Consider the following 288,358-nt stretch of genomic DNA (forward strand, 5'->3'; position numbering starts at 1 on the left):
AGTACATTCTCTTCCACATTACCTTCTTCTACTGGGTCAATTTCAACATTGTTCTCTTCACCAGCAAAGTAACAGAACTCAATTTCTTCACAAATATTCTTCACATCTACTTCAGAACCATGCAAAAGAGCAGTGCTTAATTGTTTAAGCATAATTGCTGGACTCTTAGCATAATACAACATTCTAACTAATTTCCTCACTTTATTATGATGCACTGCTAGCATCCTGAAATGATGAAAAACACTCTGGCATACTCTCCTGGAAAGACAAGCCAGTGAATGACCACGCAAACCTGTCACTTCTCTCACTCTGCAAGGATCTAATTCTTGCAAAAACTTTATTTTTTGTTTTAAACTTTTCTTATTAAATGTCCGTACAAAATCACAAAGCAAATTGATGGAATCCTGTCGCACACTGCAAATAGAACTACACTTCCAGGTGTACACTGGTCCCTTAGGACGTCTCCCTAAAACCTCATCACTTAACACCTCTTCTGCATCTGCAGACACAAGTTTTTCTTTTTCAACCGGACAACCATCTTTTACCTCATATGCTCGACCACTGGTGTCAACTGCATGCACCAAATCATTGTCCTGGAAGTAACTCTCCTCATTGAAAAATGCCTCACAACTTGAACTATGCATCCATTCTCCTGAGAAAACTTCACAAAAATTACTACGATTAACTACTCTCTTCCATTTACTATTTGATTTGAAATCATAAATGACCTTGTTTAGTTTCCTAATTCTATTGATTACCAAAATAAATAACTTTCGCTTAATTTCGAAAGCCTGATCAATAATTTTCTCTACATTTTTCTTTCTCTTATAAAAAGCCACTTTCTGTTGACCTTTCTTAAAATTTTTTAACAAATTGCCAATTATCCTGTTGCGGAACATTCGTCTACGAATGTCTCTAAACAGATTTTTCCTTCTACTACCATGCACAGAGTTATCTCCAGCTCTAGCAGTTACATTTTTGAGGGGCCTTTCCTTCCCGTTTAAATTGGCTCTCTTCTTCTGAACTAAAACATGTTTTCTAGTGATACTTTTTCGTCTGCAAATGTTTCTTAAAAAAGATTTTGTTGTCTTACCCGAAATTTTTTTGGTGACTTTACAACTTTTAATTCTAGAGGAGTGCTGCAAAGGTCCATTATCTCCATTTTTACCAAGGTGGGGTGTAAGTCGCTTTGCTTCTTTTTTTTTTCTTTGCCTTGAGGGCATGTTTGAATTTTTAAGAAGATCTTGAGTTGAATCTGTGGAAAATGTATTAAAAAAATGTTATTAAATACTATTACCAAACAGTAAATCAATAACAGTAAGCAAACAATTGAATGGAAGGATTTTGCAACATGCTTCATGGTAGAAAATAGCAATGGAATGGAATGCTTCTACATATGACCTGTGCTCTGTTATATGTTAATCTCAACTAATTTTGAGACTCTATTTCTATTTATAGATTGTTCCAGAACAGACATTGTTGATGTTATTGTTATTGACTTAAAATTGCCAAGCACACATGAAGGCATATTTACTAGACCCTTGCACCAGGGGGAAGTGACTTAAAATTGCCAAGCACACATGAGAGCGTATTTACCAGGCCCTTGCACCAGGGGGAAGTGACTTGAAATGGCCAAGCACACATGGGGGCGTATTTACAAGGCTCTTGCACCAGGGTGAAGTGACTTAAAATTGCCAAGCACACATGGGGGCGTATTTACAAGGCCCTTGCACCAGGGGGAAGTGACTTGAAATGGCCAAGCACACATGGGGCGTATTTACAAGGCCCTTGCACCAGAGGAAAGTGACTTGAAATGGTCAAGCACACATGACGGCGTATTTACAAGGAACTTGCACCAGGGGGAAATGACTTAAAATTGCCAAGCACACATGGAGGCGTATTTAGAAGGCCCTTGCACCACTTATGCATCGCTTTTAACATTCACACTGTGGAGCACCATGGGGCAAAAACAGCACAGATGCATCATGCATCTATTCCACAAAAGCGACGCATTGCAGGAGTCACATCGCAAGTAAATAAATTCTTATAAATTTAGAAAGCATTCCTTTTCCTTAAAAACGATTTTCTGATCATAATTTGAAAACACAGCACAGCTCCTATGTACAAGCACACCTTGTCAGTACTAATACTTCACATTATCTACAATTACAATTTGTAAAAGAAAGCAAAATCTTCTTGGAAAACATAATGCAAACACTTGACACAAAAAAACATTTTAAATGCACAGCTGGCTTTCTTATTTTCTCCAAAAAGAATACTAGTCTCTACCAAATTAGTCTCCCAGATTCATGGGAGAAGTGACTTAAAATTGTCTAGCACACATAGGGGCGTATTTACAAGGCACATGCACCAGGGGAAAATGACGGCCAAGCACACATGAGGGCGTATTTACAAGGCCCTTGCACCAGGGGGTAGTGACTTGAAATGGCCAAGCACACATGGGAGCGTATTTACAAGGCCCTTGCACCAGGGGGAAGTGACTTGAAATGGCCAAGCACACATGGGGGCGTATTTACAAAGCCCTTGCACCAGGGGGAAGTGATTTGAAATGTGCAAGCACACATGACGGCGTATTTACAAGGAACTTGCACCAGGGGTAAGTGATTTAAAAATGCCAAGCACACATGAGGGTATATTTAGAAGGCCCTTGCACCAGGGGTAAGTGACTTAAAATGGCCATGCACACACAGGGGTGTATTTACAAGGCCCTTGCATCACTTATGCATCGCTTTTAACATTTACAATGTGGAGCACCATAGGGCAAAAACAGCACAGATGCATCATGCATCTATTCAACAAAAGCGATGCATTGCAGGAGTCACATCGCAAATAAATAAATTCTTATAAATTTAAAAAGCATTCCTTTTCCTTAAAAACGATTTTCTGATCATAATTTGAAAACACAGCACAGCTCCTATGTAGAAGCACACCTTGTCAGTACTAATACTTCACATTATCTACAATTACAATTTGTAAAAGAATGCAAAAGCTTCTTGGAAAACATAATGCAAACACTTGACATAAAACATAATTTTAAATGCACAGCTGGCTTCCTTATTTTCTCCAAAAAGCATACTGGTCTCTTTCTAAAATAAAGGAACCATATCTCACCTTACCAAATGCTTTTTGAATTTCAAAACAGTCTCAGAGGCCCTTGCACCAGGGGGAAGTGACTTGAAATGGCCAAGCACACATGGGGGCGTATTTACAAGGCCCTTGCACAAGGGGGAAGTGATTTGAAATGTGCAAGCACACATGACGGCGTATTTACAAGGAACTTGCACCAGGGGTAAGTGATTTAAAATTGCCAAGCGCACATGAGGGCATATTTAGAAGGCCCTTGCACCAGGGGTAAGTGACTTAAAATGGCCATGCACACATAGGGGTGTATTTACAAGGCCCTTGCACCACTTATGCATCGCTTTTAACATTTACAATGTGGAGCACCATGGTGCAAAAACAGCACAGATGTATCATGCATCTATTCAACAAAAGCGACGCATTGCAGGAGTCACATCGCAAGTAAATCAATTCTTATAAATTTAAAAAGCATTCCTTTTCCTTAAAAACGATTTTCTGATCATAATTTGAAAACACAGCACAGCTCCTATGTAGAAGCACACCTACAGTCTAAGAGGCCCTTGCACCAGGGGGAAGTGACTTGAAATGGCCAAGCACACATGAGGGCGTATTTACAAGGCCCTTGCACCAGGGGGAAGTGATTTGAAATGTGCAAGCACACATGATGGCGTATTTACAAGGAACTTGCACCAGGGGAGGGGTAAGTGATTTAAAATTGCCAAGCACACATGAGGGCATATTTAGAAGGCACTTGCACCAGGGGTAAGTGACTTAAAATGGCCATGCACACATAGGGGTGTATTTACAAGGCCCTTGCACCACTTATGCATCGCTTTTAACATTTACAATGTGGAGCACCATGGGGCAAAAACAGCACAGATGCATCATGCATCTATTCAACAAAAGCGACGCATTGCAGGAGTCACATCGCAAGTAAATAAATTCTTATAAATTTAAAAAGCATTCCTTTTCCTTAAAAACAATTTTCTGAGCATAATTTGAAAACACAGCACAGCTCCTATGTAGAGGCACACCTTGTCAGTACTAATACTTCACATTATCTACAATTACAATTTGTAAAAGAATGCAAAAGCTTCTTGGAAAACATAATGCAAACACTTGACACAAAACATCATTTTAAATGCACAGCTGGCTTCCTTATTTTCTCCAAAAAGCATACTAGTCTCTTTCTAAAATTAAGGAACCATATCTCACCTTAGCAAATGCTTTTTGAATTTCAAAACAGTCTCAGAAACACACCAATTTTTCTTTAGCAGAGCAAAAGGTATGCACTCCAGAGGCTGCAACCAAGAAAGCACAGAAATGCTGATATTCATCACACATATCTCTCATGTCACCCAATCAAAACTCTTCCCTCACTTTTTTCAAATCAACACCCTTCCCCCCTCTGCCCTTTCTGCCCTTTTTCCATAGCAACTACCTCCTGACAGACCTCTCATGTTTACAAGTTCACACAACAATGTTTCAAATGAACTCTGAACTCTCAGTACACCTGCTAATCCACTGCAATCTTTCTTAAAATCATTTTTTTAACCATTCAAATTACATCTTTCAAAGAACACATCCATGCACCCTAACTTTCTGTTTTCAGCTATAGAAATCCACCAATCACTGCTAATGAACCATTAGCACTGAAACTCCACAGTTTTTTTTCTTTACAAACTCCTACTGTTTCAACTGCCATTTCATTCCCACACTTCATCTGACTGCAGCAGAACCTCCTCTAACCATGTTTTCTGTCTGGATTCTTGGACATAGCTACATCCACTGGTCTCACAGGTATGCTGATAACAGATATTTACACAACCTCAATTTACAAAATGTGGAAATCAAATGGATTGGGCAAAGAGGATTGAGATGTCACCAATTGATACCATTGGTGAAAACCTTTTTGCATTTGCCAAACCCTGACCTCATAATAGTGCACTGTGGAGGAAATGATTTGGGCACTTTGACTGGGGTAGGTCTGGAAATGCTCTTAAAGGACACCTTTGAGCAATTAATGGCACTTTTTCCTCAAACTGCCTTGGTATATTCCAATATATGCCAAAGACAAAAATGGAGGTGGTCCAATCAATTTTGTCCACAAATTGAGAAAGCGAGGAAGCATGTAAATAAGTCTGTTTCAGCTTATATGAGAGACCATGGAATGGGCGCCATCTACAACAATAACTTGCATTACAACATGCAAGATATCTACAGAGGAGATGGTGTGCACTTCTCAGATGAGGGAAACAAAGTTTTCATACAAAATTTAAGACTGTGCATTGGTACCTACTTATAAGTACCTAGAACTTACACAGAACACAAAAGCTCTTTTCAGAGCTACCTTAACTATAATTACTCTTTCCAAATTTCGAATGTACCTTTTTTCACTATTTTTCACTTATGTTCGCTTCCCGGTTCGCTACCCGGTTCGCGTACCGGCAGCTAACCGCCCGAAAAATTCAATTTTTTTTTTTATTCCAACATATATGAGCCTCCTCAGCCACTCTCAGAAAACCTAGGGGGTCAGGATATGTCTCCCGTGCCCCCTTATACCCATTTCCCACATTGTTTTTCCTCCATCTTGTGATTAAATTCCACCGAAACACAAAATGGCGAACTCCCGTTACGCTACCGGTGAGCGACCCGGTTTGCGTACCGGGAAGCGCTTCTACCGCGATAAATCAATTTTTTTTTTTTGCCCAACGGGACCCTTTAATAACCCCAACATCATTCCTAGGGGGTCAAGAGGGGTCTACCTTGCCCCCTTTCATTAAATTCCCCCTTCGTTTTTCTCCTCCTCTTGTCTCTCGATCCTACCGAGAGACAAGATGGCGGCCGGTCCGGACTGTTTAGAATGTTGACAGACACCGGAGAGCCAATCAGCTTCACTTCGCGAAGTTCCGTTACGCGTCAGGTGAACCGGGGCGCTAACCGGAGCGCTGTCACAGATATATCTGTTTTTTAAAACATTAATTTCTCAAAATCCACTGGAGCACATATATTGAGACATAGCAAAGGCACTTCGGGCAAACCATATCTACAATTTTGCCAAGTTTTGTGTAAATCCATTCAGCCGTTCGAGCTAAAAGTGAGTCCAACCGCCCTATGGAAAACTCAATGTTAAAAACACGTTTTGGGACCCCCCTTTTTTCTCGGCCCCCACTTCACCAAACGTTCAGGGGACGCTCAGAAACAAAATGTGCCATTTTCCTGAAAATTTCAGCCAATTCCGTCCACAAACGCCAAAGTTATTCGACATAGAATTTTCAGAAATCCCATAGGAAAAAAATCCTAACTATATATATCTACTGGCGACCGCCAGTAGGTAATATATATATATATATATATACACGTAGCTCGTCACTTAAACCAGGCAGCCGCCGAAGTTTTCTGCACAAATGACGAAAGCAGACCCAGATTCGTGTTAATTCAAGGTGGTTTTATTTTTTCAGCCAGCCAGCCGCCATTACGCGTTTTGCCTCCAACAAAGCTTGATCACATTGCAAATTGCGGTAGGCAATGACCAGTATTTAAAGTGACAGTGCATAGGTAATACAGAGTATTTTCCGGACAGACATAGAAGAAATTTATCATTAATACATTGATTCAGCAAAAACATTGATATACAGTACAGGCAGTTCTAAATGCTACATTTTTCTTAAAAAATATCACTAACATGATCCCAAAATTGCAGAGTAGGGTCTTATGTGTGCATTTCCTATGTAAAGGCTTAATTATTGTAAACAAGTGTGCAAATCTTCTGTGACATTTAAACCATTCGGTTGTTTACTGTCCAGCTCCAGAATGTATCTAGTTTCGAGAAGCCGAAGCCTTGCTTCTCTATCTCCTCCTCTTTTCAGAGGCCACACCGTATCAATAACATAGTACTGGAGCTCTGATGGATTTGACTCATGTGATGCCTCAAAATGCCTGGCTACCGGATAGGCCTGATCTTTACCAATAATAGCCCTTATGTGCTGGAGTATTCTTTTGTGGGATGGCAATTTGGTACTTCCCACGTACCTCAGCCCACACGGACACTCCAGCACATAAACCACAAAATCTGTTTTACATGATATGTATATAACAAACTGTATTAGTTGGATTCAGCATTTGTTGTGATCCTGTAAGATTTTCTTAGGTGTGATGAACGGTGGTTGTGAGACTGTGTCTTCACCTCTGTGCTCAGCCACAGAGCATCCCAAGGGAAGGAAGAACTATCACCAAACCATTGAGGACAACTCATATCTCCATTTGCCCCTGTCTGAAAATTTCAAAATCAGCACTGAAAATATTTTAATTGAAAGGGTTAACATCAGAACATTTTATTGTGTATCATTGCTGGTAACACAGGTATTGTGGCGTTCTGAAGTTATGCCCGCAGTTCAAGACCAGGTTTTTGAAGCAACAAAATATCCAAAAGAACACTACAGAGACCTTTGGCACTGCTGGGTTTCCAGCCTCTAAACCATGCCCCCAGGGATGTGACATTGTCAACAGCGTATTTGCACAGAGCTGTGATGCAATGTGTCTCTTTAGTTTCCAGTTTTGTGTTAAATGTAGGCTTGCAGTATAAATAAGAGATAACGGCAGACAGTCTGAGCATTCCCAGTCAGGCCTCGGCCTCCACCACACACCATCATGGACACCAGTGCTCTCCTCAGCATTCTCTTATCCACTCTCATCTCATTGCTGCTTCTCTATTCAGTGTGGAAAAATAAAACCAAGTGGAGGAACATGCCACCCGGACCCACCCCTTGGCCAATTGTCGGAAACATGATGGAGGTGAAACTGACTGATATAATCAAGTCGATGGTGGAGGTGAGTCTCTCTCTAAACATTTCCACATACTCCCTGAATTGAAAACATGGCTGACACTTGTACCTGCCTTCTGTTAGTTGTCTCTCTAGATTCAGCCAAGGGTTCACATTACCAGTAAACTCCGCAAAAATACATTGTAAACTCACCATAATTCTCATCCTTGTTGTCTACCATACATACAAAGGTGTATGAATCCCACTGCAGGGATTGACCCCGATTATTAGAATAGATCATTGCACTTTAGGATAGGTATCACAATATATTTGAAATGCACAGCTTGGAGGTAAACAATTCACTAGTCTTTATCAGACAGTGTTTTGCTCAAAGTTGGCCAAATGGGAGGACGATGCTTGATAGGTTTGTTTTAGATAATCACTGCCTATTTAAAAGCTTCCAATTAAATGTCATTATTTGTTGATGTATCTTAAGTGAATGTCCTGAAAATTGGGCATGGGTCGTCCTCCACACCCCACGGGCTCAGCGCTGGGACGCCTCTGGGTAGCCATGCACTTTACAAATCCTATTCCAATTCCAATTCCAATTCCATTGACCATTGGTGGACGACTCCTCTTAAGATTATACATTCCTTAATGCTCTCATCTTCATCAGTTATGTTGCTCGCCTCTTCAACCCACATTTTTAAAATATAACAATCTGACTGCTATGTCATCATACACATAGTTATCCAAGTTAAATGTGTAGTTTTCATACCAACACACTCCATTTGCATTTACAATAAACTTAAGCAAGATGGAGGGATGTACACCAAGCTGCTCGGCAACATTAGGGGCTGAATGTATGTAAATGTTCTCTTAAAACCTTGGTCCCAGTTCATCAAATAAATAGTAAGTTTGCACCTGTAATTGTATTTCCACTTGTGGGTGTAGATTTACTATGCTTAGGATTCACATACATCACCAGAAGTACACTTGGAGAGCTGCACTAGGGAATGTTATGTGACTGCTCCCCTTTAACACAGTTCGCCATTCTCTGCAGGGAACACAATGTTTCTTGTTGAAAAAGTAGCTTTGATATGCCCCAACGAAAACTGGGGTGCTCTTTACTCTTTCCAAACTCTGGAAGTGGAAGGTATTCATGGACTTTGATGGAATACATCACCAACCGTTTTCAGGGTGGAAAGGAGGTGGCTAGGCCTACATATTCACGAGGTTGGGTGTTACCAAACTTCCAATGTCGACCTTACCCTTTACAACGCACTTTCCGCTCCTTGAGTGGGATTAACAAGTTTGAATTCCCCTGCACTCGTGGTGGGGAAATTAGCAAGTATAAATGCCTATATGCAAATCACCAAGCCCTATGTGGATTCCTACAAGGCACAGGAAAAGTTTTACCTTTGTGAATTGGGACCCTTTTTTGGTGCCTTTTAGAAAGCAGTGGATATTCAAGTACTTGACACACATTCACTTTTCTTTTGAGGGCTTACCATTTTAGGCTTCAATGTTGTGAGGCATTTTAAGAAAGATACTTTTAATGTTCAGGGCAGAATTCAATATTAATTGATCTTTGAACAGCACTTACTGCTCTTTTGAGCACGTTGAAAACATTTAGGCCCTTATCCACAAAAGCCATTTTGGGGTACATGAATTCTTTTAAATACTCCAAAATTCCATCCACAAACTTCCAGCTGGAGACACTACCACCGCCTCTCCTTTCTTTTCTGTAAGGAGATATCCATCCAGCGGCTCTCTTCACTCGTAGGTAGAGGTTTTAATAGTAAATGTGAAAGGGGCAAATGGAATTAGTGAGAAAATTGAGAATTATTACTACAAAATGGGTTGAGTTTAGGGAAATTAAGGAAGTGGTTTAGGGAAGGGTGTGCAAAAAGCCCACATACCCACAAATGAGCACGACTGTTCCTGTTTCCAAACTACATTTGCTTCTGTACTAATGTCGCAACAGGTTTAAACATTCTCCAGCCCAACATTGGAGTAAGTCAAGCACAACTCATGGCCAACCTCCAATACTGCAACATACACCCTATAGAATTCAATAAAGGCAAGGAATAAAAGTAGTACTTAGGGAAACATACTCAATACATTACATTAAATACCTTTTTTAATTAAGTTTATTAATATATATTTTTTAATTAAAAAGCATTATATGTTATTTGTTTAATGTACATCATAACATTTAAATACAATCTATTGTAAAATGATATATGTTATGTTAAATTACATGTTAACAAATTAATTACAATATAAATACTACATAATCCTCTTCCAAGACTATGATGGATTCAACACAGATTACACTGTAAGGAACGCATGAGGGAAAATAAAATGTATTTTCATTTGATTAAAAAATCATGTAAATTTAAATGTAAAAATTGAATTAAGTTAAAATATAATAATATGTTTATTACAAATGTGTTGTACCTGGTAACGGTTGTAGTCATAGGTAAATAGATCTTGGGGAAATGTCTTTCAGTATTTTTTATTTAAAGAAGAATATTATTTTACATTTTCTTAAAAGTTCCCATTACTCTTTCTAGAGGGATCTCTGCCCTGGTGACAGATGTCCACAAACAGCTAAAACGCTTCTAAAGGGAACTTTAAGGTAGTAAAATCGGTTGCAGGTTTCTCCACACCCTAATTTTAGTGGTTTGAGACCTGTAGGCCTAAACTTAGGTGAGGATCGCTACATGGAAATGGTTAATGCTGTCCATGAGGAGACTCACAGCTGGATGTAGATCTTCATTTGCAGAAATCTCTGCGTGTAAACATACTTTTATGAATAGGGCCCAGATTGTTCAACCTGTAAATGAGACATTACATGGAAAATAGACATTCAACACACCAAATTCTGCATATATGGCTATTTTGGGGGACCAATGAATTTCAGCATGTTTGACCAGCTGAAATGTATCACAGGTCGATCTTTTATCAAACTCCGGATTGCACATGAATGAGAATCAGGGGCAAAATCTTCGATTAGTGAAGAGGAGTGCACAGACTCATTGCATGTACTTAGAGGTGTTTTATGCCAGCAGCGGGCAATGCAGGTAAGAGTGGCGGAGCGGGAGTGGGGGTAAGGAGGCGACAGGCAGTGGAATAGGGAAAATTACACAAATAAATAAAACCTATACCCTGGACTGTCAACCCCCCTGCCCCCGTATCCCCCCATCCCACCCCACTCACTGGGCTTACCTGCATGGGCCGCGGCTGCTATACGCTTTAAAATTAGAGTGAAGATGAGGCAAAATAGTGGAGGAGATGAAAAGAGAAATCACAAAAAAACCAAGGGTGGCCATACAGCATCATTTTCAAAGGATCCATAAAACCGTGAAACGCGTGACAAGGAGGCTGGTCTCAAGGCTGCATTCTATGTCTGCCATATGTTTGATAAGACAGATAGAGACAATAGACTCCTACTTGTGGGATGTCTCTTGAAGACTGTGGAGTAGCGAAGGCACAATAATGACTGCTATAGATCTTCTTCACCAGCATTCCAATGTTTTCCCTTTTTCTTCTCTTTGTTTAATGTACAACATTCTACCCTCTGTGGGTAAAATGTTCGAATGACATATAGCCCTTGTAACCCAGGATGTATTGGTAGTTGAAGACACCCTCTCTTGTAACAGAACCTTGCTTGTGGCTCAGGCCTATAACTCAATCATAGGCCCTATAATAACTAGTTTAGCCATCCAAGCCATGATATAGTTGTCTATTGTGAATATTTCAGAAAGTGTCTGATAACTTTCTATATATTAATGCTTAAAACTGAGTGATTTTGAAGTGGAGACCAAGAAGGAAAATAGAACTACGCAGTGTAGCTCTCCAGAGGACTTTTATGAGGAGAGAGTATATGGAATATGCAGGGGTAAGAGGAAAGGGGCAGGTATATGGAGCAGGCAAGGATGTGTGTAAATTGAATCGGATATAGAGATATGCAAAAAAAGGACTTCTTGGTTTTCTTTGTCAGTTACGGAAATCAGAGAAGTTGGAAACTGATAGCAGGAGTTATTAGCAGGAATCAGAATAAAAATGGGAGTTTTCATCTCCGTTTTTCATCTCTGTTTTCCCCTTTTTAGATCTCAGCCGGAGTCCATGCTCCAATCTTTAAATCTGAATCTATTTGCCTAATGTGTTTATAGTTTGTAGGCAATGAAGCAAGAGCAACTTGTTTTCTTTACTTCTCTCCTAGCTAGTGCATTCTTTCAAGATTTGATTGATGCAAATTATTATTTCTTTATAGGTGTTGAGCAGATTGCAGTATCCAGATCTGCAATAATGGACAAATATTTTTGCCATCTAGCTCGGGCAAAACAAATGTCATATTTCTATAAGAATACCATATTTACGGAGGAATTTAATGTCGAAACTAAGGTTTTGAAGGTAGTAAAGGCTGTTGTCTACCAGCCATTATGACACTTTTAATTTCTTTAGATGATTTATCGTGAAATGTCCCTTTTAGCATGGCAGTAGAAATATTATTGGACCTATTCTTTACTAACGCCCTGTTAACCTACTGGCTCAATGTCAATAGAAGTTTGATTGCTACCGTTCATGTCCCTCTTCACTATTGCATGCTCAGATAACTTCAGAAGTTCAGATTTCACCCAAAATCCTCAATCAATTATCAAACAGCATTTGAAAAGCGCAACACTGTCACCCCTAGGGGTATCTGGGTGCGGTGTCCCATTGAAGAGCCAGGTCTTAAGTGTCTTTCTGAAGTCTGCCAGTGAGGGGTCTGTACAGCTGGAGGGGAAGGTTGCTGCAAGTCATGGCAGTGATGTAGGAGAAGGAGCGGCCACCGCTGTGGCTGCGACAGATGCTGGGGTGTGCAAGGGCGAGGGCGAGTGAAGAGGAGCCAGGTTTATAGAGGGTTGGTAGAAGTTCAGTCGATGGTCGGTGTGGGCAGGTCCAACGTCATAGAGGGTTTGTAGGTGTGTGTGAGGACCTTGAACTGGCATATCTTCTGGATGGGTAGCCAGTGGAGGTCTGTCAGGTGGGGGGCAAAGTGGTTCAATTTGGGAGGTCCAGGATTAGTCTGTCTGTGGCATTCTGTAAGGTCCTGAGTCTTCTGAGGAGCTGATTGGAGATGCTGGCGTAGAGGGCTTTGCTGTATTCAAGGTGGCGGGTGACAAGGGCCTGAGTGATGATCTTTCTGGTGTTGGTTGGGATCCATACGAAGATTATGCGGAGCATGCAAAGAGTGTGGAAGCAGGAGGAGGCGACTGAGTTGACTTGTCATTTCATGGTCAGTTGGGCTGTCGAAGTTGATGCTAAGGTTGTGTGCATGTTTGGTTGGTGTGGGTGTAGTTCCGAGTTCTGCAGGTCACCAGCTGTGGACTCAAGTGGAGGTGTCCTTCCTGAAAATCAGAACTTCAGTTTTGTTGGAGTTGAGTTGAAGACCATCCATTTGGCCTTCATCCATTTGGCTATGTTGGTCGTGGTATTGCAGAAGTTGGTTTTGGTGTGGGAGGGGTCCTCGGTTAGTGAGAGGATCAACTGAGTGTCATCTTTGTAGGAGAACTTGTTGAGTCGGTGGGATCTGATGACGCTTGAGAGGGGGTCATGTAGATGTTGAACATTGTTGGGCTGAGGGATGATCCTTGTGGTGCGCCACATATGATGTCTTTGAGGGCGGAGGTGAACAGAGTCAGTCCGATGCTTTGTGTGCATTCTGTAAGGAAGGAGGCAATCCACTTGAGAGTGTCTTGCTATATGCCAATGTTGTACAGTCTGTTGATAAGGATATTGTGGGAGGTGGTTGTGAACACTGCGGAGAGGTCGTGGAGGATCACGACTGCAGTTTCTCTGCAGTGTGTTCTGATGTTGTCTGTGGTAGCAATCAAATTGGTCTCAGTTCTGTAGTTGGCACGGAATCCTGATTGTGAGGTCTCCAGAAGGTGGTTTTGTTCCAGGCATACTGTGAGCTGCTGGTTTATGGCTTTATCTAGTACTTTGGCCTGGTAGGGGAGCAAGGAGAGTGGACAATAATCTTTGAGATGGATGGGGTTGGTGGAGGCTTTCTTTAGGAGAGGTTGATGTATGATTGTTTTTATTTGTCCTGAAAGGTTGCTGTGGAGATGGAGGTGTTGAGGATGCTGCTGAGGTGCATGCTGATTGGGTTATTTGCATGGTTGTAGAGGTGGTGGGTGCAGGGGTTGGTGGACGCACCGCAGTGGATGGAAATACATAATGGCTGAGCTGGTCAGGGCGGTGACTGGAGACCAGATGGTAATTGTTAGGCTGATGTTCGCTGATTGTTTAAGGTGGTTGGGGTTGAGAGTGGTGGGATGGAGGTTAAAATTGTTGTGGAATTAGTCTGAGAGAGTGTTGCAGAGTACTTAGGAGAGGTGAAGGGTGTTCTCTTTGGCTGTTAGGTTAGATAATTATTTGACAATTTTTTTGTTCACATCTGTTTATTGTGGACACAGCGTTAAGCCTACAACCTTGTGTCGAGGCCGGCCGCGTATGAGTCGATTTCTTTGGTTCGGCGCCAGCTTGGATAGGGAAGAAGTTTTAACACAGCGCCATGCCTACAACCCTCCAGGAGGGGGCCAGCCGCGTGGCTTACGTGTGAGTTGTGCAGGGATTCGCTGCACGCGGGCGTGTGTCCATTTTGGTGGTAGGGTGTGTGGTGGGCAACTAGCCCAACTGTCGCAAACTGCGCAACAGGGCGCAACTGCCTCGCTGAGAGGCGAGGGCCAGAGTTGCAAGTGGGAAGAAAGAAAGTAGGAAAGACAGAGAGGCCTGAGAGAAGGCAGAGGGAAGAAGAAGAGGTGATGAATACGCGCAGCGTGCTGGTAGGGAAAGTGCAGAGGGGCGCGCGTAGGAGCAGGATCATCAGTGGTGCCCGTGGTGGTCAGGTACACAGCCTAGTTGGGTCCGCAGGGACGAGCGCATCGTCAAAGAGGTGCAAAGTGCGGAGTCTAGTGGGCATATGGTGCGCATATTCTGTGGAACAGAGGTGTCGCACTAAGGGTTCCCAAACCGCCTTGAAGCGTGTGTCTCGCGCCTGTAACCTCGCCGTGAGAAGCTCCATCGCCAGGACCTGCCAGAGGCGTACAAACCAGGAAGCTACGGGCGGCGCCTCCGTTCGCTTCCAGTATAGGGCTATGAGTTGTTTGGCTGCCCCCAGCATTTGAAGTGTGAGGATCCAGTCGCTGCGGGTGAGTGCTTTGAGTGTGGTAGGGCGGATGCCGAGTAGAATTGTGCTAACTTCCTCAGGCAAAGGGAAACCCAGCACCCCTTTGATGTGACTGAGCACCTCCTTCCAGAAAACAGCCAGGGTCGGGCACGACCACCATTTATGCACGAAGTCACCAGTCGCAGAGTCACACCTCCAGCACATCGGCGAGGTGTTGGGGAACATCTTACTAAGGCGCAGAGGGGTGTAGTACCATTGGCTGAGCAGTTTGTAGGCGTTTTCCTTCTGTGGGATACTGCGATATATCTTGGGTATGTCCCTCCACAACCTGTTCCAGTGGGAGAGGTCTATGTCGGTTCCTGTCGCTAATTGCCATTGTCGTTGGTAGGGATGTGCAGGCGTCAACCCAGGGTGCTGCAATATGTAGTATATTTGCGAAATCAGCCTCCTCAGGCCCCCTAGGGAGCGTGCCAGCTTCTCAAAGGGCGTGTATGCCCGGGTGGCCGCTCGATACATGTCCTCCCCTGCAGTCCAATGACGTAGCTGGGTGTGCTGTAAGGCAGCCGTCGGCGGTACCCTAAATTCCTCCCTACAGTCCTTCCATGTTTTGGGCGAACCCCCTATAAAGATGTCCCCAGCCACTCTGAAGTCCCCTTGTATCCACTTGTCGAACGCCCGGGTCCCATGGGCCGGGGGGAACTGTGGGTTCCCGGCAATCGGGGTGTGTGGGGATGGGAACGTGGTAAGACCCCTAGACACAGCTACTCTATCCCAGATGTCCAGGACCGTTTTTGTGGGAACCGCAAGGTACGCACTTTTGGAGCGTGCTGTTCGCGGGAGCCAGGGCAAGTCCCATATGGTGGGTCCTGTGACTGCCCGGTCCATATGGAACCAGTGCTTGTCGCTTTCGCGCGAGCCCCATTCCACCATGAAGCGGAGGTGTGCTGCCCAGTATTAATGTACCAGGTTGGGACATGTCAGTCCGCCTCTATCCCTTGGTTCCATAAGGACCTTCTGCGAAAATCCGGGGCGTTTCCCACCCCAGATGAAGGACATGATCTCGCGCTGGAGGCTCCGAATGTAGTGAAGCGGGATAGGGGTGGGTAAACATTGGAATACATATAGGATTCTAGGGAGGATTGACATCTTCACCGCGTTGAGGCGTCCCAGCTAGGAGACCATCAGGGGTCTCCACTTCCGAAGATCCTCCAACACCGCTCTCCGGCACTCCGTCCAGTTTATCGAGGACCAGGAGCCTAAGTGGGGACTGAGGTCAAGGCTCAAGTACCGAATGTGGTTCTCCGCCCATCGGTAGGGCACAGCCTTCTTCAGGGATGGGAGTTCCTCGGTAGGTACAGTGAGGTTAAGCACCCAAGATTTAGTGTGATTTATTTTCAGGCCCGAGGCCTGCTCATATAAGCAGAGCACCTCATGGATCGCCGGTAGGGATTCGCGAGGATGCGTGAGGGTGAGGATCAGGTCATCTGCAAACAGTGCCAGACTGTTATCCCTCCCCCGTGTGGTATGCCTTGTATTCTTGGGTCGCGCCTTATAAGCGCCGCAAGTGGTTCTACTGCGAGGGTGAACAGGAGCGGCGAGAGCGGGCATCCCTGCCTCGTGCCTCTGTGTATCGTCAGCGGCGGTGTTAGTTGGCCATTTACCCTGATTCTGGCTTGCGGCCCCAGGTACGGGGCCATGATCCGCGCTACCATTTTGGGGCCCAGACCTAGTTTCTGGAGGACCTCCCTCAAGAAGACCCAGTCCACCCGATCAAAGGCCTTCTCTGCGTCTAGCGAGAGCAGACAGGCCGGGATGTCCCAGTGACCCACCTTACCCACCAGGTGTGCCAGTCTGCGCACATTGTCAGCACCCTGTAGACCGCGGATGAACCCCACCTGGTCCGGGTTCACCAATCCTGGCATGTGAGGGTCGAGTCGCTTAGCCAGTATTTTGGTATAGATCTTCAGGTCAGTGTTCAGGAGGGCAATTGGGCGGTAAGAGGCACATTGCGCTGGATCCTTCCCTGGTTTCGGTATCAAGGCAACCTCCGCCAGTCCCATATCTGGGGACGGACCGGACGTGTCAGAGAAGGATTGGAACAGTCTAAACAGGTGGGGACGGAGGTCGGTCTGGAAGATTCGGTAGAAGGCCAGTGGTAAGCCATCTGGCCCTGGAGTTTTCCCCGCTGGAGGTCCTTCAGAGCTGCAGAGATCTCGTCCTCCAATATGGGCCCTTCCAGCTCCAGCGCGCACGCTGGTGGTAGCGGAGTCCCCTCATAGTCAGCGAGGACGGCCTGCCGAGCCTCCGCTGACGTAGGTTCCTCCGCGTATAGGGAGGTATAATAGGCTGCGAAGGTATCTAGCTTAGCTCTTTCCGTGACGGCGCAAGTGCCATCCTGGCGTTTTATCTTTGCGATATGGGCTCTGGCTGTTCTCGCCCTCAGCCGTCCTGCCAGAAGGCGTCCCACTTTGTCCCCCCCTCGTAATATTTCTGTTTTAGTGCCAGCAAGGAGTGTTCCGCCTTGTTAGTGCGTAGGAGGCGGAGTTGTCCCCTAAGGTTCGCCAGCTTCCTCCTGGACGCCAGGGAGGGCCGGTCTCCATCCTGTTCTTCCGCCTGCTTGATCTCTCCCGCCAAGTCGGCCTCCAGTTTGTGAGCTGCCCGTCGTCTCGCTATCGCCAGCGAGGTGATGTGACCTCGTATGGTGGCCTTGAAGGCATCCCATACTGTCGGGAATGGGGTCTCCGGGATATCGTTGATGGCGAAGTACGAGTCTATGGTTTCCCGGATGCTATTAACATCCTCCGGATCCCGAAGGATGCTCGGAGGGAGGGTCCATCGCCGTTCCCGAGGGGCGTGCGCTAGCGGATCTTGCAGTAGCATCTCCACATGCGCGTGGTCCGATAGCGAGATGTCCGATATGGTAACCTTCAGCGTGTCACGGGTCAGGTCAAGAGAGGTGAAGAGGTGGTCGATACGCGAGTAAGTTCGGTGGGAGTGTGAGTAGAAAGTGTAGTCTCGGATTCCCGGGTTATGGTAGCGCCATGCATCTACGAGCCCCAGGTCCGTGATCTGCCCTCTTAACGCGGCCGACATCGTGCCCGTGCCGCTAAACGCGCCATCCCCGCGGTCTACGTCTGGGTACCATACTAAATTGAAATCCCCTCCCAGTATTGTGCGCGGTCCGCCGGTCTGAAAATGTTCCCGTAGGAGCGACTGGAGATATTTATCTTGCGACTGGTTAGGTGCATATACATTGCCAAGGGTGAATTGCATGCCTCCCACCTGCACCGTGGCCCGAAGGAAGCGTCCGTCTCCACTCTTGTAGGGTTTTGTGGATCCCCGCCTGAAGCCAGCTCTGCACAAAATTGCCACCCCCGCGGTTTTTGTGTCAGCCGATGCCCAGAATTGTGTGGGGTACCTGGGGTGCGCCATACGTCTAGTGTCCCCCCGCAAGAGATGTGTCTCCTGAAGAAAGATGATGTCAGGGGAATGGTGAAGAAGACTGTGCCATACCTGGTTCCGCTTGTTGGGGGAGTTAAGTCCTTTGACATTAAGTGTCAGGACCTTTAGGGGTGCAGAGACATTTGCCGCCATGGTACTAAGGGGGTAAGAGCTGCCACATCGCCCTGTATCTTTCACCCCGCGGGACAAAGGGGATTGGCCTTCTCCACCCACCGCAGTCGCGCAGGCACCTGTAGCAGTTTCTGGGTCACCGCATTGCGCAAAGAGAGAAGGGGCCAAGTGGGAGGAAAGCTCAGATGAGAAGCAAGAGGAATAGAACAAGTAGGAAAAGAGAAAGTACACAGAAGGTAAATAACCACAGCAGGCCAACAGGGCCGTAGTAGAGTGTCCGAGGTTCCGGGCATCCGCTACCCTAGGGTTTGGATGGTATCAGGAATGTCACTTCCTTTGGGACAAGTTGGGGGGCGTATTGCAAGAGGTGTGGGTCTCAATTATCTCGAGGCCCGTCTGCCCCGCTGCCCGGGGCAGATTTGGGGGGTAAGTAGTGCAAGTTCAACTCAAAGATAGGTGCGTCGTAACTGCTGGCTCAGAGGAACATGGTCCCAGCGGCGTGGGGTCCACACCTAAGCCGCAGGGCCGCCGGGACCGGCCCCCATCACCTCCTGAGGGGCAGTGGCTTCAACCATCGGCCCGACTGGGCCGCCTCCTTTGTTCAGTTTCCCCCCTGCATGGAGGCGGCGGGCTCAGTTCCAGGCATGTGCTTCCCCCACTTCGCCAGGGTGCGTGAATTCATGCGGGCTGCGGAAGTGCAGGTGTCGTCTTATCGCCCTTCAGGGGGCGCACGGCCGCAGAGGCTTCCATCCCTGCATCGGGGTTTGCAGCGACGTTTCCCTCGCCAACCGTTGATTCTCCTAAGGTCGGGAGATGGTCGATTGCAGGTCATGGAGTATGGGGTTTCGAGGGGTGCTCCTCGCAATCATTCTCAAGAGAGCGAGTGTGGTCTATGATGTTTTGCTTGGCCTGAGATGTGGAGCAGTCATCCATTGGGGGGGTTCGGCGACGTCGAGACACTGTGGTCCAGTCCGGTCGAGCCGGGGGTCTCTCCTGGTGCTTGGAGCGGGATGGGCTGCGCTCAGGGGATTCCGAGAGTCCAATCAACTGCGCCGCCTCGTTGTAGGAGCGGATGGCTCTGCGCTTGTCACCCCAGAGAAAGATGAGGGCAAAAGGGTGCCCCCAATGGTAGGGGACATCGAGAGCCCGTAGTTTTTCTGTCACAGGGCGAAAGACTCTCCTTCTATCCAGCGTGTTGGGTGCCAGATCTTGGAAGATTTGAATCTTGTGCCCCCCGAATCGTAGGTCCTGCTTGTCCCTTGCTGCTTTTAGTATGGCCTCCTTCTCCGTGAAATAGTGCACTCGGGTTATTATGTCCGGGAGAAGGCCCGTCTTGCCTCCCGCGCTGAAGATTCGATGTGCGTGGTCCAGGAGCGGCAGGGAGGCCCCTTCGCTGCCTCGCACCTCATGCAGGAGTTGGGCCGCATAGGCCATGATGTCAGTCCCTTCCTCCCCGAGTGGTACGCCGCAGATACGGAGGTTGTTGCGGTGCCCCCTATTTTCAAGGTCCTCCTGCTTGACCTGGAGCTCGATGCTTTGCTCCTCCAGAGCCGCCACCCTCTGCCACAGCTGCTCAATATCTTCAGTGCGCGTGTCGACAATTTTCTCAAGTCCATCGACCCTGTCTCCCAGTTCTGTGACTTCTTTGCGCATCTCTTTGATGCATGTATGCACCTCCGACCGCAGGGAGCCTATCTCCGATTTCAAGTCCGCCATGAAAGAGGACATGAAGGCCTGGGTCACCGGGGGGGAGTCAGTAACGGGCGGCGGCGCTTCTTCAGTTTGCGCCGACGCTCCTGCTTTGCCCCACATGGCAACCACCGATGTGCCCTTGGACGTCGTCACCGGGTCCGTCCGGCCCCCCCCTCTGCCTCGGGTCATTGTCAGCCTAGAGCGCGGTGTCAGTCACCTGGTATGTGCCCGTCGCCGCGGGCACGGTTCCCCGATGGCGTTGCCGGGGCGTGGGGATAGTGCGGAACGCCACCAGTCTTCCAATCCCCGCTCAAGCACCTTCCTGCGCTCAAACTCGCTCTGCTTTAGGAAATAGGGGACCCCTATATATGAAAACCACTAGTTATACATAGGGAAAGAATATCTAGTTTGAGAAAGGTCTATAACTAGTATACATAACATATAAACAAATAGTGATATTGGAACCCACTATATGTAAATGATCATGGACCACTTTGTTGTACTTTTATTCAAAATGTATTATATTTATTTGATTTTATAAAGGGTATATACTTTTTGTTTAAAAATTGAGTTTTTTTTATATAAAAGGTAACTGATCAAAAATAATTTATCATTGAAAGTGCAAAACATACATATGACAAGACAATAAATTAAACATGAAGAAGATGAATGAACATGATGTAGGCAAAGCGGTAGATACACACTACGCGCGTTTCGACTCGTTAGCCTTCATCAGATGACCCGTCTTTGACTCTATAATTAAGACACAAAGAATATTCATATAAACATACTATACATAAAATAACATAAATGTATATAGTGGGCACATCTATTTAATTTGGTACATTTGACTATTCTTTTATCAAACTAATCTACATATCCATTTCATTTTTATACTATTTACAATTAAAATTTCATATTCTCGTGTACATGTCCTAACAGTTCACAGTCTCAAAATAAGCCACATCAGATCGGTTGAGCATTACATTTCATAATGGTCATGCGTATACATCTTATTCCCTGGATGTGGATATTGTATTAGAGACACATGATATGCCTCACATACAATAACCAGTTTATATCAAAATATGCTACCACCAAATGATATAGAGGAGCCTGAATATATATCATCATGCATTTCTGATACATATATACACAGTCGGTATTATTCGGTGACTGTGGTAATGAATTAGGTGAATGTGGCATAGCAAAAAAAGGGGGGGGGGTTTGGGGGGTTTTTTGGTTTTAGAAATAGGGACACATAATTATCCTGAATTGAAAGGTAGTGGCAGGGGGCATGTCACAGAACATCACGGAGATTGGCACACATAACCATCCTGAATGGAGGTCTTTTAGGAACACTTAATGCAGCATTTAAAAGAATAACCGGCATATACTGGTACTTACAAAAAACAGCTGAAGATGAGTGAAAAGCTGGTCAGCAATTATAGCTAGTTGTATATTCAATCTTGTAGCCTTAGCATAATGGTAGGGAAAGAGCTGATATAGAATTGATATATAAGCGTGTAATTCCCTAGATTGGTAAAGGAAAAAAGAAGAAAAAGAGAAAAAAGACCCAATAGGTATATATATAAAATTAAGAATAGTTTGGCCAATGGCTCTAGTGGTATCAGAGGTCCATGTACCTTTAATGTATTTTGATCACGACGTAAAAAATATCATTGATTCTGGACATAAATATGATGCTAGTAATGAATCTCTTCAAGTATCTAGGCGTTGTGGATATAGGCTCTAAAAGTATAAGGAGCATAGTATTAGGAATAGATAGTGAGATATACTAACAGATACACAACAGCAGAATGAAGAAATCCATGGCAAGTACCTTAAGGATTAGGCATCTAGATGAAAAACCAGATCGATTTTCATGTGGGAATGATAGGATGATTCTAAAGACGCAAAAAGAAGTAAATGAACAGGTATTAGTACTTACTATCTAAGTACAATTAATAATATAGGATTACACTGATGATATGTGGAGACTATCGATAAAGTGGACTAGCTAGCGCTGGGTCCTGCTGAAGTTTGGTAAAAATCTTTCTCCTGACCTAATTGCACGATGTTTATAGTAATTTGAAATGTCTGAGTCAGCCATATAACTCCAACATCAAAGATAGCAATAAATCTCTTAAGCGTCTGCCCAAGGAGAGAAGGAGTATAATAAATGCTTCCTGTCTGATACTAAAAATAGCGAGTAGAAAGGATCTCTGCTCGATCAGAACTAACTAGTAATGAAACTTCAAACTTAAAAAAAAAAAGAACTAACTAGTAATGGGTAGAGCTTGTTCACTCGCCAGTGAAAAGACATGGCGAGAGTTAGGACTTGATATTCAAGATGGACTTACTTTTAAGGGTTTAAAGTGAAGTCGGACGTCTGGCTTCTTCAATGCATCGTCGGTAGAGGATCCCGGCGTCTTGTGTCGGAAACGGGCAGGCGTAAGGTAGCGCCATATTTAAAGGGGCATTAATTAGCTTTAAGGACACGGACAGAGACGACAGACTGAGAGTAAACCACGGGAGGCATTGTACTCAAAAACGGACTGCCGATGATTTGTGAGGCTAGCTAGCTGTCCTGGTGAAAAGCGAGCAATGGAAATAAAAGAGGGGACATAATAACGGAGGATAGGAAACAGAAGAAAGAAAATAGGGTTAGCGTTAGCGTAACTGCAATACATCAGTCGGATAATCAGAACAATAGACAACCCAGCCTAGAGCTCTTGTATTTTGAAAAGGAGGAAGAGAGACTAAGGTGCTTATAAACTAAGTCCAATATATCTACACTGAGCATCTACTGCACTCTCTTCCATGGAGCAGGAAGGAGGTCATAGAATATCCCGGACTACAGAATTGGTACTGCATGGCATAGATGCATAATGCCAAATTACTTAGACATGTATCGAAATAAAGATGAAAATAAAAATAAAAATAAAATTAAAAAAATATATGTATATTGGAATGATGCTTAATGAATATATACATGATGGCTCACTCCATTACATAGTCATATAGCCATATCTCTCAGAGTGACAGTGTACTTATTTTCATATCTGACATTACAAAAAAGCCTGCTCCCACGGAAAGACGGCATTTAATCCTTTGTTTACACTGTCCAACATGAAGATATAGTATACTTCACGTTTTTTCCTTATTGCATCACAGCAGAGCCCTGCTGTGGGCATGATTTTTTCTAGGATAAACCATCTTATATCCTCAGGTTTATGTTGGTGTTCAAGAAAATGGCATACTAAAGGGGCTGTTACTTTTTTTGTCCTTATTGCCGATCTGTGTTCGGTAAGTCGAACATTCATGGATCGTGCCGTTTCCCCAACGTATGCTTTTTGACAGGGGCAGAGTAACATGTATACTATATTTTTAGATTTACAATTAGTCATACATTTACTTTGGATTGTTACCTTGTTGTAACAGACTGATGGGCTTTCTATCACTAAGGGGCATGAAACACATGTGCCGCATCTATAGTTGCCTAGGACCGGCGATAGATCCATTATGTTTCGTTGTGACATTTGTTTAGTTAAACGCGTCCGCGATTTAACTATAAGGTCTTTTATGTTTTTGTTTTTTCGATACGCGAACATTGGTTTTTCTAAATGTTCGTTTTTTGACTTATTAATGTTTAATAAGTGCCAATTCGAGCATATTATCTGACGAACTTGTTCGTTTAGGGTGGAATGTCTCATAACAAAAACTAGATTTGCATTCTTATTGTTTGTATTGTTTTCTAGAAGGTGTTGGCGGTCATAGAAACGAGCCCGTTTGTATGCATCGCGAACAACTTTATGTGGATACCCACGGTCCAAGAATTTCTTTTTCATGTCTTGAGCTCTTCTGTCAAAGTCTGATAGTTTGGTACAATTGCGACGAAGTCGCAAGAATTGACCAAAAGGGATCGCATTCTTTTGTTTCAGGGGGTGGAAGCTGGAATGGTGTAAAATGGCATTACGAGCTGTTGGCTTTGTATATAGATCCACATATAATGTGCCATTATCATGTTTAATCAAGATATCTAAAAATTCGATTTCCTCATTGCTGCAGTGTGAGGTAAATCGAAGATTATGATCACACAGATTGAGCCATTCAATATATTCTGATAGGGCATCTTCAAACTCGCTCTGTCCACAGGACGGGGTTCAGGCCTGGGCCCTCTGGATGCCGCTAGTGCACGGAGGATCCGCTATGCAGGCCGGCCACCTCCTCGTACCCCGGGTGTCACACCGCTCGCCCCCCAGGAAATGGCGTCGCTGCTCAAGAGTGGCGCTGGTCACCCCGGGGCCCCGCAGTCAACGCAGGGGTACTCACGTGCCTGCCGTAGCTCCTTCCCCTCGCTCCAGGTCAGCTAGCCCTGTCCCGGGGGCGCAGATGTCAGTGGGTGTTGCAGATCACCCGGCCAGTCAATGGCGAAGTCTTCCCAAGGCGGGGAGGCTGGTTCACACACCCCCCGTAGCGCCCGTCAAGCACGGAGGACCAGCCCGTTCCACCAGCGCGGAGCGAGGCGCCCCAGCCACCCCTGCAGCCTTCTGGGCAGCGCCCCCCGCTGCAAGGTCCAGCCTGGGGTTGCAGCGGACGAAGATCAGTGCGGGTCCAGGCAGGGTTAGCAGGCCCGCCCGGAGGTGCCGGCTGGAGGGACCAAGATGGCGGGCAGGACCCGATCCGGAGGAGCCAAGATGGCGGATGGTGTATGCATTAGGCCCAGCCGCAGCCCAGCGGCTCCGGGCATCGGTGGCGCACCAGTCTGTAGGCAGGGGGAGGAAGGGCTCCGATGAGGGGGATTTCGTTGGGCGCCCCAGCGGCAGCCCCCGGTCCCACAGCAAGGTCCTCAGACAGGGGGCCAGCTGGCGGCGCCCCCGCGCCAAGTGCGGCCCTGCGTTCCCGCCGAAGCCGGGTCCTCTCCCGGTGCCAGCAGCCGGGCGTGCACCGCACTCCTGTCTAGGGGCCGCCTCGGCGCCGGTAGCTCCATCCGCTCTGGTCGCCGGATCCGCAACACGCAGTCCGCAGCCGGGGGTCACCCTCGCAGTGTCGGTCGTCCTCTCAGCGCTGTGTGACTCTCCCAGGGTAGGCGAAGCCCAGTCACCGGCCGCCAGACGTGGCGAGGAAATGGCGGCGACGAACCGGCCCCAGCACTTTCAGGTCCCTGGTCGCCCCCAGCCGGGCCGCCCGCACCGGAACAGTTGCTCCGAGGGTCGCTCTCTCTTCCGGAACGCAGGCAGGGGTTGGGGCATCCCAGAGAGCCCCCTGAATTTCGCTTTTGCAAGCTTATTTAGGCAGCGGGGCGACGGAGCACACTCGAGATGCGCCCGCTCACATCGCCGTCCTAGCCACGCCCCTTATTTGACTATTTTAAAGAGTTTATTTGTGTGGTTGGCCCCGTAGTAGATGCCGGTGGTGAGGGCTGCTTTCTTGGCTTACTTGATGTGCCGGTGATATTTCCTGAGGGCTGTTTTCTGAACTGCTCTGTTGGCTGGGGGCTTAGGGATGCACCATCGCTACTCCAGTTGGTAGAAGTTGCACTTAGTAGGCCTGAGTTCGGGGGTGTATCAGCTGACATGTTTGATGGTATTGTTGGATTTTGTAGATTTCAGCGGGGTGACTGTGTGGGCGCTGTTGGTGATCCATGCAGCGAAGCTCTGGGCAGCCTGCTCAAGGTCTGTTGAAGCCTAGGGTTGGGAGGTGGTGAGGGTCTGTGATAACTGGGTTTATGTGACCTTGCTCCAACTGTGGTGGGGGAATACAGAGTTTTCTCCAAGTTTGTAATTGCCATTGCTTTTTTAACTCTGTCCAGGTCCACCATGCCTTGCATGGCACCCATGGACTAGAAATATCAGTGATAGCAGTTTCACCCTAAAAAGGGCTTGCTATTTTTGATGGGACCTAGCAAACCTGTTGTGGACAGGTCACCAGGTAGAGGTTTCTTGCAGTAAAGCCAAAAGAGCCTTCATCTTCAGGAACCCTGCTGCTCACTCAACTCTAAACAAGGTGGTAGCACTGGTAGTTTGGTAAAGTAGGAAGACTGGCAATTTATTGTGGAGCTTCTGACTGGCAAATTCTAAATAAATCCCTTTGCATATGCAAAGTCTTAATTAGGAATGCAGTAAAGTGCTTTGACTTTCAAAAGTACAATTATGGATTGCAAAGCACACCAAGCCACACTGCAGCTAGGAAGGCAAAAGTGGAAGCATAGGAGGGTCAGGCCACCCTTGTGTTTCATAAATGGCTCCACAAACACATTGTAACCATGGTGAAGGTTTGAAAGCATGTCATGGTACTGCTGAAAGTTGATGCTAAAAAATCCCAGACTGTAAGCTGTCCAAATAGGACAGCTTACACTGCGCTTATGCAGGTTCCAGACATCAAGACTGGATGCAGGCAGTAGCTTCACAAACCACTGAATGCATTCCCCAATGTCTGGATTGCAGACTGCCATTCTTTTTGGCATTGTGACCAATCTCACTGTCGCTTAAAGGGCCAGGGCTCATAATGTCAGCACACTAAAAATGTTCAATGCTGAGACATAAGTCTGCTGCTCCATGCAAGCTCCATCCCAGTATTTGTAACTTTTCATAAGGAGTCACAGACACATTTCTGTCTCGCTGATATTATTCAATCAGTAGGTGTGCAACTCTTAGGAAAATGTCCCTCTGTGAAGTAATGGACTTTGTGCATCATTCACAATGCAAAGTGAGAGTCAGGTTGAGGGGAATGAAAACATTGAGCTATAACCAGCCTCCTTTGAGAACTACAAAAGACACACAATTGATGGACAGAATGCAGAGCAAATCAAAACATTCACCCCAGTCAAGAGATCTGGGTAAATCCATCATTGTTTTGCTCACCATGCCACCCCAGTTTAGACCTGGCCATATGCAAATCAGTTTTGACCCTCTGCATCATGGGAACAGTCCAGCCCGAACTGCCAAGCCAGGTGCTCCCTGGACCGGAAACAAGCATCCGAGGCCCGGTTTTGGGGTTTCACCCCTCATCAGCTCAAATAGCTTGAATCCAGTGGCACAGTGAGCCTGGGACTCAGGTCTGGGCATACCCGACGCTCTTAGGGCGAGAAAGCAAAAGACACAAAATTGATGGACGGAATGTAGAACGAATCAAACATTCCCCCCCAGTCAAGAGATCTGGGTCAAATTCATCATTCTTTTGCATAGAATGCCACCCCAGTTTAGACCTCTCCAGGCCACTGGAGTCAAGCTATCCTGGCTGATGAGGGGTGAAACCCCAAAATCGGTCCTAGGATGCTTGTTTCCAGTCCAGGGAGGACCTGACCTGGCAGTTCAGGCTGGACTGTTCTGATTGGGCGCAGGGTCAAGACTAATTTGCATATGGTTGTATTCAAACTGGAATGGCATGGTGAGCAACAAAACAATGGATTTAGGCCCAGATCTCTGTACTGGGGTGAATGTATGACATTGTTCTGCATTCTGTCCATCAATTCTTCTATTTCCTTTGAGAACTAACTCTACAAAGTTGCTGATGAAGGAATAATTTGACAAATGGGTGACATCTTTGGGCTGACATCGATTATTTCAGTTAACTTCTACATTCAAACGTTTATGAAGAAACAGATTTCTTGAGCTCAGAAATCTAAGCAACATTGGTATTTCCACTGGGAATGTGTATCATTAGTTCTTTCAGAATTTCTTCGAGTTGCATTCAATAAGTGTGACACAGTGACTAAGATGGTGACTGGATGAGTCACATGGAGTGGAGCTCTGTGCAGCCAGCGTTCTGCTATTTGTCTTGTGGGGCCGGTGTGCCCCCCTGGCTGTGACTGACGTTCTGTGACACTTACAAATGACAGTGAAGTGACGGGAATCCATGCCGCAGGCCGCTGACAACTTCTAGAAGCACCCAGCTGGCTGCGGCCTAGGAGCGACTGTGCGACCGTGAGCCGTGCTGGGGCTGGCTCCTCTGCAGCCTGCAACATTGTTTCTTCCCACTGCCCTGGATAGACTGCATGAGGCAGAGCCCGATGGGAACACTTCACTCACCCATACCTGATTAGATGCATGCCCAGGGTACTGAGGCAGACTTTGCAACTTATACTGGATGCATTGTGGTGCTAAGGAAATGCCCTGCCTCCTCCACCATTACTCCTACTGGGTTGCTCTGACACATGTAGACCCCTGGCCAGCCCCCAACAGAGTTGCCCTGCACCGGGTATGAGTGTTGGCTGGCATGACACTGGGGAATGGGTTCATAGGCTCCTCCTCCAGCTCCCCTCCATTGTGGACTACGTTGGGTGCAATAATGAGACCTGAGGGACACCAGCACAATATGGCCTCCTTTGCCTCCATTTTCCTTATTCCTGCAATCCTACCAGCAACCCTAAGGTGGGTATCGGCCTCTTTGCCCCTCCTCTAAAAGGGCTCATGCTCAATGGCAGGCAGTGACCTAGGGTCTGGATGCCACCCTACTCCTTTTGCTACCAGCGATGTGAGAATTGCACCGCCTGAGGGTATTTAGATGACCGAGGACTTGGCTTGATCTTAAGCACTGCCTTCTCCGTCCCATACTTTTGAGACTGACTTACATTGATACCACCTGGACCTGACTGATACCGAATCTACTTGCGAACCTGGAGCTTGAAGTGACCCAGGATGCTAAGTGTCTCTGGTGGGTGGACCTGGTTGCCCTCCACACTGCATTCATGGCTCACCCAAGGCATGGTAAGCCCCCTGCACAAAGGGCTGTAGGGAATGACATTGGAGCAGAGGGAGGCACACCACGCCACATTGGGCGACACTGGAGAGCATGTTGGCAGATCATTCTTGTAAGTTTGACGAGATATTGAAAGTGGTCATAGATATTAAACCAATCCTGGAGCTCAAGATTGAGGCATTGCGAAGATACATGGGCCTTCTACATGACTATTATAAGAAGCTGAAGGAACTGGTGGAAGGCTCAAAATCTGCCCTGGCCATGCTCTGACCTGCAATGATGGAGGCAAATACATGTATTAAAGCCCTGCAGGAGGAGGTTGTCTACCTCAACAAAAACACGTTGGGGATCAGGAAGGCCGCTCCAGTCACAATATTGTACAAATAGTGGGTTTGGAGAAACACACCAAGGGCCCCAGCATGGAAATCTACAACAGGGAGTGGCTCGCACAATTGATGTTGGAAGGTAAGTTGCCAACCTTCTTTTCAGTAGAATAGGCCCATAGGGTACTGGGTGGATGACTCCCCCTGGAGTCCCCCTGAGGCCAGCGGTTGCAACTATAAGGACATAGATATATTCTGCAGGTGGCACGGACAAAGGGACCCTGGACCATTGCCAATTCACTGTAAATATCTTTCCAGATTGCACTGTGGAAGTGCAGAGACTACAAACCTTCTGTCTGGAAGTGAAAAAGCGACTCTACGAACACGACATCAAGTATGCCTTACAATACCCAGCAACTCTCAAAATAATTAAAAGGAACACACTACATTCTGCATGTTTCCTGGGGATGCCTGGGTGTGGCTGGAGAGCAAGAGCATCTCCCCCCACCACAGAGGGGAGATCGGTCGACTGGACAGTACAAAACCGCAAGCCTCATTGGTGCGTGTACTGAGGACCATATACTTATGTAGAATGCATGACATTCTTTGTCTAAAGTCCTATTAAAGGACATGTAATTTTCTCTATCCCAGAACCAATATTCCCCATCTTTAGAAGGCAAATCTAGGTGAGATTTCTTATAGAACTGTACTGAGTTCTTTATACTTTTGATTTGTATGCTTTGCTGCTACATTGACAGATGGAATATTTCATGTATTTTGCCTCCTAATTCTTTATATACAAATTTAAAACAACATCCTCTGTCTGTCTTTCTTATAAGAATGTTTCAGTATTACTTATTGAATGTGCTCATAATTGTATTAGTGACGGGTCTAATCAGGGAGCACTAAAGTTCATATCGAGACTACACTGCTCCCGGTACCAGCCATTGGTGGCACCTTCTAGTATGATCATCTAGGACAAGTTTGCACACCAACACTTTAAAGGTTTTTTAGGTTCCTATTATTTGTGCACTTAGTCACCAGCCTGCCCACAGCACGTAATTATTTTCCAGAAACCAAATCATGCTAACTTAATATACCACCACTCAAGGTCTCAACATCATAACCCCATGAATTGTAATTATTCCGTTACTAAATATGAGGTTCAAATAGTCTTGTGAATGTCACTGATATTATTCATTGCAGCATAACTCCAACTTCCTGTCGACCACAACTTGCAATGTTTGTATGAATCTCCTGTTTAGCACAGCAAGATTGTTTATGTGCAAGCAAACACAATGAAAATCCAGACTGATCAACCACATCATCAGATATTCTTGAACTCACATCTTTTATTGAAACATAAACATGCCATCACTATCAGGAACAACGGAGCAACTTTACAATAGTTTGGTGTAGGGTAGCACAGCAAGCCTTCTAACTGTGCTGCCATATGTCAAAAGAAAAGGAAAGGAATGTGCCGTATCTACAAGATCTGATGTATTCCTGTCTTTCTGCTGGTGAAGAAACTGCAGCCGAGCGCCAACGCAGGCAACCTTGCACCATGATGCAAGGGTATCTGTGTTGTTGGCATGATTGTTTTTGTGCAAGAAGGGACATCTTCCTGCACACAATGATCAAAGAGGAGATTGCCTCATTCTATGTGTGCTGCAGAATGCAGCACAAGTTGAAAGAAGAAAAAACGAGGAGAGATGTAAACATTTCTCCTCGTTACACCTGCTTTGGAAAGATGTTAGTTTTGGTGCTGCTCCAGATTTACTCTATGTTGTTAATCCCTTGGGCAGTGTCAAAAACCAGGAGTGTCGCATGGGAACACCCACAGCTAAATCCATGGAATTCCCCTTCCATGCAAAGTAAGACATTGTCTTATTCAATATTTACAAGGCCATGAAAAGCCATGCAAGGTGGCTTTGCGTGGCCTTGTAAACATCGGCTGGCACGCTGTAAAAAAGTACCTCTCCAGCGGCATAAAAGTGCCACAGGGGCATTGTAAATATGCCTCAGAGTTTTACTACCAACCCACTTGCACATCAATATTAAGATGCAATGTACCTATGTCAGATAACCACTGGAATACAATATGTACACATGTTGTTATCACTTTGTTTTTCAAGCTCTCAAAAAAGCATGGCCCAATCTACACATTTTACCTTGGCTCCCGGCCAACTGTGGTGCTGTGTGGCTACGAGATCCTGAAGGAGGCGCTGATTGACAATGCAGAGGAGTTTAGTGGCAGAGGAGACTTCCCAGCCGTGCAGATGTACAGCAAAGGGAATGGTGAGACTTGGACAAATACAATTGAAAACACAGTTTACAAGGGTGCATTGTTTATCAATTTCTTCTATATTATACCATTCCAAAAATTGAAAGAAAAGCTGTGTAACTGGTATTGACACCTTTACATTGACTAAAGACTCAGTAATCCTCTTACAGAAAATGGCCATTAATCAACACAAATATATATTTTCTGATTTAGATAAATATTTGTTCACCTACGTTGAATTTTAGTGCACAATCACTGCTATTTACCAGAGGAGGCTGATGGTCTTTGAAAGTGGTGGGGAGTAACGCTAGTCAGGAGCCAGAGCTCATGTTTACTCTTTTCCCTGTCGCTCACTCTAACTTGAATTCAATCACTTACTCATTCTCACTCATACTCCTCCCCACTCACTGCTTCTCACGCACAACCATACTCATACTCCTACCCAGTAGTTCTCATTCTCCCTTATGAACACACTTACACACTCTTGATGACTCTGGTCCCTGATGCAACTGCATCTGCTACATAATTGATACCTACAGTCCTGACTTACTTTGACCCCCTCTCACAACCTCCAATCAATCACTCATGTCTTCTAACACACTCACACTCCTTCCCTCACTCCCTTATACTCACTTTCACTTGTTCATATACACTCACTTTTGCTATCATTGACACTCTCAAGCACACTCACACACAATTTTACTTAATCCCATTCACTCTCAATCACTCACAAACACATACATACATACATAGAGAGATGCATTTGTTTCACTTACCTTTAATACTTAGCTGGCAACATCAAGAATCCATGGCAGCAGAGCAGGAATTGGGTGCGGGGCATTGAAACCAGTAAGCCATGATTCCCAATGAGGAGCCATAGAGAGCAGCAACGGCAGGTTTGAAATGGGTAAGACCACCCTCAACCCCTCTCCCAGCTTCTTGATAGGAGAGGATGCACAGCTCTATATGAAGCTGGAACAGTGTCAGGGATCCTGCCCCTTCTGCACTCTGTGATTACTCATTGGCCTCAAGGATACACTGATATGCACCCTGACAGGCCCATTTTAGAAGATATGCTATGCTACCTAAAGTATGTCCAGTATGCCTGCAAAATAAAATTAATTGTTAGTGTGGGTGGGCACCATAGTTAAGCTATACCCCTCAGATATGCCCAATCCAGACATCCACCTACAGGGGATCTGATTCACAAAGGTAAACTTACACTTTTGTGTAAATTACTTTTTTTTTGTATTAGCAAATTACAAGTTAATAGTAAGGTTATCACTGTAGAGTCTCTGCAGTCATAAACTCCCTATTAACACGTAGTTTGTGATTACTATAAAAAATAAATACTTTCACAAAAGTGTAAGTTTAACTTTGTGAATCAGGCTCAGAGTATTTTACTTTGAAACAACACTCAGCAGCTGGATCATGCCTCAGCCACCTCAACCCTCTCCTCCTCCTCCTCCTGTCATCAGGAGCCTGGAGAAAGAGGGATGACCTGCGAACTGGGGTGGCTCCTCCTTTGGAGTGGAGAAGCGTCGCCCCACTTAAAATCCCCTCAAAAACCAATAAAATAAAATGCTAATTGATTATCATTTGCTTTTTTGGCCCCCATCCCGAACAGAGCATTAGGATGGATTCGGGGCTGCTGAGTGACAGCAGCAGGGATGAGGGTGGGCTGTCTATGCACTTGCTTTTAGTGCGCATGTCCTTTTAGCTGGATTTCTTGCGACACCCAGTCACACATGCACACTTTAAACATATCTGTCCTAGTTGTCTTAAGACATCTGTGTTAGAGCAAGTGCAGGCCTCCAGAGCACTGTGGAGAACAGAGTGAGGCCTCACCCTCTAATCAGGGCACTGCTCTCATGCTGCTGGTTAACAGCATGAGAGCAGTGCCATGATTGGACAAGTGAGTTACTGCATCCAGTTTGGTGGTGAGAAGAGGACCGGAGCTGAGGAAGACACATTAAGGTTTGTTTTTATTCATTTTTATTTTATTTTGTGTATGCCTGCCACCCCCTCCCTGTAGATGCCAGATGCCACTGCTTGCAAACAGGCAGTGTTCATGAAAACATGAAACCTGTGTTTTCATAAACATTGCTAATGTGAAAAACAAGCCGGGTCTCACAGGCAACAGGAGGCTGCACCCTGAAATCCCTGATATGGAGCCACTGCTGCTACTCATTTGTGAATAAAGTCACATTTGCGAAGACACTGACAAATAGACTTTCTGGCATTTTCCACCCTGAAATATTACAACAATATTGTGCACTGGGTGGGGAAACCTGCCTAAATAGATCACCGCAAACACAAGGAGATGATGGACGGAGCGCTGAAACCTTTCAGGGTGAAAAGTGCTACGCAAACCTTTCCGACTCTCACCCCCAGTCACAGATCTGGGTTAAATCCATCATCATTCTTTAGCTCACTTCGCCACCCCAGTCCAGACATAGCTATATGCAAATCAGTCTTGACCCTGTGCCTCATTGGAACAGTCCAGCCGGAACTGCCAAGCTATGTCTTCCCTGAACCAGAAACAACCATCCTGGGAACGGTTCGGGCTATTAGCCCTCAGCAGCCAGGCTAGCTTGAATCCAGTGTCAAAGTGAGCAAGGGACCCACGTCTGGGCACACTCTGCCAAATTAGGGCGAACAAAGCAAACACAAGGAGATGATGGACGGAGCGCTGAAACTTTTCAGACACTCACCCCCAGACACAGATCTGGGTTAAATCCATCATCGTTCCGTAGCTCACTTCGCCACCCCATTTCAGACACAGCTATATGGAAATCAGTCTTGACCCTGTGCCTCATGGGAACAGTCCTGGGCGAACTTCCATGCTATGTCTTCCTTGGAACGAAAACAAGCATCTTGGGACAGGTTTTGGGCTAACAGCCCTCATCAGCCAGGCTAGTTTGATTCCAGTGGCAAAGTGAACAAGGGACCCACATCTTAGGGCAAACAAAGAAAACACAAGGAGATGATGGACGGAGCGCTGAAACTTTTTAGACACTCACTCCCAGTCACAGATCTGGGTTGAGTCCATCCTTGTTCCGTAGCTCACTTCGCCAACCCAGTTCAGGCACAGCTATATGCAAATCAGTTTTGTACCCTGTGCCTCATGGGAGCAGTACAGCCTGAACTGCCAAGCCATGTCTTCCCTGGACCGGAAACAAGCATCTTGGGACCAATTTTGGGCTAACAGCCCTCATCAGACAGGCTAACTTGAATCCAGTGGCAAAGAAATCAAGGGGCCCACTTCTGGGCATACCCTCTCAACTTAGGGTGAACAAATCAAACACAAGGAGAAGATGGACGGAGCACTGAAACTGTTCAGACACTCACCCCCAGCCACAGATCTGGGTTGAATCCATCATCGTTCCGTAGCTCACTTCACCACCCCAGTTCAAACACAACTATATGCAAATCAGTCTTGACCCTGTGCCTCATGGAAACAGTCCAGCCCGAACTGCCAAGGCATGTCTTCCCTGGACCGGAAACAAGCATCTTGGGACCAATTTTGGGCTAACAGCCCTCATCAGCCAGGCTAGCTTGAATCCAGTGGCAAAGTAATCAAGGGACCCACGTCTGGGCATACCCTGCCAACTTAGGCCGAACAAAGCAAACACAAGGAGATGATGAACAGAGCACTGAAGCTTTTCAGACACTCACCCCCAGTCACAGATCCAGGCTAGTTCTTTAGCTCACCGGTCCTAGGATGCTTGTTTCCAATCCAGGGAGGACCTGGCCTGGCAGTTTGGGCTGGACTATTACTATTCACAAACGTTTGGTGGGTACAATCCAAGCCTGGATATGACTAAAGACGGCAAGCTTTAAGGTTGGGGGTACCCAGTCCAACAAGCTTTGTTGCAGCCCCCCCATTACCTCCATCATCATTGATTCTTTCACTGCCTCCCTCCAATGGTGCCCTAATCTCTCTTTAGCCCCTCTCTCACGTGTATTTACTTTTTTCAACTACTCATACTAATGTTGACTGTCAGAGGGCTTTGCATTTCAAAATAATATAGAGAGACAATGAGCCATACAAGTGTGTAAATCAATGTACAGGAAATGTTACTTTCGACAAATGAGGAAAACAAGCTGTAGGAGTGACATGCCATCTATAGTGGATAGGAGTTATATGTTGAGACTGCTTGGTCTGGAGAAACAAAGAGCAGAATATTTACGTTTTTATGATATGCTGTAACCAAAGTGCATGTGAAGGAGAGAGCGCAGCAGCACAATTTCTACTAAGATATGGTGTGTTTGCTCTCTCCTCTTGTGCTGCCATACCTTAGGTTGCCTTGAACTAAAGTACACACACTTCCATAATAATGCAAGGGTGTTTGTGTATGTCTAGCTTAGTTTTTATATTGGAAGGGTATCCTTTCAGCACAAAATTCTATGCTTTGCCAAAGTGTAACACTCTACCACTTTTATGTGTGTTGTAAGTTGCAGCACAGATGCAAAGCTGGAAACATTTAGAGAAAATGTATATTTTTCCTTACGTTACACTTGCCTCTAGGAGGCATACTGTTTTATTCATATCCCTTTCTACCAAAGGTAGTAGATAGGGCTTAGTATCAAAATGTATGGGTGAGTGCATGGGACAGTCCTTGTATGGCCCATTGCATGCCCTTGATGTAAAGCAGCTCATAGTGCAACAGTGGTGGTTTGTGTTACTTTAGGGCTACTATACAATGCAATTCAGGATTTTCACTACAAAGTAAACCCCAAAACAACACTTTGCATCAGGTTTTCAACACGTTTGTGATGCAAATGAGGTGCAAAGTGTCACTAAATCTGCCCTATAAACACAAGGATTGGGTTGTCATACTAGTAAAGTTGTATTGCTACCCAAAGGTACACTTTGTAGCATCCTAAGCAGTCAGACTCTTTCAAACCTTCTTGATAAGGTGCTTGGTTTAACCTTGCACAATTTACCTTGTGCAAAAGTTTTCAGACTCAGCAAAAAAATCCTTCTTGTGACCTGCATGTAGGCATGTCAGGAGAAACTGGCCAAGGGTCAAGCAACCCCTTAATGTCCTTGTGTAAAAGCTGCTGTATAACGGTAAATAATTACACGTTTTTTTAAAAAAGTGTTGTATAAATATTTCTCAATCCTAATCTAAACATCTAAATACAAACACAAACAAGAGAAGAGTGGTGTTGGCCTCAGGACAACCACATTGGTATCAATTCTGATAGTGTTTAACAGTAGTGCTCCACCTCTTACAGTCCCACTGCTCGGAAACTGTCACAAATATACAAAACCTTATTGTAGAGGAAAAATACAATATCCTCTATACAAATTCAAAACAGTTCAATACATAATTTCCATCTGCTGGTCTGACTATGAGGAGAGAGCCGAAATTATACTTTTCAAAAATAACATCTTTATGAGTTCTCATCAACACAGTATACTCCCAGTCATCCCAAGCACTGTGTTTCGCCCTGTCAAGGACTTCATCAGGGTTTGCACTTATGTGTGTAGTAACCCAGAACAGTTCAGCTCTTCTGAGTAAGAAACCGACCAGTCACTTCCTAGTGGAATTTTGCACTTGGGCATGTAGTGGTCCAAATTAGGCTAGTCCCTATGAGTTTCAGAACAGCCAATCTCTACCCAGTGGGATCTGTCAATCGAAGTTAGAGCATTGTGTAATGGTGTTGGAACAGAAGATGGACATTTTTTTTAAACTAGCATGGAAGGACAACAACTATTTGATATTGAGTGTTACCTCTACAATAAGGTTTTAAAGATCTAAATAGCTTACATTCTTGTTACTGTGATCAAACGTAATTGTAGGGGAGTGCGACATTTTCATAAACTGTTTTCACGTAATTACACAAATGATTGGGAAAATGATTAAATATGACCCCTAATTATGTGACATGGAAATTTAGCATTCGGAAATACTTTTTTAAGCAAAATGTGTACTTGTGTTCATTTTGGATGCGAACATGTAATTTGCATTAAAAAAAAATTGCCCCAAAAGCAGAAGTACCACAAACAAAAGGCACTTGCAGTCTGGTCATTCACATTGTTCCTGCGCTGCTTCGGAATAATTTTGCTGCAGACACAGTTTAATTATGCAATGCTGCATACTGGTTAAATCACTGAAATTTTTTGTATGGAGCGCAACAATTTTTTTTGATATTATGCAAATTAGACCGGCATAATTTAAATTTCACCAGGGCCCTTTAAATTGTAAGTAAAAATTACCATTAGGCCTGTTAACAAATCCTAAAAGAGGCTACCAGATATCATCCTTATAATGAAGCAACAATCTTTGCTGCTGATTGTGTGGATTGTTTGGGTTTGGGTTGAAAATGTAGTTACACTCAAGCACATGAATGAATGAATGAATGAATGAATGAATGAATGAATGAATGAATGAATGAAGGCATTTATATAGCGCCCAGCTACTCAACTAGAGCATACAGGCACTAAAACATGCCTCCCACGTCAACCCAACTGACGACCACAGCAGCGGAAAAACTATGATTAAAAGTGCTTCTAGAGGATGGCCGATCAATGACAGAAAAACCAGGTTTCAAGCTGTTTCTTAAAAATGGCTAACTCAGTCACAGTTCTCAGACACAAGGGAAGGAAGTTCTAGGCCTGTGCTCCCAAGAACCTGAAAAAGCTGCCGTCCGCCCAGGCACAGTATTTTCTGGGCACAGAAGTTAGGTTCAAGGAGGAAGATCTCAGGATTCTTAGTGGCACATATTGGGTCACTCTTCTTCTGAGATAGCTTGCGCCATTCCCATGAAGGGTCTTGAAGAATAGCACCAGAGCTTTAAACCTGATCCTCTTTTTTACTGGAAGCAAGTGAAGAGCCTTATATGTGGGGATATGTGGCTCCTTGGCTTAAGCAATGAGACGGCTGCGTTTTGGGCCATCTGCAAGCACCTAAGCAGGCATTCAGTAAGATCCAGGTACAGGACATTCACATAGTCCAGTCTGGGTGTAACCAGTGCCTGGACCACGGTCTTCCTGCAATCAAGTGGCAGAGTGGAAGAAATTTCCTCAGCATACGCAGGAGGCCAAATAGTTCCCACTACTGACTGGACTTCGGCTCTCATTGAGGGAGTATCGTCTATCATGATGCCCAGATTTTTAACCGTTTGTGGGGCAGAGAGAGGAGGTGACATATCTTCAGGCCACCAGTGTCTCCATTTCTCCGGAGGTGGGAGCCAAAAAAGAAAATTCCTGACCTATGGATTACATTTCAGTTGTCTGGTCCTCAGCCATTTAAACACTTTTGTGAGGCAGACTCTAATCTTCTCACCCCCGAAGTCCACTCCCCTATCACAGGTAAAAAGGAGCTGAGTATCCTAGGCGTTTGAAATGATTTTAGCACCATATGCATCAGCCAGTGGTGCAAGAGGGGACATATATAAATTAAACAGCATGGGTCTTAGTATGGAGCCCTGAGGCACATCAACTTTCAGACTGGAGATTGCGGCCATAAAGGGGGGAGTACCTCCTGACCTCTATTTTCCAAAAAGGAAGAGAGGCATTTTAATGCAGAGATGCTAATTCCGAGTTCTCGCGTCCTATCCAGGAGCCTATTATGGGGAACGGTACCCAATGCGACTGACATGTCTAATAAGATCAGGATGGCTTTCCCACCCAGGTCAAGCTTCTCCATGCTATGTTCCGAAACTTCCAGTAAGGTGGATTCAGTGCTATAGTTGGCTCTGAAGCCAGAATTGCTGGTATGCAAAAGGTTATTCTTTTCAGCATAATCTGAGATAACTGTATTCACATATTTCTCCAAGACCTTGGAGAAGGCCAGCAGCAGTGAAATGTGCCTGTAGTTCGCTGACAGTTATCAAATCAAAGCACTGCTAGGTCCAGTGACTTTATCAGAATTTTCCTTAAAGTTACTTGAGCACAGATACTGATTAATTCAGTAGACAATTTTAGTGGTCTTGCTCTATATTTGAGCATCTGTCTCTAATGACTGTGTGAGCCTATGCTCGGGGGATGTTGGAATAAACTGACTGTATATCTAAAATGGCAAGGAACTCAGACTTGGGATCTTAAGTGAATAATTTTTTTATTGATAATTGATTAAGTAATTCCTCCTCATAATTAGTTGTATCCACAATTTCTACGCCTTTATCCACAGGTTTTATAATGATATAATGATTATATATAGGCAATAGTCTATATATAATATAGGCTATCAGGTATTTCAAAGACTCTTTTCCTTCTTTGGTTAGGTTAACCCTCAGGGATTTGGAGGGAAACTAGGCATTATTGCCAGATTTTTCATTGTAACATGTGCATGAGAAGCAGTGGAAATACAGCCCTTCTTCACATGAATGAATCATGTTTTTCCCTATATACCAAGTTAACATGGAAGACCTATGACCCATGGATAATCCCAAACCACTGGGGAAAGCATGGTGGTTTGTGTAATTTAGCTAAGGGGTGGCAACAGACAAAGAAAATATTTTAGTGCATTCTAGGTGAGAATGGCTTTTATTGTAGGAATGCCGGGAAATATCAAACAAGGCAATCAGTAGAGCCAGTTAAATGTTGCCATGTTGCACAGAGAGGGAGACAGCAGAGATGATGGTATAATGCCTACAAAGCACCTGCATGATGAACTACTATTAATATCTTGAGGATACATCTCTAGAAAGACTGAGGCTGGGCAAAGAAAATCCAATAGACAGCTATCAAATAGTGCAATGGAAGATTTTGCACCAAAATGGTCCAAAAGCATGTGATGATGCAAACCAACAAGTGGTCCTAGCTTTCAGTACACACGTTTTTACATGTTTAACTTGAGAACAATTTTAACCAATGAACTAAAAGCCAGATGCTCTCAATCACAGAAGCTTCCCTTAAACATTTGGTCAGCAAAGAAGAGAGTAAAACACCGGATACTGTCTCTTTTCACCAGTTTAACTTATACCTTCTTGTTGCCAATTTTAGGTATTGTCTATGGTACTGGAGAGCGATGGAGGCATCTGCGTCGCTTTGCCATCTCCACCCTAAAGAACTTTGGCATGGGTAAGCGTAGCCTGGAAGACAGGATCAAGGAAGAAGCCCAATATATGATTGCAGAGTTTCGAAAGTCCCAAGGTAAGGGATTACAATGTATCAAAAATTGTTCTTTCGTCATCTATCAGTGTGTTCTAATTCTGGATGGAGTATGCTAAAGTAAGGTAGAGTTTTAAGGGAGGGGATACATTTAAATAAAAATAGCAATGATGGATAAAAGCATCTTGCAAAATACGTTCAAGTCAAGGTAGACTGGAAGAGCTAGCATAATGTGCAATGAAATCAGTGTACGATTGAGACACACGCAGTACAGCTACAATGGTTTCCTGTGTTGTTTCATAAAGGTGTGACCCATGCCAGGATGCCCATTTTGGATACATTTATTTACAATTATTCTAAAATGTTCACATTTAAACTATTTGTGGTAATCTTCACCATCTGGTATAGAAAGATGCACTTTTGTATTGAATTTATGTTACAGGCATGTGAACATGTTTGAAAAACGCCTTCTGCTGCTGAGGGATGCAGGTACCGTTTGCAAGACCTGATTGATGTCACAAGCTAAGGATAGTTTAAAAGTGAAGGGTTACACAATTGCATCAGATGCCTCAAAAACAAGCATTGGCATCACTAATAGTTCCTGCGTGTCGTAGTTCCTTGTAGTTATAACCCTATATATTTCTGTAATATGTTTGGATATGAAAGGGCGGGATTTTACTTCTAGAGTCTGTTTACTATTCTCCAGAATCCCGGACACAGGTCGATTAGACCTTTTTAACTGTCATAGAGTGAATTAGGAAATCTAGTTAAACAATGGTTAATCAATTTCATACAATTCCTCCGTTACCCCCAAAGAACCACTGACTAGGAACTAAGTTTAAAGATTTATTACAAAGCCAAAAACAACTGGATGTATAAGCATCTCAGCAAAAGGTTCAAAAGATAAACAGGCACTAATACAAACATAATCCTACGGAGGAATCTTAGACGACTCAGAAATAATACAAGAATTAATTCAAGAATCATCAGGCTAACAAGAATTGCTGCCACCTGAGTTTTAGTAAGCATTTGTAAAAGGAATAAAATTCAGGTTAATCTGTCCCTACACTACCCTAAGTGACATCCCTACTCAACAATGTCCCATTCAAAAGTAAGGTGTCAGCAGTGGTGACTCTCAAAGGAGTTCACTCACTTTCCTTCGATCTCAATCTTCAGACTGCTCAGTCATAGCTAAACTCTCTGCCTGACCAACCTCTCTCGCTGACTCCTCAGCCCATCTGCTCTGCCTCTACCCTCAGGGTGCTGTCCCTAATACAAAACCCCACAATGCGAACGACACGCCTTCAGGTACGCCCCTCTCGAAGGTGTTGGTTTCCAGAATTTTCCATTATGGCACCTCTCCACCTCTGTCCGTTGAAACGTCCTTGAGTCCCAGGCTCTTCTTTGCTTCAAGTTTCTTCCTTGAATTCCTAGGTTACTCCTCCACGCCTGAGCCTCGCATCCTAACTCTCATACACAATGGGCCCTTCTACTCCACTATCTACTTGGTCCTGCACCTGCAAAGGAACGCATGTGAATCGGCTCACAAATTCTAAATGTTGCAATTGACTTTAGCTGAAGCAGCTTTCTCCAAAAACATTTCTTCGATTTAATGCTGAAAGGCATTTCAAATCAGGCCTACGCGATTTCCATGAAATGGGCCTCTGCACGTTATGTGCACTAACATGCTAACATAAGCAATACATTTACGTTCTTTAACATTAACCTTTAATGCAAAATACAATTCTCTACCTAAGCAATTCAATCACATTTAACGTTACAACCGTGAGTTTAATAAGCAAGGCTAAAGGCACAATGGTGAATTATTAATCACACTCTTATTAGTGAAATACTCCACTGCAAACGGAATCTCTATGTTAAAACAGCATAATTAACTTTTAAAGCACTTTACATTAGTTCTCAGTGTATTTCTAATAACCACTACATTAGTTCTCAATCCTACATTACATTTGAACACAATTAGTAAGTCCTCTATATATGTGGGTGCTGACTAACCGTGAATATGATGTACCCCTACGATTTCTAACTCGGTTTTGCGCTCTCTCAGATACATACACAGAGAAAAGACATACATGGAGCATTCTGCTGGCCCAAATGACACAGTTTGAATATGTGAATATTGAATATTATCAAATTCATCATCTCTGCTCCTCTGCATTATCACTACGTAGACATAATGCCCAACACCTGACAAATGGAAAAAACTAGGGATGGACAAATCTGGCATAATTCTCTCTAGCGTAATTACTCATAAATACCGAAAAATTACTCGTAATTATACATCATTGTGTGAAATGCATAATATAGCATTTAGCACTATTTTTTTGTGCAAAATCAGCCAGAGGATGCATTTTGTGCTAATAAAATAGCACTAAATGCTACAGGACAAAAACAGCAGTAGCCAACAGGCACTCGCTTCTCTTAGTATGTTTTCACCGCGCTCCTGCAGTAAGAGTTTTGCCCAAATTACTCTTACTTACCTAAGCTGCAGTAATTGTGTAATTTTAGTAGTTTCGCTTCACAAGAGTAATGCGTAGTTACTGAAATTACTCTGGCATAGTCAAAATTTGGCCCATGCCTAGAAAAATCTCGCTCATGCTCTTTCAATAGGTCAACAGTAGGGTTGCTGCACAGATGGCACAGGACGTTGCTCCTTGGAGTCGTGACCTTACGAATCCACCCACACCATAGATGCTTCACCGCTAAAGGAAAAATCCTAGCTGGACGACGGGACGAAACTCTTGGTAAGCCAAGCGTAACTTCCTTCGGACCTCACCACTCCCTGTAAATGCCTCACTGCCTGGTTCTCCATGAGACAGCCCTTTGAACTGCTGCTGACGGCACTAATCTACCAGGGGAAGGTGCCACGCGCATTTCAAATGAATGGATCATGAACTATTAGGGCAAAAATATCTAAATGCAAAGATCGCATCAAAAATATATTGAGAACAAACATAGGGGCTCATTATGATTGCGGAAAGCTCGCCACTGCTGTTTTCCCCCTGCGCCTTTTCCGACCACCTGTCAGGACAGAAACAGCCCAACATTGTGATGGTGCCTTGCACACACTGCCGTAGGGATTATGGGATCACTGACATAATATAGAATGACAAAATATAGACTTACCAAAATATAGTCACCAAAATATAGAATGCCAAAATATCGAATTCCTATCTACAAACAGGTAAGTACAAAAATATCGAATCCAAAATATAGTCTGTAAAAAATATAGTCAGTCAAAATATCGATTTTTTTTAATTAATGAAATAATAAATATAATTAACTAAAACATACCTAAAAATACTCAAATAACCTTAAAATTAAGATATAATTAATTTAAGTTATTAATAAAAAATGTACAATATTTTACCGTAGGATAGCAGGAGGGTAACATTTAATATTACCACTCCAGTGAGTGCAACAGTAGGGAAAGCGTTGGATAGCGTAGGGGTAAAAAATACTATTCCCACTCCAGTGAGTGCAACAGTAGGGAAAGCGTTGGATAGCGTAGGGGTAAAAAATACTATTCCCACTCCAGAGAGTGCAACCGTAGGGAAAGCGTTGGATAGCGTAGGGGTAAAAATTACTATTCCCACTCAAGAGAGTGCAACAGTAGGGAAAGCGTTGGATAGCGTAGGGGTAAAAAATACTATTCCCACTCCAGTGAGTGCAACAGTAGGGAAAGCGTTGGATAGCGTAAGGGTAAAAATTACTATTCCCACTCCAGAGAGTGCAACAGTAGGGAAAGCGTTGGATAGCGTAGGGGTAAAAAATACTATTCCCACTCCAGTGAGTGCAACAGTAGGGAAAGCGTTGGATATCATAAGGGTAGAAATGACTATTCCCACTCCAGAGAGTGCAACAGTAGGGAAAGCGTTGGATAGCGGAAGGGTAAAAATTACTATTCCAACTCCAGAGCGTGCAACAGTAGGGAAAGCGTTGGATAGCGTAGGGTAAAAATTACTATTTCCACTCCAGAGAGTACAACAGTAGGGAAAGCATTGGATAGCGTAGGGGTAAAAATTACTATTCCCACTCCAGAGAGTGCAACAGTAGGGAAAGCGTTGGATAGCGTAGGGGTAAAAAATACTATTCCCACTCCAGAGAGTGCAGCAGTAGGGAAAGCGTTGGATAGCGGGAGTGTGAAAATTACTATTCCCACTCCAGATAGTGCAACAGTAGGGAAAGCTTTGGATAGCGTAGGGGTAAAAATTACTATTCCCACTCCAGAGAGTGCAACAGTAGGGAAAGCGTTGGATAGCGTAGGGGTAAAAAATACTATTCCCACTCCAGAAAGTGCACCAGTAGGGAAAGTGTTGGATAGCGGGAGGGTGAAAATAACTATTCCCACTCCAGTGAGTTTAACAGTAGGGACAGTATTGATTTAATATATTATTAAAAATAAATTAAATATCAATCCCAATAAAACATTAATTGAAATTAATAACCAATTTAATATTACGTAATAATTAATTAGAAATACAACTACAGATTAGGTATTAAAAATTAATAACCTATTCATAATTATTTAACAACGAATTAATTTTCAATAACAAAAACTAATTAATAATACAAATTAATACCAATTAAAAATTAACAGTAAATTAATGATCAAGAAGTATTTTTAACATGTAATTATTACAATTACATTACTTCCCACCCTATTCCGCTATAAACCCACATCCCACTACAGAAAATACATTAATACAATTATCATAATTATCAAATATTTAATAATACAAAATAATTACCAATGAATAACAATTAATTGGCAATTAATAGAAATTAATTACCAATTAAAAATTAATAACAATAAATTTAAAATCAATACCAATGAATGAAAAAAATTATTTACTTAATTACAATTAAATTATTTCCCACCCTATTCCCCTATAAACCCACAACCCGCTACAGAAAATAAATTTAGAAAATTGACATAATTAACAATTAATCAATTAATACAAATTAATTGCCAATTAATAAAAATTAATTACCAATTAAAAAATAACAATTCAAAATGAATACCAATAAATAAATAAAAATATTTAATTAATTACAATTAAATTACTTCCCACCCTATTCCCCTATAAACCCACAACCCGCTACAGAACTAAAAAGCAAAATTTATTTAAAAATGAATAATAATTGCTAAAAATTAATATTTAATTTAATATAATTAAATTACTTCCCACCCTATTCCCCTATGAACCCACAACCCGCTACAGAATTAAACTACGCAAAAATTAAATAACATAAAATTAATTACTTAAAATACATTAAACATACATTACAAAAATTATTATACACTTTTCACACATATACTAACATACAAAACACTTAATAAAAATTGATATTATTAAAAAATCAATATATTTAATGCCTATATTGTATACTTCGATATTTTGACTTCTATATTTTGAAAATCGATATTACTTACCTTAAATTCGATATTTTTAACCACTATATTGTGTCCATTCGATATTTTGTCCATTCTATATTTTTACTTCGATATTATGTCCATTCTATATTTTGGAATCGATATTATGACTGTTTACCATTTTTGATCACTCCATCTGTGGAAAGAAAGTAAAAATACCTCATCGTGAATTTTAAGTGTGGATTTAGCTGGTTCAACCAGTAATGGAAGCTCCCCAAGGTGGTTGTTTCACCATCCCATATAACCAGGATATCATTGATATATCACAATCACTTACTGGTATTTTTAGAGTAAGGGTTGGTGGGCCAAATATGTTGTTCTTCTACTTGGTTAACAAACCTAGAATACCCAAGGGTCTGCAACCATAGTCTGGACACTATATGGTCTGAAGAAAAAACCAACAGTTAGACACTCGCCACACGAAGAGGAAATATACCATTAACTTACGGATACCCATCACTCACCACACTGGTGACATGCTTCATTATCTGGGTCTCCTCTTTAAGTCACATCAGTGACACTAAGGGCTACAACCCTATCAGAGTGATGGGGAGCCCGAGGATGTTTTCAAATAGAAATATTAGCTCTTTATCATCCCAGATTGGAGTAGTTAAGTGTGTGGGAATTGAGTGCAGTGCATAGGTGAAAAAGTGAAGTTAAAATTGAGTTTTGATTGACCCCAACTTTATTAATGTCTCTCGCAATTCAAAATAAAAACAGTGCAGTAAGACAGTTTTACAAAAAAGCTGTCTAGAATTTATAAAGTGGTCAACATGTTTCAGCACACACAGACAACGTGCTGTCTTGTGCCTTTGTCAGGACCCACCTATTACTTGCTACTGCAAAAGTATACAAATAAGATTAGAGTAAACACAAAATAAACAATCCTCATAGATTGGAAATGGTTGATATTGATACAATTACGTCACCTCTAATGTAGAGTAAACCATCCTTGCTGTGCAAGCACCATATGTCCAAAGGTGTCTGCAAAAATAAACGAAAGTGTGCATCTCAATGAGGTTATACAACAGACAATACAGAGACACCAGAAATAATCAGATAGTGACATCAATATTATCAGCTATCATGATCAAAAAGATTGATCAAAAACCTTTACTTCTTACCTTGACCTTGCAAGGAAGCTACCTCACCCCACCTGGCAACAGCTCAGGGAAAAGGAAGGCACCGCTCTAGAAAAAGGAAAGAACAAGACCGCCATTGAATTGATCTTATACCTTTCCAAACAACCCCAAAACATCTCCCGTGCTCACATCCACATACGTCCATTTGAAGTCACATACAATTAAAAATATTTCTTTACTCGCTACTTATTCTTTCCAGACATGATGGTAAAACGCTACCTTTTCTCTGTGGACACAGGTCCCATCAGCTGAATGCATCCCTGTTACTGGGATGCATTGGCTTATAAAAGAGGTTAAGTAAAACTCCTGTCTATTAAACACTCAACTACAGAAGGCTAAACTGTTGGTAATCAAATAGCCAGACAGTTAGCAACTCCTGTAACAACTACCTGAACGTATACTCCCAGGAGTTACTTAAACAATATGTCGTCAATAATGCCCTTCTGAAGTCAAGCACACCTTAAATCACATGGTATCCACTCCCTATATCAGTAATTAAGAGTAGACCGGCAATTCTCTTTTTGTTTCATATAGAAGGAGAGCCACTATGCAACAGACATGGCAAAGCGCTACAGGGAAAAGACCCCAGTTGTACCTCCAACGTGGATATTCAATACAAAGACAGAGAGGTACTTTTCTAAATGACCAGGGTACGCCCAACCCACTTGCTCAGTAAATGGACAGGCAAATCAAACAAATGGCTCAGCAGGAGGACACAAAACCGCTCCAGAGAATCCTGCATCTATTGTGCCTCAAGAGTTTAACGCATGTTTTGAGCGTAGTCCTGTAAAGTGCTAGAATCGCTAAAGCTTTATCAACAGCAGGGTGCCGGTCTCATAATTCTACGGCTCGCCTACGGAATTACACACTGACACGCTCACTTCCCTACGCTGCAATCTCAATCAGACCCGTACAGTGCTAGCGCTATTAACCATTAGCTCACCTCTCCGTCGGTACCCCTTGATAGTTAACCGAGCCATCGGGGAGGTACAGACCACGTCGCATACTGCCATATTTCAACCTCCCAGCAATCCATCAGTCACACGCTGCGCCACGATGACGTCATGACGTCCGTAGGTGTGTCAGTGAACACATTTGAAAAAAAATACATAAAATTGTAACTTACAAATATAAAATAAAAATATGCATGTTATTATAATAAAATCATAAATGTAAACATGTAATATGAAGAAAATGATAAACTATAATGAAGTAAAAATACTTATTATAATTAAACCATCTTTTAAAGTGTGTGTTATATATATATATATATATTCACTGAAAAAACTAAAGGTGACAGTTACATTATAATTCAGAAATGGAATTTTTTTAAAAAAAGTAGACATTTATTGAAAAAACCAAAGGTTACAGGGGCGTTATAGTTAGGATCAGGTTTCACTAATAAAAAATCTGTGAAATTAAGCAGTTATAGTTACCTGACCTAACTCTAACTTCTGCCCCTTGCAATGCACAGCTTATGGCCTCACATATTACATCATTCATAGTTCATTCATGACATTGTCAGTGACATCACTAATGACAACTCAAATGACATCACTAATGACATTATCAAGTGAGTGTTTAACAAAATAAGGAAGGTGCACTCAGCAAGAGTCAATCAGAGCCGGAAGTAGTTTCCATTAGTCTTCTTTTATTCCAAAAAATCATACAGAGAACGCCAAACAGCCAACGTGTTTCATCCCTTATTGCCTAGGAACTTCTTCAGGACTGTGAAAATTGCATAAAAACCAATTACATTGCGACAAGCAACATACGACCATTACATAAACACAAGCTGTACATAAGATTGTTTTATATATATATACGCGTCAAACCATCCTGAAGGAATAAAACAAATCTTTTCCTTGAACTTCGATCCCACGGTGTCAGCGCCTGTTTCTATGCTCGAATCCATTGGAAATTATATATATATATATTAAAAATAGACAGCCTACATACCCCCAATTGACAAAAAACAAACATTACATGAATATACATAAACATAACAAACCTGTTGCAATCACATGAAATAGACATATTTTTGGTTGTACACATTTTTCAAATAAATATATTCCTTTTTATAACATATTCAAACTTGACTTTAATCATGATAAGTGGGAACCAATTGTTGATCATCAATCTAGATTTTTTACAAATAGTCAACAATTCAACGAGAAAGTAACAATCCAAAAATAAGAAAAAAGGGGGAAAAGAAAAACTAAAGGAAATGAGATAAAGAACATGTTTCAGATATAAGAAGAAACTGATAACAACCAACATTTCACTGAGGTCCAAAAACCAAAACAGAAAAGTGCCAAGAAAGATGAAGAGACCCAAAGTCCCTCTAAAGTACAGTAATGTCCAAGAAGAGCACCCGAAGCTCATTGTTAAATCAAAAATAGCCATAACGTCATACTAGTGACAATACTCATTCTCACCTATGAATCAGGTGAGCCGAAAAATTTTGAAACGGCAAACATACGGTATCCACAATGTCCAAAACAAGATTACTGGAGAATATTCAAAATGGATGCCCATTAATGAGACATCAAGCTTCAGATCTTGTGATCAAGAGAAGGTGTACATAGACATAATGTAACATTGCCCAATTTTTGTAAATGTAAAACACATTGATGAAACATCAAGGTTCAGATCTAGTGATCAAGAAAAGATGTACATGGACACTGTCTATTTTTAGTAAATGTGAAACACATCTTATATCAGTATCTCACAAGAACCAACAATCCAAGAAGAAGTACTCATTATGTGACAACACACAATTAATTTTAATCATAAGGCACATCTTCTATGCAAATATACAAGAAATACAATGGCTACTAGGCAATTGTCCCTAAGGAAGAAAAAGTATGTAGTGGCCTTAGAAAGAAACAAAAACATAAGTTCTTACCCCATAAGTAATAACCCGGGTATCTCACCTTTGGTATGTCCATCATAAAAGTGTTACTTCCATATTGAGACAAACGAGCGGAACATGGAATATGGTTCCACCAGTAGATAAGTGACTATTCATAGGTACGATTACAATCCAGATCTGTAAACACAAGAATACAAAGTGTATCACATGGATGATAATTACCAAAAAGGCAAACCTATGAATCCAAGTTGCCAATTTTCAATAGTTAATTGCTTGAGCATGTTGCGTCCATGATATCCAAAAACCACGCATAAAGTAGTGGTATCGCAAAACACGCCTATATAATGGCATTCCGTGTATATTTCCTCTCCAGCATCATGAGCTACACATGAGGTCTATATCCCCAACATTCTCAACAAACAGCGATTGCAAGCGTGTCTCATCGGCAGGCTACGCATACCACAATAAAAGTTACTATCAGAAAAAAACACGTCTAAACGTTCCATGTGTTTTCCCTTGCTAGCGTTATTAGCTACACCCGAAATCTATATCCCCAACATTTTCATGACACAGCGGTTGAAAGCATGTCTCATCAGCAGGCCAACATTCATTATTGAAATATTTATCAAAATCCTTTATTACTTTTAAGCTTACAATAACCTTTTCAAAATATCTAATAATGTATTCATGTGCCTTAGTTAATATCACTCTTGATGAGTGCACCTTCCTTATTTTGTTAAATTCATTAACTTTGTAGCATTAAACAACAATGGATGCTGGAAGAGGCTGCACCTAATCTCATTGTATATACTTGGTAATTTAAGTGTTTAACTTTGGTCTGTCGTTGTTGGTTTCTTGTGTTTATCAAGCTAGTGTCTTTTTTTAAGAGTTCATGGGTGTAAAACATTTATCGTAACCTAGGACAAAATTTACATTTGTATACTAGGTGCACTACTACTGAGGGATACTACTACTAACATATATTAGGTGTTGACGAGGCCACTAACCTGTAGTATTCTGTCTTCCAAGCTCAATCCACGGGAGCGACAAGAAGTTCTAAAGTGCGACTAAGGGTGAGACAATTCAAGATACTCACACCTCTCAGACTGATTCTCGGAGATGTGGGGATTAGAAGCCAGGACAATATACTTCATCCCCGATCTGATTCCCTCGAATGACCAGAGAAGAGGAGAATCTACAGGGAAAATGAATGACGATAACATTAGAATTCTACCTCCCCTCCCTAGCAACCTTAAGTAGACTCAGTGCTGGCCTTACAGAAAAACACGCTGTCTCTTTAATTTAATTTAAATTTAATTTAATTTAATTTAAATAGAAGCTTGTAGAGCGCACGGCTACCTCCGGCGGAGGTGTCCCGGCGCTAAGATTACATGAGAGTCCCCACAGAGAGTAACCAAGAACACATCCCACTGAGGGAAAAGGAAATACTGAAGACCTGAGAATGCTGAAGACCTAATGATTAGTGAACAACCAGGTCTTGAGTTTGCGTCGAAAGGCAGGCTCGGATTCAGTGAACCTGAGGTCAAGAGGAAGGCTATTCCAGAGCTTGGCAGCAGTGACGGTGAAAGATCTGCCGCCACTACGAGAAAGCCTAAATCTTGGCACCATCAGTAGACGCAGACTGTTGGATCTCAGGTGTCTAACTGAAGAAGAGATCTTGAGACGTTTTCTCAGATAGAGCGGGCCAATTCCATGGATTGCTCGGAATGTCAGGGTCAGAATTTTGAAATCGATGCGTCGGGCTATAGGGAGCCAGTGGAGCTCATCCCGGTAGGCTCTGACCGAGGTGCGAGCAGGGATATTACCAATGAGCCGAGCTGCCGCGTTCTGGACAATTTGCAGACGGTCAATTAGGTATGGGGGGCACCTGCATATAGACTATTAGCATAATCTAGATGGGTGGTGATAAGTGCCTGGACAACTGTTTTGCGAGATGATTGAGGGAGGTAGGGAAAAATTTTCCTGATCATACGCAATTTGGAAAAACAAGCCCCTACAACTTTGTTGACTTGGACACTTCCAGACAAAGAGTTGTCAAAGGTGAAGCCAAGGTTGCGGGCCACTTGTACAGGAGAGGGAGGAGGATTCAAAATGGTAGGCCACCAAAGAATTGCAGGGGGAGGAGATTTCTTGCTGAAAAAGAGAACCTCCGTTTTGTCGGTGTTGAGGGCAAGATGATTGGCTGACATCCAGGTGCAAATATTGCCAAGGCAGTTTCTAAAGTTGGAAAAGAGGGAGTCAGAGTGGTCTCTAAAGGAAAAAACATGCTAAGTGTCGTCAGCATAAGAGACCACCCTGACACCCCAAGACTCTACTACCTTGGCAAGAGGGGCCACATAGGCATTGAACAATAAAGGGCTCAAGGCAGAACCCTGGGGCACTCCGCACAGGAGGAGTTTATCCTCAGATTCAAATGGGTGCATCGTAACCCTCTGAGATCGACTGGACAGGAAAGATTTAGTCCAGGCCAGCACTGTCCCACCTACCCCTAGCTGTTGTAAACGGGTGGCAAGTATATTATGGGATACAGTATCAAATGCAGCGGATAGGTCGAGGAGGACCAACATGGCCTCCTCGCCCCTATCCACTGATTCCCTGATGATCTCAGAGACTTCTAACAGCGCCGTCTCAGTGCTGTAGCCGGTTCTAAAGCCGGACTGGGAGTCGTGTAGAAGCTGGTTTGATTCTAGATACTGCGCCAACTGTTTCTGTACCACTTTCTCCAGAATCTTGGCAGGTTTGGGCAAGAGCGATATGGGCCGATAGTTGCTGAATTGCAAGGGGTCAGCACCAGGTTTTTTCAGTATGGGGATTAGCCTGGCCTGTTTCCACACTGAGGGGAACTGGACGCATGACAGGGAGGCATTCCAGATGGAAAGAAACGGATTTACTAGAATAGGGGCAAGAATGCCCATGACTTTGGCCGGGACTGGGTCCAGAGGGGAACCAGACTTTACGTTGTGTAGCAGAGACAACGCTAGGTCCGGGGTCAGCTCACTAAAGGAGTTGAAAGAACAGGGGATGGAACATGAAATGTCTTCAAGGAGGTTAGGAGGAGCCGTAGCAAAGGAGGAGGAGAGTTTGACTATTTTCTCCTGAAAGTAATCCGAGAGTCCATTACACAGATCTTGAGTGGGGATACATTGGGATTTCGAGGCCGGGGGGTTAACAAAGTCTTTCACGATGGAGAAAAGAGTTTTGGAGGAGTTCTGCGCCTGTTGAATGAGAGTGGAGAAGTAAGCTCTCATTGAGGAACGTTTCAATTTGTGAAAGTGGTTCCGGGCAGATTTATAGGCCAGTTTGGCTAGAGGGTCATAATCCTGTCTCCATTTGCGTTCCAACTGCTTACACTTGCTTTTTTCCTCACGAAGCAGAGGAGAAAACCAGGGGGCAGAGGGACGTGATCTGGAGGAAGTAAGTGGAACAAGAGGGGAAACAGAGTCAAGAGCGGCGGAGAGGGTCGAATTAAATCTAGTAGTCTCTATGTCGAGATCTTCCATCTGATTGAGTTGAAAATGAAGGTGGGCTTCCAAGGAATCACAGGTTACTTTGGCCCATTTACGACCTCTGACTCTGTTAAGGGGGGTGGGGGAAGGAGGAGAGGGGGCCGTGATGGTAAATGGAATAAGAAAGTGATCAGTCCAAGTCATGGGAGTCGGGGGAAGGGTGAAGATGCCAAGATGATTGGAAAAGATGAGATCTAGTGTATGGCCTGCTATGTGGGTCGGGCCTATAACTAATTGGGGCAGGGTGAGTCCATGTAAAGTTTCTAGCAGGGAAGAGGCTTGTGAGCAAGAAGGATTATCAATGTGGAGATTAAAATCTCCCAATACTGTAAAATAGGGGTGTTTGAGAGAAAAATCTGCAATAGAATGCGTCAAAGCATTTAGAGAGGAGGAGGTCGCAGCGGGGGGGTTGTAGACCAGTATGCCTGCACAGATGGTACTAGCGGTGTCCGTGACCGTAAAATAAGCGGCTTCAATGAGGCCGAGATTGGGAATTTTAGTGAGATTTAGTTTAAAATGAGATTTAGCAATTACCGCAAGACCCCCTCCGGGCTTGGAGTTGTCTCGGTTGATGCCAACGAAACAATAACCGGGGGGAGTAGCAAGGTTAATGTCTGGTTTGGAAGAATCTTTAATCCAAGTTTCTGTAAGAAACAATATGTCCCATTTATGGGTGTCAAGTGATAGCCAGATGTCAGAGGCGTGAGCCGGAAGAGATCTGCAATTGATTAATGCAGCTTTTAAAATGGTCGGGGGCTGGCCATTAACAATCAAGGGCAGTAAAGGTGCTTTAGACATCATAGGGAGAGTGAAGTTGCAGTGTGAGCAGGAATAAGATGTTGATTCCAGGCCACGAGGATTACAGCGAGTTAAGGGGATGCATGTGCCAGGACGAAGGAGCAGTAATTGATCGGAGGTCCAAGAAGTTATAGGGGTGTGAGGGGCAGGGGTTCTGGCGCTAGGCACGGGTCCGGCGCGGACGGGCGCAGACGGGCTTGCCTTAGGCGCACATGCTGCGCCCACCCGCTGCGCGGACGGGATAGTCCCTTCTTTATATCCCTGTCCATCTAGCGGTGGGAGGAGGGTGGGAGGCGTCCAGGAGCTGGAGAGCTACCCTGCCTCCCCCCAAGATGGCGGTTCCGCGTTCTCCCGGCCGGCGAGAGCGCTGTGCTCGGCTGCGCCGGGGGAGAGAGAGCAAGGTCGGGCCCCTGGGACAAAGAAATCTCGTCCGGACCAACAGAGAGGTCTGTCTTTCAATAAAAATGCTCCGATTAAAATATTAACAGTTTTTAAAAAGGCAGATCAGCGTAGCGTCTGTACACAAAGTATTAAATCACCAGGTGCACAGAAAGTAAATTCACAGCATACGCACACTCTCAAAGGTTGTCAATTCACAAAGTTCAAAGAAAGATGCCCCCGGCTTCCGCCTCAGGGGATAAACTAGTAATCTAAGGTGGATAGGGGCGGGGGGTCTTAAGTAGTGAGGGAGGGCGGGAGGCGTCCAGGAGCTGGAGCGCTACCCTGCCTCCCCCCAAGATGGCGGTTCCGCGTTCTCCCGGCCGGCGAGTGCGCTGTGCTCGGCTGCGCCGGGGGAGAGAGAGCAAGGTCGGGCCCCTGGGACGAAGAAATCTCGTCCGGACCAACAGAGAGGTCTGTCTTTCAATAAAAATGCTCCGATTAAAATATTAACAGTTTTTAAAAAGGCAGATCAGCGTAGCGTCTGTACACAAAGTATTAAATCACCAGGCGCACAGAAAGTAAATTCACAGCACACGCACACTCTCAAAGGTTGTCAAATTCACAAAGTTCAAAGAAAGATGCCCCCGGCTTCCGCCTCAGGGGATAAACAAGTAATCTAAGGTGGATAGGGGCGGGGGGTCTTAAGTAGTGAGGGAGGGCGGGAGGCGTCCAGGAGCTGGAGCGCTACCCTGCCTCCCCCCAAGATGGCGGTTCCGCGTTCTCCCGGCCGGCGAGAGCGCTGTGCTCGGCTGCGCCGGGGGAGAGAGAGCAAGGTCGGGCCCCTGGGACGAAGAAATCTCGTCCGGACCAACAGAGAGGTCTGTCTTTCAATAAAAATGCTCTGATTAAAATATTAACAGTTTTTAAAAAGGCAGATCAGCGTAGCGTCTGTACACAAAGTATTAAATCACCAGGCGCACAGAAAGTAAATTCACAGCACACGCACACTCTCAAAGGTTGTCAAATTCACAAAGTTCAAAGAAAGATGCCCCCGGCTTCCGCCTCAGGGGATAAACAAGTTGGACATCTCCTGGTGCCAAAAAAGGGGAGATCCAATGATCAGCAGTGCAGGTACAGGAGGCGGCAAATAATACTAGAGCAGGCAGAAGGCTTAAATCAGCCTAAGGGGAAACCTTGCTGCTTGCTGTTGCTGCCCGGAGGATATGGAATCTTTGCCTGCCGTCGCTGGATTGTGCCCCGTGCTGAGGGGAGGAACCTGCATCTTGCAGGACCCGCTGCGCGGGTCCCGCTGCGCCAGGAGTCACTGTGGGGAGGCGAGCAGAAAAAGAACTGAGCCCTCGTGAACCGGCAGGGCTGCGAGCAGCCCAGCAGGGACTCCATTGCCCAGGAGTCCCTGCGTGTCACACCTGTGGCCGCTCTCCCTGCCGGCCACGCCCCCTGACACCGTAAAAGCAGCCCGTGTTAGAGACACTGCGGGAAACCTTGCTGCTTGCTGTTGCTGCCCGGAGGATCTGGAATCTTTGCCTGCCATCGCTGGATTGTGCCCCGTGCTGAGGGGAGGAACCTGCATCTTGCCGGACCCGCTGCGCGGGTCCCGCTGCGCGGGTCCCGCTGCGCCAGGAGTCACTGTGGGGAGGCGAGCAGAAAAAGAACTGAGCCCTCGTGAACCGGCAGGGCTGCGAGCAGCCCAGCAGGGACTCCATTGCCCAGGAGTCCCTGCGTGTCACACCTGTGGCCGCTCTCCCTGCCGGCCACGCCCCCTGACACCGTAAAAGCAGCCCGTGTTAGAGACACTGCGGGAAACCTTGCTGCTTGCTGTTGCTGCCCGGAGGATCTGGAATCTTTGCCTGCCGTCGCTGGATTGTGCCCCGTGCTGAGGGGAGGAACCTGCATCTTGCCGGACCCGCTGCGCGGGTCCCGCTGCGCCAGGAGTCACTGTGGGGAGGCGAGCAGAAAAAGAACTGAGCCCTCGTGAACCGGCAGGGCTGCGAGCAGCCCAGCAGGGACTCCATTGCCCAGGAGTCCCTGCGTGTCACACCTATGGCCGCTCTCCCTGCCGGCCACGCCCCCAGCCCTGCCCCTGCCCCAGCCCTAGATAACTAGCTGGAGTTACCGCTGCGCGGGAGCGAGCGGGAGCGACCGGGGCGAAGACCGGGCTAAGAGCGGGCCGTTTGAGGCCGTTCGAGGTCTGCGAGGACTGGACTGGGCCACCCTCTTTCGTCCTTTTCCCGATATTTCATCTTCTGAGTCTAAATTGGCAACCCATTCTATCATCTCATCCCCACTGTTAAGCCAGGGGGTTGCCCTTGTTGTTGCTGTTAAGATATGTGCACCAGGTTAACACGGAGTAAGGTCGCCAAGGGTGGCCCACCAATTAATGGTCCCATGGATGATTTCATCACCCGTACCAATATAGCCATAAACCATGAAATTTCTAAACTTCAGACTCGTGTCTCCCTGGAACTGGCAGCCGCCAGAAGACTGTCCCAGGTAATTGAACTCTCTAAAAAATCCTCCCTGGGCCACATAGCACCGCGGTTACCCCGGAGCGTCCAGCCATTCCCCATTGTGTAGTTACGCAGGTTGATGTTCACCACACCCCGACTCTTCCCCCTCTTTTCCCTGCTTTAGAGCTACCGACTCAGAAAAGTGTAGTGAACTTACCTATCGTTTCCCCCAAGCAGGATGCTAGTCTCAATTCCCCCACCCCTGTAATGCTTTCACCTAGGTGTATCACTAGTAAAGACAAACAACTTAAAAGAAAACGCAATTCTCGGTCTGCTTACTCTCGTAAGAAGGCTAAAATTGCGGTAGCACAACAGCTGAAATTGATTAGTGTACCGGTATCCAATGCTATAGGAGCGTGTGTTTCCAGGGAACAACCACAATGTGAGTAAGCCAAAGAGGGGTCAGCCACTGCTTTATCCACCACCATGGCAGAGGATGAGGGCTTACACGTAGAGGGTCTGGAAAGGAATGATGGGGAATTCATAGGTTTAGTCTGGGAAACTCTTAAGAAACTTCTCTCCCCCCTTGATCTTAGACTCTCACGTATTGAGAATAACTTGCTTGAGATGGAAAAGAGCATTATTGCCCTGGCCACTCTCGGCCTGAGAAACCTAGAAAATCAGGGCCTTCCTGTAGTTGACCCACCACCTCAAGTCCTAATATCACAAGCCCCGCAACCACCCCCTCCAGTACCAGCTTTTGTACGGCCGGTTCCCAAACCGCGGACCGTGGGTGTGGATCATATTACCACCGCCCCCAAACCTAAGGCTCCCAAGCGCCCCATCCCTCAACCATCAGTCAATCCTAATGCAGGCGTCCCACTTAGACCCCCTCCCAGTGAAGTGGCTCACCAACCAACTCAGGGCCCTCCTGTCAAGAACAATTTTAGAGGGGGCTATATCGATCTCCCTCCAGAGGCCAATGATTATGTGGTTGTGTTGACGGGTGTCCCCCAGATTGGAAACGGTCAATACGAGAACCACTGGTCTCTGAAGAACAAGATAATGCATTGGCTTAATGTGAATAGACCAATTCCCAATGACCGGAGAAGTAGAGTCCTGATGGTACGTAGAATCCCCTGGGTGGGTCCCACAAGAAAAAACAGTTCCGGGGACTGTATAGTGGTGACCTTTGAGGACCCTCACACGGCACACCACATTTGTTCCTGGCCCATTGGTGAAGGTTCTCTTGTTATACCTAGGCCACTGTCCTTCTTTTATCCACCACGCCCTAGACATACTCTGGAAGATGACTGGTCACTAGTACATCAACACTCATGGAGGAGTCACCCTAATAACCACCAAGATTTCCCCTTAAACTGGAATGGCCTCCCAACCTCGAATAGGTTTGGTGGTCTTGAGGAGGTAGATTGACTCCCAAGGCAATCTGCTCTCCAAGCACCTTCACCACAGGTCCTAGGGCTCACAGAATCGTTTCCTGTGTTGATTGAACCTTCTGCTGTTAGCTCCCTAGGTCCAGAAGAAATGCTATTTGCTTTACCTATAGAGGGGGGATTGAACACTTCATGCACCCTAGATTCCCAAGTCGTAGTGGAACGACTGGACTCACCTCATATGATTCCCTTGCCACCCATTCAGAATGTCCCACCAGATAGGAAGCTGACCGGTGTAGCAATGGCTCCTAACCATCACCAGATTGAGCCACCGCATAGGTTAAATAGAACAGCTGTGGGGGTGGCAGGACCTGTGCCCAATCTGGCTATAACTGCCAACCCTTCAGGGCGGATTACCCCAGCCGAACCTCTGTTAAAGATCATAAGTTGGAATGTGGCAGGGCTTGCCCGCAACCTTGAAATCCCCGAATGGAACGCCTTTTTGGACCCTTATAAAATCTGTCTCTTGCAGGAAACCTGGTGCCTAGAACCCAGGCACAGAGTAGGCTTCACAACCTACTTCGTCCCAGCTTCCCAACAACATGGATGCAAAGGTCGCCCGTCTGGTGGCCTTCTTATATGGGTCAATATCGCACTAGGTTTAAGTGTAAGCCAAAAGACCACTCATTCTCCTGATCTTCAGAGGATAACTATATTATGCCCAGGGGGAAGGAAGTTAGAAGTCTTTAACCTCTATTTAAGGGGGGCCAGGGGTGGGGCATCATCTCTATCCTCTACAGGATTAAACAATGATCTAGCCGCCTGCAGCATCGATTCTTATGTTCTCCTCGCAGGCGACTTCAACTGTTGCTTTGAACCTTTGGCTAGGGAGGACATTCTGGACACTTGGGATGAGGACACAAGGAGAGGTATTCCCACCCTGACCCTAGATCCGATTCCTAAATGGACGCAGAGTGCGATAGACATCAATGCACTCTGCATGGAACACGACCTGAGACCAACTAATGGACGATCCAAATCGGATTCTATGGGTGCGCATACCTACAACAGGATGGGACATACCTCCAGAATAGACTATATTATGCTGAATTATAATCTGTGGTCATTCCATCATGACATGGAGGTTATAGCATCTTGTGATAGTGACCACAATCCTCTCTCTCTAACCCTCACTCCACCTTGGCAGGCTGGGAACCTAGCCAAGTTTGCCCACAAGTGGAAAACCTCCCATGAACTTGTACCCTCAAACTGTGACAGGCGCCTAAAGTGGGCTAAAGCAGCAGCGGATGAGGAAAGGATGGCTCAAGCAGGGACTATCATGATAGCGGTGGGCACGCATCTCGATGCCTTAGGTGTCACCAGCCAAATTGTTTTACGGTTATTCACAGAAACTATTGTGGCACTAAGCGATCTGTTTATCATATCCCAATCCAGCGCGAGGGTTGTTGTGAAAGGTGCTTCTAGGGCAAGAGATAAGTGGTATTCCTCCAAATGTCGGGTTGCTAAGGGGGAACTCATTTCCGCAGTGAAAAGCAAGGATCCAGGCAATATCAGACTTGCGAGGAAACTTCCCAAAAAAGCCGTAGCTGAGGCTAAGGAGGCTCATGAATACAGTTTTTGGTGGGATCTAGTGGAGGCAAGTACTAGGAAAGATTCCAAGGGGTTTTGGGATCTGCTGAGAGCCAGGGACAAGCCTCTTGATCTCCAGCTTACCTGTAATATCCCTGGTGATGTCTGGTTTGCCCACTTTTCCAAACTGTATTCTGTTCCACGGGGGGTACCCCAACTTAGTAAGGGTCTTCTTGCCAGTTCCCCAGCCGATATTCCATTTAATGACTGCCCCTTCAGCACTGAGGAAGTTGAAAGGGCAATCAGCTGTATTGTATCCAATAAGGCTGCAGGTCCTGATGGAATTCCGGGTGACCTGTTGAAGAAATACCCATCATCGGGGAGCAGATTAATTGCTTCACTCTTGAATGAGGCTTTGCTGGGAGGTTCTCTCCCTGACTCATGGAGGGGCGCTGAGGTCGTCCCTATTTTTAAGAAAGGCTGCCGGGACGGCCCAGCCAACTATCGCCCTATCAGTCTGCTTGACTCAACACAAAAGGTTGCGGGCAAAGTGGTACTAGGTAGGATTCTGCAGTGGGCCGAAGAAAATCAGATTCTGTCAGATTTCCAGGCAGGTTTTAGAACAGGGATAGGTACCATCGAGCAGACATTTCGCCTTTTAATGATATATTGGAAAGTGGTTGTGCTGGGTGGGGGCAGCTTATAGACTTGCGAACTGCCTTCGACCTGGTCCCACGAGCCCAATTGTGGAATGTCCTCGACAGGTTGGGTATACCCCCTTACTTGTTGGCTTTGCTTATAAAGTTTCATGAAAGCAACTTTGCTCAGATCAGATGGGGCACCCAGGGGGAAAAAACATCTCGTATCCCCGTAGATAGGGGCGTCCGCCAGGGGTGTGTGCTTGCCCCCACTCTGTTCTCTCTTTATGTTAACGGAGTGGTGGAGCATCTTCTTCAACATCCGTCAGATGCACCATCCCTGGCTGGCAGGAAAGTTCCGACGCTCCTATTTGCGGATGATACCCTCCTAATTTCAAAATCACCAGCAGATATCCAAAAGTTGCTTTCTAGTTTTAAGGCCTTCTGTGACATCAAGGGCCTGTCCATAAACATAAGCAAAACCAAATTCCTTGTTCTTAACCCCCCCAGGAAATCTGTTGTCCCTCCTGCTTTAGACTCTGTTCCACTCGAAATTTGACTACATAGGCATTCGACTCTGTGACACTATGAGTTGGAAGGCACACCACCAAAAGGTGTTTCTGACCCATAAGAGGGTCGCAGGGGCCCTGCTCAAAGAACAACGTGCCTCATCCTTAAAACCTATTGGGGCACTATTAGACATTTACAGGGCAAGGGTGGTGAGTGCAGCATTGTATGGTGCGGAACTGTGGGGCATACAGAGAGTTGACACCTTAACCCACCTCGAAAACAACTTCCATAAAGATCTTATGAAGTTACCCCACAGTACCCCTACAATCCCCCTCTTGCTAGATGCAGGCACACACCCAATTTGTGAGCAAGCTAGGCTACGCCCCCTTTTATTATGGGCCAGGATATGGAACGTCCCTGAACTGTGTAGCTATGCAGATGCCTTAAGTGAACTCTAATCCCTACCAGGCTGGCATAAGGTAACCTGGCTCAGGGAGGTTAAACGGCTTCTTTATGAGTTGGGTTTTGGAGATGCTTGGGTCAACAGAACAGCACCTTCAAAACAAATGCTAAAGAAGGCTTATTGGTTATGGGTGGATAACGAGAGATTGTGCAATCCTAAACATTGTAAATCTGTTGCCCAGTTCTTGCTAGTTAAGGAGCTCCCCTTCAGAGAACCTTATCTGGACTTAATCCATAACTCAGGCGACAGAGCATTGTACTTTAAATTTAGGGTGGGAGTACTTCCCTTAGGATTGTTAACTTCCACCTGGAAACCACCACTTCAAACTATACCTTATTGCCCCTTCTGTGACTCAAGGGTTGAGTCCATTGCTCACCTGTTGTTTGAGTGCTATGCTTACGCGGTGCCCAGGTTGAGATGGTTGAAGCCTTTATGTAGGAGGCTGGGCACTAGATCGCATTTGGAAGCCTTACGCATATTGCGTTCAGATGCCCGTCCGTTCTTTGCCTGCTGTATGGCTAAATTTCTGGGCTGGGCTTGGCGGATAAGAACTGCAAAGAAACAGTTGGCACAGTAATGCGCTTCTGCCTGTACCGGCTCTTAAAATTTGGCTACTAATTTACTTATTTTAAAAATGCCACTGTTGATTCTGTAGGCTTTTTATATTGTGTATTGTCAACTGTTTTTCCTACTGATGTAATGTATTGCTTTTATGATATGTTTTATATCGAAATAAAGCTTCAATCAATCAATCAACTATAAGCAAGGTATTGCTATAGCAAAATAAATGAAGACTGCAAGTCTCCGTTGACTTTCCTAACAGAGTTTGCTTCAAGCGCGCTATTCCCACAAACGAGTGAGGAAAAGGGGCCAAAGGCTGGGAAAGCACTTCACAAGGTACAGTATATCAACAAAAACCCATACAGGCTTAAGGGCAGCTAAAGACAAACAAACGCTTACAGTGCGTGTACAGCTACACGCTCACACTTGTAACAGAAAATGAAGATGAAACGCAAACCGCGCGTATAACTGAGCTGTCCTGAAATGCTCCGCAAGACACTGCTATAATGTATCCATAAACAACAAACAAATGCGGCCGCGTCTTAATCAGAAAACCGAGCGCGGCCACAAGGTCAGGAAAAGTAAGCAATAACGGGAGACTAAGTTCGGCAACAGCAGAAAGCCCTCACGCTGGGTATTCGGGAGGAAAACAAGACGGGCAGGAAGAAAGTCTAAATAAGGATAGCAAGCAGGAATATGCTATGCATAAAAGGAGTAAGGGACACAGCTACAGGGTGAGGAATACACGCTGGATACCTAGGAAGGGACGTGGAGTCAGGTTCAGGAAACCGAGAGCCAAGCAACAGCTTTTGGGCGAGTCAAGTTTTTAAAGGAAGGGAGTGTCTACAAACTCCTCCTCTGTCACAGTGGTAAGGGATGTACTACAAAGTGTGTATGACTACAAGGCAAGCACTCAGTCCTCTTGCAGTCTCCCCGATACTATGCAGGAAGCCCAATGTCTAACAGTTCTCCCACCCAAAGGTCTATTTACAGGACGGGGTTTTGTAGGATGGAGGGCATAAAATCTATGAACTAGGATAGGAGCATGTACATTTTCAGCAGGTTCCCAGGATCTGTCCTCTGGAGCATACCCTACCCAATCAATCAGATATTGGAGCTTACCCCTATCCCTACAGGAATCTAGGATTCTTCTTGCTTCGTATTCTGTTTCATTACCCACTATGACAGGGGGAGGAGGTTCTTCAGGATTCTGTGAGTGTTTATACTCCTTTAGTAATGAAACATGGAATACTGGATGAATCCGCATCTCTTGAGGTAACTCAAATCTTAGTGAAACAGGAGTGATTATCTTGGTGATTGCATAAGGTCCTATGTAACGGGGTTGTAGCTTGCGGGACCCTCTAATCTTAATTTTTTGGTAGATAACCAGACCTTTTCACCCACTTTATACTCTGGCGCGGGACGTCGATGTTTATCTGCTTGAAGCTTCATGGCTTCTTTGGCCTTCTGTAATTCAACTTTGGCGGCTTTCCAGGTATCTACAATTATAGCATGATGTTTGAGGGCGGCAGGGATGGTGTCTAAATGGAGAGGCACTGGGAAAGGCAGGAATGTAGGGTGGTGTGCATGGGCAAAAAAAAAGGAGAAATACCAGCAGAAGAATGGGTGGTATTATTGTATGCAAATTCTGCTAAGGGCAAGGCATGTACCCAGTCAGAAGTGATAGTTGATAACAAACATCGTAAGAATTTTTCCAGGGTCTGGTTGGTCCTTTCTGTTTGCCCATCTGTCTGCGGATGGTAAGCAGTGGACATTCTGTGGCCTATTCCCAAGGAGGCACACAAACCCTGCCAAAAACGGGAAATTAACTGGGCCCCTCTATCTGTTATTATCACAGAGGGAATGTAGTGTAACCAAATTATCTGCTCAATAAGCACTTGTGCCAGTTTTTTGGATGTAGGCAGTTTGTTCAATGGGATGAAGTGGGCCATCTTTGTAAACAGATCTACCACCACTAATATCGTATTCTAACCCTGGGCTCTAGGTAGGTCAGTAATGAAATCCATATTGAGTGTATGCCAGGGGACTGAAGGGATGTCTGGATGCTGAAGTAATCCTGTAGGGGCGGTATGTAAAGACTTTTGTCTAGCACAAACAGGGCATACCGAGACATAAGTCAAAATACCTTTATTCATGCCCCTCCACCAAAACCATCGTTAACAGAGTTGCACTGTCTTTTCTCCCCCAGGGTGACCTGTTAGGGAGGTGTTATGACACCATTTAATTATCTGTTTTTGTTTATTTACTTGAGGCACAAAAATGTTGTTTTCATGGAGGTACAACCCGTCTTTGATAGTGTTATGAGGCTCCTTCAACCAGTCAAGGGGAGATATCTCAGAATAGGCGTTCATTAATTGTGTCAACGAGTGACGATCTTGATCCCTCACATCACCTACTCCTACAATTTTATGACAAGGAATGAGAGGAGTATGTTCATTTAAATGTATTTTCTTGTCTGTTCCCAACCTGGACAAGGCATCAGCCTTCCCGTGTTGGGGTCCTGGGCGATAGGTAATGACAAAGTCAAATTCACTAAAGAACAGGACCAATCTCATCTGTCTTGGAGTTAATGCCTTGGCGGACTTAAAAAACTGCAGACTGCGATGGCCAGTGCAGATAGTAATTGTATGTGGAGATCCCAATAAATAATGCCTCCATTCTTGTAAAGCAAGTTTTATAGCTAACAGTTCTCGCTCTCCTATGGTATAATTTTGTTCGGCTGGCAGTAAGGTTTTTGAAAAGTATGCCACAGGGTGTAAACAGCCAGTTGTCGGATTACGCTGAGATAAAACTCCCCCACCCCATATTGTGAGACGTCTGCTTCAACGTAGTATGGTTGAGTGTTGTCAGCATGACGAATAACGGGAGCGGTAGTGAATCTGTTCTTGAGTTGAGAGAAGGCCTGCTCAGCTTCAGCTGTCCAGACAAAAGCAAAACCTTCTCGTAGCAGCATAGTAATGGGAGCAATCAGGTCTGAAAAGTGATCGATAAAACGTGTATAAAAATTTGCAAACCAATAAAGGATTGAACCTCTTTTACATTGGTAGGACTAGGCCATTTGATTAAGGCATCTATTTTCTTTGGGTCCATATGCATGCCTTCAGGTGAGATGACAAAGCTTAAGAATTCCACTCTATTAGGGGGAAGGTACTTTTGTCCAGTTTAGCCAATAACTGATTATCCATCAGTTTCTACAATATCTTTTTTACATGTTCCACATGTTCCTGTTCTGTATTTGAGAAAATCAAAATATCGTCTATGTAGACGATCACGAAAAGGTCAAGATATTCACATAAGATGTCATTGATAAATAATTGAAAGGCCGCGGGGGCGTTACAGAGACCGAATGGCATGGCGCAGTATTCATACAATCCGAATTTAGTTTGCAATGCCGTCTTCCATTCGTCTCCTTCCTTGACTCCTATCAGATTATAGGCCCCACGAAGATCGAATTTGGTGAATATCTTGGCCCACGCACTTGGTCTAATAGGACAGAAATGAGCGGAAGGGGATATTTGTTTTTGATGGTCACTTTGTTTAATGAGTGATAATCTAGGCAAGCTCTTAATCCACCTTCACGTTTGAGAATGAAGAAGAGGGGAGATGATACAGTGGAGGTGGAATGCCTTATGAATCCATTTTCCAGGATCTCTGAGATATATTCTTGAAGATATTCTGTCTCAGGTTCTGTTAGCGCATATTCAATGCTCACAGGCAGTTCGGCTCCAGGGATGAAGTCGATCCGACAATCATAACTCCTGTGAGGAGGCAAGGCAGAGGCTTTTTCTACATTAAAAACTTCTCTATACTCTCTATATATGTGTGGAAGGGTTTCTTCCTTCACTTCCATTGTACAACATAACAGGGTTTCCCACTCTTGGACCTTCTTGTAGAGAAAGAGAGAAACTCTGTTTATTTAGACCGTAGTCTTTAAACAATGAGATCGAAAGTAGAGCTGCGTCACATCAATAAACAAACAGAACTGTACACAATTTTAAAAATTATAAAATCGTTAAAAAAGAATTTAAAACACATGCTATACATAATAAAATTGGAGATTATTACATTTAAAATAGACGATTTCGATATGTTGCTCATTACAGTACTATCTGATGTCTTATGGGCTTGCAATCCCTCGTACTTTAATTTTTAGCTTCCTGCGCTAAGCGATGTACCTCTTTCAAGTAGTTACCAAGAGCAATTGCTATTTCCAGATTTTCCATTCCTATCAACAAGTTTGTTGCTTGTACACGTTGTCTTATGCCATGTTTTATAAATAAAGGACGTAGGAACCGTTGTCTCACTTTTAGACAGGTCAAGCAATCAAGAAGTATATGTAACATTTCACACTTGGCTCCCAAGCCACATTTACATATGCCATCTGGGTATAACATTTCTGCCTTAACTCTCCCCTCCATTTGCCAAGGGATGATGCCAATTCGAAATTTTAGCATCTCCCACCTAAAAGCGTAATTTGGCAAGGTTTCTAGGTATGGGTACCCCGTCTCGTATTCCCATGCTTCTATCATATTTACCACAGATTTTTTGTTTCTTAGATATCCTATATCCTGGCTTCTGGAGTACTCCCTTCCTTGTGCTCTAAGTGCACTCTTCGTGAACTCCACATCTAGGGAATTTTGGTTTACTCCCACTTTTAGGTTCCCAATTATTTCCTTTATTTTTCTTTTAGCATCTAATGCCCATCTTAGGTTACTGTGACGAATTTCCTCACTACACCAATGTGAGACATTTTCCCCTACCCCCTGTGATTGGCGTTTCCAGAATCTTATCATCGCCATTTTGGCCAAGGTATTCCATCCAATCATATCTGTTTCCAGTCTAGTAGCCTTTATCATTCATGACTTTGGCAGTGACAATAATGTTTTCAGGGCCCTACCTTCCTCACGATTCCAGCCTCCCTTTCCGCTTAGAAGGAGCACTTCTGCACCATACAGTACTTGGGGTGGTATAATGGCCTCATATGCTTTTAATAGCGGTTTGTGTGACATATCCCCATAGTTTGTATTGAATTTTTTCAGACCACAGATAGAGGAAGATGCTTTTGCGTTTTGGTGTCCCAGATGTACCTCCCATTTTAAGGAGGATTCAAACCAAAGGCCGAGATATTTATATTCTTTTACCGTTTCTAGTTTTGTTCTATCTAGGTACCAACTAAAGTTCTTGGTCCTTTTGCCAAAGCACATGATCTTTGTTTTTTCCATGTTCACTGTAAGCAATTTATCCTTACAGTAATCATGGAATTCATTTAGTTTTCTTTGTTGCCCGAGTTCTGTCAAGTCAGTAATCACAAGGTCGTCTGCGTATAGCAAACATGAGACCTTTCTACTATTTATTCTCTGGCTTGGCTTCTTTCCACCTCCAGCGCTGCTGGCAGATCTGCTAGAAATATTGAAAAAAGGAGCAGAGCTAGGACGCAGCCCTGTCTCAGCCCGTTCCCTATTCCAATTCTCTTTGTCAGTGCCCCTTGTGTGTCTTTAATGACTTGGGCCCAGTTCCCTTTATGTAATTCTTTCAAGATTTCTAGTAAGCACACCGGGATTTCATATTTGATCAGGCACTCCCATAGTTTTGCCCTGTCCACCAAATCAAAGGCTGCCCGGAAGTCGACGAAACAACAAAACAGGTTCCCCTTTTGTTCTATCGACTTCCGGGCAAGAGCCCACAAGGCATAGCAGTGATCCATGGTGGAGTGCCCTTCTTTAAAGCCCCCCTGTTCCACTGGGATAATTAATTTCTCTTCCACCCAGTCCTTTAGTTTGCCAAGCACTATCTTTGCAAATATTTTCTCCCCGATGTCCAATAGATTGATTAATCTATAGTTTTTCGGGTTGCTCATTTCCCCTTTCTTATGAATTGGCCTAATTATAGCCCCATTCCAGTTATCGGGGAATTTCCCAGTATCTAAAATGACTTCAAACATATTTGCAAAGAATTCCGCCCACCAATCTACATGGGTTTTAATTATTTGAGCCGGGATGTTATCTGGGCCTGACGCTCTTGTGAGGTTCAAACCCTTTATCGTTTTTTTAACCTCTTGAGCGGAAAAAGCGGGTTTTATATCTGCTACCAGACCGCTCCAGTCTGTGTACAGAATTTCTTCCCGGTCTTTCCGAGGACAATACAGGTCCTATAAATACTTCTCCCATGCAGACTCTTCTACTATGCAGTTCATTTTCCCTGGCTGGTGGTCTACTGCTGCATAGACTAACTTCCAAAAATTGCGTATATTCTTAGTTTCGATTGCCTCGAGTAATTTTTGCCAGCATCCCTCTTTAAATTCCCTTTTTGCCCTTCTGATAAGCATGCTATATTCTCTTTTTATGCCCTCTAGGGTGTATACACTATCTTGGTCTCTCTTTTTCTGAATGCTGCGGGTCATTCTCCTAACTTCCCTTTTTTTCTCCTGGCATTCCCTTGTGAACCAGCCGGTGGATTTCTCTATCTTCTGGTTTTTTACCTTATTTTTATATTTGTCTCTATTTATATTTTTTAGACCTATACTAAGGGTTTGGACCACCTCTTCTATTTTTTGTACATACCAATCGAGGTTTCGACCCCTTGCTGTCTTTAGGTCTAGGTTCTGTTGTAATTTTATTAATCTGGCAACATATTCTTCCGTAAGCCTAGTTGTCCGGCGTCTAGGGTAATCCACCTCTTGTTCCATAACCTTTTGGCTAGATTCAAAGTGCATATCTGGGATCTCCATGGTTACCATGTTATGGTCACTTCCCTCTCTATTCACAATTCTGAATTCCGAGATTAGTCTAAAGTTCCAAGGTGTGGTAAAGGCATAGTCTATGGGACAGAATTGGGAGCCTGGTTTAAATGTTTTTTTGGCGGGGCAGTCTAACTCGCATCTTCCATTCAAACAAAACAGGTTTTAAGTTCCCAGGAGATTTCCCAACTGTATAACTTTAGCACCAAATATACATTCGGGGAAGCTCGCTTGAGGTATTTCATAGGCCTCCAGTATATCTAGAAACCAATAATCTACCTTCTCGGGGTGAAGTTTGTGATTAAAGTCACCCATGAGAATAAGCATATCCCCACCGTATTTTTCACCAAGGTAGTCTATGTCCTCCTTGAAGAGTTCCATTTCCTTTTCATATTGCTCTAAGGTATCCCATTGCATGTACATATTTATCATTAAAATTGTATCCATTTTTATACATCCTGAAAGTATTATTCTACATGCCAACAACCATTTTCATTTCACATTTATTTCAGTTACTTTCTTCATGATCTTAGTCGATACCAGAGTCATGGTTCCACCAGCAGCGTGCCTGAATCTACATTTCTTTGCAGGTCGGTTTAGCTGGTAGAAGCCATCAAAAATCGGGGTCTTGCCACATAGCCAAGTCTCCTGGATACACATAATTTCTGTATTTTCCCCCAGTTCCCTTATATTATTTTGTTTCAGGTTATTTCCTAGGCCATTTATATTCCAGGAGATTATCCTTATGCTATGCGGCCTACCTTTTCCCAATTCGGTATCATCTAACCAGCCTTCCTCCCTGCAATCGTTAGTATGTTTCGATGAGGGTCCTGCCTGGTCGGACACCTTACTCCAGTTTCCCCATTCATGTGCCACCTGCGAGCTGTTTGCAACTATTTTTATGATTCCTAGCGGCATTTCCTCTTCATCCTCCTGATCGCAAATCCTAACCTGTCTCTTTCCTAGCCCTGGGTGGCATTTTAGAAAGTTGTTTCCCAGTCGTCCCTTTCCTTCTACTTCTACTAAGACTTCATTCTCATTTAGTAGGCGGATTCCTTCTTTCTGTAGCTAGTTTACTGCCTTTTCAATCGTGTCTTTTACCAGGTTTCAGTATAGTGTGATTCTAGTAATCTCTTTTCCTTCTCTATTTTGTATAAAGCCCACTCCCCTAATGTCGCTCGTTCCTATCACTTTCAGCTTCTGGCATTTGGAGAAGCCTTGCAGGAGTTGAGACCTATTCAGGGGCCGCCTTTTTCCTAACTTTTTCCCCCTAGCCTTAGCGGGATCTGTTCAAGGTAAATATTCATATTTTCTTTTTCAACTTTCCTTGCCCTGCTGGGAACAGGGGGTTCATTTGATTCTGCCTTTTCTGGCTGGATTTTGGGTCTGTTTACTCTCACCTCCCGTGTTACCCAAGCTTCTAGATTTCCTCCCAGTTTCTCCCCCCCCCTCTTAGGCTGGCCTATGTGTTTGTTATCAACTGTGTTCTTCTGGGGTTTGGGAGTGTTGTGTGGGCCTACACTTTTCCCCTGGAACTTTGTTTTGTTCCATTTTGGGATACTCATCTGCCGGTAAGGACCCTTTATTTCCTTTCCTGTAATCCTTTCTGCCTCTTCCATCATCACTACTTCCTCCAAGGAGGGGCACACCATCCTTGCTGGTTTAGTTCCTGTGCCTCTTACTCTATTTCTTGGCCCACGTCTTGTCTTCTGAGCCCTTCTTATTATCCTCATTGGCCACTTTGAGATATATATCTGGTGGCCCTCATTAGGTTGTATATCAGTTTGGGGTTGCATGTCAGTTTGGGGCGGGACCTCACTCCTCGGCACAGGATCATGGTTAGGGATTTTACCTGCCATAGAAGGTGTGTGCCCAATTCCCTTGGGATTTTTTGGGTTTCACCCTGTGCCTGTTCTAGGGGTTCCGGATCGGGGGTTTGTCTTATTATGTTTGGCATATGTGATTTAATCCTCCGCATCTCCCCTTCTATACTAGCAAGATATGTTTTCTGAGTTTTTAGAATAGAGTTATTTGACAAAGTGACCTCTTTGTAGCATTAACATTAAGTCCAGCATTGAAGTAGCTGTCAAAGATGACAGATCACGGTTAGGTTCATGGTTTAGTTCAGATGTTTTATCCAATTCGGCACAGTGTCTTGAACTGATGTTTCCAGTTTCCACTGGGCATTCAATTTGACTCCTATTCTGACTTGACTTTTTACTCTGGGGTGTTTCTGTTCCTTTCTCCGTTCCAACCCCAGGGTTTGGGCTCTTTGATGCTACCGGGCTGTCCAAAGAACCTCCCTCTACTTCATAGGAGAAGAATAGACGTGGTGATGATGACAGCCGAGGCGAGGTTAGGCCCCCCTGATCTAATAGAAGCTGTAGCGATTGATTAGCCAAATTGAAAGAGTTGGACACATGTATCTCCAAGGGAAGGGAGGCACCTGCACTCTTCTTCCCCTCTAGGCTTCCATTCAGGGATGCCACTTTACTTGTTGTAGTGTCTTTGTCTTTTGCAGGTGTAAACACCTTTTTAAAGTGCTTCCCCATAAACTCCTTTATTGAGTTTGACGCTGCACTGCCCGGGGTTTTGGCCGTCGCCTTTGGTTTTTTGGCTCCTTTCTTTTTAGCTTTCGGAGCTATTTCAACGCACTCACTGCTCTCTTCCAAATAGCCTGGACTAGTTGCATTTGTGGTATTTGCAGCATTAAGTCTTGATCTCAAATTGTGTTCCATCTGTTTTTCATTTTTTTTCGTAGCCATTTTTGGCTTTCTCCCAGCGCTGTTGTGGTTTGCCGAGGCTAGGTCTCTGATTGGGGTGAAGTCTGCAGGATATTTACAAGTGCCTGCTGGGCCAGAAGATCTTTTTTTTTTTTTTTTTTCTTTTTTTAGGCTCTCTACTTCACTACTTCACTAGCGTGCCCTGTAGAATGTCTTTACTTAAGGGTTTGCAACAGTCCAAACACCCTATATTATTCCTTTATTCAAACGGCTCTCCAGGTCAGGGTAAGCCAAAGTCAGGGTAAACAGGGTACAATGCAGTGTTAAGTTCCGCGCTTTCACTGCCTCGCCGTTTCCACACTTACCTCTGTGTGCCTGTGGGATTTAAGCTTTAAGCCATGCCGTGCCCCGCGCCCGGTGATTATGTTGGGAGCCGGGAGGCCCCCTCCAGGCTGTCAGTAGGCTTCTTTCCTCCTTTCGGTGGGCACAGGGCATGCTTCTGCTTCTCCTGCTTCCTTCTTGATTTACTCGGGAGTCTGCTCGTGGCACTTCCCGGTAATTCGCGGCACTCACGGTGGCCACGGCAGCAGCGGGGTTCCTTGTTCCCTCTCCCTCACTCTCCGCTCTGCTTCCTGCGTCTGACGTCAGGCGGGGGAGGGCGGTACTACGGGACGATTGGCTCAATGCAGGCAGGGCAGGCAGGCAGGCAGCGTAATCCGTCACCGGGCACAACAGAGGAGTTCAAGGTGACAGTGAAATAGAGTGAAACGGCTGACATCTGTTTGATTAGCACTTTGGAGATAACCTTCTTGTAGCAATGCAACATACAATACGGGGATTTCAGTTCACTTTGGGTGAATTCCAATCTATGTGGGGGTTGTGTGCTTGTAACCATGGAACACCAAGTATAGCTTCAAAATTTGGTGTATCTATTAGATCGAAAACTACTTTTTCGGAATGTCCGTTGCTACATACCATGGTCATTGCCGGAGTATGACATATTATTAGACCAGAAGACAGTTCCGTACCATCCACCTCTCTAATAGGCTCTGGCTTCGCTTTGGGCAAAAAAGGGATTCCTAGAGTTTGTGCCGGATGTAGGTCTACAAAATTACCCATCGCCCCTGAATCCAACAGGATGGATAAAGCTCTCTGTCGTGTTCTCTCCTGCAGGGACACTAGCTACTTGTTGACTTCTTTCTAATTCTGAATGTAATTGTTGATTTTCTACTCGTAACCTTCCTACCTCACGTTGAAGATCTATGAGAGCTGCTGCTAACTCTTCTACTGTGGGACTCTGGAGAGGGTTCTCCATTAAGGAGCTAGCCCCTTCTGTCTTCATCATCACTCGGGTGGACTTAATACGTGGGCTTGGCTGTCTGTTGACAAGGCCACTAACCTGTAGTATTTTGTCTTCCAAGCTCAATCCACGGGAACAATGAGAAGTTCCCTACACTCCTAAAGTAGATCTAAGGGTGAGACAATTCAAGATACTCACACCTCTCAGACTGACTCTCGGAGATGTGGGTATTAGAAGCCAGGACAATATACTTCCACCCCCCAGCTGATTCCGTCGAATGACCAGAGAAGAGGAGAATCTACAGGGAAAATAAATGAAGATAACATTAGAATTCTACCTCCCCTCCCTAGCAACCTTAAGTAGACTCAGTACTGGCCTAATAGAAAAACACGCTGTCTCTTACCAGCTGGACATCTCCTGGTGCCAAAAAAGGGGAGATCCAATGATCAGCAGTGCAGGTACAGGAGGCGGCAAATAATACTAGAGCAGGCAGAAGGCTTAACTCACCCTAAGCAAACTATAAGCAAGGTATTGCTATACCCAAAAAAATGAAGACTGCAAAGCTCTGTTGACTTTTAACAGAGTGTGCTTCAAGCTCGCTATTTCCACAAACGAGTCAGGAAAAGGGGCCAAAGGCGGGAAAGTGCTTCACAAGGTACAGTATATCAACAACAATCCTTACAGGCTTAAGGGCAGCTAAAGACAAACAAATGCTTACAGTGCGTATACAGCTACATGCTAACACTTGTAACAGAAAATGAAGATAAAACGCGCACTGCACGTATAACTGAACTGTCCTGAAATGCTCCGCTATAATGTATCCATAAACAACAAATAAATGTGGCCGCGTCTTAATCAGAAAACCGAGCGCGGCCACAAGGTCAGGAAAAGTAAACAATAACGGAAGACTAAACTCAGCAACAGCAGAAAGCCCTCACTCTGGGGATTCGGGAGGAAAACAAGACGGGCAGGAAGAAAGTCTAAATAAAGATAGCAAGAAGAAATATGCTATGCATAAAAGGAGTAAGGGACACAGCTACAGGGCGAGGAATACACGCTGGATACCTAGGAAGGGGCGTGGAGTCAGGTTCAGGAAACCGAAAGTCAAGCAACAGCTCTTCAGCGAGTTAAGTTTTTAAAGTAAGGGAATGTCTATAAACTCCTCCTCCGTCACAGTGGTAAGGGATCTACTGCAAAGTGTGTATGACTACAAGGCAAGCACTTAGTCCTCTCGCAGTCTTCCCAATACTATGCAGGAAGCCCGATGTCTAACATTAGGTGAGTGGCAATGTGACTGTATCCTTATGTATATGGGTGTGTAAATGGCTAGATGGGGGTATACGTGGATGTCTGAGTAGCTGTGTGGGTGAGTGTGAGGCTGTGTGAGTGGCTGTATTGGTGAGTGAGTGGGTGTGTCAGTGGCTGTTTGAGTGAGTGAGTGGCTGTCTGAATGTTTGTAGGAGTGAATGACTTGGTGTGTAAGTGTCTGTAGGGGTGAGTGAGTGGCTGTTTGATTGGGTGTCTGGTTAAGGAAGCTGGTGTGTTAAATGGCTGTATTGGAAACCAAATGTCTGTATGAAAGGCTGTATGGGTGAGTGGGCAGAGGCGTGAGGGCTAGTGTGGAATAATAAATGGGTATGTAAGTGGTTGTGTGGATGTGTAAGTGAGTGTGTGAGTGCTTCTATAGGTGAGTGGCTGTGTGGAAAGGCTGTTTGGGTGAGTGAGTGGTTATGTGAGTGATTACAGGTAAATAAGTGGGTATGTGAGCAGCTGTATCATGAGTGTGTGGCTATCTGACTGGCTGTACCGTTGAGTGACTGGTAGAATGAGTGGCTGTATGGGTGAATTAATGGTTGTGTGAGGGGCTGTATGAGTGAGTGAGTGGATGTGTGGGTGGCTCTATAGAGGAATGAGTGGGTACGTGAGCACTGGAATGAGTGAGTGAATGGGTATGTGAGTGGTTGTGTGGGTGTGTGAGTGGATGTACAAGAGGTTGTATGGGGTGTGAGTGGATGTATGAGTGGTTCTGTTGATGATGTCATCCATCAGTGATGTAATTTGAGATGTCATCAGTGATATCACTGACCACGTCTTGAGTGAAGTAATATGTGAGGTCATAATTAGTGTATTGCAGGGGTGTAAGTTATAGATAGCTTAGTTAACTAGAACTGATGAATTTCACTGGTTTTGTGCGAGTGAAATCTGAGCCTTAACTACAATCTACCTGTAATCTTTGTTTTTCTCACTGAATTTCTTAGGTCTTTTTAATTATAATTCATAACTATACCATCTTTGTGAAGTTTGTTTTTTTAAGTGAATTTCTATGATTTTTTAACATGTAGTCGCGTTTACGGAGTGGTGGAGAAATGGGGCAGGGCCTCCAACCAGCTCCCAGAAATCCTACGGTATGGGACCTACTGGAGGTGACAGGAGGGCTATTGCAGCATCCAAGAGGACTTTATCCCCCAACCAGCAGTGCACCACGAGGCGGGTTTGCAGAGTGGCAGAGAAAGGGGAGGTTGTCTCCAAAGACCTCTTGGCATTCCCGCTGTGTGGGACTTACTGTAGGTAACAGGGGGGGTTGATGGCTCCCAAGGACCCTCAGCAGCCAAGGGGACTTTATCCCCCAATCAGTTGTGCACCAGGAGGTGGGGTGTTGCCTCCGACAACCTCTCCGCAATACCACTTACAGGAATAGGACTTGTTGGCTCCCAAGTAGCCTCAGCAACAAAGGGGATTTCATACTCCAACCAGTAATGTGCCAGAAGGCATGTTTGCAGAGTGGTGGAGAAAGAGGGCTGGCCTTTGGTGACTTGCTAGTCCGCTTTAAAAGAAAGTATATTTTTTTTATTAGGGGAGTGGGCCCGTATGGCATTCCTTTCCTAGGATAATCTGGGCCCCAGGGTCTGGCCTTTATTGTGGGTACCCTGGTCCCACCCGTGGTACCCACTCACCATTGATGGGGACCGCAGGGAGCCTGAAGGCCCCGGCAGTCCCTACCAGATCACTGGCTCCTGCGGGAGCCGGTATTGCTTTGACACAGAGGGAGCTGCTAAACATGCAGATCCCTGTGTGTCAAAGCAATTGTCTTCTATTTCCCTGCCCACATCTCTGTGAGAAGGGAAATAAAGAACACCTCACCTCTCAGCAAGTGGGAACACAGTTCTTGCTTGCTGACAGCTGAGTGTTTGCTCTGACTTGGCGGGAGCTGGCAAAGCTCCCACCAAGTCAAAAGCAAACAGCTATGTCCTGGGGTGGACAGCTGGCCCTAGGGGGTGGCGGTCCCCAGGGCCATATATGGCTGCATGAGGGGCCCCTTCCTTTCTTAGAATTTCCCATCGGGGCCCCCACATTGTTTTAAAAATAAAGACCCAGGAAGCAGGTGACCCCCGGGGCTTGGGGATCCAAGAGGCCATATGGGTCTCCCCTGCATTCATTTGAAAAGAAGCCCGCGGGAGCCTGTGCCCCGTCCTTAATTATGAAAATGCTCCTGGGACCTAGCCCACTCAGGGGCGATTATTAAAGAAGAGTGGGAGCCCACACTTTGTTTTTTGTTTTGTTTCTGGCAGGATATCATAATCTAAAAATTGAGCTCATAGTATAGGATACAGCTGCTTTAAGCAAACTGACGAATCTAAAGCATACCTCAGTCCATCATCTCCTTGTGTTTGCTTTGTTTCCTCTAAGTTGACAGGGTATGCCCAGACGTGGGTCCCTTGCTCACGTTGCCACTGGATTCAAGCTAGCCTGGCTGAAGTGGGGTGTTACCCTGAAACAGGTCCCCGGATGCTTGTTTCCGGTCCAGGAAAAACATGGCTTAGTAGTTCGGGCTGGAGTGTTCCCATGAGGCACAGGGTCAAGGCTGATTTGCATATAGCTCTGTCTGAACTGGTGTGGTAAAGTGAGCTAAAGAATGATGATGGATTCAACCCAGATCTATGACTGGGGGTGAGTGTCTGAAAAGTTTCAGTGCTCTGTCCATCATCTCCTGGTATTTGATATGAGGCAGTCCCATCAGCCACAATGTCTTTGACAGTTTTAGAACTTCCTACCTCCTTCTGTCTTACAGCACCTCCTGTTTGCTTTTTAACGGGGGGTTCATTGGTTGAAAAAGTGTCATTACGACCTATACAGGCACTGTCCAATTTATCTAGCTGTACAAGTGAACAAGTGGTACCATTATTAGCAGAGACATGAGACCCCAAAACTCCATCATGTTGTGTACAAACAGGAAAACCATCTCCTTCAATCGATAGTCCTTTTTCAGTTAAGGCAATTTCACTAGAGATAACCCCAACTTCTCTCTAGAAAGGCTTCACTGATGGTAACCGTGGCTACTGGGGCAGAACTGCTCACAATTTTTTACTTACCCATACTAGGAGAAGGAATCAGTCATAAAAGGTCACAAATTAGGAAGATGACACAGGGTGGCCCAGCCGAGCCTCTTCTAGGCAATGAAGGGCGAAGACAAGGACACTCTTAGTACGTCATTCCCTGGGCATACACCCCGGGTGCGTCCTACACGAGTCCCGTGCTGCAGGTAGTAAACTAGTGTTTTTTAGCACGTGCAGAAGAATGCAGCCCCTCCTCCAGCACTCAGGGCTCATGGGGCAGGCAGTTCCCACTGACAGCAGCACAATGATTGTCCTGCACTGTGGGTAGCAACAAAGCGCTTTATGGCATATGAAGAAGAATGCAGCCCCTCCACAAGCACTCAGGGCTCCTGGGACATTCAGCCCCTAACGGCAGCAGAAGCAGTGATGGTCCCATGCTGTGGGTAGCAAACATGCATTTTATAGTGTGTGAAGAAGAATGTGGCCAGTCAGGGCTCCTGGGACATGCAGTCCACACTGGCAGCAGCAACAGTGATGGTTCCCGCTGTGCGGATAGCAAACAAGCGCATTATAGCGTGTGAAGAAGAAAGCGTCCCCTCCTCCAGCACTGAGGGTTCCTGGGACATTCAGTCCCCACTGGCAGCAGCAGCAGTGATGGTCCCAGCCAGAGCATTTGCTCCCCCTGGAGTCTGACTCAAGTGGGAGCATGATAGCACAAGGGAAAAGGTCTCCCTTGGCAAATCAGAATGCTTTATATTTTAATTGGCGCTCTCACGGTCCCAACCATCCAGGCAAACAAATATTTTTGTACCTTAATATCTCAAACACTGCTGATTCTGATTCACACCAAATCACAAAAAGCACAAACTGTGGACCAAGATCTAGCTTCCTGTCAAATTTTGTGTAATCCATTCTGCAGTTTTTGCAGTAGCGCTTCATAAACAATTCCAAGGAAAAAGCATTGGCATTTTGGAACCAGAACACCCCTTTTTTTCTCGGCTCCCACTTGACGGATCACCTTGAAACTTTCCATGCACAAAGTGGGTAAAAAAACTCACTTTTTAAAAGGTTTTGTGGAGATTCCTCAAATGGTGCCACAGTTATTAGCAACACAAAAAACGCATTTCTGTGGAAACTTTGAGCTTACTGTAACTGTCCAGTAGCAACCACTACTTGGTTATATATATATATGTATAAATTCACAAGCAAAATGCCCTGAAGCATTGAAGGGGCACTCAATTGTGCTCCCAACCATCCGGTCTCTTTGCCTTGCAGTAGCTCATCTCTCTCTTGCCATTCTTTTTACTTTCATGCTGATGCGTTTCGAGGCTGACACACCTCTTCTTCATGGGCTGCTAAGACAAACAGGCATTGACGACTCACTTCTGATCATTTCCGGCAGGCTTTTATTAAGAATTTCTCCCATTGAGCTTTGCTTAGTGCAATGTCTGTAGTACTTGATGGGATTTGTGGTCCCTCGAAGTGAGTGCAAATAAATCCCTATATATGTTCAATGTCGAGTTTGTATTTCTAAAACCATATTTACATCCTGAGTAGGATAGGCAAAGTCAAGGTGGGCTCTTCTTTCATTCAGGAATGCTGTGGAGTGAAACTGGGTTACTCCGTGCAGCACAGCATTCCTGAATGAAAATAGAGCCCACCTTGACTTTGCCTATCCTACTTAGGATATACATATGCTTTTAGAAATACTAGCCCGACAAATATGTGTCTCTTGGCGCAATGCTGGTGATGTGATGAGGTCTTCTTCTGCCCTGAGGACCTCAGGACACAAGTGGACCTCATCCCCTGAGCAGCAGTGCACCAGGCAGCTCATTTGTAGAGTGGTGTAAAAAGTGGGTCATGGTCTTGAACCATTCTCAGCAATCCAGCTGTGTGGGGCTTACTGGAGGTACCTGGTGGGCTAGTCAGGAGGCAAGAGGAATTCATCCCCCAACCAGGAGCGTGCCAGGAAGTGTGTTTGCACAGTGATGGACAAAGAGGGCGTGGCTTGTGTCCACCTATAAACACTCCCACTATCTGGGGCATACAGGAGGTATCAGGTGGCTAGTTGGCACCTAAGGGCCCCCAGCAGCAAAGTGGACTTTAATTCCCATCCAAGAGCGTGCCAGGGTGGAAGTTTGCAGAGAAGTGGGGAAAGGGGGTGTGGCCTGCTATAAGAACTTAGCAATGCTGTTTTGTGGGACTTATTACAGGTAATAGGAGTGGTAGTTGGCCCCCCTCCTATTACCTCCACTAAGTCTTATGCAGTGGGATTGCTAAGAGGTTTTTGCGGCCACACATCCCCTTTCTCCACCACTCTACAAACAAACCTCCAAGTACAGTACTTGTTGGTGGATGAGGTCCACTTTATTCCTGAGGGACTTTGGGGGCCAAGAATCCCTCCTGTAAGTCCTATGCAGCATAATTCCTGAGCGCTGTTTGGAGGCCCAGCCCTCTTTCTCCTCCACTCTTCAAACGTGACTACCAGTTAAAAAAGCATTTGTAATTTAATAGGTCTCCCATTTGCAAGAGTTAGAGGTATAGGCGTTGTGAATGTAAAAGATTTTTACTAATGTTTTTTGGAGTGGAGTGGATATACGTTGTGTGTAGAGGAATTATGTGGTATGTTGTGCAGTGAAATTGTGTGGCAAGAAAGTATGTGGTATTTAGTGTATAGTAAATTATGTAGAGTGGGATTGTGTGTAATGGAAAGCAATTATGTAATAAGGTAGTCTATGTTGTGGATTGGTAACCTCAGGCTTAGTCTTCCTCATTTAAAAATAAGCTAAACTATGAACTAAATGAGATAAAAAAGAAGTAATCACTGAGGTGCACTTCTAGACCTAGTCAGAGGTATGAGCAGGGCCACTGGAATTATCTGACTGTTTGGCTGCCCCAACTTTTGCACAATTATAAATTTTCCGCATTAGCCGCATAATCCATCATCTGCTTTCTAATGTGCAGATTTGAACTAAAAAAGACTTATTTCAAGCTCCATATATCTCAAAAATTACAGCGTGGTGCAAGGTCCTTTGTAAACCTAGAATGGTCACCTGTTACTCATTGCTAAATGTGGGTGTTAAATTGGTACCACTGGTGTGCAAGCCACTCTTGTTTCTTTGTATGCCTCTCTTGCCTCTTTCTGCATTTCTGTTTCCTCTTTCTGCACCATTCTTTCTGTTTCTTCTGTACACCTCTTATAATTTCTGCACCCCTTATGACTTTTTCTGCACCACTGTTGCCTCTTTCTGTACCTCACTTTCTTCTTTGTACACCCTTCTTGCCTCTTTCTGCACCTCTGTTCCTTCTTTCTGCACTTCTTTTGTTTCTTTCTGTACTTCTCTTGCTTCTTTCTGCACCCCTCTTGCCTCTTTCTCTATCCCTCTTCTCTCTTTCTGCACCTCTGTTGCTTCTTTCTGCACCTCTCTTATCTCTTTCTACACCTCTTATGACTCTTTCTGCACCTCTCTTCTTTCTGTACCTCTCTTGCTTCTTTGTGCACCCCTTGTGCTTCTTTCTGCACCCTTCTTCTGTCTTTCTACACCCCTCTTGCCTATTTCTGAACCCTTGTTCCTTCTTTCTGCTTTTTTTTGTTTCTTTCTGCACCTCCCTCTTTCTGCACCCCTATCACTTCTTTCTGCACTTCTCTTGCTTCTTTTTGCACCTCTGTCCCTTCTTTCTGCACCCCTCATGCCTATTTAATACCCCTCTTCCCTCTTTCTGCACCCCTCGTGCCTCTTTCTGCACCTCTGTTCGGTCTTTCTGCATTTCTTTTGTTTCTTTCTGCACCTTTCTTGTTTCTTTCTGTATCCCTCTTGCCTCTTTCTCCACCCCACTTACCCCTTTCTGCATCTCTGTTGCTTTTTTATGCATTCTCTAGCTTATTTATGCATCTGTCTTGCTTCTGTCTGCACCCCTTGTGCCTCTTTCTGCACCCTTCATCGCTCTTTCCGCAGTCCTCTTGCCTCTTTCTGTACTTCTGTTGCTTCTTTCTGCACTTCTTTTGTTTCTGTCTACCCCTGTTGCCTCTTTCTGCACCTCTGTTCCTTCTTTCTACACTTCTTTTGTTTCTTTGTGCACCTCTCTCTACTTTCTGTACCCCTTTTGCATCTTTCTGCACCTCTGTTTGTTCTTTCTGCACTTCCTTCATTTCTTTCACCGGCTCCTATGCTTCTTTCTGCACCCCTTGCCTCTTTCTCCACCACTTCCCTCTTTCTGCACCTGTTGCCTTTTTCTGCACCTCTGTTCCTTCTTTCTGCGTTTCTTCTTTTTCTTTCTGCACCTCTCTTGCTACTTTCTGCACCCCTTCTGCCTTTTTCTGCACCCCTCTTCCCTCTTTTTGCACTCCTCTTGCCTCTTTCTGCACTTCTGTTGCTTCTTTTTGCACTCCTCTTGCTTCTTTCTATATATATCTTGCTCACTTCTGCACCACTCATGCCTCTTTCACACCCCTCTTTTATTTTTCTGCATCCCTCTTGCCTCTTTTTGCACCTTTTTTTGTTCTGTCTGCACTTTTGTTTCTTTCTGCACCTCTCTTTTTTCTTTCTTTATCCCTCTTGCTTCTTTCTCCACACCTCTTACCCCTTTCTGCATCTCTGTTGCTTTTTTATGCATTTCTCTAGCTTCTTTCTTGCTTTTTTCTGAACCCTTTGTGCCTCTTTCTGTACCCCTCATCCTTCGTTCTGTTCTCCTCTTGCCTCTATCTGTACCTTTGTTGCTTCTTTCTGCACTTCTTTTGTTTCTTTCTGCACCCCTCTTGCCTCTTTACTGCACCTCTGTTCCTTCTTTCTGCATCCCTTTTGCCTCTTTCTGCACCCCTTTTGTCTCTCTCTGCACCTCTTTTGCCACTTTATGCACCCATCTTGCCTCTTTCTGCACCTCTATGGTCTCTTACTGCACTTCTTTTGTTTCCTTCTGTAGCTCTCGTCCGTCTTTCTGCACCCCCTCACCTCTTTCTCCACCCCTCTTCCCTCTTTCTTTCCCCCTGTTGCTTCTTTCTGAACCTCTGTTCCTTCCTTCTGCAGTTCTTTTGTTTCTTTCTGTACATCTCTTGCTTCATTATGTACCCCTTGTGCCTCTTTCTGCACACCTCTTCCCTCTTTTTGTACCCCCCTTGCCTCTTTCTGCACATCTGTTGCTTCTTTTTGCGCACAACTCTTGCTTCTTCTGCACCCCACATGCTACTTTCTGCACCCATCTTCCCTCTTTCTGTACCTCTCTTGCCTCTTTCTACACCTCTGTCCCTCCTTTCTGCTCTTCTTTTATTTCTTTCTGCACATCTCTTCCTTCTTTCTGCACCCCTCTTACAACTCTTCTCCACCCCTCATCCCTCTTTCTGCTCCTCTGTTGCTTCTTTCTGCAGTGCTTTTGCTTATTTCTGCACATCTGTCCCTTCTTTATTGCAACCCTTGTGACTCTTTCTTCACCCCTCTTCCCTCTTGATGCACCTCTCTTACCTCTTTCTACTCCTCTGTTCCTTCTTTCTTCACTTTCCTTACTTCTTTCTTCAGCCTTCATGCCTCTCTCTGCACCCCTTGTGCCTTTTTCTGTACCCCTCGTCTCTCCTTCTGCACTCCTCTTGCCTCTATCTGAACAACTGTTCCTTGTGTCTGTACTTCTTTTATTTCATTTTGCACCTCTCTTGCTTCTCTCTGCTTCCCTCTTGCCTCTTTCTGCCCTTTCCCTCTTTCTGCAGCTGTTACTTCTTGCTGCACTTTTCTTGCCCCTGTCTATACCTCCAGAATAATGGTATTTTTCTAAGTTTATGTTTTATAAGTGCGGTAAAAATAACATTGTTGGCCTAATATTTTCAAAACGTTCTTCTCTTTTCAAAGCATTCTTCAAACCATTCTTAAAGGCAGAGCAAACTTTTGTGAATATTTTGTTTAATTATCCAGCTGCCTGAGTTTGGACTTTCAGGGTGCACTCCTGACATTGTTGCTATCAAAGTGTCTTAAACAGCTAGATAATTTATGGTGTTTTCCGCTGGCAGAAGCACAGATAGAAGGAGGACAGTTATTAACCTACATAGATTTTTAGGTCTGGCTTGACAGTTCAACTGTCACCTGACCTTTAAACCTACAGAAGTACAAACTTATTGGTATTTATCTCTGAAATCCAAGGTTAGTGGCTAGTCCAGTCTTATTGGTTACAGTTAGTTATTGGGATTAGCCTTGTTCACTCAGGCAACAGATTCAATTGCAGCAAGGGGGAATTTTCCATTCCAGAGGTTCGCTCTATCATCCACAAACAAACGGTCTGGTAGAGCGCATGAATAGGGTCCTTAATAAATGTGTCCAGATTGCTGTCAGGTCCATGTGTTGGTTCTATTGCACTACACCCCACTCATCTACCAAAGTGTCTCCCTATGAAAATTTACGAGGCAGGAAACCGTGTTCCAAGGTGTGTCCTGGATGGAAGTCAAAGTGGGTAATAACGGACTCTGTGATTGACTTGGATGGCATTGTAACGGACAAGGTTTCTCAAGCCCAAACTCATCAAAAGTCTTATTTTGATGCCAGGAAAAGATCCGTTCCTCACTCATTTGTTGTTGGTGATGTAGTAAGTGTGGAGATCCCTGTACACAGCAAGAAGGTGAATCCATTGATTGTGGATAAGGTTTGTGGTAATGCTGCCAGGGTGAATAACAAACATTGGTGGAATGTGTCTATAATTGTAAAAAATTGTGGCAATTGTAATAGTTTAAACCTGCATGGCAGACAGACCGATGGAGATAAAGTTTTGCCTTCCAATGTCACTCTGCCTGTTTTCTTACACAAGAGTAGCAGACAATGTTTTGTTCCTGCTAAATTCCATTAGCCTTTTCTTTCTGTTTTTTCTCTATCTCTTACTGTTTCTTTATGTTCTCCCTTCCTCTTCCCTTCTCTTTTCCTTGTCTCTTCTTTCTTCCTTTCTGTTTGTTTATGAGGAGGAGGATAATGTAGTGGTTTGCTCCTCATACTTTACTTGTTGTAATGCTCGCGCCATAATGTTCTGGCCGTGAGTATTCCACTAGAGAATTCAGAACCTTAGTTTTGAATATGTTGGTACAGTTGGAGCCCTATGCTTTGCTTTTCCTGGCAGCTCCACAGCACCTGTATGTACAATAAAGATTAACTTCAACAATCAAGCTTCGCCCAACGTCTTACTTACTACAGAAAGCAAGATAACATTTAAAGGAAATTAAAAAGAAAAAAGGAGAGGCGACAATCAGATATTTTAAATATAGGCACATGTATCATTTGAAATTGCATACACAAAGGGGCAGATTTGCAGAATCTGGCCTTTTGCGACAGCAATTTTTGCATTTGGGATGCATCATCCCGAATGCAAAAATCGCAATTTGCAATTGCATTTGAGGAATCGCAAATTGCGATGCCTTAAATGCAATGCAAGATTGCATTTAAAATAGCGATTTCGCTATTATGGACCGCTAAATACCGATCATTTCAACCTGATGGTATTTAGCGGAAAGTTTGAAAAATGCACTAAAGTGCATTTTTCAAAGTTTCAAGGTGCACACACAGATGCCCTTGGGGCATGCGTGTCTGCAACATGGGTGCACATCACAATTTCAGGGGTGCAACAGGGTGTCCAATTGACATCCTGCACCCTTGAAATTGCACGTGCAATTTCCCATTTATTCCTAAGGGCCTTTCGGTCTTTGGAATGAATGGAAAGCCATTCCTTGATTGCGAATCGCAATTTGTGAGTCGCAATGAGGGAATGTTTAGGAATCGCTATTTTTATAGCGATTTCTACATGCAATGGCTTTTGCGAGTCCTTAATTGCGATTCCTTAATAATCGCAATTAAGTACTCGCAAAAGCTTACCTTGATGCATGTGCCCCTTGGTGAATTTTTTTGAGATGAATGTAGTTTGAGAATGCAAGAATGTGGAAAGAAACAACATTATTTACTTGTGGAGATTTGATAAATTAGGTGTTATTTATAGGCACTAGAATCATGTAAACCATATGTCAGCTGCTAGGCTACTGCTAGACCACTGATCAAGCCAGTCAGTTGATCGGCTCAAGAGTCGAAATTGAAAAGCAATGGATGGACACTTGTGTCAAGAACTATCTAGAGCTTTAGGCTGCACTCCAAGAAAGCATTAACTTCAAGATCATAGCAATAGGATAAAATGCATGTGAAATAATGTACACATTGAAAGAAGATTATGCAAATGCTGGAGCGGATGTCCTCCGGTGTTGATCCTCAGGTTTGACTAACATTATTAATTACAAAGCAGAGAAAAATGCATTTGAATGCCTCTGGTTTTCATTGGCACAAGATTGAGGGGGTGCACAGCTATCTTTACAAACTCTGCTTCTGCAGCATTCCTATTGTAATGCATATGGATGGGGCATATAGGGTGGCTTTTTCTTAATTTTGTTTATGTTTCTTTCAGCTTTTCTTGGCTTTTCACCGTTAAGTGTAGAATATATATTTTTTTATTTGTCTACCGCTTGACATCACTACAGGTTTTCCTGTTCACCTTTTTGCCTTGCTCCACCATGTCTAAATGGCAGCACACCTGGGGAGCTTGGTACTGTATCTGGTGTCGTCCCACTTTGATTTTCAGGATCATGCCTCTTTAACATCTTTGCTCGCACACATCAAACATGCAATATACCTTTTTGGTTCTGGTAAGTCTATATTGGATTTTACCTTTCTACTGACACGTTATTTAGTGCCTCATTTACGATCCCCCTTGCTGCACTTTCGCGCTGTCTGAGCATCACTTTTAGGACGTTCCAGTGGCACAATGAGCCACACCATATTTACGAGGTCGCCCAAAGCCACTTTATGTAGCTTTACATGGCATTGTAAAAATGTGCATCTTTTATGCAGAACACTGTATGAAAGGGGCGTTCCATGGGTGTGGCTGTGGTTGATCCCATTCAACACCCATGGAATCTGAAGCATTCTCAGATTTACGAGAAATTGAAAACCTGGAAGTGTGTCAGATTCTAATGCAACCGCTGGGGTGGAGTTAGAGAGGCGCAACGAGGAGTAATGTTTTCATTTCTCCTTGTTTTTTTCCTCTTTCTATGTGTGCATTCTGCAGGACATATAGAAATAGGAAATCACCACTAATTAATGATTTTGTGCAGAAAGGTGTCCCTTCCTGCACACAATTATTAGCCCCACAATGCAGGCACCCTTACACTCATAGATACAGCCCATTCCTGCCCTTTTCTTAAGGGCCTAATAAGGCACTCCGTCTTTTAGATATTTAACTCATTTTTCATGAATCCATTTTTCGTTTGTCTTGTTTTAGCTTACCAAGGCTACAAAAATACAACTTGCCTAATTGTGGGCTCGTTCAATTAGATTCTTTGTATATTGATGGACAGCACTTGATTTGCTTTACTCTGCATAGTCTCTTGTAGAAAGGCTACAGGTAAGGGTGAATTTTCATTACTGCTTTCAATTTCTCCCTTTTGGAGATAGGTTCATATTTATTATTTACATTTTTGTTGACTTGTTTTTTTGTACATTTTACTAGAAACTTGGAAGCATTGTGGTTGTTAAGACTTCTATCATATTTCAATTTGGTATATTGTGAGTACGCTGCTATTATATAAATGTATTTTCTTTAGCAAGGAAGAGGGTGCCTAACAGATTCCATGCTCTAGTAACAGAGTGCTCCTGCAGTGCAATATTTTATATGGACTCCCATTCTATGCACTGCTTTCATTTTACATTATTTTTAAATAATACATGAATGTGCAGGAACTGACCTCTACCTCATGGGCCCGAAAAAGGTATCCTTCATTTTTATTAATTCCTTAATACATTACTTAACAAACTTAAATTAAATATAAAATCAAATGAATAGGCATTAGGACTGGATACCTATTTCCGCCATTTGGACCACTATTCTTCATTCTTTTTATCATTAAGAGATTAATGGTGTTTGTATACAGCTACCACAGAAGAAGAGAATGTGCCTGTAGAAAACCAATGGCATTCAGAGTAAAAGAGGGCCCTCATCACCACTTAAACATAATATGGTAATCGTTATCTCTTAAACATTGTGACAAATCCTCATTGTTTGTAGGTCCATTCACTAGTTACCCACAATTTCCCAGGTCTGCTATCAATTTCTCATCTCTTCTCACAGTATCATCTCTCTCTGCCAATACTATTCACATCTAACTTTGCATCACTTCTAGAGTGCAGATCCCCATCTATGAAGCTAATGTATTACAATACACTTTTTGGCTTAAATTAGATATTTTGTAAGTATGGGCGAAAATTCGTTCTGCTCGCGGGATTCGCGGATTTTTGGCAATTTGCCCAAAAATTCGCAATTCGCGAGTTGACCAATTTTTTTTTCTTGTTCACGCTTCAAAAATACAATCCCGCGCACGCGGCATTGACTTACCATGATCCTGCGTTCGCTGATGAGTTTTCTCCCTGTTCGTGTGTGCTGCGAGATTTTAGTAGCTGGCCGAACAATGCCGCAATCGTGAACATGTCATTGCGACACGAAACAGGAAATTGCAAACGCGACACGTCATTGCGATCTGAAACAGGGAATTGCAAACGCAAACACGTCATTGCGACCCGAAACAGGGAAAAGGCATCGCGAGCAGGCTGGTTAAGTGGAAACAACATGTTCGCCAGCGTTGCGACTGCATGCGCAAGTTCTCGTTCTCGAACTCGCAAAAAAAAAATTCGCAAGCTCGCGGAATTTGGCAGATTTTTGCGAATCGCTATTATAAATTCGCGCAAATTCACGTATCACGAATTCGCAAATTCCGCCCATGCTTAATATTTTGCATCTATATCTGATTTTCACGTTCCTCAGTTTCAGATACAAACCTAAAATACTCTGCCTCAATGTAAGTTTCATTATCTAAATATATATTTACAACTTACATTAGATTGATAATCATATCTCTTTTTGAGAATGTAGGTTGTATGATTGGTGCAATATGTGCACTGGCCTCACCTGTAAGGCTTTGTAACCAAAGCAGTAGCTCTATTTTGTGACTGTTTGGGTCTGTAAATTATGTAGGTCAGCAAAATTTACAGCTCTGCTTTGCAAGTCTCTAATATTTCTAACACTGCTTTCTACAGCTTGAGATTGTGAGATGTGTGTAGTAGATTATGAAAGTGCAGATGGGAAAATGTAAGAAAGTGAAAAACAGAAGTGAATAAAATGCTACCATAATTAATTTGCCCTTTCAATTTGTAGTTTCTAAAATGCATCCAGCCCTTACAGTGTTCTGGTCATTTGTTATGTAAACTGGAAAGGAAAATGCATGATTTTGTTCTCCATTTTGGGGCATAGTTGTTTGTCACCGCATGAAAGTAGTGGAATATTTCATGAATGGTCTTTCAAAATCGATGAATTTAAAATCCATATACTTGTAAAGCATTTATGAAATGCACGTTTTGGTCCTATTGGGATGGGGTAGAATTGGATACCCTACGTCACTCAGATCTATCTGAGGCAAGAGTATTTACACAACAATAGTTTGTAACATCAGCAGCTGCCACTTCTCTAGCATTTTGAATCTGAACATTTACTGTTTTTTGTATTTTCTTCGCCTACCTGCCTTTGTTAAGTCTTTATTCTATCTCATCTAGAAACTTGCTATATGTATTGCTCTGAAGAAGTTTGTTTAGTAGTTCGGGATGCACTGATCACTGTGGTCAGATTGGGGCAGATCTGTGAGGAGAACTAAAATGTGCTACTTGCTCTGCTTATGTGGACATGTTGGACCAGGTCTCAGGCCTTTAGTTTGTATATTTCTACCAATGTTGGAGCTCTAATGTGGAATTTGGAGCTGTAAAGTATTGCTAAGTGTATCTTTCTTCGTAAAAATACCAGAGGTTGGTGAAGGGTACTGGCACGGATATGACAATCTATGTAGGAATGCTTGGTGACTGACTAGGTCATGATTCAATGGCACCCTCAGTGCTGGCTGGCACTACTGAGCATCAATTCCAATCATTTGTTTCTATCAATCTTAGTTCTATTTATATTAAACTATACCCAAGGTGAGAAGATCAGTTTGGACAACATTACTTTAAACCAACCATTGTACATATATTCTACCCTCTGATTCCTTAAAGTAGTAACTTCACACCTGACCTATGATCATTTTGTTAGTACTCCCCTGTTTTCTCTAATATTAATGTACTGACACTTGTATTTCAAAATCTGTCACTGGCAACAATTTTCTCAAACTATCTTTGAGGAGAGAATCATCAAATCCTCTATAATACTATATTTAAAGTGGGTCTCATTGTGACTAATGTAATTGACTCCAGTGTGTGGTGTTCCATATGGAACCACTCATGATAACAGTCCGTTGTGGGATACATTCTAAACCTCCTTACATTTAAACCTTATCAGGTTTTGACCAAGTTTACTAGTGCAATGAGCTAATATGTGCAGCACTTGACACCAACTTTCCCACTTGTTCCAAGAGGGTATTTTCTACCTTTCCTGTATGGATAATTTGAACTATTTTCAGTTGTGACCAACATGCTTTAAAATGTGCCATTTTTCACCAATTTTCACTTCTAAGAAGGAAGAACAGCATAAATAAATCTTTGTGCAATGAAAATTGCATAAATACAACACTATTTCAAATGTTACCGCTTCCAGCCTGCCTCTCCTCTCCACATGAACTTTTTTGTCTTTGTTGGGGGCTGTGCCCCACAAAATATATATTGCTGGCTCCGGCCCTCACCGTCTGAAAATGGTGCTCAGTGTCCCAAGTGAACTAAGAACCTATATCACCAGAGTAGCAATTATATATTCAGGTTTCAAAATCAACACAAACGACAATTATTCAATACAAAGTCATTATTCCGAGCCTTCTACCACATTTGTGAAGGCCATAAAATGGTTTGTTTAAATATTTCGACCCATGTCCAGTAATGAGTCTCAACAGGACCTAACAATGAGGGACATCTGAAAATAGATGGGTAATGAATTGTCACAGAGTTGAGCACACCAGTCATGCTAGTGAACTGCTGCCCTGTTGCCATTTTGTCCTGCTGCCCTCCTGCCTGAGTCAGAGGGATTGGACCCTCACCTGAACATATTACTCCCAGAGTGACTCCAAGGGCTGGTCTGCGGACCTCCTGTTCAGAGCCACAGGGACATACCAGCCTTCCAACCACCTGAACCAGCACCCAGATCCAGCTGGAGCAAGCCCCTGACCCCCAAGTGGTACCTCTCAGGTCCTGGTAAGGCCTTAGAGAGGCTGATTGGAAGTTTTTGGGCTCTTCACAACCGTGAATTGGCCCATTGGTGCCCATACCTTGCCACTCGCAGAACCCACCTATGTGAAGTTCCATCAACCCAACTCTGCGCTACAGCATTGACTGCTTGCGGAAAGCGCCACTCAAAGCTTCGGTCTGCCCACTCATAATGAAAGGATCTTTGCGTTACAGTGACAACTAATCGTGATGCCAGGCCTGTTCTTCGTGCTACATCGAAGAGTGTCGGCAACGCTTCTCTGTTTCTCGTGGCCCCCTGCGAATGGGACACTTTGCACTGGACTGAGAAGGCAACATTTCAGCGGACCTAACCTGGTCACTGTATCCGACTCATAGTTCGTCGTGGTCGACCTGAATTTGTGACGTTCTCCCGGTCCCAGATAGCTGCGAACGCTGCTTTGGGCATTTTGGCATTATTTTCATTTAAACCTTTAAAATTGAATATATCTCCGATTCTACTGCTCGGACTTTTATCAATTTGGTCTTGATTTATTTATTTATTAGATGCTGTTCTTTTTTTCTAAATTATTGCAGGGTTTTTTCTTTTGTTGTGTTTTCACTGTATTACTGCAAGCGCTGTGTAAATACTTTAAATATTGCCTCAAAGTTAAGTCTGACTGCTCTGCGCAAAGCTAACAGAGGTTTGAACACACGTTTAGTTTGGGGTTTGCTTGTGCTTCACCCTGACAAGGATTGTAGTTGCTGGTTGAGTAGGGTTTCACCCCCTCAACCAGAAACCCAGTTTCTATCAGCATTCGAATGGCTTGACCTTGTGCACATAAAAGCATGTTTATTTTATGGAAATGTCTTAAAACATTTCATTGTGTAGTGTGCAATTCTTTATATTTGTAAGCTGTTTTGAATATCAATACAAGTCTACTTAGTTGTGATGTTTTATTTTGCTTTGTGCTTTTTAAGAACTTTTATCCAAAATAAATGATAATGCTTGACTGCCTAAAATTGTGTTCTATTGGTGAAGGATACTGTTTACCCTTGCAACCCAAGGAAGCATCTACTGAGTAGGGCTATCATTGCGACTGTGCTGGCTCATTGCGTTGTGTGTGGTATCTCCAGTTACTGCACAGTTCACAATTATGGGTTTAGTGGCTAACACTGCACTAACTCAGTGTTCCCCATTATACATTTTGACATGTCAAACAGATTAAATTTATCACGAGAAAAATGCCCAATAAATATCAGTGCATGTGGATTTTGGTGCGTTAAGCACCAAAATCTGCATGTTATTCCCCCTTTTTTAAGATGAGCCCTTATTTGGGAGTTATTTACCAGACCCAACAAAATCCGACCCAGTAAGGTGGGATTTCGGTGCATCCTGTAAATATCGTCACTCACATTGGGTCTAAGAGTTCCTCTGATTTATGGCAAATCTGAATAGTGCAGCTTACTAATGTTGTGGTCTACTCTTCTTTTGTGTTTCAGGTCAGCCAATTGACCCAACTTTTGGATTCAGCGCAGCTGGTTCCAATATCATCTGTTGTCTTGTCTTTGGAGATCGCTTTGACTATGAAGATAAGGAATTTCTCAACCTGCTTTACCTCATTAACAACAACTGGCACTTGATGAGCTCCACATGGGGACAGGTAAATGTTTTTGTGTAAGACCGACTGACAGGGCTATTCCCGGGAATCAATTATGTTAGGAAACTGATGAGTCAAAGGAAAAGTTGCTTACTTAGGGCCTGATTTAGATCTTGGCGGATGGGACACTCTGTCACAATCATGACTGATATTACTTCCGCCGTATTACAAATAATATATCCTATGGTACTTGTAATAGGGTTGACGAGATCCAAATAAGGCCCTAAGTCACCGCTTACATTCTTTACCCAACAATCCCTGGGGGCGTGAACAAGATTAAAAAATTGAGTTTTAAATCAATATTGAAAACTGTTGATATCTGAGAAAACACAATAAAACAGCCAGGCAAGTGTGGCTTTGGCATGATATTATTGATTAACAGTGCCTCAGTGACGTCTCCACAGTGCATACATGCTCAAATCAATCACTGCCACCTGTCACCAAGCAACACACTGTGTCTAGCGTCAGCATAAAACCACTATAGATAAAGAAGAAATATTGTACCTGCTGCGAGGGACCGGTGCCTTAGTCTGCTAACTCATTTTTCAAAGAAAAACTAAGAGTGCAGGAGACAATGGGCTGAAGTTTTTTGCTGTTGGAGGTATCAGCAAGTTAAACTATCCATATTGATGGTACATCTGTCAGATTCAATTTCTACAGAATCCAAGAGACACTGTTAGCCATTTTGCTTTTCTGATGGCACCACTGGAAGGGGAGAAGTTGAAGGAAAGTACCAAAACTGCAAAGCAATATCATTTTTTTTGAGAAAAATATTTTGTTGGTTTTCAACCCAAACAACATCCCCCCCAATAAGACCTTCATCAGTAAGGGCAACATACGGGACACAATGTGTACAGTCATTGTCCACAGGTAGACTTATGCTTACATCGATATCAACATCAGAATAATCGTTCCAGCCTCCCCACAACCCAACTTGCCTCCTATACAACTCACTAATGCAATGGAGTTCCAACACGGTACCACGGCTGGCTCAAGCCTCATCCGCCCCCCCACCCGCCTTACCCCTTACACCGGTGTGCTCTATGTACTCTAGACCACGATGTCCAATCATCTTCAACACGTTAGGATGTGTCAACGGCCTACCACATTCGGGCTGTCCTCCAATCCCCAAAATGCCCGAGCTCACTTCCGCCCTCCCTATGGCCGCCCATAGCCCAGCTATATGCAGTGTGTCTCAGCAGGTCCCTGTTGAGTCCCAAAGGAGTCAGAGCCCGAGTCCGGCTCCGGCCGTGCTAGAAGTGCCACTGATGCTTCCCATGCTTGTGCAGTTTCAATCTCCTTTTCATTATTCGCTCTTCTGGCTTGTTGGAGCCTGATCATGCTCTCACTAGCCGCCCAGCTCCTGAATTCCGTTTTCCATCGCTTTACACTAGGGCCCTGCGTCGATTTCCACCTTCTCGTTAGTTCCCGTTTGGACAACAACAACCCCAAATCAATGAATCTGCACATTACTTTGGTTCACGCCTTATGAGGGTACCAGTGTAGTATGCATGCTCCCATGGTGGTCTCTATCTGCCTATCTGTTACCCCACATAAGACCTCGACCCCCTCCACCCAGTATGTACCGAGCTGAGGGCAACTCCACATCATGTGCAGTAAGTCTGCAGCATTCAGACGACATCTAGGGCAACAGGCAGACTCCACATTAAAGTATTTATTTATCTGTTCTGGGGTTAGATACGCCCTATGTATAACGTAGAAATGAATAAGTTGGAATCTAGCATTCCGCATATCCTTCCACGCCCTCTCCACCAGTATAGACCAAGTTGATTCAGGTATATCTTTGCCCAAATCCACCTCCCATTTCTCTCGCAGTCGAGTTAGTGGTTGAAGCCCCTCCCCCAGCATTCGCGGATACAGGCAGGTTACAGCCTTTGTCGTCCCTGCTGCCATTACTTCATATTGGCATGTTGGAGATGTCTGTGGTTCCAACAGCCCTTCCCCCCAGTATTCCTGAATTGCTGCCACCAAAGCGGCATGCAACAAGAAATCACCCCTTGGCAATCCGTATTTGTCCTGCAGTGATTGGTAGGGCAAAAGAGCACCATCCTCGTACAAGTCCTCAACCATATGCAATCCCAATTCTTCCCACTCAGCTAATGTCTACCAGTCCCCTCCGTGCCGAAGGGCCGTACACATTCCATGAGGAATCTCCAGTGCGTATGGTCGAGTCTCGTCTATCCTACGCCTACTTCTATTCCAGCTTGTCCTTAGCGCTCTCTCTTCATAAGTCAACGATGCAACCCGTAGCCGCTGGCCCAAAACCACAAAGGATAATAAATGCTGTGGAACCCAACGACCCTCTGGTCCATCCGGTCCCCTGAACTCTCGAGCAACTGCCTGCGTGAGCCACTGCAGTTGGGCCGCTAGATAAAGACAGTTCAAAGTCTGGGACTGCCCATCCCCCCTCCACTCTAGGTCTCATCATCGAGGCCAAAGCCACCCGCCTTCTGCAGCTCCCCCATAAAAAGCCCCCTACCATAGTACTTAGCGTCCTAAACACCTGGCCCGGAATCCAGATCGGCAGCGTACTGAAATAATATAGTAGCCTACAGAGTGCCACCATTTTCAGAAGTGCCACTCTTCCCGCCACTGAGAGCAGCAGAGTACTCCAGAACGTCATGCTGCCCTTGACTCCTTCCACTGATCTATTCACATACCCCTCCAGAAGATCTGCTTGCTCATGGTACATGTTAGTTCCCAGATATGGTAGGCAGCAAGGCTCCCACCGTATTCCAAGCAATCTGTTGGGAATTTTCATTGTCCGATGCACCGGAAACAGACTAATCTTCTCCCAGTTCACGTACAACCCTGATGCCACACCAAACGCCCGCAGTAGCTCCGCCGCTCCCTCTAAGTCCCTGCCAGGACCCGCCAGAAACATCAACAGGTTATCTGCATAGAGTGATACATAATGTACGTCTCCACGCATCTCCAGCCCAGTATAGTGCTTCCCCGATCTAGCTTTTACCGCCAGGGACTCAATCGCCAGTGCGAATAACAGTGGAGAAAGCGGGCAACCCTGTTGCGTACCTTGTCCCACTATGCAGGAAGCTGATACTGTCCCCCCGTCTGCACCCGAACCATCACTGACGTATATAGTATTTGAGTCCACCGCACGAAGTCCTCCCCAACCCCATCTTACGCATAACCTGAAAAAGAAAGGGCCACTCCAGGCTATCAAATGCCTTTTCTATGTCCACCGATAGAATCAAAGCACACAGTAACTGATCTCTACAGTTCTCTAGGATGCGCAGTAGCTTTGCACATTAAAAGCCGTATTACGCTTAGGGATGAAACCAGATTGATCTCGTGTATTAGCTATGACATATAGGGGAGGGACACCAATGTTCTACTTAAGACTTTATCGTCAGTCGTCAACATTGACAGTGGGCGGTATGCCTTCATATCCGTAGCTTCTCTCCCAGGCTTCAGGAGAGGGATAATAATAGCCTCCCAGGTGGTCTTGGGTAACCTCCCTGCCTCGTATACCTCCCGATAGATCAATGGCAACTGCGGATCCAAGCAATCTGCATATTTAGAGTAAAACTCTATGGGGAGGCCGTCCACTCCAGAAGTTTTGTTACAAGCCATATGTTTAATCGCATTCCTTATCTCTCCTACCACGATCTCACTGCCCAGCAGATCCCCCTGCTCCTTGGTCAAGCTCGGTAAAACCACCTCTTCCAAATATTCCTGTACAACATCTGGGCCATAAGCCAACTGGCTACTGTATAGTCCAGCGTAATATTCCAGGAACAGGGCATTTATCCCCGACTGTGTGTGCACCACCTCCCCTGATGGGGCTACCAGGCCAATTATCGGCATTCCCCTGGGAGTCGGATTAGCCAACCACGCCAGCAGCACGCTCGATTTGTCCCCCTCAGCATGCATCCTTGCTCTATAACTCTTATAATCAAAGAAGCGCAATCTCTCCACCTGAACCACTACTGCCTCTCTAGCTTCCGAAACCTCAGCTTACCCCCCTGGATTCCCAGGTCGGACCTTCTCCGTGTCTCGCAAAAGGCCTTCAGCCCTGTCTAAGTCAGTCAAAATCGACTTCCGTACCCGCACCACCTTACTAATACAAATTCCCCTAGTCACAACCTTAAATGCATCCGACTCAATTACTAGGGACGTCGCGGTCCCTTCTTTCTCACCGAAGTATCGTTCATTACCTGTCCTCAGCTCCTCCCCAAAGACCGGATCTTCCAATGCTTCCGGTCTGAGCTGCCAGGTCGGTATGACCGCCTTCTCCTGACTCCACCGTAAGAGCACTAGCAACAGGTTATGGTCTGACAGCGTTCTCGCCAGGTACTCACTACCTGTCACCTTGGAATGAACAGCAGGGGCACATAATATCACATTTAGCCTCACATGCAAGTCGCGGAGGCCGGAATAATTTGAGTAATCCCTCTCTTCTAAATGCTTGGCACGCCATGTGTCTATAAGATCCCAATTAGTTTGCCAGGTGCCCCTTGCCTTGGAGACCCTATGTACCGAGGCCCCGAGTACCGGGGGGAGATCTATTGTGCTCCACATCGGTTATTGAATTAAAGGCTACCCCCACTATTACTGCAGTAGTTAGATATGACGCTAGGCACCCCGACAATTTCTCAAAAAAGGAGGGTTGGTCAACATAAGGGGCATAAACACTACATAATGCAACATCCATTCCATTGAGCCGTCCCATTACTGCCACAAACCACCCTTCTGGATGAACCAAGTGATGCAGAGGATGAAAAGGGACCCTGCCCTAACCCACACCAATGTACCCCTTGCAAATGCAGAGTAAGTAGTGTAGAATGCCTGCCCCTCCACCTCTTTTTTAGCACAGCCCCCTCAGTTAGGTTAAGATGTGTTTCCTCAAGGAAAGCTATATGTACCACCCGCCGTACCAGGTAGGCATGCACCTTGTGCCGCCATTGCATCGTGTGAAGCCCCCGCACATTCCAAGTAATACATTTCAAGTCACGTAATGTACCCATTACTTATACCATTCCTCCTACGCACCCCCCTCACGTCTAAGAGCATGCCGGTGTCACCAACTTCCCAAACCCTCCTCCCCATCCCTCTCCCATGCCCACTCCCCAGAACCGGCTCTACAACATTAGAACCCATCCAAACTATTAGTCAAACACACAACAAAGGTCCTAAGGAGTCAACCCACACAAGCTTACGGGAGGTAAGCCCTAGGCTTCAGAGATTCAGAGATTCAGATACCTAATTGTCCATCGTCCTGCATTCAACCCCTGTATCACTGAGCCCGACCAAGCATGTACGAGGCCTCTTCTACATATGTTCCACAATCTCCCCATACTCCCCGAATCCCTAAACAATTAGTTACCATACAACCAGCCTCCCCTGCCCCCGCACTCCATTCAGGATCAGCCAATGTCTACATCACCCATCAACGAACTCGTCCACAGTCCCAGCTGTCACATGTGGAATCTTCTGGCTCCCAACCTCCGATTATTCCTCATCCTCTTCCAGGGACCCTAAGTCTGAGTTCGATCCCTCAGGGTGCAGCCCTGCCCCCTCGTGTGAGATAGCCGTGACAGCCTGCAAAGCGGTTGTGCGCTCCATCTCTGTTTGCATCGTCGTCGGTTTCTGGGCCACTGGTTGGCAACGGCGGTTGCACCTCATCCTTCAGGGTTGTGGTCTCCTCCCATCCTCCAGTACACCACTCCCCGCTTCCCTGAGTCCGGCTTTATATATCTACAGCCAGTCCCACGCCTCCTCTGGGCTTTTATGGAATGTCGACTTGTTGTCCATCGTTATTTTTAGTTGCGCCGGGAACATCAGCGAGTATTGAATGCCCTTGTCTCTCAGTGCCCTCTTAACTGCCACGAACTTTACCCTGCGGCGCTGGAACTCAAATGTGTAATCCGGAAACAATGTGACCTTGCTGTTGTCCACCATATAGGGGCCTGCTCTCCTGGCCTGGTTCAACAGAAGATCCCTGTCCTTGTAGTGAAGGAGCCTGGCCATCACTGGTCTCAGCGGCCTCCCAGGAGCCAATGGCCTGGCAGGATCCCTGTGGTCTCTCTCTAGGGTGAAAAAGGATGTCAGTCCTGCCGGTGCGACGGTGACCTTCAGCCAGTTTTCCAGGTATACCACCATGTCCGGCCCTTCCACCCCTTCCAACAGCCCCACCACTCGGATGTTGTTTCTTCGATTCCTCCCTTATGCATCCTACGCACGCTTTTCTAGGGTCCACAGCCTATATTGAAAGTCGGACATCTGCGCTGCCATCGATTTCTGAGCCGGTTCCAGGAGCTCTATGGATACTTCTGTTTGTTTCATCCTATTGGCCAGCTTGGCATGGTCCGCTCGAAGCAATCCCAGCCCTTGCGCCACATGACCGATGTCCTTTTGCAAGGCTTCCCTAGTGTCTGCAGAGGCTTGTAGTATTTGATCAACTTGCTGCTGAAGCAGCCCCTCTGGACGTTATTGCGATCCCTCTTGTGCCTCCGTGACCGCTGTATCGTCTTCCTGTTCCGGAGGTGCTCCAACCTGCATTCCTCTTGGCCTCCCCATGCCCCCGCTGGATCGTAGGATCTCTTGGTCGCTGAACCGTCACTATGGTGCACTGCTTCACCGCTGCTGCTCTCTATGCATACGTGGTCAGGCAATGCAACAATCTCTATTGCGCCGGTCGCCGCCTTCTTGTAGACTCACCGGCTCAGTCAGGATAAACCGCCAATCTCAGCCAGGCTGTTCCACTCTGCACTCCCGGTTCCCCAGCAGGACCACTCTCCAAAAGAGCCCTTCAAGGATGTCGTCTTGGCCCGGTCAAATCCTGCCTCCAGACAGTCACACCCCAGCCAGTGGTTTATGTTCCGGGTGGATATGAAGGGGTCTCTATACCAGCATCAGGGTCTGCTCTCAGCCAGCCGCTCACCACTGCAGTGCCCCTCCAGTCAGCCCAGATCAGACCTTCACCACAGCTTCCACCTTCGCTCATTGTGCTGCGCAGCTTCACAGTCATGGCCAGCGCAGGGGCAGATCCTCCGCTCCGTCCGCCAACTCCTCCACTTCACAATGGCGGCATCCCGGCCGCTTCTTGCCCTGAACACCTGCCAGCCTTCTCAGTCGTCTCTGCCTCTGCTCCTTAATCCTCCCTCGCTGTTGCAAGACCTTCCCACAGTCCCAGACTAGTTACTCCCGTAATCCACCACAGTTAGGTATTCTGCCTTCACCGACTTCAAAAGGAAGTGAGTCACCATCTGTGTTCATCCCACCACTCTCCATCTCTATTGCCCAGTCACCAGGTTGCTGTGGCCTACAGGGCCCATCAAGAATCCCTGTAGTTCACTTCACCCAAGGCCGCCGACCTCAGAACCTTCAATAGTGGGGAGTCACCCACTATATACGCCCACCGGCTCTCCAATGCCAACGTTCAGTCAATAAGGTGCTGTGCCCTCCAGGGTGAGTCAGGCGCAGTTGAGCAGTCTATGGGCACTCCCTCAGCTTGGCACTGGGGCTCCTAGTATAGGTTCTCTTTTCCATTCCTGCTCCTCCCAGCTGCTATTGCCTGCTAGACTCCATGTCTCACAGAGCTCCAGGGCTCCAAGCCGCACCTGGCCCCGCTGTCTCCCCGCTATCACCGCCAAAGCAGTCCTACACATGCCCGAACATCTCAGGCTGCACTCGCATGTGATGTTCTAACACTGCCAGTCCCAGCGGACCCGCCCTCCTTGAGCTCCGATACACGGCTCAGGCAGGCACAGCAATCCTGGTCCGCAGGCCTCCCTGGGCCGATACCGTTCTTTTAGATGGACTGCTCCATGGTGGTCGCACTTGTCTTGCTGTCCTTCCACCAGCGGGTGTCACAACATGCACCGCCTCAGCGCCGGCAGGCCGTCGATTCCGCTTCCGAGTCGCAATAGTTCACCGCCAACTTCGCCAAGGACCTCAGCCTCCCAGGGGCAATGACGTGCTTCCTGGGCCGCTCTTCACACTGGGTCTCCGTCGCTACTGCTCCTCATCAGGCTGAGACAGCGCCATCTTGTGCCACTGTAGTCAGCCAGCTCCGCTGAGCATCGGGCATCCAACCGCTGAAGCCTTCCAGTGCAGGTCCCTGTTTCCCCGACAGACCCCGATGTGGAAGCTGCCCTCGTTGGCTGCTCCGGCCAATGACCTCAGCCTTTGCTCCTTCTCACAAACTGACGGAGCCACTATTCCGCCATCTTAGGGTTGTGACTCGGCTCTCTTCCAGGCGGCAGTTTGCCCTGTTCCGCCGGTGCCACAGTGCCACAGTCAGCCTCCAGGTCGCCCAGGCATCCAGGCACATTCCCCTACAACTTCTGGGAATTGGAGGGTTCGTTTTGTGCCCCTTAATCAGGATAAACGGCGGGGGCGGCGCTGAACCCTGTGCTCACGCGTCCACTCTCATCCGCCTCGTGGCCACGCCCCTCTGCAAAGCAATATCATATGTCGCTATTATAAAACATATTCCTAGTGATGCAAAAGCCGGAACTCTTCACCAATTTTTCTTTCAATGGCAAGAGATTGTTTTTTTTTTTTTTTGAAAAACATTTTTATTGCAGATGCACAGATACATGTGAAAGATACATTTCCATAATCTAGCAAACAGTAATCAATGCCTACACCGGTAAGAAAGAGGCCCATCAAACCCCCTGCTCTCAACATTGCGAAAAAACAGCAATCAAATCGCCATCGCACAAGGGTCACTTAGGCGGAGCCCCGCCCTAGCACAGAAGGTGGCCATAGTGTCCATCCGGGCATCTGCTTTTTTTTTCTTTTTTGTTCATTAACTGTCCTCCGAACCCAAGTAGCAAAACCAACCCCCCCCCCCCCCTCCCCTGAACACAACTAAACAATGCGGGGGAAAGTAAGAGCTCATCCCGTAAGTTAACGTGAGTCCGGATAACCATGAGAATAGTGCATTCTGTGTCCATCAGCCGCAGCCCTCCCCGTCCCGCCTCACACACAAGCCACCCCTGGACTGTCAAATTATTGGCACACTCCCAGCACACTGGGTCCCCTCCACATCAGGCCCACCGCCCATCCCAACATCCCCCCAAACCCCGGACTCCTGCATAGGCCTCCCTACCCCGTCCCACTCTCCAGCCCATGATACTGCCTCCATTTTGACCAAACCCTCTTGAACTTCTTGGGGCAGCCCCTAGCTTTATATGTCACCCGCTCCGCCGCCATGTAGAGGTCCAACCCCCTCCTCCATTCCTCCATGGTAGGCACCGACTCCGCCCCCCAATACTTAGCAATGTCTCGTTTTGCGACCACCAGGGCCAAGGTTAGGAAAGTAGAGGGCGGGGGAGGTCCACATCATTGGTCATTCCCAGCAGGGCCAGTTTCGGCTCCTGGACGAGTGGCACTGCCAGGACCTCCTTCAGTTCGGTAAAGACAAGTGTCCAGTATGACTGAATTTTGCCACATTCCCATAGAATATGGAAAAAGCCCCCCCCTCCCGCTGGCAACGGAGGCACCTGTCATCTGAAACCTTCCCCATCTTAAACAACCTAACCCTGTCAAAGTACGTCCTGTGGAGTACGTTGTACTGGATCAGGCGGAGTCGGGATTTAATGGCCACTTCCCTCGGGTGCATCAGGACTAAGTCCCAGTCGATCTCCTCCATACCACCCACGTCTTGCTCCCATGCAGCCCTGAGTTTCGTCAGATCCCCCAGCATGTTGTTTGTAAGTGTTTTGTAAATAAGGGATACAGCCTTGTTGGGAATTTGCTCCTGCAGCAGTCTACCTTCCAGGGGTGCATACTCCGGGAGACCCTCTAATGATATCGCCTGGGCCCTTCACGCATGCCGTAACCGTACATATTTAAAGAACTGCGATTGGTGGAGCCCAAATTCCGCCCGCAAAGCCTCAAACGATTTGAGCTCTCCTCTAGCAATGACATCACCCACCGTGGAGATCCCGATGTCATCCCACTGTTTAAAGCCGCGTAGTTTGCTCAGCTCCCGTAGCCATGCACAATGCCAAAGCGGAGTCTGCCGTGTGGGCTTGTGGTCCCAGCCCATACGTTTCGTGGCCACTCTCCAGGCCCGGAGGGTGATATCAGTGGCTGGGAGAAGGGGCGTCCTCCGCCGGCCCCCATATAGGTACGTAAGCAGGTGAGAGGGGGATAGCTTTGCTCGTTCTAGCACATATGTGGGGTGGCTCGCCGGGGCATGGAGCCAGTCGTTAATAGGGGAGAGGTGCTCTGCCCAATAATAGGCCTCCAGGTTCGGCAGGGAGATGCCCCCGCTATATTGGTGGCGTTGCAGGGTGGTGAGCGCCACGCGCGGCTGCTTACCCAGCCAAATGAAGGACCTAAGGTCAGCGTGTATTTTGCCTAGGAGGCCTCCCGGGATGGGGTAGTACTCGTTCTGCAGGGCGTACAGGTATTTGGGCAGTATCACCATTTTGTACAGCGCTGCTCTGCCCAGAAGGGTCAATGGCAGCTTGCGCCACCGTGTCAGGTCACTGGCAGAATTCTGCAGTATCCTGTCTACATTCCTAGAGCGGGACACTTCAGCGTCTAGCGTCATGAAGACCCCCAAATACTGAAAGCCCTCCGTAGACAACACCAGTCTATCCGGGAGGGCGTCACCACCCGTGGTCCCTTCAGGGTCAAAAAGGACTGACTTGTGCCAATTTATGGCGTACCCGGAGTGGTCCCCATAACCATCTATCTCCCGGAAGAGCTCGGGCACGGTAGTGGACGGGTCAGTGACATAGAGCAATACATCATCGGCGTATAAGGACAGCTTTTCTTGCGTGTCATCAGCTGGTGTAACCTTGAAGCCGGTGACACTCGGGTTCTGTCTGATCCTAGCCGCCAGCACCTCGATTGTCAGGGTGAAGAGGAGAGGGGACAGGGGGCATCCCTGTCTGGTGCCACGCTGGATCTGGATTTCGCGGGAGAGTGTCCCGTTCACCCTCACCCGGGCCCTCGGGGTAGTGTAGAGCAGCTGTACCCAGGAGCGGAACTTGGGGCCAAAACCGAACTTATACAGGGTGGCCTCCAGGAACGGCCAATGCACGGAGTCAAAGGCTTTTTCCGCATCTAGGGAAAGGAACCAGTGCGGCGGGTCCCTATCTCTCACCTCCTGCAGCCAGTTGTGGGTGCGACGGAGATTAAATTTCGGGGCCCTGTCCGGCAGGAAGCCCGTCTGGTCTAGATGTATCAGAGCAGGCAGAACCGCCCTAAGGCGGCGCGCCAGGATCGTAGCGAGGAGTTTCACCTCCGTGTTCAGCAGGGAGATCGGGCGGTACGAGGCACAGTCCTCCCGCGGCTTGCCCTCCTTGTAGATGGGGATGACGGTGGCCAGGGTGAGGTCGGGGGGCAGTCCCCCCTCGGCGTAGGCCTCAAGGAAAAGGTTCTGCAGGTGCGGGGCCACTATGTCAGCCGTACTTTTAAAGAATTCCGGGGGGAATCCATTCGGCCCTGGGGCCTTGCCCGGTTTCAACCCCGCAATGGCAGACTTCACTTCATCAAGAGCGATGTCAGCTTCCAGTCGTGGTATGTCCTCCTCATCTACGCAGGGCAGGTCCACGTCCACCAGATAGAGGAGTGAGTCATCACAGGTTCCTAGTTGCCGTGCCCTGTAGAAGGCCTCGTAGTACGTCGCAAATGCTTCCGCAATAAGTGAGTCAACCTCACTCACCCACCTCGCCAACCTCTCCCTCCGACTAAGCCACGCTAATAATTTACCAGATTTATCCCCCACATCGTAGAGACGATGGAGGGTGGCCAGGTTCTGTGTCCTTGCTTCATCCAACACCAATTCTCGGTATCGCCTCTGGGCATCTAACAGCCTACGAAGGGTCTTCCTGCACTTGGTATGTAGGTGCTCCTTTTCCAGGGCAACAACTGTGCGCTCAACAGCCACTACCTCTTCCGCTAGTTTCCTCCTCTCCTCCCCCAGTCTACCGTTTATCCTATCTCGTAGCACCGGTTTCAGCGCTTCCCATAGGGTCACTGCCGATTCCACCGACCCGTCGTTTTCTGCCAGATACACACGTACATCCGCCCTGACGCCTGTAAGAATCGATTTGTTCGCCAGATCCCATGCGGTAAGACGCCATGCGGCCTCCCTCCCGCCTCCAGGCCGGCCCATTGAGAGCAACAGGGGCGAGTGGTCCGACAGACCCCTCGCCAAATATGTCGCCGTGTCCCCTGCAGTGAACGTCTGTCGCGGCATAAATATATAGTCCAGCCTGGAGAACACTTTGTGTGCCGCCGAGTAAAAGGAGTAGGCCTCAGTCGTCGGGTGGATCGACCTCCATACATCACACATGCCCATTTCAGTCATCAGTTGGGCCAGGGGGGTCTGAGTATCTCGGACATGAGCCCCTCCGGATCTATCCACCGCCCTGTCCATCACGTCATTAAAGTCACCCCCCACTATCTGTACGGTGTCTGGGGTGTCCATAAGTATGGATGCAAGGAGCTTTAGCGCATTCGCCTGCAATTTGGGTGGAGCGTATACCGACATCAATGTGTAGGTGCGCCTTCGCCATGTTCCCTGTACCCCCACGCATGTTCCCAAAGGGTCACCCCATGTGCGTGTGATGTGAAAGGGGAAAGTATTTTTGACCACTATCGCTACGCCCCGTGAGTCAGACGTGTACCCTGCGTGGCCGAGCACCTTGTATCTCCCTCTCGCTATGAACGGACAGGTAGTGCCCCGCAAGTGTGTCTCCTGCAGGAAGATGATGTCTGGGCCCAGCCTCTTCAGAAAATTGTTCACCAATCCCCGCTTGATCTTATTCCCCAGCCCGTTCACATTCCAGGTCAGGACCTTCAGCTTGTCAGCGGCCATGTACACAGCAACAGGATAAGTGCACCCCAGGGCGTGGGGCTAAGTTGGCGGGCATACATTGGCAATGATGGAACCACACAATTCTCCAGATTTCTAAGCAAGACTCCCCCCGCAGCCCCCCCATGAACACCCAAACAACGTAAACAAACCCCATTCCCCCCCACCCCCACCCCACCTGCGCTACCCGGCCATCCCGCCCGTACAACCATCGACGGTTCAGAATACCAGGGAGCAAGGTCTGTCGCCCACCCTCCAAACAAACCCACCTAGTAGATACCTAGCTGTCCAAAGTCACGTATCAGTTCGGGGTGTTTCCACCCCTCAGAACAACTCGAACAGTACCTGTGCGTCCCCGGCAGGGAACTGCCAAAACAGAATCTCAGGTCCTTAGCCCCTCAGGAATTCGAGTCCTGTGTCTCAGGATCAGTGCCTTTCACGATGTGCGGCCCACCCTGTTCCAGGTCGCGGATGGCCACGGCCAGCGGGTGGAGGGACGGCTCCGTGCGGTCTTCCACGTCCGACGCAGACACTTCTTCCTCTTGGTCTGTGCCGTTGCCAGACCCGTTCAGCATCTTGATCCCCTATCTGGGTCCCGTGTCGCTGCGTCATCCACATCTCCCGTTCTCCCAACAGCGGCACCCTGGCGCGATGGATACGGGGTCCGTTGAGATTTCCTGTCCACTCGCTGGTGGCGGGAGCGCTGCGATCCACTGCGATCGCGCCCGAAGTTAGCCGCCGCGAGCTCCTCCCGGATCCTACGACCCTCCTCTTCTGCCTCTCTCAGTAAGGGCCGTTCCTCTAGCCAGTGCCAGGCCTCCTCCGGTCGACCAAAGAAAAGAGATTTTCCCTTGTAGAGGACCTTGAGTTTGGCGGGAAATAGAAGCATATACGATATGTTCAGGTGCCGCAACTTAGCCTTTACAGTATCATAGGAGCGTCTCTGCTTCTGCACGTCCTGGCTATAATCAGGGAATATCATTACAACCGTGTTCTCAAACTTAAGCTCCCCCATTTTCCGGGCCTTCCTCAGGACAAGGTCTCTGTCCGCATAGTTCAGAAATCGGGCAATTATCGGGCGGGGTCTCGCCCCCTCCGGAGGCCTGGCCAGGAGCGCCCTGTGCGCTCTCTCGATCATAAAACACGGAGAGAAGGGTGCCTGTGGAAACATGGTCTTGAGCCAAGAATGGAGGAAGGCCGCCGTATCATTCTTCTCGATTCCCTCCCTCAGGCCCACGAAGCGCAGGTTGTTTCGGCGGGCTGTGTTCTCCGCATCGTCCACCCGCCATAGCAGCTGCCTGTGGTAGGCCTGTAGTTCCGCCATATCTTTCTTGAGTGAGGAAACAGATTCCTCCGTCTCCGTGATCCTGGTCTCCGTTGCGCCCACGTGGTCTGACAAGTTCCGAAAGTCCTGGCGCAGCAGCAGGACTTCTGATCCCACCTCTCTGATCTTCGTTTCAAGGGCAGCTCTGGAGTCCTGAATATCAGTCCAGGAGGCCTGGATCGCCTCCAGGAGCATGGCGGTGTCCGTATGTGTGTCCCGAGCCCCTGCGGCCACATCCTTGGGAGTCCGGGTGGTGGTGAAGGTCTCAATGGACCCCTGCCTGGAGGAGCGCGGTGGCAGGTCCCTTTTGCCAATATTGAACCCCGGGGGGTCCCCCAATGCCCGCAGTCCGGCCGCCGGGAGACTTCCAGCCGTCGCGGACCAGCGCTCCAGGCACCTCCTCCCGAGCCAGGCCTTCACCGGTCCCCGCGTGTCCCAGGGGGGATGGGATGGTAGAGGGATGGATTGTGTCCGTGTGCCACTAGGGGCCGGGATCCCCGTCTAGGGCTCCGTGTGCTCTCGGTGCCAAGTGTAGAGGGGGGGGGGGCAATCACCCCGCAGCCCCGTGCAGGCCCCGGCGGGACAACGTTGCGTCCAGGCGCGAGCGCCTCTCGCCAGACTCCCGTTCCAGGGGGAGCGGTCGGCGGCCGGCAACTCCAGTCCCTGGCCCCACAGGCCCCGATCCGCCTCCGCCCCCGAGGCCCGCCAGGGGGGGGGGGGCTCCCAGGCGCCGGTCACCGGGTCGGGAGCAGCCGCACTCACGCGGGAGGGGGAGCGGTCCGCTCGTCTCCGCAGCAGCCCCGCAGTCGCGTCAGCTCCGGATCCCGGCTCCGGCTGTCTCCGCCATCTTGGGCGCCTCGGGTCCCGAGGGAAGGCTCTCGAGCAGGTCGGTCTCACAACGGCGGGAGGGCAAACCGGAGGGCTGTGCCTGCGCCTCTCACCTCCGCTCACTCCTCCGCCGAGTTTTGTGCCGTTTTGCGGGCTGAAAGGGATAGAATCGCCGGATTATTGGCAGCTGTGCCGGGAGCGTTGCCGAGGCACGTCTCACTCCGCCATGCAGCTAGCCACGCCCCAATGGCAAGAGATTGTTGAATGTTTTTTACTTTGTAATCTTTTGTGTCTTTTTAAGTTCTGTACTTCTTTCCTATCCTTTTTGCCTTGTCCTCCTTTTCCAACTATCCCAGAAAATATTTTCAAATTGTGACTTTACAAATAATTGCTTGAGTGCTGCATCTCAATTCTGACAATGTTCAAAGTGAGCCTCTGTGTTCATAAGTTTTTTCCCAAAACTCCCCTTTTTATTTTTAGTTACTCATTTAATAATTCATTTTTTTGCAAAAGGAAGCAGAAAGAGAGTGGTAAAGGAAACTGGACTAATATTCACTCTCTTTTATGTACTGTGCATGTACAAGGCTCTATTTTCTCATTCTCCTGTTGAGCAAGAGACAAGGGCTTAATGAGCTGTTCAGATTGTAGATTTGCCCTACAACCCAGCATATGAATTTTGGCATAGCCACATTTTAGCCAGTTGGGAAGAGGGCATACCCAAGACATCCAGGAGATGATTGCTCTCTTCTCAATATCAACTCCTTCCTTTACCAGAGAGGTACAGTAACTGCTAAGCATGGGCTGAAAATTCGTTCTGCTTGTGCAATTTGCAGATTTTCCACGATTTCGCGATCCGCGAATCTCGCGAAATCGCGGTAAAATCCTCAAATTAGCGGGGATAAATTTTCAGCCAAGCACTTACAGGGTTACAGCAGCAGGTGCAAAAGTTGAAGCTAATTTTTTGTAACCGTTTACAAAAGGGTTACAAAGAAATTAAGTTCTACTTGGGCACCTGCTGCTGTAAGCCTGTAAGTGCTTCCTGGCGCCTCGTTGCCTACTTGCAACTATTCTCTGACCCTGCTCTGACCCTTGAAGCAGGGGCAGAGAATAGTTACAAGTAGGCAATGAGGCGCCTGTCACGAAAATTAATCCTCAACAGGAAGCACTGACACATATAAAAACAAGCATTTGCAATGCAATATGTCTCGCATTAGGAAAGTTTGAGCTATTGGTCTTGTAAATGACAATTTTTTTTATTTATATGTTGGTTTTGAAAATAGCTAAATTAATAGCTTTGTCATTTACAATGCCAATAGTTATAACTTTCGCAAATGTGACACCTATAGCATTTGTAATGCAACATGTTTTGTATTTACGTGACTTAGATGTATTAATATTACAAATTACAATGGCTTTTAATTTTTTTAAATAATTAATACTTAAATAGAAGTGATTTTCATTGATAATGGCAATAGCTTAAACTTTTGTAAATAAATTTTGTGAAGATTATATTCAGTGTATTTTATTGTGACGAAAATCCAAGAACAGAAGTGAAATATTAACATCTTTTTTTGACATTTGTAATAAAGCTTGAAACATTGAGAGAACATATTTGAACCAGTTGTTGTCGGATGGTTGCGCAGATTGAAGCTGGGGTGGCGCTGAGTGGTGCTGTGGTGGTCATGAGTGGTGCTGTGGTGATGCTGAGTGGTGCTGTGGTGGTGCTAAGTGATACTGGGATGGTGCTCAGTGATGCTGGGGTGGTGCTGAGTAGTGCTGTGGTGGTGCTGAGTGATGCTGTGGTGGTGCTGAGTGATGCTGTGGTGGTGCTGAGTGATGCTGCTGAGTAATAATGTGGTGGTGCTCAGTGATGCTGTGGTGGTGCTGAGTGATGCTGTGGTGGTTCTGTGGTGGTGCTGATTGGTGCTGTGGTGATGCTGAGTGATGCTGTGGTGATTCTTAGTGATGCTGTGGTGGTGCTGAGTGGTGCTGTGGTGGTGCTGAATGATAACAAGTCTATCAGAGGGCAGAAGGGCACACAGACAAGGGAATAACAGTTCTGTGGTGGTGCTGATTGGTGCTGTGGTGGTGCTGAGTGATGCTGTGGTGATTCTTAGTGATGCTGTGGTGGTGCTGAGTGGTGCTGTGGTGGTGCTGAATGATAATGTGGTGGCGCTGAGTGATGCTGTGGTGGTGCTGAGTGATGCTGTGGTGGTGCTGAGTGATAATATTGTGGTGCTGAGTGATGCTGTGGTGGTGCTGAGTGATAATATTGTGGTGCTGAGTGATGCTGTGGTGGTGCTGAGTGATGCTGTAGTGGTGCTGAGTGATGCTGTGGTAGCACTGAGTGGTGCTGTTGTGGCGCTGAGTTGTGCTGTGGTGGTGCTGAGTGATGCTGTGGTGGTGCTGAGTGATGCTGTGGTGGTGCTGAGTGGTGCTGTGGTGGTGCTGAGTGATAATGTGGTGGTGCTGAGTGATGCATGCTGGGGTAGCGCTGAGTGATGATGTTGTGATGCAGAGGGCAGAAAGGCACAAAAAGCAGTCTAACAAAGGGCAGAAGGGCAGAAAAACAAGGGAAAAACAAGTCTAACAGAGGGCTGACCGGCACATAAAACCAGTCTAACAGAGGACAGAATGGCAGAAAAACAAGGGAAAAACGAGTCTAACAGAGGGCAGAAGGGCACAAAAAACGAGTCTAACAGGGGGCAGAAAGGCACAAAAACGAGTCTAACTGAGGGCAGAAGGGCACAAAAAACGAGTCTATCAGAGGGCAGAAGGGCACACAGACAAGGGAATAACAGAGGGCAGAAGGGCACAAAAAGGAGTCTAACAGAGGGCAGAAGGGCAGAAAAACAAGGTAAAAATGAGTCTAACAGAGGGCAGAAGGGCACAAAAAACGAGTCTAGCAGGGGGCAGAAGAGCAGAAAAACAAGGGAAAAATGAGTCTAACAGAGGGCAGAAGGGCAGAAAAACGAGTCTAACAGAGGGCAGAAGGGCACAAAAAAACAGTCTTAACAGGGGACAGAAGGGCAGAAAAACAAGGGAAAAAAGAGTCTAACAGAGGGCAGAAGGGCACAAAAAACGAGTCTAACAGGGGGCAGAAGGGCACAGAAAACAAGTCTAACATAGGGCAGAAGGGCACAAAAACAAGGGAATAACAGAGGGCAGAAGGGCACAAAAAACGAGTCTAACAGAGGGCAGAAGGACAGAAAAGCAAGGGAAAAATGAGTCTAGCAGAGGGCAGAAGGGCACTAAAAACGAGTCTAACAGGGGGTAGAAGAGCAGAAAAACAAGAGAAAAAACGAGTCTAACAGAGGGCAGAAGGGCACAAAAACAAGGGAAAAACGAGTCTAACAGAGGGCAGAAGGACATAAAAAAAGAGTCTAACAGGTGGCAGAATGAATCCTGCCCTGCGTGTTTGTCCACGAAGATGCCACCTTTTTGTGCAATACCTCTACTCAACTGGAGTACTTTCTACTGTCTAATCAGTAAGTGCTCCCTCGTTGGCTAAATGTAATGTGGCAGATTTACAATAACTGGCGCATCCCCAGGGATGCGCCAGTTATTGTGCGCCACAGCTCCGCCACCCATGGTGCGCTGCATTTACAATGCAGCACACCATGTGGCAAAAACGGCACAGATGCGTCACTCATCTGTGCCGTAAAAGCAGCGCATTGCTGGAGCTGCATCGCAAGCGCGACACAGCTCCAGCAATGCTCTGGGGGGCCCTATCTCCCCAATGCTGCGTCAAGCCTTGCGCCTGCTTCAAGCAGGCGCAGGGTTTTGACGCAGCATTGGCCTAAAAGTGACTGAGTGAAATCTTGAAGATTTCAGTTAAGAGGACGAGCAGTGGTTTGGTATAGGTCTAAATGGCGTCACTTAGAAAGTCTCACAGTTTGTTATTTCAAGAAATGTATCTGACGGTGTTAAAAGGTAGAAGGAAGCACTTTTATCCTTCAAAGTACGGCAAATGCCTTCAAAACTACAACACTCCTTACCACACGTAAATCACAATACTGCTATATATGCAAGTGTTTCCACCAATTGTTCCAATATAGTCACAAAGAGTTGTTATCTTGGTAAATCAGGTTCAAGTTTATTCCCGTTCACTGGAAACTCTCATACAGCCGACATGTGTTTCGTCGTATATGGGAATGTAACCCACGACTTTCTCAAGGCTATTTCCAGATCCGTTATTTCTTCAGACGTGCACTAAGACTTGCAATCGAGCGGACACGCTGATCGTGAACGGGGGACTAATCTAAAACGACCGAACTGTCGAAAGCCATCCAGATGAAATTGAAGCCATGAATGGTCTGACAGCTTACACTGACTAATTGTAACGGAAGACCCCCGTAGAACCCCCATGCGGGTTGGAATTATCACCGCATATTACTGAATAAATAACGGATCTGGAAATAGCCTTGAGAAAGTCGTGGGTTACATTCCCATATACGACGAAACACGTGTTAGCTGTATGAGAGTTTCCAGTGAACGGGAATAAACTTGAACCTGATTTACCAAGAACAACAACTCTTCGTGACTATATTGGAACAATTGGTGGAAACACTTGCATATAAGGCAGTATTGTGATTTACGTGTGCTAAGGAGTGTTGTAGTCTTGTAGAGTTCACTCAGCCACTTTTAGGAGGCGTTCCTGCGCAGGAATGCCCTCCCCTGCGCCGGAACGCCTCCTGATGGCGCAGGGCTTTACAACGTGACGCATCTCTCAGATGCGTCACGTTGTTAATACCGGGCTAGAGACGGCTGGAATGCCAGAAACCGGTCCTCGGAAGCTTGTTTCCGGTCCAGGGAAGGCATGGCTTGGCAGTTCGGGCTGGACTGTTCCCATGAGGCACAGGGTCAGACTGATTTGCATATGGCCATGTCTGAACTGGGGTGGTGTGGAGTGCAAAAAAACGATGGATATAGACCCAGATCTCTGTACTGGGGTGAATGTATGACATTGTTCTGCATTCTGTCCATCAACTGTGGTTTTTGCATTTGTCACCCCGAGTGGGATGGGTATGCTCAGACATGAGTCCAATGCTCTCCACACCACTGGATTCAAGCAAGCCGGGCTGAAGACGGCTGGAATGCCAAAAACCGGTCCTCTGAAGCTTGTTTCCGGTCCAGGGAAGGCATGGCTTGGCAGTTCGGGCTGGACTGTTCCCATGAGGCACAGGGTCAGACTGATTTGCATATGGCCATGTCTGAACTGGGGTGGTGTGGAGTGCAAAAAAATGATGGATATAGGCCCAGATCTCTGTACTGGGGTGAATTTATGACATTGTTCTGCATTCTGTCCATCAACTGTGGTTTTTGAATTTGTCACCCCGAGTGGGATGGGTATGCTCAGACGTGAGTCCCATGCTCTCCACACCACTGGATTCAAGCAAGCCGGGCTGACGACGGCTTGAATGCCAGAAACCGGTCCTCGGAAGCTTGTTTCCGGTCCAGGGAAGGCATGGCTTGGCAGTTCGGGCTGGACTGTACCCATGAGGCACAGGGTCAGACTGATTTGCATATGGCCATGTCTGAACTGGGGTGGTGTTGAGTGCAAAAAAATGATGGATATACGCCCAGATCTCTGTACTGGGGTGAATTTATGACATTGTTCTGCATTCTGTCCATCAACTGTGGTTTTTGCATGTTGTTAATACCCAGCACCATGGCGCATCTTTTGTGCTGCCGCTGCGTCACAAAGGTGATGCAACTGCGGCGCAAAAGTGGCGCAAGCGGCTTGTAAATCTGCCCCATAGTGCTTTTACTACACTGTAGCTGCGTAAAGGGCCAGAAGATGTGTCTCCAGTGACAATGTGTTACAGGCACACATGGTCACTGGAGACACATCTTCTGGCCCTTTACGCAGCTGCAGTGTAGTAAAAGCACTATACATTTACCGAATGAGGGAGCACTTACTGGATTAGCCAGTAGAAAGTTCTCCAGGGCTAATTGCAAAGAAATTCGCGATTTTGTAGGAGAATTCGCAAATTTGCGGATTTTTTTGCGATTTCGCGGGGAAATTCGCAAATTCGCAGAACGCGAATTCGCAAATTTCGCCCATGCTTAGTAACTGCATTTTCTACACCAGAAGTTGTTTTGTAGGGCTTTGGCTAAATAACTTGTGAGTTCCCATGAGGGACTTAGAGGCCACTTAAGGTTTGGCTGGCGCTGAACATCGCCAAAAAACACTGGATGCCCGTCCTCTAAATTTGCGATTTCCCCACCCCATCCAGAGCCTTGGGATTTGCAGGGTTTCTGGTGGAGGAGCCTCAGCTGGTTTTACTGTCCGAAACCTCTGACCTGACAACCACTGGGGTGTTCTATCATAGTGACAGTTACCCTGCCCTATTCAGGCCATGGCATTCCCGGGCAGGCTACAATATCAGACTCCAGTGTGTAAGAAGAAAGCTTCCTATTCTTAATGGCAATTTATTTTTGTGTCCTCAATAGCAAACTCAAGTTAAAGGCGTTTGTCTTTAAAAAACAAAATTCTTTGCCAAGTGGGTACAGTGAACAAACTTCCCATTCTGTGAGGCTCCCTGCATATATTGCACCCTCCCCACTATCAGTTGCACTGAAGGCAGAGAGCCTCACCAGGCATGTGGGATATCAAACTCAGGAGAGCATCCTATGAAAGTAGAAGTGCCACACCAAGGGGTAAAGTACTTTTTGATACTTTATTGAAGAACAGTACAAACACCCCAATCACTTTGACAACATTTCTTTCCCGAGACGGCTCATCAGCTGCCGACAGTTCTCTACCTACGTTCTCAGAATTCCTCCAGTACCTATGCACCCGCAACCACACAAGTCTGATTTTGAATACCCATGATACCATACAGCCCTCTGCCAGGACAATAAGGACCATAGCCTCTGCTGACCTGGTGGACTAAAGGGCTACCTGCCCAAACTTAAATGGCTGCCATACTCCCCTACAGAGCATCCACTTGTTTAAAGTGTTGCTTGATTGTTGCATGAAGAGTAGCTACCGTACAAAAAACAAACACACACAAAAATGTGCACCAAGGATGCCTGAGGACCAGACTTTTTCTGTAATTTTCATTCCAGTGATGGCATATTGATCTTCCAACTTTCTGGTAAAGTGGTACAGTAAGCTCAGATAGTTTGGCAATGCATGAGTCGTGCTCCCAATTCCCAATTAGTACGGAAGAAAGCATGTAAGAAACATGAACAGTGTAGGCCTGATTCAGAAAGGGCCTCCGCACTTGTGGTGAAGATCCCACAATCGTGGTGCAGTCACCACACTTGGGTGGAATATCCGCCATAAGATTTCTCTTTGCGGAGGCCCTTTGTGAATCAGGCCCATAATGTTTCAAAAAACAAATGCCCATTGCAAAGAGGGGGCTGTGCAAATCCTGAGATTTTCACTCGTATGCCTAAATTGGCTTAATATCGGACAACCCCCTGGGTAGGCTTTATTTAGAGAAATCATTAAGACACATTTGTGTTAGTCCAAACATCCTCTTTGACATTTGTATTTTACATTCTTCTGGCAGCTCGAGCCTCTAAATATGTCTTAAGCCAAGGGCAGATATTTTCAGGCATTGAACCAGTTGCTGAACACTGACTGTGATAGAATATCATTTTCTTGGAGTCCTTTTTCTCACAGGAAATTTGGAGTATGCAAAGTAGTATGCCTGTAGTACTCATGTGCATGCTTTAAATGTCTTTGTGAATTGGCCCCGAAATAGCTGTAGTAGGAGCAAAGCAGGAATGCTCGGAGTACGTTCATATACAATTAGCACAATTAGACAGGACGGTGAGATTGTTGCCCTTCTCCTGTTAGTGAGTTGGATGTTTCAGGGACAATTCACAAAGGCTGAGGCTTCACCCCCACCCCACCTTTTGCCCCTCACGAACAGTGTCTGTCAGACTAAACAAAGGTCAGCCTGAAAGACACTGTTCATTTTCAGGTCAGGCAGCCAGGAGCCCAACATGCGCTAAATGCGCAGGCTCCTGGCTGCCTGAGCTGAAGTTTGCTGGGCTGAGGAAGTCACAGTTCCTGTGAGCGTGACTTCCTTAGCTCAGCAAACGTCCCTGAGGCACTCCCCTCAGTGATGAGGGGTAGCGTCACTGATTGCCTCACACCTGTGCACTTCAGTTTTAAGCCCTGACGCTCCCAGGATCGAGTGCCAATCAGTGACACTTCATCAGATAGTGGGGTGGGGTCAGCAATCTCACTGACCCAATCCCACTCTGTGATGACTTTGGAACTGCTGCCTTCTCTTATTAGCTGGCTCATCCAACGAGGGAAGGCAGTAGTCCCAAACCTCATGGGACGTCTGAGGCAGAGCTGCAGGTAAGTGTGTGTGTTTAAAAAAAAAATGTTTGGTGCCTGCGTGTATGCATGAATGTTTGGTAATGAGTGTTGTGAATGGATGTGTTTGTGGGCACCTGTGTGAATACATAGCTGTGAGTGTGTATGTGTGGGTACCGGCCACCCCTCTCCCTCCTAAACTTACCGGCCGACAATGTGTTGCAGTATTTAAATGACAAAAAACACTACGGTGGGAGAGGACCTCGGGGAGATTTATAGACCAAGCTCTCGATACAATCCCCAAAGAACCTAGAAACAACAAAAGCTACCAGAGGGTCTCAAAAACAGACAAAGCCCAGAGGTGTAAAGAAGTTACCCAAGACACCCAACAACCTAAATTGATACGGCACAGAAGGCTCTCAAAGGATGAGGAAATTACCCATCAGTCACCATTCGGATCCGCCCTTCATCATTTGGGATTTTATCCGAACCACCCGTCTGAGAAAATCAGTGCCACAATCAGAGGTCAACCCGGTGGTAAGGGGGTCCCTCAGATAGTATAGACACTAACAGTGTGGTCTGCCACTCGATGTTGATGAGTGGACAAATACATGGGACTGGGGTGTGCAGTGCAGGAAAAAGTGAGTGAGAGAAGAAACCAAGACAAAGGGGTGTATTAAAATTGGTTTAGAAAAGCACAAAATAATATGTATTCTATGCGTGCCTTAAATACCAAGATTAAAAGTATACGTGACCTTAAGCAGTCTGATAATGTAGACTGCCTGAGGCAAGGGTGGTCAACATGTTTCTGCAATATGGGGACTATTACGTCCTTGCATTCATCAGGACCAGATCTAAACAAGTAAGAGCTACTGCACAACGTGAACTAATAATAAGTGAAGTGAATAAGGTGACACGAGGAAATATAAAGCAAGTGCTCACAGTCACCTGAATAATCCGAGTGCCCTTACAGTCTGTGTCGATCACTGTGGAAGGAAAAAGAGGTAAGGGGTTTGGGTTATACTATCAATATCCCATGGGCTATGATTTAAGTCCATAGTCTGTGGATCAATCTTACAATCACATTCAAGAAGTTGATCAAACGCTCTTATTATTTATAAGCCAGATATTATTCATTTGGAAAGAGTCTTCATTTGCCAAATGTCGTTCAGTTCTTACCTTGATCTGTAAGGTAGACTGGCCTCACCCCACCTGGCAGCGGCTCAGGGGAAGATGAAGCACCGCTCTAAAAAACATGTGAAACACATGTCAATCACAATGTGCACAAACAAGTACAGAACACTTCCCATTATCGGTAGCCGGATGAAAAATGGGACTTGCATCTTTAGTTAGTGATGCCATTCCCTTAGAATAACGGAGAACAAAACTCCGCCGCATAAAAAGGAATCGTGCCTGAATGAAGCAGCATAGCGGGAAATGAAGAGGCTCGTCCTACCTTTCCGTCGGTACTCCGAGGCCGGCGTCCTGGCCGACTGGGGAGGTACCGGAAGGCATAGCGAGGCTGTTTATAAAACGCACTGCCATTGGTCACGTAATCACGTGGGGCGCGAGAATGCGCGTTGTCACTGGTTCTGATGATATCAACAATGCAAAGTGCGTGCTCAATGGCTACCCAGCCAAAGACCTAGAGTAGTCATTGGTCAATTACCGGGCTTGTAATCAAAAGAAACCACGTGGGGAATCGAGGTAAACATAAACAAAAACGAGCACATCACGAGCGAGGTAAAATGAGGGGACAAATGCTTAGGAAATAGTAGGACAGCTTCATCCAGTATCCCTAATGGTGGCACATATTAAATTATAAAGTGAGAACCATCGTCTAGATAAACTCAAGCACACTACCCTGTTGAGACAAGGGTAGTTGCACACTGCGCTCTCGGATTGGTGTCAACAGTGTAGGTAGACAGATGTAAAACTCACGGAGACGTATATGTCCGATGACCTTATCTATCATCAAGTCTTGCTGTAATGACTATGAATAGGATGTTTATGAAGAGAAACACCAGATAAACATATCGAGTGAGGGTACCAATTGCAGTGTAATGAACAAACCACTAGAGGTATACTGTCTAAGGCATATATGTATATGGAGAATAGCAGATGTATGTATCCTACTGCTAGTATTGGTATATCAGTGGCAGTAGATAATGATTCAAACAGGAACACAGTGATTAATGACCTTTTGATATCGGCAGAGAAGCTATAGTGTGGACCAAGGGATATCATCATTCAAACCCTCTTTATGTGTCTTAAGTTTTAGTACCCATCTTTGTTCTTTCTTCATTAGGTACTTGGCCACATCTGCTGTGTGTGTTGGAATAAAAGGTTGTTCCAAGACAGTCCACTGAAATTCAGTGGCTAGATGTTTAGCTTCCAAGAAGTGAGCAGTCAATTTTGTGGCCTGTCTGGCACAGCGAATGGTGCTCTTATGTTCCGATATCCGTATGCGGACCTTCCGTGTGGTCATGCCCACATACTTATGACCACAGGGGCAGGTAATTAGATAGATCACATTATCACTGTTGCAGTTGGTAAATTTGGTCTGCTTCCAGGGTCTTGAAGTGCCAATATCAATCTCCATTGATTTTGTTGTCTGTGCACACGCCTGACAATTACCGCAGGGGTGGTGTCCCTGAACAGGTGGGAGATTCCACAGTGAACCTATAGCTCTTGGTAGGTCTTCATGAGGTCTGGTGTGCACCAGTCTATCTCTTAGATTCGGGCCTCTCTTGAATGAAACCAGGGGGCGAGGAAGAGTTAAACGTCCCGAATTTAGTATTGGCCAGTGCTTCCTGACCATACTTTGAATGCTGTTGGAGAGATTCCCAAATGTATGAACAAAGGTAAGGCGATCCAGAGTAGCCTTGGGAGGCCTCGGTTCCAACAGAGCTTCACGATTATTGTTCATTGCCCTTTTCATGGACCGTTGGACAAGTCTAGGGGGGTATTTGCGGGCAACTAGCTGTGTGCTCAACTCATTGGAATGTTTCTTGAAAGCTGCCTTTGTTGAGCAGTTCCTATGAACCCGTAAAAACTGGCTAAAGGGGAGGCTCTCCTTCAGTGCTTTCGGGTGGTTGCTATCGAACAGTAGCAAAGAGTTCCTTGCAGTGGGCTTCCTGTAGAGCTCAGTTTGTAGGCCCTCTGGTCTAGCAGTGATTAACAGATCAAGAAAAGCCAGTTCATGTTGACCAATTTCAATTGTGAACTTGAGATGGTTATTTCTGCTGTTCAGCCACCCCAGGAATTCCAAACAACTATCGCTCGACCCTCTCCACACAACAAAAACGTCATCGATATACCTTTTCCAGGTCTTCAGGTTATCGATGAAGGGATTCAGGGCATTCAATACATGGTTTTGTTCGAATGAATGAACGTATAGATTTGCTAAGCTGGGAGCATAAACGCTCCCCATGCTGGTACCCGATGTTTGTAAATAAACCTGCTCTTCGAATTGAAAACATTTTTGTTTCATGGCCAAAGTGGCACAGGCCATTATGAATTGGACAGGAGTAATGCTGTTCATTTCCCTGGAATCAAGTAGTTGGTGCACAACGTCCAATGTCTCATCCTGAGGGATGGAGGTATAGAGTGCCTCCACGTCAAAAGAGACTAAGAGGTCAGTATCCATATCAAATTCGATGTCAGGTATTAGTCTTAACAAATCCGTGGTGTCCTTGAGATAGGTGGGCATTTCATGCACATTTAAATGACTACTTTTTTAGTACTATTCCCCATCCTCTTAAATGCTTTTTGTATTGATCCCAGACTGACTTATGGTCAGAGTAGAAGAGGGAAAACTGGAAAGAAGAGTGAAGAAGGGCATATGCCAACAGTGAGAGTATAATCTTTGACAGGAGCGGTTTACGTTTTCTATTTTGGAGCTGTTATCATAACCTATAGATAAATACTCACGGATGGTAGTGATGCACTAGTGATTTGACAGATCTTATCATTGGGCAGTCAAATTTAGTCCGTTTGCCTGCCTGAGATGGTACTTTCATGTGTAAATAATCAGTTAGCTTAGTGGGTTATGTACCTCCTCTCGGTTTGACTGCATTATATATAAGTCGCATTTCATAGCAATTTCGCACAGCCTCAGAGATCACAACATTTGCTTTTGTGTAAATGTACCTGTTGTGTAAGAAAAAAAATACAGGGATCTTCTTTCCTGATGGAGAGCAAAAGAGGTTGTAAATACAAGCTGTGTTAAATGTGAAAAAAAAAGAAAACGTGAAAGGATCCATAGTTCTTTTTGGATTTCCCCACCTGCACTACTAAATGTCGAATACAAAGGCTCCCCAGTCTTAAGTCCACCTCATGTTCCTTTCTTCCACTATGCTTCCTTCCTGTCTCTGTATCTCACTCTTGCAGGTTCCTTTCCTCCCAGGAATCTCCCTCTGTCACTGTTTTCTTATTTTTTAAATCTTCCTTCGTTCTCCCTTTTCTGTTTTTCCCTCTTGGTCTGCATCATTCTGATCATGAAAAATGTGTGCTGGCCCCAGACAAGGAGTATCCATGACCACCAACTGCAACCACCAGTAGAAATTTAGCACTAAACACAAGAACAGCCCATTTAGTTAGCACATGAATGTAGGGACACTTGGTAAATTATCCATGCACAAATTTAAAGACTCACTCTTTTTCAGAACCAAAGGTTTAATTTAAATAGAACTGGCAAAAACGCATGTTGTGGTTCATTAGGCTGTGCAGGAGATGTACTGACAGAGTTCTGTCATTTTCAGAGGACACTTGCTCCCCCCACCTCAACATTCCATATGATGAGGAGAGAAAGATAAAGCAAGTGAGGGTCAGACGAAGTGAGAGACTATAGTAGGAAGGAACATTTTAATCCAGGTGATGAGGCTGCAGACATTTTTTGTTGCCACTGACAGAAAGCACTCCTTTTATAATTTGTAAACACTGTGAGTTACATTTGTGCTCTGATGTATAGAAGTGGTACCTGAGAATATTGTGGTAGATTGTTTAGACTTCTCTTCCTTGCATACATTGCATAATCCAGACAGTGCAACCTGCAGGTGTACCGCACTCCACCAACAGCTATTATTACATTGGGAAATCATTGTAACGTATATTCCACACTGGCAATACATTGCATATAGGGGAGTAGCTATCAGTGGTCCATCTGGTGTATTGAAAGCACGGTCCAGATTTGTTAGGACACCCAGAAGTGGTGATATATATGAAGCTATGGCTGAGAGGGAACATTTTACTTGCTGTGACCATGGCACCCTTTGCTATGACATGAAAGCACCTAGGGCCATGTCATATAAAGTGAGGAGTGGCGGCAGCCACACGCCTAGGGCTGGCTGAAGTCTTATGTGGTTGAAGAGCTAATGCAGTGCTATTTTACCATAATATTTAATTATTTATTTAACTTAAGATTTTTTTTCACAAGAATTATTGTTAGAAATGTGGGTCTCTAGTTGGCAATGGTTTGCATCTTTGTACGAATAGGGACCCTTCCTTCTAGTCAGGGTAAGGAAGATACACTTCTAAAATAACCTCTGCTCACCCCTTTGGTAGCCTGGCATGAAGAGTCAGGCTTATCTCAAAGGTAATGTGTAAAGCCTTTGCAGATAACACAGAGTAATACAGTGAAAACACTACAAAAGGTCATCACATCAGTGTTAGAAAAATAACCAATATTTATATGTGCAAACAAGACCAAAATGATAAAAGACCAACATAGAGTAATCAAAATCGTGCACTTAGCAAGAATGACTTTAAAATGCATTTCTTTGACCTCAGTAGCTCTTTTTGGGGCCACCGCGGTGCGGAAAACAACAGAATCCAACAGTTCCAGCTGGCCGCATTGGAGTGGACTGGCGTCAGTGTCAGCAGACTCGTAAACAGTACCTTAGGTTGCTGCCGATCGCATTGGTTGGCCGGTCACGGCGACCGTCGCGGTTACGATGCGAAGTGTAGCGGTGCGGCGTGCAGTGCCCTCAGGTTGCGGTGCAGGTAGTTGTGCAGTTAGTGGCTCAGTGACGGTCGTCCAGTGGCTTTGGTAAGACCAGGGCTGCAGTGCGAAGCGTAGCAGTGCTCGTTGTGGTGCTGACAGGTCACGGTGCAGATGGCAGTGCCGGTTGATGGGCGCTGGTGTCGGTCGGCCCAGACTGTATTGTGGGATGGGGAGGTACATTGTGTGACTTAAAAGCAATCCCCCCAAACCAAGGTGCAGTTACGGGTTTCAAGGTTAGCGTGCAGCGTCGTCGTCGGTGGCACCAGGACGGCTAAGTGAAGCAAGGCAGTGAGGAATGCAGTCCCCTACTGGTCGCGCTGCAGGCAGTGGCTTGGTAGCGGAAGAGGTCGTCCTTGTCGATGAGACCAGGGTTGTGGTGCCAAGTGCAATGGTGCCATCAGGACACGGAGCAAGCAAAGGTGTCGGCTGCTTTACCCCTCTGTGGCAACTGAGACCTACGCTTCCAGAGGCGGTACACAGAGGTAAGTGAAGTCTTTGCTATCCCTGAGACTTTGTGAACAGGAGGCAAGCTCTATTTCAAGCTCTTGGAGATACTCAGAAACAAGTGAAGGAAGTTCAGTTCAGTCCTTTTACTGCCCAAGGCTGAAGCAGCATCTGCAGGCCAACTCAGCAAAGCAACAAGACAACAACTGGGCAGTACTCCTCCTAGCAGTTCTTCCAGCTCTTCTTCTTGGCCGGTTCCTTGACCCAACTGATTCTAAAGTTCTGGGGTCTGGGCCCCAATATTTATACTCAGTTTCTCGTTGTTCTCTTGGGTAGAGAGTGTCTGGGCTCAGTCCAAACCAGATTGGCCCTCTCTGGCACAGCTTCCAGGCAGGAGTTGGAGACAGCATTGTCCAAGGCAGATCAGGCCCATTCAGGTGCAAGGCAATCTCCACCCACTACTCTAAATGCAGCCAGGTCTATCAAGCTCTACCCTGACTCATCCAGGAAAGGCAAGACACACCTAGACCCCTCCCAGTGGCTGTCTAAATAGAATGCACATCCCAAGTCCCTGTCACTCCAAAGCCAGAAAGTCAATCCACAACCCATAAAAAGGCAAAGAGGATGGCCCAGGAAGAGAATACCTACTTTTTAAAAGTGATATTTTCAAACACAGAACATAGAAATCCTCTTTACCAAAAGATGCATTTCTACATTCTGAGTTCACGCATACTGAATTTCATTTATCTATCTTATCCCAATGGGAAAATATACTCATTGAAGGATATCCAGTAATTCCCATTCTATCCTATAGGACAGATAGTCTTTCAATAGGGAAAAACAACATATACAGTGTTTCACATCAGGACATGTCACACACACCAGTACATATCCTACCTTTCAAATACATCACACCATGCCATATGGGTACCTTGGGCCTACCTTAGGGGTGACTCACATATAATAAAAGGGAAGGTAAGGCCTTGGCAAGTGGGTGCACTTTCCAAGTCGACATGGCAGTAAAAACAGTGTGCAGGCACTGAAGTGGCAGGTCTGAGAACCCTTTGAAAGGCTGCTCGTGTGGGTAGCACAATCTGTGCTGCAGTCCCACTAGCAGCCTTTGATTTACAGGATCTGGAACTCTCAGTGCTCTTTACTAGGGACTTACCTTTAGATCAATTATGCCAATAATGGAATCACCAATCCATAATACAATTTACAATAGGAGCATTTGCACTTTAACACCTAATAGCAGTGAGAAAGTGCGCAGAGATACTAAACCAGCAAAACAAGAGTCAAAACCGGGAAGTCATGAAAGCAAAAAAACAGGGGAAATATGCCAAAAGATGCCAGGTCTAACAATTATACAATAAATAACTTTAAACCAAATAGAAAATTGCCCTATTTATCACAGCTGAAATAGTTAAATTACTTAAAGGTGTATTACTTGGGCTGGCTGTAATGCAGCATAAAGTCCATTACACTACACATACATAATTCCTTTGACAGTCTGCACAGTTGGGTTAACAAGGCATGCTTAATCATATCAACTGACTGTATCTAGTGGTGGTTTCCACTATATTTTACCATTTTAGAAAATAGTAAATGGTTGCTTGTCACAGGAACTTTGATGGCATGTTTGGCTTTTGGTTGGAATTACAGCAGCATTTGTTGACATATCTAAAGTAAACAGAACAGTAGCATCCATGAAGCAATATAAAACAAAGCATGGCCAAGACAAAAATCCTTCAGATTACACTGTCCCACAGCAGTCAAACAGGCCTTCACCCTGCTAAACCACTGAGACTCAGAGGAGCCAGAACGGCCCTGAACATGGTACGTTCAAAACAAAAGAGTCAAAAGAAAACGCTACACAAAACCTGCAGTACAAAAAAACAAATCAAATTGCAATAATGCAGTGCAAAAAGACAGCAGCATACAAAGCAAACGAACACATCATGGGCACAACAGAATGCCAAATAGCAAATGTGAACCCCTTTTTTTTGTCACACATTACCACCTCCAGAATCTTGTTTTCATAGTAGGGTTTAAAAAAAGTTGTTTAGAACAGAAAATACCCAAATAGCACCAGTCACAAACATTTTGTGATCTGGCCTATAAAGAGTTATTACACCAACTGCACTGCAACTTTGCATGTTTGTCAAAATATGGAATGAATTTTGAGATCAAAGCACCCTCACTGCAATATAACCTAGTCAGAGATACAATTGATGGAGAAGTGAGGAATTCACATACTTCTGTTTTCATTATGGTGAAAACAAACATGCCACGCCTAGTTACTTTTCTGATTGCACAGCTGGAATCACTAAAGAACACATATTTCTATTCAAATATACAGATGTGTCTGAAAACCACAAGTAATTTCATAGTGAAGTGAAGTAGTGTGGCTCACTGGTTAGAGGCGGCAGACCCGAGAGCAGAGGACGGTCCGGGACCAGGGTTCGAATCCCGGCGCGGCAGGTTTCTTGACCAGGGTCAGCGGACTCGATAATTCTCTCGCCTCGGTGCCCACTCTGATCAGCGATCACACTCGGCAACTCTGGGCATTAGCTTGCCTCATCTTCACTAACGGCCCCACCAGACCGCCGGGGATGCCTGGTCTCACCCTGGAGATACCCATTAAGGGACCATCTCTCAGGGAAGCCAGGAAGGGTTTCGCAGCGGTCGAAGCGCCTTGGGGCCCTCAGGGTAAGTAGTGCGCTATATAAATGCCTATACATACATACATACATACATACATACATACATATTTAGTCCAAGTAGCCAACACAAATGCATTGCAAGAGAGAAGCTCGTCTTTAGAGTTGGCAGCAAGAAACCCATTTCCGGAACTGTGCAATGTTTTTCAGCGCCTTAGACAAGGTAGTATAAGAAAACAAGCATTAGCTTGCCTCATCTTCACTAACGGCCCCACCAGACCGCCGGGGATGCCTGGTCTCACCCTGGAGATACCCATTAAGGGACCATCTCTCAGGGAAGCCAGGAAGGGTTTCGCAGCGGTCGAAGCGCCTTGGGGCCCTCAGGGTAAGTAGTGCGCTATATAAATGCCTATACATACATACATACATACATACATACATACATATTTAGTCCAAGTAGCCAACACAAATGCATTGCAAGAGAGAAGCTCGTCTTTAGAGTTGGCAGCAAGAAACCCATTTCCGGAACTGTGCAATGTTTTTCAGCGCCTTAGACAAGGTAGTATAAGAAAACAAGCATTTGCAATGCAATAGGTCTCGCATTTATACAAGTTTGAGCTATTAGCATTGTAAATGACAATGCCTTTTATTTAAGTTTTGTTTTTTAAAACCTAAATAAAAGGCACTGTCATTTACAATGCTAACACAGCTCAAACTCTCGCAAATGCGAGACCTATTGCGTTGCAAATGCTTGTTATACCAAGTTTGCTACTACCGTAACCCATCATAACCTATTATGTAATCTTCCATTCTTCCCTTGCCATTATATTTCTAATGCTTGCAGTATAAAATCTCAATTTGAACAAATGCATGACTACAATCCCCAGACAACAAAAAAATAAACTGGAGCAGGTGAACATGGGTCAACTTGAGAGGTCTGAAGAGGGCATTGCCTGTCCCAGCATAGAACGGTAAAGATAGAAAGCTCATTCTAGTGAGAGTGCCCGCCTATTCCCATGTTTCCTATGTTCGTGCTTGAGAAGCTCAGTCAGTCCAGGTTTCTCTCTGCATTCCTTGATATGTAGTCATTAATCACATGATAAACTCCGAACTTCAGGTCCAGAATGCAAGTGTAGAAAACTGGACTAATTATGCTACTTACGCTTGGACTTGGAAATTTTACGAGCTTTGCGTTCCCAATGTAAGGGTAACATTTGAACGTAATATACCACGCAGAAAGCGGCGAAAGGCGCTGTGGGTTTGTGTGCCCCACTGAAGAACAGGACTTTGCAGCTGAGTGAGCCGGTGCTGCTCATTTGTGGCGCTTCTTGATTCAACGCTGTCCCAGCTAGTTAACAGTATTGTCCCAAAGCGCTGGTCTGACAATAGGCTCACGACTAAGCCGTCAACAGGACCTGGAGATACTTGGCTGGTGCAACCCCTCGTGCCTAACCAGAAATTCCGCTGATGCACCCCTACACGTGCCCGTCACATCTTCAGCAGTTGTATTACTACAGAGGCCGGTCGCAACTTAGGCAGTTGTGATCAGCCTGCAAGCAGCCACAACTTTCGTAGCTGCAGTCCTGCACCGAGTGATCACTGCTAAAGCAGTTGTAGCCCCGTACCTGCAATTACAGCCCGACCAGACTTCGGCATTTGCACTGTTGCAGAGTCTCGGTTCCTTCCTGGTACCAAAAGGAGAGTCTGTGGGCTCTCTGACGCCCAGGTCCTCCAGATCGCTCTACAGCAGTCTATTCTTTGCGGAGTCGCAAAACCACCATAGACACTGCCACGCAGCTGAATTTCTATTCACCACTGCAGCCCAGGGAGTTTCATCAAGTTCCCGCCGGGCCGCCGCGCTGCCTGCGGCGACCCGGAAGCGGTTGGGCAGCCGGCCAATCGCAGCGCGGCCCCAACCGGGAGTCCCGCCCCCATCGCGGCGCGAGACGAGAGAGAAGCCACTGTCCGAGGAGCCCTCGGGCTCCTGATCGAGTCCCGGTCCGCCCGAACAGGTGAGTGTGTTGCGGAGGAGGAGGGGTGAGTGGGGGTGGGGTGTGCGCGTGTGTCTGTTAAAGGGGGTGCGTGTGTGTGTATGCAGTGTGTGTATGTGCGCATGCGTGCGGGAGCCTTTGTGTGAATGCGAATATCAGGCAGGGTGACGCAACGTGCGCGCTCACGAGCTGCAATCTCCAGGAGGACAGGCTCGTCACAGTCTGATGTCCACAATATTCCCAGAAAAGCGGCAACATAAGTTGTCTCGCATAGACAGCAAAAGCTTCGCTTTTGCTTTCGTCTAGGCGAGACCTAAAAAGGAGACCAACATAACACTGTCTGCTATAGGCCAATCTCACTGTTTGACTTCTTAGTGAAGATAGCAGGCCGAATAATTTTAAACAGACTTCAAGAGTGGGCCGAATCTAAGGTCCGCCCTCCAATAGTTGTTTCGCAGAGGGGTGGGGACTATAGAACAGGGCCTCACCTTGAGTATGTTAATGGGAAAATATACTAAAGTTGAGGGAGGGACCTTTACTTGGGATTCGTAGACCTGTCTTCTGATTTCGACTGTGTTAAGTATTCAAAACTATGGGCAATCATGATCAATATGGGAGTGGAGCCTTCGATTATCACCTTCTTCTGGTACTTGTACTCTGGAACGAAAGCAAGGGTTAGATATTGGACCAGAGATGAATGTACACGACCTTTTAGCGTAGAGAGAGGGATGAGACATGGTTGCCTTTTGCTCCATTTCTCTTTTCGCTATTTATATACAATGTAGACACTGCTCTGACCGCACTCCCCAAAGATCTTGCCCAGGTGGGTTACCGTCCTGTGCCTGCCCTCCTGAACGCTGACAACACTGTTCTACCCCCCTTGCGATACAGCCTGTACCTAACGATTTTGTCGAATATATTCTGGATCTTGACCTGCAAGTGAACCAAACCAAAACATTTATAATGAAGTGCGGAAGGAAAACTGGGATTTGCAGTGCCATTAAAATCCTGGATACCACCATAGCATCTACTGATAATCATTAAGACCAGGGCTTTTCAATTTAGAAGTGCCTGTATGACCCTACGAAAATTTGCCACCAGGTTAGGTTCAAACCCCCTCGATAAATGCTTACTATTTATAAGGCTAAATACATCAGAAAAACACTATATGGAGCCTTTATATAGGGGCATGCACACTGTACGGTGCTGCAACTTGTGGAAAATTTGTTTCTGAGCTACTTGCTTGCTACACCTAAAAGCGCTCCCACGACCATGTGCCTGAGCTGGGTATATTTAAAGGTCAACAAGGGCGCCCATACGAGTCAGCAAGGGACCTCGGGGAACATATTTATGAAAACAACAGTGGTCCCATGCATAATCAAAATTCTGACAATAATCAATATAGACACTATGGATACTATATTAGTTTTGGACATGTCCAGTCGGACAGAGGTCTCAATCTTTTTTACTTTTTCAAAAAAATATCAACAAGAATTTCCTTCAGCCATTCTTCGTAGTGGGGCACAAGCCTGTACCCTACCACATACAAATTGGCATGTTGAAGAGTGTCACAAACAGAAAACACAAGGCTTTTAGGCAAGAACTTCAGATTCCTGTAGTTAATAATGCAAAAGAAATTCAAGTCACACCATTACAAACATATAACACATGGTGTACGTTATAGGTATATGGTGTACAGAAAAGTCGACGGCGTTTCGATCCCACTATCTAGTCATGGGGATCATCATCAGGACATTGATAATGCCTAAACAATATACACCTTTGTAGCCTAGAAAAGAAAATAAGGAGAAAGAGAAAAGGAAAAAGCAGTTTTACTAGAATGGCACGGGGGTGATGAGTTTATAACAGTAGTGCAGTGGGTGCACGTGGGTGGTGATTCACGATGATCACTGGTGACTATTTACAACAGTGAATGAAATTGTGGGAGAATTAATAACTGGACGGCGTACAGGTAACAAAACAGTGGAGTTGCACATAAATAATTTACAGTGAAAGGGGTCCATACGGCAAGCAGTGAAGTGAGGGAGAACATGCCCGAAATTTTAATTTGTGCTTGGCAGTGGAAGTGTACAAAACAGGCTGAGAGATAGAGTTACCCCGGCGCGAGGGATTGAAAATGAATAAGAATGCACCGCATAAACCAGAATAATGTATGGTTAAAATCAGGGAAACTGAGTAACAAGAGTCGTGTGCATAACTACGTAAGTGAATTATGAACGGCGCGAGTGCGCGTGTAAAACGTATAGAAGAGGCGCCGCTAGCAACAGGAGAATTAAAGTGCAAGGGACTAGAACCGGGGATTAAATGGCAAGCACAACCCACGTGTAGAGTTTAATTACGCAGGAATAAAGCATTGTCAAAGTCAATGCTTACCGATAACGCCCACCCTAAGGAATCAGGGCAGGACAACAAGAAGTATTGGGTAAATGGACCCGGCAAGTCTACAAGTAAAAGGACACAAAAGGGTCATATGGATTACAGTGGAACCAGGGGAACCAAAACACCCGTACAGATAGGATATCTTACCAGCAATCGGGGAGCCTAGTGAGCACTCGTCAGCAATGTGCTCGATCGCGTATGGAAGAAGGAAGTTAGTCCTAAATGGGAGCCAAGTAAAGGGGACATATATTAAAAGTGCGATCCTACTTGGCCATACATCTAGCAGTTAAAATTGCTACATCGAGGTTACCCTTATTGGATCAGTCGGCCGTGGCTTCTTCCTGGTAATACAATAGCATACCAAAGCGGAAGTTATATCTAAGAAGGCAAACTATTGGCTGGTGCAGGTATCCTGGGGTCATAAAAATAAACAACAGACAAGGTGGGGGCCATCTTGGAAGTGCGAGGTGATCATGCTTAGGTGCTCAAAGGAGGCACAGAAATAAAGGACAGACAACTTGAAGGCCATCTTGGAAGATTCATACAGAGAAAATGCACAATCGTTATCTAAAGTGCAAATAATGAAAAAGGAACAAGGAAAAAATAAAAATAATTAATAAGGAACAAGGAATAAAAAGAGTTAAATTATGTGCTGTACAATCATAATACATAATAAAAGTGAATGGCGTTTGTCACTGAAAATCACATTTACAGAATTTATATCAGGTTAGTCCAATCCTCTTTCAGATTCAGCCCTGAAGACAGACTATCAGTTTGCAGGATCCATTTGAGTTCCTCTTTGTTGAGTATTTTATTCAAGTCCCCACCTCTTGGGAGTATGGTGACCTGGCTGATCACAGTCCATCTGATATCATTTTCGCTGTGTCCTTTTTCACTGAAGTGTTCAACAAGAGGAGCGTTAATTGTTCTGCATCTAATCCGACTCCAATGTTGGGAGATCCGTAGTTTGATCTTTTGTTTAGTCTGTCCCACGTAGATCATATCACATGGGCACAAAATAGCATAGACCAGGTTGCAGCTGTTACAGTTCATAAAGGTTTTGAGTACGTTTTTAACATCTTTGAACACAAATTATTTACTTTCAATGCAGAAGTCACAAACCACACATGTTCCACATTTAGAATGGCCCCTCAGAGGAGGAAGTAACCAGAGGTCGTTCAAAGTGGTGCTGGAAGATTTGGGGCAGGGAAGAGCCGCCCTAACAAGTTGATCTCTCAAATTCTTGCTTTTCTTAAAAGCAAACATTGGTGTTTCTAAATCAAGAGTACCTGAGTTGAGCCAGTTTTTTTTTATACTCTTTCGGATTTTATTGGACACAGGGGAAAAAGTTGTGATACAAACAAGTTTGTCTGAGGGTTTCTTGGATCGAAGTTCTAGCAAGGTATCGCGGGGGCAATACCAAGCCCTTTTCATGGCGTTTTTAACCAGGCGTCCTGTATAGCCCCTGAATCTCAATTTGGCTGCTAGTGTATTAGCTTCCGTGAAATAGTCTGTCTTGAGGAAACAATTTCTCCTTATTCTTAAAAATTGGGAGTAGGGCAGACTATCCCTAAGGGCTCTAGGATGGCAACTGTTATAACTAAGCAATTTATTCCTCTCAGTGGGTTTACGGAATAAGGACGTAAAGGGCAGCCCATCCTTATGTTGGATACATAGGTCAAGGAAAGGGATACTGATTTTGCTGTGGGTTAAAGTGAAGGTTAAGCCATTACAATTGTTATTCAGCCAATGTAAAAATAATGCAAGACCTTTCACAGGGCCACCCCAGATAAGAAAGACGTCGTCTATATAGCGTTTCCACTTAAGAACCCCTTGATGGAATTGGTTAGTGGGTGGGAGGATAGTAGTACACTCAAGCCAGTCCATGTACAGAATAGCCAGGGTGGGAGCAAAAATTGCTCCCATGGAAGTACCCTTAACTTGTTGAAAATACTCATTATCGAACATGAAAAAGTTTCGAGTGAGACAAATTTCTAACTGTTGTATAATGAAAAGAGTGGGTACCATATGGAGACGGGGTCGACTATTCAGAATGTTCTCCAAGACAAAGAGGGATTCTCTTTGCGGAATGTTTGTATAAAGGGACTCCACTACCAATGTACATAGAGTTTTGCTTTCAGGATTTTAGGGATGGTTCTCAATCAGGTTTATCATAAACATACTATCCCTAACATAACAGTTGGTGATGGGTACGAAATCTTTAAGAAAAAAGTTGACATAATGACCGAGTGGTTCCAAAACAGACCCGCATCCAGATACAATTGGACGCCCTGGAGGGTTATCGAGCCGCTTATGGATCTTAGGGAGGGTATAGATAACCGGGGTTCTGGGATGATTTACATTTAGGAAATTGAACTTGTGTTTACTAAGGAAACCAATTTCAAGTGCCTCTGTAGTTATTTGTTTAATCAAGACTTGCAAGTCCTTAGTGGGGTTGGTTTGAAGTCTACAGTAGTGATCTGTGTTGGATACTTGACGAGACAGCTCAGATTTATAGTTGTCAATACTCTGTAGAACTATCCCACCGCCCTTATCCGCAGGCTTTATGACAAGACTGTTGTTATCTCGTAATGACAAAATATCCATTTTCTCCTCTAGTGTGATGTTGTATGGAATAAACAAATGGGATTTGGCCAAGTTCATGGTTTCCTTGAGTATAACTTTCTCAAATGTAATAACTTCTTTAGGAATCATGTTAGAAGTTGGAGAAAAGGTGGAAGAAGGTCTAAAGGGTGTGATCGTGGTCTTGGGTGGTGCTGTGTTCTGATCAAAAAATGCTTGTAGTCTGATTTTTCTGAAGAAAGCCAACAGTTCGGATTGGAGGTCGAGGAATTTAGGGTAGGTGGTCGGAACAAAGGATAAAGCTTTACTGAGGATCGAGATTTCCTGGGAAGATAAGTTATGATTAGACAAGTTAAACAAAGGGATGGTCATATCCTTAGTGTCTGTATCAGTTACCACTGGTAGAACTTGTGTCTGGTTTGTCTCTCCCCTGGGGAGAGACAAACCAGACACAATTTACACATTTAATCCCCGGTTCTAATTCACTTACACTTTAATTCTCCTGTTGCTAGCGGCGCCTCGTCTATACGTTTTACACGCGCACTTGCGCCGTTCATAATTCACTTATGTAGTTAGGCACACGACTTTTGTTACTCAGTTTCCCTGATTTTAACCATACATTATTCTGGTGTATGCAGCGCATTCTTATTCGTTTTCAATCCCTCGCGCCGGGTTAACTCTATCTCTCAGCCTGTACACTTCTACTGCCAAGCACAAATTTAAATTTCGGGCACGTTCTCCCTCACTTCTCCGCTCGACGTATTGACCCCTTTCACTGTAAATTATTTATGTGCAACTCCACTGTTTTGTTACCTGTACGCCGTCCAGTTAATAATTCTCCTACAATTTCATTCACTGTTGTAAATAGTCACCAGTGATCATTGTGAATCACCACCCACGTGCACCCACTGCACTACTGTTATAAACTCATCACCCTGTGCCATTCTTGAATCTTAAGGTCAATACCGCAAAAACATACATTATGAGATGTGGATCTGTGAGCCAAAAATGCAGGGACATGTTCCTGGAGGGTCAGAAAATAGAACATACCCCTAGCTTTGCATACCTGGGAATACTGTTTGACAGCTGTGATCGTTGGTCCCGCGCAATTGTGGCAAAAAAAGTTACATTGGCAAGATCAACAATGGCACTTGCCAGTTTTGCAAAGAAATTGGGAAGGAGACCACCACGGGAGTTACTGCAGATCTACAAAGCGAAGTGTCTTTCTGCAGCCATGTACGGAGCGGCGGTATGGGGTTTTGTGGATACACAGTCACTCCAGACCATGGAAAATATTTTCCTGAGATATATTTTAGCCGTCCCTAGCAGCACATCAGCATATGTCTGCCACGCAGAGCTGGGCCTCCCATTTATTTCAGATCTGATAAAAATGGAGCCTATCATTCTGTGGCACAGAATATGGTCTAAACCAGAGATTAAGCTAAACCAGGATATTCTAACTGACAGCATGAAACTTGAAGGAGTGCGGCTGATCCCGTGGCTGAGATATATTAAAAATGTTATGTCTGATCTTGGTACTATAAGTCTCTGGGTACCATGCAATCGATTTCAAGAAAGGAACTAAAAAAACAGGGACTGATCTTTTTAGACACTATAAGATTGGTTACAGAGAGTTCAAAACCTTCTGTTCAGTATAACCAATTCATTTGAACTTCTTTTAATATTCAGTCATATTTACTGTTTGTACATGGTGGCTATGACAGAGTACTACTAACTCGTTTTAGATGTAACATCTATTACAGGCTCGTGAGTTTTCCTTGTATGAATGATTTGACACGAACCTTAGGCCCTTGTCCGTGTGATAACTGTTCAGAGCAATCGACCATACACGTCTTTTTATTCTGCCAATTTTATAGTAACTTGAGGAAAGTCTGGCTTGTCCCGATTATGAGGGATTTGGGTCTGAGACAATGCCGTTCAGCCTTTCTCGCGCTGCAGTTACAGGATGATATCCACAGGGCCTGGAGGATATGTATGTTTTTAAAGAAAGTACTCAGTCACAAGAAAACAATTGTACTCTAATCTAAACTGTAACACGCTCTTTCTGTACGATGACTCTTAATTGTGTATTCATTTTTACCATTTTTTATGTTCTTTCTTATTGATAATATGTACTTTTATGATTGTCTTACAAAGCAATCGAATAAGGTCAATTCTGATTCTGATTCTGAAATGTAATGTAATGTTTAACTCACTTAGAGAACATAATGTTGTCTGTTGAACTACCAAAGCCCACTGTTTTTAGGAACCAGCTCATTTTAACTAGTTATGATATACATTATCTGATAGTTGTACCGTATCAAAGGCATATATTCAGTCTGACTATTTTCAGAATGGATATTTTTTACCAGATGGTTAGCTTCGCGGATCCCAAAGATTGGTTTTCAAATCTATGTAGATGCCCTTGCGATAACACCTTGACGGAAAACATCACTTACCACGCAGGCAATACATCGCGTTTACCACAGTACACTTACCACATAAACGTCTTTATAACGTGAGTACTAAACACGAACGCCTTTACAGTGCAATGTAGCAAATGACTGGTATTCAGGATACGGCTATATCGGTTCAGGTACCAAGTCCTTTTTCATGCAGCATAATAAGCTCTGAGCGGCGGTGGTGATGAGGGAGTCACAGGTCAGGCTCAGTGCTGTGACGATGGTCGGGCAGATCTAGTCAAGAGAGGGAATCTTGACTAGATCTGCCAGACCATCGTCACGGCACTGAGCCTGACCTGTGACTCCCTCCTCACCACCGCTCAGAGCTTATTATATTTTCCACACGGCGGACAGCAGCAACGCAGGTAGTGCGCTAGTGTCCCCCAGCAATAGCCAAACAGGTATGCGTGCGATACACCTCGTGGGTGTTGCAGCACGGTCCCACCCTACTCGTCAAAACCACGAATTGTACTAACTAGTTAACTTATTCTAGTGTAAACACTGTACTACAAATCACCATACATGTCACAATTAGATTAAAACCTTTGTTATTGAGTGTCACTATTCACCTTCCCAGGCACGTATGAAAGGTCCTCACTATAAGCATGGTTTGCAAATCCGCTATGCTATGCACGTTTACAGAGGAAACAGGAATTAATTATTGTTTTTGTCCCAGGTCTGTTTTCCCCCTATTTTTCTTGCAGGCTTGCAATTCAGGCAAGGTTATTTGTAGTCCTGATGATGATCCTTTATTCTGTATAGGATTGAAACGCCGTCGACTGTTTATGCAGTTACACACCAGGTTTCCATTGTGCTACACAACTGTGTTTCCTACATGAGTTTAGCTAGGTTAAGGTATTACTTGCCACTAGCGGCTCATTACTCAATTGCCTGTTAAATTCCCCCCTCCCTATTTTCTTGGTTTTGTCCCTTGTGTCATATGTACTGGATACAGGATTGTATCCCACTGTATAATTGTTCTCCCTTTATTTGCTTATAATTTCTCCAATTGATTAAATCATTGTCCGGCTGGACACCTTCTTCATTATAGAACGGATTCTTGTCTATAATTTATTAAGTGTTTTTGTATTATCTTGCTTAATCAAGGACCTATGTTACTTGATAAAATCAAGAAAAAACGATGTCATCCTTTAGGAGCAGTATACTTGCGATATAGGGGTATTGGGTGGTGTAGTGTTTTAATACCAAGGTATTTTTCCTGGTGGAAAAAAATCACTGAGTATTACATTTTAAGTGTCTATCCATTATTTATGCAAAAAAGAACAATACTCAACAACAAATTAATTACACTAACCTTTAGGAGTGGGATGCTTGGGACATAGGGGTATTGGGTGGGGTAGTGTTTTAATATTCAGGTATTTTTTCTTGAGGAAAAAGAAATCCCTGAGTATTACATTTTAAGTGTCATTCCCTTATTTTTGCAAAAGAGAACAATATTTTTCAAGAACAAAATACGGCATCCTTTAGGAGCAGGATGCGGGCGATATAGGGGTATTGGCAGGGCAAGTGCTTTAATACCCAGGTATTTTTCCTGGTCGAAAAACTCCCTGAGTATTACATTTATTTGAAATTTTTTTATACGATCATATAACTAAATAAATGAGATAAATGCATTTGTTTAAAAAAATTCTGGACTTGTTAAATCAATTTAGAAAATATGCAACAATGAACTAACATTTTGAAATGAAAATGTAAATAAATTATTCAGTTTACAGTGAAAAGATTTATTTATTAAGTAAATATAATTTAATTTTAATCTTTACAAAAAAGGTTTCTGTTATTTTTTAAAGAAGCACAACAAATAATTTATTGCAAACTCCAATACATGTGTCCAACTTTTCTTAATACGATTTTTCAACTGTGTGGCAATAAGTTTAATGGATTAAATAGTCAACTTTCTATTTATTAAAACTTCGTAGACGCATGCTGTTTCACGTATGTTTCTGTAGTTGGTGGTGCATCTCAGACAGCAATGGCTTGAAGGCGGGGTGCAGTTAGGTTTGGAAATGTATTTTCTTTATATTACAACATGTGGGAGGTGCATTTACTGTAAGGAAAGATGTGGGAGATATATTCAAATACTGTTGAGAATAAGTTTTTTAATTTCCATTAACTACACTTTGATCCCCATGCAGATTGCCGTAACATACACATCTTGGGACGATTTGTTTTTTGGCTATTGTGCTGTTTATAAAAGCTATTTTAGAAGAACACAGACACCTTAATTAAACCATACCTTGCCTAACATTGCAAACTTTGAAAATTCAAAATATGAAAATTTGCAAAAAGTATCAAGTTAAAAGCACAGATCACAATGTATGTGCCGGAAGTTCTTAAACATTTAGCAAGTTGGCAAGACTGCAACATTTCAATTTATTTGGAATTTGGGAATTTAAAAAAAATCTAATTGAATCTTTTGGAAGTTGTGTAAAACAGGCGATTAATCCACATGGTGATAGTGGCAGCTAGAAATTAAGAATATACACAATACTTTTAAACTAGTCAGGCGTGCCCATTGAAGGAAATTGTTGAATTTTAGATAAAAACCTTTCACACATTTCTCTGCTACGTTGGGACCCTCGAGGATTTCAGACTGCCTGAAAGTGACTGAGCCATCCTCTTTTCTTGGAAACTTTGCTCTTTTTTCAAAATTTCTAAGAAATGATAAACGTTTGGATGACTCATTCCAATTGATTTATTAAAAGAGTTATACCATCCTTTGATGTAATTGTTTGTCTTTGCTCCTCCCTCTAAGCAAGTTAAGCAGTTTCACCAGTCAATGGAGAACCTTGGCTTCCTCCTGTGACTTGACCTGCTCAGATGGTCAAACTAGGTGTCCTTAAAATATTTTAAAAGAGGTGCCAATTTCTCTTCATTTGCTGTAAAATAATCTGATTGAACTATTGCAGTGTAGACGTCATCTACACATTCAGGTGGAACAAAACACAAAGCAGTTTATTTTTTAAGTTCATATTGAAGTTTGCTGTGTGACACATAATCTTCAGCTAGGGATGTTTTCTGAATTTTTCTCCAGTATGCCTTGGAAAAGTGAAAAAACATTCTTAGATTTGGGTATCTGGATATAGGTTAGTAACTGATAAAAACTCAGTGTAAGGGGAAGATTATCTGTCAGGCATCAAACTCAATGCTAAGGGGACAGATGTGTTGTTAATATTGGCGTGAATAGAGTAAATTTGGATAAAAGGATGGGGTATAGACTTAAAATTGCCATCCATCATCTAAATTTCAGTGTTCTCAAGGGTGACCAAATAATGTGCTGTAGAGAAGATTAGAAGATGTTTTTAGAGGATTTTCATTATCATGCAAAAGAAAAGTCTTGTTAGCAAAAGTGACACTCAGTTCTGGTGGGATGTTAATATCAGAGAAAGTTTGTGGTCTTATTGCGTCCGGATTGAGGACCTGTTTTGTTCTTCAGATCATGCGCCTTAAAGTATGGATTGTGGCCATATGACTAGCACCATGCATAGGGATGTTTTGTGCAACTTCCCATAAAACTGAGCCACAGGGTACATTGGAGGTGACTGCCGAAATTGTAATCTGCTGTAGATGTTCCCTAACTTCTATCTCCATTGCAGAGAAAAGGTGGTTATGCTCTGTGGACCTCTCCACTATGTCACCCAGAGTAACTGCTCTGCCTTTGCAATGTGATTAGAAATATTCTACGCACCTCCGATGACTCCTGGGCTCAGTTAATCTTTCCTGACAGTAAATGTACGGACCAAATTTCAATGACCTGTTACCGCACCTTGATTGTACGTAACTTGCTCTGTGACTGGAAGCTACTGTTGATGATTCTGTAAAAAAAGGATGAGGATAATTGAGTATACATTTTTTAAAACTACTGTTGTATTTTTATAGAAGATTTATTGTTGCTAAATAGAATTGTAAAAAAGCAAGGTTATTCTTGATATAGAAAGGAGGCAAGATAACGTTTAAACAACTTATTTTAAATGTGCTAAACTATTTATTGACAGTTTTAATTTCCTAGTAAAACGCAAAGTTAATTATAGTACTCTAGAAAGAAAGAGAAATGTTTGCCCTTGTACCTGAGGTTTGCATTTCTTAGTTCTTTTGAGGGGAATGTTTATTTGCAAAAGTATTATTGGGAGTGCTGCTTTAGTGGGTACTCTCTTCTCAACTCTGATAGGTATTCCAGATGTACTTTATAGATGTAGCTGGAATGACAATTATCAAGGAAAGGATTAGAATAGTTTATTTTAAAATGTTGCTTAAACTGCAAATTAAAAAAACATTGTTAAAGTTAGTTTAGCACCTGAAAACGTTCAATATGACTTTAGATACACTTAATTTATAAAGAACAACAGAGTAAGTTGGTTGCTCCAGTATAAGTTAAAAAAATTGATAAGGCAAAATCAAAGGTTTCTCTGAGTCAAAGTTTGGTGATGACATATAAAGTCTTGATCATCAAAAATTAGAACACAGTAAGCACTCTATATGTACAGCCTTGTTTAACATGAATATTTCCACTTCCTATTACTGGAGTAATATACTGCTAAAATTATGATGACCTGAAATTGTAACAAAAGGTAATGATCTGAATTCAATTAAACTCCACCCTAAGCAGTCTATTGCATGTGAGGTAAAGTGCACTGCGATAAGGGTTGTTTCACAAGATACATATTAGTTTTCTTTCTGTCAACATAGTTGTAAATGCCTGACACTTTTATGTTAACTTCTTGATTACTTCCCTATCCACTGCAGCTGCTCTTTGTCTTCCCCAAAATAATGAAACATGTACCTGGACCACACAGAAAAATTTACAGCAATTACCAGAAGCTGGGAGCATTTGTGGCAAAACGACTGAAACAGAACAAAGAGACACTGGACGCCAACCATCCTCGGGATTTCATCGACAGTTTTCTTCTAAAAATTGAGCAGGTAGTGGATTGATATAGAATTGTACGTTCTTGAGTGTGTGAGATAAAGAATAGAAAGAATGAGTGAATGCTTTTGACAGCATTCACTGTGAGGTGGACTACTTGGGACACAATGGTCCTCAAAAATTCTTTGGAGTTGCAGATGCATTTAGTGACCAGAACGCCTCTGAGTGGCTCTTAGGTTCAGCATTGCACACCCACCACTGGTGGAGAAAAATATTAGGTGCACTTGGAAAATAGGTTTGGCTGGAAATACTTGGCCATACATAATATTTTGTACTATTGTACTGAGCAAGCAACAGAAATGTGATTCAGTGGCTATTCCTCAGGTTAGAGATGCTGCTTTGTCACAGAGCTTTTACTCGCAAGCCAACTGTAAATACAGTCCTGCCTAATAATTCAGGCAACCTTTGCTCAAAGGACATCACAGGCTGTATTATGATGTGCTGCCTTGGTTGGTACAGAGCCAAGCACCTTTATTTATTCACCTGCGGTGTGTAAAGTGAATTCAATTAACCCAATATTTTTCTGAGTCAGTGCATTTTTAGACAGCACAGCTTACAAACAGAGAGAGGCACATTGTTCAGGTTACACTTGGTTCTGTGCTGGGCAAGTGTAGCCCATCATGATATAGCCCCAGGAGTCATTTCATACATTTTCTGCCAGTCAAGGAGGGCTAAATCACTCGACAAACATATGACAGAATAAAATACTCTAATGCATTAGTTCTGCCATGCACTTACACCTCACTTTTGGATCCATCAGGATTTTAAAACTCAATCAAGAGAAATACCCAGTCAACTATTGAGAAGATGGGCATTGGATAATATATGCACCACCTTCTTAAGAATGAATCAATCAATAAAAACACTTCCCAAATCTGTGACCAGTATCCACTAATGCATATATATATGAACACAGCTCCTGACTCCTGACCCAAATTCTTTGGTTGCTACTGAGGCTGTGAGCTTTTGGCAATTGGGCAATTCTGAAATATTTGTGCTAGAAGCAAAGCACTGGACAAAACAAACTTAAACAAGTATGCCAATCTGCCTATGCCACAACTGATTGAGAATCACAACTACAGCATGTATCAGTGGGAAGAAAAATCGCTGTTGTAAAAGTTCACCATATAAACTCTTCAGCTCCTTCCTCGTCTTAGTACTTTCTACTGTGAGGTTGACCCTGAATTCCTAAACTGGCCAACCCTTCCAAGCCTTTTTCTCTGTCTATGGAGTACGACTTCCTTGAGTGTGCTTTTTACAAGAAAAGCACCACAGTTTTTTGGGGGGCATCATCTTTATTGTGGTGCAGGGACCCATGTTACTTCATACTTCATTGATCTTGCTGGAGTGCACTGAGTGCAGGAGAGTGTTCGATGCTGCAGCAAGTTGGACAACAGTGTATTGGTGGTAGAGTAGATATGTGGCTGAATGGATGGGTCGTGTAAGAGCCTGCTTTATCTCTGAGGTCTGAACTACAAAGGGAATAAATGCTTGAGAGGCCTGCACGTGTTCCCTGACTGAGGCCGACACTGCAGCTCTCCTGAAGGGTGTGCGCTGAGCTAAGGGAATCTTTTATGAAGGAAGCTTCTCCACAATTTGTAGGTGAAGGGGCCCGCATCCATAACTTTTAATGGCAGTCCTTGATGTTTTCCTTGTGTTATTTTAATGAGAGAGCTTTCTAACATGAGTATTATTTGTGCATGTGCCCTTGTTTTCTCCTCCATGCCTGTTTCTCGCTGCCCTTTTCCTGCTGCTGCTCCCCCATAGCCCCTCCCCCTGCCATTCCCGCTCCTACCTCCCAGCTGCACTTCCCTCCCACTTCCCTATTTAATGGTGGCCACTGCTTGGGTGTATGAGAAGGACCTCTCACCACCCGGCCAAAGTCCCTCTCTTCTCCCAAGCAGCTCCACTGTAGCCTTGCCTGCCGCTGCCCCATACACCTCTCTCCCAGGTAAGTGTTCTAGGCCCTCCTCCATCAGCAGGCTCCTGCCTGCGGCTCATCCCTGGTGGTCCAGTAGGAGAGCCTTGCTCTTTTGCTGTTCCACTGTGATCTGTCTGCGTTAGTGTGCCTGTTTTGTCCTTGTGTCTTTTGTTTGTCTATCATTGTAATTTTATGTAATTGTTGTGCCTGTTTGTCTGTGACTATGTTTTCTGCCCTTTTAATTTGTTGTTTGTTCCTGTGCCCTTGTTTTCTCCTCAGTGCCCATTTCTGGCCACCCTTTTCCTTCTGCTGCTCCCCTGCAGCCCCTCCCTCTTGCTATTCCCGCCTCCTAGCTGCGCTTCCCTTCTCCATTACCTAGTTAATGGCGGCTGCTGCGCAGCCGCTCCGCTGATGCACTGAAGGTGTGCCAAAGGCAAGCCCATCTGCACCTGTCCGCGACCCGATCGTGACCAGCACCAGAAACCCTGGATTTCTGACCACCCACTGCTACGACTCAGCTGCCCTCCTCGCTCTCAACCCCGGAAGAAACAACAACTGCCATCTGTCTACCCCCAAATCCACCCAAGGCCAGTTCTCCTGCTAACACTGAGGTGCATCCTTCACAATATGTGCTCCTTGCACATACATGCCGTAGAGATCTGGGACCTCCTCGATACCATCTCGCCTGATGATGCCTTCTTCATGGAAACCTGTACCAACTCCACCTCCGCCTCTGACATCGCCACATCCCTCCCCAATTTGTACAAGATCCAGAGGAAGGACCGCCCCAACCGCCTGGAAGGAGGACTTGCCATGGCACACAAGAGTTCCCTCTGACTCACCACCTCCAGCATGAACGACTCCTCTGACTCACCACCTCCAGCATGAACGGCTCCCTGCCATCACCCAACACCTCCATTTCCAGACACAGACCAGCCCCAGAACCACCCTACGTGGCACCCTCACCTACAGGCACCCTGGACCTCGAACAGTGTTCACCACTACCATCGCCAACCTAGTCGCACACCACGCCATCGCCTCCATGGACTACATACTCATTGGAGACCTCAACTTCCACCGCGACAACTTCAACAACCCCAACTCCTCCACCCACCTGGACAACCTCGCCATCCTCTGACTGAAACAGCTCATCACCACCCCACCCACAGGGTAGGACACACCCTCGACCCCATCTTCGCAGGAGGGAACAAAATCCACTTCAGCCACACTACACAACCCCTCTGGACAGACCACCACTGCATACACTTCCACATCGACAAACCCACCACCCCAAACCTGCACCCCACCCACTGTGAAGGAACAGGAGCAAGGTCACTGAGGAACACCTCAACTCCACCCTCAACCGTGATGCCCACTCCACCTCGACCAATGCCAACCTAGCAGCCAAAGGAACAACACAGATGGATCACCAACTGCGCATACGAACTTGCACCCCTTCACAACCCCGATAGACAGTGCCCTAGAAAGGCCACCTGGTTCACCGCCAACCTCCAAGAATCCAGGTGCAGGGGGAGGAGCCAAGATGGCGACCGGACGTGTTGTCCCTCGGCTCCGGAGACGATCTCCTTCTTTGTGTCTATCCTGCCGGTGATCCTGTTTTTAGACGGCACACTGCGGAAGCCGATGTGCTCAGGCGGCCCGCCGGGAAATCCTGAGGCTTGCGATCCCCTGCAAGCGGGTGTAATGTCCGACTGAAGTTCGCGGCCCGCGGCAGACCTGAGACCGGGACCTCGAGTGGACGCTGGGGCCGGCTGCCAGGTGATCAACACCGGGCGTCAGCAGCTGTTTGGAACCGGTCGGACCACTTCCATTAGACGCGGCCGAATTCGGAACGCGCGCCCCACTGGACTACAGGTACTGCGTTGGATGTGCCTGGCGAGTTATCCGGGGGGAGTGCACGAGTGCAGCAACCCACACTGCGATTGCGGAGGAATGCTTGACCACAGCCCCGCTCGCAGCGGGAGGCTCCCGACTATTCTATCCCCTGAATATCGAGCGGGGCAGCTTGTTTAAGGGATAATACCTACGGCCACTCTTCAGACTTGTTTGACATCTTTCCTTGAGGTGTAAACCTGGGGCCCATTGTCAACAGCCCTGCATTACTCAAGGTGTTTCCGTTGATAATCGAGCAGCGCATAATGGCAAGCAGCCGTGGGGAGCCTGTGTCACGTAGTGATCGTGGGCGTGTGGCGCAAGGGGACTCGATCGGAAGGGAGCGTGGAACTGTTCGGGGCTATGGATACCTATTGGCGGCTATTGACTCCCTTCCTTACGATGTGTTGCACTCTGCACAAACCCTGATCGGCAAGGTGGATGCTATACTGAGTGCTCATGGATGCTTGAAAATGGCTGCCTTGCCGGACTGTAGCGGTATTCTTTGTTCCACGTCTGACTGCGACAAGATGGCGGCTTTGTGCAGCGGTGCTGGCTCATTGACCCCAGGTCCCGGGGTAACTCTTGCTGCTGATGGTTGTTGCCTGGGCCGAAATGAACACCACGGACTGAAATCACGACAAGAGTTCTCTACTTGCACCGTGTCTCCCTCTACCCGGCGATCGCTCCAGAAGGGGCCGGACACTGAGACTTTCTTCCCTGGATCGGTTTCGCTCTGTGCCACAAGTGTGGTGTACTTTTGGCCCGGCATGATAACACTGGTCCTGTGTATGCGTGACATGGTTGAGTGCTCAAGTCAATGTTCCCCGTTTGGACTATTGTGCAAGTCTCCCTGGGCTATCTGGGTTTCCATGGTTCGCAGTGGTGGAGGGGAGAGAACGGGCCAGGGGTGAACACTTATTCTTATGGTTTGGTGGTTTCCTGTTGTTGACCTGGGCATGTGGGTGGTGTGTTACTGCCTTTGACTGCACTGTGTGTCGATTCTGTACCTCCGATTTACTCTGATTGTACTGCTTAATATCACCAGGCTTCTACTTTGTGCAGTTTTTTGGACTTGTGGGATGGTGTAGCCGAGGGACGGGTGGTGGGCTCCTCCCCGCCTTTCTCTATTTACTGAGAGTTATAGATTGGGACTCTTTTCTTACTCTCTATATTTCGGGACTCCTTTTACTGGGCGACAGGCACACTGCTAGGGGGGGTAGGGCCGTAGCCAGCTGCAGGGGTGCAGGGTGGGGGGTGTTCTATTCTTTTTAGTTCTATGGGCCTTCTATTCTTTTTCTTTTTCTTTCTTTTCTGGGTTTAGACGTTTCTATATGTGTGGTAAGCAGCGATTCTGGCATTTTATTACGTATTGTATTTGTCTATTCTGCTCCTACGAGGCCGGAACCAACTCGTTGTTCTGAGATATCCTGCTCCTGTCTATCCTCCAGGGGAAAAATCTCTAAAATTAGACCTCAGTATCTCTGTACTATATCCTTTGCGCCTTTCTCTGTTGCAATGTGCTGTATTTGCGAGCCCTCGGGCTCCGTATTGCTCTGTATGTGCGATTTTCTATCAATAAAGGTCTTCCAAAAATTTTTAAAAAAAAAAAAGAATCCAGGTGCACCTGCAGACACCTCAATTGGTGAAACAGTAAAACTTCGGAAGGCTGCACCACATACACAGATGCCACAACAGAATACCACCAACTCTTCAAATCAACCAAAAGGACCTTCATCCTAAACAAGATCACTGCAAACTCCAACAACTCGAAGGAACTCATCCAGGAATTCACCAAACCCCGCAGTGAGGCCACAGACATCAACCCTTCCCAGGTCCCCTGCCACAAGCTAAGCTCCTACATCCACCTGAAAATCAAGTCCCTCTACAACAACTTCAACAAACAGACACCGGACCCTGAAACCACTCCCTCCTCCAACAATGCCAGCCAACCCACCATCTCCACCTGGACCCCAGCCACCACGGAAGACGCCGAATAGACCATAAAAGGCATCCTCTCAGAACCACCCACAGACCCCTGCCCTCCGCACATCTTTACCTCAGAGCAGCCACTGCACTGCACTGGAACTACGATGCACCGTCAACACAATCTTCAAAACCGGGATATTCTCCCAATGATTGGAAATGCGCAGAAGTCAAGCCCCTGCTCATGAAGCCCACAGCAGATCCTTCGGACCTCAAAACCTACGGACCCATCTCCCTCCTCCCCTTTGTGGCCAAAGTCACAGAGATGACAGTTAATGCCCACCTAACGAAATTCATCGAAGAAAACTTCATCCTTGACCCCTCCCAATCCGGATTCCGCATCAACCACAGCACCAAGACCACTCTACTTGCCGCCACAGATGACATCTGCACCCTCCTCGACCAAGGCCACACCACAGCCCTGATCCTACTCGACCTCTCCGCAGCCTTCGCACCGTCTCCCACCCCACACTCACCGCCAGATTCCTTGGCGCTGGCATACAGGGAACTGCCTTCGAAGGGCTCTGCTCCTTCCTCACGGGCAGAACCCAAAGAATCAGACTGCCCCCTTACTTTCCGAACCCACAGAGGCCAACTGTGGAGTTCCACAAGGATCATCACTCAGCCCTACGCTCTTCAACATCTACATGGCCCCCCTCACCCCCATCGTCAGACAGCATGGACTCAAGATAGTCTCCTATGCGGGCGACACCCAGCTCATCCTCTCCCTCACCAAGGATCCCATTACCATCAGGCTCAGCTTCCGGAAGGAATGAAGTACATTGCATCCTGGATGAGCAGCAGCTGCCTGAAGCTTAACTCGGAGAAGACTGAGGTCCTCTTCCTTGGACCATCCCCCACCGCAAGGGACACCTGGTAGCCAACCACCCTTGGCAGTCCGCCCACTCCCACGGACCACGCCCTAACCTCAGCATCGTACTCTACTCGTCCCTATCCATGACCTGACTTCAACACACTCTGCATCCTTTGCAAGACGTTCAAATGGATCCCCCAAATCAAGAAAGACCGTCACCCACACACTCATAGCCAGAAGCCTGGACCACAAAAATGCCCTCTACACCAGAATCAACAAGTCTCTGCTCCTCAAACTCCAGGCCATACAGAACACTGCAGCCAGACACGTCCTTGGCATCTCTCGATAAGAACCCATCTCACAAAACCTGCGAGACCTTCACTGGCTCCCCATTAAGAAGAGAGTAGCCTACAAATGTCTCCACAACATCAGACCCCAATAGTCCAACAAGAGAATCTCCTTCCACGTCCCCTCGAGAAACCCTCATTCTGCCAACCTCGCCGTCACTGAAACCCCGCGCATCGGCAGAGCCAGAACGGAGGAAGAGCCTTCTCCTACATCGCGGTCAAGACCTGGACCATGCTCCCAATCTACTTCAGACACCCGGCTCTCTGCACATTTTCAGAAAGACCCTCAAGCCCTGGCTCTTCAGCTGACAGGAGCTGCTTACCCCCCCCCCCCCCCCCCCCATTGCCCACCCAGCAACTTTAAACCCTCACGGGTTAGGAGCTCGTTTGAGCATTCTCTGATTGATTAATTGATTCTATCTATTCGCTGAGCAAAATAGAGGGGAAAGAGCGACAACGATCTATGGGGTATATTCCTTTTCTTTTACTGTCTGCGTATATGCCTGTCAATGCATGAGAATTGTTAATGATCATTTGATTTTCTCACTCTTAGATGAGTTTGCATGAGAAAGGAAAACTGTGTTCCTTAGAAGGTTCTTCACTCTGTACTTTTATATTAGAGAGTGTCTGGATTTTCATGGGGCTTCTTTTACTTGTAAGGACCCTGAGAGCTGCTTTTTAAGGGGTATGATTTTTCCTTATCGTCGTTCCAAGTAGCTCTTACTTTGATTGAACATGGGCAAATATACTCAGAAGAGAAATCATAGCTCTCCCTTCTTCTGTGCATTCCTCTTTTCAATGCCTGACGAGATAGTCCAGGCGGAAAGTACAGTCATCACTAATGAATTAAAAGAAGCTTCAGGAGTTGGTGAAATTGTTAACTAAGGTCATTGGCACACACTAGAACAGTGGTTCTTAACCTGCGGTCCAGGACCCATGGGTGTACGCAAAACCTTCTCAGGGGGCTGCAACTGCATGGAATATTTTAGAATGTTCTATAAATGTCAAGGAATTAAGGGGCATATCATAAACAACCAGCCATAATTATTGCTAAGCGCACTTAGTGCTAGGATCATTATCGCCGGCTACCACTGGTTTCTATCGCGGAGATAGCGTGCTATCAGCAACGCTTATCTCCAAAGCGATAGAAATCAAGACGCAAGCTGCCAAATGTGAGATTATCACTAGAAATCCAGCGATATTCGCACAACATTTGGTGAATGCTTGCTGATAGGGGAGGGCAGACTTAGCCATGATATCCACTTTCCATAGGATTTCATCGCTAAGTCAGATGAAAAGCAGGCGTAAAGAAAGTAGCGATAACCGAGGTTAGCGCTACTTTTCTTATCACTCTGCAGGTTAGCGTGAGGCTAGATAATAGGAGAAATGTCGGTTGTCGACATTTCTCCTGTTATTCTGGGGAGGAACGTCCACTTTGCATCTCATTAGAGATGCAAAGCTGGGCGTTAAGGGAAAGGGCGCTGAGGCAAGGTTTCACGCGATAGCCTGACCTTGCTAATAGAGTGAAACAATTATTGCCGCTTTCCGGCCGAAAACGGCCGCTAAAGCGGAGATAATTGTCTTGATGATATGCCCCCTTGGAACTGGAAGCTGAAAATTTAATTTGTATGATCAGGTTGGTTTGTGGGACAGTGCAAGTGTATCAAACAAAATATAGTACGGATGATGGATTGCCTCACCTAAATTTAGAAAAGCTTCTACCTTACCAATACATCTAAAATTGTGAATTTCCTTTTCACAGTAGTTACAACCCACCCTTCTTTAAACCTTTGTCAAAAATTGAATTAGGGACTTGATATTACAGGATGTTATCGTGGAGTACAGTAGAGTTTATATTACGGGCATGATTGTCATGCTGCATAAACAGAGAGGACAGCTTGGAAAGGGTGACAAGTTTACGAAGCGAGTATACATTTCAGAGACTCAGTTATTTTGAGTTGCATGGCACTGGAAGCATGGTTAAATTGTATGTGATGTACCATTACCACGCAATAAATCCACAACAGGTGTGATGCAATGACGTGGAATCGAGAATGACCACGTGGGGACCAATTTTTCCAGTTGTAAAACAACATGGATTTCCCAATTCGATGGGGATTAATGCTGACATTTTCCAGGTGCTCTGAGCAGATGGTAAATATATGCTGGGACTTCTGAGGGTGGAGGGGAGAAAGATGAGAGATGGGGAAGAAAGGGGAAGATGTTTTTTGGCCGGTGAAACCATTATGTGCTCCCCTCCCCATTAGAAAAAAATTAGATTGAGTCTTGGTTGTTGCTGCAGCCAAAGCATCATGCAATTTTACCATGCAGAATTAGCACATGATAAATCAGGTCTGGTTCTCTAACACCCCAAAAAACATGGATGTGAAAAAAATCGACCTATTTTGAATCAGAATTCCACAAGGTAATTTAGGTCTACCTGACTAATAATAATGGGTATAGGAGTAAGTACTGGGATAAGGAAGGAGGATTTGGGGTAATGAAGATTATTGGTATGTCATCTAGACATTCTAGTGATAAGACCACCACGTGCAGCGAAACAAGCATCTCTCAGAAATAGCTGATCATTCGCATATTGACATATAGGAGCAAAGAGTTTTATTTACCGAGCGTAAGACAATCCATGGCCAACTGCAACAAAAAGGTTCCTATCAGGTCACACTTGAAGGATGTACAAGCCTTGGTAAAGTAAATCAGAAGAGTGAGATGACAAGATAGGATCAGGACAAGAAGAGAACTTCAGTAAGCATAATTTCTCAACTGGAACATTCTCAGTCCTCTACAAATATTGTCACACCATGACATTGGATCTGAACGTATAGGGAAAAAACAAAGAATTGTGAAATCCTAGGTCTTTAGACTAAGAGCAAAGTTTAACTCAACACTGTGTTTTTTTGTATTTTAGAAGTTAAAGATTATTGATGAAAGGTTGATGAAGTTCATGTTTGGGACTACAGCCTTTACCTTTGTGTAATTTCAGTACACTAACATGTGGCAAGAGCTTACAATTCACTATAGATCATAGGTGCTCCACGTGATTCAAGGAGGGACAGGACCATGCTTGATTTTCAGAATCTCACACATAAGATACATTTTCATATAAATAATCTAAATTGACACCCTGACTTTTTACATTGGACACTGCTGTTTTAGGCAATTTGTTCACATCAAATGGTGATAGTTGCATGCAGTGTACCCTGACTCAGAAATACTTTCCTTTATATACCATGTGATCTTGGTAAAATAATGTTGTCCCCTATAGCCATGTTATTCTGAAATTTAATTAACAGCGTTTACTTAATAGTTAATTTACTCTGATCTTAATATGGGTCTCAAAAGAAATGTAACACCCACTAACTGATGCATATTTTGTCCCGCATTTTGAGAGAAGCTTACAGATTCACAGTCGCCCAAAGCTAGAGGATTCGCGGCTTTATGCCCATGAAAAGGTCTGTGCAGAATATGGGGCATATTATCAAGAATGGCGTTAAAATTATCACCGCTTTAGCGACGATAATGGGCTTGATAATCTGCCCTTGTGAATTCCAATAAAAGCCCAGGTTCTGGTGTTAACCTGGGCTGCTATGGGAATTCACATGGGCATATCAGCAAGCCCATTATTGCTGCTTTAGCGGCAGTTTCCTGCCGCTAAAGTGGCAATATTTTAAAGCCATTCTTGATAATAATGCCCCAATGGGGCATATTATCAAGAATGGCTTTAAAATTATCGCCACTTTAACGGCAGTTTCCTGCCGCTAAAGCGGCAATCATTTTGAAGCCATTCTTGATTATAGGCCCCATTGTTTTTTCGTTCAGTGGAAAGCAACAGAGCTAATCTGTAAAACGTTTGTATCTGTTTCTATGTCCCATATATGAATAAGATACTACTTCACAATTGGAAAACGTTTTCCGCACATTCACACCCATGAGAAGGTCACACCCATGAGAAGGCAGGTGAAAGGTGGGAGATTACTGCCAATTCTGAGACAGTTCGGTGTTAAAAATGCGTTGCTTTGGCCCTGCATGAACAGATAGGATGCACTTGAGAGGCTATGGAAAGGGTCAATCCTGTGATATCATTAGAGTTGAGGAGTTCTTAATATCACTTCTGGTAGCCTTGGGATACTGAAGAACTGATGTCTATGAAGTTGAAGTCCATGCCACTGTCTACTTGTGCTGTGAGATAGCCTGAATTGTAGTAGCAGTCAGAAATCAGGGTTAATATTATATTGACAGTATAATAAACAATGCCACAAATATAAAATATAGTTCAGCACTGACAATGATGCGAGTACGTATACATTGTGCTACCGAGCTTACCGGACAAAACATCTCTCCCACCAGTGGCGTAACATAGGCACGCACATACTCTGTGGTGTGGGGTGGCTCCAAGCTCCCCAGACCCCCTCAGCCCATTACCCTGACCTGAGAGTTCCTAATTAATACCAGAAGGGGGGCCTCAATGTACCTTGCATGGTGACCCCCTAAAGTTTTGTTACGCCACTACTTCCCACTACTTGAATCGATCAACAGTAATGTGGAATACAGTGGGACCCGGTCGCTATTCCCTCAGGCCAGTGGTGCAAAAGTCATTACAGGGGGGAGTCACCTTTTTAAGATTCTACAAAAGCCTTGACATGATACTTGAATGGAACTTTATGTAAATTTGCCTGTCGTCCTTCTTAACATCGCTTTTCTCTTTACTTTAATTATCAGTCGGGGATTATTAAGGCAGCTCTAGAACACAGTTTTGGGTGCTTACTTCTTATATTTAGTATTTAAAGTATGCATTGATAAGGGGGGGAAACAGCTTTTCACGATTTTCCTAATTTTTATGTGGGACAAGCCGTTAAAATACTGGTCCTACCAGTAAAAAAACAAGCACTGGCAAAGCCAATAGCTTGCGCCTATGTGAGAGCTATTTTCTTTGCCAATGTCTTTAGCCTGGATGTACGCAGCATGGCTGCTGTTCAGCGCGGCTAAAAGTTAGTGGTATGTCATAGAGTAGAGGAGAGTGGAGTAGAGTAGCACTGTATAGAGTGCTGTACAGTGGAGTAGGGTAGAGTAGAGTGGTGTAGAGTAAAGTGGCATAGAGTAGAGTGGGGTAGAGTAAAGTAGGGTGGCATTGAATAGAGTGTTGTACAGTGGAGTAGCATAGAGCAGAGTGGTGTAGAGTTGCATAGAGTGGACTGGCATAGAGTAGGGTGGAGTACAATTGCATGGAATAGAGTGGCATAGAGTAGACTGGAGTGCCGTAAGGTGGAGTGGTGTAGAATGGAGTGCATAGAGTGGAGTGGCATAGAGTGGGGTAGAGTGTCATAGAGTGGAGTGGCGCAAAGTGGAGTCCCTTAGAGTGGGTCGGAGTAAAGTAGCATGCAGTAAAGTGGCATTGAGTGGAGTGGCGTAAAGTGGGGTATGTAGAGTTCTGTAGATTGTCATTGTGTGGAGTGTCATTGAGTGGCGTAGAGTACAGTGTCATAGAGGAGAATGGCATAGAGTAGAATGGTCTAAAGTAGAGTGGCATAGAGAAGAATGGAATACCTTAGAGTAGAGTGGCATAGAGTGGAGTAGTGCAGAGTGGTGTGGTGTGTAGTAAAGTGTCATGGAGTAGAGTGGCACTGAGGAGATAGGAGTGGAGTGGTGGTGGGTAGAGTGGAATGGCCTAGTTTTGAGTGGCATAGAGTAGAATGGCATGGAGTTGAAAAGAGTGGTGTATAGCAGAGTAGAATGGTAGAGAGCATAGGGACTTTGAGTAGAGTGGAGAATGGAGTAGAGTGGTGCAGAGCAGAGGCGTAGAGTAAAGTGCAATAGATTGCCATAGGGTGGAGTAGAGTGGCATTGAGTGGAGTGGCTTATAGTTGAGTGGCATAGAGGGGGCTGTGTAGAGTTCTGTAGAGTGGCATTGTCTGAAGTGATATAGAGCAGAGTGACGTAGAGAACAGTGACATAGAGGAAAATGGCATAGAGTAGAATGATGTAGAGTAGAGTGGCGTAGAGAGGAATGGAGCAGCTTAGAGTAGAGTGGCATAGAGTGGGGTGGTGCAGAGTGGTGTGGCGTGGAGTAGAGTGGTGTAGAGTAGAGAGGAGTGGAGTGGTGTTGGGTAGAGTGGAATGGCAGAAAGTGGAGTGGCTTAGAGTAGAGTGCCTTAGAGTGGTGCAGCGTTCCATAGAATGGTGTAGAGCAGAGTAGAGTGGTAGAGAGTAGAGTGGCTTTGAGTAGAGTGGAGCATGGCGTAAAGTGGCACAGAGCAGAGGCATAGAGTGGCATTGTGTGCAGTGAAATGGCATAGAGTGGAGTCACATAGTGTAGAGTGGCATAGAGTAAAGTGGTGTATGTTGAAGTGGCATAGAGTGGAGTGGCATAGATGGGATTGGTGTAGAGTATAGTGGCATAAAGTGGAGTTGTGTGGCATAAGGTAGAATAGAGTGGCGTAGATTGGTGTAGAGTAGAGTGGAGTGGGATGGAGTAGCATAGAGTGGCATAGGGTGGAGTCACGCAAATTGGCATAGAGTGGAGTGGCATAGAGTAGATTGGAATAGATGGAAGTGGCAAGAGGCGCTTAGACTGGAGTGATGTGATGTAGAGTGGAGTAGAGTAGAGTGATGTAGAGTAGAACAATTGTGGGTGTAGGTAACTAAAGCATCAATAGAGATGTTAGACAGGGTGAAGGCAGCATAAATAAGAAGCCTTATGCCGGTGTTAAAAGAAGGAAAGCATGTTGCCTGTCCAGGGGTAATATCAAATGCATATAAAATCTGAAAAATTGTGTGTTGAAAAAAGATATGGAAGAACAATAGCGAGGTAGAACACATGTACTTGTTTTATGCTCCAGGCAGGATTTAACAAAGCAAGGAAGGGAAGCCTACGAAGCTAAGATTTCAAATGCGAATGACAACAAAAACAACCAATGGTATTCTGTGGGAAGGTTGTACTCCCACTGAATTGTAAACAAGACATCTTGCAGCAAAGTGCACGCACTGTATAGATGAGACCTAAACATTCAGGGAGCAATTCTATTTAACCTTAACTTGACATGCTAAACTCTGTATTTAGAGAGTATTACAAAGATGACCTCTGAGAGACTGCTGTCTCATGATTGGTGTGAATACTTCTCGAGGACTAAACCTAGAACAGATAGATAAATTACATCTTGGGACATAAATTGTAATGCAGTTGTTGTACCCAAAATTAGCCCTACCATATGAAGAGAACGTTGTGAAAAAAAGTGTTATCATCACCTACTTATATATTGTATGACCACTGAAGTCGAATTGAAGTTCCTTCCTCCGCCTTTCAGAAGCGAAAAGTACTCCTGAAGCTGGGACATATGCTAAGGTATTTAGGGCTAAGAAATGAAATAAAATACAAGCAGCAAGGAGAGAATGAGTGTATTGATAACCATCAAAGGTCCAGCTTCTTCCAGAAAGTGGTCACTGCCATATCTTTGCTTGCATTGAGAGGTCAAAACCCTTATGCCACTGCTTTTATCAATTATAGGGAAGAAGTATTACTGCCGTCCAGTACTGATATAGCTCCATTTAATTGGCCTGGGCCTTCATCACGAGTGGCCCAATTTATTGCGATATGTGTTGTAACTGCGGTTACTAGTCACTTCACAGTTATGAGTTTTGTTATGAATATGGGCAGGCCAAACCTGCATTTTCCGGAACATGCAGCTTTTGGCACAGGAAACATCAAAATATTCATACTATTTTCCAAAACACATATTTGGGTGGTATTTTTTACACTTGATATATTTCGACTCAGGGGAGTGGGAATGTATAAGATGCCCAAATTATCAAACCATTTTGAAGAGGCACTCGTAATAAGGGCCATAGTAGAAAATGTGTTTACCATCTTCACAGGCCTTCTTTATGAGATGGTTTGATATTTTCAAAACCTGTGGTGAATGTAAGACAAATTAATTACCACCTAATCATCACTCTATAGGATAAAATATGATGCAGTATTTTTGTATTACAAGTATTGTACCCCCAACAGAAGCACAGATGCATAGGATCCCCAAGCCCTAGAAGTAAGTTAGTTCTAAGTTTACACCAATAAAGTAATAAAAAACGTCTGACAGATCGGGGTTTCTTGAACCTCAATCTCTTGGTAAAACCATCAAAGAGAACCCCCCACTAGTCGTATGGATCTTTGATTGTCGAAGTGCATGAAAGGAGCTAACTCAAGTGGACATTCCAAGTATAGTGGAACCAATGTGGTTCCATAAGAACGACAAAGAGGATAGTGTTCAACCTTAATGGTGTTATTAACCACATTTTGTTCAGATGAGTTAAAATAGGTAGCAAAATTGGAAGAAAAATATAGTAAGATCATAAATCTTTAAATGATCATGCAATCTGGATTTTTATGATCCAAAACAATATGCAAAATAGAATAACATACAGCAAGCAAAATTCTAAGGGGAAGTTGTCAACATTAAATAAACCAAATGTAAGGCCCTAAAAAGGGAAGAATAAGGCCTCAAGCATGAAGCTCAACACTCTGAGCGGTGGAAATCTGGAGAGATGAGAAGAAGTCTTTTCTGAGGAAAGTCAGGTCAAGATCTGCTCTACTTTTCTAAAGATTACACAATTAAACCATAAAAGAAGATTCTAGAAGGCTTCTTCTTATCAGTCAGTCAGTCAAATTCTTTATTCACCATTTTACACTTAACACCATAAAATTACAATATAAAAATGAGAACATATACAGTTTAAAAAGGCAACAAGAGAGATACAGTAGCTGTTAGTTACATAATTCATATATGAGGCCAATATTCCCCACTCCACCTTTCAATCGAAATTGTGGTAATATTTTGCTCGGCAAATTCCTCTAGTATCTCTTAATTTGACTGATGATCTTAAAAAATTTGTCACAGAAAATAAGGTCAGTGGATCTTGGGCCATTTGTAAATATAAAAGAGCTTCTTTCGCGTGTCTAAATTTGGCCTTCTTCAACAAGCTTACTATAAAGCGACGCCTGGGCATTAGATAAAATGGGCATAGTAGTACAAAATGAAGGGTGTCCTGAGGAGATCGTTGACTGCAGCCGCAGGGACCCTTTGACTCAACTGAATTTGTAAAACCTTCCGACTCGGCTAATAAGTGGTGTAAAAGGTTGAGCCAAAAACGTGTTAATAAAAATCTGGGCATTGTGTATAAGGGCAAGATAAGGCTCCTTTCCTCCACAGGACCTCACTAGAGCATGTTCCTTAACTGATTGTTTAGTTCTGTTGTTAACTTCTCATGCTATGGCTTTGTGTTTGAGAAACATCTCCTTTACATTAAATTCAGAAAAGCCTTAAAAACATGGCTATTTAACATCTAGTTTTCTGTAACCGCATTGTCATTGGGATCTGCTGCGCCGGAAAACCCTTTGTTGGGTAGCTGTGCGCCATATAAATGTAAACAAATAAATACTCTGACCTGATCCCGTTTTTACAGGATGGCGTCAGAAAAAGATTCTCACAGCCGATGCTTTCCATACCACCCTTAACGTACTTGAACCATGGGATATTCATTCCCCTATCCCTCGCCAGACAGTCCATAATTATCTATTTTGTCAGACTGGCTTCTGGGTTGACCCAAATCTTTAGCCATGCAAGCAGAGGCCTGCTCCCCACCCTATCCTCTAAAAACACACAGCCCAGTTCTTCATGTATAATATGGGAGGATACACACTGTGGGACTTTGAGGAGCCATCTCAGATATTTGTTCTCCTCTATCTGCAGTTGAGCTACATCAACCATCCCCCACAATTCTGCCCCATATGCCACTTTTGAGTAACAGATAGAATTATATAAAATCATCATTTGCTCAGGTGACCATCGCCCCAATCTGCGACCGAAATTCATTATTGCCCCTGAGCTAGATACTAACTTATTGCATCGTTCCTCAATCAGTGGGTTAAAATGTAAGCCCCTGTCAATTAAAATTCCCAGGTATGAAAAGGACTGTACCTTCGCTAGGCTGGATGTGCCTATTTTATAATTAAAGTTTTTTCCCGGGCATTTGGGCACCACCTCAATAACATACGATTTAGTCAGGTTGGCAGATAAATCTAGACTAGTCATGAAATCCACAAACCCATCTATCAGACGCTGCAGTCCAAGTGGAGTGCGTGCCAGCAAGACCGTATCGTTTGCATAGAGCAAGACGGGGATCGCTCTGCTGCCTACTCTGGGTGAGTCCACTTTATGTCTTCTTAGGGATTGTTCTAGGCCATTGATATACAGAGAGAACAAGAACAGGGCCAGGATACACCCCTGTCTGACCCCACTGGTACAAATAAAAGACTCTGTATTACCTCCCTCCAAATTGTACCTCACTTTGGCTGATGTATTCCGATGTAGGGCTCTCAAGATCTTAATGAGGTTGGTGTCCGCCCCTAGATTGGACATTATGGCCCAAAACTTCTCCCTGTTCACACAATCAAAGGGTGCTGCCAGATCCATAAAAGCTAGATAAACCTTTTTATTGTTGGTAACTGTGTATTTTGTCACCAATAAATATAGGTTTAAGCATTGGTCAGTCGTTGATCTGTTGGCCCTAAATCCTTACTGCACAGCAGTAAGGATATGATGTTCCTCTTCCCAACTCATCAGGCGATTCAAGACTACTCTCGCCAACACTTTAGCTGTCACGTCTATCAGGGAGATGGGGCGGTAAGACTGGGGGCTATCCCTACTCCCCTTTTTGAAAATTGGCACTATTATGGCCGTCGACCATGAGCAGGGAAGCCCAGAGACTATGGCCGCATTCATCACTCTTGTTAGGACTGGGCCCCACAGGTCCGCTTTACTTAAGACGAGGTCCAGAGGGATCCCATCCGATCCTGGGGCCTTATTTCGAGTCAGGCCCCTAATGCCCCCAATGATCCCCTCTAGAGTGAATTCTTGCCCCCCCCCCCCTCACTCGCATCATACTCCTGAGTCACGGTAGTCCCCCTATTGTATAGTCCTCTGAAGTGCTCCACCCACTGTTCAGGGAGCACATTAGACGCTATCTGTGGGCTATTTGCGTCTTGAAAGCAAGGACTGTTAACTATCATCCAAAAAGTGGACAGATCTCTCCGTTCGGCCGCTCCTCTCAAATCCTCCCACGTTTGGGTTTGGAGCGCGTTCTACTGGCGCCTTACTGCCTGCTTATAAATTAATCTGCAGTGCATGACCCTTTGTTTATCCCTTGGCTTATGTTTGAGAGCAGCTCTTAGATTCCTTTCGGCTAGAGAGCACCCTCTGTCAAACCACTTGGACTCATTCTTTCTCGTGCCCTGCCCTGTCGTGTGCATTAGGCCATCTATCAGCCGCCCTATCTCTTCGAATGCCTCCATTAGTGGGAGGCCGTTCACCGCTAAGTCTAGACACACCTCCAGGTACTGTTTCCCCTCTTCCAAGAGTGATTTATAGAAACTTTCTCCATGAAGTCTGGACCATTTTAAGCGCCTACCTTGGTCCGTGACCGTCTCCCTAATACTCTCCACCCCCCTCCTTATAGCCTTACTAACATTTGACACTGCCACCATCAGTGATAGTGGGTTATGGTCACTGAAAGCACTACAGTCAATGGCAAAACCCAAAATTCTTTTTTTTAGCAGATGGGACACAAGTATAAAATCAATATATGAACTGCATCCTCTTCCTTTAAAGGTTGGGTTAGCCTGATTATTGGGTTCAATGGGTAATAGATCCATTGAGTGTTCCATTGTATAACTTTTCAATACCCTACTCAGTTCCCTTCCTACCGCCGTATGCTCAGAATGGGCTCAGTCTTCTAGATTACATGAGGACCAGTCTTCTGTGAACTGTATCGATTTTGGGCACAAATGACAGTTAAAATCCCCTGCTAATAAAATCAGTGGAGCCATTACACCCTGGTCCTGCTCTCTCTGTGACCCCAGTCTTTCATCCAGCTCTCCTGCTCTACATAGTCACGCATTTTAAAAATTGACCCAAATTAAATTAAGGACCTTATTTTTAAACTGTACGGCTATCATACATTCCGACTTCCAGTTTAGATCCGTCCAGACTCCTTCCAAGCCCAAATGGACCCATGTTAGGAGACCACCCCTTGCTCTACCTTCCGTAGACCTACTTGCTGGGACTTAAACCCAACTAGGTGAAGGTTTTTGTGATCTACTTCACAGGTTTCCTGCTCACAGATTATATTGAATCTGTTGATGTATTCAAGCCACTCAGTGTTTTGAAATTTGGCAGATAAACCCGCCACGTTCCAGGACACTAATTCAAGGGCGCTCCATTGACCACTGGTGGGGGACAGGTGGTCATAGTGGGATCATTATTTATTTGGGCATCTTTAAATCTAACTTGATGTGAGTTACGTGGTGCCAACTGGTTCGCATTTAGAGGTACGCCATCCAAAGGATCCCCTACTTGTGATATTAAATGTGACTCCCTTTCTTTACCTGTCTCTTCCTCAGGTAGTCAATCTACTTCGCTGAGGTGTCTTCCCCAGCCCAGTGGCACATATTTTTCAACAACGGGAGAGCAAGCACTTCCCTCCTTTGGGCTACCTGGCTCTCAGGTGTGTATGCTCCCAGAGCGGCACTGTCCGGTAACTCGCTCCTCTCTCTATCGACCCTTCCTCGCCCTCTGTCTGACTGCGCCGTCCTCCCCCTATGGGCTTCCTAGTGCCCACCGTTGGGCCCAATGTTTTCTGGCTTTTAAAAATAACTTAAATCTTGCGCCTGGATATTTGATCGTGTACAAATCTGGGGGCCTTCGGTAACATAATGTGTTGCTTTTGGATCTTTGAAGTTCACAACAATGCAATCCCCCAGTGTGTTTTTTTGCCTATGTCCCACCCAACTCACTCCCCTCACGAAGAGAATCTTACAATGAACATCACGGGCAGAGGTCTATTATGATTTAACCAATGTGTTGTTTTATTTTTCAGTTGGTCATAGGATTCCTCTGCTTCCAATTTTAATTCAGGGACCCCGGTCAGCACAGTAACATATGGCGAACAATCTGGGGGTAGATCTAAATGGGGATGCAATTTCTTTACCTTGTTTCTATCCCTCTCCTCGTTACATGGCACCCCCTGTGACCTAATACAATCAGCAGTTCCCCTGCCTTCGGTTTCCCCCCTGATATATCCTTAACCAGTGGTTGCACAGCCCTATCTATCATCGGTGTGACGGTAAGATTTAAACCAGATGCACCCTCCCTGTCACCCTCCCTTCCTGATTTCATCAAATTGTCACTCCTCTCTGTCTTGTCATCAATACTGCCCATGGTGTGCATTATCAGTCCCTCTGCGTTCCCAAGTCTCTTTTCAATTACGGAAAGTCTGTCCACGAGGGGCTCCAGACGAGCTATTAGGAGGGCCCCTATTTTCCTCCGGTATATTTCCTTATTCTGCATTGGGCCCATTAGGGTCACTGGGTCAGCACTATTTAGGTCAGATCCCCTGGCTGGGCTCCTTGAGGGGCTTTAGCAGTCGAGAGGTTATCATTAGAGATCTCCTTCTGAATGCTTTGATTAGAAGTCTTAGGCTTCTTCCCTTTCTGTTGTGAACCAGCTGGAGTTGCTCCACGCTTTCTTTTCACAGTGGCCCCCTTCGAGTAATCAGCTGGTGAACGGGGCTCCTCATGAACTACTTCCACCCCTGTTACTACGTTTGTTGGTGAGTTCGACCCTGTGCTACGAGGTATTGGGGGAGCTGAGATGTCCTATATACTATAATCTATTCCTATAGTACGATAACTGTGGCAATCTCGTGTGCCAAAACTGAGGAAGCCCTTGTAATAAATTAATCGAGGGTCCCTGCGACATACCCTGTTCCCGCTCCTTTCTTCCCTCTTCCACCGCGCACTGACATAACTTATCAGATACAAGTAACTGTAATACACAGATAGTAAATGGCGTAAATGTTACCACTTACAATGTCCTTATTTAGATCCGGGGCCTTAGAGGGGGGCCCAGCGCAGCCTCTGCCTGGCTCTAATGGGCTCAAACGGGCCCGCCCTAGGCCCAGGCTTCCCCTGTGCGCGCCCGCACGCGTCCCGCGAAGCAGGTGCCGCGAGCCGTGATATAGCGCTGAGGGAGGGCGGGTCTTGCTTCAAGCCCAGGTGAGCGAGGTGAGAGTGCTCCTGATCTTCATGGTCCCCGGGCTCAGCAACGGGAAGAGAACAACTTTCACATACTCCGGCTGCGAGCAGCTCCTGCGAAGCGGGGGCAGCGAGCCATGATATAGCGCTGAGGGTGGGCGGGTCTTGCTTCAAGCCCAGGTGAGTGTGATGAGAGTGCTCCTGGTCCTCGTGGTCCCCGGGTTCAGCAACGGAAAGAGAACAACCAGCACAGACTCCGGCTGCGAGCGGCTCCTGCAAAGCGGGTGGCGCGTACCGTGATATAGAGCTGAGGGTGGGCGGGTCATGCTTCAAGTTAGTCGCGGCGTTACTGGTGATCGTTAGTGTGGTTACGAGGCTCGTCAGCCCGTGAACAGGCCACCACAATTTTGAGACATAAATGGTCTTTGAGCAACATTACAGAGAAGTAGCAGTAATAATACACATCGAATTCAGCAGCAGAAATCTATGGTTATTGAATAATCCATAAGCACACTATATGTCAAGTACCGACAGCCTCCCTGTGATGATTATGTAAGCAGACGTCTGGAGAGCTCTTACATCTATTAATAGAATACTACGTAGCAGAATAAATCATCCATTTTTTAGACATCGCATTCCTACTATTTGGACTCAAAAACGCGACTCCGTTTTATATTAAATATAAAGGACCCCCTGATTTTAATTATGTATGTATTAGTCTGTGTTCAATGTCGGCGCTGATGAAGGTGATATTACCAGGTTCACCGAAACGTACGTAGGCCATATACACCTGAGACCCGTGCATAACAAGATCACAAGGAGAGAGAAACCTAAGAATAAGTGACTTATGAACTTGGATACTATCAAAGATGAAAAAATTGGACACTTAAATTGTAAAGAACCAATTGGGATCTCAGATGTACTGTTGTCTCTCGTATGTCTTTTTTGTACTATGTCACAAATTGAGAGTATGTTCGATTCGGAATGAATGATGAAGAATTCATTAAGTTTTTTTGACAGTATTTTTTTTCGTTGTGGGGTCTGAATCAATTTTCTTTCACTTGTTAATAATGTTTTTTGCACTGAAAAATTTATAAAATATGAAAAATATTATGAAATGTTTTCATGATCTCAAGTGTTAAATGATAATAAATAACAAACTAAAGTACTCTATGTTTATTTGAATAATTTCACTCATGTTGTATCTCTAGAGAAATGTATTAGATTTATTCTAAGTTGTGAATAAGAAACAGGTCAGTACAGAGGTTCTTTTTTCTAGTTTTTTGCCTTTACTCCCTCCTCTAGACCTAAAATAAATATTGGGAGTACCCTTGTCCTATTTTCGGGTCTTGCTTCAAGCCCAGGTGAGCGTGGTGAGAGTGCTCCTGGTCCTCATGGTCCCACGGGCTCAGCAACGGCAAGAGAACAACCAGCACAGACTCCGGCTGCGAGCGGCAAATCAAAGTCATTTTCGTACCATCCTTGTCCAGCAGGGTAGCACTCGAGCATTATGGGTCATCAAGGTGGAGGTCTGATAGGTATTTAGGGCAAAGAAATGAAATAAAATACAAGCAGCAAGGAGAGAATGAGTGTATTGATAACCATGAAAGGTCCAGCTTCTTCCAGGAAGTGGTGACTGCCATATCTTTGCTTGCATTGAGAGGTCAAAACCCTTGTGCCACTGCTTTTATCAATTATAGGGAAGAAGTATTACTGCCGTCCAGTACTGATATAGCTCCATTTAATTGGCCTGGGCCTTCATCACGAGTGGCCCAGTTTATTGCGATATGTGTTGTAACTGCGGTTACCGGTCACTTCACAATTATATGTTTTGTTATAAATATGGGCAGGCCAAACCTGCATTTTCCGGAACATGCAGCTTTTGGCACAGAAAGCATCAAAATATGCATACTATTTTCCAAAACACATATTTGGGTGGTATTTTTTACACTTGATATATTTCGACTCAAGGGAGTGGGAATGTATAAGATGCCCAAATTATCAAACCATTTTGAAGAGGCACTCGTAATAAGGGCCATAGTAGAAAATGTGTTTACCATCTTCACAGGCCTTCTTTATGAGATGGTTAGATATTTTGAAAACCTGTGGTAAATGTAAGACAAATGAATTACCACCTAATCATCACTCTATAAGATAAAATATGATGCAGTATTTTGTATTACAAGTATTGTACCCCCAACAGAAGCACAGATGCATAGGCTCCCCAAGCCCTAGAAGTAAGTTAGTTCTAAGTTTACACCAATAAAGTAATAAAAAAACGGCTGACAGATCGGGGGTTTCTTGAACCTCAATCTCTTGGTAAAACCATCAAAGAGAACCCCCCACTAGTCGTATGGATCTTTGATTGTCGAAGTGCAAGAAAGGAGCTAACTCAGGGAGACATTCCAAGTATAGTGGAACCAATGTGGTTCCATAAGAACGACAAAGAGGATAGTGTTCAACCTTAAGGGTGTGATTATCCAAATTTTGTTCAGATGAGTTAAAACAGTTAGCAAAATTGGAAGAAAAATATAGTAGGGTCATAAATCTGTAAATGATCATGCAATCTGGATTTTTCTGATCCGAAACAATATGCAAAATAGAATAACATACAGCATGCATGAAGCTTAACACTCTGAACAGGGGAAACCTGGAGAGATGAGAAGAATTCTTCTCTCAGGGAAGTCAGGACAAGATCTGCTCTACTTTTCTAAAGATTACACATTTAAACCATAAAAGAAGATTCTAGAAGGCTTCTTCTTATCAATTTTCACCAAACAAATCAATCAAAAGACAGTGTTCTCTGGGAGCAGGTAGACTCCTGAGTTTCCCAGCTCTCAGTCAAAGGTTTAAACATTTGGAGGGACCGACCTGGATGTAACATTAGTTCAGTCTGCCTGGAGCAGGAGGTCTCCCACACCGTCTCAAACTTCATCTCCGAGGCCAAAATATATTTAAAGAGTTCAGGAGTGAGCTAATCTAATGCAATGCACAAAAACTGTATTCTAACCTAACGAGGCACATAATAAGATACCTACAAAAAAATAAAAACAGGGACTTTCAACACATTTTATAGAAATCTAAAATGTGCACTCTGGCCTAGTTATAGGTTAGACCAGTACTAGATTCAGAATAGACTCTTACCAAGTACAATTAGCAATTCTGATTATATTCAATACATTTAAGAAAGGCTACATATTCCCTTATAACAAATATATATATTATAACTCCACTAAATATATGGATGGCTCTCATCTGCATTGATACATAGCAACGCACTACAATGGGTTAATAAAGGCGCACAGTTAAACACACATTTAGAATATAGCATATATATTAAAGAGGTTGGTCATTTCTTTGTACTGCTGTATGGGCGTGTCTTTATCATCACATCCCTTTGCTGTGCAATTTAGGGCTTTTCTGACTCAGAAAGGGTAATAACATACATTTTCCATTGTTACCGGGCCATTTTTTCCATGTGATTCTCTGATTCTGGGCTGATTTCCATGCACGTTTTCCATCTGAAGTGCACAGAAAAGCATTTCTTTTACCGAGGTAGTAATATATGCTCGCATGAAGAGTAGGTGAGGGAATGGTAGAGTCTTATCTGGGAATCTGTGTTAATGGAGAATGTTTGGGTATACTGGGTATATGTGTGACTAAATGTCAAATATAGAATCTCATTTTTCATGTAGGAAAAGAAAAATCCCGCCAGTCACTTCAACTATGAGACCATGTTGAAAACCACAGTCAATGTCTTCTTTGCTGGAACAGAGACTGTGGGCTCTACACTGAGATATGGATTCAGAATTCTGCTGAGGCACCCGGAAGTCGAAGGTACAATGAGGGCCTGAGCCCAACGCATATGAAATCATAGCATTCATAACAACACTTATCACATCTGAAATTATGTCATCTGGGAGAACACAGTGCATGGTAGAGTGGTGAGATATGATTAATGTAGTGTGGCTGTGAGGTGACAATAATGTGTACAGAGGTGCGTGACATAGTAATTTGAAGGTGATGCATACATTTGAAATTTAAGTTATAACGATAACTTTAGAATTTGTAATGTTTGTGTAGTTTAAGTTGGGTTTGTATAGAAAGAATAAATACAGATTTCCAAACTATAACTTATCCTTAACCTTTATTATTTCTATTGAAATACAGTGTTTTTTATTGTTTAATAACAATATGTTTCAAGTCGTAGTGCCAGGTGTTATTAAGTAGAGTGTCATACAGTGTAGTGGAAGGGAGTCTTGTAAAGTTTAGTTCCGTAGGGTGCAGTATTGTAGAGTGGAATAGAGATGAGTGTTGTAAAGTGGAGTGGCATAGAGTGGAGTAGGGTTGGGTAGAGTGTCGTAATGGGGACTATGATCTAGAGGGGAGTCGTACAGTACAGTGGAGGAGTGTGTCATAGAGTGCAGTGCCATGTCATATAGTGGAGTGGCATGTCATAGAGAGGAGTGGAGTGCGTGTTATTTAGTGTCATACAGTGTCATACAGTGTAGTGCAGTGGTGTAGAGTGGTTGAGCATACACTGGAGTAAAGTGGCTAAGAGTGCAGTACAGTGCTGTATAGTGGAGCAGAGTGCTGGACACTGGAGCAGTATAGAGCAGCGTATGGTACAGAGGTGTAGAGTGAAATAAGTGTAGTAGAAATGAGTATAGTGGAGTGGATTACAATGGAGTTTGGTAGCATAGAGGGGCTAAAAGTGTCATAGAGTGTAGTGGTGAATCGTGGAGTATGGTGGCGGGGAGTCTATTAGGTGGTGTACATGGCACACAGTTGAGTAAAGTGTCATAAATTGGAGTACTGTATTGTACAGTACAGTGCAGTAGTGTATCATACAGTATTGTAAAGTGTTGTAGTCTAAAGTAGAGCAGAATGGCACACAGTTTAATAGATTTTGTAGAGTGTAGTGGCATATAGTACAGTACGGTATTGTAGAGCCTGGTAGAGTGGCCTGATGTACCGTGGTATAGAGTAGAACCACATAGAGTGCCGTAGAGTTGAGTGCCATACAGTGGAGTAGTGGACTAAGCTGAGTAGAGTGGAGTACTGTGTCGTAGAGTAGAGTGGAGTAAAGTGGGGTTCGGTGCGGTGGCATACAAAACGTTGTGTACAGTGGACTAGAGTATCATAGAGCAGCATAGAGTGGAGTACAAAGTTGAACAGTGGCACACAGTGTAGTACAGTGTTGTACAGTGGAGTATAGTAGAATAGACTGGAGTAAAGTGTTGCAGAGTGGAATATATTGTATTAGAGTGTTGTAGAGTGGAGTTGCATAGAGCAAAGTAGTGTGTCGTACATTGGAGAGGCAAAGAGTGGTTTGTTGTACATTGGCGTAGAATGAGATAAAGTCTCATACATTGGAGTAGTCTGGAGTAAAGTCAAGGGAAGTGGGGTAAAATAGTGTGGAGTAAAAAATAATATAGTGTACTGATGCGTTGTAGAGTAGAATTGCGTGGAGTGGAGTCGAGTAGATGGAAGTGTGGTAGAATACAGTAAAGTAAACCGTTATAAATTGGAGTCGTGTCTCACACTGTATAGTGTAGTACTCTATGGTACAGTGTTGGAAACTGTCATAGAGTGGGGTAAAGTGCTGTGCAATACCGTTAACGAGGATAGAGTTGAGCAGAAACTTGGACAGTGGAGTGTATGGGAATGAAGGGAAGTAGAGTCTAGTAGAGTGGCATAGAGTGTAGTAGAGTTTTGTACAGTTGAGTTATATAAAGTGGAGGAGAGTATACTGGAGTGGTGTACAGTGTAGTAGAGTACAGTAGAGTGGCATACAGCAAAATAATGTGCCCTGGAATGTCATAGAGTTCAGCGGCATACAGTGGAGTGGTGTGGAGTGGAATAGTGTATAGGGGAGTAGCACAAAGTACAGTGGAGTAGTGTAGATTGAAGTGGCATACTTTGGAGTCAGTGGAGTGAATGCCATACAGAATGGATTGACAAACAGTGTAATAGCGTAAAAGTGGTGTGGCACACAGCGGAATAGCATAGAGTGGAGTACAGTGAAATTGCGTAGAGTGGAATTGCGTAGAGTGGAATAGCGTATAGTGGAGTAGTGTACAGTGGAGTGGCATAGAGTGTAGCAGAGTAGAGTGAAATAGCATACAGGGTAGGGGTGTAGAGTGGAGTGGCATCCAAAGCACCAGTGTAGCATGTAGAGGCATAAAGTTGAGTTACGTACACTGGAGTGGTATTGACTGGAGTGTCAAATAGTGGAGCTGCATGCTGTGATATAGTGTACACTGCAGTGTCATAGAGTTGAATGGTAATCAGTGGAATAGCATAGGGTGGCGTGGCACAAGCAGGATTAGCGTATAGTGGAGTCGCGTGCAGTGGAGTGGCATGGAGTGGTGTAGACTGGAGTGCCGTACAATGGAATGGGGTATAATATAATACAGTGGAGTGGCATACATTGGCGTCGCGTCCAATGGAATAGAGTAGAATGGAGTGGCGTAGAGTGGAGTGGCATTCACTGGAGTGGCCTAGAGTGGAGTACCCCACAGTGGGGTGACATACAGTGGAGTATGCTACAGTGGAGTGTTGTAGAGTGGAGTGGCATACAATTGAACAGTGTAGATTGGAGTGGTGTACAGTAGAATGGTGCAGTGTGGAATAGCTCATAGTGGAGTAGCATACAGGGCAGTGGTATACAGTGGAGTGGCGTAGACTGAAGTGACGTAGAGTGGAGTTGCATACAGTGTAATAGCGTAGAGTGGATTGGCGTTCTGTGGAGTTGTGAACAGTGTAATAGCATAGAGTGGAGCAGCCCACAGTGGAGTGTCGTAGAGTAGAGAGGCGTCTAATGAAGTGGCGTAGAGTGGAATAGCATATAGTGGAGTGGCGTAAACTGGAGTTATTTTGAGTGGATTGGCACAGAGTGGAGTTGTGTAGACTGCAATGGCATATACTAGAATAACATACAGCGGAGGGGTGTATAGTGAAGTGGTGTACAGTGGAGTGGCATACTGATGCATGTCAAATTTAGCAGTAATGTAGATTATGGTTTGCAGAGTAACGCAAAACAGAAAATTGCGCTACCTTATGTTTCCTCATATTTACCAAGCAACGCAGGGCCACGCATTGCGGCCTTGCGTTGCTATGTAAATCTGACTTAGGTATTGAATTGCCCATGCAACAGCAGTGGTACTGCAATACAATAATGCTAGGCCTTAGTTATATTTTGGTCCACAGTAATTACATGGTATACTCTGGTACATGGCAATAGCAAACCAGTATATAATTTGATAATTCTGAAAATGACTTTTTTTTAGAAAATTAAAAGGCAGCCATATTGTTTCTACTGCACTTTAGCTGTGTTCTATGTCAGGGCATTAGAAATAGGTAAGTAGTAGGTTTTATTGTTGTTCCCTACCTTTTACCCTTTTATTGAAGTGGTAATAGGTAGGGCGATTTATTTATATCTTTTTATATATTTTTATCACTTTATTGCCACTTTTTAAAAGTAGTAATAGGTATGGAAATGTATTTATGATTTTCTACATATTTTTAAATACTTTTACACTGCACTAGTACCAAGTAAGTACGGCATTTTTTGTAATTTTGTTTTGAAAAATGTAAGTTGCATGTTTTTTTTTAGGTACTTCTATGGTACTGCATACACTGCTTTTACAAACTTAAATATGATAAAAACTGCCAAAACACTGTACTAATCTATATTTGTGAAATATAGTGTATTACAGTGTTTTTGTCTGTGTTCACTAGCAGGGACCCAGCGTTAATTCTTGCAGCATCCCACTAGAAGACATTGGAAACCAATTGAGGAGCTCTTCTGTTCCTAAGACTCTACAACGACCATCCACAATGCTGTGTCAGTACAAGCCCAGGGGCCTGACTATAAATCTATGCTGCAAGTGCGGCATGAGACTTGGCAGCTGTGCCTCTCCGTGCCAGTGAGCAAGTGCTAGGAAGCCCAAAGCATGTTTGGCTGTACTTTTATAATGTAGGAGTGATGCTGTCTTCCCTGAAACCTGCCAAATAAAGAAGGATACATCACAAACGTGTGTGGTACCTCACCTGTTGGGTTCTTTTCATTTGGATGCAAAGAGGCCCCGCCCAGGGTCACGAGGTGCCCCGCCGCGGACGAGCGGCTCCAGTGTGTTGTAAAGATCACAACGAACAGCGTGACCTGTTTTTGGCTGTGTTCACTAGCAGGGACCCCGCGTTACTTTTTGCAGCATACCACTAGAGCACCTTGGAAACCAATTGAGGGGCTCCGCTGTTCCTAAGACTACAATGACCACAACGCTGTGTCAGTACACGCCCAGGGACATGACTATAAATCTATGCTGAAAGTGCGTCTTGAGACTCAGCAGCTGTGCCTCTCCATGCCAGTTCAGAAAAGGGGGTGGTGATGAACAGAGTGTCTGAATTAAGCAGACCACTCTTACCCAGTCCAAAGATAAGGGCTTGATCCATCACCGTTATTTATCTCACTGCACCATCCCAGTTCAGAACCTGGCTATATGCAAATCAGTCTGTCCCTGGCCCAGTGCATCATGGGAACAGGGCAGACTAAACTACGAGGCCAATTCTTCACCAATAAGGAGACAAGCTACCGGGGACCGGTTTCTGGCATTTCAGCCGTCGTCGGCCCGGCTTGCTTGAATCCTGATGGTGCAGTGAGAAAGGGACTCATGTCTGAGTATACCCTGCCACACCTATAGTGGCCAAAAAAGATTCAGAAAAGGGGGTGGTGATGAACAGAGTGTCTGAATTAAGCAGACCACTCTTACCCAGTCCAAAGATCAGGGCTTGATCCATCACCGTTATTTATCTCACTGCACCATCCCAGTTCAGAACCTGGCTATATGCAAATCAGTCTGTCCCTGGCCCAGTGCATCATGAGAACAGGGCAGACTAAACTACCAGGCCAATTCTTCACCAGAAAGGAGACAAGCTACCGGGGACCGGTTTCTGGCATTTCAGCCGTAGTCGGCCCGGCTTGCTTGAATCCTGATGGTGCAGTGAGAAAGGGACTCATGTCTGAGTATACCCTGCCACACCTATAGTGGCCAAAAACGATTCAGAAAAGGGGGTGCCAGTGAGCAAGGGCTACGAAGCGCGAAACATGTGTGGCTGTACTTTTATGGTAGTAGTAGCAGCATAGTAGCAGTAGCATGGTACACTGCAAAAAAAGAGTTTAGAATATCTTGAAAGTTATATATTTTTTTTTCCTAATTAGTACCACTTTACTAATGTATTACTTGGTAGGGAAAATATATAAACTAATACTTACCCATATCTGAGGCTGCTTTAACCTTTCGTAAAGGTAGTTACTATCCAATCAGATAATGATGTCATCAACATGTACCAATGTAGTTTTGGTCAATTTTGTGGAATTCTGCAAAAAAGTACTGTGGTCACACATATAACTAAGTGTAAATGACTTCTAACTTAATCTACTTAACAGTAATACCAAAAAGGGTGATCTGCACACCATATGCTCTAATCCTGCCAGATCTCATGAAAATTCGAATGGCCGTTTTTGCCCTACCTGACATCAAAATATATATGAAAAATTAATGGTGAAAAAACCTGTTTGGGACCCCCATTTTTTTGCACCCCCTTAACGAATCACCTAAACAAAAGCTATAGGTTTTTAAGTTTAATGGAGATTCGTGAAACAGGCACAAAGTTATTAGCAAGCAATATTCAATGAATTCATACACCTAGGAACCCTAAGGATAACTATAGTGAGGCTTCCACCACTCTGTGATATTGTTAAGGTACATGCATATGGGGCTAGATGTAAAAAATGTATACATACATATCTGTCAATATTGTTGTCCTCAAACTTTTAGGCCCGATATTAAGATATACCAAGAGTCCCTGCTCAATATTCAGAATCCACACCTCCTTTGGTACTAACAGAGCTGTTTACATTAGGCCTGTTTTCATCCCTCTCAATACTTATGAGTTTAGAATGTATAAGGACTCAGTGATATGAATAAGAAGTGAAAGCAAAACTACCACATAGTCAAAGCCATCTTATTTATCAAGAAAGTGTGAGATGGTTTATAGAAGCACAACCACCACAAATCCTGTCGGCCTTGCACTTGCAGGTTCCAAGCCAGCAAAATAGATGGGGAGCTTCACATAGAAGAATGGTCCAAATCTGTGCATTTGGAATCATTGGAAGAGGTGAGGCCTGCAGTGCTCAGTGCAACAAAGCCTGATTTATTTTAAAGGTTTTATATAGCGCTGGCTAGACCCGGAGGTATCAGAGCGCTTTACATGAGCATCAGATCATAGTTACAGGTTACATCGTTACAAAGGTTACACAGGATCTGTCTGCCATTTGTAAAGTTGTATTAAGCAAATTTAAGTTGTTAAGTGCGAAAACATACTGTGTACACAAACAAAAGGCAGCAAGCAAACTGCTGATGTTCACAAAGGACAATAAGAGATAAAAGACAAGATTTGCTAAAACTGCACTCTAGTTGATGTATTTAAATGATTCGTATTTGGCATACACAGAGTCAGACAGTCTTTTTCTCCCTTCAGTATTTCTGAATCAGCTAATTCATGAAGTGACATCTGAACTAACTAGTAAGTATTTTGCCTTTCCCTGCCCATAGAAAAGGTCTATGAAGAGATTGATAGTGTTATTGGGCGGGACCGCCAGCCTAGCATGGAAGATAGAATCAAGATGCCCTACACAGAAGCCGTGATCTACGAGATTCAGCGATATGCAGACATCGTCCCCATGAGCGTGCCTCACACTGTGACCCGGGACATCAAGTTCAGAGGCTACGACCTGCCCGAGGTGAGGATTCCTTGATTAGTATTAGACATCAGTAAGATATTTAACTTTTGTTGTCTGGTGTTGAGACAGATTCTATTTGAATCTGACACAGTGAAGATGATGGTTGTATTTCCTTTCTAATTTCAAATTATAGTCTAGGACAGCATTTCTTGCTGATTGCAAAGGGTGCAGTGTCTTTTCCAGAAATGGTTCTGGCTAATGTTCAACTTTAAACTTGTCTACATAGTACCCACAGTTCTATCTCATAGAGCATCTTTGAGCACACTTCATCCTGAACCATTTGGACAAGATATGTGGCCATCTGGGCACCATGCTTAAGCCCAGTGTAAAGGGTCTCATTGGATGATATGTTATCCTCAGCTCTTACTTTGAATGTAATTGCAGTAGCAGCTGCTATCGGACCTGGGTGGGTAAAAGGGGGGAGTGGGGATGGGAAAAAAAAGTTTAGAAAAACACATACTTTGCTACGGCCACAGCATCTCTCCTCTGTCCTCTTCTTCCTGGGTCCGGTCCGCAGCGGGAAGCAGCAGGAAGCTTTCATGCTCCGCTGAGCCAATCACAGCACTGCAATGTTAAATGCAGCCTGGTGGGGAACGTGCAAAGTGCCCATGACTGTTTGGATGGTGCAAGAGGGCCAGCCAAACTGTCCTGCGCACTTAAGGAGTGCAAACCACTCCTCTCCCTTTTATATCCAGCCTCATTCGCCACAAAAGCCACTTACTCTAATAGGAAAACTAAAATGATAATAACAATACGTTATTATCATTTTAGTTTCCCTATTGAGCCGTGGGATGATGCTTCTCCGCCCTCACAGAGGAGCCGCCACTGCATAATTGGTTTCTCTGACCTCTTTGTCGTGAGGATGGATCCCTGATAGATAACACTTGAATGTTAACCAGTATCTTTCATGACTCGTGTTCTCCAGAACACGATCATAAGTGTGATTTTATGTCAGAAGAATACCAATGACAAAAATAATTTTTGATTTAAATATTGCAGTCCTAATATTGTTTGTTGTATTGACAGAAATATTATTTGTTGTATTGACAGAAATGTTATACTGCACAGTTGGGAAAGCCCCTTTCCCACTTCCTTCTACGTTCTGGCCTATCCCCACAGTTATACCACCAACACCTTTAGCGGCAGGGCGAAACCTGGGAGTTAGTTTTGACAATAAGCTGAGTTTAGAAACTCATGTGAACAAAACAGTTGGGAGTTGCTTTTCCCTGATAAGAATGCTTCGGAAGGTTCTTCCACTGCTACCTATACAGGCCAGAGCACTGGTAGTAAGGAGTCTCATCCTGGGCCGAATGGATTACTGCAACTCCCTGCTGCTGGAGTCCCCAACATTTTTGATTGGGAGACTCCAGAGGATCCAGATACTGGCGGCCAAGTTAGCTCTAATGAAACCAAGGCGCTCATCAGCCTCTCAGGCACTTTTGGAGCTACATTGGCTCCCTGTCCTATAGAGGATACAATTCAAGTCACTCTGTATTGTTTTAAGGCCCTTCATGGACTTGGGCCTTTACCATTGCAGAATACATTTGAATGGTATGTCCCTTCTCGTAATCTTCGCTCCTCCTCAGCTAAACTGGTGAGAGCACCCAGATTCAGAAAAATAAGATCTGGAGGAAGGGCTTTTAGTGTCGCAGTGGCACGGCTCTGGACTCAACTCCTTAACAATCTCAGACAGATGGAAAACTGTTATATCCTTACTAATACATTTATATGTAATCAGCCTAGGTCCTAGTTGCTCAGCCAGAGTGAGAGATGGTAACGGAATGTTGGTGTGACTGTGATGATTGGAATGCCTGGGTGCCTGTGTGGATGAGAGGTGACAGTTGGAGATGGGCTAAGCAGCTAGGCAGGCTGCTCCTGGTGGGTCTGGTACATTGCTAGTACCTGACCAGAGCTGGCTGAACAGAGATTGATGCTACCTTGACATGAAACCAATAAAGAAGAATTGAAATATACTACACGATTACCAGTGTCTCTATGTACAGGGTACAACATTATTTTGGAGACTAGTGGACATGGACCCTAGCGTACTTAAGGATAGTACAGAAACCAAGAGACTGCAAAGAAACTACAGTAACCAGCGAAACTGCAGAAAAAAATAGGCAACTACATGAAGCAGAATGGAGTAAAAGGCAAGCCAGCCCCACCAGTGTCCTTGCCAACGGAGAGCCCCACTGATACAATTCAAGTCACTCTGTATTGTTTTTAAGGCCATGCATGGACTTGGGCCTTTACTATTGCAGAATACATTTGAATGGTATGTCCCTTCTCGTAATCTTCGCTCCTCCTCAGCTAAACTGGTGAGAGTACCCAGATTCCGAAAAATAAGATCTCGTGGAAGGGCTTTTAGTGTTGCAGCGGCACAGCTCTGGAATCAACTCCCTAGCAATCTCAGACGGATAGAAAACCTGAAGCAGTTCAGGAAGAAATTAAAGAAGTGGCTTTTCGCTAGAGCATTATCTCAGTTTCTCTCATTTGAAATGGAACACTATCCTCTTACTGCACTTGAGCTTGGTAGACTATACGTATCTCAGTGCCAGGATACCCGTACGGTCGCAGTGCGCTTTATAAGTCTTGCTAACAATAACTATAACAATATTGTATACAATAATGTTGCTGCAATTGGTGTACATTTTATATTATTAACTCCAGTGGAATGGTTTTTGTTTAAATGATAGTTAAGAAAGTCAATTTTTGTCAGACGGTATTTGGGCCACAATATTCTGGTACCATACCAATGCATTTATTGCATAATTGCAAATGGATTGAATAGAGTGAAAGCGACTAGGTATGCTGGATTCTATTTGTGAGTGACCTGCCCTTCATAACATAGAAACTCTACCCCTGAGTTGAAGTAGAGGTCAGCAACGATTGTTACCATATGGGAATCTAAACACTCCTTTTCAGGTCCCCCTCGAATATGGCTTGATGCACCCAACGGAATGCCAACAAATGTCCAGTTAAACTTCAGAAGCGTATCTTTGTCAAGCCAATTGTCTGAGCTGTTGATTTGAATTCAAATGATGCACCATAGATCAACGCGATCTAAAGACACCTTTTTTGAGTCTCAGGGTATTCTTTATGCCCACACTCTTATGTACATGTTAATAAATTGTTAATGAAACTGTAGCTTCAGTACAAAAGAAGTTTATGGTATTTATTCCTTCTGACCCTTTGATGGGGACTTTTTTAAATACAGTCGTGTCAAAATACTATTTCTCCATTGCTCTGTGCTGCAGATAATTTGTTCTCAGGATTTGTAAAGTTGGGACTTAGAACGTTTCTTTGCATTTAGTGAATTCACAGTAGAGTCTATGATTTTTTTCGGTGAAGCAGTCTTTGATTGCATTCGGGTATACTTCTTTCTAGAAGCAACATTGATTGGCATGTGATTTGTTTGGTTTGTTATATTATTTTCCAGAAACATATCTTGCTCGATTTCTCAAGAATATTTGTTTGTCAGTTTCATTTCTTCAACTACTGAGGTTATCTTTCACCTATGAAAAATACTTGACTTTGTTTATAACATCCAATAACTATGTTAGCTTACTCAAATACTTGTGTCACAAAATGTCTCAACTTCAAAGTCATTGCTGTTGATATCTATCCTGCATGCACTGCCCTCTGCGGCCCTAGTTGCACCTTGTCAGATTGTGTTTGGTATCCTTAATAGTCAATTTCCCCATCTTCATGTTCAAGTTGAAGGCGCATTCTTATTGCTATGTTGTGCAACATTGCACTAGAGGTCTTACTCTATAGCAGATTTTTGGGTTGTACTATGATGATCCTTTTGGGCCTTATGACAGATCTGATGTGTATGTCTGCTGCTGTATCTCACTTGGAAATTGTGGATTAACTAAGGCAGAGGATCATGATCCATAGGATAATTACATATGCACTGTTGCCTGTAGGAAAGGATATGTATCAATTTGAGTGATGTTAGATATGCTGTAGAGTTTGTGTGCATAAGGATGTTATGACAATGTTCCAAGCAGATACGCATTTACAAGCTCTCCCCTTGGCTGCTGGTCATAAAGGACTTAATGGGGAAACATGTTGCCTCTAAATCAATGATAATGGAAGTGACACTGGTAACCACCTCGATATTAAGTTACTGATGTTTTTTCAATTTCTGTACCAATACTCAGTGTGTGAGTGGAACCATATTTAGATGTGAGTTCCATCATCATATCCCGTTACATGTGGAAACTGAGCAAAGATTTAAAAGTCAAACCTACCATTAAGGTCAGCTGGAGATGTATTGTAAATGAAGTTTGGACGCTGTTGCATTTACAAAGCTGTTAAAAAACATTCGAAGGGCATTTTGGAACATTCCTCCTGGACATGTTACTATCTCCTGGTATCACCCTGAGGCAGAATGTTGGAGGGAACAAAGCAGGAGAATATGAGCAGGCATTGCATGGCTTTGTTGAGTTTTCCATCCAAGGATGAGCTTGTCTATCTATTAAATCTGAAATAACTAGCCTATTTAATTCATATTTGGTGCAACGTCCTCCTCTATCCAGTACTTAATTTAAGCCGGTGGTTTTGGGTGATCGACACCGATGCTTAATTGTCAGCCCTGGCACGTATGACAGTCCTACACATGGTGGTTGTGTTTGTCTAATTTAGAAATGAGCACAGAAACTGTTGTTTGTGAATTCAGTATACTTTAAAATGACTAATACATGACTGAGCAATGCTTATAGCTTTGGGGGCCTGGAATAGTTTGAATTGTCACGCTTTTAGCTATGTGATAGTAGTTGTGCTAGTACTGTCCTTGGCAGCACTGGGGGAGGCAATGGGTGGTGCAAGCTGCAGTGGCTTCCTGAGAGGGTCCTGGCACCTATTTGGTTACAAATTAAGCGCTGCCTCCATCTGATCGAATACAGTCACCAGAACCCTAAAAAGTCTTTCTTTTCCCATCCTTCTCCCTTGTTGTGAGGTCAAGATGCTCATTCACCTCATCAAAGCATAGAGTGCAGTCATTCTTAAAGTATAAAATAGTTTCTTTGTCCCCCTTCTATAAATAGTGCATGCTATCACCTTCTTCCAATTGATGCCATTGATAGTTTTCTGCATGTGCAGTATTTGTGTTTTGTGACAATTTGCAATTTGTGAATGTTTAATAAAATGCAATAGCAATTCAGTAATACGTAATCACAAATAAGGAATCAGAAAAACAAGTCAAAAATTACTAGGGTCATTTTTCCGACTTAGGCAGTCCTCGGCTGCAACCACCATCTCTGTTGTCCCAGGAAGACTGCCTAGGCTGTGGTTAGTCCACCCGCCGGATTATGAGTATAATTCATGGCGGGCGTTTCTGTGGCAGTGGTCGGTTAGGCTCACAGGAGAGCCTTAACAGCATACCGCTGCCATTAGAATGCCTGCTGCACGTTCCAGCACGATGTGGCATGCACCATGTCGTGCATGCCACACGTTGCAGGAATGAGGGTGCATTTCCAGCGGGCACATCATATGCCCCTCTGCATGCACCCCCCAAGCCCACAATTGGCTGTGTGCTCTGTTAGGGCTCCATTTCCTGCTTGTCCACCACCCTTTTCAAGGAGGACTCACCACCAAGAAAAGGGGAGGGGATTTCCAGGTTGTAGTATGCTTGGTTGCCAGCATTGGCACCACCAGCAGTGGGATCCTTGATCCCACAGAGCCAGGGGTCTATTGACGGTCTGACCCCGGCATGCGGCTGCCAGGGCGCTGGTAGGCCTCCCTCGCCACTCCTCGGTGGCCGGAGCCTCGAAAAAACTACACTGGCTCCCGGTGGGCAAAAGGATCCAGGTTAAGGCACTGTGTTTAGCCTTTAAAATCCTTAAAACCGCCTCTCCCCCAATGCTGTGCCCCCTCCTGTCGGAGTAAATTCCTAGGAGGTCGCTTCGCTCAGAGGGACAACATCTCGCGATCATCCCTCGTATCAAACTGGCCAGAATAGGCGGCCGATCCTTTAGCTTCCTAGCTGCCAAGCTATGGAACAGTCTTCTGGAATCTATCCGTGGCCTGCAGGACCTTCTGGCCTTCAGAAAGGCCATCAAAACTCATCTCTTTCAGTAATTGCTTCTCTCTCTCTGTGCCCCTAACTCTCTGCTTCAGTCTTCTCGCAGCGCCGGGACGCCTCTTGGCTGGGGCAGCCGCGCGCTATATAAATTACTATAACATATCATAACCCCCATACCTGTAATGCATTGGGCAGAGGTGTAGTGGTGGGTGGCGGTAGTTGGACCGCCATTGCAAGAACAGCGGTCCAAAGACCACCAGACTTGTAATAAGGCCCTAAAATATTGCCACCAGTGTGGAATTTAACAACATAATTTGTTTATGTGCTTTAGTTCATTAGAAAAGTCTCTTTTAGCTGTCGCAAATTGGTTTGCGGCTGAATAGTGAAGAGTTAACTTCTAATACCACAGACCCCTAGTTTTTTATTTACTTGCAAGCCTCCATCACCATAATTTTAATTTACAATTTTTCAGTGATTGTTTTTTTTGTGTGTGTCATTGGTCATTGTAAGTAACTTTTGTTCTAGGTTCTGTACACCACATGTATATCTTCCATAGATTACATGATATTTTGTCATTATTAAGTCTTGATTATTTTTCAGTGAATGTTTTAGGATTCAACCCCAACACAATTCATATTACTATTACTAAACAGGCTACAGAGTTCTAGAAGAAATTTCACAAAGTTTTCCTTTTATTTTTAGGGCCTGAATATTATCCCACTGCTATGCACTTCACAGTTTGACCCCACCAAATTCAAAAACCCAACACAATTTGACCCCACCCACTTTCTGGATGAGAATGGCCTGTTCAAGAAGAATGAAGCATTTATGGCATTTTCTGCAGGTAAGAAAAGAAGTTCAGGCTCAAGTGAACAGATTAAAACTGCCTTGAAGATGCCTCAAACAAAAAAGTAGAGTCAGTCTGCAAAGACAAGATTAGAATTTGAAGGCTGTTCCCTTCCCTGTATTAGAAAATATGGCATCTGCACAGGCAAGAGAAAGTTACAAGCCACATGACAAACAGCTGCATATGTCATTCACTGTAATAGCTGGCTATAAAGTAATGCATTTATATTTTAAAATTTGGTTTTGCATGTGGGCTCACGGTGGGTGGTTCATGACAATCAGGTCCATGGTAAATTTCATTACAAGACTGGAGGCAACCATTATGCAATATGCCTTTATTTCTGCTCAACATGCAGTCCTTTAAAGAACATCACTACATCACAAAGCAAACAGAATCTTCACAATATATGTATATCCAGTGCATATAGATATCCTCCTCTTTTTTATGCTGCTCCGGATAGGATAAGTATTTCTTTCTTACACGCTTCCTATTTGAGTATGGTTTGTTATATATTAATCTTTGATTTGATTATAAATGCGGCGCACCATGGGTGGCGGAGCTGTGGCGCACTGTGGCGCACGTTAACTGCCGCATCCCTGGGGATGCGCCAGTTAACATAAATCTACCCCTTAGTATTTAAGCTTAATTACTTATTTCTTTAAAAGCACTTTAAATGAGCAGCATATGCAAACGGAGCGCTTACCGATCTGATGATCGGTGCAGGGTGTTACCTTTGTCCACAGTGCGGATTAAACTGTTGCCAGAGGTCTTCCTGCTCCTCTGCTCGAACTGCCTCTGCGATCTCTGCACAGGCCTTCAGTGTGGAGACCTTCACTCCGACTGACCGCTTCGGCAGGAGGTGTAGTTATGGCCTGAAAGGGATTTTTCCCACACGCAAAATATTAAGGAAGCCTAGCAACGTTGCGTCAAGCATGTTTCTAGGAAGTAGTTAAGGAAGCCTGGCAACGTCTCTGCAAGTACATTGCTAGGCAGTAGCCTGATGAAGCCACCTACAGTCCGCCATTTGTTTTCAATCAAATCACTGGTGATGTGTTAGTCAAGTCTGCTATATTTGCCATTTTAAACGCAGAAGGCAGCAGGGACGAGCACAGGCATTATTCTTGCTGAAATTGACCTTCGTGAACAATCAAACAAATAAGGAGTACCAGGGGTCCCCCTGCTATCTACTGCAATATTTCCAGGTGATTTTACTTTACTGCCAACCTTTCAGAGCCTATTTAGATTGCCAGAGAGCTAAGATATTTCTTTTATTTTTGATTTAAGCCTAAACTGTTTTTAGTTCTGTGTGTTGCACTTTTTAATAGGTAAAAGATCATGGAGGGTTCTAACTCCAAGGCCAATCAAGTAGTAGATTTCTTGGGGGATTCCCTCAAGAAATGTATAGGAGAGGAATTAAGATCCTCTGTAGGAGAGGTGGTGGACGCCATACTAGCTAATAGGAAAATATTTTTTTCTTCTCAGATAGGGACTAACCATTTACCTCTGAACCCCCTTGTTGGGAAAAAGTTTTCTATAAGAGGAAACATACTGAGAAGGTGTTAAGCCACGCTTTGGGCACCAGTAGCCTTGGAAATACAACACAGTCAGAGCTCTTGGGAGCACAGGAGGAAAGAGCCACCTTTACAGGGCACCAACAGAGGTTGCTCAGAGAGGCATGAGTGGAATCAGTGACCTTCATGCTACAAGAGAGTTACGGGCCAGTTTGAATTCTTCTGAAAATGATAATGACAATATCAGCATGGAATGGAATGAATATATTTTTGATTGCCAAGACACAAATGAATTAATAGATAGCCTGGACTAGGACCTAGTGCAGGCTTTGATTCCAAGGAGGTAAAAGACCACATTGTAGGAGAAATATTCTATCCTACTATGATCAAACACCCACCGAGTGTGGAATGGTGGCCTATGGACCCCGTGGCCAAATATTTGAGCCATTGGGTGAGAAAACCCCTAGATAAAGAGCCAGCAATCTGTGTCAAACAAAATGCCTCAGACCCTCTATGGAGAATTAAGTTTGTATCACCCCTAACTTGGACCCAGAATCGATAACCTGTATATCCAAATTTTGGAATGACCCAAGGAAATAATCTGAAACAGCGTCAGGACAGGGTCCTTGATGTCCTGGGCCCTCTTACTCACATTCTAGACATAGCAGAGGAAGCCATGGGGAAGAGTGGCAGAGTAAATCTGGAATTGCTGAGGAGTGGGCCACATCTGTATGTTAGGCAATCCCAATTGTGGGCCTAGTAACTGATGTGAAATAACCCTAAACTGGATGGTCGGGCACTTTGGGAAGACACGGGTGTGCACATGGACTTCTCTTTGGAGAGAGTATCATGAAGTCCTTGACAACATATTTTTTCTGAATTCAATGCTTTTAGTAAAGCGCAGACAAGTATGTGGAGAGTTTCTGGCTCCAGTGCTGTTTTTGGACCAGCTGACAGGAGTGGACTGACAGTCAGCCGCTGTGCCTTTAGGTCCCAGTCCTTCAATTAGGAACCAGGAAGTTATGGCAATTTATGGCAGGGGATACAGCCAATACTCCAACTTCTACCCCCAGAGCTGGAGAAAGTTAAGGACTAGAGGGGTAAGATCTAGAACTTCAGTCTTCAGATCACAAGGTAAGAGATACTTTTTCTTCCCATCTAAAGGTATGGGGAAGGCTGAGGTTTTCCACTCACAATTAAGAATCAACAGGGACCCCCTGGATTTCAGAAACTGTCCAAGGTTTCAAGGATGGTTATTGGGATCCCCAGTACAGCTCAAGCAATCCAAGAATCATTTGCTCTGTGTCTAAAGCAGTGTGTACAAAATCTTCTGATCCTTCCTAATCTGTAACTTGAATTGAAGCTCCCTTCTTTAACTGGGACACCGCTGAATCTACCAGAATCATTTGCTCTGTGTCTAAAGCAAATGATTCTGGTAGATTCAGCGGTGTCCCAGATGTTAAAAAAGGGAGCTTCAATTCAAGTTACAGATTAGGAAGGATCAGAAGATTTTGTACACACAGCTTTAGACACAGAGCAAATGATTCTGGTAGATTCAGCGGTGTCCCAGATGTTAAAGAAGGGAGCTTCAATTCAAGTTACAGATTAGAAAGGATCAGAAGATTTTGTACACACAGATTTTTCCATATAAAATAAGGACAAGGGTTGGTGTCCTGTCATAAGCTTATGGGAATTGAACAAGTTCCTGATCTACATGCATTTAGAGTTGATGGATATTTTACGGTCAAAGGACTGGCTAGTAAAATTGGACCTTAAAGATGTATACTTTACGATACCCATGGATCGGGACAGTTAAAAGTACCTACATTTCAGTTGGAGAGGTGTACTCTCTCAGTTCCTTTGCCTTCCCTTTGGCCTGTCCTCGGCTCCATGGTGTTTCACAAAGGTGCTGCATCCTGTAGTGGCTTTTCTCAGGGAGAGAGCAGAAGGGCTTATTATTAATTTGGACAACATTTTGATAATGTCCCAGGACAAGCTAGAACTTCAAAAACATTTGCCATGGACAAACGAGTTGCTGGTAATCCTAGGGTTTATAGCAATTATAGAAAAGTCAGTCATGGTAATAGAGCGCGCAGGTCGCCCGACCCTATATTTTACCAGAATTCACGCACTTGGGCCCATGACGTGTTTATGACAGTATTTTTGTGAATCAGGCGAGTTTACACACCACCATCAGTAATTCTATGTGTTATCTTACCACAATTACCAGAATACCTGACTTACCACAGGCACCTAATTTCCTGACGGATCAGGAGCTAGCAGTGGACAGGAGATAAGAATAACCAAAATACTTTATACATTTATTAGAACTTTATACCTTTTTTTTTATAATGACCACAGACACCTGAAGGGTTTTAAAGATGTTATATAGTAAGTTTAAAATCAAAATGCCATGAGGATAAAACTAATACAGATTAGAATATCAATAACCAAGATTATAACTATAATATAACTGTGAATGAGAACAAGCACCATTGAGTGCGAGTGGAAAACTACTGGGTAAGGGTAACAGGGAACATGCTATTCAGTTTTCAGGCTTATACTAAAGGTAGGTGAGTTTAAAAAATATTAGTCAGTGAATTACTAAGGTCCTACACGTGATTCAAAACTGATCTTAGTCTAACTGCATAGATTCTAAAACATAGTAAAATTAGATCACACTAATGGAGTAAACAGTTTCAATAATGTCCTACAGGTAGGGGAAAAATTGGAACATAGCTAATACACAGTTTGCAGGTAAGTTTTGTGGAGAGGACAGAGAGAATACCATGGGCAAGGATGCTTTATTAAAAGGAAAAGAAGGAAAAAGAATAGATAGACGGACACCCACAATTATATTTACCTAGGACGGGAATGAGGACTAACCCTGGCCACGGGTCAGTTTGGGAAAAGGCGAGGACAAGGACCCTCAAGGACTTAGGATGCCAGTACGCGAGCAGGTACAGCTCATGGACAGTCAGGACAGGATACACCTCAGGATTTGGATCAGGACTGGGCTCACCAAAGGGCACGACCAACACCTGCAGCTTCGGATGCAACGCCTGCACTACTCCCTCTCTGCACGGAATCCGCCAGTAACCCCGATTGGGTTCTCGAATCTCCCAGCAAAGTGCTTCGCCAGAACTTAAGACTATTTCCACCCCTTGGAGTTTGTGGAAAATTACGGACAGAGTGCTCTGCAGCTCTCTGTATCAATCGCCTATAGAGTTCGTAGGGTCGGTGACAGGTCAGCTACTCTGACAAGTCGGACAATTTTTCTAACTAAAACTAGGCTAGTTATACTGTTTTCGGGTCCCTAGACCACCCACAAATGTTGCAAGTGACAGGATCCCCAACTTAGGATTGGTCAGAAGAGGTGGTTAGGTCATTGTCACCACCTAAAATTCTGTGTTCCCACAATTAATATTCATTTTTCGTACCCATCCCTTACATTCCAGCTCCCATGGCATACGTGTAGAAAAGACAATGGAGCACACAAACATTATCGCACAAATAGATACATTTCAGGTACAAGTCGAAGTCTTCTCCCAGGCAAAAGAGTAGGTTCCCAGGAGCATCTCAGCTCCGGCAGCCAACTGGCTGAGTTCCACAGTTGCAAGACTTCGTTTCTCATATCACGTGGTGAGTCCCTGTCAGACTTCTAAGATGGAGAGGCTCCCCACTCCCAGGCCCACAGATACGCGGTACATGAAAAGTAAGCGAAAACAAATTAGAAACACAGACAAAATGAATACACTGTACACCATGATTAGCTACTCTGCACCCCTTACTTTATAATATCTATAGCATTAGGGTTTTAGGCCGAAATAGACAGCTAGCCAAAAGCGGCAGTAGCAAGCAGAGCGCATGTTAAAGACAAAGCGGCCATTTTAGCAGTAATGCGCATGAGCTAAAAATCCCTCCAGAACTACGAGTGCGTCACATCACATGGGTATGACCGACGCATGCGCAGACTGGATTTCTGCAAAGCAGCGATTCTGTAGTATGCAAGCCTCATTACGATTAATAGACACATAGGCAAGCGTCTCTGGGACACCCGCGTGTAGACTGAAAGTGCAATATTAATGACAATCAGGTTGATTAATGACGTTATAGATAAAACGAGGTTCTTGAATGTAAGCAAGTCGCTTTACGTGCGAATCCTTGCTCCATCAATCCCCTCTTTGATGATATTTACTATCATCACTATTAATGGAAACAGATGCCAACTTCAATTCTCATCCATCTCAATCTCCACAAATCTGTTGTTAATTCTTTTCCCTGCATCCTTATTAGGATGGAAATTCTTGGCCTTTTTGTAGATTTGGTTTCTCAGCTCTTCTAATTCCAGTTCATCTATATTCCGTTTCACTCCTCTCTTATTTACCGTATATTTCTTTCTGCATTTTTGACATTTGCAGCAAACTATAATGATCAGCACAACCAAACTTATTCCAGCTATTGGCATCAGTATTTTTCCCACAATACTTCTACCTATGTTAGAAACACAACTACCTACAGAGGAGAGACCATCAGTTAGTCTCTTCCAGGCACTATCAACCTCCAGTGGTTTGAGTTCTTTTTCCAAATTAGTTATGTTTCTCACATATTTCTTAATTTCTACGCTCTTATCAGGAATGTAAGTGCAACAATGTTGCGCTTTCAGCATCCTGCAGACTCCGCCCTCTTTTGCCAATAAGGTATCAAGAGCAAGTAGATTCTGTAAAACCATTGATCTGATCGCAACCATTTCAGTATTGACCAGCAGGAATCCAGCAGCAGTGTCAGTTGATAACCGATCCACTACTGTAGACAATTTGCAAATTCGGTGAGTATTCAGAACCACTCCCACTCCAGGTATCAGTGCACTAAATATATCACCTATAATTTCTCCAACACTTTCTCGTCTACTACGTACTAAACCATTAGTATTTTCATTGCTTCCAGCGGCGTTGTTCACATGGTATATTTTCGGGAAGACAATGCCAAAATAGCAGCTTCCATACCAGTGATCTGGCATATATAATAAATTCCGGGAAAGACAGGTTCTGACCCATTTTTGAAACCCCAACCTCCAATTACCTTGTAATTGTGTTCGCATTCACTGGAACCAATGAATACATTGTTATAATAACTAGTCTTTTCTCTATGAAGACAGAGTTTCCCTTTTCGTTCGAAGTCCAGCAACAATGCAGGATTAGCTTCACCATTTGAGGTGCTTTCCATGTTTTCAGCCCATTTAGGAGTTTTCTGTCTCTTATCATTTGCCTTTCTCTGGAAACTCTCCCTTCTCTTTTCTACCATTTTCAAGAACATCTTCTCTTGCTCATGTAATGAACAAGTCAAATTATCTCTACGTGCTTCATTTAAATCTATGTCACCTATAGTCAAAAAATATTCTCCCATATAACGAGTCACGTCACTTTTGGTATGTACAATGTTCAGATTTCCCCGAATAGGAAGTTCAGAAAAAATTACGTCAGAGTTTGAATAGTAGTACTGTAAGGTGCTTCTATAAAATAAGCTTGCTAATATACTACAGGAAATTCCATAGGTCAGGGGTAGATGGTGATAGGTCACACCTTCAGCTACAGAAGTGGGTAGCTTCATACAGACATAGCAATCTTCTTTTTCCATGGCTTCTACATAGTGCACTAAAAGATTTGCAAAGACATTTAAATGTGTTCTTTTTGATTCTGTGATAATGTAGTCCTTCCTCATCTGATGCATCTAAGTCAGGTCTGGTTTGTTTCAGGCTAACTGCATTCTCACGTCTTTCTACACTTCGTGGTGTTTCTTCGGTTTGTACAACTTCTGTGTCTGGCGTCACTTGTTTAGTAGGGTACAGGTTAGTATCTTTACTTATCATAAAAGGTATAAAGACTGTTAGTCCTATCCATACTATCAGTACTATTGCTACGCTACATAAGCATATTTTACAGCATGTTTTACAACAATTTCCTCTAGGTCTTCCATTCACATTTGAATCTGACATTTTGGCTCACAAGAAGCTTTCCAACCCCTCTTTGTAGCTTTACACAAGAGGCTTACGCAGTTGCACTTTCAGGTTGGGTCTTCTTCTTCGGAACCCTGATCAGTAATTGATTCTTTGTCGCTTTTGTCGCTTATTTCAAGATCATCAATTTCTTCCAACACCAAGTAGGTCCATTCAGGACTTCGATAATTTTTGTTTTGTCTTTTTATTCTGGTACTTTGTCTGTTTGGCTGAGTTCCTGTTTTCTGTCTTTCACTGGCAGCCCTTTTTCGGTCTTCTAATTTCTCTTCTACTGTCTTTAACCTTAGTTTCAGTCTTTTTATGTATCTGGGTTTACTTTTCTTCTTGAGCCTTTTAGCTGTCATTGTAGTTTGGCCCTCATCACGAGCCCTTTTATTTTCGTTCAGTTGTGGCACTGTTACTTTGACGGTATCTTTTTCCCTTCCTGTCTGACTAGTCCCAGGTCTTTCTTCAGTTTCTTCTGCCTGGTCTCTAAGCTGGCCTTGTTCAGGTATACTTTGGATTTGTCTTTGATTTTCAACTGTTTCAGGCGCTGCCTCCTGAACACGTTCTTCTATTTCTATCTGTTCTTGTTCATGCACTTCGAACACTTGCTTTTCTTCCGCATGAACTTCAGCCCTAATTACTATTTGTCCCTTCTCAGTTTCTGGAGTCTTTGGAGGAGTGTCGATGACTGGGTCTGTCCCTACTTGACCTACTTCCTGATCAGGTCTGATGTGATTCTCGATAACCTGATCTTCTCCTTCAATTCCTGTCTCATCCTCACTATCCCACTCTCTATCTAAGTAGGAATACTTTCTAGTTCTTATTGGATCAAGAATCAGATCGTCTGCTGGGAACCATTCGTCTTGACTGGTGCTCGGTAGTATGACATCAGCTAGATCCGGAGCCTTATCTGAAGACTCCTCAGCTGCACCACCTTCAGCCACAGTCGCTTCTTCTCCGGTTACCCTCTTAGTATGGCTGGCATGGATCCACTTCGGCAAGCCGGCACACTTTACTGCAGTTGTAGTGACAAGGATCACCTGTCTCGGTTTTCCCCACTTTGGTCCGAGGCAACTCTTCCGGGTGTGTTTCTTCAACACAACCCAATCACCAGGTTTCAGATTATGAGCTGGAGTTGTTGGGCAGGCGACAACGTCCTCCCCAATCTGATGAGAGATAGAACGCACTTGGTCACCCAGCTGCTTGCAGTATTCTAGTACCAAATCATCAGAAATACTTAGCAGTTTGTGTCCAGGTACCCATGCCTGTCACATCACTCTTCCCATTAGTATCTCATGGGGACTCAGGGCTGTCTTTCGGTCTGGAATGCTTCTTAATCCCATCAGGACAAGGGGCAAAGCTTCTATCTAGTTCAATCTTGTAGAGTTACATATTTTTGCCAATCTTGATTTTACAGTGCCATTCGCCTGTTAGACTACTCCAGAAGCCTCTGGATGATATGCACAGTGCAGTTTTGGGGTAATCTTGAATGCTTTATAGAGTTCGGATAAGACTTCGTTGGCAAAATGCCCACCTATGTCTGTTTCAATTGTTTCTGGAAAACCATACCTAGGTATTAGTTCCCTTAGTAACAATTTGGCCACGGTAATGGCATAATTTTTCTTTGCTGGGTAGGCCTCCACCCATCTTGAGAACAGGCAGACTATAACTAGGACATACCTATATCCTTTGCACATGGGCAACTGAATAAAGTCAGCCTGCAGTCTGATAAAGGGACCCTCTGCTTTTCCAATCGTACTTCGGTCCACTACTGTTCTTTTCCCTGGGTTAAATTGCTGACAAACCAAACACCTCTGGCAAAGTGCCTCTGCAATGTTTCTGAACTTCGAATTGTACCACACCTTTTGGAAAACACGGCACATTGCATCACTCCCTATGTGTGTTTCTCCATGTATTAGTCTGGCCATTGGAGCAACCATACTGTCTGGCTATACAGGCATACCCTTCCCACAAACAATAACACCATCCCTTTCTCTAGTTTGACATCCATCCGTCTTCCATCTTTCCTTTTCTTCCTCTTCTGCTGCTTGCTGCAACTCTTTCAGTTCCCTCCAAGTAGATACATTCTCAAACACCATCAGTTGGCAGCTGTTTCTGCCTCCCCATAATTTGACTTTTAGGGACATTTTGTATCGGGCACAATATTGGGCAATTTGGTCAGCATATTGATTTCCGGCTGTCACATCATCGTTGCCAGATTTGTGAGCAGCACACTTGACCACTGTCAATTCTTTGGGCAACTGGATTGCTTCCAGTAGGTTCTGTACCACTTTTCCATTTCTGATAGGGGTACCTGAGGAAGTCATGAATTCTCCTTGAAACCATAACTGGCCGAAGTCATGCACAACCCTGTAACCATATTGACTGTCAGTGTATATGGTTACTCTCTTATTTTTCCCTTGTTTACAAGCTCTTGCCAATGCAATTAATTCAGCTACTTGGGCAGATTTTATTTCACTTAAGTAGGATGCCTCTAGGGTCGTTTCTAGAGTGACTACTGCATAGGCAGCACTCAGACCTCCATCCTCATGTCTCAAACAGGAGCCTTCCACAAACATCACAAGGTCTTCTACAGGTAAGGCTGTTTCTTTTATATCAGGACGTGGTTTGGTGCTAAATTCAGTTAAGTCAATGCAGTTATGCTCCATATCCCCCCCAATGTCTGCACTTTGGGTGTTTGGTAACAAGGTTGCGGGGTTCAGAATATTACATTGGGAAATTATCACATTTTCTGCACCTATAAGAATTCTCTCATACTTAGTCAGCCGACTGGGTGTGGGATACTGGGTCTTAGTTCGGGTCAGCAGAATCACAACTGAATGTGGAACATATACGGTTACAGGATGCCCCATAACAATGTTTTCACTTTGTTCTAAACTAGTACAAGTTGCAGCTACTGCTTTCAGGCATCCAGGTAATCCAGCAGCCACCAGATCTAGAGTAGCCGAAAAGTAGGCCACTGGACGTCTAGTCAGACCATGTTCTTGTGTCAGGACTGAGAGTGCACAATTGTTTCGTGTGTCACAAAACAATTCAAAGTTTTTGGAATAGTCAGGCATTCCCAAAGCAGGAGCTGAACACAGACAGTTCCGTAATTTTATCCAGGATGCAATACTTTCGTCATCCCAGGTAACTGGATCTGGTACTCCTTTCTTAGTCATTTTTATCAACGGTTTGGCTAGCACAGCAAATCCCACAATCCACTGTCTGCAGTACCCTACGACTCCCAGGAACATTCTGACTTCTTTCTGAGTTCTAGGTAACCCCATATCTCGAATTATTCTAATTCTTTCTGAAGTGACCCTTCGGATACCTTTCTCTATCTGGTGCCCCAGATATTTCACTGAGTTCTTACAGAACTGCAATTTGTCAGGTGATACTTTATGTCCTCCCTTGCCGAGATGATTCAATAAGGCAATGGTATCAGTACCACAGTCGTTCCGACTTTTAGACGCCACCAGAAGGTCGTCTATGTACTGAACCAAAACTGATTCTTTTGGCAGAATTAGTGATTAAAGACATCTTTTTAAAATCTGATTGAAAATCGAAGGACTTTCTGTGTACCCTTGAGGACACGATTCCAGACGTAGACACAACTGTCGAATTCAAATGAGAAAAGAAATTTGCTGTCTGGATGTAATGGGATGGAAAAGAATGCGTGACATAAGTCAATAACGGTAAACCATTCCGCATTCCATGGAATCTGGTACAAGATCACTGCAGGGTTCGGCACAATAGGACAGCAAGGTACAACAATCTGGTTTACCTTCCGCAGGTCCTGTATTACCCGGTACTTTCCGCTAGGCTTTTTAATTCCAATTATGGGTGAATTACAAGGACTGCTCATTACTTCCTGTATTATGTTTGCTTCTAGCAACCTTTTTACTTCAATTGCAACTCCAGCTTTCACTTCTGCACTCATTTTATACTGTCTGGTTTTCGGATAAATAGCATTTGTTTTAATGGCTATTTTAACTGGGTCCACATTTGCCATTAATCCCACATCTCTCCCAGTTAAATCCCACACATCTGGTATCACATTTTTTTGGAGCTCTTCAGGTAAGTCCTGTATTGTCAAAGTTTTAATTTCTGTGTCGGGCCTCAGTAACATAAATTAGTACAGGCCATCTTCATCTGGGGTCTGGATTTCGACGTCCTTTGGTGTGCAAAAGATGGTACAGTTCATTTTGCACAACAAATCACGTCCCAGTAGGTTCACTGGACTAGAATCACAGACAACAAATCTGTGCATTTCTTTGAAGTTCCCTATAGAAATCTCCATTGGTTCAGTTACTGGAGTACTGATTATCTGATTTGACACACCCACTACTTGGATGGCTTCTCCCGAGAGGGGTAGGTTTGGAACGTCCACTGTTCTCACAGTAGAACGGGTAGCACCAGTGTCCAACAGAAAGGTGACGTCATTCCCTTCAACCTTTCCTTCAATGTATGGCCCTGTCTGGTCTACCGGTAAGGAGGCGCCAAGCACGCACTCCTCGTCCTCCCCCTTCAGGCCCCGTCAGTATGGTTCATCACAGAGGAATGTATCATTTAACAGGAATTGCGAAGTTGCTGCATTTCTCTCATCCCCTCCTTCCCATACCTCGATCCCCTCATTTTGCTGAGCCTGATTCTTATAATTAGGTCTAGGAGCTCGAGGCAACGGATGCTGTTTTACCTGTTACAAGTTCTTTCGTGGCCCCTCTTTCTGCACCTGTGGATTTAAACCATTTATGGGGGCATTACCAGCCTGCAAATGTGGACACTCGTCTCTCCAGTGCCCTATCTGACTGCACCCGTGGCAGGGAAAATTTTTCTTAGCCTCTTCTTTACTCATCTTTACCCGAGGCTTTCCCCCTCCCCCAGAGGTAGTATTTTGAGTATTATTATTCATTTTACTTAACTGTTTCTCTTGTTGTTCAGCCAATTTTACTTGCGCCCACATAACCTTCTCCTTCAGGGCTTTTCTCTTGTTCTCCAACTCATCCTCACAGTACTTTGCGTACTTGAGGACCTCATCTATAGGTTTGCCCTGCCAACAGATTTTATCGTCCCTGATCCACTGTGATATTTCAGGCCTCAAACCCAACATGAATCGATAAATGAAATGGGTCATATCCTTCATTTCGATATTATCGATTCCACTGTAAGTTTTGAATACCTGTAGCAGTCGTTCATAGTAGGAATGCACTGTTTCATCACGATTTTGGGTAGTTCTATCTATTCCGGTCCAATCAGTTTCTTTTGCGGGCACTTTCTCTTTTAGGTATTGTATGACTTTATCATATTTTCTCATTACATATGGCGAGGGAGCTCCGGTTCTGTAGTCTCTCTCATATTCTTCACTGGGCCAATCAACTGCAATTTTGCATTCTGTCCACAAATCTACGGGAACTACAATGTCAAAGAACCCATCCAGGTCCTTCAGGAGACATTTCTGAACCTTCACGAATCGCTCAACCTGCCTATACCACTCAACAGGTTTCTCTCTTAATTTTGGGAAATCCTTGGTAAAAGACACAATATCCTGTCGGGACCATGGGACATGTACATATTTCCCACCCGGTACTTCTCTCATGGGATACAGATTTTCTGCCTTGCCCACGTCTTTCAAAACATATTCAGAAGTCTTTGGTTTGGCCTTACTGTCTTCCTTTTTCTTGGCCCACCTGGCTTTCCATTTGTCTAGATCTCCCCATTTATGCATTATATTCAGCAATTCTTTTATCTGTATTTTCTTCCCTGACACATTCGTATTTTCTAAATCCTTGTCGGAAAATTCTGTTCTGTAGGGTTTCTGGAGTACCATGGATCGACTAACATCTATTCCCATATTCGTGGCGGTGTCCATTAATTTTTCATGGAACACTCTTGTATTCCGGGTAAGGCTTTTGCACAGGAACAACAACTCTTCTTCATCAAAGGTATTTAACCTGTCTAATCCTACATTCCCAGCCGTCAGTTCCTCCAGCTCTATTCTTGGCTTGTATATATCTAATGGTTTCGGCTGAGGGGTTTCTTTTTCTAATTCTCTGGACCATCGTTCTATTTCTTCCGGAGTCACTACGGTGGCACTCCGGGTACCTGAAGCTGTTTCTATCAGCACTTCCTTTGCCTTAGCCTGGCTTCCTGACCGTGGCAAACTGGTTTCAGGTTCAACTATGAGCGGCTCTTTTCTAGGCGGTGCTACAATCGGCGTAACAACTGGAGTTCTTGGACTAGCCTGTCTATCCCCATAAAGGGGAACAACTGGACCAATAGTAACCGGAATTGTCAAAGCTTCAGGACTGGGATTTATCTGAGCTATGGTCTGAATTAGTTCATTTCGCTATTTAATCAATGCTTCTTTTTCTCGTTCGTGCAAAACCCTTTCCATAGAGTTGTCATGCATTACTTGAGGTACTAATGGAGGGTATATACTCGGGGCAGTTGGGATCGCCAAACTTGGTCTCTCATCACCAAAGGGTCGGTAATTTGGGACTGCTGTGCCAGGTCTACAAACTACATCACTACCACTGATTTTGCTACCAGTACCAGCTACATCTGTTTCGAACTTAGTGGCCCAGATTCTTCAGCATAAGGAGGTGGATTTTTCATTAATAAATCCTCCAGGTATTCATCCTCTGAGTCCCCCATAGTCATTAAATGTCGGGATTTCTCTGTCCTTTTTCCTCCCTCGGGTTCAGTTACCCCAAACATTGGAAATAGTCCCTCAACCATCATATTCTGTCTCCACGGTTTCATCTTTTTCTCCTTTGTTTCCCGCTGCAATTTAGGATACCACTTACTCACTCCCTTATCCATTCGGGGTCTGTCTCGCTCTAGAGCCTCAATCTCCCATTCCTCTAAAGCTTCATATTGCATTAATCTGGGTTGGGGTGTAGCTCATTCATTTGGGTCCTCAAGTTAAACAGGATTCTACCATTAAAGGTACCATCGAGGGGAAAGGCTAGGACTCCGTCATCCTCAGTATACTTTACCCAATTTTCCAACCATACACAGGTATGATACCCTTTGTCAAACATCATAAATGATGCGGGAGTATTAGGAGGTGGAATGATCACACCCTCTCTAGTTCTGATGGGCTTGTCTTTCTTGAAATAGTTCTTAATCTTTTCGGCAAATGACATTTTTCTCTTGCTTCCGTACATATTGTAAGGTCTACCTCTTAACATCTGCTCTTTATGAAAACCTAGATTTTTCGGATCAGGTAAAAATTCAGGATACCACATACACCTCTCCAAACTGTCTTCAAGTTCGGACTGATTAGTTTTGTTTACTAAGGTGCTTCCAATGCTAGCGCGTCTTTCAATTCACAGCAACCAATCAGCACAGAGGTTGCAAATACTCTTGACCAATGGGTGTGTGGCCCCTTCGTGAGACACGGTCTCACTCTTCGGCACTCACCCCTCCTTTACAATTCTAGCTTCGCTACACACCCGCTGGCTCAACCAATACCAGCGCGGCACGGAGTGACGTCAGTGCAGCCTTGCGACTGACTCCCTCCTTCACAAGGTAACGGAAACTTTGAATTTTTCTTAAAGTGCAAGTGCTCAATTTAGTTAACAACATATAACATTTGCCACTGTGCTTGAGGGTTTTAAACAGGAAAAGGGTTTTTCTCTTACTGCAAGTAAACCACTTCTGTATACTTTTCATTCACTACGGATAGATCTCTTCTGCCTATCCTCTCCTACAAGCATTAGAGAACCTGCTACTCCTTTGACTCATCCACTTCTTTCCGGGATATATACTAAGTCAAACTTTCACCAGCGGACTCCTCTGCTTTCACTCAAGCTCCGAAGAACCTATTACTCCTTCCGTATGCGACCCTTACTAGGTGATATCACAACGGGAGTTTCAACAGTGGACTCGTAGCTATCATTAATTCAATAATTTATTCAGAAAAGTCCTAATTAGTGCTTCCGGTTCTGCCTAACCATGCACTAATCTGACTCCCAGTCGGTGACCTCACAGCCAAGTGGATTCTACTCACCACTTGCTATTCTATTTCCCCGGGGATTCCACAACATGAAACAATCACGGACAATTATGTTAATTTACATACAATAATATAGCAGCAATTCATAAAAATCTTATTTCAAAAAACCTTTATAACATTTAAATGCAAAGAACTTATTTTAGCAGCACATTTTTATTTTTTCACAGTTCCTAAAACTATCTTATCTACCTATCTTAACAAGTCCTAACCATCATCTTGCTACCAGAAAATTATTGATAGAGCGCGCAGGTCGCCCGACCCTATATTTTACCAGATTTCACGCACTTGGGCCCATGACGTGTTTATGACAGTATTTTTGTGAATCGGGCGAGTTTACACACCACCATCAGTAATTCTATGTGTTATCTTACCACAATTACCAGAATACCTGACTTACCACAGGCACCTAATTTCCTGACGGATCAGGAGCTAGCAGTGGACAGGAGATAAGAATAACCAAAATACTTTATACATTTAATAGCACTTTATACCTTTTTTTTTATAATGACTACAGACACCTGAAGGGTTTTAAAGATTTTATATAGTAAGTTTAAAATCAAAATGCCATGAGGATAAAACTAATACAGATTAGAATATCAATAACCAAGATTATAACTATAATATAACTGTGAATGAAAACAAGCACCATTGAGTGCGAGTGGAAAACTACTGGGTAAGGGTAACAGGGAACATGCTATTCAGTTTTCAGGCTTATACTAAGGTAGGTGAGTTTAAAACATATTAGTCAGTGAATTACTAAGGTCCTACACGTGATTCAAAACTGATCTTAGTCTAACTGCATAGATTCTAAAACATAGTAAAATTAGATCACACTAATGGAGTAAACAGTTTCAATAATGTCCTACAGGTAGGGGAAAAATTGGAACATAGCTAATATACAGTTTGCAGGTAAGTTTTGTGGAGAGGACAGAGAGAATACCATGGGCAAGGATGCTTTATTAAAAGGAAAAGAAGGAAAAAGAATAGATAGACGGACACCCACAATTATATTTACCTAGGACGGGAATGAGGACTAACCCTGGCCACGGGTCAGTTTGGGAAAAGGCGAGCACAAGGACCTTCAAGGACTTAGGATGCCAGTAGGCGAGCAGGTACAGCTCATGGACAGTCAGGACAGGATACACCTCAGGATTTGGATCAGGACTGGGCTCACCAAAGGGCACGACCAACACCTGCAGCTTCGGATGCAACGCCTGCGCTACTCCCTCTCTGCACGGAATCCGCCAGTAACCCCGATTGGGTTCTCGAATCCCCCAGCAAAGTGCTTCGCCAGCACTTAAGACTATTTCCACCCCTTGGAGTTTGTGGAAAATTACGGACAGAGTGCTCCGCAGCTCTCTGTATCAATCACCTATAGAGTTCGTAGGGTCGGTGACAGGTCAGCTACTCGGACAAGTCGGACAATTTCTCTAACTAAAACTAGGCTAGTTATACTGTTTTCGGGTCCCTAGACCACCCACAAATGTTGCAAGTGACAGGATCCCCAACTTAGGATTGGTCAGAAGAGGTGGTAAGGTCATTGTCACCACCTAAAATTCTGTGTTCCCACAATTAATATTCATTTTTCGTACCCACCCCTTACATTCCAGCTCCCATGGCATACGTGTAGAAAAGACAATGGAGCACACAAACATTATCGCACAAATAGATACATTTCAGGTACAAGTCGAAGTCTTCTCCCAGGCAAAAGAGCAGGTTCCCAGGAGCATCTCAGCTTCGGCAGCCAACTGGCTGAGTTCCACTGTTGCAAGACTTCGTTTCTCATATCACGTGGTGAGTCCCTGTCAGACTTCTAAGATGGAGAGGCTCCCCACTCCCAGGCCCACAGATACGCGGTACATGAAAAGTAAGCGAAAACAAATTAGAAACACAGAAAAAATGAATACACTGTACACCATGATTAGCTACTCTGCACCCCTACTTTATAATATCTATAGCATTAGGGTTTTAGGCCGAAATAGACAGCTAGACAAAAGCGGCAGTAGCAAGCAGAGCGCATGTTAAAGACAAAGCGGCCATTTTAGCAGTAATGCGCATGAGCTAAAAATCCCTCCAGAACTACGAGTGCGTCACATCACATGGGTATGACCGACGCATGCGCAGACTGGATTTCTGCGAAGCAGCGATTCTGTAGTATGCAAGCCTCATTACGATTAATAGACACATAGGCAAGCGTCTCTGGGACACCCGCGTGTAGTGTGAAAGTGCAATATTAATGACAAACAGGTTGATTAATGACGTTATAGATAAAACGAGGTTCTTGAATGTAAGCAAGTCACTTTACGTGCGAATCCTTGCTCCATCAATGGTTCCTACTCAGAGTCTGAAATTTCTGGGGTTTCAGGTGAATACAGTTTTAGCTCAGTTGATTCTGCCTCAGACGAAAGGGACCAAGATAAAGAAGGAGGTGTCAGCAGTGTTACTGAGAGAGATAGTATGCTTAATAGATCTGGCAAGATGTTTGGGACTGCTCTCATCCTCCATTCAGGCCATTACCCCAGGGCCTTTACATTACAGGGGTTTTCAGAGGTTGAAGACTTTGGGATTAAGGAAGGGCTTATGGTATGGTGATTCCTTCTCCATTGCAGTAGGTGCATGGGAGGACCTGCTCTGGCAATCAAAAAATATCAATGCTTGGAATGGCAAGGTTATTTTCGGGAATGTTCCCAAGCTGACCTTGGAATCGGATGGAAGCAACTTGGGCTGGGGGGCATATTGGAACGAGTTAAAAACCGAGGAAAGATGGTCCAAGGAGGAACAGGAGCTCCATATAAATTGCTTAGAAATGTTAGAAGCTCTTAAAGCTTTGAAGAGCTTCAGCGAGTTATCAACAAACTCAGTCTCAGTGATTTGGTCAGACAAATTCTCAGCTGTGTCCTACATAAACCACTTGGGCGGTGCGAAGTCATAAGCACTGGCAGATCTGACAAAGTGAATTTGGTGTTTTGCTGGGAGGACAAGATTTTTTTGAGGGCGGATTTTATTCCACGCCTGCAGAATGTAAGAGCAGATTAGAGTTCCAAGTATCTCAGGGTTACAAGCGATTGGATACTGAATCCCATTGTATTCAGACAGATTCATGAATTATGCGTCCCAGTTCATGTGGATCTGTTTGCCAGCAGACCAACCTGGCAAGTTTCCAGGTATTTTAGTTGAAGGCTAGATCCAGAGGCAGCGGCAGTAGATGCTTTCATGCAAGTTTGGCAGAGAAGGGAATGTTATGGGTTTCCCCCTTTTTCCATGATTCAGATTGTTCTGGGTAAGGTGTGGTTGGAGGCCTGGAATATAATTCAGGTGACTCCCTTTTGGAGATCACAGGTTTGGTTCCTGGGGGTTTTGGAACTTGCAATCACCATACCAAGTTTGGTAACGGGATCCATTGGACTGAGAGAAGCATCCTTTAGTTGTAAAAGGGGAAATTAACAATCTTGTTTGGATGATTGCAGGGGTTCAGCCAGGTATTTAGGCCTTTCAAGAGAGGCTAAATGTTTACTGGATGAATCTTGGTCTCTAGGAACAAGAAGAAGAAACAAGGGAGTGTAGAGGAAATGGTGTAGTTGGTGCATGGAAAGGGGTTTCAAACCTGTGGAACTTCCTTAAGCTGATGTGACCAATTACTTAGCGGAATTATATAACTCATGTCTCACTTACAGAACAGTTAACTGTGATAGATCTGCTATTTCCACAGTGCATGCCATTGTTAATAATTTTTTTGATTGGGAGTAATATTCTTATAGAAGAGTGATAAAGGGTGTGAGATTAAGGAGACCTTCCAAGGCTTTTTAAGAGTCGCTGTGGGACGTCAGCCTGGTATTCAAGTTGTTTACCTCTTGGCCAGGTAATAGTTTATTTACCCTGAAACAGATTTCTCTTAAGTTAGCGGCATTACTTCATTTGAAGTCTGTCCAAAGGGTTTCCAATGTGAGGGCTTTGGAATAATCCAACAGGTTCTATTCCCCTGAGGGAGTACATTTCGATATTTGGAATTGAACAAAAACTATGTCAGTATTTTATCCCTTTTGCCATGATTGTGGGAAGTTGTGCATGGTGAGTTGTATGAGAAGTTATGAGAGTAAAGTTTTGGAGTTTAGTGCACATGGCATTGATCAGCTACTATTGCTGTATGTCAAACCACACAAGGCTGTATCTAGGGCTAACATAGCAAGAATGGATTTGAATGATTATGAACGAAGCAGATGTCGACCTATCCAGGTTTGGTGCACATTCTGCAAGAGGCGCAATGGCCTGTAAGTGTTTTGGCCTGGTGGATCTTTACCAGAGATCTTAAAGTCAGCAGACTGGTCGAATGCAAATACCTTTGCAATGTTCTAACTAAGACAGGTGGAGCATGTTAGTTGTGTGGCTTTGGATGGCTTTAAACATGCATGATGGTAGCCTGCTGTCTTGTAATGAAATGCTGATTCTCAAATTAACATGCACAGAGAATCTTTATTTTATTAAAGACAACGGAGGCTAGCATTATCTTGCCCTCCTCATTCTTGGAAAAAATATAGTACTGTACGCGTACGTGCGCAAACCCTTACGTGCGCAAGTGAGTTTCTGATTGGCTGGCAGTCGACTGTCAACATTCCAAACTGTCCAAACCAGGAAGTGTTGGCCACCATCTTGTTTTTCAGGAGAACTGAGGCACAAGAGAGCCCAAATCAAGAGTGGAAAACACGAAAAGGGGGCAGGGTCGAGACCCCCCAACCCTTTAGACCTTCTCAGGGGGTCCCAGAAGGACCTCCAAGGGCAAACAAAAATAAAAAAGAAAAAATCGAGGGTTACGCACACCGTACGCGTACGGTAAGCGTACCGTGCGCGTACCCCACAATTTTAAAAAAAACAACATTTTTTTTTTGCACTTGGTGGTCCTTCTGGGACCCCCTGAGAAGGGCTAGGGGGTCAGGGGGTCTCTACCCTGCCCCCTTTTTGTGTTTTCCACTCTTGTTTTGTGCTCTCTTGTGCCTCACTTCTCCAGAGAAACAAGATGGCTGCTCAGGTGGTCCCAGAAGGATAATAACATATATAAACGTTATCCGCTAATAGAATTAGCATTTACAAAACCTTTGAAATTTATTGAAAAAAAATATAGGTTTCACGCCTGATATAGTTAGGAATTAGCATTTAAAAAACCTGGTAAATTTACAGAAAAACGCATAGGTTTCAGGCCTGATATAGTTAGGAATTAGCATTTAAAAAACCTTGCAAATTCACTTAAAAACCATAGGTTTCAGGCCTTATATAGTATTATAGTTAGGAATTAGCATTTAAAAAACCTTGCAAATTCACTTAAAAAACCATAGGTTTCAGGCCGTATATAGTTAGGAATTAGCATTTTAAAAACCTTGCAAATTCACTTAAAAAACCATAGGTTTCAGGCCTTATATAGTTTGGAATTAGCATTTAAAAAACCATTGAAATTGCTCCTATATAGTTAGTTGTACTAACTATATTTCGCGCACCCGCAATCCACTGCTGATGATGTCACATATTACATCATTCATGACATGGTCAGTGACATCACTGATGACATCACTGATGACATCTCAAATGACATCACTGATGATATTCTGTTTGCTTTGTGATGTAGTGATATTCTTTAAAGAGCTTCATTTTGGGCAGCAATAAAGGATTATTGCATAATGTTAGCCTCTGTTGTCTTTGATGAAATCAAGATTCTCTATGCATGTTAATTTGAGAATCTCCATTTTCAGGTTAAACACTGCCGGAATAACTTGGATGAACGGTGATAATTTCTCTGATGTGGATATCCTGAAAATCTATAATCGTTTCAGCTCATGTGAACTATTGTGGAACAGCTTTTGTGTAAATGATCTACCAATGTAATCATCAGTTATCACTGAAAGTCTGGACCAATTCTATGGTTTATTTGTCATTGTTAGTCTAATTGATATCAAGAATAGGTAATGTATAACGTATTCCATTGATCATCACCAAGGTCAAAAGATCAAAAGAATTGTCTTACCCCACTGATCACTACAGACCTCAGTTCATGATATTGAGAATGGGCATTATAATAATGGTGTTGGATGGGATGGTTGGAAGGATGGTGGAAGATGTAGCTATGTTACAAGTGGTAAATAAATTCAAAAGCTAGAATTGAGCAAGACATTGTAATTAATCTTACCTAAGAGCAAACGGAATTGGAAGGATTTACACCATTGAATGTAGACCTATATGCACCACAAACACAACAACCACAACCACCACAACAACAAAAAACCTACAACACAGGTGTACTAATTTTACAATGATAAGTTGTAAAAGGAAGACTAATGTGTTGCTCATAAAATTTAAACTGAATTCTGGCTGGACTCCCTCTGACAGTCACTTTTGCCCATGGCACGGTCGACGATGGAGGGAAATTCTGGCAGAGTCAGCAGCACTCGGACCGTCTTTGTTTGCAGACTCGCCAACTTCTAAATCAAGTACTGACTGCTGTCTCACTGTCTGCTGTGCATCAGAGCCTATGGCACTTGTAACACCATGACTGGGATATCAGTCACATTTGGACGGAGTATCCTATCCAGCATGATTTCTCCTCAAATTTTAGAGAAAACCTAGGTTGCTTTTTGAGATGTAAAACACTACTACAATACATAAATCAATGTAAATCTGCACGTATTCCAACTCATTATTTTCTTATTAAAAGGGAGTCTAGTAAACCGGCTTGTAATCAGAAAATAACACAATTTTCCACATGTGTTAAAGTATAACTGGCAGCTAGTGATATTACAATGGCTCCATGCCAAACAACAAAAAACATGACAAGAGCGCCTCTTACTGGGAGCAGAGGCACAAGGAACAGTCGCCATGTCCTCTTCTATACTCTCTGTCTCTGTTGGGGGAGAAATAGAAGCAAATTCTCCGGTGTCAGTACTCCAGCAGCCACATTCAGGAAATATGAAAAAGTGATGAGCATGAAACACGAAAATTGCATTAATTCGTAAAAATTCAGAAAGAGTAAAACCATGGCTGGTTATGTTATGGTATGTATGTTATTAAGTTATGTGGTATGTTAATTGAAATTTATTGAGCGCACGTTCAACAGTGGTTTCTTGGTGTTGAAGTAAAATCATAATATCAAGCTGCATTGTAAGTGGAATTACTAATACAGTTGGTGGGCTTGTTCAATGAGACAAGTCTTTAAATTCTTCCTAAAAGTAAAAAGATCAATGTATGAACATAAAAAAGGGGTATAGAATTCCATATTATGGGTCTTGTGCAGAAAAACTGCAACTACACATTTACTCTTTTTGCATTTGGAGTAAAGGAAATAATTGTAATTTACAAGTGTTGTGCTCCTTACTTTTTCATGCTTATATCAAATCGTTAATAATATGCTCAAGTGAGCACACTGGTATGGTTAAGAGATAGCATTATGCCAGTCTAAAAAAATGGCTTTTGCCCATGTATGATAACTACCCTGAGAAATGTTGGGCCTGAATCACAAAGAGTTTGCTATGAGTGGGTATCACTTACTATTGTAGTATTCCAGACATGACAACAGAGCTTAGAAAGGGACTTGTTAGTCCACCACATTTATGGTTAACTATGTATTACAAGGAATAAAATACGCTCCAACTCATCTTATGGGGTAACTGCAAGGGATGCAAGACTAGAAAAATCCCTCGGTCGGGGCCTTGCACCACTATACAGACACTTAACTTATTGGTTACTTGTAATATTCTAATTGAATATGTTCAGTGCCTTCATTCCATATATGAAATCCATCATTTTTGTTAATGATTTTTTAATACATTTATCATTATAGTTTAATTATTTTACACCAGCTTTCTTCTTTAAAACACTGTATTAGAATTTAATAGTCTATTGTACACATTTTTACGTATTCTTTTGTATATTTTAGAGTAAAATAAAAAATAAAAAATAAAACAAATGAAAGCAGATGGTATAATACTGGTTTTAGGGAATGAATGTTAGGTATGCCATGGCAAAACTTTGGATTAGAGTTACAATTGTTGGTGGGTCTACAGACAATTGTGTATATATTAATAGGTGGAACATCTTACTCAATTATGTGGCTGAACTTAGTGACAAGCTTTGCATCTTCTATCATAATGTCCTGTTTACTCCAGACTGTACCAAGACCAGGAATCTAATTGTCCAACTTAATTCTCACTGTTCTGCTTTTTTAGGGAAACGGATCTGCCTTGGGGAGAGCCTTGCCTTGATGGAACTGTTCCTCTTCTTCACCACCATCTTGCAGAACTTCAAGCTGAGAGCACTTGTCGACCCAAAAGACATTGATATCACGCCGGAAAGCAGTGGCTTAGGAAATATTCCACGCCCGTACAAAATCTGCTTCCTCCCTCGCTAAGAGCCAAACCTCTCCATCAACTACGATCTTACCTTACCGAAAGTCAGCCGTTACAGGGCATATTTATTAAGGTTTTGTGTCACACATGTGAAGCGCAAGGGCGATGCAAAACCTAAATGAGATTTATCAAAGCCTCTTTACATGGCCCTTAGTGGCTTGATAAATTTTGAGTAACACAAGGCAGTGAAAATTTGCAGCAGGAAGGCGTTCGATGGGTAGAGCATGGGTGGAGCATGGGTGTTCCCAAGCATCCAACCATAGATGCTGACACATTCCAAGATTTACCAACATTGGTAGATCTGAGAATGCATCAGAATGCTACGCCTCCCCTCCAGAGGAGCAACAAGGAGAAATATATTTACTTCTCCTTGTTGTTTCCTCTTTCTAAGTGTGCAGCATTCTACAGGACACTTGGAAAGAGGAACATGTCTCTGAGGATTGTTTTGGGGAAGGAAGGTGTCCTTTCCTGCACAAAAACAAACCTGCCTACAATGCATGCACCCTTGCAACATGACGCAAGGGTGCCTGCATTGAGCTAGGTAGCCAAAAGTGTGGCAGCGATAGGAAAAGGGAGCATTGGTACTCCTGACTGGTAAATAGCTTCACGAGGCATATTTTGGCTGAAGTGATCATTAGTGTAATTTAGCCCAGCCTATTTGAGTTATTCTGTCATTCTGTGTAAGGTATAGCTGCTACTGTCTTAAATCTAATGTGTAAGGAGATTTCTTATATGGAAAAAGCTGAGAGAAGACGACCCACCCCTAAAATCAGCTCTTAAGTGGAGTCTACCACGTATTTAGGCAACACAATGCATACAACCAAAGAAAACTCAAAAACATTTTTTGTTCATACCTTCATCAATTTTTGCTTATTTGTTGTTATCAAAATTGATCATCCATAGTCTTGAGCAAACAATTGTTTATTTATCAATAAATTGTAAAACTCCCAACCTTCTAATACACATCTTTCCAACAATTATCCTAAAACATACCATTCATACCCAATAACTCTATTTATCCATCCATTTGTACTAAACAACAAAGTTAACATTAAGCCTGCAGGTGGAACATCTTGACCTGAATGATTGTACTTTTAGGTTTTATGACAGACTGATAAATCAAAATCTAAATTGTATCTTACATTCATTAGGCATGGCAGTATTATATTTTTAATATTCATATTACACTTCTTTCCGTCAAATGTACTTGCTGAAGATTTAGTAAAAAATGTATATTCTTGACAGTTGTCTCCAAGGCTTTCTTACTGGTTTCCTACCCGCGTTTTGGTGCTAGTTGTCAACGACCACTCACCTTCTACATGGCACAATATGATGGAATGTAAATATAACCTTAAAAAACAAGGAAAGAAGGGAGGAACACAAAGTGTCCTTGAAATAGGAGCAATCTAAAATGAAAAAAATAACTATTAAAATGTTATACGAGCTAGTGCCTCATCATGATATTCATCTAAAGGGCATTCATCTGCTAGTCCTCAGTCACACTTGCACTCAAAACAAGCGCACAGTGTGTAAACCACATTCAATCATTCAAAGCTTTTACTCTGAAACCCACACTCACATAGTATAATTAATGTGCTACCTTATATCCTGTCAATCACTGTGATCTAAATTTCTTTGCAGTGAGTCGCCAGACAGCTCAGGCTTCCAAAGTGAGCATGAGACAATGATATGTGGGAAGGGGTTCCTGATGAGGGAATACGTAGAAGAAAATGTTTAGAAAAACACCTTAAGTTATGTAGGGGATATTTTTTACTACAGGGACCTACATCTTTTGGCAGCGTGTTCACTCAGTTCATATGTGTGTGATACATACTGTCATGTGCAAACCTTATGCTATGAATGATGGTTTCCAGCTATTATTGCTTTTTAATGTAATGTTTTCATTATACATTAGCTTGTTGTGGCACAGTAACTTACCATAGAAATAAAATGTAGGATTCTTGCATCTTTTTGTGTTAAAAGTATGTGGGTTGTTTAGAATTGAACAGATTTTTGGTATTTAGAAATGTTTTCCATGGAATCATTTATAGGACAAAGAATAATTCTGCATATTTTAAATGTTTTTTCAAGAATGTTAACTAAATAAAGAAATGCTTGTCCCAAAATAGCATTATTTTACGCCATGCTGCTAGTGCAAAGTAAGTAAATTTCTCCGATCTTATCAGGGATGTGTGTATATGTGTGTATATATATATTCACTGAAAAAAACATAGGTTTGACACCAGTTATAGTTAGCTGGAAATTTTACTGACATAAAACCATTGAAATTCCCACTTTATAGTTAGTTGAATTCACTATAACTTGCGCGCCTGCAATGCACTGCTGATGACGTCACATATTACATCACTCATGACATTGTCAGTGACATCACTCATGACATCACTGATGACACCATCCAGTGAATGTGTGTCTTTCTGAAAAATAAATATGTTTTATATATGTATTTGTAAAGGTCGATGGAAGAATACATTTTTAAATAAGTGTCTAAATGGATGTTTTTTTTAAAACAATTGATTGGCTAACTGGCTTATTAAGTGTATCTTAGTGAAAACATATATTAGCGAGTAATGTTTAAATATGTATATATATGTATCAGTGTTTCACTTTGTGTATAAGTGGCTGCATGGGTTGGTGAGTAGCTACATGTGTGTGTGTATGGGTTTTTAGATATTTTTTTAGTATCAGTATTAGTGTCTGTATGGTTTGGTGGGGGTATTACACATAGATGCATCAATGACTGACTCACTGTTTGTATGTGTTTTGAAGACAGCGTATGTGCAGGACTGTATGGGTGGATGAGTGTGTATATGTGTGTGTTAGTGAGTGAATGACTGTCTCACTAGTGTCTTTATGAGTAACTACATATGTTTTAATCTAGTATATGTGAGTATTGATGTATATGAGTGAGTATATGTGAGAGTGAGAGATTGAAAGAGTTCCTGTTTAAATAAGTATGTGTTTCTATAAGTGATTGTTTAAGAGAGTAAGTATGTGTAAGTTTCCTTAGAAGTAATGTGCTAGTGTGTGTATAGCTGTATATGCAAATAAATGGATGTTCAATAGTTTATTTGCATGTGTGAGTATGTGTGTGAGTAACTTTTGGATGACTGTCAGTGTGTAACAGGATGTATATGTGTATCACTACATATGATGAGTGAGTATATGTATGAGTGACTATATAGAACTGTTGCTGAATGAGTGGATGTGTATATAGATGGTGGAATTACTGAATTGGTTGTTGTAACTGGTATGGGTATCTCCATTTTTTTGAAAATGTTACTTTCTATTTTTGAATATGTGTTTCAAGGGTTACATTACACTGAAAGAAGGTCTGTCACTCTGTCACAAGGATGGTGTCATCAGTGATGTCATGAGTGATGTCACTGACCATGTCATGAGTTATGTAATATGTGACGTCATCAGCAGTGCATTGCAGGCACGCAAGTTATAGTGAGTCCAACTAACTATAACGTGAGAATTTCAATGGTTTTATGTCAGTAAAATTTCCAGCTAACTATAACTGGTGTCAAACCTATGGTTTTTTCAGTGAATTTAATAGGTTTTTTAAATGCTAATTCCTAACTATAACTGGTGTGAAACCTATGTTTTTTTTAGTGAATTTCAAAGGTTTTTTAATAGCAAATTTCTATTGCTATCAAATATAATATTTTTTATAATGAATCCTATATTGTATATTTATGTAATACTATTTTTATATGTATATATATATATATATTTTTTTTTTTTTTGCCCTTGAGCGCTCCCGGTGCGCGTACCGGTGAGCGTCCCGTTAGCGCTATTGCCACGAATGAAAAAACATTTCCGTGACGTATCTCGTAGCCGCGTCCGTGTGATACGCACGGCGTAAGCGCACCCGGAAGCACCCGAGCGCATACGATTGCGCTACGTAAGCACCCCGGGGCGTGACCCGGCGCTCGTAGCGTAAGCGTGTCGGGTCATGTGACCTAAAAATAACACTTTTTTTTGGTTCAGGACAGTTTTGGTTTCCAAATGATGAAAGCCCTGATCATGTGACCTGAAAATAACACTTTTCATTGGTTCAGGACAGTTTTGTTTTCCTAATGATGAAAGCCCCCACCTTTTTTCCTCATTCTCACTTTGTACTTTGAGTGAGGAAGACCTGTTTCCAGACCTATTTGTACCTATTTGTACTGAGAAATGGCTACAGTAGCAGCAGCAGCAGGAGCATCTCAGCCACCACCACCATCACCACAAGGACCACCGCAACACCACAGTGGTGGAGATGAAGAAGAGGAGGAGGAGGAGGAGGAGGAGGAGGAGAGGCGCTACTTGCCAGAAGATACTACCCCCTACAAGCCAAAGAAGCACATTGTCTGGGAGTTTTTTAAAATCCCAACGGGCCTCAAGAAAGTTAATGTGCCAAAGGTTACTTGTCTGATCTGTGGCACTGTACTTTCCAGGGGGAACCCTGCGAAAAAATATTCTTTTGGCAACAACACCATTATTCGCCACATGCAACGCCGGCACCCTAACAACTATAGTGCGGCAGAGGTCAGAGAACTGACCAGAAACCCTCCCCAATCTTCTCCCATCACCTCCCAAAGTACCCAACCCACTCCATCGGGACCAGAGACAAGGGAGATGGTCCCAAACATCCAAACCCAGTTTGGAAATTTCAAAATAGTTTGCATATTTTGTGGGAGTACAATTTGCTATGGTGAGCAAAGTGTTAAACTCGTCAACCGTGCTGGTGACAACCACAAGTGCCCAAAGAAACCTTAATTTTTTCCTGATTTTTTGGGCTCCAGTTGAGCCGTTTACAATTCCCTGTTTTTTGTTTGTCCCCATAAAAATTCTCCAAAAAATATAAAATTGTTCATAAAAGCCAAAAAAAGTACAAAATGTTCAAAAAAACAATAAAAAAATATAAAACAACAAAAAGAATAAAAAACTGTTCTTTTTAGAACTACCTCCAATTTATAAAAAAATGCTACATTTTTTAAAAAATCTGTCATTCTTTTTTCCCCATGGTATGCTCCCCGGTACGGTCCCCCCGCGCAAATCGAAAACATTTTCTAAAAAGTTGCCCCGCGGGGCCTTTTTATGGCCCCCACATCAAACCTACAGGGTCAGGGGGGGTCTACCCTGCCCCCTTTTGGTCATTTCCCCCTTTGTTTTTGCCACCTCTTGTGTCTCGATCCTACAGAGACCCAAGATGGCGGCCGCTCCGGACTGTTTGGAATGTTGACAGACACCCGAGAGCCAATCAGCTTTCCGCTCGCAAACTCGCGTAGCGCGCTGGAGCGCGTCCCGGTGCGCGTACCGGAGCGCGCTTATAGATATATATATTTTTTTTAACCTAAATCACTCAAAATCCACTGGAGCACATATCTTGAGACATAGCAAAGGCACATCGGGCTACCAGTCCCTACAATTTTGCCAAGTTTGGTGGACATCCATTCAGCCGTTCGGGCTAAAAGTGAGTCCAACCGCCCTATGGAAATTAACATGGGGAAAACACATTTTGGGACCCCCCTTCTATCTCGGCCCCCGCATGACGAATCCCCCCCAAACTTTCAGGGAAGGAGCGGACACAGCGAGACAAATTTCAGGCAGATTCCTCAACCGGCGCCAAAGTTATTCCCAATAGAATGTTGCGGATTCCCTATGGAAAACAATCCTAACTATAACTACCTACTGTAATATATATAAATGTAATATATATATATATATATATATATATATATATATATATATATATATATATATATATATATATATATATGTATGTATGCATGTATGTATATATATATATATATACATATATATATATATATATATATATATATATATATATATATATATATATATATATATATATATATATATATATATATATATATATATATATATTCACTGAAAAAACCATAGGTTATAGACCATATATAGTTAGGAATTAGCATTTACAAAACCTTGAAAATTCACTGAAAAAACCATAGGTTATAGACCATATATAGTTAGGAATTCGCATTTACAAAACCTTATTTTACTCATACAAAACCATTGAAATTCCATATATAGTTAGTTGCACTAACTATATATCGCGCACCCGCAATCCACTGCTGATGATGTCACATATTACATCATTCATGACATGGTCAGTGACATCACTGATGACATCACTGATGACACCTCAAATGACATCACTGATGACATCTCAAATGACATCACTGATGACATCACTGATGACATCTCATTTGACATTACTGATCACATCACTGTTGATATCATTCATGTGATAATACGATGAACCTCTTCAGACTCTAATATAACCTTAGATACAATCAGTGTAAACAGACACTCACAGACTGTCACTCATCCATGGAGTTACTCACACACCTAGTCAGTCATGCAAAGAATCAATCACACCTCCATTTCCTCAACTATACAGTTATGCAAACTTTACTTATTCAAACATATACTAACACATATTTACTCTCTTATACAATCCCTGATACAAGTTCACAGTGATCCATACAGCCACTCACACATTCACTGGCTCTTATGCACAGTTATTTATATATTTCAACTCTCACATGTACTGTGTTTTACATATGTACTTACTTTGACATGTAGCACTGAGATATCCATTCACTCACCAATACACTCATGCACACAGTCAACCGCCCATACAGCTGTTTCCACATGCACTTTTGAAACCATACATCTAGTGAATCAACTGCTCACACATCTATGCACAGAGTCATACACCTCCCAGCCACCCACACACACACTCAGTCTCCCATACAAATACTTGGGCAACCAATCAATAACCTGTATAGTTACTCATATAGCTACTTATCAACACATGCAACAGTTTACAGAACAACAGACATAATGATGCACAAATTAAGACAGTTTAGTCACTAACCCATGCACTCAGTGAGACACATTTAATCACTCACTCATACAGTCAGTCATGCACCTACTAAATCCTTCATCCAGACACTTATACATCCACTCATTCTTCAATATGTAAGACATATTTTAACTTTACAGAAACATACAGTCACTGGATGTTGTCATCAGTGATGTCATCAGTGATGTCATTTGAGATGTCATCAGTGATGTCATCAGTGATGTCACTGGCCATGTCATGAATGATGTAATATGTGACATCATCAGCAGTGGATTGCGGGTGCGCGATATATAGTTAGTGCAACTAACTATATATGGAATTTCAATGGTTTTGTATGAGTAAAATAAGGTTTTGTAAATGTGAATTCCTAACTATATATGGTCTATAACCTATGGTTTTTTCAGTGAATTTTCAAGGTTTTGTAAATGCTAATTCCTAACTATATATGGTCTATAACCTATGGTTTTTTCAGTGAATTTTCAAGGTTTTGTAAATGCTAATTCCTAACTATATATGGTCTATAGCCTATGGTTTTTTCAGTGAATATATATATATACATACATATATAAACATATATCATCTGTATATCTATATAAATACAAACATAAATGCATGCATACATATACTTATATGCATACAGATGCATGTTATTTACATGAAAGTTGAAAAAACACTAATAAAAGCAAAGCTAAAAAGCCACCTCATTACAAACAGAATGGCTTTAACTTAAACGAGGGCGAGATCTATTGCATTTTCAATGCTTGTTTACTTTGGTTCCATCAAGAAGGCATTCAGATGTGTCACACATTTGCCATAAATTCTGAATGTTAGCACTCTAGTTGCACATTAGATCACTGTAGTAAAGCTACTGCTCACCAGGGACGTCTGCTGCTGGTATTCAAAGTGCATGTTTCAGTCTGCATGTCAGAATTTTTTTAATGAAATAGAAGAGGATTTGAGAAGTCACTCAAAATGATCCCTAATTTTTCTTTCTGAAGCACTAATCATACTTTCTATGGCAAAATTAACCCCCTCATGTTGTTCCTTTTTAAATTGAGTGTTTTCAGACTTACCACTTCATTCCAATCAAGATGGCTTCTGGTGTGCCATACTTTTGTCATAAGTAAGACTGTTAGCGCTCTAGTTGTTCTTTAGAACACTCTGGGACATTCTGTCATTGGGCTATACTTGGGGTACATCTGGGTGATATTTGGGCTACATTTAGGCTCTTTTGTCTCTGGTGGCCATCTTGGGAGACTGTATGTCAGAATTTTTTAATTAAATTGAAGAGGGTTTGAGAAGTCACTCAAAATGTGCCCTAATTTTTCTTTCTGCAGCACTAATCATAATTCATATGGCAAAATATACCCCCTCATTTTGTTCCTTTTTAAATTAAATGTTTTAAGAGTTACCACTTTATTCCAATCAAGATGGCTTCAGGTGTGCCATACCTTTGTAATAAGTAGGACTGTTAGCGCTCTAGTTGTTCTTTAGAACACTCTGGGACATTCTGTCATTGGGCTATACTTGGGCTACATCTGGGTGATATTTGGGCTACATTTGGGCTCTTTTGTCTCTGGTGGCCATTTTGGGAGACTGCATGTCAGAATTTTTTAATGAAATAGAAGAGGATTTGAAAAGTCACTCAAAATGTGCCCTAATTTTTCTTTCTGCAGCACTAATAATACCTTCTATTGCATAATATACCCCCTCATTTTGTTCCTTTTTAAATTAAATATTTTAAGAGTTACCACTTTATTCCCATTACGATGGCTCCAGGTGTGCTATACCTTTGTAATAAGTAGGACTGTTAGCGCTCTAGTTGTTCTTTAGAACACTCTGGGACATTCTGTCATTGGGCTATACTTGGGCTACATCTGGGTGATATTTGGGCTACATTTGGGCTCTTTTGTCTCTGGTGGCCATTTTGGGAGACTGCATGTCAGAATGTTTTAATGAAATAGAAAAGGATTTGAGAAGTCACTCAAAATGTGCCCTAATTTTTCATTCTGCAGCACTAATCATACTTTCTATGGCAAAATATACCCCCTCATGTTGTTTCTTTTTAAATTAAATGTTTTAAGAGTTACCACTTTATTCCAATCAAGATGGCTTCAGGTGTGCCATACTTTTGTAATAAGTAGGACTGTTAGCGCTCTAGTTGTTCTTTAGAACACTCTAGGAGCCTGCAGTAGAACACAAAGGAACCAACTGACAGTCTCTGTCCTTGTTGGATGTACATGTTTTACTGAGAATGTCAGACTTCATTTTCACATGACTGAGAAAGATACTGTGAATTTACAGAAAATATGCTTTCAGTTTAGCTTATAGATCCCCTTCCAAACCACTGTGGGAAAATCATGAGATATTAGTTTTCTTTCAAACAATATTCATGATATCACAGCAGAAGGTTTTTTCACATGGTAAAATCACCTTAGAACCCACCACAATTCCTAAAACGAGTATGGTACCATCAACAAATGATTTATAATGTAACTAAAGTCCTAAAACCCTCTATTAACTACAATGCTTTTTAATGAGGTGCTATCATGTATATTGGTCCCAAGATGGCTGCCAACACTTCTTGGATGAAGTGCTGACAGCCAATCAGATCAGATGTGTGGTTAGGCTCCGCCCAGATATATATCTTTTTTTGAACCTAAATTACTCAAAATCCACTGGAGCACATATATTGAGACCTAGCAAAGGCACATCGGGCTAACAGTCCCTACAATTTTGCCAAGTTTCGTGCAAATCCGTTCAGCCATTCGAGCTAAAAGTGAGGCCAACCGCCCTATGGAAATTAACATGGGAAAAACGCGTTTTGGGACCCCCCTTTTTTCTCGGCCCCCCCTTGATGAAACCCCCCCAAATTGTCAGGGGCTGCTCAGAAACAAAATGTTCCATTTTCCTGAAAATTTCAGCCAATTCCGTCCACAAACGCCAAAGTTATTAGACATAGAATTTTCAAAAATCCCATAGAGAAAAAATCCTAACTATATATACCTACTGGCGACCGCCACTAGGTAATATATATATATTATCCACCAAATTGTTCGTTAGAAGGTGCACACTTTTCACGGTCAGTGTCAGACAGTAGGGATGAACATTTCCCTACAGTTTAATCGTTCACCAAAAAGAATTAATGTCCGCACTGGCTCAGTTACGTTTGTTGGGTTTATTAAACCAGAGACTCACAAGTAGCCCCCTTCACCTACGCTTTTCGACCGCAGGTCTTGTTCACAGTGTTGCCACTAGTCCATTCTCTATTTTAAATTTTATATACCTTACCGCCCATCAGCATATAATGGTGCATTCTGGGAGAGGTAGTTTTAAATAACAATTAGAAGCGAAAACGTTTGTAATACAGTGACTTTGAAATAAATTACAGTTCTACAGATTATATAGATCACTCTTAATCCATTTTAAGATTAACAAAAGAGTTTGGACAGTCCTCTTAAGAGTTTATATAAGTCGGTTCAGACGTTTAAAAACTTCCATCAAACCTTAGTACAGGTTATACCGACAAACAATACACAACCAAAACGTCTTTTAGTTAGGACGTATATGCTGTTGATGTTAATATGTAGTATGGGCTCAGTGCCTATATAACTGCAATCGAGAACTGTCCAGTTTGTAATGGTTCGAATTAGAGGGCTAAGTGCCCATAGTGTCTAAAGATATGATCTGTGCAATGTCTATATTTCCATGGATTTTAAGCAGTTCATTTTAGTTCGTCTCAATCCCTTCACAGGGTAGGTTCACAGGTGGACATACATCTCTTCGTCCATATTCAATCCTCTCGGCGTCTTAGTTTGAAAGCGTATAGTTAGGCGTGACTCCAATCTTCTTAATTGTAGTTTTCTATTTCCACCTCTTCCATTTGGAAGCACAGTTGCTATTCCACTGTGACGTATATCCTTCCATGTCTTTCAATTGTACTGTGACATGTGTTTTGCTATGGCATAGGACATGCCCTCATTTTGAATGGCTCTGATGTGCTCCAAAATCCTTTTATGTAGTGGACAGGTAGTCATACCAATATAGTTCTTGCCACATGCGCATGTTAGAATGTATACCACATGCGTAGTTTTACAGGTTATCGTTTCTTCTATATAGAAGATCTTTCATTGTGGATATTTCAAGGATTTAAGAGACTCCCCTATAGTGCAGGCCTTACATTGGATCAGAAAAGGGGGTGGTGATGAACAGAGTGTCTGAATTAAGCAGACCACTCTTACCCAGTCCAAGGATCAGGGCTTGATCCATCACCGTTTTTTAGCTCACTGCACCATCCCAGCTCAGAACCTGGCTACATGCAAATTAGTCTGTCCCTGGCCCAGTGCATCATGGGAGAAAGGCAGACCAGACTACCAAGCCAATTATTATACTGGGAAGGAAACAAGCTTCTGGGGACCGGTTTCTGGCATTTCAGTCGTCTTCGGCCCGGCTTGCTTGAATCCTGATGGTGCAATGAGCAAGGGACTCACATCTGAGCATACCCTTCCACGCTTATGGTGGACAAAATGAATCAGAAAAGGGGGTGGTGATGAACAGAGTGTCTGAATTAAGCAGGCCACTCTTACCCAGTCCAAGAATCAGGGCTTGATCCATCACCGTTTTTTAGCTCACTGCGCCATCCCAGCTCAGAACCTGGCTACATGCAAAGTAGTCTGTCCCTGGCCCAGTGCATCATGGGAACACGGCAGACCAGACTACCAAGCCAATTCTTATACTGGGAAGGAAACAAGCTTCTGGGGACCGGTTTCTGGCATTTCAGTCGTCTTCGGCCCGGCTTGCTTGAATCCTGATGGTGCAATGAGCAAGGGACTCACATCTGAGCATACCCTTCCACGCCTATGGTGGACAAAATGAATCAGAAAAGGGGGTGGTGATGAACAGAGTGTCTGAATTAAGCAGGCCACTCTTACCCAGTCCAAGAATCAGGGCTTGATCCATCACCGTTTTTTAGCTCACTGCACCATCCCAGCTCAGAACCTGGCTACATGCAAATTAGTCTGTCCCTGGCCCAGTGCATCATGGGAACAGGGCAGACCAGACTACCAAGCCAATTCTTATACTGGGAAGGAAACAAGCTTCCGGGGACCAGTTTCTGGCATGTCAGCCGTCTTCGGCCCGGCTTGCTTGAATCCTGATGGTGCAATGAGCAAGGGACTCACATCTGAGTATACCCTTCCACGCTTATGGTAGACAAAATGATTCAGAAAAGGGGGTGGTGATGAACAGAGTGTCTGAATTAAGCCGACCACTCCTACCCAGTCCAAGGATCAGGGCTTTATCCATCACCGTTTTTTAGCTCACTGCACCATCCCAGCTCAGAACCTGGCTACATGCAAATTAGTCTGTCCCTGGCCCAGTGCATCATGGGAACAGGGCAGACCAGACTACCAAGCCAATTCTTATACTGGGAAGGAAACAAGCTTCCGGGGACCGGTTTCTGGCATTTCAGCCGTCTTCGGCCCGGCTTGCTTGAATCCTGATGGTGCAATGAGCAAGGGACTCACATCTGAGTATACCCTTCCACGCTTATGGTGGACAAAATGATTCAGAAAAAGGGGTGGTTATGAACAGAGTGTCTGAATTAAGCAGACCACTCTTACCCAGTCCAAGGATCAGGGCTTGATCTATCACCGTTTTTTAGCTCACTGCACCATCCCAGCTCAGAACCAGGCTACATGCAAATTAGTCTGTCCCTGGCCCAGTGCATCATGGGAACAGGGCAGACCAGACTACCAAGCCAATTCTTATACTGGGAAGGAAACAAGCTTCCGGGGACCGGTTTCTGGCATTTCAGCCATCTTCCGCCCGGCTTGCTTGAATCCTGATGGTGCAATGAGCAAGGGACTCACATCTGAGTATACCCTTCCACGCTTATGGTGGACAAAATGATTCAGAAAAGGGGGTGGTGATGAACAGAGTGTCTGAATTAAGCAGACCACTCTTACCCAGTCCAAGGATCAGGGCTTGATACATCACCGTTTTTTAGCTCACTGCACCATCCCAGCTCAGAACCTGGCTACATGCAAATTAGTCTGTCCCTGGCCCAGTGCATCATGGGAACAGGGCAGACCAGACTACCAAGCCAATTCTTATACTGGGAAGGAAACAAGCTTCCGGGGACCGGTTTCTGGCATTTCAGCTGTCTTCGGCCCGGCTTGCTTGAATCCTGATGGTGCAATGAGCAAGGGACTCACATCTGAGTATACCCTTCCACGCTTATGGTGGACAAAATGATTCAGAAAAGGGGGTGGTGATGAACAGAGTGTCTGAATTAAGCAGACCACTCTAACCCAGTCCAAGAATCAGGGATTGATCCATCACCATTTTTTAGCTCACTGCACCATCCCAGCTCAGAACCTGGCTACATGCAAATTAGTCTGTCCCTGGCCCAGTGCATCATGGGAACAGGGCAGACCAGACTACCAAGCCAAGTCTTATACTGGGAGGGAAACAAGCTTCCGGGGACCGGTTTCTGGCATTTCAGCCGTCTTCGGCCCGGCTTGCTTGAATCCTGATGGTGCAATGAGCAAGGGACTCACATCTGAGTATACCCTTCCACGCTTATGGTGGACAAAATGATTCAGAAAAGGGGGTGGTGATGAACAGAGTGTCTGAATTAAGCAGACCACTCTTACCCAGTCCAAGGATCAGGGCTTGATCCATCACCGTTTTTTAGCTCACTGCACCATCCCAGCTCAGAACCTGGCTACATGCAAATGAGTCTGTCCCTGTCCCAGTGCATCATGGGAACAGGGCAGACCAGACTACCAAGCCAATTCTTATACTGGGAAGAAAACAAGCTTCTGGAGACCGGTTTCTGGCATTTCAGCCGTCTTCGGCCGGCTTGCTTGAATCCTGATGGTGCAATGAGCAAGGGACTCACATCTGAGTATACCCTTCCACGCTTATGGTGGACAAAATGATTCAGAAAAGGGGGTGGTGATGAACAGAGTGTCTGAATTAAGCAGACCACTCTTACCCAGTCCAAGGATCAGGGCTTGATCCATCACCGTTTTTTTAGCTCACTGCACCATCCCAGCTCAGAACCTGGCTACATGCAAATTAGTCTGTCCCTGGCCCAGTGCATCATGGGAACAGGGCAGACCAGACTACCAAGCCAATTCTTCACCAGAAAGGAGACAAGCAATACATAATTATTAAGTAGGGGTCCGGTTCTCCTTCAGCCATTATTTGTTTGTGTCTCTTTTTCGTTGAACATATCCCTTTGTTTTTTCCGGAACCTCTTCTGGTTTTCCTTTGGTTTTTTTTCTGGCTTTGTTGGCCTCTTCCCTTTGCCTTCGGTCCTTGTTGTCTCTGGCCTCTTCCTCTCACTCTTCCTTGTCCTCTTCCCCTCGATTTTTGTTGGTCTAGATATACCAACTTGACCTCTTCTAAAAAAGGTGTCCTTGTTCCTGTGATTTCTTGATCTTCATTCTCACTCCAATCAGTATCAGATTCACTCAAGGTTGTATTCGGGGTTTCTGTTTGTGGCTGCAATTTCAATTGTTGTTTTAATTGATCAAATTTCTTTGCGAAAGTTAGTATCCTCCCACATGAATAGTCTTGTTCATCCCTTCTATATTTACGTTCTTTTCGCTCTTCTACTTCCGTTCCATGTCTATCCAGTGCAGTTTCCATTTCTTTCCTCAGTTTTTTAGACTCCTCTTCTTTACCATGAGACAGAATTAGGGATTCCAACTCCGCTATTTTTTCATGCAGTTCTTCCACATCAATTTTAGCATATTTTACTATTATTCTGATCATATTAATAGAACATTGCATATTATTGTTTCCCCAATCAATGAGCATTTCAGGGCGTGTGTCTGGGTGGTTTGGGAGAGTGTATATTCTTTGGCCTCTTGGGACCATTTTACATTCCAGGTATTTTTCCAATGTTAGGATTTCCCAACTTTTGGTTATTTCTTTTTTCAGCAGTCTTTCAAGTTTCACGAATAATTGTTTCAATGTCATTGATCCAGGATCTGTCTATTCTGGTTCTTTCCTAGCGCTATTAGTGGTACTTTCTGATTTTTTTCCTTTTTGAAACATAGTTTGTGCACGCATTGCACGTTTATTTGCTCTTTCTTCCATGGTTTCTAGAGTTTGCTTGTTGTTAATACAAACGTTCACGCATCCACTATAACTGTTCTTGTGGCAGGGGGAACGTATTTAAATGGTCACTTTGTCCCGTATGTACTGAGCACAATCTTTCAACAGTTGCGATAGCAGTTATATGTTTTTAGCTGACTCGCATTTGTTTAACTGCTTTGTGTACCGCAACTCCGCTGGGCGTTTCCGTATACACAAATAGACGCTATGCGCTCTCACCTTATTTTTCACTCGTGAGGTGCTGCATCTTTGAAATCCTTATCTTCTCTTTATCTCCTTTTGTAGCGGAATGCCTCTTGCGGTTTCCTCAGTTGTAGGTAACTTGTTTCTTCCTGGTTTCTCGCTTTCCACGTAGGTTGATTTGTTCCGAAAATTATTCATCCCACTGCAGTTTCAACGTGGCTTGTCGCCGAGCTTGCTCCGCTGAACAGGAAATCACTGAGGATAGTCGGGTGCCGCCTCCTTCTCTTAATTATCCACCAAATCGTTCGTTAGAAGGTGCACACTTTTCACGGTCGGTGTCAGACAGTAGGGATGAACGTTTCCCTACAGTTTAATCGTTCACCAAAAAGAATTAATGTCCGCACTCGCTCAGTTACGTTTGTTGGGTTTATTAAACCAGAGAATCACAAGTAGCCCCCTTCACCTACGCGTTTCGACCGCAGGTCTTGTTCACAGTGTTGCCACTAGTCCATTCTCTATTTTTAATTTATTTACCTTACCGCCCATCAGCATATAATGGTGCATTCTGGGAGAGGTAGTTTTAAATAACAATTAGAAGCAAAAACGTTTGTAATACAGTGACTTTGAAATAAATTACAATTCTACAGATTATATAGATCACTCTTTATCCATTTTGAGATTAACAAAAGAGTTTCGACAGTCCTCTTAAGAGTTTATAGAAGTCGGTTCAGACGTTTAAAAACTTCCATCAAACCTTAGTACAGGTTATACCGACAAACAATACACAACCAAAATTATATATATATATATATATATATATATTTTTTTTTTTATCCAAATGCTCTGCCTTTCAGGAACGCACTCCACAGCAGGTAAATTCATGTATTTCATGCTTTTGAAGGTCGCTTATTCCTCCGTAATTGCATGAAAGCATGAAATACATGAATTTACCTGCTGTGGAGTGTGTCACTGAAAGGCAGAGCATTTGGATCAAAAAAGTTAAACGGCGGTATCGGTCATAGTGGGTGCACCACCTAGATAATGAGGAAGGAGCTGAGGGAGAAAGGGCAGTATGGACAGGAACCTTCCTAGTTAATGGCGCAGCAAGGAGCTCATCAAATGAAGGAAGCAATTCAATCTGGAGCTCACTGAAGAGCTTTTACTATGCACAGTAAATGGTGGAAAAATCGCTGTGATTCCTTACATAAATGTGACGGACTGTGGGACCCACTTAGGGTAAATACATTGTGTGACTTTCCCCGTAATAATGGTTGAGCTACTAAGCAACTACAAATCCCAACAGACTCTGGGACTGCTACAAAGCATATATGGGATTGAATACACATGGGAGCACAACTCCACACCAGTCATTACGCCCAGATGAAGAAGCGGACAGCTTGGAAACGTGTTGGCGGAAGGTTACAATTACGGAGGAATAAGCGACCTTCAAAAGCATGAAATACATGAATTTACCAGCTGTGGAGTGCGTCACTGAAAGGCAGAGCATTTGGATAAAAAAAAATATGTATATATATATATGATGGAGCAAGGATTTGCACGTTTCGCGACTTACTTGAACTCATGAACCTCGCATAATGTAATATCATAATCAACCTGTTTTGTTTATTAATATTGCACTTTTACACTACACGCGGGTGTCCCAGTGATGCTTGCCTATGTGTTTACTAATCCTAACTACGCTTGCAGCTAAAATGGTCACTGCTATGCGGGATTCTAGTCTGCTCATGCGCCGGTCATACCCATGTGATGAGACGCACTCGCAGTTCTGGAGGGAATTTTTCGCTCATGCGCAGTACAGCTAATATGGCAGCTTTGTTCTAACATGCTCTTTGCTTGCCACCGCTGCTTTTGCTCAGCTGTTTCGTTCTGCTTAACTCCTAATGCTATAGATATTATAAAGTAAGGGGTGTAGAGAAGCCAATCATGGTATACAGTGTCTTTAATTTTTCTGTGGTTCTAAATTGTTTTAGCTTACTTTTCATGTATCGATCTTTGTGGGCCTGGGAGCGGTGAGCCACTCCATCTTTGAAGCCCGTGTAGTACTAACCACGTGATGAAGGAGAAACGAATCACGCAGTAGTGGAACTTAGCCAGCTGGCTGCCAAAGCTGAGATGCTCGACTTGTACCTGAACTTGTTACATGTTGCGATAACATTTGTATGCCCTATTGTGCTCTGAATTTCTATGCCATGGGAACTGGAATGTAAGGGGTGGGTTCGAAAACTGAATATTAATTCTGGAAAAGTTCAAATTATAGGTGGTGTCATGACCTAACCGCCTCTCTTGTCCAATCCGAAGTTGGGGATCCTTTCACTTGCAACATTTGTGGGTGGTACATCGACCCAAAAACAGTATAACTGGCCTAGGTTTAGCTAGAGAAATTGTCTGACTTGTCCGAATAGCTGACCTGTCACTGACCCTACGAACTCTATAGGTGATTAATACAGAGAGCTGCGGAGCACTCTGTCCGTAATTTCCACAAACTTAGTCTGGGGTGGAGAAACCTTTAAGTGCTGGCGAAGCACTTTGCTGGGAGATTCGAGAACCCAATCGGGGTTATTGGCAGATTCCTTGCAGAGAGGGCGTAGCGCAGGCGTTGCATCCGAAGCTGCAGGTGTTGGTCGTACCCTTTGGTGAGCCCAGTCCTGATCCAAATCCTGGGGTGATCCCCTCCTGACTGTCCATGAGCTGTACCTGCTCGCCTACTGGCATTACAAGTCCTTGAGGGTCCTTTCCCGCCTTTCCCAACTGACCCGTGGCCAGAGTTAGTCCTCATTCTGTCCTAGGTAAATATAAATATATGTGGGTGTTTGTCTATCTTAATCTTTCTCTCCTTTTCCTAAATAAAGCAATCTTGCCTATGTGAATTATCTCCGACATTTGACTCTCACGAAAGTATTTTTCTAGCATGTTCCTTATCTTCTCCTTACCCTTACTCAAACATTGAACTGTATTGCATATCTAGTATGTTCCACTGTTACCCTTCCTATAGAAATTTATACGCATCCTGAGAGTATTGTTTCTTTTATATCGTTTAGTATATTCAAATTAGCATTTTAGTAGAATGTTCCCTTGTTCTTACCCAACCTTCAGTAACGTGATACAAATCTGTTACACAAAATTAGCATGTTTCTTCTCTTTCCCATTTCCTTTATTTTTCCAAATGTTAGATGATCCTTACATTGATTCATAGTTATACTATTTTTCTAATCTTGGTCATAGATGTTTTGATCTGTGTGAATTTCATTCTCATGGCATATGATGATTTTATTGACTAGATAAAGCTTTTAAAACTTCTTGTGTTTGTGGTTATTACAAGGTATAAACAAAAAAATGAATGTATATGGTATTGGTGTTTATCTGCTTGAATCTCAAAATTAGCTCCTGATCCATGGTGATCATAGGTACCTGTTCTCGAGGATTGGTAAGTCAGGTACCCGGAAAATAAATAGAAAGGAAAACTCGAATTACTGATAGCGGTGTGTAGGTTACCTGATTAATGAAATAGTGATTAAAACACGTTATGGGCCCAGTAGCGTATATTTGGTAAAATAAGAATCGGGTGACCTGCGCGCTCTATCATATATATATATATGGCAGAATCCTGAAGCTAGGCAATCCTTTCACCAAGAACTCAGGTACAGACCGCCAAAGAAAGTGCTCCAATCACAGAATAATTCAGTGCATAATCATTTATTTCAGTTTCGCCAGCATGACGCGTTTCGGCTGCAGGGCAGCAGCCTTGATCACATCACACCCCGAACATGGTGCTCAACTTAAATAGACGATTTAGAAAGGGGGGTGGTGATGAACAGAGTGTCTGAATTAAGCGGACCACTCTTACCCAGTCCAAAGATCAGGGCTTGATCCATCACCGTTATTTATCTCACTGCCCCATCCCAGCTCAGAACCTGGCTATATGCAAATCAGTCTGTCCCTGGCCCAGTGCATCATGGGAACAGGGCAGACTAAACTACCAAGCCAATTCTTCACCAGAAAGGAGACAAGCTACCGGGGACCGGTTTCTGGCATTTCAGCCGTCTTCGGCCCGGCTTGCTTGAATCCTGATGGAGCAGTGAGAAAGGGACTCATGTCTGAGTATACCCTGCCACACCTATAGTGGCCAAAAACGATTTAGAAAAGGGGGTGGTGATGAACAGAGTGTCTGAATTAAGCAGACCACTCTTACCCTAAGCGTGGAAGGGTATACTCAGATGTGAGTCCCTTGCTCATTGCACCATCAGGATTCAAGCAAGCCGGGCCGAAGACGGCTGAAATGCCAGAAAATGGTCCCCGGTAGCTTGTTTCCTTCCCAGTGTAAGAATTGGCTTTTGTAGTTTGGTTTGCCCTGTTCCCATCATGCACTGGGACAGGAACAGACTAATTTGCATACAGCCAGGTTCTGAAACTGGGATGGTGCAGTGAGCTAAAAAACGGTGTTGGATCTAGCCCTGATCTCTTGACGGGGTGAGAGTATTCTGCTTAATTCAGAGACTCTGTCCCTCACCACCCCTTGTTGTAAACAACTTAAATAGAAACACTTCCTGGTCAGGCTAGATTGCGTGGCATTTAGACACAAAAAAAATACTATCATACGTCTCCTGTATCCAGATATACAAATTGCAAGGGAAATCGTAAACACTAGCAATAGAAAGCATAAATATGTTTTTAAAAAAACAGATGATATTTTTTACGATAAAATTAATGGAATACAAGGAATAAATATTGATAAAACCCTTAAAAATTCAGAGTCAAACAGTATTATAATAGTCCTTGACACAAATGAAGGCCAAGTGGCCATTTGAAACCCTTAGGTAATTTTAAGATCCTTGTCAATAGTTTCTGTTTTTGTGTCACTTGTAAATACAATCAACTCCTTAAATAAAGTGCTAGTGCCAGAAAAATAAATAAATTCCAATGTGCAAAATAGTGCATCATATCTTGAAAAAACATGATATTAAATTTCATATCAAAAATAGATTCCAGGATAAAACATTAAAAGTCAAAAAATTAATTATTGAGAGTAAGAGATATCGCTGTTGCGTGAGATAAGATTTTCATAAAAAAGTGAAATTCATAAAGTGCCTGTACACAGAGTGGAAAAGTTTCCTTACAATATATCAATCATTAAAAATCAAGTCATGATGATAAATACAGCATGGTCACTAGGATAAAGATGAGGTAACAAAAGATTAGCAGCAGAGTAGTAACACGACTAAAACTACAAGGAATTCAAGAAATTCAAACAATTTGAACGCTAATATTACAGAAAATTCCTGAGATCCTCGCCCATTTTAAGTCCATTGGGGATTCTTGTATCTAACATTAGAATATTTTTGGACTCCAGTTGTCTAAGCTGTTTCTCTCTGTTACCTCCCCTGATGTTTTTGGGTACTGAATCTATAACAAAGTAGCTCAAATCATTCAAATTTGTAGCATGGAGGAGCTTAAAATGTCTAGCAACTGGATAATTATCATCGGAATTTACTATAGCTCTACATGGCCCCACTGGAGGAAATGGTCTCACCCTTTGGAGTCACCATCGTCAGCTACGCCGACGATACACAGCTGGTGGTGACGCTCTCCCATCCCAAGCTAGAGCCCTCCAATCTCCACGACTGCCTTTCCAACATACATCAGTGGATGAGTGACTCTGCCCTTAATTAAACGGCTCCAAAACAGAGATTCTGCTCCTAGGGCATAACACCACGACCCTCCCCCCTAACATCTGGCCCGCCTGCTTGGGTGAACCCCCCACCCCCAAGACGGAGGTCAAGAGTCTCGGAGTGTGGCTGGAGACTGATCTCACCTTTAGGACACAGGCAAGAAAGACGGCCGGCATATGCTACGGACTACTTAGATCTTGCAGGAAGGTGATCCCTCTACTGCCTTTCCAGTCGCGTCTCCTGCTGATCCAAGGCCTAATTTTATCTAGGCTGGACTTCAGCAACGCCATTTACCTGGGATCCCCAGAATCCATTCTCCAAACTCTGCAAAAAGCTCAAAATGCCGCAGCCCTAATTCTAACGAACACCCCGGCCAGAACATCTGCCAAGCCCGCACTGAGGACGCTGCATTGGCTCCCCATCAGGGAAAGGGTAACTTTCAAGGCCCTTTGTCTGGCCCAAAAGGTACTTCACAACTCTGGCCCCCCAATCCTAAATAACTGGATCAAACCCTATAGACCCACGAGAGCTCTTCGTTCCGAACATGGAAACTTCATCACGATCCCCAAGGTGAAGAAAGCCCGTGTAGGTGGCCGCCGTTTTTCGGTCAACACGGGAAAAAAATGGAACGCACTCCCCCTGAGCCTCAGAGCAGAACCAAATCTCCTGAGATTCAGGAAATCTCTCAAAACCCTACTCTTTCCCTGAGCCATTTTCTCTCCCGACTCTCCCCCCCTGTGAGTAAGAGGTTCAGCGCTGGGATACCTTCTGGGTGACTACGCGCTTTAGAAAAACCTAAAAAATAAAATAAATAAGTGCTGCAAAATGCGAACATAAGCTTGAAACATAGTGCTTCCCACATATTTTAGTTTGCAAGTACATTCTAAAATATATACAACATAGTCAGTACGACATGTGTATACGCCTTTGATTTTAGTGGGAATTGACTGGACAATAGATTGATATTCGGTTGTGTTGACACCGAACTTACAAGCTCTGCATGAAATGCACTTATAGAATCCCATTCTGTTTGATAACCAGTTCTTTTTAGTTACTACTTCTGGGCTGGATGTAACTAGTGCATCTCTCATAGAGGGTCCCCGTCTGAACGTAATGCATGGTTGTACAGGAAGCATTGTTAATAAAGTAATATCAGTTTTTAGGATTGGCCAATGCTTTTTAATTATAGCCATTACCTTTCTTTCTTCTACATTGTAAGTTGTTATAAGTCTGGTGGGTTCCACGACTAGGGGGTCACTTTCAACAGTGTTGCCTCTTTCATGACTACCGGCATTCGCATTCAGCATTCGCATTCATATATATAAAAAACGGACTCTGCACTCCAAAGCACCACTCATCTAATGCATTTCAGCCCTCCCACAGCTTTTTTCACGGTAAGTGAGTCCTTCTTTAGTTGCCCTTTATATACCCATCTCAGCCTTAAGGATGCATTATGGGATATGTAGTGCGCACATTTTAATCAACAAATTTTATACATAAATAAAAAAAGGACAATAGCGATCTTTGTCAGATATTTCCTTGTCTAGCATTACTTTATCATTATGTTTGCTGCACACTGCTTTTTACGTGCTATTCCTAATTGCACAATGTATTCATTATAATTTGGGTATAGTACCCTGCAATTATTTCTGAGTGCATAATAATAAAGGGATCTTATCATGCGCGGACTTAGCCCAATGGGCATCAAGGCGCATGATTTGTACAATGTACAAGTTTATAGGTGCTTCATTCAAAAAGTCCCGCAAATATCTGATGCAATATCTCCAATATTGTGGGTATTGGACCCATACTACAAAAGAGAGAAGGAGAGAACGTACTCCATAGGTTCACTTGCACTGTTCAACATCTTCAATCATTTACAGTTTCTATATTCATTCCAAATGAATATAAAGTTCCTCATTGTTATTCATTCCTCTGGGAGTCTTTGTTCTGAGCCTAATAATATATCTCAGTTTTTTCACTCTATCCCCCCCACTTTCTGGCACAGTGTCATATGTTTTGCCGTGGCATAAGTAATATTTCCATTCTTCACTGGGCTGATGTGCTCAAGCATACTTTTTTAAGCATACATGTTGTGCTTCCAACATATTTCATTCCACAGATGCATTCTATTATATAAATCACAAACGGTGATGTACAAGAAATATTTTGCTCAATAGTGACTGACTTTTCATTGTCCTTGTATTTTTTCCAATTTTGCAAGCCTTACATCCATTACATTTTTTTAACCCCTTTTGTTGGCCTGTTAGCCAGTTGCTACATTGGCTTTCCTGAAAGTGACTTTTGACCAGCATGTCATATAGAGATGTGGTCTTCCTATAGGTGACGGTTGGTTGAGGGCCAAAAGTTTCCAATGTCTGAGTATAAATATATATATATATATATATATATATATATATATATATATATATATATATATATATATATATATATATATATATATATATTACCTACTGGCGATAGCCAGTAGGTATATATAGTTAGAATTTTTTCTCTATGGGACTTTTGAAAATTCTATGTCTAATAACTTTGGCGTTTGTGGACGGAATCGGCTGAAATTTTCAGGAAAATGGCACATTTTGATTCTGAGCAGCCCCTGAAAATTTGGTGGAGTTTCGTCAAGGGGGGGCTGAGAAAAAAGGGGGGTCCCAAAACGCGTTTTTTCCATTCATTTTTCCATAGGGCGGTTGGACTCACTTTTAGCTCGAACGGCTGAATGGATTTGCACGAAACTTGGCAAAATTGTAGGGACTGTTAGCCCGATGTGCCTTTGCTAGGTCTCAATATATGTGCTCCAGTAGTTTTTGAGAAATTAACGTTCAAACCAAGATATATATCTGTAACAGCGCTCTGGGCAGCGATCCGGTCCGCTTACTTTTCGCTTATCGGAACTTTGCGCGCAGAAAGCTGATTGGCTCTCCGGTGTCTGTCAACATTCTAAACAGTCCGGAGCGCCCGCCATCTTGTCTCTCGGTAGGATCGAGAGAGAAGAAGAGGTGGAAAACGAAAGGGGAATTTAATGAAAGGGGGCAAGGTATCCCCCTCTTGACCCCCTAGGAATGTTGTTGGGGTTATTAAAGGGTCCCGTGGGAAAAAAAAAAAAAAATGATTTTTCACGGTAGAAGCGCTTCACGGGCCGCGAACTGGGCCGCAAACTGGTAGCGAAACGGGAATTCGCCATTTTGTGCTTCGTTAATTAAATTACTAGGTATAAGTGGGTGCGGGAGACGTATCCTAATCCCCTATGTTTCCTGAGGGTGGCTGAGGAGGCTGATATATGTTGATACATCTCTTCCAGCGGCTGTGCGTGAGCTTTTTTTTTTTTTTGCTGCGTGACAGTCCGGAGCGGCCGCCATCTTGTCTCTCGGTAGGATCGAGAGAGAAGAAAAGGTGAAAAACTAAGGGGGAATTTAATGAAAGGGGGCAAGGTATCCCCCTCTTGACCCCCTAGGATTGTTGTTGGGGTTATTAAAGGGTCCCGTGGGGAAAATAAAAAAAAATGATTTTTCACGGTAGAAGCGCTTCACGGGCCGCGAACTGGGCCGCAAACTGGTAGCGAAACGGGAATTCGCCATTTTGTGCTTCGTTAATTAAAGTACTAGGTATAAGGGGGTGCGGGAGACGTATCCTAATCCCCTATGTTTCCTGAGGGTGGCTGAGGAGGCTGATATATGTTGATACATCTCTTCCAGCGGCTGCGCCATCTTGCCTTTTTTCCAATGCCACAATTTTGTCGTGCACGGCAGCCATTTTAGATGCCAGGCCGGTCCCAGGCTATCACCTAACCCTGCGGATGTAGTTTATGGCCCCAGCTGTAGAGAATTCAGACATGCCAATCCTCCCGATTCAGGCATGTGACTACTGATTTCAGTGCTAGTCTCCCGCCTCCCGATTTCTGCAAGCAAAAACCCGGGGGCATATTACGAACAACTAGCGTTAATTTTTGTCTCTAACTTGTTTAGAGACAAAAATTATCGCCGTACATCGGCGATTTTTATCGCAGATAAACCTTGCTATTATCGCAGAAAAGTCAGCGATATTCATGTATTATCGAGCAAATGCTCTTAGCCATGTTATCCACCTCCCATTGGATAACATGGCTAAGAACTGCTCAGGGCAGGTGTTAGATTTTGGAGATATTCGCGCTTAGCGCGAATATCTCCAAAAGTTGGTAATAGAAGGTAGCGATGTTAGGGACTGTTTCCAGTCGCTAACATCTTGGCACGCCACTTTGCATGTCATTAGTGATAAGTATCACTGACATGCAAAGCGGGGCCCAAGATGGTCGCTATCTCCTTTTAGCTGTCACTAACTGGTGTTAGCGACAGCTTGGTAATAGGGAGATAATTTTATCTCCGCTTTCAAGGCTTTTAAAGCCAAAAAAGCGGAGATAAACCCCCTTGATAATATGCCCACGATTCCTTGGGGGTTTCAGCTGACAGGGCTTGGTATTGTGTTACATGGTAATTTTTCCAGGAAACGTCAGAGGGTCGATGCAGGGGTTCTAGAAGAGGTGATAAACCATTTAAGCCTCATGAACAAGCGCATGGTCTTTTAAAGATTTGTGAAGTACTCGGAGCGGCGGTGTGTGTGTTTCCTCTTTCAGGAGCGGGCGGGGGGGCACTGCCAGCAACTTGCTAGGTCAGGTAGTGTTCAACACGTGCATCACCCTTTCTCTGCTTGCTATTGCGCTCCATGCTTCGGAAAGGTAAGAAAAAGAACGTGCATTTGAGTTTGAAATGTCCGATCCTGCAGCAGCACACTTCCAAAGCCCACACATGACAATAACCCGATTCAAGGCCCCATTCACCCGTTTTTAAAAAATAGATAACACTCCAACAAAGTAAGGTTATAAAACTTTATTAACTATTAACTTTAACGAACGGAACAAAAACTAAAAACATTTAAACATTTCTCAACACAAAAAGCAACAATGGTTAGAAGCTGTCTTTTGTGCGAATAGTCCCAAGGCAGCACAACGTGCAGAGTTCTGGACGGCACCCAGGTGATGTCGCCTGGGTGCCGCACTGGTTTAGGGATCCTACAATGCAGCACAGAAAAACAGCGTGGGGCGTCCCGGGTGGTGCGGGGGGAGGCCTCGTCAGTAGCGGTCTGTGTCCAGTGTCACATGGCTGACACAACATGTACGACAGGCACCCAGGTGATGTCCAGTAAACTGCCGCACTGGTTTTGGTATCCTACAATGCTACTCCGAAAATTGGCGTGCGGCGGCCCGGGGGGGCGTGGGGGAGGCGGCGTGAACGGGCCTCCCCAGGTGGCGGCCATCTAGCTGAGTTGCGCCCGCTCTTGCGGCTACAGCGTCTCGCTCACCATGTTGTTGAGTTGCTCCCACTCTTGCAGTGCAGCGATAGGCGGCTGCCACATGGCTCTTAAAATGGCGGACGGCTCCTCGGTTTTGGGCCTGGTCCACTGAAATGGCCCTGGGACACTTTGGAACTCGGACGCTTGCCTGCTAGGGCTTGGGCTCCATTCTCGAAAAGCGTCCCCTCAGCCGTGAAGATTGTACAAAAGTCTTGGGGGCCCCCGACTCCCGCAGGCTTCCGGTGGGGAGCGGCTGCCATGATTGCTCGCGGAATGACCACGACGGAGCCACGAGATGGTGGTGCTCTCATGCTGACGCCAGCTTCAGTCTGAATGATCCAGAAACAAGGTGGGGCTTTCATCGTTTGGGAAAAAAAAATGTTCTAAACCAATGAAAAGTGTTATTTTTAGGTCATATGACCAAGCCTTCCATCTTTAGGAAACCAAAAGTAAAATGAACCAATGAAAAGTTTTATAAAGAAGTCACATGACCTGTTATGCGGCATAGGGCTACAAAAACCGTAGAAAATCCGTTGGCACGTGAGGCGGCGTCAGTAGCGGACCGATGTGCGAATAGGCCGAAGGCAGCACAACGCGCTGAGATCCGGATGGCACCGAGGTGGTGTCAAGCAAATTGCCGTACTGGTGTGGCCATCCTACAATGCTGCGCCGAAAGACGGCGTGTCCAGCTGAGTTCCGGTCACTCTTGCGGTACAGTGAGTCGAACGCGCCGAGATCCGGATGGCACCGAGGTTGTGTCCAGCAAGTTGCTGCACTGGTGTGGCCATCCTACAATGCTGTGCCGAAAGTCGGCGTGGGGTGCCCCGTTGGCTTATGAGGTGATGTCAGTAGTGGACCGATGTGTGAATAGGTCGGAACCAGCACAAGGCGCCAAGATCCGAATGGCAAGTCCTGGATATTGAGTGCCATAGTTGAGAGTTCTGAGCTGTGCTTGTAAGACTATCTGAAGCTTATTTGCACCTGCTGCAGTTTCACTGTTGCCCAAGGTGGTGTCCAGCAAATTGCTGCAGTGGTGTGGCCATCCTACAATGCTGCGCCGAAAGACGGCGTGTCCAGCTGAGTTCCGGTCACTCTTGCGGTACAGTGAGTCGAACGCGCCGAGATCCGGATGGCACCGAGGTTGTGTCCAGCAAGCTGCCGCACTGGTGTGGCCATCCTACAATGCTGCGCCGAAAGACGGCGTGACCAGCTGAGTTCCGGTCACTCTTGCGGTACAGTGACTCGAACGCTCCGAGATCCGGATGGCACCGAGGTGGTGTCCAGCAAGTTGCCGCACTGGTGTGGCCATCCTACAATGCTGCGCCGAAAGTCAGTGTGGGGTGCCCCGTTGGCTTATGAGGTGATGTCAGTAGTGGACCGATGTGTGAATAGGTCGGAAGCAGCACAAGGCGCCCTGCACTGTTGAGCTTTTTTCAATGCCTGTTTTTTGTTGTTTCCCCTCCATCAAAAACAAAAAAAAATATATAAAACTGTGCAAAAATACAAAAAAATGTTTAGAAAAGCAGTGCTTGTAAGACTGTCTGAAGCTCCTTTGCACCTGCTGCAGCTTCACTATTGCCCTGGTGTGGACAAAGATCGTCCATGACTTAGGCTGATTGAGAGTTTGTAGAAAAATGGCTTCAGATTTTCCACATATTACTCTTCAACATTCTTCCTAAATGTAACAATGTGAGACTCACTAGGAGAACGGCTGTTTATCTTTCCTTTCAAAATGCTGCCAACAATATTTTCTGAATGGAAGACACCATCTTGTAGCATAAAGGGCCGAAAGGGGTTCTGGTCTCGCCGATTGTTGGTGAAGACATTTTGACTATATCTTGGACCTGCCCGGCCTCGCCCAAAATGGCGCCGGTATAAATGGGACTCGTAACTCCTTGCCCGCAAATGTATATCTAGAAAATGTTATTGTAAGTGGCCCTGTCTTATTTTAATTACAAAATGTACGTCTACCGATTCCGCAACTGTTAGACACCTTAGTTCTTGCAACCTAATGGCCCGCTCGTTACGTTCCTCTACAGTGTAAATGTCTCCTCATCATATACGATTTCAGTTTGCTCCGTGGCCGGCCCACGTGGTTATAGGCCCGTATTTGTATACTGATATTTTCACAATAAAGGTTTTTAAAACAAAACACGGTAGTAGTATTTACATTGGTAAAGTTTTTACTTTTAGTCACTGTTTTCGAATCAGTAAAAGGCAAGTGAAATAAAGCAGTCCAATTACATGACGGATAAAAGGTATAATATGTAGGAACGCAGTAAAGATAAATGGTCAAGGGCAGTTGTGTTTTTCATTTCTGCAACATAAAGTGATCGATAAGAATCTGATAATCAGGCGTATCGGCGACTAAGACAGCAGGCCGAGTCTCTCTTACTCAACGGCTCCGTCATGGAACGAAGAAACGCCCTTTTTCTCGAAAAAGGAATATATTTTACTTGCAGGACAGTTGTAAATTTTCCGGGAAAGTACATTAGCCTGGAATATTATAACATATGTTTGAAAAAAAAATAATGTTCGAAAAAAATAAAAAGCGTAATTTTTAGGTCATATGACCAAGCTTTTCATCATTAAAATAACAAAAGTAAAATGAACCAATGAAAAGTTTTATTAACAAGTCACATGACCTGTTATGCTTACGTTACGCGCTGCGCGCCGCGCCTCGGATCACTTCCGGGTGCGCTAACGCGGCGTGTCATAAAACGCATTACGCGACAACGTAGGTCAAGAATATAGTCTAAATGTCTCCACCAACCAGCGTTCAGAACACAACCCCTTTCAGCAGTCCAAAAAGTTCTGTTAAATGACAACAGAGGGGACAGGCAACAAGAACCATCAGTCAAAGAGGGGAGGGCAAATTCTTCTCTTCCGGGTCATGTTGGGGCGCTACCGGAACTGATCGAATTGGTAGTCTATAGTGTTTCTGGATGTTTCAGACTAAAGCTGGCGTCAGCATGAGACCACTACCATCTCGTAGCTCCGTCGTGGCCATTCCACGAGCAATCATGGCAGCCGCTCCCCACCAGAAGCCTGCGGGAGTCGGAGGCCCCCAAGACTTTTGTAGAATCTTCACGGCTGAGGGGACGCTTTTCGAGAATGGGACCCAAGCCCTATCAGGGAAGCGTCCGAGTTCCAAGGTGTCCCAGGGCCATTTTAGTGGACCAGGCCCAAAACCGAAGAGCCGGCCGCCATTTTGAGAGTCCTGTGGCAGCCGCCTATCGCTGCACCGCAAGAGCGGGAGCAACTTAACTACATGGTGAGCGAGACGCTGTAGTCGCAAGAGCGGGCGGTAAACAGCTGAATGGCGGAAGAGGCACAGTGTAGCAAAAGCGGGCGGAATGGCAACTAAAACGGTAAAGGGGCGCCCCACTACAGCGTGTCTTCAGGTCAAACGGATTGTGGGACAAAGTCCAGAATAGAAGAGTCATCAAAAGGCAAAAAGTTCCGCCGGACCCCGGGAGCCGGCCGCCTATGTCGGGGGCGATCTCAGGCTACACCAGTGCTATAAGACTTGGGGAGGGGGTCGGAGCCAAGCGTCTTCTCCGAGTCCGTGTCATCACACCGCCCCTCGGGGGCCTCCGTCAAGCGGTTTAGGGAGGTACCATATAACATTGTTTTCAAATGCAGTCAGGTCCACAAACGACCCTCACTTACTTTGGAATAGTGAAGCTGCAGTAGGTGGAAATAAGCTTCAGACAGTCTTACAAGCACTGCTTTTGTAAACATTTTTTGTTTTTTTTGTTTTTTTGCACAGTTTTATATATTTTTTTTGTTTTTGATGGAGGGGAAACAACAAAGCACAGGCATTGAAAAAGGCTCAAACTCAGAACTCTGAACTATGGCACCCAATATCCAGGACTTTCCATCCGGATCTTGGCGCCTTGTGCTGCTTCCGACCTATTCACACATCGGTCCACTACTGACATCATCTTATAAACCAACGTTATGTAAATAGTTATTTAATAAAATGTTTTACCCTGTTTCTTTGCTGGTGTGTTGTCTATATTTTTAATATTTGCATAGGGTTTGTCGTTATTTTGGGCGGGGTGGGTGACGGAGCCGAGCTGTCTTGCAGCCCTCATGGTGTGGAGCTCAGTTCATCTCACTATTTTCGTATTTCTCATGAAGGGTTGTTTATAATATTTCTATTTTAGCGAGGTCAAAAAGAGATCCAATTAGTGGCCTACTGATTTTGCTCGATTACTTTTATTTTTTTACACGATTTTTCACGATCTGCAAAGACTAAACAGAGTATTGCGACTTTGTGCTTGTTTGTAAATAGAGAATGAACCAAAGAGAATCAATTGAAAAACAGTAAATGCTTGGATAATAATCAATCAAATGGAGAGACAAGCAGGCAGGACGGATTACAACGGGGGTAAAGGCCTGCGTTAACTACTCTTCACTATCTGCAAAGAGAGAGTACTACTAAGAGAAAAGAGGGGAGGGGGGCAGCGTTCAAAGCACATCAGCGTGCATAAATACGAAAATGTTTTTATCTATCACGTACTTTACATTTTAAAGCTTTTCATATTTGCTATTAAAAAACCAATGAAATTCACAGAAAAAACCATAGGTTATAGTGGATATATAGTTAGGAATTTGCATTTACAAAACCTTGAAAATTCAATGAAAAAACCATTGGTTTTAGGCCATATATAATTAGGAATTAGCATTTACAAAACCTTATTTTACTCGCATAAAACCATTGAAATTCCATATATAGTTAGAAGCGCTAACTATATATCGCGCACCCGCAATCCACTGCTGATGATGTCACATATTACATCATTCATGACATGGTCAGTGACATCACTGATGACATCACTGATGACATCTCAAATGACATCACTGATGACAACTCAAATGACATCACTGATGACATCACTGATGACAACTCAAATGACATCACTGATGACATCTCATTTGTCATCACTGATCACATCACTCATGTGATAATACAATGAACCTCTTCAGACTCTAATATAACCTTACATACACTCAGTATAAACAGACACTCACAGACTGTCACTCATCCATGGAGTTACTCACACACCTAGTCAGTCATGCAAAGAATCAATCACACCTCCATTTCCTCAACTATACAGTTATACACATCTTACTTATTCAAACATATAATAACACATATTTACTCTCTTATATAATCCCTGATACAAGCTCACAGTGATTGATACAGCCACTCACACATTCACTGGCTCTTATGTTCAGCTATTTATATATGTCAACTCTCACATGTATTGTGTTTTACATACGTACTTACTTGCGCATGTAGCAATGAGAAATCCATTCACTCACCAACACACCCATGCACAGTCAACCGCCCATATAGCTGTTTCCACATGCACTCTTGAACTCATACTCCTAGTGAATCAACTGCTTACACATCTATGCACAGAGTCACGCACCTCCCAGCCACCCACACACACACTCAGCCTCCCATTCAAATACTTGGGCAACCAATCAATAACCCATATGGCCACTCTTATAGCTACTGATCAACACATGCAGCAGCTTACACAACAACAAACATACTGATGCACAAATTAAGACAGTTTAGTCACTAACCCATGCACTCAGTGAGACACATTTAATCACTCTTTCATACAGTCAGTCATGCACCTACTAAATTCTTCATCCAGACACTTATACATCCACTCATTCTTCAATATGTAAAACATATTTAAACTTTACAGACACATACAATCACTGGATGTTGTGATCAGTGATGTCATCAGTGATGTCATTTGAGATGTCATCAGTGATGTCATCAGTGATGTCACTGACCATGTCATGAATGATGTAATATGTGACATCATCAGCAGTGGATTGCGGGTGCGCGATATATAGTTAGCGCTTCTAACTATATATGGAATTTCAATGGTTTTATGCGAGTAAAATAAGGTTTTGTAAATGCTAATTCCTAACTATATATGGCCTAAAACCAATGGTTTTTTCATTGAATTTTCAAGGTTTTGTAAATGCAAATTCCTAACTATATATCCACTATAACCTATGGTTTTTTCTGTGAATATATATATATATATATATATATATATATATATATATATATATATATATATATATATATATATATATATATAAATAAATATCAAGGCCCGTGGGAAGGGCTGAAACGCGCCATGGCAACCTCTTGCACGAAATAAAATCTAGCACCAAACTGTGCTCCATATCAGCTTGTCAGCCTGCAAAATATATATATTCTGCTCCAAAAGTTGTCCACCTGATGAGTAGCACTGGAACAGCAGCTTTGTTTATGATAGGCAGGGACGAGAATCCGCTTGTAGGAGCCGCTCCGTAATGGAATTGTCTGACGCGTTTTGAAGCTCCATATGCTTCTCTTCAGAGGCTTGAAGGTAGACAGTGTGTGCAAACCCTTAACCCACTTTGCCATTTTCATATTGCACACCAACCATTTGGAAGCTCGAATGAGACTGTGCATTGTGGGAAATGCGGTCCAGATAGCACACAAGTCTTGTCCTGTATAAACCCTGCAAGTTGGCTCGTCCTCAATCCTGTTTGCGGCTGCTGACCCATGTTGCAGACATGATGGTTACCATGTCGGGTGGCCCACATAACATTACGTGGTAGTGCACACTCCACTGCAGGATGGCTGCGTATTACATTCTGCTCCAAAAGTTGTCCACCTGGTGAGTAGCACTAACAGCTTTGTTTATGATAGGCAGGGATGAGAATCTGCTTGTGGGTACCGCTCCGTAATGGAATTGCCTGACGCATTTCGAAGCTTCATATGCTTCTCTTCAGAGGCTTGAACGGAGACAGTGTGTGCAAACGCTGAACCCACTTTGCCATTTTCATATTGCAGACCCACCATTCGGAAGCTTGAATAAAACTGTGCATTGTGGGAAATGTTATCTGGATAGCACACAAATCTTGTCCTGTATGGACCCTGCAAGTGGGCTCATCCTCAATTCTTTTTGTCACTGCTGACCCACGTTGCGGACATGATGGTTACTAAGATCTTTGCCACAATTTCAATTTTTTATGCAATACAGCATTCATTCATTAAAAAAAAAAAAGACAGGCATGTGAAGTCCACAAATTGTATCTTTTAATGAGCTGATGCGTAATATCCTAACACCTGTCCGTGAAATGGCCCAGTGGAGAAGTCTCCCTTGTGTGATATCTGTGAAGGTCATGGTGCTGACAGTCTTCAATTGAATAGCTCATAGGAAGAGGGCCAATACTGAGAGTTACATATATGTTTTGTTTTGATTGGTTGCTACTCTGTGGTAACTGTAGGAATGTCCTTCTGGTAAAATGCCAGGATGTATTGTTCATTTTTTATGTTGGATAGTTTCACTTGCTCCTGTCCACCTTTAAAGGTGGACGTCCCTTTGATATTTTCGAGACCCCGTGCTTCTCTTTTTCCTGCTCATACAGATAATCTCTCAAGCAAAGCCTTCTCTCCATTTCTTGACTGGAATCTTTATTTGTTTCTGCGTTAGAGGCTTTAATTTGCTGACAACTGCTGCCAAAACTTCCCCTCTAGAAGTAGCTTAGTACTAGGGTACCATATTGTGTGATTTGCCTACTATAATCCTTAAATAACCTGTCTTTATGTTTGCTATTCTGATTGACCAACTGGCTTTTCTCAATGAAATTCCTTTTTAATTGAGAAAAAAATAAAAATAATAAAAAATAGCATTTCAGCTTGCACACAAACGTTTGCCATATGACCAAGAGATAGAAAGCCTATGACATAATCAGTCTTCCCAGTCATCAGTAAAGAGCCCCTCTCCGAGCTGATGGCCAAAATCAAGGCTGGCTCCCCGAATGATACATGTCCCTCTCACATACAAAAAACAATTTATTCATGCTTTCCAGTAATAGCCACCCATTTGCTTAACATATCTGTTAAAAAAATGAACACTCTGAGGCAAACGTAAGTCGAAGTGTCTTTATTCTGTCACCCACTCTCCGCGACTGCCAGAGGGGTGCCAACATTCCAAGGCAAGCTCTGGCAGGACGTACCAAGGGAAAGAGATGGAGTGACAAATTACAACACATCTCCCCTCGGCCAAATGAGAGAAAAACAGGGAAGAAAAGGGGGAGAAAAGGAGGAGGGAGGAATGAAAGGTAGGAGAACTCATTCCAGAAACCATTCAAACGAGGATACTAGACAGTACGTAACATGTTAATACCAACTGGAAGAACAGTGGAAATGCAACCTAAAGAAGCCTTGGAAGAAGGCCACAACAAATTATGGAAAAGTTGGGAGGAAGGTGGACTCCCACTCCTGGAAGGAAGAGAGGGAGAAAGACCCAACCATCTCTAAGAGTGCCACAACAGGTTGCTGTCAAGGTATGTGAAAAACTGGTGGCGAAAAGGACATGAAAAGGAAAACATATGCTTGGGAGGGAGGCAGACAGTGCAGGTTCCATTTAATGGGGTGGGAAATAATATGAACATAGCATTTCAACGGGTGGAACCATCACAATATACGTGTGACAACAGTTTAAATACACTTAAAAGGGTTATAATATATATATTACCAAGGCAAAACAATACTTGTGTAATTCCAGTTAAGGCAGTTTAAGTATAATGTTTGAAGAAAAAGGACAATCCATATACTCATGTAGAGCGGGATAGTTCGAGGAAGAATATCCCCCTACTTCCCCTCAAAATATGTGTTTAGGAGACAGCTCTTCTTCACGGCATACCATTTTAACTTGATTCATCTCCCCTTCTCTGCACACTCTTGCGAAATGGCCCTATTTATTACACTTCATGCAGGTAGAATTACATGCAGGTAGAATTACAGGCTGTGCAATGAACACTGTTCGCCAGGTGGTTACTACTTCCACACCAAAAACATTGTAACCCGTCAGTGACGCAAACAGGATGTTCACCATTAGTTTCTTTCGGCCTGATCTTAAGAACTTCAGTGTCACTGTTAACATCAAAGGTACTTTTAGCATTGCTTATACTACAGACTGGTTCTTTAGGTGGATTCATCTCCAAAATACACTTAGCAGTGTGTTCAATAGACTGGGCCATACTGATGGCTTCTCTTAGTGATGAATTTGTAGCTAGACGTTTCTCTTTTATACAGGGGTTGTGAGAACATCTTACCAATTGATCCCTGATGAGTGAGTCATTCAACTCGCCGAACTCACATAAACGAGTTAGGCATCGGAGTGCAGCGATATAATTAGTGGCTGACTCCAGTTTGCCCTGAACCCGGGTAAAAAACTTGTGCCGTTCTAAGACAACGTTCACCTTGTCCCCGAATTAAGTTTCTAGTTTCAACAAGGTGATTTTGAATACATCTAAATCAACTTCATCATCCTCTAATTCAGGGTCAGGAAAGGTATCGTAAATTTTCCTCCCCTGAACGCCCAGGTTATGAAGTAAAACATGTTGTTTCCGGACAGCAGAGAACTTTTCCCCCCAATGGCAATCAGGTAGGAATCAAACAAATTAATCCAATCTTTCCAATGGATTTCAGGATCCCCAAAATCGTTTAAAAAGGAGGGCGGTTGGCTCATGGATGATGCCGCCATGGGGAGTAAATATCGTAAAAAGGCTTTCTACGCTAAAATGAAAATTGGGAGATAGTTTCCTTAGTAATACACGCAAAAACAAAATTTCCCTCACCTACAAAAAAACTACAATGGAAGAAATGTGACTAAGCACCAAGTAGAGGGAAACAGCTACCCTTTGCTTACGTAGAACCACGGTCCACACCTAGATACACCCAAACCCAATAGGTTAACCTACTATGTACTAACTCCCCGTAAGAGCTTTACGAACCTCACAAAAGGCAATGTACAGAGTGCACTGAGAGTACAAGGATCTAAGGGGATGCAAAAACACAAGTAAGAGGAATATATAAGTAACACACTTCAGAAAACACATGTTTAGATGATCTTCCTTGGAGACAGTGGGTGGGTGTCTGTGGAAAACTAGAAAATGCACGGGGTAGTGCTCAGTAAAATGAGTACTAAGGCTTGCGCACTATGTACTACCTCACTGTACAAGCATTACAAATCACACAAGTAGACAATGTACAGGGTGCACTGAGAGTACCAGGTTCTAAGGGATCTAATGACAAAAGGGAGAACAAATTTTGCAGGACCATCAAGAAGGCTATCGACTAGATGGCCTTCCTTGAAGACAAGTGGTGGTAGTCACTGGAAAAACTGGAAAGATACAAAATAGAGATCAATAAAATGAGCAATAAGGTCCAATGGAGCGTGTATATCCTTGAAGAGCGAAGAGACGCACACGAAGCAATATATGCCAGGGGTTAGACTGAAGAAGGGATAAAAGTCACCAAGGAATGTGTGCGTATCACTGATGGCAATGCACAAGGTACATGTAAGTTGTGATGAGGACCTAGCGCCCCCAACACATACGAATGTCTTCAAGAAAGTACTCAACGATAGCAGAAAAAGTCAATAGTTAGAAGGTTCAAGGTCAGCAGACGGTACCAAAGTTTTTTTGTTTTTTTTCTTTAATTAAAGGTGGAGGATAGAAGATATAGGACTGTGCAGCCCCGGCCCTTTAAAAAAAAGAGCTTCTCCTAACAGTGGACGCAAAAATGCTAACTAGAAACAATCCTAAGGGAAGGAGATTAGCAAACAATTAGGAACAGTCTTACTTGCGTGGATGCCAATGCTGATGAATAATGTAAAGCAGTCTGGCACCCGGTGACCCACGAAGAAAATGGGTGCTCCGAGGCGACTGAAGAAGCTTGCATCAGGCATCACAACAGATCTCTGATGATGCGGCAGGGGCGTAGGGCACGCATATACTGGAATTACTGCCAGGGCTACACCGGAACACTAAGCAAAAGGAACTCCTCCGACGTTCCCTGGGAAACAATTAGCCTCATCTGACAGGAATGCCCCCGAAGCAAAAGCAGCACTAGAAGCTTCCGAAGTGAAGTAATTCAGCCAGGCACTGGCAATGAGGACACAGACGTCAGAGGAATGCACGGCAGCGCCACCCCGATGACAGGAGACAGCTGAAGGAACTTGCCAGTTGTAGCAGCACGTCCTCACACGTACCCAGGACAGCTGGTGACTGGAATAATTAATGAACAGCATTCGACCCTGAGCAAAGGTGTAACAGCAGACAAGTTTACCAGGCTGACAGGGTCGGTAAAGGTTACTGAGGACGGTGAGCCATGAGCTCCTCTCAGAAACATAACTCGCTTGTCAAAGCCCAGCTCACCTGAGTTTCTGTTCAGTTCTGATGGAGGTTGAAGACAGTCCGACCCCACCCTGAAACTGCTTGTTCCAGCACACTCGTTTTAAAACAGTGCACTAAGAACCAGAAGCTCAAGGAAAGGGGGGAAGTGGATAAAATAAAAAAAGAGAGACAACACCATTCTTGCGTTTTCACTGTAGAAGAGCTGCTAAAATCTGCGGCCCTCTCTGACTTCTGTAGAAACTGGTGCCTAATGAAACATAAACAAAGAACAGATAAGTGCAACCTATCCCTAAATGTGTTCCTGACTAAACCTTAATCTTATTAGAAATTCTCTTCTAAAAGTACCTCTTGGATCCTGGTCTCAAGCTTCCAGGTTTGGAATGTGTTACTGTTCTGGGATGTGCTTTCTATTACTGTAAAACTTCTGTAAAATCAAACGAATATCATTATCAGAATTACCAACGTCTAACATTCACCTTAATATAACTAAAGCCTACATTCTTAATAGCAAACTCACTTTTCACACATTTCCAGACTTTTTATAAAACAAATACTGTACTTTTACATCAAAATACAGCAGGTAATTTGTGCAAGTCCTTGATTTACTGTTTTCCTTGCTGTCAATGGTTTCCTCTGTTCAATTATTTAAAAAGTTCCATGTAAAACAATGTTTATTTCACAAAGTTCCACAAAGTATTCTTGTAACAAAGGGTTTGAACCACAAAGTTCGTGGGAGATATCTTGTTCCAAATTGTCTTTACATGAATCCAGAAATCGCCGATAAAGTTCTTTCAGGTAATAAAAGGTTTTGCACTTATTTGTTGCTGAAAAGGGATACTGATCAGTCTAACCTTGACCTCTTTCTCTTTTGCAGGTCGATTGCAGTGGACAGAAGAGGGGCTGAGGCAAGAAGTAACCGGAAACCAGAAGAAGGAAGAGCCAGAAGCTGTGCCCGTTGAAGTCAATGAAGGTCTGAGAGAGCAGGAGTGCCAGCGCCGAAGGATCTGTTCTCAGGTAAGTGGGAGGTAGACGAGCACAAGCACTGGGTGAGGCTCAGGGGATGCCTTTTATAGACAGGGCTGGGTGTGGTTCGAAGAGCTGGGTGTGGTTCGAAGAACCGGGTGTGGTTCTCACAAACAGGTATCAAGAGCTTCAGTTACTATGCTAATGAGTTGAAGTAACACATGGCCTAGGGAGGAGTGTTCTAAATAAGCCTTGGTAAAAGCAAGGTCCAATGTTTTCTAAATAAGCCTTGGTAAAAGCAAGGTCCAATGTGCAAACAAGACAGGAATGTCCAAACTTGTGAATACATTGAGCAACATACACAGAAGTCTTAGGGAGGGGCTGAGATAACAAGAAAGGCTTTCAGTAGTATGTTTAAAGAGAGCTGTTACAGAGACCACCAGTGCATTGACAGAGGACATGCTCTTTGCTGTGCACAAACCCCGAACATCGCTTCCCTCTTCATAAAAGCATCGCGGTCTGGCTGGCTCCAATTTCAATGAACCCCAAGGCAGTAGTTAAAAAGTAGAAAGGGTCTCCACAGCAACTTTTAACTCTCATCAAACAAGCACGATTCTCATCACAGCACGAGTTCACAGGCTGGAGAGAGCACTGAAAGGGGATGTGACAGCTTGGCCCCCTGCGCCGTCCTCGTCGCCAGTGTTAAAAGAATGAACACTCTTTATTCTGTCATCCACTCTCCGTGACTGCCAGAGGGGTAACAACATTCCAAGGCAAGCTCTGGCAGGACATACCAACAGGGAGGGGGAGGGAGGGGAGGAGGGACGTACCAAGGGAAAGAGAAGAAGGAGTGACAAATTACAACAATATCCTTCACCCAGGGCAAAGTCCCTCATTTCTTTAAGAAGGCCTTAGTAGTGACCCTTTAAAAAAAACATGGAGACGACTCTGCAACACTAAAGAGCTATAGACTAATTTCTTTCTTTATATTTAGCTAAAATATTAGAGAGATATGTAGCCCAACATCTTTGTTCCTTCCTGGAAGAATCAGGTTCCTTGACTCCCATCAAGCCAGCTTCTGTCCTTCACATTCGACTGAGTCAGTCATCCTTGCTGTATTGGATCACATGAGGAAGGAGGCAAATCACTGGATCACTCAGGCATTGGTCCTTCTTGACCTTCCAGCCACTTTTGGCTCAGTCAATCATATTCTATAGATCGACCGTCTCAGCTCTGCTTGGCTACGTGACACTGCCTTTGAGTGGTTGGCCTCCTTTTTTAAAGCTCGATCTCAATCACTCTCTCTCCCTCCATATTACTCTGCTAAAGTTCCTTTGGATTGTGGGGTACCAAAGAGATCCTCTTGGTCCCCTTTCTTGTTCAATCTTTACATACACCCCAACACAGTCTCTTCAGGAGCAAAAGGTGAAAAACTGTAATTATGTTGATGACATGCAGCTGGTTTTCACCATTGACAACACCAGAGAGTCCAAAGCTTTCTTCCAAAACACTATGCTGTATATTTGGGACTGGATGAACTGTCACCAGCTCAAGCTTAATTCAGACAAAACCAAAGTAGTGGTCATTAACAACAAACTGACCTATTGGAATCCCTCTTTCAGGCCCCCTGAATTGGACATCCCACCTTTGCCCAAGAATGCGGTGAAAATGCCTTAGAATTCTCATTGATGTGGATCTATCCCTCAAGCCACAAGGCAAAGATTGGAGCTGTGGTATCCTCCTGCTTCCCATCTCATGAAAATAAGAGAAATTAGCAGATACTTCATAGAGGAAGCAGTCATCCACATCCTTATTATCATGGTGATCTCTCGGATCAACCATGCCAATGCACTTTACTGGGACTACCCACTGGCCTCCACAAAAACCTGAAATTAGTCCAAAAACAGGCAGCTTGGCTGGTCACCGGTCAGCCCTGATACTGCAACATTAAGGGGCACATTATCAAGGCGGGCAAAATGTAATTATCGCCGCTTTAGCGGCCGTTTTCGTCCACTAAGCGGTGATAATTTCATCGCCCAATTAGCAAGCTGTCGCTAACATCACTTAGCTACAGCTTTTAGGTGATAGCGAGCGGTTTGGGCCCGCTTTGCATGTCAGCGATACTTATCGCTAATGACATGTAAAGTGGGCGTACCCAACCTGTTAGCGACTAAAAACAGTTGCGAACATCGCTATCGCCTATTATAAACGCAGGCGTAGCGATGGAAATATTTGCGCTAAGCACGAATATCTCCAAAAGCTAACGCCTGCTCAGACCAGTTCTTAGCCATTATATCCAATGAGAGGTGGATAATATGGCTAAGACCCTATTGACGTTAATGCCTGAATATAGCTGTATTCTCAGCGATATTCACGCATTTTGCCGCTATTGACAGATATTTTATCGCTTTAGAGATAAACGTTGCTAATAGCACGTTATCTCTGCGATAATATCCGGCGATGCTTGGTGATAAAAAAAACTCACTAAGCTCATTTAGCGATAAATATCGCTAGTTGTTGGTAATATGCCCCTTAGTCTCTAATGAAAAAACTTCATTGACTTCCAGTAGGTCAGAGAACCATTTTTAAAACAGCCTGCGCTGTTTTCAAGGCTCTCCATGGCAAAGTCCTGCTTTTGTATTCTTCAGAATCCAGTGCTACGCTCCCAATTGCTGCTTAAGATCGCCTCACCACAACTTAATTTTTGTGCCAAGAATAAAGAAGAAAAGATTCGGAGGGGCCAGCTACTCATTTCTGACTCCTAACACCTAGAATTCTCTCTCTCCGGATATTAGATAATTTTCTACCTGTGTGAGCTTTAAAGAACTCCTAAAGGCCTGTCTATTTTAACATGCTTATGTTTAACTTGGATTTCAGTTGCTGCCTTTTGTTACCTTGCTGCCATGAGACCTTATGGGGAATGTGTGCTGTATAAATGGCCTATAACATTACATAACATTGTATTGGTTTATGCTGACCAAATGATTAATGCGAAAGTAATTAGGCTGATTTGAGTTTGTAATTTGTTCCTCTACTAATAAACATTCATGATTTATAAATCAACTAATTGTGTTATTCTTGTGGGGCAAAATGTACTTCAAGCTGTTTGATATGCTTCAACGGTTACAGGTGGTCCAGAATTTGGCAGCAAGGGCCATTTTTGGACTATCTCGTCGTGCTAGAGCCTCGTGCCTCTTGGAGGCATTGCACTGGCTCCCTGTCCGGAAGCGGATAATGTTTAAGACCTTGACTCTGGCACATAAAGCCCTGCACGCCTCCGGAGCGAAATACCTCCAAAAAAGACTGACCTTTTACCACCCAGCCAGGTCGCTGAGGTCAGAAGCCTTGTTTCTTGCCGTTGTGCCCAGCGTCAAGAGGGCACGCATTGGAGGCCGCTCCTTTAGACTGCTGGCGCCCCAGTTGTGGAATAAGCTACCAGTGGCCCTGCGCAGCACTTCAAACCTGTTGGCTTTTAGGAAAGGGCTTAAAACCTGGCTTTTTACTTCCTAGTTTTCCATGATCTGTTGGTTTCTTTTCTGTCTTTTGCTGTGTTTTTTTCTTGTTATGTTATAAGATTGGTGTGCAAATTAAAGCGTCGGGACACTCTCTGAGTAGCCGTACGCTATACAAAATACAGCTTAACATAACATAACATAACATAACATTGAATTGTTGATTTTAAGCCTCAATTTAACCAAAGATCCATCCCATTGGCTACCATTGAGGCTTGGGCTTTGCACCCAGTTTTGCATGGTGTTAATACTACCCTTGTCTGCTAAGTCAATAGTGTACTCTGGCATAAATCGCTGCTGTCAGGCTTCAGCCTTGGAACAGCCTTATAGTTGCAACATGTACTGATGATGATGTGTATCTGGAAAGAAGTATCACTGAAAATTGGGGTACTGGCCTTTGTGGTGGCATGTGCTTCCTATTAACTTGTGTACCAATGGTGGTAAAACAAGCCATAGTGTGTATTCAGCAGCCAATTTGGGATTGGATATCTGAAGAAACAGAGATGACTTCAACACAAATAATCAATAGTCATCTCTGTTTAGAACACACTGAACAGGGATTTCATTATCATCAACTCTTCATTTTGGTTTCAATAAAACTATTAAAGTGCACAAAACATACAATGTAGTGCCATGGTTAAAAATCAACATCCTATTTTTGACAGTGCTCTTTAAATAAACTAACAACATAAAAGCAAGTCAGTTCTAATGACAACATGTGTAGATATTCCAAAGTTGGCCTCGCTTGGTTAAAATTGTTAATTTATAACAAAAGCAAACAAAAGTCTTCCGTAAATCTATATAGTACCCACAAAACATAATAAAGTGCACTGTGTCCTGTTTTGAAAAGAATTCACACCCATAGGGACCGATGCTTATAGCCTGTACCAATCTCTTGGTGCTTATAGCCTGTACCAATCTCTTGGTAGAGCGAATTAAAAATGTTCCAGATTTAGCATGAACTTAGTCAATAAAAATGGTTCAATTTAGAAACAAAAGTCAGGTAAGGTTCGAGCGACAAAGATGTTTCCAATATGACGTGGGTTTGTGCTGAGTGTTAGCTAACTTGTTTGATCCTCATAAGGACCGTTTCCATATATATTAAAAAGTGGCTTTTTTTGATCTAGTTCAGTTCAGATTTAATTATACAGGCTGGGGTGTCAAAGAGTTCAGGTAAAAATTAAGTGGTAATATAGTAGTGGGCCTCAGCAAGGCCTACCAGTGCTAGGGGTTCTCCCTTCTCTGCACAGAGTCCTCAGACCATAGAATAGAAGTTGGCACAGAAACTGGAATAGAAAGTACAACGTTTATTAATCCTCATGAGGGGGAACTACATTCACACAGCACCCTTCGGTAATGTATGAAGTAGCACACTGAATGGAAGGAGCTTGGTCCTTTTATACCCACACAGGGGATCAAATGAAGGCGGTACAAGTACAAAATGCTGGTTGTTGGTGTATAAGGTCATACAGAAAGTGTGCAGGCAACAAGTGGGAGGAGCTAACAGTTTGCTAATTCGGGTGGACACATCCTGACAGTTGCAGACTACAGCAGCTGCGAGCTCAACTGAGCATGTGCGAAGGTGGAAGATGCTAAATATATCTCGTCTCTAGGCAGATTTCAAGAGCAGTTAACAGGAAGGTAGGACAGAGCACATGGCGAGCACATGGTAGCACATGGCAAACAAAATGGCTGACAGAAATACAAAATGGATTCCACAAAACGGACAAGATAGTCTCTAAATACAGGATGTCTTCTGTTAATGCTTAACCTAATTGCTGCCAAATTACAACAGACGATCCTTTCAGCATTAGCTGAAGACATTTGTTTACCTGGGGTAATCTAGATACGCATCCTGTACATTGATGCTCATCATCTCAGTGATTTCTTTTTTTAACATTTGTTGTGCTTTTATTTTCGCAATATTTCTTTTGGCAGGTGTACAAGCAGTGATACACATGGAGCAAAGCATAGGACCACATTGTACACAAGTACAGCATGTAAATATTATCGCCAACAGTATTCATAAAATAGTCATTAATTTCCAGCCCCAAGTAGCAAATAGTGTCCAGAACCAGGTCAAAAAATTCCATGTACCAGTCTCTGGGTGAAACTCTGCAGCAATCTTATGCAGTTTTGATATTGCATTGTATACTGAAGGTGAGTGGTCTGGTATGAACACGCAACAGCTTCTACCAATGATGCGACATACACCACCTCGATCAGCCAAAATCACATGAAGCACCATTCTGTTTTGGAGTGCTACAATCCGTGAAATTTGCAGTTCTTCTTTAATGTTCCCAAGTGCCATTGCTGTCTGATTGGTACCTCCTTCCACAACATGAGTCAATCACCTTATATTTCTGCTATTCAATGCAGTACCCACAAAGAAGAACAGTCCCAAATTGAAATCAACATATTGTTGCAAAGTGGTATCAGTCTGATCAACCTCATCTGTACTTATTGTTCGTTTGTATCTATTCTTGGAAATGTCATTATACAACTTTACATTTGGGTGATACGATGGAGGGGCCAAGAACACAGGTGGTAACAAAAATGATATGTAACATACCCCAGACTACCCAACCGGTAATTGATAGTATCCTTTATTACCACACACAAAATACGTGTTATGTGAAGACTTAAAACTGCTGTTATTAGCACCTTCAATAGTCAATGTCAAAATACATTCACTCCGTCCTACTGGAATTCTTCCAGCACTGCCAATACATAAATCTGCTTTAGCTCTGGTCACAGAAATTACAATAGGTCCAGTGTTCTTGATGTTCCTCATATTCGTGAAGACTTATGGTGTTGAAATATTGTCCGGTTGATACTCTTCCCATTCCCATTTAGTCCCTTCAGCTTGAGGATAACCATCTTTATCTTGATAGCATACTTTATTCAGACAAAAGTAAATCCAACCTACTGAAGGCTTTCCTGAAGCAAACAAAAGTGCATACCAAGCTTGACAAGAACCATTGTGAGAGAAGGGAAGAGGAATGAAAGGTGTTCCTCCCTTTTTCTGGTGGGCAGGTAGCATCCCACACACCCAACAGTTCATGGTATTCGTGGCATTATGTGTATGATACAACATCTGGATGAAGGTATTGTTTAGGTAGGACTGTCGGTGCTACTGCTCATGGTAGGGAAGCGTGAAGTAATGGTGCTCCACTGGCACTGGAGTAGTGGCAACGATAAGCTGTCGAACAGGAGCCACTTTCTCAACAAACCAGGTGATTATTGCCATAACCACCAGAGCAACAACAAACCCTACAGCACAAATGATTCTTTTATTATGCATTTTAGAAACAGCGATAATTGATCTTTCTACAAACTCGTTGAAACAATCATTGGAGCTCTTATCCCTGGGCAGCCATTGATTTCTTCACCACGGGCCAAGACGGGTGTCACTACACTACGCAGGACTGATCCCCCCCCCTTGCCCCATCTGCGTTCCGTTTCACTAACCCAGGGCAGTAGCTCAACCAGTCCTTTACAGCAAAGCAGATTCTTTCCTTGGTCTCAGCTAATATCGGGATTCTCCAGTGATTGTGTGGTCCAGGAAGACTTCCGCAGATTCGTCAGGTGAGATAGCTTGACCTTTCTCCGTCTCCAGAATCTCTCGATGGTCGGTCAGCACAGCAGATTCCACCAAGGCAGGGGACACACGTTTGCAGTGTGTGCTATGGACCCAGTTCTTCTTGTTCGTCACTCGAATTGCTGTCCCTGTTGCAAGGAGCACCTGCTCTGGACCTTGCCGTCTCGGTTCCAAACTGTTCGATCTGTTGAAGACCTTGACCACCACATGGTCACCAGGACGGAGTTCATGGGCCTCACCTGTAGATCTGTCAGGAAGAGCTTCTCGAACCTGTTGATGAATAGAGATCAAACTGTTGGTTAACTGTGCCAAATAATCAATCAACAGAACACAAGGAACATCATGTATGGGGCGTGGTTTAGGAACTCCCCAAATGTTCATCGGTCTCGCAAATACTATCTAATACAGTGTAAGCCCAGATCGTGAGTGTGGCACCGATCTTATGGACAACAATGCCAAAGGTAGCGCATCTGGCCATTTTAAAGGCGTGGAAGCCAGTATTTTCACCAACTTCAATTTTAAAGTAGCATTGTACCTTTCCACTAATCCTGCTGATTGCGGGTGGAAGACTGCATGGAATTTCTGCTTGATCCCTAATCCTTTAAGGACATGCTCAACAACTTGCCCAATAAAATGAGGTCCGTTGTCACTCCACAAAAGCTTGCAAATACCATATCTAGGGAAAAACTCCTTTAGAAGCACCTTTGCTGTGTTGAGAGCAGTATTATCCTTTGTAGGGTATGCCTCTATCCATTTGCTGAAGGCACATACCACCACTAGGACATATTTCGGATTATTGCAGCGTTCGAGGTGGATGTAATCCATCTGCAAAACTTCAAAAGGTGTGGTTGGTGTAGCAAACCCCCTTTAGGAGTCTGTGTCCCTTTTCCAGGATTATACTGCCAACAGATCAAACAGGACTGTTCTACTCTTTTAGCTGTGCTGGCAATTTCAGGATGCTCCCAAACTTGCATAAGCAATTTAGTTATTGCTAGAGCTCCAACATGTGCCAGACCATGTGCCATTTGAACCATATGTTGTAAATAGGTTGCAGGCAATTTTCACGTATTAATTTCTTTGTTAAGCCAACAGCCCTCATCGTCTAACATTCCTTCTTTAGACCATTGCTCAAGTTCTTCCACAGAGGCTGTATATCCAATACTTCCTCTCTAGCATCATGCCAACGCTCAGCTTGTGATTTCACTACGTACATGGATGTAGTGCTTCGCTGCATCGCAGTCTCATGAGCTACGCGATCTACAAAGGCATTGCCTTGTCCTATTTTGTCAATGATTTTCTTCTGCGCGCTACACTTCATAATAGCAACTCTCTTTGGGTATGTAAATGCAGTCAAGAGATTATGCACTAATTCTCTGTGCATTATCTGCATCCCGTGGGATGTAAGAAAGCCTCTTTCCTTCCAGAGTAGGCCAAAATCATGGACTACTCCGAAAGCATAGCGGCTATCCGTGTAAATGTTCACACACAAGTCAGTGCTGAGTTCACACTCTCGTGTCAAAGCTATTAGTTCAGCTGCTTGAGCCGACTTCTGAGGTATGTGAGCTGTTTCCACTACTGTCTCAAGCGTGGTAATTGCATAAGCAGCTGAAGTCTTGCCACCTGGTAACTTCAAACAGGACCCATCAACCCACAGTTCCTCATCTACATCTAAAAGGGGCGTATCTTGCAAATCGATGAGACCCTTTGTCTGTTCCTCAGTAAGGAATATACAATTGTCAGGCTCCTTTGACTGAGACTGAGTCGCAGGATATGGCAACAAAGTGTCAGGGTTCAGTGTCGCACACCTCTTCAAGATAATATGAGGTGCTAACAGTGTCAATTCATATCCTGTCAGGTGAGCCCTAGTTAAGTGTTGTGTCTTAGTCTGATTCAAAAGGGCATCTGCTGTATGAGGTACCAGCACCAACAGTTTGTGTGACAAAACTATCCCTTCACTCATATGTATGAACACAGCTGTTGCTGCAACTGAACGGACGCACCCAGGCAATGCACATGCAACAGGATCGAGAACTGCAGAAAAATATGCACTGGGACGCCGCTTGTCACCGTGTGTCTACTAAAACTGACAATGCACACCCATCTTTCTCGTGTACATAGAGTGTAAAAGCCTTCGTGTAATCTGGTGTGCCTAACACTGGTGCAGAGCAAAGAGCTTGTCTTAACTGACGAAAAGCGTTTTGGCATTCATCTGTCCATGGAAGTTAAAAACGCTAGCAGGGGTTTAACAATGTGTGAAAAGACCAATATCCATTACCTACAAAACGAAGTCAAACCAATGAGCACACGGACATCTTTCTGTGTGGAAGGTACTGGGGTGTCTAAAATTTCTTGAATGTGATCTGGTGTCAATGCACAGTCCTCCTTAGACAGAAGGTGACCTAAGTAGGTTACCTTTGGTCTACAATATTGCAGTTTCTTTCGTGATACTTTATGATGGTGTGTAGCAAGAAAAGAAAGCAAAGATAAAGTACATTTTTCACACTGCTCAGGCGTATCAGCAGCCACCAAGATGTCATCAACATATTGTATGAGAGCCACTCCTTCAGACAAAGTAAAGGAATCGTGTTGTCATTTTAAGGCTTGACTATAAATACTCGGACTCTCAGTGTACCCTTGAGGAACTCTACAAAATCTGTATGATCGATTATTCAGAGTGAAACCGAACAAATATCAGCTATCAGGATGAATAGGAATTGAGAAGAAAGCATTCTTCAGACCGATTACAGAAAATGTAGTTGCTGTTGGAGGGACCAGGGTAAGTAATGTTGTTATGTCAGAAACCACTTGGTACTGTGGTACTACAATCTTGTTGACTTCTCTTAAATCAATGATGAATCTATAAATCCCGGTGTCAGTATCTTTTTTCAAGATGGGAAGAATCGGACTATTGCAAACATTGTAAGGAACTTCTTCCACAACCCCCACTTTAATAAAATCATGAACAATGCGTGTAAGTGTTCTGTAGAAATTTTATACTGAGGCAGTCTTGGCAAAGAAGCACCCTCCTTGAAACTAATATGCACTGGTGGAATAACCATTTGCCCTACATCAGTGTCTGAAGTAGCCCACAAGGTTGTAGGGAGTGAAGCTAATGCAATGTCCTCTTTAATAATACAGGATCTCTCAATCACAGGGTCGCCATAGCCATCCCGGATGGCTACAAGATCACCCGAGGGACCGCGTTAACCAAACCGGAGGAGGCATTGCCATCGTCCACAGAAACACCATCCGCATCACGACCAACTCCGACGACACCCTCACCACCGCCGAGCACCTTCACTTCCAGATACACACCAACCCCAAGACCACCCTCAGAGGCACTCTCATCTACAGACCCCGGGACCACGCACACAATTCAGCGAAGACATCGCAGACTTCATCAGCCCGCAAGCCCTCACCTCCTCAGACTACATCCCACTAGGGGACCTCAACTTCCACCTGGAGAACAACAATGACAACAACGCCACCACCCTGCTGGATAACCTCGCCAACCTCGGACTCAAGCAACTGGTGAGCACCTCCACCCACTACGCCGGCCACACGCTTGACCCCATCTTCTCCTCCAGCAAGCACATCTCCTTCAGCCACTCCGCCGGACTACACTGGACTGACCACAGCTGCGTCCACTTCGACTTCAGGAAAACCACGACCCACCACCACCCGCAACAGGTTCCCCGCAGAAGCTGGAGCAAGATCACCGCCAACCAGCTCACCACCTCCCTCAGCCAAAACCCTCCCACCAACACGACGGACCTCAATGAAGCAGCCCGCAACCTCACACAGTGGCTCACCATCTGCGCGGACGACCTCGCACCACTGAAGAACCCACCCAGCAGACCCGGCAGCAAGAAAGCCTCATGGTTTACCAACGACCTCAAAAACTCCAAGAAAACCTGCCGCACCCTTAAGAAAGTCTGGTGCCACGACCAAACTACAGAAAACATGACAGCCCTCAAGAACGCCACCCGCAAACACCACCAGCTGATCCGCATCACCAAATGGACAACATTTAAAGAACGTCTGGACAACAACACCCACAACAGCAAGGAACTCTTCAGCATCGTCAAAGAACTCACCAACCCCAGCGCTTGCAACAACGACATCACACCCTCACAAGACCTCTGCGACTCACTCACCTTGTTCTTTCACCGCAAGATCGCCGACATACACAACAGCTTCAGCGCACAGATCACGATCCCAACCGCCGAACCAGTGCACCCAACCACCACCCTCTGCGCCTGGACCTCGGTCAGCACCGAAGACACCACCCGCACGATGAACACCATCCACTCCGGCTCCCCTACCGACCCATGCCCACACCACATCTTTAACAAAGCTGACTCATCGCACCCCAACTCCGGGACATCATCAACATCTCCTTCGCATTCGCAACCTTCCCGGAGAGTTGGAAACATGCCGAGCTGAGCGCCCTCCTGAAGAAACCCACTGCAGACCCCACGGACCTCAAGAACTTCCGCCCCATCTCACTCCTCTCTTTTCCTGCCAAAGTCATTGAGAAGACCGTCAACAAACAACTCTCCGCTTTCCTCGAGACTAACGGTTCCCTTGACCCCTTGAAGTCCGGTTTCAGAGCAAACCACAGCACCGAGACCGCCCTCATCACAGCAACCAACGACATCAGGTCCCTGCTCGACAACGGGGAAACAGCTGCCCTCATCCTCCTGGACCTCTCAGCAGCCTTCGACACCGTATGCCACGGCACACTGATACAGCGCCTCAGCAACACCGGAATCCAAGGCACGGCCTTGGAGTGGATCATCTCGTTTCTCGCCGGAAGAACCCAGAGAGTCCGCCTCCCACCGTTCCGATCCGTGGCCACCGAAATCATCTGCGGCGTCCCGCAAGGATCCTCGCTCAGCCCCACCTTCTTCAACGTCTACATGAGCCCTCTCGCAGCCATCGCATGCCAACACAACCTTAACATCATCACCTATGCCGATGACAACCAGCTGATCCTCTCCCTCACCACGACCCCGCCACCACCAGAGCCAGCCTCCAGGAAGGAATGAAAGAAGTCGCGCAATGGATGAAGCTCAGCCGTCTAAAACTGAACCCAGACAAGACGGAAGTCCTCATCCTGGGACCATCCCCTTCTGCCTGGGACGACTCCTGGTGGCCCCCTGCCCTGGTCACCGCACCCAAGGCCAACGGACCATGCACGCTACCTGGGCTTCATCCTGGACTCCTCCCTCACGATGACCAAGCAAGTCAACGTCGTCTCGTCTTCCTGCTTCAACACCCTGCGAATGCCCTGAAATATCTCCCGGTGGATCCCCACCGAAACCAGGAAGACGGTCACCCAGGCCCTCATCTCCAGCCGTCTGGATTACGGCAACACCCTCTACGCTGGAACCACAGCCAAACTCCAGAAAAGACTCCAACGCATACAGAACGTCTCGGTAAGATTCATCCTGGACATCCCCCGTCACAGCCACATCTCCGCCCATCTGAAAGACCTGCACTGGCTCCCCGTCAGCAAGAGGATCAGGTTCAGACTCCTCACCCACGCACACAAGGCTCTCCACAAACATGGGACCCAAATACCTCAACAGTCGCCTCACATTCTACACACCCACCCGCCAGCTCTGATCCGCCAGCCTCGCCCTCGCCACCGTCCCACGTATTCACAAAGCCACCGCCGGAGGAAGATCCTTCTCCTACCTGGCGGCCAAGACCTGGAACTCCTTACCCACCCACCTACGGCTGACCCAGGACCATCTCTCCTTCAGAGAACAACCCAAGACCTGGCTGTTCGAGCAGTAGAGACTCCCCCCCCCCCCTCCCAGCGCCTTGAGACCCTTACAGGTGAGTAGCGCGCTTTACAAGTTTATTTGATTTGATTTGATTTGATTTGGTAGTTCTCGTTCAAAATAATCCGCACTCCTTCCGGAGAACATCGTATCGTAGCCCTGAAATATTTGAGTATATCAAGACCCACAATATTATCTGGTGCGTTTGGAGAGAGCAAAAAGGAACATGGAGCAATAAACCTATCAACCTGGAATGCAAGTGGTTGTGACAGTGGGCTAAGGGAAGGTGTTCCATCGAAACCTATCGATGTAATAGTTAAGCCAGACAGGGGAGCCCTAGGAACCAAGTGTTTAGACAAGGTGCTACGAGTAGCTCCTGTATCAACCAGAAGCTGATCAGTAGAACCCCAAACATGTGCTGTAACATAGGGACCCCTCTGATCTACTGGAACTTCAACTGATTCCTTACCCCATCCTAGGCAATCCTATGCATAAGCAGAATCTTGAAAATCAGATGGCACATAGTCGGACACTTGATATTGGTTCCTTCTATCAAAGTATTAAACCCATCCTGCCCATGTGTATTCAGAATCAAACCTAGCACGATCATTTGTGCTTCCTCTAGGCCCTGAATATCCTGAGCGATTTTTCATTTGTTCCCGACCACGTGGACACTGCTGAGCATGCAGTACTGGACAACCAGAAAGCCAATGTCCAAATTTCTTGCAGTATGCACACTGATCAACAGACAAATTCAAACGAGTATAGGAAGGAAAGGACGATCCACGTCCACCTCTATCATTACCTCTAGAAGGCAGGCCATAAGCTTGAGCCAACATAACCTTTGTTTTCAACTCTTTAGACTTTTTATCCTCATTACTTTTAGCTTCTAATTCTTGTCGCTCATAATACTGAGCCATATTTAGGAGAGAAACCGGAGAAGAGGTAGTCCATGAACTTTCACTCGCCTTTAGGGGACTAGCTATTCCTGGCAAAAGGTTTGCGACATATTTATGGACAAACAGATGCCTACCCGTTTCATCTGTCAATGACTGGCCACTAAAATCGTGAAATGCTTCTTCAAAGCATGTGAAGAAGTCAGAAACTGATTCATCTACCTTTTGCTTCGAAGACACTAACACTGTCCAATCTATCTTTTTAGGGGGAACGATCATCTTTAACTTAACTAATATAGCTACTGGAAGGTTCAAAATTAACTGACATGGTTTCTGTGTAGGTTCTCTATCTTCATCTAACTGCTCTAAATCTTTCCACAATGCTCCAAATGTCACACGATCATCAACTTTACACACAGTTCTCCACCTATCAGGTGGTAATATTAGTCCAAAAAATAAATCAATATCAGGAAGAGTCATAGTACAAGAGCTAATGGCACCCTCAACTTCCTCATAAAAGGCTGCTGGATTCTTTCGCGGTTCAGGCAATGCTTTTTTAAAGGCCATAGCTTCTGCTCTACTCCAAGGAGTGTAAACCCAATTATAAATAAAATAACCTTTTGCATCAATAGAAGTCTTATCATCACTTGTACCCGTTCCTTTAGGAGGAACATATACAGGCGCGGCTTCCCGCATGGGTTTCAAATTAATTACAACATTCTTATCTGTTTCAGGAGTAGAAGTTTGTGCCATGCTGATTTGGGATGTTTGTGGAGCTGCATCTGCTGCCTTTGTCTCCCCTCGCATCGGCTGCGTCAACACACAGTTTAACCAAGCGTCTGATCGTGTCAGCCACCTGGGAGAAGACAAAAAACCTTCATGTAGTTGTTTACAATCAGCTGCCACATCATCGGGCTCCATTTCTACTGAATATTTTCTAAACCGTTCAATAACCTCTTTGGCAAATGTATCGGTAAAATAACCCTGGGCGTAGTGGGGCTTCGCGGAGCTACGTGAAGTGGGCGAGAAACTACGCCCACCTCCGCACTCCGCGTAGCCCCACTACGCACCGCAGGCCTCCCTCCCTCCCGCCCTCCCTAAATCCTTTAATTTAAACGTTAGTAATAATTAAAAGGCACTTACCTTGCGCGCCGCTGCCCGCCGCGTCTCCGGGGCTCCCTCTCTTCATCTGCGCCGTCTTGGGTACTAATGCGCATGCGCGGGCGGCCGCGCATGCGCATTTCGCGCAGATGAAGAAAGGGAGACCCGGAGACGCGGCGGGCAGCGGCGCGCAAGGTAAGTGCCTTTTAATTATTACTAACATTTAAATTAAAGTATTTAGGGAGGGCGGGAGGGAGGCGGGTGGCGGCCAGCTACGCTCCGTCTGCGGAGCGTGCGTAGTGGCGAATTCTACGCCTGCTACGCAAAATGCGTAGAAGCCGGCACTACGCACACTCCATGCGCGTAGCGTAGCTGCTCGCCCACACTTACGGTAAAATATATTTGCTCCCTTTCCTGCCAATCTTTTATACTATGTAAAAGTTCAGAAGCAGCTTTAGTACTAAGAACGGCTTTACGTACAGCGGATCTAATCTCAGACCCACGTTCAGCAGATAACATTGAGCGAGTTTCTCTAGCTTTGTTCTGGTCTGTAGGAGAGTCCTCATCTGACTCATAAGAAGCAGAAGGAAGAGTATAAGGAGGTGGACAACGATCTAATAAGAGAGAATCATCTTGGGGTTTATTAAGAATAGGATAAAGAGGTCTACGAACAGCGTATTGGCCATTTACCTGTAAATGATGCTCCCTATCACACTGATTGCACACTGATTGTTTATTTATTGTTCAGTGAGTTAAAACCATACCAATATACCAAATCCTAATTTTAAAAGTCTATGCCACATAAAAATGACATCTCTATAAAAACATAAAATCCTAGAAAGTTATCTAAAAATGCTTTTGTATTATTACTGTGATTTAACATTCAGTTCGTGCTCATGGATTCATACAAATTTAATCAATTTGCAGTTCATTTGGGGGTAATTAGAGTCTAATCCACATATGATAGCTGACCTGCACGATCTTATGCCTCTGTCCTGAAATGCTTGCCGCAATATTCTGGTTCGAGCTGGTTGCAATTTCTTACAGTGACATACAAGATGAATCAAATCTTCTTTTTTATAACCACAATGCCGGCAATATTCATTTTGTTTTAGTTTCCAGTGCGGCGCTTCCGCAAGAGTAGGGAACTGTCCGAACCTTAACATTATTAATTTCCTCTTTACGAAGATGGAATAAGTAGAGCCCAAATTGGCTGCTTGCTTTAAGGTTTTGTAGGTGTTGATCAGTAATGAATGGAACCTTGCAGCTGTGTTTATTATTAATTTGAATGCTTGGTAAGGCATTTGTTTACTCCACAACTCACTTGTGCAGGTGATCTTTAAGGAGTGTTCAAGAAATTTGTGTGCTGGTGAATATTTATCTTGATCCATTTCCTGCCATAGGGATTCATTAAGGTCGTTTTTTTCTACATTTTGTTTTATTTGATACCATACTTTAATGTATGAGTAGAGCCTACCCAATGTTTCATTCATTAGCCCAAACTCTCTTTAATTCCTTTAATTTCCCTATTTTTAATTTCCAATGCTTTTGCATGAATGGTCTTACATTGTTCTTTTTCAATCAAGGCTTGCTCATGCTTCATTCGCTTATGCACTTCTTTCTCCCACATTAGCACACAGTCAAACATATCTTGCCTAGCCTTTCACTTAAAATGTTGGTGCTCCACATACTAAATCTTTCGCAAATCAAATGACCCATGCATAGGCCAACACAACCCAGGATATTTACGAGTGTATTTATTCCATAACGTGCTGTACATTATGGAAGAAACACCAGACTTAATATACATGTCCCTATTAGGCATCCCCTCCGGGTGGGCCGGTTGTGCTTGGTCGAGTTTCAAACTGGTACCACTACAAAAGCAACACATCCTATGAAGTGTGCTGGAAACAGGCATGCCAAAAATAGTGCAGAATATGCAGTATTATAATCAAGGTAGCGCTTAAGGTACTCTTGGTATGTTGTGCCGTTCAAACAAATTAAAATAGAGAAAAATCCCATTACCTGCCTATATGAATTGCAATGCATATATAATTATCAAACAAATACTAATATTGGCCAATCTTACAAACAAAAGCCACTGTAAGTGTTACTAAACTACATTACCAATCAAAGGCATGAAAACCAACAGCAATTGCAGCAGAATGGCTCTTACCAATCAAATGGTGTCCAGGTTCCAACTGCCAAGTTCTCCAATCGATCTAATGGTCACTGCACGGCGAATCAACAGAAGAGATCTCAGTCGGGAACCGGTGCCACCTAGATGGTCAGATCAGAAAGAAAGGAAAAACGCTGTGGGAGCCAGGACTCGGGTCTCCTCAGGCAGCGATTGCATCCAAAGCGAGATTCCAATCCTTCATCTTGACCAGTCTTTCGGGCATCGGAGTCACCGATGAGCCCTACGTTGGATGCGCCAATTTGTAGTAGTGGGCCTCAGCAAGGCCTACCAGTGCTAGGGGTTCTACCTTCTCTGCACAGAGTCCTCAGATCATAGAATAGAAGTTGGCAGAGAAACTGGAATAGAAAGTACAAAGTTTATTAAACTTCATGAGGTGGAACTACATTCACACAGCACCCTTCAGTAATGTATGAAGTAGCACACTGAATGGAAGGAGCTTGGTCCTTTTATACCCACACAGGGGCTCAAATGAAGGCCGTACAAGTACAAAATGCTGGTTGTAGGTACATATAAGGTCATACAGAAAGTGTACAGGCAACAAGTGGGAGGATCTAACAGTTTGCTAATTCTGGTGGACACATCCTGAGAGTTACAGACTACAGCAGCTGCAAGCTCAACTGAGCATGTGTGAAGGGGGAAGATGCTAAATAAATCTCGTCTCTAGGCAGATTTCAATAGCACTTAACAGAAGGTAGGACAGAGCACATGGCGAGCACATGGAACACATGGCAAACAAAATGGCTGACAGAAATACAAAATGGATTCCACAAAACGGACAAGATAGTCTCTAAATACAGAATGTCTTCTGCTAATGCTTAACCTAATTGCTGCCAAATTACAACAGTAACAACAGACTTGACACAGCTTTTTACAGGAATCTTGGCACTCAAGCAATCCCTCAAGACAACTCTATTACTAGTGTTTCGCTTTTAATCCAAATCGATAGACATTTTAAATGGGATCAAATTGTAAGTACATCAGAAATGTATCCCAGACCAAATTATTCATAAGTAATGTAAGCAGTGGCACTATGAGGTAATGATAATAGACATGCAAAATTATTCTCTGTGGTTTATGGTATAGAAGTGTGCACAAAATCCCTTTTGTTACTACCTTATGAGATGACTGGTACACATTTCATCAAATAGATCTTTATCAATGTAATCGTACTTGTAATTGGATGTATCTAATGCTTATTTCCCCTGACAAGGTGTTGAAGCGGCTCAGTGAGTAGTATTCTACCCTAGAACCAATGTTTAGTGGTTAACCCACTTATTATTCTTGAAAGAAAACAAGTGCATGTATTTACTCCAGTTACTTTGTGATAAATTAATACAAGGTAGGTGTACTCTTTAGTGGGTGCTATGTGATTTCGGATAAATGGTTTGCAACACAGGTAGACTGGAGGAGATTAGATAATGTTAGATTACAGGGATAGGTTTTTACAGAGGAGAGGTTGTGATCTTTGAAGTGAGGTATCATCCAATTGCAGAATTACAACAAGGAGGAGTGAGGCAAGCAAACATGAGATTGAGAGGAAACTATTCTCAGAAATAGAATGTATGCAGAGAATAGAAGGTAAGAAAATGGTCACTCTGAAGAAAGAAAGGAGAGAAATCAAGTGGAAATAAGTCTTGGTCAATTTTGTGTCTGCAGGGATTTAGGAGTGTAGGGTTAGAAGGCTTTCTGACTTATCAAGCAATTGGAGAATGTAAGCAGAAACAACATTTTACATAGTGCTGTATATTCGGTGCAAACAGCGTTAACATGTGGTCTGAGTGTACACATCATTTAAACATTAAAAGCCCTAGCCTGTTGTATCCCAAGCCTAGAACAACCTTTTTAAACATGGCTGAGAGTGTTTCACTAATGCGTAATTAGATGCGCAATTAGATTTACACCTTGCTTTGCCACTTAATCCCATTCAAGGTTATGTTGTGCATGTTGGAGTGGTGTGGCTCACTGGTTAGAGGCGGCAGACCCGTAAGCAGAGAACGGCCCGGGACCAGGGTTCAGTTCACGACGCGGCAGGGTGGTGGACCAGGGTCAAAACGGATTCGATAATTCTCGCCTCGGTGCCTCCTCTAACCAGGGAACACACTTGGCAACTCAGGGCATTAAGCTTGCCTCATCTCTACAACGGCCCCCCACAGACGCCAGGGATGCCTGGTTTCACCTTGGAGATACCCAGAAGGGACCATCTCACAGGGAAAACCAGGACGGGTTCCCCAGCGGTCTTCAGCGCCAGGATACTCCATGGAGTCGCAGTGTGCTTTACAAGTACACCCACATTTACATTTACATGTTTGTGTTATGTTAAGGTATAAAAAATTTATACAGCGCATGTACACCAGTAGGGTCCTGGTGCTAACTCTAGAATTTGCCGAATCCAATGGAGAGAATTATTTGTGGGCCTGCACAAACAGCCATGTCTTAAGCATTATCCTAAAGCTCAGAAAATCAGTGCATGACTGAATCTCCAGAGGGAAGGAGTTCCACATTCTTGGGTCCAAGGAAGCAAACCTTCATCCTCCCTGATGTTTGAACTTAAAAGTAGGGGTAGTCAGTAACTGGAGATGTACTGAGCGTAGGTTGCAAGAGAGAGTGTACCTTGATTAAAGGCTGTTAATGTATTTGGGGCTACGACTGTGAAGAGACTTGAAAATCAGACATCCAGTCTTAAAGGCAAAGCATTGAGAAATAGGGAGCCATTTTTGCTTTCTTAAAAGAGGGGTGGCAGGCTGCCATCTGGGTTGCTGGTAAATCAGTCTTTCTGCTTGGTTCTGAACCATCTGAAGCTGCTTGATTAGGAAAAGTGGCATTCCCAAGTAGACTGAATTTGCGTAGTCTAGTGTGATAGCACCATAGCTATCACAACGTGTACCAGAGCTGCGTGTGTGAGCAGTCAGCTGATCTTTCGCAACTGAAAGAAACAGGTCGAGATCACCCCACCGACTTGCGATCTTAATGACAGGTCATTATTTATAGTGACCCCAAGGCTCTTGACAGAGGAAGAGGGTTCGGGGGGGGGAGGGGGGTGGGGGTTCAAGTTCTGTAGGCCAGTAGTGTGGGCCCCAGAAGTTCTCACTGCTCCCTGTCAGAACTAATTCAGTCTTTCCAGGGTTGAGTTTTAAATGGTTATGGTCCATCCAGTGGCAAATGTGCAACATGGTGGCCTGGAATTCAAGAACTGGGTTAGGTGACTTGTCAATGGTAAATATTAACTGTAAGTCATCGGCATAATGAAAGTGGTCACATTCCTTTGCTTCAGGGACTGAATCGGAGGTGAAAGGTAAAGATTAAATAGATTGGTGGATAGTGAGGATCCCCATGGGACCCCACATGTTGTTTTTAGCTTGGGTGCTGTAAATGAGGCTATGCGGACCACTTGAGAGCGATCTTCGAGAAAAGAGCTGATCCAGCTAAAGGCTGAGCCCTGGATGCCAGCCTGCCTTACACGGACCTTCAATATACCATGTTCGACCGTGTCAAAGGCAGCCGAGAGATCTAATAGCACCAGGGCCTGTGGGATACGTCTGTCAGCTTGGTGTGGGTCTAGATAGTTAGAGTGTTCCATGAAGTTGGACAAACACTTCTCCACGTGGGCCTCCAGTACCTTGGCCAGGTAAGAGAGCAGAGAGATTGGGCGATAGTTTGACAGATTTTGAGGGTCTGCTCCAGGTTTTTTAAAGGGAGGAACCACGATTGCTTCTTTGAACACTTTAGGGATGCGGCCCTGAGAGAGGGACTCATCAGGAGAGTAATGGCTTAGCTCAGAAGGGCAGAGAGGGTATTTTTTAGAACATGAGGTGGGCAGCAGTCCGTGGGGGATCCGGATTTTACTCTGGACAACAAGTCCAGGAAAGTCTGGGTACTAATGGCTAGAAAATGATCCAAGGTAAAGGGGTTCCACTGCATAGTGAGGAGTGTCTCATCGGAGATGTGTATTGGAATGCTAGCTTTAATGTGTATGTGTATGTGACTATTGAGGTATATACATGGTATGTAAAAGCAAAGCAGAGTGATGAAGGCCTCTGGGTTCCTTTTTGCCATCACAAGCCTGTTCCTGTGCACAAGTTGGGTGTGATGTTGTTGTACCATACAGTGGAAGTACATTAGGACGCTGGAGGGAGGAGACCTAGACAATAAAGCGAGGACAACGTTGATACGGCTCCCATGGAAGTTTAAATAGGTACTTTCTGAAATAATGCCACTTGGTATATGGTGAAGGTGATAGGTCTGCTGTCTGTTGTTCAGAGTGAGAAAGGTCTTTTAGGTAAAACCACCTTTTTGTCTCTTTTCTGATCACTGTATATGTGGCTGTTCATAGCCAGGTGCATATAGTTCACAACTCCTTGTGACTCTGTCCAGGGTGATCCAGACTGGAGACTACGGTGCTGCGAAGAGCATCACCCCACACAAAGGCTGTGTTTACAGAACTGCAATGACAGATACTTGGAAAGGAAACCACCCAAAACCGGTTCTCCTGCCTGCTTCTCTTTTTTCTGGTCCTATTAAAGTATTTATTTTCATTCGAACTCAAACAGCTGTTTTTTCTACACTCTCTGTACCCCAGCAAGATTGTTGCATAATTCACTTTACTTTTCTTTCTCTGACTGCAATGTAAGAGGAGTTAGTGAACACCAAACTCAGTCCTAAAAATAAGCAGCATATTGACAGAAAACATAGCCTGACCTTTGACCTCTGTCTTTATAGCATAGCAAATGTGACAAGATAAATACAGAATTTAAAGGTGTTTTAATGTATTGCTTGGTCTTCCACAACCTACCAAAAATTGGCTCTTGAACCCAAGGGTTGGGAAACACTGCACTAAACTGTTTCTCCAGAGCTCTTGGCAGCACTAAGGGGCATATTTACAAGCCCCTATCACCACCACAAGGTCACTTTTTATGAGGTTGTGGTGGTGATAGGGACTTCGCCTTATTCACAAGGCAGTGTAACGCCACTTAACGTGGCATACCAATGCTTTGTGAATAAGGTCCCCTTTCACACTGCACTTTGCGTTAAAGGGGTGTGCAATGGGTGTTGTGGTGGGTGTTCCACCGCAACGCCAATTGATTTTGATGCTGCCCCCCAAGGGCAGCGTAAATATGGGGCAGCACAAAAACTAAGACCAGGGAAAACCTGGTGTTAAACAGGCGCAACAAGAAGAAATGAAACTTTCTTCTCGTTTTTGCTGTTTCTATGTGTGCTGCATTGGGCAGCATAAATAGAAACAGCAAAAGACCATTGATGGTTTATGTGCAGGAAGGTGTCCCTTCCTGCACATAAACAATCATTACAAAAATGTTGTGTTTCAAATGCTATATGGGCTGCATTAAACAGCACATACAGAAGTTTCAAAATGCCATTTCAGATTGTTTATGTGCAGGAAGGGACACCTTCCTGCACATGAACAATCTTCCCATAGAAAGACAGGCATCCTTTCACTATGGTGCAAGTGCGTCTGCATTGGCGCTAGGCAGCAAAAATTAGCACCAGCGCTGGGGGAAACACAGGGCAGCACCGTATCCTTGCGGTGCTGCTCTGTGTTTTGGAAGTGGCGGAGTGCGGCGCTGGGCCAAGGTGGTTATTGCCGTGCTCTGCCAATACCTAGTAAATATGCCCCTAAAAGTTCTGAAAAAGTGTGCGTGTCCAGTGCAAAAAAGGACTGCTAAAAGCAAGCCTTGAGGGAAAATCACAAAATGAGTGTTGTAAACACAGGGGGTTAAAGGCGTGCGTCCTTTATTAGCAGTAAGTTCACAGGACAATGGGCAGTGCTTAATTTGAGCCTGTGGTTTCCGACACTTTATTGTCAACATCGACTCTTTTATGGCATCCTGCCACATGGTGGCGTGCTTTGTCTTACTTTTTGAGCATAATCATAACATTTGGTCAAGTTGATTCACTCCACACCAAGACTGAATCTGTAGTCTTAATAACATAGATGATACTAGCCCCCAACCACAAAAGATTTTTTTACAATAAGTGCCAATAAGCCAATGAAACCGAAAGAAGTCCAATTAGGACGATCAATTTAATATACAGTATAACAATGTTTGAAAATCAATGTATCTATATACATATATTTACATAAATCATAAGGCAAAATACACTTTTCTAAAAAGAGAGAACGTGCACAGAGAAAGATAAAGTATGTGCTCAAGTGAATGATCAAGAAGATCAGAAAACAGTGTAGATCATTTATATACAAAGAAACATTGAGCCTGTCCTGGGTAATGCTTGTAAAAAATACTTCTTTTTTACTAGCTAAATGTTATCTACAATTCCTTGGTCCTTAAATTGCACCAATGGCAATAGGATTGCCAGGAAGAAGGGGGTGGGGGGTGGACAAGGGACAGGGGTCAGTAGGTACAGGCTCCCAAAGGGGAATGTCGTCGACGTTTCGACCCAACCATATAGTGGGTGGTTCAAGTCCTCAACAACGGGTCTTCATCAGGACGGAGTGATAGGGGAATGTCTCTCAGAGTGCACGTCAATTAAAAACGACTATCATTGGGCACCTGTAATGATAAATGAATAACGGGGCTAAGTATCACTATATAATATCAATTGAGTCCACTAGTGACCATTATAAAGAAGCACTCACCCTTCCGTGGTGCCTTTACAAGACAAAGTGCGACGATTGGTCCGCACCCACAATATGAAAGTATCCAAAGTTATACTGCGAAACAAAAAGAAGAAGAGGTAGCCATTAGTGCTACACAACTTATCTCCCATTTGAGTGACTACATATCAAAGAGAGTCGCTTACATTTGCAAAGTCTAGAAGCAAAGTCAAATACAACAGAAACCAACCTAGTAATGAGTGTTTTTTAGTATTTAAAAGAGGCACCCGTGTTCAGTGCAAATATGGAAACGAGAAGAACCTAATGCTCCTGCGACTTGATATTCTCTCGCCTTAGTAGATCTGGGGCCCATGGCCATGGTGGACCTTACTAAAGTTAGTACAAAGGTCCAAAGAGTTCATAAAACTCACAAATGAATCTAATAGAAGTTTAAGCCTAAGATCTCTTTTGGCGATGAAGAGAACGTTGGCAGAAAGTAACTGGGAATCAAGGCCCAATCTGTGGCATGTCATGACCATCTCTTAGCAGGGAAGCTTCCAACTGGTTAATACAGTGTAAATAGAACAGTAACTTATTGAATTGGGATTGGTGCATTGGTGCCTAGGTACATTGTTACTTCTTGTTCAACATTGCTCTTACTGGTGAACAGGCATTACCAGGCATAACTTTATCACGCACAAAATATCACGCATTGACATTAACAATGCGTGGTATTGCATCGTTACAACGTTTACTACACATTTTTGTGGTTTTATTTATTTTCACTGAAAAAAAACAGGCTAAAGTGATGTTACAGTTAGGTGATGGAGTTAGTTAACGTTTTAGACTAAAAAATACCGAACTTCCCAAGTTATAGTTAACTGAAGTAACTGGAACTCGTGCCTACACCATGCATAGTGATGTCATCAACAATGCCATTTTAGACGTCATCTCTGATGTTATCAATGATGTCATAGAACATGCCACGAGAGAGGTACAATTTGAGGTCATAAGCTGTGCATGGTGAAGGCGCATGTTACAGTTGGTTACTTCAGGAAACTAACTACAACTGGTGAATTTTACCTCCCTTTTTCTCTACCCACACCTAAACCACCCTTTTTGTTTAATTACATAAATATTAAGGCCCAGATGCATCAAGCTAGCATCCACTCGCAAAGGGGCAGATTCTCAGAATCTACCCCTTTGCGACCGGTATTTTTGCATTTGGGGTGCATCATCCCAAAAGCAAAAATTGCAAAATTGCGATTACTTAAATTGCTATTGCATTTAAGGAATCTCAAATTGAGATTCCTTAAATGCAATGCATTAAAGTAAAAAAATTAACGAGTTCACTAATAGGGGGCGCAAATTACCATGAAGTTGAACTTCATGGTAATTTGCAAAAATCTTTGAAAAATGCACTAAAGTGCATTTTTCAAAGTTCCATTTTACACACAGACATGCCCTTAGGGCATGTGTGTGTGTAAAATTAACCCATATGCAGATTTCAGGGGTGCAACAGGGTGTCCTTTTGACACCCTGGCACCCTTGAAATTGCAATCTCAATTTGCGATTCTCTAATCTAGGCCCATAGGAATGAATGGGGAGGAATTCCTTAATTGGGACTCGCAATTTGCGAGTCTCAATTAAGGAATTTTAAGAAATCGCTATTTTTTAAGCGAGTTCTTCATGCATAGCAGTTTGCTATTCCTTATTAGCGAATCCTTATTTTTCGCTAATAAGGAATCGCAAAATGGATGCTTGATGCATCTGGGGGTTAGTTATTTAGAAAAAAGATACTGATCTGCTCGGAAAAGGTACAAATGTTTACCTGCATAATGCAGGCATTAATTTTTTTCAAAGAATTGAAGAATAACCACATAAGTCTCTCACAGCTACTCCAACTTATTTCCATGCACTTGTCTAAATTGTAGTCACCACGCCGATTCTTTACATCACCTATATGATCATTCCTTATATAGACTTTTATAGTAGCATTACTACTATTTATTTGGAACACTCTTTCCATTCTCTCACTTTTAAGATAAGTCCATGTCTTATGGTGTCATTTGGGACTCTGTAGCCAAAGAGAAGGCACACATACATTGATCTATCTTCAAATTAGGTGTCACTCATTGCTAAAACATGTACAAGACAAAGATTCTCTCTTAACTTCAGAATGACAGCAAAAGATTTCCATTGTTTGGGCGGAAGGCGCTTGTCCACGTCAAAATGGTTAGTTATTTCAAATGGGTAAGGGGGGTCAACAGGAAACAGGTTGGTTCTTCTTCCCTCATTGTGAGCTCTTACAAATACAAGAATGAAGATCAGCTGGCCAGATCTCCAGACAGAAGCCAGTCACCAGAAGCCATGCCGCATTATCCGCAGTTTATCAACAGCTACAGAACGTATATTAAGTGATTTCTCCTTTGGAAAGTGCAGTATATAGTCAGCAAAGAATACTTAAGTCAAATTGACCTGACAACAGGGGACAGTCCCTTAAAACTACTTATCCCTTGTTGAGCAGATACAGCTAGCCCAGCCTCAATCTATACTTGCCTTGTCATCGTGAGATTGCTTCAACAAACATTTTAAATGGGAAGATAATTTAAAATCAATTAATTTTCAGCTCAATTACAAGAGAGCCTGGCTGTGACAAGTTGGCCTGATATGTGATGTCCACTATTCCAGTGGGCACCCTGTATCAGTCCCAACAAGCCTTATAGTGATGGTTGTAAAGTCAACCTTATAGACCAGCTCTCCTAGTGGTAGCATGGACAAAGCAGTCTTAGGCTAACACTTCAGAGAGCATGCGAAGCCAATTGTTTTTACCAATAATAACCCCTTAAATATCAAATGAAAGGACACCACACAAGGTATATATCAAATATATATGTATTTATTACTAACACAACCCCTCTGCACTCTTTATGAGGTCAGAGTTCGAGATACAGTACAAGTTACTCAACAAGCATACTATAAGTTGCACAAATACAATTCTGCCCTGGGGGCCTCACAAACCATATACTAAGTAAGTGGTATAAGAACCACTTCAGGACAGGTGAATAGGCCTAGGGCCTAGGGAATTGCTGGGGCTACACTGAGTAACCAAAGGTTAGGAAGCAGGAGCCCTAGAGGATGAGTGTGCAGTGTCTATACACACACACAAGTTCTCATAGACTTAGAATGGGAACGTAAAAGTTAGAAACTAGTTGATTTTAGACACTTCCAGAGTGACTACAAGAAAACCCAGTTAAAGTAGGACACTTGGATAGTCGATACCAACGGGAGCACCGGAGTACTCGAGTTACCTCACCCAGGGAAGCCGGGTGCATAGGTGCAAAGTTGTGTCAGGTTTCGTCGTCGAATCCTATGGAGAGCTGCAAGAAGATGCTGCAGGCGACTAGGAGGAAGATGTCCAGCTGGATCCAAGGGTGTATCGAGGAAGTGAAGAACCTGAAAGCAGAGGGGACAGAGTCTGGGTCACTAGCCAGTGACCAGGATGGAACCAGGACGGAACCAGGTGATGTTGAGATGCAATCAGGTGAAGAGGCAAAGCTTGTCTCTGCAGCCACGTGGACCAGGAGGTGTCGACGACAACCAGGAGCTGGATAAGGACTGTCCCATTAAGGCTCTCACTGTTGGCAGTATCGGCTTACGGATCAGAGTCAACAAGCTTTGGCAAAGGCAACCCACACAGGATGTGAAGATCGGCTTCTTGTACAGATCAGCAAAGTCTGTGGGGCTTCCCTTTTACAGGAAAGCAGGAGCAAGCCCAGAGCAACCAGGCAAGTAGCGTTGATTCAAAATGGTGTCTTCAAGATGGCCACTAGCCAATGGGCTAGCAACCGCAAAGACGTGTCAAGAGGAAATGCAAGAGCAGGCCCCATGCAGCATTTGTTGAGTGTGGTAGGCTGAGCTTCAGTGCACTTACGAATCGGCATTGGGGCTTTTCAATCCCCAATGCACAACTTCGAGGATGCCTCAGAAGCTGCACAGTTTAGCAAAGAGCAAAATGGCTAGGTGTCCAGTCCCATGTCTCCCGTGTCTGCCACGGGTCTCAGTTTTGCTAGAGGTGTGGGTCGGGATCTAAGAAGTCTGGAAGTCTAGTCCTGTGAAGCAGGGTTATCGGGATCCTTCAGGAGCGTCGACAAAGCAAACCGGCAATTCACTAGTTGGTGCCTGTTTGGACAGGGTGGTCACTCCTTAACCCCAAGGGAGATTCTTCAGTCTTCTTGTTGCAGTAGAATGTCGAAGGTCCAGAGTTTCATTTCAGAGTTTCAGTTCAGGATAATCTAAAGTCTCTAGACTCAGCTCCTAGCTTTATACTAATCAAAGGGGCTGGATTACCTGCTAGGTCCCTCCTATGTGTGGAACCTGGGAAGGGGGTGGTTACAGCCCTTTCCCTTTGTACAGTTTCGCACCAGAGCTGGGGCTGGGGTGCCCCAGCAACTGGTTTGAACTGGGCTATGCATGGAGCACCTTGTGTGCCCCAGGCAGTGTCTTATTTAATTCAACCGACCCTGCCCCAATACACTATAGCCTGTCTGGGGAGGTGCTAGCACCTCCCAAGGCAGGAAACCTATTGTCCAGGCCTCCCTCGCTGGAAGGGCTCCCAGCTGCAGGAGGTCAGACTTGTGTCTGTGGCAGCAGCATCCATTTTGTGATGCTGAGGCTCTGTTTAACTTTAACCGGGTAAAGCTACAACTACATGTCTTCTCCCTCCCCTAGAAGAGTGCAATGCTACCCCCGCCGCCAGAACTGGCGGGGGGGGGGGGTAGTATTCCAAAGCGTATGACACCTTACACGACATGTTTTGATAAAGCCAAACCAAAGTTAGCATTAACCGCGAGGATTATAATGCGCTTAGGAGTATATGGTATGGCTATGTCATAGAACAGCTGTTAGGACATGGTTCCGAAAGCTGCAGACAGGCTCAGCTCATGCTAGAGCACCATCTCACATAAAACCAAGCACTCTGCCCTCAGGATTGTTAAGGCCTGCCATAGGAGTGACTTATAGGTATATATGTGTCTATATGTATTGTTAGGTATAGGGATACTATACCTAAGCAAGGGGTGATTACACGACCTTGCCCCAGCTGAGTGATCAGCCAGTTGTGTCAATTTAGATGGCTAGCCAGGGGTGGCATAATACATGCTGCAGCCCCTGGTAGGCCTTGGATGCACCTATGCCCTGGGTACCTGTGGTACACTATACAGGGGCTCACAAGGTGACCCAATACCCAATTGGAGATGTACCTAAAGTATATGGAGTCCATTTTACAGAGAGAGTAGATAGCCTGTGGCCCTGAATAGCAGGATCCCAGGCCAACTAAGTCAAAAACCAGCTAAACACTAGGCAAAAGGTTAGGGTAACCATATAGTCAGATATCCACATTCCTACACTGGCCAGTCCCCACACAATTCTATCCGAAACTCGCTTTGCTGTACTGACCTCACAGGGCACGAAGTGCTCACGAATGTCCACTTCTCCCTTTGACACCTGAATTACTTTTTCCTCGGATCTCACATTAGAAGAATGTGGCTTGCCAAGCATTCCAAATAATGTGTAAATTGATCACCCACCTCTAATTGATCATAATGCTATTAATGGTTCTCCTTTGGGGGCATAAAATGTGCCCAATGTAAAGGATACTTTGACTGTTTCTGTCTTAGACATACTCTCTCTAACACAAACGTTGGTTCAGGGTAGCCTGGAAGCCCTGACTATGGTTAACCATAATCTAAACATACTGGTCCCAATTCCCAAAAGCCATTTTGGATTGCATAAATCAATACTCTAGAAGTACTACTTCACATGTTAAAAAATGTAATTCACAAACCTATCTTGGAGATCTCCATCTTCCTCTCTCCCATTTTTTCAGTGCAGAGGTCTATGCTACAGTGGTGGAGAGCGCCACATACATAAGTATACAATTTAGTAGTAAATGTTGGAGGCTCGAGGAGGAGTGACGAAAAAATGCAGATTCATTATTACCAATGGGGGGGGGGGGGGTTTAGAGAGATGTAAGGAAAGGTTTAAACAAGGGAGACTTTGATAGAAAGCACACACCTACATAAGAGGAAGACCATTGCTTCTGCTCATTTTTACATTTTGCGGTGACCAAAACAACGTAATTGATAGTCTGACCTTGAGTCTGTTCCTAAATGTAGAGTAGTGTTTGTTTAACACCTGTCCATTTACTTTAGGCATCTCTCATACCAGAGATTTGGACACATATATCTTAGGAAAATGTGCCCACCTTTTTCAATAACACCCTCAAAGAGTCTCCAAAAAATATGTTATTGTATTGTATTTATATTAAAACACTTTGATATTCAATGTGCCTAATTGTTTTAAGATAACGGGCCTGATTTAGAATTTGGAAGGTGGAGTTCAGTCAATCAGGGTGTCGGAGGACCTTACCTCTGCTACCTGATGCACTGCCGTCTGCCAAATTTAGAGAGGTCAGTCAGCTCAGTTGTCATCACTGTAAATTGAAGTGAACCACTTTCACAGTGATTCCTCTCAACACACTAAAGATTTGGTGGACTGATCTTTTCAGTTTCGCTCATGGTCCCTCAAACCTTTTTTTTTAATCTTTCAAAAACAACCTGCCTTATTAAGAACAAACAAAAATGTGGGGATCATTATTGTTGTTTTCCTGTCTCTCACTACAAGGTTTTTTCCTAGTTGACATAAACAGGAAAAAGTCATTACACCACCATTCCTAAATAGGGTGAGCCATGTGCTGTGCTTCTCCGAAGGACCCTACTCCATCTGGCTCTCATTCGATGGAGCCAGTGTGAGCTAAGTCGACGAATACTTAAGTTCCCCATCTCTAAATGAGGCAGAAAGACAGAGGGTTTGGTGGACAGATTACTTTGTTGAGTTTGTGATGGAGTATCCTGTCGGCAAACTCTAAATTAGGCCCCATGAAAGCAGCACTCAAAAGTGAAAGGCAAGAAATTATGTAAGTATTAAAAATGCTGGTTCTCTTTTCCTTGCTTTAACATGTGTAAATGTGTGTTCCGATTCAAGAGAGGAATAATCAATATTATTTTGCAAATTGAGAAGAAATGAAGGCCCAGATATACAAAGCCATTTAGCATTTCTTAACGGTCTAATCACTATTCCAGCCCCTTGAGAAATGCTAAAGGGCCTTTTCAGATGTACAAAGGGCTAAAACTGGTTGCAATTTGCGATTTCTGCACAGTAGAAATTGCAAATTGCAACTGTGTTTTAGGAATCTCAAATAGGGATTATCTATTTGTGATTCCTAAAGCTTATGTACAAAGCATTTCCTAAATGTCAGTGGGGCACTTAGGAAATGCGGTCACCATCAACTTCATGTCGATGGTAACCATGTGCAAAATAAAAAAATGCATTTTTGTATTGTGACATGAAGCTCACATATGCCCCAAGGTTATATGTGCACTGGGAAATTCGGGGTGCCTCCAGGAGGGGCCCTCCCCCCGAGGCACCCTTGGCTTTGCCTTTCTGAAATTGCAATTTCCTATTGGGAAAACCCAATTTAGGAAATGCAACCCATTTCCTATTTCATCCATAGGCGGGGATGCCATTTTTTATTTGCGATTCTCTAGTAGCGGTTACTACTCTGTAGGAATTGCTAATAGGGAATTGCAGATTCTGTGCATTTCCTTTAGCTTTTCTTAATCGCTATTTAAGAACTGCAAATGGGAACCTTAGTACATCCGGCCCAGACAGTGTAATATTAAAAGATGACCCCCATGCACTTTTGGGTGTTGATTTATAAACAAAAAAAGACTAACTTGTCCTTTCTCATTGGAATATGCAGTTTTGGAAGCAACCTGACTACATTACCATTTAAATTTAAGTAAAAGTGCAGTTAGATATGGGACTGATATAAACACCTGCCTTTATATTTCTGACCCCGTCCTTTTAGACTAGATTGAAGTAGAGGGTGTACAGGCAATAAATAAGCCCATAAAATCACTCCGAGCAGGAGAGCTTGGCAACTTCCTAGCTGCCTTGTTCATTGCTATGCCTTTGGGGGGACAACAGCTCTTCGCCCTTTCTTCAAATGGGTCACACCTGTGGGTATACTTTCGGAGTCACTATTTATGTAAGTAGCCCTAGACAAAGGTTCCAATTACTTACTGATTTCCTTACCGCATACACCTTTGTCAAATCTATGCCAAGACAGTCCTCAAGTGAATAATAGCTTGGTCTGTGAAGTTCGATCTCATTCTCTGCGAAAAGGGAATATTTTGTGAGAATTATTCTACGGTTGTTTTCCTCTTTGGGCTTTTGCACAGATATCCATCAAGACAGCAAGCAACATATATATATCGTTATTTTGTGGACCTCCGAGCAGCTTTTGATTTGGTTAATTTTCACATCGGTGAATTGCAGAATGGAATGTGATGCTAAGGGCAAACCTTCATCCCATCTTCCTATAGATAACGGATTAAAACAGGTCTGCGTAATAGTTACAGTGCTTTTTGGCAACTGCTTAGCTTATTTTCCCAGGCTACTAACAGAAACACAGTCAGTCCTTTTCTTCCAAGATGGGTAAAATACACATTTCCGGCTCAATGTGTGTGAATCACCTCGTGGATACGGATCCAAAACCAGTAGGACCACAAAAAAAATGATAATTGCTTAGTGAATATTGTGCGAAGAATAAGATGTAATCTGCTAATATTCTCTGAAGTGGTAAAGAAATATTTGCGGAGGTTCGAGAGCGTGAACTGTTTTAAATGTATGGGGGCTTATTTACAGCCCTGTGCACCGCAGAAACGTCGCTATTCTTTAAGTTCTGGCAGCGCAGAGCCATATTTATGAAGCAAGAAAAGCTGCCCTGCATGGCTTTTGATGGCCTCGTTGATATGGTGTAAGGTAAAGCAGCTCAAGTCTCTGAGAAGCCTTACACATCGTCAGGGAGGCGTACCATGGGTGTTGCTCCTGGGTGTTCCCACTCAACACCCATAGCTTTTGACACACATTTTTTTAACCCAGACACATTACCAGATTTACAACAAAACATAGATCTGGGAATATGTCAAAACCATGCACCTACCCAAGGGTGGCGTAATGAGGATAAATAACTTTATTTCTGCAGCACACATACAAAGAGGAAAACGCCTTAATTGATTGGTTTTGTACAGGAAGGTGTCCCTTCCTGTCTAAAAACACTTAGTCATACAACATGGACACCCTTGCACCATGGTGCAAGGGTGCCTAGGTTGGGGCAAGGCAGCCATTTGTGCGCCAGCTCAGTGATAGTGGATAGGAATGCATCGCATCTCATAGACAGTGTTGCTTGCCGGGAGATGGCAGTTAAAAGGGTCTTCAGGCTACCACATTTTATGGATCTCTGCAAATCTGATAGGTACAACTATTCCTCAAAATAATCCAGGTCATTTCCATGGGCCAACGGAGAGAGGGGGTAACTGAAAAATGTATCTTTTTTAAGCAGATGTGCAAGATATTTGGAGTAAGCCCAGGAAAGTTTCTACAATTTGAGGAGCTAACTATTATCTTCGGAGAGGTATGGACTTGCTTTCCTGTTACCCCAGTGTTATACGCTGCACTCAAAGCTCTATTAGCGGCAGGACAGGGTCTTAAACAACTCTTGAAATATGGATTAAATTTACTCTTGAGAGCTTAGCAGTAGTAGGATGATGACCTGTAAGAGCTTCTTGTGATCAGCAAATGGGAATCCTCTTGAGCCCATGCGCAGGTGACAGCAAGCAATGCCAGATTTAAACTGGCAATTATAACTTCCTGCATCGCACTTCCCTCACCTCTCTGAGGCTGAATGAAATTCATGCAGATCAATCCACTATGGGGATATTCTCTAGAACGTGTGATAATTACCGCAAAATTAGCTTAACACAACTCTGCACATCGCAGTCTATTGTGATAAAATAACACAGTGTTAACGTTGTATTCCCAACCCTGCGGCACCATGCGATAGTAGCAGGATAACACGCCTAATGACCTCCTAAAAATTAATGCAACCCCGAAAAAATGCAAAACACGAACGCGAAAAAAGATGCATTGCCCCAAATCGCGATACAAAAATCAGCGACAGGCCTGCAATACCCAGGTGTCATGCAGGAAAATGCACTGTAAAAGCAACAAAAAAAAACACCAGAACCAAAGCAAACTGCATAGCACCATGGATGCACCCGGACCGAGTGCAGAGGACAACCCGAACCCCACAAGCCCCATGGAGGACCAGCCAGGAACCCTGTGTTCAGGTAAGGGCAAGGAGAAGAGGAAGAGGAAGACGGGGTTCAGTCTGCAGGAAGACTGGATCACCGTCACGGAGGTGATAGAACTCTACCAACAACTGTTCGTCACCTCCACTGCGCCATTGGCAACACAAACAGAAATATGGCAGTCCATCATCAACAATGGTAATGCAGTCGGAATGTTGAGGAGGTCAATAGAGGAGGTCAAGAGGTGCTGGCATGATGTGCAAACGATTTACAAAAAACGGGGTGGTGATGAACAGAGTGTCTGAGTTAAACAGACCACTCTTACCCAGTCCAAAGATCAGGGCTTGATCCATCACCGTTATTTATCTCACTGCCCCATCCCAGCTCAGAACATGGCTATATGCAAATCAGTCTGTCCCTGGCCCAGTGCATCATGGGAACAGGGCAGACTAAACTACCAAGCCAATTCTTCACCAGAAAGGAAACAAGCTACCGGGGACCGGTTTCTGGCATTTCAGCCTTCTTCGGCCCGGCTTGCTTGAATCCTGATGGAGCAGTGAGAAAGGGACTCATGTCTGAGTATACCCTGCCACACCTATAGTGGCCAAAAATGATTTACAAAAAGGGGGTGGTGATGAACAGAGTGTCTGAGTTAAACAGACCACTCTTACCCAGTCCAAAGATCAGGGCTTGATCCATCACCGTTATTTATCTCACTGCCCCATCCCAGCTCAGAACATGGCTATATGCAAATCAGTCTGTCCCTGGCCCAGTGCATCATGGGAACAGGGCAGACTAAACTACCAAGCCAATTCTTCACCAGAAAGGAAACAAGCTACCGGGGACCGGTTTCTGGCATTTCAGCCTTCTTCGGCCCGGCTTGCTTGAATCCTGATGGAGCAGTGAGAAAGGGACTCATGTCTGAGTATACCCTGCCACACCTATAGTGGCCAAAAACGATTTACAAAAAGGGGGTGGTGATGAACAGAGTGTCTGAGTTAAACAGACCACTCTTACCCAGTCCAAAGATCAGGGCTTGATCCATCACCGTTATTTATCTCACTGCCCCATCCCAGCTCAGAACATGGCTATATGCAAATCAGTCTGTCCCTGGCCCAGTGCATCATGGGAACAGGGCAGACTAAACTACCAAGCCAATTCTTCACCAGAAAGGAAACAAGCTACCGGGGACCGGTTTCTGGCATTTCAGCCTTCTTCGGCCCGGCTTGCTTGAATCCTGATGGAGCAGTGAGAAAGGGACTCATGTCTGAGTATACCCTGCCACACCTATAGTGGCCAAAAACGATTTACAAAAAGGGGGTGGTGATGAACAGAGTGTCTGAGTTAAACAGACCACTCTTACCCAGTCCAAAGATCAGGGCTTGATCCATCACCGTTATTTATCTCACTGCCCCATCCCAGCTCAGAACATGGCTATATGCAAATCAGTCTGTCCCTGGCCCAGTGCATCATGGGAACAGGGCAGACTAAACTACCAAGCCAATTCTTCACCAGAAAGGAAACAAGCTACCGGGGACCGGTTTCTGGCATTTCAGCCTTCTTCGGCCCGGCTTGCTTGAATCCTGATGGAGCAGTGAGAAAGGGACTCATGTCTGAGTATACCCTGCCACACCTATAGTGGCCAAAAACGATTTACAAAAAGGGGGTGGTGATGAACAGAGTGTCTGAGTTAAACAGACCACTCTTACCCAGTCCAAAGATCAGGGCTTGATCCATCACCGTTATTTATCTCACTGCCCCATCCCAGCTCAGAACATGGCTATATGCAAATCAGTCTGTCCCTGGCCCAGTGCATCATGGGAACAGGGCAGACTAAACTACCAAGCCAATTCTTCACCAGAAAGGAAACAAGCTACCGGGGACCGGTTTCTGGCATTTCAGCCTTCTTCGGCCCGGCTTGCTTGAATCCTGATGGAGCAGTGAGAAAGGGACTCATGTCTGAGTATACCCTGCCACACCTATAGTGGCCAAAAACGATTTACAAAAAGGGGGTGGTGATGAACAGAGTGTCTGAGTTAAACAGACCACTCTTACCCAGTCCAAAGATCAGGGCTTGATCCATCACCGTTATTTATCTCACTGCCCCATCCCAGCTCAGAACATGGCTATATGCAAATCAGTCTGTCCCTGGCCCAGTGCATCATGGGAACAGGGCAGACTAAACTACCGAGCCAATTCTTCACCAGAAAGGAAACAAGCTACCGGGGACCGGTTTCTGGCATTTCAGCCTTCTTCGGCCCGGCTTGCTTGAATCCTGATGGAGCAGTGAGAAAGGGACTCATGTCTGAGTATACCCTGCCACACCTATAGTGGCCAAAAACGATTTACAAAAAGGGGGTGGTGATGAACAGAGTGTCTGAGTTAAACAGACCACTCTTACCCAGTCCAAAGATCAGGGCTTGATCGATCACCGTTATTTATCTCACTGCCCCATCCCAGCTCAGAACATGGCTATATGCAAATCAGTCTGTCCCTGGCCCAGTGCATCATAGGAACAGGGCAGACTAAACTACCAAGCCAATTCTTCACCAGAAAGGAAACAAGCTACCGGGGACCGGTTTCTGGCATTTCAGCCTTCTTCGGCCCGGCTTGCTTGAATCCTGATGGAGCAGTGAGAAAGGGACTCATGTCTGAGTATACCCTGCCACACCTATAGTGGCCAAAAACGATTTACAAAAAGGGGGTGGTGATGAACAGAGTGTCTGAGTTAAACAGACCACTCTTACCCAGTCCAAAGATCAGGGCTTGATCCATCACCGTTATTTATCTCACTGCCCCATCCCAGCTCAGAACATGGCTATATGCAAATCAGTCTGTCCCTGGCCCAGTGCATCATGGGAACAGGGCAGACTAAACTACCAAGCCAATTCTTCACCAGAAAGGAAACAAGCTACCGGGGACCGGTTTCTGGCATTTCAGCCTTCTTCGGCCCGGCTTGCTTGAATCCTGATGGAGCAGTGAGAAAGGGACTCATGTCTGAGTATACCCTGCCACACCTATAGTGGCCAAAAACGATTTACAAAAAGGGGGTGGTGATGAACAGAGTGTCTGAGTTAAACAGACCACTCTTACCCAGTCCAAAGATCAGGGCTTGATCCATCACCGTTATTTATCTCACTGCCCCATCCCAGCTCAGAACATGGCTATATGCAAATCAGTCTGTCCCTGGCCCAGTGCATCATGGGAACAGGGCAGACTAAACTACCAAGCCAATTCTTCACCAGAAAGGAAACAAGCTACCGGGGACCGGTTTCTGGCATTTCAGCCTTCTTCGGCCCGGCTTGCTTGAATCCTGATGGAGCAGTGAGAAAGGGACTCATGTCTGAGTATACCCTGCCACACCTATAGTGGCCAAAAACGATTTACAAAAAGGGGGTGGTGATGAACAGAGTGTCTGAGTTAAACAGACCACTCTTACCCAGTCCAAAGATCAGGGCTTGATCCATCACCGTTATTTATCTCACTGCCCCATCCCAGCTCAGAACATGGCTATGTGCAAATCAGTCTGTCCCTGGCCCAGTGCATCATGGGAACAGGGCAGACTAAACTACCAAGCCAATTCTTCACCAGAAAGGAAACAAGCTACCAGGGACCGGTTTCTGGCATTTCAGCCTTCTTCGGCCCGGCTTGCTTGAATCCTGATGGAGCAGTGAGAAAGGGACTCATGTCTGAGTATACCCTGCCACACCTATAGTGGCCAAAAACGATTTACAAAAAGGGGGTGGTGATGAACAGAGTGTCTGAGTTAAACAGACCACTCTTACCCAGTCCAAAGATCAGGGCTTGATCCATCACCGTTATTTATCTCACTGCCCCATCCCAGCTCAGAACATGGCTATATGCAAATCAGTCTGTCCCTGGCCCAGTGCATCATGGGAACAGGGCAGACTAAACTACCAAGCCAATTCTTCACCAGAAAGGAAACAAGCTACCGGGGACCGGTTTCTGGCATTTCAGCCTTCTTCGGCCCGGCTTGCTTGAATCCTGATGGAGCAGTGAGAAAGGGACTCATGTCTGAGTATACCCTGCCACACCTATAGTGGCCAAAAACGATTTACAAAAAGGGGGTGGTGATGAACAGAGTGTCTGAGTTAAACAGACCACTCTTACCCAGTCCAAAGATCAGGGCTTGATCCATCACCGTTATTTATCTCACTGCCCCATCCCAGCTCAGAACATGGCTATATGCAAATCAGTCTGTCCCTGGCCCAGTGCATCATGGGAACAGGGCAGACTAAACTACCAAGCCAATTCTTCACCAGAAAGGAAACAAGCTACCGGGGACCGGTTTCTGGCATTTCAGCCTTCTTCGGCCCGGCTTGCTTGAATCCTGATGGAGCAGTGAGAAAGGGACTCATGTCTGAGTATACCCTGCCACACCTATAGTGGCCAAAAACGATTTACAAAAAGGGGGTGGTGATGAACAGAGTGTCTGAGTTAAACAGACCACTCTTACCCAGTCCAAAGATCAGGGCTTGATCCATCACCGTTATTTATCTCACTGCCCCATCCCAGCTCAGAACATGGCTATATGCAAATCAGTCTGTCCCTGGCCCAGTGCATCATGGGAACAGGGCAGACTAAACTACCAAGCCAATTCTTCACCAGAAAGGAAACAAGCTACCGGGGACCGGTTTCTGGCATTTCAGCCTTCTTCGGCCCGGCTTGCTTGAATCCTGATGGAGCAGTGAGAAAGGGACTCATGTCTGAGTATACCCTGCCACACCTATAGTGGCCAAAAACGATTTACAAAAAGGGGGTGGTGATGAACAGAGTGTCTGAGTTAAACAGACCACTCTTACCCAGTCCAAAGATCAGGGCTTGATCCATCACCGTTATTTATCTCACTGCCCCATCCCAGCTCAGAACATGGCTATATGCAAATCAGTCTGTCCCTGGCCCAGTGCATCATAACGTTGTATTCCCAACCCTGCGGCACCATGCGATAGTAGCAGGATAACACGCCTAATGACCTCCTAAAAATTAATGCAACCCCGAAAAAATGCAAAACACGAACGCGAAAAAAGATGCATTGCCCCAAATCGCGATACAAAAATCAGCGACAGGCCTGCAATACCCAGGTGTCATGCAGGAAAATGCACTGTAAAAGCAACAAAAAAAAACACCAGAACCAAAGCAAACTGCATAGCACCATGGATGCACCCGGACCGAGTGCAGAGGACAACCCGAACCCCACAAGCCCCATGGAGGACCAGCCAGGAACCCTGTGTTCAGGTAAGGGCAAGGAGAAGAGGAAGAGGAAGACGGGGTTCAGTCTGCAGGAAGACTGGATCACCGTCACGGAGGTGATAGAACTCTACCAACAACTGTTCGTCACCTCCACTGCGCCATTGGCAACACAAACAGAAATATGGCAGTCCATCATCAACAATGGTAATGCAGTCGGAATGTTGAGGAGGTCAATAGAGGAGGTCAAGAGGTGCTGGCATGATGTGCAAAGCCAGACCAAACAGAAACTCTCCACTAACAGGAAGGCAGCAAAGGCGATTGGAGGTGGTAGTCCTGCGCCACAAGAGGAGCTTGATGAGCTGGAGGAAATGGTGGCCACAGTCATCAGTGTGGAGATTGTGCAAGGAGTTGGGGGTCTGGACACAGCTTGATATTACCTGACCCAACAGCAACAGGGTGAGTAACCACCAGGGACTGGATGGTCAAAGGGATATGGGCACAATGGCACACACGCACAATCATGTGTAGCACACTGCACACGCACAATGATAGTGGATCATGTCCCTAATACCCTTGGCACACTGCAGCACACATAGAAACACCAAGTAGACCCCTGTCCACTTTGTGCACAAATGAGCCCCCTCCATATCACCAATGCCACAACCTACCCATGCACATGTGCAGAATCCAGAAAAGCAGCGACTCTGTGAGCCACGCGGACAATGCAAGTGACACTGCATGACCAATAGGATGGCTGCAACCAAAATACATGAGATGGTGCATGAGACAACATTGAGGTGACCCAGTGTGGACCACATTCGCAAAGGAGCAGGTCACACTCTGACACATCCACGTGCACATACAACCCATGACGCCAATGACACATCTGCAGTCCAAGAGTGCAAATGCCCCAAACGCAAACATCCCAGTACCTAAAAAGCACACACGTCAAAGGCATACCGCCTCAAAGGGATAAGGGGCTGCTAAATCAGAGCTGCAGGGGTGACTCTCCCACAATGCAGCACACACATATAGCAATCACAGCACATCAACATTGACGGCAATGTGGTACAAAGTGCAACACTTACACCACAGGACAGAGGACACAACTGGTGCCACTAGTGTGTAGAAACTGGCCAATCACATCTGGCATTTTGTGACACTGTGAGATGATAATGTACGAGTACAACCACACATCCGTCATGTAGTCGAAATGTCCACTGTCTCCCATCAAATAGCCAGCTCCACCAAAACAGTCAAAATGTATATTATCATGCAGTCTGTATGTAAACATCTACAAAGCGTCAACATACATGGGACACTCTGTTAACCTGCATCTCCCCTTTATATTGCAGGGGGACTATCAACACCTCCTGCAGAGCAGACCACACATCTCTTCAGTGATGATGAAGAGGACACCATGCACATTTGCTCAGACACCCTCCAACGGCTAATGGAAACCTTCTGCACCCCGCCCCCAGGAGCAGGGCTGCCCAGCTGCCTCGAGGTGACCCCACCCCTTGCACAGACCACACAGAAGGAAGCACACACCACCACTGCTGTCTCCCAGGACCCTCATGACCAACACATGGAATTCGAACGCTGTGTGTTGGGATGCCAGGAGGAGATGGCTGATCAGCTGTGGGTGGGGTTTGACCTAGTGGCAGCCAAACTCAATGCCATACGTGGGTGTCTGAGTCCCATGAGGGACCAATTACAGTCCCTAACGGACACCCACTCTCTGCACCATGCTCTCTGACAAACCTTGGCTGACATCACTGGAGCCATTACTCTGATACAAGAACTGTCTAGTCTGACAGGCTCCAACAATGACAGCACAGAGTTGGCACAGATGCGCAGGACAATGGAGACCATGGAGCTGATGCATGCTGGAAGTATAGCTGCCATGGCTGAACACCAGCGAGATGTAGCTGAGACCTTTCATGCCTTGCAGTTCCTCATCTTGCCTTTGCTGCCACTGAGCTTGTCCCAGAAAACTGCTACAGGAACTTCGACACACACATCTCCAACCCCTGATGTGTCAGTGGCACACAGTGATGCAGCCCTATCACCTTCGTACCCTGATGTGTCAGTGGCACACAGTTATGCAGCCATAACACCAACCCACACACCTGACACACCGGACACAGAAGATGTATCAGAGGAGTAATATGTGGATGGTAATGACTGTGTGAGGAAGGAGGTAGTAGCATCCATCCACACCATATTGCCTGTCCCTGCCTAGTTCAGCCCTATGCATCATGGCCTGGGACAACACCTCCCACTGTCTCCCAGGCACTCTGCGACATTCACCGGGACCCCAATATGGACTGCCATATCTGCTCTGATTACCAATGACACAGCAATCCGGCTGTGGACTGAACTCTTCCACTTCAGATTAACTTTACATTCCCCCAAGGACTCAGGTTGGCCCACCACTGGGCAACCATGTAATGTGGGCTTGGCATGGCCATGTACTGCTCCAGCTCTGGCATTCCCCAGAATGTGACTAAAACATTCGAAATCACACAGATGTGTCATGTCTATGTTCACTCAAGTATAAAAGAATGGATGAATGTAGGGACATTGATTGCACTAACAAGTACACCCTGGTGAATGACATCAATGCGCATGTTTGACCCAGATCCACATGGCAATTAGATGACTGTGAAGGTGTGAACTAGCTGTGGCCTCTTTGCACATGAACAACAATCTCGCAACCCCCCAAGGTAGGCACATGTCCATGTATTAAATAGGGCTGTGTGTAGAAATGACAAAATCGGTAGCAGGCTAGAAGTGGTGGCCCTCATCACATGAACAAAACATCTCTTCACATACCTACTCACACACATCTGTGTGGACACAGTCTGTTTTGATGGATACCATTGCTCTACATGGCCAGAAGTTGGACACCATACTCACATTGTTGAAGACATGTAAATGCACAGGTCTGCCAGCAACTATCCCAAACACAATGTCTGGCTCACAGAGGTGGAGCTGTCAAAAAGGACCCACCGCCATTGTACAGGCATCAGTCTGTCACTCCCTGTGTACGGACAATGCTCATTGGGGCACACAACTTGTCATTCTAATCCACACTCTTCACAGTTGAACACTAGTGAAGTTGCGTAGACTTTCTTAGCATGTGCATGTCAGTACCGGAAAGGGAAGGGGCTCAACATGCAGAGAAATGCTTAGGACACAGGCGGCATAGGAACATGTCAAGGTGCAAGAAATGGGGAGGCAAAAATAAACACAAATCATTATGGCTGGCAATGGGCTCAGCCCACCTTGCCTTGCTGGACGAGTCATGTGATGTTTGGCTTCTGCTCATTGCCCTGTGTCACGGGATACGAGTCACAGCCCATGGGATGTGCATAGTGCTGTACGAACAGACAGCACTGACTGTTTGCTCTGCTGACAGTGAGCAGGTGAAAGGGTCCTACAAGGTCACATGTCGTACTACATTGCCATGTGTGTACTCTCCCCCCAGCAGTATGTCCGAATTGGGAACGTTGCCAAACGACACTGTGCAGCTCCGCCCATGGGACTGCATCACCTTGCACAGCTGTGTGTACACACACGTAGTTCCACGCACATGCAGTCTGAGTCCGGGCGAAGGCAGACATGTCCACTGTTGTGGTGGGATATGTGACCATTTGCCAAGATGCAAAAAGGTGTGGGGACCTGTGCTGTGGGTGACAATCAGTTGTGGCTGTAGGAACGCAGCTACTAGTCCATGAATGCGAGCGCAGATTCATGGGCAATCTATTCCAAGAGTATGTTGTTGTTGAGTTCAAGGAACACGAGGGAGAGCCAAGCCATTAACTGGTCCGGACAGCTGTGCTCTGTCCACACCGTTTCACCAATCCGCAACACAGACCAATAGGGGAGCGCCTTGATGTGGTCACTGCCCACGAGGAGTTGTGCAATTTCCCATGCACAACTGGCAGCACATACCCCAAAGATCAAGGCATTCCATGCACAGGTATCCTGGTGACACTCCTGTTCGTGGGCCAACAGGGGACACACAGACAATTCATAATCCAATTCTGCTACCGTTGCTTTGGATCGGCAGATCTCCATGGGCCACTCAAATGTGCATGATCAACATTGGAACCAGGGCTTGACGCAGGTGATGTAGGCAAGATGGAAACTCAGACGGAAACTGATTCGCAACACTGCCATTAACAGTGATCCCAACAGATGCAGCATTCGTGAACGGTACAGTTCTATGTGACAGGGGTTGTGCATGTGCCCGGGATTGCCTGCCATTGCGTTTGTTGGTTTCGTAGCACAAGCAACCCTCAGACTGGCGGCAGTTCTGTGGAAGATATGTCACAGCTCTGGGCAATGAGTCATATGTGTGTGTAACGTTTGGATGTATGGTTTGTTTTTTACCAATGTGTCAAGGGCATCCCTTGCAGGTGTAGCTCGAGCAGGGACAAGTGTGTGTGGGGTGTGGACACATTGGTCTTTCATTAGCGCAGTTCGTGGTGAGGGATTCGTCGGAGTCTGGTATGGTATTTCACGCAGGGTGTGCCAGCCGCATTCAAAACCAAGGTCGGAGGTTCGATTGTCCTTCCGCCTTGTGTATTGAGACAAAGGAGCTTCTTTCATACCTCATTTTAGTCTGACTACTGCTTGCATTTCTTAAATGTGTTGTGGCCTTTCCGCTGACATTGATGCCCGGTGGCATTCACACTGACATTGATGCCAGGCCTTAAATTTGGGGTGCACCAATTGCAAAACACACGCAGCAGTTGGCATGTATGAATGAGCCGAGAGCCCGATTGGCCTTGCGCTCCTTGATCAGTCTCTCTCTTTCTTTCTCTTTCTTTCTCTCTCTCTGTTTCTGTCATTTGATGAGTGCCTGACACACCTTCTTATCTTGGATATTGTCTTGCAGGCTGTGACTTACAGATTGTCCAGGGATGCCCCACCATAACTCTTCTAAATAGTTTTTTGGAGACAAATTTGATTGTGATATTTTGTTTGGACTTTAAATGGTGATTGAATGAATCTGATTTTCTGTACTCTCATGAGTGTTAATTGTTGTAAAAGTGCGACATCAGGCGAATGCTTTTGCTCATGATTTCATGACGTTGATGTGCAATATCTTGGTCCGGGGGAGTTGGGGTGCCCGGGGTAGGGCCCAGGGGGATAGGGGTGGTCCTGGGGGGGGCTGTTGTGGGTGTTGTGGCCCTCTTGGGTGTCTGCGCTACATGATTAGTGACTCCATGGCATCTGTTGTTCTTCAGGTCTGGCTCTGGCCTGGGCTCCCTCTTCTGGGGCAGGTTGTAGTCCGACTTCACACCAGGTCAGTGCAGGTGTTAATTTCCTGCTGCTAACGCTCCTTATCGCCTGTTTTGGGATCTTATCACAGATCTGGCTGGTAGTTGAGAAAGTTATGACGTGGTGTTGTCACTGCTTTTTGCACAGGGATGCCTACTCTGCATCTCATTAGCGGTAGTTGCTGGTGTCATCTGTGGCAATGTTTTTTGAGGCTGCTATCGCAGATTAACTGGTGATATGGGCTGTTAGCACCAGCTTGTGAATAGGGAGATACACTTATCGCAACTTTGGCTGAGATAGAGTGCCGATAACTCGGCGATAGATCCTTGAGAATATGCCCCTATGTATCCTAAATGCGGAAAAGGGAATGCCATGTTCATTGACATGTCCTGGATGTGTAGATTTATATCAGAATTTTTTTAGAACAGTATTCAAGAAACTGAAGCGGTGACGTCCCCCAAGTCTGAGGATGCAATAAAGCAAAATCTGCTCAGCATTATCCCTAAACCTAAAAAAAAGTAAGATGCAATACCAATTTACAACCTTAGGTTCATTTGGAAAATAGAGAATAGCATTACATTAGACCTCTTATAGAGCCCCTATCATATCTGCATGGGAAAGTGGCATACTGGAATGGGCTTTGGCTGAAGACCGGTGCATGAACGAGGACAGAACTGATCAAGGGGTGGCAGAGGACATGGCAATATGGGCCAGAAGGATCAGTTCACTATCTTGACTCATAGAAGATGACCAGTAGCAGCTAAAGGATCCTGGGTGGATAACCAGTCATAGCTCACATAGATGGCAGACACATACTGATAAGTTTACATTCCCCCCTGGGAGATGCATTGCAACCTGGGGTCGCATAATGCTGGTAGATATTCTGTAAGTTTTCAGTAGCCAAGTGCATATCCCACAATGCACAAGGGTGGATATCGAGCGGTCAATGGTGGTTGTTATTGGATTTAAACCATGATCATACAACTGGAATACTTTATACTGTGGCTATTTTCTTTCTTAGGTGTGTCTTCATGCAGTATATTTGGTTTACTCTGTAGGGAGAAAATAAAAAGTAACGTTTAAAAAAAAAGTAATGGATGGTCCCTGAAAGTTCAAAATTTACTTGCCCTCTATGATATATGCAGGGGATGCCGTCAAACTTTAGCAAGGGAGAATGTGAGAAACTTCATATGTTGAGAGGGTCCTGGAAGAAGGGAGAGCTGATGAGTAAGTGAGTCATCCTAAAGAGAACCAGTGATCTACTCACAAAACTGTGGGTAACATGTGTCACTTGCTAAAGGCTGGTGAAGGTAACTCCTGTCATAGTAATTATGAGTTTTCTGATAAATAGGTATTCACTTATTGAAGCTGGTTAAGTTGCGGAAAAAGCAGAGGAACTCTGGTTTGAAGTCTGGCGGGAGGAACTTCAAAGAGCCATTCAGCCTGAATCTCCTTGCAGTTTTCTGATCCGGTGATCCCCCTCTCTGTCCTGATGAAGACCCCATACAAAGGACTCAACAACCTTGAACACTTGAAGGGGCCGAAACGTTGACTTTTGATCCGTTTTGCAACAAGCTTTGACGACGGAGATTTGCTATCAGCGTCCGCACAATGCTATGTATTTCTGTGGAATAGTTTGCCAGTTATAGCTGGACAGGTTTCATCATATAAATAAAATGTATATATGGCACATTACCTCTCCCTTCTTTACAACGCTCACAAACACACTTTTTCCCCTGAGCACTGTATTTTCTTTACTTAATCTGAGCACCTTTATCTCAAGTTTATAAACGATTATGATGTCTTCAATAATCAGTTGATGTTTTGAGAATAAATTGCATCTGTTGCAGACACGTGAATGTGATACAGGGAATGCTTTTATATTAATTTTTCTTTGAAATTGTCGCTACTGTGACCATTTTTCTTCTGTACTGCAGTCTTACCTGGATCCAGTAGTATTTCGGGTTACCCCATTGATACTTAACTCTTGATGAGTAAGTGAGTCATCCTAAAGAGAACCAGTGAGGTACTCACTAAACTGTGAGTAACATGTTTCACTTGCTGAAAGCTGGTGAAGTTAACTCCTCTCATAGCAATAATGAGTTTTCTGATAAATATGGATAGATCAAACCTGTTGATATTTAATGGGGGTAAAAATGCTAGCTACGTACTAGAACACATGGATGCATTTGTTATTCTCCCAAAACTTCTAATGGGGTGGAATATATCGAATTCGGCCTCAGCCGGGTCAGGTTTTATCAGGTGAAATAAATATCACACTAATTACCGGGTCACTCCTAATGAGGGACCAAGTGGAAACATGAAAACTTGAACAATGAACAACCTCTCTGCTTCAGTCCACCCACTTGCACCCTAGATTGAAAACATTTGGGACCTTATTTACAAACCCCTTGCACCGCCGCTGCATCACTTTTATAATGGGAAAAAGTGCCGTACCAGTGGCGCAAGAGGCTTCTAAATAGGCACCTTGGTGCCTACCCTTTTAGGCCCCCCCTTTGCGTTTCCGATTTCGGTATCCGGAATGCCTTTTTCCTACTCAGTTCAAGTATGCTGTTTTATTGTTTTACTGTATGTGGCCTGACGCCAAAAGGCCGCCAGGACTCTAACACGCACTACAAAAAATAAATACTCCTTTTAGCAAGTTACATTCACTTTTATCAGATATGCTTAATCAAAAAGTTCATTACATTACAATCATCATGAAAAAATACTGTTTGTACATTGTCAAATTTGCTTTACATTTCAAAAGACAAAAGTATAAATGTATACATTAAGTAAATAACACAATAACACCCGATGCATTTCGGGGCATCAGCCCCTTCGTCAGGGGTCTTGTTATTGCGAGTACTGAATGCTACTATCCAATATTGAGCATTTAAAAACAAATTCTTTTGCTTCCCGTTAAACCGAAAGGAGATTCATGGCGTGCGTATCGTGTCACTAAAATATAAAGCGGGACCGGCTCAACACGAGAACCCGCAGGCACAATTATTTACGAACAAGGGAGAGGGGCCAAGCTATAACTGAAACCCTGCAGATAAAACGGATTAAGATCACCTTTAAGAAAGTAACAGACTTTGCACACCCACGGGAGGATCAGAATTTGTTTTTAAATGCTCAATATTGGATAGTAGCATTCAGTACTCGCAATAACAAGACCCCTGACGAAGGGGCTGATGCCCCGAAATGCATCGGGTGTTATTGTGTTATTTACTTAATGTATAAATTTATACTTTTGTCTTTTGAAATGTAAAGCAAATTTGACAATGTACAAAAAGTATTTTTTCATGATGATTGTAATGTAATGAACTTTTTGATTAAGCATATCTGATAAAAGTGAATGTAACTTGCTAAAAAAAGTATTTATTTTTCGTAGTGCGTGTTAGAGTCCTGACGGCCTTTTGGCGTCAGGCCACATACAGTGATTACGTTAGTGTGCAGGCACTTATCTAACACAGCACACATACCGTCTAACTTTGTAAAAATTAAACACTAGAGTGCAGCACCCTCCTATATACATTGTTGTTTTCTTGTTTTAGACTTTGCCCTGTTTTTCATAATTTTTGTGACGTCTTCTTTGTTCAGTTTATATCTTTACAATTTAACTAGGTAC

At 44.3% G+C, this 288,358-nt stretch overlaps 1 protein-coding gene across 2 annotated transcripts; it reads left to right on the forward strand.

The window, feature by feature from the left end:
• Positions 1 to 7,697: 7,697 nt before the first annotated feature.
• Positions 7,698 to 203,830, forward strand: LOC147691993 (cytochrome P450 2F3-like). 2 transcript variants are annotated; one of them, XM_086938282.1, is made up of 9 exons: positions 7,699 to 7,932; positions 31,475 to 31,637; positions 40,583 to 40,732; positions 92,300 to 92,460; positions 139,028 to 139,204; positions 163,963 to 164,104; positions 170,887 to 171,074; positions 177,805 to 177,946; positions 201,689 to 203,830. In XM_086938282.1, the coding sequence occupies exons 1-9, from the start codon at positions 7,753 to 7,755 to the stop codon at positions 201,868 to 201,870; spliced, it is 1,485 nt and encodes a 494-aa protein (XP_086794408.1). In that variant the 5' UTR covers positions 7,699 to 7,752; the 3' UTR covers positions 201,871 to 203,830. The 2 variants fall into 2 exon arrangements, with proteins under 2 accessions (XP_086794409.1, XP_086794408.1); XM_086938283.1 differs by lacking the exon at positions 177,805 to 177,946 and having other exon boundaries at positions 7,698 to 7,932; positions 201,689 to 201,876.
• The last annotated feature ends 84,528 nt before the right edge of the window (positions 203,831 to 288,358 follow it).

Source organism: Lissotriton vulgaris, chromosome 9 (genome assembly GCF_964263255.1).
Source record: "Lissotriton vulgaris chromosome 9, aLisVul1.2, whole genome shotgun sequence".
NCBI classification, from domain to species: Eukaryota; Metazoa; Chordata; class Amphibia; order Caudata; family Salamandridae; genus Lissotriton; species Lissotriton vulgaris.

Coding starts and splice junctions, on each gene's coding strand:
- LOC147691993 (XM_086938282.1), top strand. CDS start 7,753: ATGGACACCAGTGCTCTCCTCAGCATTCTCTTATCCACTCTCATCTCA. Junction 92,461..139,027: donor TGAGCTCCACATGGGGACAG/GTAAATGTTTTT, acceptor TATCCACTGCAG/CTGCTCTTTGTCTTCCCCAA. Junction 177,947..201,688: donor ATTTATGGCATTTTCTGCAG/GTAAGAAAAGAA, acceptor CTGCTTTTTTAG/GGAAACGGATCTGCCTTGGG.